The sequence below is a fragment of the Molossus molossus genome, unplaced genomic scaffold (assembly GCF_014108415.1).
Source record: "Molossus molossus isolate mMolMol1 unplaced genomic scaffold, mMolMol1.p scaffold_m16_p_6, whole genome shotgun sequence".
NCBI lineage: Eukaryota > Metazoa > Chordata > Mammalia > Chiroptera > Molossidae > Molossus > Molossus molossus.
Window position 1 is genome coordinate 34945953 of NW_023425399.1, and position 276175 is coordinate 35222127.

A 276175-nucleotide genomic window follows, 5' to 3' on the forward strand; every position below is an offset into this window, starting at 1 on the left:
TTTATTTCAATATCAAAAGGTTAATTATAAATTTTAATAGAATTATATCTTCAAAGTTAAGCAATAACTTCACAGTTTATTCTGTTGAGAAATGATGTCCTTGCTACTTATGAAGTTAGGCTAGCACAGTTTTTAATAATTGACAAAATGTTAATACTGGAAGTGTTCAAATTACAATATTTCTTGAATCCTCAGAAGGTCTGATAACATGAGACCTTTCATTCCCACATGGCAACTACAGACGGGGACTGAAAAGTAGCTGTTTCCTTTATAAAGAGGCAAACTTCCTAGTCTCTAGCTCACCTTCTTTATTCATTTATATTGCTTGCCTACTTTTTGCTCAAGAAAGTAAATCAATCTTGAATTTCCTTATAAATTTATATTACTAGGGGAAAGAAATGAAAACTTATTATGGACTCTGATTAACATATCAAATATACTTGAAAGGGACAGAAATAAGTTTATCACTCTCTTTAGAAATTTTATTTAAGAAAATTATTATTTTTATTTAATATCGTTCTAAGTTTTTTCTGACTACCTATCCAAACAGATGACCTAATGCTGAAACGCTGTGAATTAATGCACCATGTAACGGTTACATAGATTTCCACTGAATTTTCCATGGTCCTAATGTATCTGACTTGTAACTTGTAAAAAGAAGTCATCATCGCCTGGCTGGTGTGGCTCAGTGGATTGAGTGTCATCCCATAAACTGAGAGACATCCCAGTTCCATTCCAGTCAGGTCACATGCCCGGGGTTGCGGGCTCAATCCCCAGTAGGGGGCGTGAGTGGGGCAGGCGATGGATGGTTCTGTCTCACATTGATATTTCTATCTGTCTCTCCCTTACTCTCTCTCTCTAAAAAATCAATAAAACATATATATATATATTTTTAAAAGGCCATCATTAAAGGTAATAAAAATAATATTCAGGTCTGCCTGAGAAGGAACTCCTTCATGTCACTTCATGCCCCTATGTTGCTGGTACATAATTGTGCTGCCCTGTTCATATTCCCTTACACTCACTGGTGCAAGATGCCTGACTTCCAGTTGCCAGCAATTAAGGTTCTTTGACTTTCTTTGTGGCCACAGAACCACATTCAGCTCACGAGCAAGCACTGAATGAATGTGTAGGGAAATTAGTTTCCCTGGGAGCAGCCCTCAGTCTTTGATAGACTAGACAGGAATTGGTAGATAATGATTCCAGCTCTCTAGTCCCTCGATGAATGGGAGTAAATGAATAATGGTCCCAGCTCCCTGGCCCTTCCATTGGGATATCCCTGAGCTGTGCATTCTCACTGGCTCCCAGAGTTCCTCTGCAGGACTGAGCTCTGTCCAATAACTTGGTTACCTGCCCTTCATTGTTTCATTTCCCCACCAGTGTTTCCTCAGATCACTTCCACATAAACTACTTGCATTTGATTCTATTTGGAGATTTGGTCCTGAAGAAAATCAAAGTAAGAGGGCTGGTGGGCTAAGGCTTTATGCTGCCACTTTAGGTTCCAGAATACTACAAACCCACAAGCTAACATTGAGAGAATTAGAACCCACTGGCCTTCTCCTGGTCCAAGTTATTTGAGCAGAAAGAACACCTTCTCCAGCTTTCTGGGGAATTACACAGTAATAACCCCCTTTAAAAGGGAAAATAGCATAATATAAGTAGGTAGTGTTTCTTAGTCTATTTTTTATCATTTACTCATGAAGGCACAAAATGTTGCATGGTAATTCAAAGCTCTGTGAACTGCAATTTACTCTTATAAGATTATAATCTAGTAACAAACAATTTACAATGCCTGTTTAAGTGGGGGGGAGGTTTCTATAGGACCCTGAAGCTCCCCAGACACTAAATAAGTAACCTCAGAGAAGAAAATGTACTTGTTTTATTTTTTAAAACACAGCTTAGTCATATACCCAACTGATAAAATACAATGCCTTTTACTTTAATGTCTGGGTTTAAGATCTATCCATATATAGCTTTGTAGTATCCTCACCCGAGGATATTTTCCATTGATTTTTAGAGAGGATGGAAGGGATGGAGAGAGAGAGAGAGACACATCGATTGCCTCCCACACAACCCCGATCCGGCTGGGGATTGAACCCGCTCGCAGCCCAGGTACTTGCGTGCCCTTGATTGGACTTGAACCACAACCCTTCAGTTGCTAGGCTGACGCTCTAATGGCTGAGCCAAACCAGTAAGGGTAGAAATGGTTTTATATGATGAATTGAGCCATCAACTGTGAAAGAATGCAGTGAAAAACACATGTATGAACTACAAAATGTTCAATGGACAAAGGACAAGCAGGAAGTGAGTGTTTATCAAATTGCATTATATATTTACTTGATCTTAAAAAAATCAAATATAGAATTTTTACAAATATATAGCATTTAAAACCTTGGAATTCAAGACAACGCACAGCCTTTTAAACTCATTGTTTCTGTCTAATCAGTCACAGATTATATTCATTTATCTATATAATCAGGTTTAAAAAGAAGTTTTAAAAGCGTAAAATGACTAAACCACAAAGAAACATTCTAAAAACCAGGATACTAATAAAACTTAGAGTGAGATCCCTTTTACAACAGGGAGAGAGATTCAATACTGCAGTAGCTAAGATACATTTTTTAAAATGTGGCAGAGTAACAACAATTGAAAATCAAACAGAATAAAACACGATAGAGCTAGTCAAATAAAACACTGTGTACAGTAGATTAAATGCACTCATGCCTGCATCCACACTCTTTAGTAATACCTCCTGCACTGACTCGGGGTGTGCCCCTGTGGCTTGCTTTAAACAATGAAACGGTATCAACTTGATGCACTCAGAAGCTTGGAAACGTGCTTTCATATTTTTCCATCATCTCTGGAAGGCCATCACTGCTCTGAGAACAAATATAGGCTAGTTTGCTAGAGGTTAAGAGAGCACGAGGAACAGAGCTGAGTTGTTCCAGGTGAGACCATCGGTCATGAGCAAGGGAACATGCCCGAAAGAAGTCACACACATTCGTCTTTCCACAATGCTAGGTTTATTGAGAAAGATCTCCCCAATAAGCCAATGGAGTTAAATGCCGGTTACACACACAGAGAGGGAGTTTATGCAATAGAGCAAGTAGAGCAAGCGACAGGTGCTGAGTCCCTTGTCACTGGCAGGTCAGCAGGTGAAGAGGTGGGTGTCAGTCTCAAGCCAGGTGACTACAGTGGTGAGATGTATTCTGTGGAATTGAAGGCCTGTTGGGCTCCAAGAGTGACATGTGGTGCAGGTAAGTTCCAGCATCCAATGGTTGGAGCTCTGAGTTCTTAGGTCCAACTCATATCAGCGTTCAGATGGAGTCCTTATGGGAATATCCAGACTTGTGGTTTTGGGGGTTTGGGGTTCCTCCATTATCCCAGTCTTGGGCAGATCACACTTGACATAATTGTCATCACTGACAGTGACTCCGTACTGGATTGTCAAAAAGTGTCCAAAAAGTCTGCTCTGCTCTTGCTCTATACACCATCTTAGACCAGCCTGCCTCCAGGCACCCCACCAGCTAAACGTGGACGCGTGAGAGAGCTTCTGAAAGATTAGTCAAGTCTGGCCCAGAAGCAAAACTGCACAGCAGACCCATAAGCTTGATGAAAGTAACAAAGGTTGCTATTTTAATGACACTAAAATCTTAGAGTCACTTGTTAACTGTGCAATATTAGATATACCTAATATATTAGGTACAGATAACCAATAATCACTGGAGTAAAAAACCAGATGGGAAATATCTGTCAGATACTGGACACAAGAGTTAAACATATCAAGCAAATGTAGGCATCACAGAAAAGTTTCATGACTCTGTAGTTAAAGGTGATTTCTCTATTAAGAAATTTATTAAATAAATATAAAGTAAAAGAATCCAGAGAACATATACAAAAGTGCCATTATTTAACAGTGCTCATCACGTACCAAGATTAAATCTTCACCCGGCCTGAGTGGCTCTGTTGGTTGAGATTCATCCTGAAAGGTTGTTGGTTCGATTCCCAGTCAGGACACATACTTGGGTTTCAGGTTCAGTCCCGGTTGGGGCATGTAAGGAGGATACCTGATCGATGTTGCTCTCTCATGTGGATGTTTCTCTCTCTTCCTCTCTCTCCCTCCCTTCCTCTCTCTAAGCATGTCCTCAGGTGAGGATTTAAAAATCTATATATGAAAAGATCAAACCCTCACCTGGAATCATCCATGTTACATTGAACTCATGGCCAGATTAATCAAAGCTTTGGAATTTTATTAGCAATTATTAATTATATTAAAAATACTAGTAATGTGCATATGCCATGTATGTTATATAGGCTACACTATAAGTATGCTTTGGCATGATTTTTAAATGCTATTGGTTTTAAATAAAAACAATTGCCACTGGTTTCATAATATTAAAATTTTGATAATGGTTTTTAAAATAAAATAAAAATAAGTGAGGCTAGTGTTTCCCAAATTTTGCTCCATATTTGAATTACCTGAAGAGTTTTTGTGTTTGTGTTTTTTTAATTCCAATACCCAGGTGACACCCAGAGCAAATATACAAGAATCTCTGAGCCAGGCATCAACATTTTCTCAAGTTCCTCAGGTGATTTTGATGTGTAGCCCAGGCTGAGAACCAATGACCTAGTCCTAGATCTGCTGTCCAGTATGACAGTCATTTTACATTTGACTAGTCCAAATTAGGATGAGCAGTAAATGGAAAATACACATCAGATTTCAAAGACATAATATTAAAAAATGTTAACTATGTCATTAATAATTATTTATATTTATTACATGTTAAAGTAATAATATTTTGGATATTTGAATTAAATAAAATGCATTATTAAAGTTAATTTCACCTGTTTTATTTTACTTTTTAATGTGACTACTAGAAAAGTTAAAATTACATACGTTCCTTGTATTTGTGGCTAACATTTCTTTTTATTAGATAGCACTGTTCCACTGAACTAAAATATAAGGTATTCAAATAATTATTTTTGTATTCATGTGACTTTACAAAACCTTGCTTAATGAGGTATGTTTACATTTTAGAAAACTGGATGTCATGTTCTGTAAGTGGTTCATTTTTAAAGAAAAACCCTCTATAGCTCAATATTGGATTAGTTGCACTATTTTTGTCATTGCTTATGCAAAATAATGCATATATATTTAATTTTATGATTATATTCTATTTTCTATTTTAAATGTCATGCTGATGTAGTTTATTTAGAATTCATAATTATAACTAAAATGTGCAAACATCAGCTTATTGAAAATGTGTGTCAATCACATTTTCTCAGTGGGATAAAATATTAAAGGGGAGAGGGAGGTAGAATCTGTAAAAAATAACCAATATTGTACCTCCTAACCATCTTATTAAATTTTCATTTTTCCTGATCAAATATTCTTGTAATAAGAAACACCTATATTGCCATTCTCTTTACTGAGTGGGCAACATTCTACTTCTGATACTGTTCAGGTTGAATTCTTTTGAACAGCATTAATAAAAAAAAATCATTGAAAGGAGAATGCTGAGTATGAATAGTGTAGAGTTAACTGTGTTGCAAATCTATTTTTAAACCATTTAATGCAAGTGCATTGGTTAAGTTTGTAAGACACCATTCCAGGGTTTGTAATTAAAAAAAAAAAAAAAAAATCTGGCCTAGGATGTGTTTCAACTTATTTCATATCTCCTAGCATCATCACTATTATATACCATATGATAATTAACATCCATGGCTGAAGGCCATTCCTTTTGATTTTATTAAAACTTTTCCTTTTCTGGTATAGGGTTTCCTTTTATCTCAGATTAACTTATTTCCCATTCACTGTGCCAAAGCTCCTGAAATTAATATCTTCACAAATTCTCATAATAAAATAACATCCTAATTGTTTAAAGATTACTAAAATGTTGTGTATTTTCCCCAAATTACTTCTTTTGTCAGTCTTGGAGTTGGTTTACTCTCATCCATGGTGGAATATTTCATTCTCAGCCAAAAGGAAAAACGTCACAACTATGACGACACTGGTTACAGAACAAACATGACAGTCATTTTTGTTTCCAACTCAATCATTCCTTGTCCTTTTATAAAACCAAACTCCCATCTTTTGTTATTGTCATGTGAATTTTTATGTATTTTCCTCATAAATTTCTATTAGGTCAGGGAAATCTATCTCAGTTCCTTTCTAACTCTAAAGTTAAATTTTCCTTTAAACAAAACAAAACAAACAAAAAAACAGCCAGAACAATAAACAGAAGACAAAGAATAAAGGAGCTTTGACATCTGAGTGGGTTGTAAATATCTCTTCTGCCCCTCTCTTATTCTGAAGCAAGTGAGTCCTTGGAATGAAGTGTTATTTTAATAGATATTTATTGCCCAGGTCAGTTTGGCTCTGGGGCTATAGCATTGGCCTGCAGACCAAAGAGTCCTAGGTTCAATTCCAGCCAAGGGCATGTACCTCACTTGTGGTTTGTCCTGATGTTTCTCTCTCCCCCTCCCACTCTGTCTGAAGATAAATGTAAAAATATCCTCGGTTGAGGATTAAAAAAGAAAAAGATATTTATCAACTTTGCTCAAAACGTTTTTAAAACATGCTGCTCTGCTCCACTATTTTGCACTATACCAAACTGTGCAAAGCTGGGGGCAATAACGGAGGCAGGATTGGGAGAATGAGCCTCCATCACCAGCCTCCTGAACAAGATACAGTTGGCTTAATCATTTATGTTCCTCCTCAGGTGCTTGCCACATTCTGCCTTAAGTTATAGTTATAGTTATTCATTTTTCTCCAGGCTATTTGATAAATTCCCTGAGGGCAGGGATGCTGCCTAGGACATAATAAATGGAAATATTTGTAGATTAAATGGTATATTTTACCCATTTTTATATGTTCCCAATAGCTATAGGCATGCCCCAGAAGGAATTCAATGAATGCATTGAATGCTATAGCATGAACCTACTCTGAGACTGGGAATTATTTCAGAAGTAAGCTTTTCTTAGATTTCTTCTTCCTAGTAGTAAGTAGAGTAAATTGAATTGGCACATATATTGGAACAAAATGTTCAGATGTGAATAAAAATGTTCACATGTGCTTTGCATGTTTGCTCTTTTAAGAATATAGCTAGAGTCTATTTACTTAATGGCTCATTTAGCATTTATTTCCAAATAATTTAAATATTCACATGTTATTACCTTTTTAGCATATCAGAGCTAAAGAGACCAACATTTTCTGTTATCTCTTAAATCTGGTTTTTAAATTTAATGTTATTATCTAGCAAACTGAGAAATGCTCTCACAATGCCTCTGGTATTGATTCACACACGATAGTAGCTGCCATTTATTCAGACCCTACTATGTGTTGGATGCTTTACCCATTTTTATTTAATTTTTCATAACCTTACAAGTTGAAGATCATAATCCCCATTTTTCAGATTCAGATGCTAATTTATGTAATTTTCATAATCTTGCAAGGTATATTAGTCAGGGTTCTCCAGAGAAACAGAACCAACATCTATCTATCTATCCTTAGAGAAAAGTTACTTATTTTAAAGAGTGACTGATGTGATTTTGGAGTCTGGTAAGTTCAAAATCTGAAGGGTGGGCTGGCAGGCTGGATATCCAGGGAACAGTTGCAGTTCAATTCCAAAAGCAGTCTGTTGGCACAATTCCTTTTTACTCATGGCAGGTCAGTCTTTCTTAATTAGGGGCGTCAGAAACCCAAAGCCCACCGATTTAAATGTTAACCTCACCTTTAAAAACTACCTTCAGCCCTGGCCAGTTTGGCTCAGCGGTTGGAGCACTGGACTGCAGACCAGAGAGTCCTGGGTTCGGTTCCCATTAGGGGCACGTACCAACAAATAAAGTAAAATAAAAATAAAAACTACCTTCATAGTAAACTAGAATATGTTTGACCAAATACCTGAGTATTGTGGCCAGCTAAATTGACATATACAATTATCCATCAACGCCAGGCTGGTGTGGCTCAGTGGTTGAGTGTCGACCCATACACCAAGAGGTCACCGGTTTGATTCCTAGTCAGGGCATATGCACCCAGTCGGGGGAATGCAGGAGGCAGCCAATTGATGTTCTCTCTCATCGATGTTTCTATGTCTCTCTCCCTCTCCCTTCTTCTCTCTCTAAAATCAATAAAGAAAAAAAAATTTTTTTAAACTATCCATCAAAAAGGTAAGCATTATGATTCCATGTTACAGATGAGCACAGTAAGGCTCAGAGATAATAAATAATTTGTTTACTATCAGATAGTTTATTTTAGATGCTGAAGGTATCTCTGAGCTCAGGTCACCCATCCCCACTCCACCCAATCCCCATCCCCTAAGAGATGAGTGAAGCCCAAGACCCTGCCCATGTGGTTGCCATTCAGGTGAATCTGTGTGGCTAGAGTCATCAAGATGGGGGCAGTGGGTCTCTCCATTCCCACCAACACCAAGAGCTCCAGGCCTTCCTCAGCCTTCTGGAGCATAGTTTCCATCGGGAATTCCTCTTCAAAGATCCCTGTTTCCAGATTTCAGATAAGTATCTCCTGGCCATGGTGCTGTTCTACTTCGGGTGTGCCTCCACCAATGCCCTAGGTGTTGGCACTTGCAGGATGAAGAGCAGCTTGCCTGCTTGCCCGCTGACCTGAAGCTCTACTGGCTGTGGCCTCCTGGCTTCCTGTCTTGTTGACCTCAGGCTGGCAGTGCTGCCCAAACCCTCTGCCCCCTCCTTTCAACCTGCAACTTGTACTCACGATAACTCTGGCCCCCTCTAATAAACTCATGTAAAAACAAACAAACAAACAAACAAACAAAACACACACAAATAGTTTATATTGGAGTATCTGGACTTTATAAAAGGGGTTTCTGTCTTTCAAAGCCCACACGTCTTTCACTACATACTGCCTCTCAAATTAAGTTTTTTGATTGAGTAGAGATAAATTCTTCCAGGGCCAAATTATGTTAAAAGAATCATTTAGTGACTGTAGCTGTATATTTTAAAGGCCTAATTTATGCACTCATAAATATTTACCAAGTATCATGACCAAGAAGTAGGGTCTGTCATAAAGCTAGGAAAATCCTCCTGTCCTTCACGATCACGGGAAACTTTTTCATGCTTTCCATTCCTGGTGCCAACACTTAAACTTAGAACCCTACTACTTCTCATCTAGAGTACGTACTGTAGCATTTCATGTCTCTAGTCTTTATATTCCTAAATTCTGCATTTAATCAGACTGCCGAAGGCCCTTCTCTACCCAAGTTTAGTGTTTCTCAATTACCCACTGAAGAAATGCTAAAATTTTGAGGTTAAAGGTTAAAAATCAAATCCAGGTGAACTTCAACAACTACCCTTCCAGCTGTCATTTGTGCCATTCACTATGAACAACACATTCAGGGTAAGCCTGTTCCCAATAGGGTTCATGAGCTCATATATTTGCTCTCCCCCCCCCTCCACTTATGCCTTTGTATTCACCTTTCTTACCAGGTGAACTTATCTTCTGACTCTAGCTCTTATGCTTCCAGGCTTCTTAAAGAAGTTTTTCTCTTCACCAGAGACAGCAGCAATGCCCAGTCCCTCAACTGCTTATAGCGCAGTTAAGGTTCGCAGTTTTATATATGGGGCGATCTCTATGCATTCTTCTTATTTGTGCAAAGGGAGGGTTGGAATTAGTTCCAGAAATGTAATCCCAAACCCAAATCTAATGGGTTACCCAGTATCAGAGGATGCCCTGTATCTTGCACAGAGAATCTGCCAAAGTAGATGCTCAATAAACGATTAACATTAATTAATGACCCAGATCAGGAAACTTTCGGTCGGTGGGACAAGGGCAAATTTGCCTCTCAGTGAAGAGGACTCCTGGCCCTTTCTACTTTCCTCCGTTTCACTGGTCCAGGGTCACCGCCCATTTTTCACCCGACCACCCCCCTCCGAGGAGACAGGCAGTGCGCATGCCCTGTATCCACAGCCGCCTTCGGGAACCTCGCCCGCTTGACCCCGCCCCCTCCCAGCCCTCGGGCGCGCGCGCGCGGCCCCGCGGAGCGTGCCCTGCGTGCGGGTGCCCGCTGAGCCCGCTGGGCGCTAGATTCCCCAGTGCCCGGGCCGGGGCCTCAGGAGTGGGCACCGGGCCGGAGCGTCCAGCAGCGAGCAGTGCAGGCGGCGGCGGTGCCGGAGGCGAAGAGGAACGCGGGCGGTGAGTGAGGGCGCCGCGAGCGAGCGGGCTGCTGCCTCCGCGCGTGCGCAGCGCCAGACCGCCGGGCCAGCGGCGCGCTCCCGGTCGCGGGCCGGAGGGACCGAGCGCAGTTGGGCCGGGACGCGGCCCGGGGCCGGCGCTAGACCCGGGGATTCGGAGGCGTCTGGAAGCCCTGCCCCGGCTTTAGAGGCTCTATCCCCGTGGGCGGGCTTTCCTAGGGTTTTCAGGCGCGACGGTGCAGGGTCCGCGCGGGGGTCACGGCGCCCCAGCCCCAGGGGCTGGGCGCGCTGCAGCCGGAGTACCCCAGGGAGGGAAGAGGCGAGCCCCCGGGCTCCAGGGCCGGCCGGGCACCCGGAGTGGGCGCGACCCCCGGAGATGGCGGCGGTCCACCGGGGGGCGCGGCTGGGGAGCCTTGGCGTCGAGCAGGTGGCGGGGCTGCGACCCTCGTTCGGGGAGGAAACGTGAGCAAACTTCCCTCAAGTAACTTTATTGAGGGGGCTCCAGGGACCGACACCCAGCCCTGGTCGTGGCCTGACCCCGGAGAATGATGGTGGGATACTGCGGGTTTGGCTCTTTCTGGACCTGGAGCTGATCCACCAGGTTCTTATTAGCGGCATTCATGGCCCATTCGCTGTTAAAATAGATATGAGTTTGGTGTTTTGGTAAGAAGGATGTTTGCCCTCTTGGGAAGAAAAGACTGAAACTACCCTGCCTTTTTATCTCAAAGAAAGTATTGTTAGGGCATGCTGGGGATTCCTATTTATGAGGCAACCTATTGTCCTGTGTGTGCTTGGGAAAAGCCAGCTAATTCTATTATTAGCCTTAAAAAGACAAAGGGAGATAATTGTACCTTCTTTTAAAAAATACTCTCAGCCACCTCGCCAAATCATGGCATACAGTAGTTCCCAAAATTGGCTGCACAAGAGAAGCACTGGGGAGTTTTAAAACTCTGTGCTCAAATCACATCCCAGATTATTTACAACTCGGTGTATAAAGATCCCTGGGTGACTCCTACATGCAGCAGAGTTTGGGAACCACGGGTTTAACATAAGAAAGTCAAGATTTTAGTGTTACAAAGTGTCATTCAGTTTCTAGTTGGTGAGATGAAACTCTGTAGCTTCATTTTATATAGACAGGAACTCACAAAGGGTTGTTTGTTTCCCACTAGGGACGGAGGGAAGCGTCTCTACTGTTTCAAACTTCAGTTGAACTGTATTGTGACTCCAGAGTCCAGAACATTGTTCTAACTGGTGTTTTGAATTTCTTTCGGGGTTATTAAGCCCACTTTCTCTGGAGTCAAAGGGTGTCGTCTTTTTTTTAACCCTCTTCTCTTCATCCTCCTCCCACTCTCCTCTTTTAACAATCCCTAGCGCTCTGGGAGGATCCTCCTTGCCCAGACTATACTGGCTCTAAAAGGGTTATTGCGGGTTCTCCTAGCAACCGGGTCTCCAAGGGAAGTGGGCGGGTCCTTATCTTTGGGTTTCTGAATAGGACTACCTTTACTGAAGATTTTTAAATCACCATTTTCAGTTCTTGGTCTCAGTACAGGTAATGGTGAGCTCATACAGTTCCAGTTTTTCTAAGTAATTACAAAATTAGTTAATGATGCTCTCATATGAGGTGATGTTGACTGTGTTGTTCTCCCCTGAATATTCATTGTTTTCCCAGTCTTTGCGCTGAAAACTTGTTTAACAAAGTTCCAAAATAAAGTGGAAACAATTTAAAAAACAAACAAACAAAAACAACAACAACATGAAACAGTTTTCCTGTGTGGCACGCAAACCTAAGAACTGTATCATTTCTTTAAAGTCCTAAAACCATACAGGTAAGAAATTTTAAAAGTGAAAGGTAATCCTACAACCATGCAAAAAACCTTTGATAATTTTTGGCAAAGAAAAGTTAATACAGCTTTTAAGTTGTTTTGTTCCTAGAAAGTGCTTTGCCATGCTTCTTTACAAGAAGGTAACCATTTGTAGTGTTGCACTTTGCCATAACAAAGGAAAGGCAGTTTGTCTACAAATTTGGATGTGTCCCCAGGGCACACATCCAAAGATACTTTTTAAAAATGTTAATTCTATGCTTAAAACAGATATTTGGTAGTCATCTACTTCCAGTTTTCCTTCCAGGGAACCTTTAAAACTGTTTTGAATAACATAGTATAGAAATATGTCACTTGTCTGAGGCTTTTGGTTTTTGAAACCTTTCTAGCTTTACTGTGTAAATAATAATACGAATTCAGTCAGGGAATTCCAAAATGCTTTTAGTAGTCCAATGAGAGAGAGAGAGAGAGAGAGAGAGAGAGAGAGAAATTTTTTTAAATTAGCTTTTTAAAAAAAATTTTTTTCTTTATTGGTTTTTAGAGAGAAAGGAAGGGAGAGAGAGAGAGATAGAAACATTGATGAGAGAGAACACCAATTGGCCGCCTCCTGCATGCCCCCACTGGGGATCTGGCCCACAATCTGGGCATGTGCCCTGACTGGGAATCTAACTGGCGACCTCTTGGTGCATGGGTCGATGCTCAACCACTGAGCCACACTGGCTGGGTGATTTGGAGCACATATTGAGTGTTGAAGAGGTTTTCTGTTGCCAATATGTCTTGTTTTATCTGCTAGTTAAATTTCAGTTAACTGGACTATCAAGCAGGTTCTATAAAGCTAATTTTCCAATTTCACTCTGAGAAAATAATGATGGACATCCCTCTCATTTGATGGACCTTGTAGTCCAACAGTAATGCCATGTTGCTAAGACAGTAACCTCTCACCTAATCTTTCCTGTTTTCATTGCTTATTTAAAAATGGAGGCCTTCTAAGCAGGTACAATTAAGAATTTCTATTGTTTCTATTGTGTTTAAATATTTAAAAATAAAAACGCCCTAGCCAGTGTGGCCCATTGGGTAGAGCAACGACCTGCACATGAAAGGGTCTTGGGTTCAATTCCTGGTCAGGGGCAGATACTTGGGTTGCAAGTCTGCTCCTGGCAAGCCAGGTCAGGGCGTGTGTGGGAGGCAACCAATAGACCTGTCTCTTTGACATCGATGTTTCTCTCTCTCTCCCCCTCTCTGTCCCCATCCCTGCCTTCCAATCTCAAAAAAAAAAAAATCAGTGGAAAAAAATACCTTCAGTGATGATTAACAAAAATAAATAAGTAAATAAAATAAAATAAAATGAAATGCAATTATCCCTGTTGTAGATGTTTTCTAGAAATACCCCACCCCCTAAAGAAAAAAAGAAAGATTAAGAAAATAAAAATCACAGTCACTATTCAGAAATAAACAACTGCTCATGGGATGAAGTTTTTCCATTTGTCCTTTTTTATTTGTCCAGGCATATTTTTAAACAAATTTGACATTTTAATTTCATCTGTAGTTCTAAATATTGCCCTTTTTACTTAATCTCACAGATATCCTATGTCCTTAAATCTTCCTTGAAAATACGATTTTTAATGATGGATATGCCCAAATTTACCTTGTTTTCTGTTGTTTGACATATTTCTATTTTTAGTAGTTTGAGAAAATGGTATTAAATGCTGGCTGCAAAAATCTAACTTTGCTGCTTTCTATCTTAGTGAACTTAATCACCTAATTTTTTCATTACATTTCCTTATGATTGCATAGAATGAGGGTAATAAAGGTGGCCACAATATGGAGAGATGGACTAAACTGAATATAAAGGAGGGTCCTCAAAAGAGTCTGAAAGAGGAGGTAGGCTCAGAAAGTAAGAGACATGCAGGCAGAGCTGGGATAAATGTCCTTGTCTGAAAGTCTCAGTATGTCTGACCTTTTTGGGTTAGGTATTTTTTTTTTAATTTTCACCTGAGGATATTTTTCTGTTTATTATCAGATAGAGTGGCAGGGAGAGAGAGGGAGAAGGGGAAAGAGAGAAACATCCATGTGAGAGAGACGCATGGACTGGTTGCCTCCTCCAGGACCTGACCAGGGTGGGGTACTAACCACAACCAAGGTGCTCTTGACTGGAATGGAACCCACGACTCATTGGTCCTCAGACCTATGCGCTAACCGCTGAGCCAAACCAGCCAGGGCTTGGGTTAGATTTAAAAAGAATTCCTCAGGCAGAGGTGAAGTTTCTTATGACTCTTGAGGCATGTGCCAAATTGTTTATGCCTAGATACACTGATTGCCTTAAGCACAGAATGGTTGTCCCATGTCAGCATTCCATTGTTAAATCTTTCCTAATTTTCTATGAAAATATGATCTGATTTTAATTTATATATTTTTTTGGGTAGCAAGTGAAATTAGTAATTAGTTTTTTCTTTTATTTTTTGAGAGTTTATCTTTTGAGAGCTTATCTTTTGAGAGGTACTTTGCTCATTTTACTCTTAATTGATGATTTTTAGAAATGACTTTAAATACTTGTTTTATATAAAGAATATTGTGTCTTTTTCATATTTGTAGTGATTCTCCCCACCCTCACCTCCAGGTCATAATTTGTTTTTTACTTTGTGGTGTTTTCCAAACAAAATATTTTCATTTTTAAATAGTTAGCTTTCTATATCTTGTCCTTTATGATTTCTCCTTGTGAACATTTATGTTTGGAAAAACCAGAAGTGAAGTAAATGAAAAAAGAAATTGGAAATATATTAGGTATTTACATTTAATTTTATGTTAGTGTATGGATATGAATTGTCTTACACCACCTTTTTCTCCCCAACTAGGCAGTTCCACCAGCACCACTTGTTAAATATAAATAATCCATCCTTTCTCACTGTCTTTCTTTTATTATATTTTAAGATCTTAACTAGTTTTTGGGTCTAGTTCTATTTTAGGCCTTACTCGTCTATGCATTGATCTCTAATTTTAATTAATGCCACATCTTTTTAATGTAGATTTAGAATACATAGAAATATCTGGTAGAGCAAGTCACACTATTCTTTTGAAAATTGTAATTACATGCATCTCTCCTTAAACAAAGATTATCTTGTTATCATTATTACTGCATGTAGTGTAAATCTAAGAATGCTGAAAGGCTTATTGTAAAATGAGTGGTCCCCTACTCTGTTCCGCAATCCCCCCAACATTTTTAGTCTCCCTCCTGAATGGCAGCCTTTTGACTGTTGACTGTAGCACTTAGGAAAGGGTCTGACTGCTAGTGTTCCAGGAGGCAGCTGTCTGGAATGTTAGCATAGTCACTTTGAGGAAGGCTCCCATGCCCTCATAATTCAAAGACTTACCTGTTTGATCTGCTCTCCCAAGAATCAATGTTCAGTCTTGCTGGGCTCTGGGACTGTTAGCCAGAGCCTCTAAGATGAGGTGTGAAGGGCATCCAGGGATGTTGGGCTTCTCAAACAGACTTTACTAACCTTTTATTACCTGCTGCCCTTCCACCTCCAGTTTTTGAGTAATCTGGAGTGCTTCTCAGCTTTCCTCACTGACAGTGCAGGATTTCACTCTTTTAGGTCTGCTAAGTTGGCACTTGTCCTTCTGTTTCCCACCTCCATGATTGTGTTGTAGTTTCCACTCCAGTTCTTTAAGTCCTTGGGTCTCTGTCTTCTAGGAAGATCTCTTCAGTGCCATTTTAGTGAAGTTTAGAGAGAGGATGTACTTGAATATTTTGTTAAACCTGCCATCTTTAACCGGAAGACTCTGCCAGTGAATCCTTAGAACCAAAATATCCAATTATATTGCATTTTTATTCTTTGACAAGTACTGTCGTCTACATGTAGAGTTGTCAGTGTTCCTGTTAAGGGACATAAAGGGTTATTCAACCTATCTCTCCTAGCAGAAGTATGTATACTTTTTTTTTTTCTTTCCATATAAGTCCTTATATTTCTTGTTAGAGTTATTAGGCATTTATATTTTTGTTGCTTTTGTGATGGGTTCTTCATATTGTCTGTTGCAAGTATAAGATGGTTGTTGATTCTTGTATATTTATTTGATGGCTGGCTTTTATTCTAAGAGCTTTGCGGTTTATTCTCTTAGGTTTCTAGTTATATAATCAATCGCAGATAATGACACTCATGTCTACTTTTTTCTAATAATTATAATAATTATACCTTTTATTTTGGGTTTATGGCAGGCTGCACTAGTGTTAGCATTTTGGAACATAATTAGATAGTAATAGCAATAATATACAAACTTGTGTTCTTTAATAGGAGAAACAGTGCTATAGTATTGGCTTTTGGTTTTATCATAATTCCTCTTGAGGACAAAGGAACTCTATCTATCCTTTTATTTCCAGTTTACATAGAGGTGTTTTTAAAGGGACAGGAATTGAATATTAGCATATTACTGTTGGCATCTTAAGTTTATCACTGGAATTTCCTAACAAATTGCTGATTTGAGTCTCAAATATTAAACTGGAATAAATCTTTCCTTTTGGATAATTCTTTAGAAAAACAAATTCAGTTCATGAGAAAGTTGAAGATAGCACATCCCCATGCATAATTATGTCTTCTGGGGAGGGATGGGGAGGGATATTTTCAAAAGAAAATATTCCAAATTGCTGAATCCAACAGTCAGTTCTCTATCTGTACCTGTTGGCAACATTGGATATAATGGGTCATTGCCTCTTCTTTATGACATGCTTTCTTCATTCGATTTTGAGGACACCACACTCTCTTGCTTTTCCTCTTGTACTGCAGGCCCACTGGTTTCTTTTCAGTTCTTTCTTAAAAGTGGTGTTGCTTTTCTTCTGTCACCAACCAATTATTTGGGACTGCTTCAAGGCTCAGCGTTCTTGTAGAACGCTTGTCAGCTGTAAGACTTTTATAAAATGCATGTAGCTGCTTAAGACTCCCAGATGTATATTTCCAGCTGGGGTACCTCTTTTAAACTCGTCGCACATACCTAACTACTTTTTTGACTTCTTCACTTAAGTACATAAAAGGTATCTCAGTTTTAACAGGATTAGAATTGAATAGTTCTGATCTTCCTATGCAAAACTGTTCTCCTTGCAGCCTGCTCTATCTTGGTTCCATTTTTAAGTTTATTCAGCCAAAAACTTTGGAGTCATCCTGGTTTTTCTTTTTCTCTCCAACTCTACATCCACACTGTTGGGAAATAATGCTGTTTTATCTTTAAAATATATCCAAAATCTTGTCTTCAAATAAATTCAATTCAACCTCTTTTCCCACCTTTGCTGCTTGCACATCTGTCCAAGTCTCCAGGACCTCGTGCCTGGAGCCCTGCAGTGGCCTCTTCTTTCTCCTTTTCTGGCTTCCCTTGAATGTGTTATTGGTGTGACAACCATAGTGATTAAAAAAAAAAAAAAAAAAAAAAAGTTAGATTATACATAAAATCCTCCAATGGCTGTCCATGTCACTGAGAATAAAAGTCAGATCTCTCATAAAGATTCGCAAAGCCAGATACAATCAGGTTACCACTAATTCTGGCCTTTCTTCCACTTCTCTCCCTCTCATACTCTCCATTCCAGTCATTCTTACTTATCTCTTTGCTCATCTTGGAACACGTCAGGTAGGTTTTCCGTCTTTGTGCTTGCTTTTCCCTCTGCCTGTAATATCTTCTCAGATATGTGTGTGGCCAATTCCCTTACCTCCTTTGAGTCTTCACTAAAATAGCAGCTTTTTAGTGAGGTCTATCCTGTTTAAAATTGCAAACTTCACCTGTATCCTTCTTGAAATACATTCCTTTTTCTGTGGCATCTGTTACTTTCTAAATTACTATATGAGTTACTTGTTTGGTTTTGGTGGATTGTCTCTTTCCCCTACTTCTAGACTATAAGTTCCATGTCTCCCCTTTAATGTGTTCCACATGTCTGGTCCATATAAGTTGCCCAATAAATATTTTTGAATGAATAAATGTAGTCTGCCTACTGCCCCCCATGAATTTCTCATAAAGCAGCATAGTGCTTTGGCATCTGTGGATCCAGCATTGATTATTTAGCATCCCACCAGTAAGGGAGAAGTTCCAGAGCGTGTAAAATTTGTAATGCATATAATACATAGAGTGGTTGTGAGGATTAAATAAGATCCTGCCTATAAAGTGATAAACTGTGCCAATGTGTAGGAAAAGGTCACTTAGCTGTCAGAAAAGCTTAGCCAGTAGCCTCGATTCACGTCTGAATGGTGTGAATTGTATTCTAGAACCTGCTGTCTTTGATTTTAGTTTTTTGTTGTTTTTTTTTTTAATTTTTTTCCTTTATTGATTTCAGAGAGAGAGGAAGTGAGAGGGAGAGGGAGTGGGGGAGAGAGATAGAAACATTGATAAAAGAGAACACTGATTGGCCGCCTCCTGCATGCCCCCCACTGGGGATTTGGCCCCCAATCTAGGCATGTGCCCTGACTGGGAATCGAACCGGCGACCTCTTGGTGCATGGGTCAACACTCAACCACTGAGCCACACTGGCCTGACTAATTTCAGTTTTTAACCAAGGGTGGGCAGTGGCCTCATCTTGGGAACTTTCAAATTCATACCTGAGCCCTCTGATAAATATTGATATACTTTTATAATATTTATTCTTTAAAAAAATTTTTTTTTCTTGATTGATTTTAGGGAGAAAAGAAGGGAGAGGGAGAGAAAGATAGAAACATTGATGAGAGAGAACATCTAGTGGTCGCCTCCTCAAGCCTCCCACAGGGGATTTGGCCCATAATCTGGGCATGTACCCTGACTGGGAATCGAACTGGCAACCTCTTGGTGCATGGGTCAACACTCAACCACTGAGCCACACCGGCCGGGCTTAATATTTATTCTTTAACAAATTTGTTAAAGTGGAATGGAACCATATATTCTCTCCTTTTGTGTATCCTTGCTGTTCAGGACATTTCTCCATCTCTCATGTCCCTCTAAAATATTTATGAAGCCCAGAATGTGTTTGAACACCACCTCTTTAGTAAAATACTATTTTATTTTTTTCAATTTTTATTAATTTATTTTTGTTACAGATGTTTCTCCTTTTTCCTCCTAGACACCCTCCTCCTCATCCCTTCCCTCCCAGCCCCCCAGCATTGTTTTCTATGTCCATTGATTACACATACATGCATATAAGTTCTTTGGTTTATCTCATCCATTCCCCAACCCCTTCCTCTGAGGTCTGTCAGTTTGAACCGTACTCCTTTCTATGTCTCTGGGTCTGTTTTGTTCATCAGCTTATTTTGTTCATTATATTCCACAAATAAGTGAGATCATGTATTTGTCTTTTTCTGATTGGCTTATTTTGCTTAGCATAATGCTCTCCAGGTCCCTCCATGTCATCTCAAAGGATAAGAGATCTTTCTTTCTTACAGCTGCGTAGTACTCCATTGTGTATATGTACCACAGCTTTTTTATCCATTTGTCTACTAATGGACATTTGGGCTGTTTCCATATCTTAGAAATTGTAAATAGTGCTACTATGAACAGAGGGGTACTGTACATATACTCTTTCTGATCGGTGTTTCAGGCTTCTTAGGAAATATTCCTAGAAGTGGATCACTGGGGCAAATGGCAGATCAATTTTTAATTTGGGGGGGAAAACACCATATTGTTTTCCATAGTGGCTGCACCGATCTGCATTCCCACCAGCAGTGTACTAGAGTCCCCTTTTCTCCACACCCTCGCCAGCACTTGTTGTTTGATGATTTGTTGATGGCAGTAAAAGACTATTTTAAAATGAAAAGTTTCTGTTGATAGATTAATTTTTTTTTCTGGACTTCTGCAGTGTCCTAACCTAACCTTTATTTCCAACATACTGTTTTCTACTATTTAATAGGTAAATCTTGATGTTATATAACATCAAACACTATACTATATACTATATAGAAGTAGTTAGTATATAGGAAAGTATTAAAATGATGTGGAAGAAGGCAGGTTCTACCTAATGTGCCTCTCTGAAGAAAAAGTGAACAACAAATACTTTAAATGTTGGCAGCCTTGCTTGAGGAATAGCAGAGGTTGCTATGCAAATGTGATATAGGAGAAAGTAAATTATCAGAGAGAAATACTTCTTTTTTGCTACTGTATGTGACGTTTCTAGAAACAGTTGTCTACTCAGTGTCCATTTAAAGTTTTCTCTTAAGCCCTGGCTGGTTTGGCTCAGTGGTTACAGCGTCGGCCTGTGGACCAGAGTACCGGGTTCGGTTCCCGCTAAGGGCACGTACCTCGGTTTCAGTTTATCCCTGGCCCCAGTTGGGATCCTGTGGGTGGCAACTAGTCGATGTTTCTCTCTTTCTCTTCCCCTCTTCTCTCTCTCCTGCTCTATTTGAAGATTAATGCAAAAATGTCCTCGAGTGAGAATAAAAACAAAAACAACCAAAAAACAAAAACAGAATGGCATATAGACCTCAACTACTGGATTTGTCCTCAGATCCCATACTCTCTCTCTTTAAAAAAATAAATAAATAAAGTTTTCTGTTAAGTTCTTGAAAGAAGGTGTCATCTTGTACCTTTAATTCTGTGAATTTTCTGAGATTGGGGCAAGCTAAGATATTAAACAGTATCATGGTAGAAATAGAATTTACTTTTTGTGGCAGAGATTGCTGTTTCTCCATTCTGTCTGCCTAATGTACACACAACTTTTTGGAGTGAATGGTTGAGAATTATGCTTTGAGAATTAGTTAACTGTTTTTTAGAATAGTAAAACTAAGAAGCGGGCATGTATAGAAATTTGGCTTTGATCATTTATACTTTTTTTTTTAAACATCTCTTTTGAAAACCTCTAGTGACTTACCACCAGTCACACAATTAAATCCAAACTCCTTATGATGTCAGTGGTTCTGTTACTTTTCGGTCTCAGGACTCTTATACTCTTAAGCATTTTGAGAAGCCCAGAGAGCTTTTATTACATCTGTTGCTGCTTACTGGAGTAGATATCAAAACAAAACAAAACTTTGAATATTTACTTATTTGCTTAAAAATAAATAAACATATTGGTTGAAGCATGTGAAGAAAATTAGGCTTCACCCAGATATGTAGCTGGAAAAGGAAGGGGTATTTTAACAGCATTTTTAGATAATTGTGGTTATTATTTGATTCCTCATCAAAACTTGAATGGTAGTTTCTTAAAAGTTAATTCCCATGTGGAATCTAAAACCATCTGTGAACTTTGCTCTTGTTTACTAGAATCCATTGGTCTGTCTTGTACTCTGAATGGGCTTTTTTAACCCATGCATGGTTCTGTAATGTAAATGCATTTTTATTAGAACACATTGGTTCACTGAATTATACAACTCTTTCAAACATTGATATTTCTCATTATACAATATCAAAAAATTACATTTATATAATATCATCATCAATCTTATCAGAAACTGCCTTTAATCATTGGGAAGCTAGCAAGCTCATGGTGGCTAATCAGTATTTTCAAAATTCTAATTTTTGCTTGAAGGTTTGAATGTTATCATTGGCAATAGTTTTCCTTAAAGTGACAGCCTCACTTCATTCATTTTTGAGAAAATGGCTGCTAAATACCAAAGTGTGAATAAGAACACTTTGTATATTTTTCTCAAGTACAGTGGTGTTACATGAAAAAAAGTGGCTGGTTCTACTCTAACACAAACAATTGCACAAATATTTTTTTTTTTCTCAAGGCAATAATTCTATTTCAGTTTCACCAGAAATGCTTTAAGCATAGGATTTCATCCCACAGGATATTAAAAAGAGGTGTACTCAGTAATCAAGATTTGGTGAAATCAACAATTTGCACTGTTTATCTCCCATGAAGTAGAGCATTGATTATGGCAGAGGCATGCACAGTACTGATCCACACTCACCTAAGCTGTTTCACCACTGTACCTAAATCCCCCACGTGTGAATGGGGAAGGCAGAGTGACTTGACTGGTCCTTTGGTGCCTGTTCCCTTTGGCTGCTCAAGGTTCACTGGAGTGGCCTTCAAGTGGTTTAGGAACCAGTGGCATCAATACTAAAAAAGAAAGAAGCACAGATCCAGGCTGTGGTCAGTCCTTATAGTTTGGAGCTCTTGGAGAAAACCCTTCCTTTTCTGTTGGAGCAGAGGGCTCCTGCCATGAGGGCTTCTGGTTAAGCTTCGCCACTACCAGATTGCACTGGGAGGTTTCAGAGGCTTCGGCCAAGTGTATCAGCTTCAAATACCTTCCTGACTATTGCGATTCAAAGCATGATACAGTAGAATCATTCACGGTTTAAACAACAGACGCAAAACAGATGTATTTACCTCATTGTACCTTCCAAAACATACACTTTTATAAAAAAAAAAACAACAACAGTTGGAACTTCAAGCTATCTTATTTTTTGCCAACACACAGTTCAAGCCATTACTTTGTAATAGTTTGTTTACATTGTCAACCTTACTAAAATTTAAAAAAATCATTGCTGGTGGTAAAAATTTTCTTTCATAAACATGCCAGCCAAGCAAGAGATTTTTCAGTCATGGCTAGGATATCAGTTATCCCACTATTGATAGTACCCTCTCCATTTATTCTTACTCTAATATTGTAAGAGAATAGATAGATGTAAGTTGATAATCCCTTATTTTTTGGGAAAAAAACACTTGATTACTTAACACTGGTTCTGAGTAAAGCATGACCTGGAGACATGCACATTTGAGTGTGCTTTCTGCTTGGGCAGTAAGCAGAAATGTGACGTCCATCCCAGCAGTAGGTTTGTTTGCCACGTAGGTGTGAGTTTCTAGACTGTTCATATACTCAGCCCTGTACACACAGCCTTTTTTATTACTTTGTTTGAAGATGGGGTGGGTTAATTAGTGGAAATTCATCCATTCAATGTTAAGTACAGACGGAACATATTTCAAAGCCACATATTAAAATATCTTTAATTATCCATTTTTTAAGATTATTCATATGACTGCTTTTCTCCTTTTACTTGAATTGCTGAGCATATATTATCCTTTCCAGTTCATTAAATCACTAAAATTCTCTACTGGTGCTATAAATAAACATGCCAGACCATGAATTGAGACCAGTTGATAAAAGACAGCTTTGTCCTAGTAATGGAGTCTTGCTCTTGGTTTACCCACACTTTTCTTTGAATATGTGAATATATTGCATTAAATGTTGGACTTCTAATGAAGCAAATCCTTGCTTTGAGAAGTTCATGTGGAGACTTGCTTTAAGTCAAGCTTTAGTACTTACAGTTGGCCTAGCTGCACATTGAGTACAATATTATAAGACCACATTTGTGTTTAGACATGTTCAAGAGAGCCTTGGGATACATTTAATAGATGTCTAGATTCTTTACCCCTGTACCTTGTATAGACCTGTCTCAGATAGCTAGAAACATCATAGACCTCAGTTGCAGACCATTTTAGCCCAGGACCAGCTGCACTCCACAAATGCAATAGAGAGTTATAGAGGGACTTGGAAGTGTTGGACTTGATCCTTCCTGTTACTTATTGGTTGAAAGCCAAGTGTGGGTGTGGTGCTGTTAGCTCTTGCTGGGAGATATGGAGATGCAGCCCTCAGAGAACTCAGGCTGATCAGACAACATAAGGCAAAATGAAATGTGAGAAAGTGCTGCAGGAAGTCTGGAAATGCAGAGAAACCTTCCTTGAGGTGTCTTTGGAATGTACTATGCATAGGCTTCTGATAGGTAGTGATGTAGGGAAGAAAGGGAAATGAGGATGGCAGGAAGCAGAGGGCTCATTCACAATATGGGCATACAGACCCTTGAACAACTTGAGGGTGGGAATCTGCCCCTTGTACAGTTGAAAATCTGGATATCATCTTTGAATCCCCAAAACCTTAACTGTTATGGACTGGAAGCCTTACCAATAACAGTCAATTAACACGTGTATGTTAAGTGTATTATAACTATATGCTTACAGTAAAGTAAGCTAGAGAAAAGAATGTTATTAAGAAAATCAGAAGAAAAAAATAATTTGTGTCATTTATTGAAAAAAAATCTACATACAAGTAGACCCACAGTTTTCAGACCTGTGTTGTTCAAGGGTCAACTGTAGTCTGTTTGCATTGTGAGCAAATGAAGAGGACAAGTCAAGGGGCTTAGAGCCAGATCATGGAGATCCAAAATGCATTGTAAATTGCATGTCTTCCTCTCACTGAGAAAGATGAAGCAGAATATCTTCTCTTCCTGAATGCTTGATCTGCAGTCCTGGTGTGCTTCTGATAGAACGGGTGACCCATTCTCAGCTAACATGGTAAACTCAGGAAGAGCAGCAAAGAGTAAGTTAAGTGGTTGGTTAAGACTTGGCCACATGCCCTTTAATAAATATACTTTTTAGTTCCCTTTTTGTTGTCGTCTTTTAAATTTTATGTCAGTGTTACCTTAAGACATACTTTTATCAGCCAGGTCTCCCATATGAACTTTTTTAAGTGGATGATGACATCCTTATTGCTGGCTAGTAAAAATGCTTATATTGTGATCACCATTTTCAGAGCCTGTCTGTTCTTCCTTGGCCTTATTCCACCCATCATCATTCTGGTGGCTCTTGTATGAGTCCATGTAGCTCATAACTATGGTGAAATGGATGCTTCTCTGTGTTACTTAAAAAAAAGTACTAACAGTTAAGTTGCTACTTTTTGAAGATATATTTTGACTAAATGCTTTTATTTTGCTCATTATCATTAAGGTACATACACATGTAAGTATTGTATGCCTATTGTTTGTTATATGATGCAGAGATCAGGGAAACCCAAATTTAAGAACTTATTTCCATGAATAGTCTTGATGTTCTAAGTGAGACTTATTTTAAGAGCAATTAAAATTGTTTTATTCTATACCTCTGGGCAGTTCACGTGCTGACCTACTTATATAGTAGCTCTTAATTAAAAAGACTTGCTGAATATATTATTAGAATTGAGTTTTTGTTTGAAATACCTCATTTTCTTAGTTCTGATGTATGTAATGATGCAAAGTATAGAAGCCCCCCCCATTTTTCTTTGGACGCCAGCAGCCGAGCAATGGAAGCGCAGGGGAGTGTGAGCAGTGCTGACTGCTGCTGCAGCTGGGGAGTGTGAGCAGTGCTGACTGCTGCTACAGCTGGGGAGTGTGAGCAGTGCTGACTGCTGCTGCAGCTGGGGAGTGTGAGCAGTGCTGACTGCTGCTGCAGCTGGGGAGTGTGAGCAGTGCTGACTGCTGCTGCAGCTGGGGAGTGTGAGCAGTGCTGACTGCTGCTGCTGCAGGGGAGTGTGAGCAGTGCTGACTGCTGCTGCAGCAGGGGAGTGTGAGCAGTGCTGACTGCTGCTGCAGCTGGGGAGTGTGAGCAGTGCTGACTGCTGCTGCAGCTGGGGAGTGTGAGCAGTGCTGACTGCTGCTGCTGCAGGGGAGGCCATCTCTGTTACTGGTTGTTGATGTAGTTAAGGTCACGCCAACATTTACAGGACAGGCTGCCTTTATGTTGTATCTTTCGCAATAGTCATGGAGAATTATATATTTTAAAACTAATTAAAAGTAGCATAAAACATTTTTTAAAATTTGGACTTAGGACAGATTTTACTTGGGATTTTTGTCAGAAGCTGGTTTCTAAAATAACCCTATGTCACAGGTTTTTATTTATAGTTGAGTTTTTTGTTAGGCAATATTTTTGTGACTCGGTTTAGAAAACAATGCATGTGCCTTTTTCATTTTCGTCAGGTGGCTTTCTACTCCAGAAAGAGTATGTTAGAAATTGGGTGTAAAGGTGCCTGTAACTTCATGTGTTTGTGTTTTCCTACAGCACAGTTTTTCTCAGTGTAGGTCTCTCATTTTTAGATCTTGTATTGTTTGTTTACAATAACTATATTCTAGTCACATACATTATAAAAACAAAAGAAGGCGTTTCTTTAAATAGTAATTAATCGAGGCACTTTTGTGCATGTGTGTATAATGGTGGTCAAATCAAAAAATCGGTTACTGATCTTTTCTATGTGGTTTTGCTAAAATAAGAAACAAAAGTTGTTTTATCCTGACATTGCTTTTTCCAAACCTATTTTGTTTATTCTACAGTGACAAAAATTTTAAATGTAAAATAACTTAAGTCATGTCCTGGCCAGTGTGGCTCAGTTGGTTAGAGTGGCGTCCCTCTTATACCTCAAGGGTGGTGGATTTGATTTCTGGTCAGGGCACACACCCAGGTTATGGGTTCCATCCCTGGTTGGGGTGCATGCAAAAGAGCTGATCAATGTTTCTCTCTCACATCGATGTTTCTCTCTCCCCCACTTCCTCTCTCTACAAGCAATAAAAAAAATACTTTTTTTTCTAAAAAAAAATACTACATTAAAAAGTAATAAAATAATTTATGTCACAGCTCCAGGTGTTTGGGAGGTGGTGGTGGTAGTACATTAAATGATAGGAAAGTAGTAGTCATTTCTAAGGAGTGACTAAGACAACAACTCATTTAGATGACTGTATTTAGGAATCATTTTTTGTCTTGTAGAGCTTTTTCACTAAGACTTGTAGATGTTGGGGAAATTAATAACCAGGATCAATATAGAATTTCTGGTGATTTAAGGGTTGTCTGGATTTCTTCCAATTCCATGTGCTCATTGGAAAAGGGGACCTTTCTCAAATAAAGCCATTCCTTCTTTGGTTAAGTATGTAAGTGAAGAGAGGCTTTGGATATTAATGATCTGATTTTGGTCATATTACCCTCCTAATATCAGAAAAGTTATCTCCAGCCAAAGTGAAAAATATCTATGAAAACTTTTTTTTTTAAACACATTATTTTCCTCTGTCAGCTAAAGTCAACAGACAACCAGGAGAAAGCCACAGCAGTTGTTGGGCAAAGTTGTTCTATTCTAGCATTTCCAATGGGATTAATGTCCCCTGTGGAATCAGAACAGTCTCCCTTCCGACTTTCTCAAAAGAGAACTCCTGAGGCCTGATTTTACTTTTTTTTTGAGTAAATTGTTTTCAGGTATCTAAGAGAAAGTCATAATATAATGATCATTGTAACATGATAATATTTCTCCCTCTTAAACTAACATTTTAATATAGATTCTGTTTGTTTGAAAATAATAATTTCTAAGGAATCATTTAACTTCAGGTTTAACCTCTGTATAATGTTGTTGTTATAAGTGAATAAATCTTTGATTGATTGATTGATAAAATATCTTTAGCAAATATCACCCAGAGAGTTAATAGGCTTTCATTAATCAGTATGTATTTGTATAGTTGTGTGCCACAAGAAAATATTAGAAATACATGGTATTAATCCTGGAACTCTTACCAGTCCTGGCAATGGAAATTCTCATTTTGGAATTTTTATCTAGATTTTTCTACCATATCATTGGTTGTCATAGTAGCAGTCTCAATTGAAAATTGTGATTATATTCTTTATCAAATGACCACTTGATGAAAGCTCAATTATTCTAATGTAGTTCAGTCAGAATTCGGAGCCGTCATCTTGCCTGGTTAGAGGAATAATTAACCAACCTAAAGAAGAGAGCCTTTCTGTCTCTTGAATTATATATATAGTTCACTGTCTGTGAGGTGTCATCAGTTGAAAAGCATGCCATTTTTTATGTACCAGCAAAAAAGGATAAAAAGCCTAATAGTTAAAACTCATGAGATACCATCAATTTTAAGTGACAACCCATGTTAAAAAAAATGGGGGGGGGTGTCTAAAATCAATAAAATATGGCACATATATGCACAAATAGAGTTGTATATATTTAGTTGGATATTGGTCATAATCAGTATTAAAATGTAAAGAACACTATTTTAAATATATTCTTTCTGCTGAACTTTATACAGATTGTATAATCCTAGAAATCTACAGTTGGAGAGGGTAAGAGATTATGTAGTCAACACACACATCAGGAAACTTACTATGAGATACTCTAGAGAATATAAAATGTTTCAGTTGATTACCTTGTTTACCAAAGTATCTTAAACTTTGCAAAAGAATTCATAGTAGCATTCCATTAAGTAGATTTTTAAAATGATCTCATGATAAATTTTATGTATTCCCTTTCAAGATCACCTCACCTAACCTGTGATAGAGAATGATTTGGGATTTAGATGAGTTGTTTAGTACTCCAAAAAGGATACATACAGATATAGCTATAATCATCAAATATCATGTTAAACATCACATGCAATTTTTAAAAGAATCGTTCCTGCTTTTAAAGAATTGTCACATTCTACCTTTGGGCATTTTTCCAAATTTAAAGTATAAGTCAAGGTTAACTGGAGCTCTGTGTAATGAAATGGAATTGACTTAGTGAAGCTATCCATGAGCCTTGTCCTTCCAGCCAGCCTTGAGGTATGCCTTGGTCAAATTCTTAGTTATCATTCTTGGTGCTGGAATTCAAACTGGGTCATTGTTGAGAGAGGCCAAATTGAGTTGCTAGTGTAGACATTGCTGGGTGGCTAGATGGACTACTTGCACCTTCCTGCTCTGAAAGTGGGTACAGCAGGGCATCTGCCAGCAGGTAGTCTCATGGAGGTTTGAATGAAGTCCAATGGACACAGCCTGGAGTGAGTTCCAGGTACTGATTCAGGCATTGGGTGGGAACATGATCCCCATGTACAACACGAATCTTGATTATTGAACCTAACCTGAAAAATCTGAACAACCTGGGACCTGTTTGACCCTGGGGTGGAGCGGAAGCAAGCCTGGGAATGGGATGAAATGTCAGTGTCTGTGAAGCCTGGAAGATTACAAGGACAGGGAGCCAGAATAGTCTCTGGGTTTTTTGTTTGTTTATTTTGAAGATTGTGTCACAAATGTTTCCTGCTTTGGGTACAATTGTTGCTAATCGTGAAAGATTACCTTTGCGTAATGTTTTCAACTTTTATCAAAGTGCTTTCACAGACATATAATCTTGCCTTCAAAATAAACCTGAGAGGGATGAACTGGGTATAATTACCCCATTTGGCAGATGAGAAAATGAGGCTCACAGATACTCAGGAACTAACCTTAAGGTAACTTATTGTTGGTTCTTGCTTTTTTCCACTATACCATGCTGCTGGTGCTTGACTCCATATTTATTTCCAAATATAGAAAGCATATAGTCTTCCAACAGCTGCTGCTATCTTTAGGGACTGCCAAAGTTTTGTTGCTTATCTTTTTTACCTCCTATCTCAGCATCATCACTGTCACACTGTATTAAAGCACAAAAAAAGCAAAAACAAAACACTATTCTATCATGACTTATCAGGTTAAATTACTCTCCTTTGTTATGTTCTATTAATAATTTGTGGGAGTGATAACTCATTTCTTCAGTCCACACTACCTTTTTTAAACCTCAGTTAACCTCACTGCTGTAGCTGTTCAGGTGTCTTGTAGTAAACTAAATACAAGTCCAGACAGTCCAGAGTTAGAACAGGTTAAACAAGAGCTGCCAGCATTGTCGACATAAGATTTGTTGGTATTAACCGTGAATGGCTGGTTTTCAAACTTTCATTTTACCTGGAGAGCCTCTTCTGTTTTTGAGAAGCTTGCTCATGGCAGTTATGCTTTTATGGTCCTTCTTGTTATAGTTCCTCTCTATTTCTTTCCAGAAAGTGCCTTTCTAGCATTCTTCTTACAGTGTACCTCCTTCAGGGTGCAAAATATGTATGTTCATGGTTTTCATGTCTATAAGTTTTGCACATATATTTTTTTATTTTAAAATAGAATAGAAATATGAAAATAAAACATTATGTAAAGATGTAGGGCAGTTACTGTGGGTGAACATCAGAGTGAGTGGAATGGACAAACTTGGGCAAGCCATCAGGGAATCTGCATTCTAGTGCAGACATTGCCCCACTCCTTAATTGTGGACCTTCCACAAATCTCTCAATCTTTTGGACACCCAGTTACTTATCTGTGGGGCAGTGTTGTATTAAATTATTTCTAGAGTCTCTTTTTGTTCCAAACCTCATTCAAGTCCCCAAACTGAACATATGGGGTTCTATTAAATAAAGATGGGACTTCTAGCAGATCTCCTGGTGGTGAAGAGGATGATCTAATGAGCTTAAGTTGATAATTTTGTTATTATTGGGAATTGAATGATAAAGGCAATTGAACTTTCTGGCCATTATAAAGATAATTTGAAACATTCTATTATTAGCTAATAGCCTTTTAAGCTTAGTTCCTAATCCTGCTCACCATTGTGTGCCCAACACCTAACATACTGCATGATCAGCATGTGGTGTTTTGAGAATACTCTCATAAAAGATTGATGGGCTTCTTGGCCTATTTACTTCATTAGAGCAGATTAACCTTGTTTCATAACCACTTTAAAAGTCAGAAGATGTAAGAACAAGTGATACAGTGTTAGTTGGACAAAAATTTTAGAGGTGAAATTTGACAATAGATACAGGGCTGGTATCCTTTATTACCCTTCAACCCAGTACAGGTGGTGTTTCTTGGTTACAAATTTAATAAATGGGGTTTTAACTATTTATATTTAATTTCAGGGGTATGGGGAAGAAGCCATAATTTGTGTTTAATGAGATAGACCATAGAAATTAAAGCAGAGAATAAAGTGACATGAATATTTTGTATATTCAAATCAATCTTAGATGTTCTTTATAACATTTTATTGTGTTCTGGATCATGGATTACTCTGAAAGACAGATGACAGCTATGGCTTTTCTTTCCAGAAAAATAAATGCACACTCCCAATTTTGCGTGCAATTTAAGGGACTTCATGGGCTTCATTAAGTTGATGCAGTAATGCCTTATTCCTCATCTGGTTGCCCCTAGTACAGATTCTTGATAGAAAAAGACCCTAGGATGTTAAACCTTAAAAGTCTTTAGAAATAATCTAGACCATTATTACTTAGACTCTACTGTGCTCATGAAATCAGTGGAATGAACCAAGACCAACATTAGAAAAGAAAAAAAAAAAAAAAAGAATAAAATAGAAAATTTCAAAGTTTATCATAACATGTTAAGAATTAATTTTGTAAGCTGTCTTTCCATTTGCATATGTGTGTGTGTGGGGGGTGTCTGTACCTTAGTACCAAGTCTGAATATAAAATGCATTTCTTGCTGTGGATTGAGGGTAAAGTTGGAGAAACACTCATCTGTTCTTGATGAGCTTCTTCATTCTGTAGCTGAGAAAACTGCGGTGTTTAAAGGCTCAGTGGCTTGTTCAGGACCCCACCCCAGCACACACTCTTTAGTTTTAGTAGTTGGGCCAGGTCTGGAGCAGGTTACTTGATTGCCAGTTTTGCTGTGCCACAGCAGTAATTTTTTGAAATAAAATTGTGAAGTAGATCATTTAAAAATATTAAGTAGCATCTGTGTCACACTTGGCATTTTTAAACCCTTTATTTTTCCCACCAAAATAATCTCTGTCATTGTCCTTGAAAATAATCTGGGCTTGAGCTTCTTTTACAGAGAGTTGAAAAATGGGGGCCTCTCACTTGGCTGTTTACACACCTGAATTTTGACATATAGGGCTTAATCAGAAGAAATTCAGAACAAGACATGAAGGTTGCTAAGTTTCATGTCCAAACCAAATTAAATTATTTTGAATTATTTCTTCATTGACACGATAATTGAATGTAAAATGTGATGCCAGAGGTTGTTACTGGGTAATTGGGTAGACCCAGCAGCATTTCTTAGTTATCCAGAAAAGGTTTTCTCAAACTTGAATGTCATCCAACTTCCCTGGAGGGTCTTGTTAAAGTGCAGATTCTGATCTAGAATCTGGCTGAGCCTCTGGGTTCTAGCAGGCTCGCAGACAGTGTTCCTGCTGCTGCTCCAGGGCCACGCTCTCCGTAGCACGGGCCTTGGGAAGACAAGGTAGCTATGTGTTTTCCATGGTCTTGATTGTATTAACATTTTTTATGCTTTTCAAATTGGCTACAAGAATTTTAATGTCATTCTTATTTTTTAAATTGGATTACTTTTCTAGTCAAGACTACATCTTTGTAAACAACCATGCTTGTCAGTCCCCATGTTCATGAATAATAATGCCGCTCTTTGCAGCATTGTTCTAGGTGATTCAGATTTAGCACTGCTTCATTTAACTAGCATAGCTGAGCTTTTCCACAAAACTTAATTTTCCAAATAACTGAAACCTTTAATTTCAGAAAGAACATTTTCTAAAATATGTAACTTTCTTTCTTAACTGGCTGTGTGCACATTTCCCTTCATTTTACTGGTGTAAGAACAATTTTTGTTGGAGGCTTTCTTAGTAAAGAGTGTTGAACTATATGCAAAATGAATGAAAACCATAGAGCCTTCTAGGTTCTTGTCTGCTTTTTATATCTTTTCTATTTTGTCTGTCCAGCTGCCAGTTATTAGTATGTCAATCTCAAAGCAGCTCTGACCTGTCAGAGGACCTCCCTGTCATGGTGGCTTTCCTCGGAGGTTTGTGGTCAAAAAGTTTAGTAGCAGTTTAGCAAGAGATAAGTCCTTTGATTTTTAAAAATAATCATATCCTGAATGGTTACCTCAAATAGGAACTCATTTTTTTCTTTTTCATGCTTTTACCATGTGCTTTTAAAAACTAGTTTCTTGGTCTCTCCCTCTCTCTCTTTCACACACACATTGTGTATTAAAATGTGTTTGAAGGTGACCTGGAAGTGTGTATATGTGTGGTAGTTAGCCCTGTGATTGCAAACATGATAATAGTGATAAATAAGCAGCTTTTTGGGGTCCATGTAAAATGAGGATGAATAACCTGCTAAAGATCTTTGTTCTTTACATACACGGTCTGTCTTGCAGCAGATTTACAGTTTCAAGAATAACAATGACAATAAAGAGGGTATTCCTTGAGTCAATTAATGATTTAAGGTCCCAGAGATCCAAAGTGTGATTTCTGGTGTTTTATCTGGTAAATTACCAGTTACAGTAACAAGTGAAGCTCCTATTTGTTGAGCCCTCTTGTGAACTCTTTATTCAGATGGATGTTGTGCAACCAAGCAGGGCCTGGTCACGAGGGTACATTCAGTTGGGGGGCAGAAATGGCTCCTGCATTGGGAACAAATAGGTAGGGGTGAGATTACATCTCCTTATTAGTCCCTCTTTAGGAAATAATAAGCATGTGTGGAACATACAGCAGGTGTTTTTGTTTTTTCTTAACCCACTAAAGCTAGAAATTCTTGGAGGATTCTTGTCTATAAAAACCACACAGTAGTTTATGGTTTTCTGATTCAAGCAGAGAAGACCTGTTTGCATTTTAACTAGGCAGCATCAGAACATGTATCACATTGAAAGCCATATTACTTGTTTTGTGTTAGAAGTTATGAATTATATTCTTTAAAATTATGACAAGGCTAAATATAGCCATACTATTTTGGTTGCATTTTGAAATCCTGAACAAGGTCCCGTCTGACATATTTTTAGTGAATTACAATCTTTTTATTCATTTACTTTTATTTTGCTTTATTTTTTGCATCACCATTTACCCCCCTATACCCTCTTCCACCCCCACACTCCCCTCAAAGTCACCACACTGCAGTGAATTACAACCTTTCAGCACTGACCACCAGATTTAGATTTGTCTCACTTGACTCTTATTTTACATCTAGAATTTGTCTGTTTCAGTGCAGTTAAGCCTACTGGTATAATCTTAGTCTAATTAACAGTATGTTGTGATCTGGGACGCCTGTCAAAAATCATTATGGGAGCTAGAAAACACTGGGAGGTAAAATGAATACATGACCTCATCTCTTATTTTCAACTAGATTATAAATTACTTTCAAAGAGACTGAAAAAAGAAAAAGAAAAATAACATTTTTTCCATTAAGCTGTGACAAATGTGTTTTGTATGGTTTTGCTGTTAATAATTCCTCTTAGCTGCTAGAATGGAGGATTTTGTTTGAAGTATTTGAAACTAATTGCTGCCAGGATAAAGATTTTACTAGTGATACAGAGTAGACATCAATTCTTACCCTTTGTTAATTGATCCTGCTTGTTTAACTGGAGAAATAAAAATGTACGTCTACTGAAGAGAAATCTGTGAGCACAAACTCTTCTGTTTTCAAATGTATTTCACAGGTTGTTTATCTTATTTAAATGTACAATAATACAGTAGACAAGAGAATGCATCTGCTGTTCCTTTAATATCAGAACTGTGCACGTTACAATAGGTGTCACTGTTTTGCTTGGTCCAATCATGATTGGTGACTTCAGCTATTGGCTCCGAGCACTGGCTGTCTGACTCCATCTGCAGGGCTGTAATACCTACTCTCCTCTGATCCATTCACCACACAACTTCAGCCGGCTGAACAGACTCGCGGCTCCAGCACATCTTGCTAACCTAATTCAGAAAACAAGTGCTACGGCTCTCTGCCTGTCATCTTCGCTCCTGTAGCATTTTCAGGTGATCCAGGAAACTGGGTTATTTTTATGAGCAAATAAGAGAAACAGGAATCATGACGGGTATGTATTTAACAGACCCAGTACTGGATAAAACTTAAAGCCAGTTACTATTCAACATAGTGAAAAGGTCACCTTGCCTGGCTGAGAAAAGAAGCGAAATATCAGCTTGTTGGTCTCTGTTAACATCCTAGCTCGTGTGAGCCTCTTTTCCTTGATGTTCGTACCATCTTGGGATATCTAGCTCTAAAGAGAGACATACTGTACTCATGGTAGATGACAAGGAAAAGAACATGAAATGTCTCACCTTCTTCTTGATGCTTCCAGAGACGGTAAAGAACAGGTCCAAGAAAAGCTCAAAGAAAACAAATACCAGCAGCAGCAGCAGCAGTAGCAGCAGCAGCAGCAGCATCAGCAAGTTGTCTCCAGTTTGTTATGAAATAATTACCTTGAAGACTAAAAAGAAGAAGATGGCTGCTGATATATTTCCCCGCAAAAAACCAGCAACCTCCAGCAGCACCACTGTCCAGCAGTACCACCAACAGAACCTCAGTAACAACAACCTTATTCCCGCCCCAAACTGGCAGGGTCTTTATCCTACCATCAGAGAAAGGTAAGTGCCGGGCCAGCATGTTTACTTTAAAAGTTTTCCTGTGTTGAAGTTTCTGCTTTTGCACAACCCATACTGTATTTTAATATAAATCTGTGTTTCCTCTTTTCCCAGCAGCTTTTTTTGGTAATGGAAAACTGCCTTGTACCTTTTCCAAAACAGTACAGCTGTTTTCCTCTTAGATAAAAATGTTTTTGCAAGCTGTAACATTTAAGTGACAGGGGTATGTCTATGGACCATAGAAGACAGAAACCTTTTATTTTATCCTTAGTCTGATGAAAAGTTTGGCTAACTTTTTTTTTTTTTTTTAACTTTAGTTACTTCCCATGTGCTTGCAATGATTACAAACACAGTTGTTTAGTTGGAACCTTCATTTGTAGTTTTACCGTAAAGTTATTAAACTGTTGCTTAACTTGCAAGTCTTCTGTGGGTTTTGTATATTGGAAAGGGGGTATTAAAAATGCTGGCTGCTGTGAATTAATGAATTGCTTCTGTTTATAGAAATGCGGTGATGTTCAATAATGATTTGATGGCAGATGTACATTTTGTGGTTGGGCCACCAGGTGGGACTCAGCGGTTGCCAGGACACAAAGTAAGCAACAGCTGCATTACCGGTTTAGTCCTGAGGTTTACAAAGAGGGACCCTCTCTGTCAGCCTGGAATTTGGGGTGGGCAGCTTGCTGATGATGGCAGACAGTGCATGTTTCACCGATCACTATGAAAGCTCAGCCTCTCCAAAGGGTTTTGGCCACGCTTAATTTTTTTCTTTGTTCCTTTTACCCTGCTTTATATCTCACACAAAAACATGCCCTTTTAACTCGCCAGTCATGGGGACTTGTTGTGACAGGTTAGGAGAGTCATATGTTTGCTCTTCCCCTAGAAGTCACATAAGCTTTTCTTTTCTTTATTTATTTTGTAATAAGGGAACTGGAGCATTAATCTGTTAAAGCCTTGAGATAATTAGCAGCATAGGTACTGGTTTGCACGAGCAGCTATCTTATACTGTCACAGCAAGAGACACTCACTCTGTACCTTGGCTGTGACAAGAGAGCAGGTCAAGGTGCTCTGTGTCCACTAAGCCTGATTGCTTAGAGCTGTTTTTCTGGGTTGATTTCTGAAAATGTTTCAATTTAGAGCATGAAATAAGATTTCCCTTTCTCCACAGTATGTTTTAGCTGTTGGGAGCTCTGTGTTCCATGCAATGTTTTACGGAGAACTTGCTGAGGACAAAGATGAAATCCGTATACCAGATGTCGAACCTGCTGCTTTTCTCGCTATGCTGAAGTAAGCATCATTTGTATGTTTGGAAAGAGTTTGTTTATGCTGTATTTGTACTCTGCTGGTTCCACAGTTAAATCTAAGTTCTGTGTAACAGAAAAAGGAGACTGATGAAGAAGGAGGGTGCTGCTTACCTTGTAAATGTTTTTGGAGAAACCTGTGCATCTTTCATCGGAAAGCATGTGGGATGATGCGTTCATTTATAATCATACCTTGGCATGGGATTTGGGGGCAAGTGGCTTATGATTTGATTTTTAACAACTTAGAATTAAAAAAAAAAACTTTCTGTAGTAAGCATTATCTAATAGAGGATGTTTTCTCTGAACGCATTTTGTCTGAAGAACTCTTTAAAGACAAATTATATTTTTGCTTCATAATTCTGGAAATATATACCTTGTTTCAATACCACCAGTTAAGAGAGCCCTACGTTTTTTAGGAGTTTTTGTTTCCTTCCAGCAAATGTAAAACTTACTATCTGTTGATATCATCTGATCTTTGTGCACACACATACACATGCTCTCACATACTCAGGTACCTTTTCTCCAGGATAAGAAGCATTTGCATTTGATAGTAGAGGAGCAATGTTTGAGAAACATGAATAGTTTTCTGTGTATTTATACAGAATAACTTTAATTGTAATATAGCAATATAAAGCTATAAGGTATACATTTATTAAAATAGCTTTATATTCCATGGATCTTTGAGAATTCAGTACATGTTAATGAGGTAAATAGAATCCACTTTTTTACATGTACTGATGCTAGGAAGTGATAACCTACCATGTTATGAAAATCCAATGATTATTCTAAGTCATATTTATATAATTTTATGTTAAATACTTTAGCACACCAGATATATCAGAATTCAAAGTTATCAGCTGCTTTAGGAATTTCAGTTCACTAGAATAAATGTGTTTGTTGAAAAAATTAGTCATGTAGGTCAACAAATTGGGCAGTAATCCCACAAATGTTTAAGATGTTGCTATATACTGTCTGCTGCCTGCTGAAAAATAAGTAGTATAGTTAATTTTGTAACCGAGTCCAAGCTCGATGTGTGACAGCCAGTGAGTCGAGTGACAAGCAGTTGGGGCAAAGAAAGCGACTTTATTCAGAAAGCCAAGAACATGTCACACCAGCGTCCTAAAGAACCATCTTAAGAAAGCACAGAATTCAGGCTTCTTTTATGTCTAGGGATGAGGGAAACAGGAGAGGCAAGAGGTGATTGATGACTGTAGACATCTGGGCACCAGCAGGGGTTCAAGAAAGATTGTGAAACTTCTTTGTTCTTAGTCTGAGGACTCTAGTTGATGTGAGTCCGGTCATAAGGTTAGGTTCCTGCAAATCTGTGGTAAACATTGTTTTTGTACATGCTTTCTTTATCTCCTTGGGAGAGGCAGTTTCTAGTAAGGGGCTGTTTTTGTACAAGTAAAGCCACAAGCTGAATTCCTCCAGTGATTAGCATGTCTGTATGCAAGATTTAGCAGAAGCTATTAACCTAAAAGCCATGGGAACAAAGCAGGCTTGAACAAGATGGAGTCAGAGAGGCCAAGCATTTCACTGTTGCAGTTCTAGAACTTAAAAGTATTTAATTATTTATTTGTATTATAGCTTTGAAATCTAATTGCTGCTGACGTAAACTTACACAGTGGTAGGTAGAGAAATTAAAGGCAAGTGTGTGTGTGAAGTAACAAAATGTAAACTAATTCACCAGTTTTTAACCAAACAATACTTTATGACCTTTCTAATCTTTTAGAGGTATAAAAGTACAGGAACCAGTTTTACCTGCAAGACTTTTTTTTCTTTTCCCCCATCAGTCCAGATTGTATATTTGACACTGTCTGTTGCAGAGAGGAATGCCGACAGGAGGTCAACATTTTTTTTATTTTATTTTTTTAATCCTCACCCGAGGATATTTTTCCATTTTTTGTACAGGTAGAGTAGGAGGGAGAGAGAGGGAGGGAGAGAGAGAGAAATATCGACGTGAAGGGACACATCGAGTGGCTGCCACCCGCACGACCAACCAGGGCCGGGGACAAACTGCAACCGAAGTACGTGCCCTTAGCGGGAACCGAACCCGGGTCTCTCGGGACCGCAGGCCGACGCTCTAACCGCTGAGCCAAACTGGCCAGTGCAGGAGGTCAACATTTTAACTTTATGTACACAACTAGGAAACACGAGTAGGAATCACAGAGCTACACCTCCCTAAGTCATTTGGTCAGTTGACAAACATCTTTACTCACAGATGTATTGCCTAGAATATATCTTGATACCGCTTCGTAAAATTAGACATGCCATCCACATAAAGTGGTAAAAATCAGAAAAGTAGCAAAGTGCCATTTGCTCTCGCGCCATAGTTGATCAGTACCATGTTGTCCCAGGGATAGAGGAGACCAGGTTTTCTTCGTGCCTGCATGTTGGGTGAGTAGGTAGTGTTCCTGGAAAGGGGTTGTCAAGAAAAAGGGAAGAATGTTGAGGTAATAGTTCCAGGGTAAGAGCCAGAGTGCTGACTATGCTTCAGAATCCCTCCCCCCCCCCAAGGTTCTGGTTCTCTGGTTAGAGTATCTCTAAGCTGCAGGTGTTTTGTCAACAGGTTTTGCTAGTGGTAGATGGCTTAGCCTATCAGAGAAGAGAAAGGGCTTCCTGGGGGCAAAAATGCTGGTTCCATTTTAATTGTGGACTTTTTTTCTTACTGCTATTGCCATTGGGGGGAGGGGTATATTTTTTTACTTTCTTATAGAAGCCACTGCTAATTTAGTTTCATGTGTATTTCATTAAGTTGAAATGTAATGATTAAAGGAAAACTTCACAAGTAGCTAAATGCTTTAGCTAGAAATATTCAAAAATGAATTTTTATCTGCATGTATTTTTCACCCATATGTAGTGCTCTCTGATTCACCTGGTGAACCATTGCAGTCTGATTTCTACCTTTACATACCATTCTAGGAGGCTGCACTGTCCCCCAAAACACCAAGAAATGTTTTATCTCCTGACATTACAGAATCACAGAAATAGTGCATATTAAGGCTTTCTTTATTTGTCTTTTAATTAAATTTATCTGGAACAATATATTAATCCATTCTGAAGGTGGAAGGAATGTGTGGGGGAAAAGAAAGAGTCTAGAGTTAATAAAAAAAAAAAAAAATTAAAAAAAAGCCCACTACAAAACCTGTCTTAGATTCTATGTAAGGTAACTGGAAGACAGTGTGGAAGTCCATATTTGATAGTCCACTGAACTTGGAACTACTTGAAAAAATGTCTTATTTAATCTCAGGTTTCATTTTGTATTTAGGAGAAATCCAAGTCATACTTAGAAGTATCAAGATGGAATCATTGATAACATTTTAATACTAAAGACATTTGTTTCTATCTGCATGTACATAAAAATTTTAAAGTAAAACATAATATTGCTTCTAAAACACAGGGAGGTTTTTTTTTTTTCTCTCATTAAATATAAACATGTACATGTAGTAGAATTTTGCTGATTTTTTCCTAATATTAACTGTCTCTGATATGCCATTCTAGTATTTTTTTTTAATTAAATGCTGTTTATAATATAGAGGCTAGAATGGTAACACAAAGCTAATATCTTTAATTATACAAACTTACTGTTGAGTTGCAATATTAATTTATGAACATATTTCAGATGTTTTATTAATCCCTAATCATTTTTGTAATCATCACCCAAGATGACTTTTTTTGAACTAGCTTGAAAGTAGTATCTGTTCTTGCTGGACACACTCATTTTGTGAAAATTCCACTCACGTGCTGTACTTTTTTCAGATATATCTATTGTGATGAAATTGACTTGGCTGCTGACACGGTGCTGGCTACTCTTTATGCTGCCAAAAAGTACATTGTCCCTCACCTCGCCAGAGCCTGCGTTAATTTCCTGGAGACCAGCCTGAGTGCCAAGAACGCCTGTGTGCTCCTGTCCCAGAGCTGCTTGTTCGAGGAGCCAGACCTGACCCAGCGTTGCTGGGAGGTGATCGATGCCCAGGCTGAGCTAGCTCTTAAGTCTGAGGGATTCTGTGACATCGACTTCCAGACACTAGAAAGTATCCTCCGCAGGGAAACTCTGAATGCCAAAGAAATCGTTGTTTTTGAGGCAGCTCTCAATTGGGCTGAAGTAGAATGCCAACGGCAAGATCTAGCTCTGAGTATTGAAAATAAACGCAAGGTCCTCGGAAAGGCGCTTTACTTGATCCGCATACCTACAATGGCCCTGGATGATTTTGCAAATGGTGCTGCACAGTCCGGAGTTCTAACGCTCAATGAGACCAACGACATCTTCCTTTGGTACACTGCAGCCAAAAAGCCTGAGCTGCAGTTTGTGAGTAAAGCCCGCAAGGGCCTTGTCCCCCAGCGCTGTCACCGTTTCCAGTCGTGTGCCTATCGCAGCAACCAGTGGCGCTATCGGGGCCGCTGCGACAGCATTCAGTTTGCAGTAGACAAGAGAGTGTTCATCGCTGGCTTTGGGCTGTATGGCTCCAGCTGCGGCTCTGCGGAGTACAGCGCCAAGATTGAACTCAAACGGCAGGGCGTTGTCCTGGGGCAGAACTTGAGCAAGTACTTCTCAGATGGCTCCAGCAACACCTTCCCTGTGTGGTTTGAGTACCCAGTGCAGATCGAGCCAGACACCTTCTACACAGCTAGCGTAATACTGGATGGCAATGAACTCAGCTACTTCGGACAGGAAGGCATGACGGAGGTTCAGTGTGGCAAAGTGACCGTCCAGTTTCAGTGCTCCTCAGATAGCACCAATGGCACTGGGGTACAGGGAGGGCAGATTCCCGAGCTCATATTCTATGCTTGAAAACACTGCCCGAAGCAGTGTGAGCTCTGAGGTGCACATCTGGTTCCTACTTGCTTGATGCTTAGCTCATCTGCAGATATGTGATCAGCGCAGGTAATTTGTAATGAATGAAGCTGTGGGCAGTTTCTAATTTCTTTCAACCTTTTAATTATGTACAGGCAAAAATGTAGCATTCTGCTTTTAACTATATGCTTAAAAGAGCCAAGTTCTTATTAGGGCTTTGTGGTTTTGGGAATTGCGTTCATCTATAAGCTGGGGAGAATCTGCCCCACTGACCTTCCAGTTCTGTCCCTCTTAAGAAAATTTTTGAATCACCTCAAATTTCCTCTAGTGCTTTATTTTAACAAATAGAAATAGTCTAAAATGATAATGATAAGAGTTATTTTTAAACAGAACCCCCCCCCCCAAAAAAAAGAAACAAAAAAACACGGATAAACCTCAGTGTACAATTTTGAAAGTAGTTTTGTTTCATAATAAGTAATAATTTAGAAAGTAGACAGTAGTCATGTTTAGCTCTTTTTTTTTCTTTTAAATATTTTACTTCTGGGCATGGCTTTTTCTTAAATCTTAAAATTCATAAGATTGTTAATTATTAAACACTACAAAGTGTCAGTATAAAGTGGGAAAATAAGAAATTGGATGTTTGTTTAGGCCATGACGTCCGCTATAAGCAGATTTTTATTCTGTTACATTGGAAGGCAAAGTATTGCAGTTCAGAAGTAACTAAATTATAAAGTTTTGTGGACATTAGAAAAAAGTTTCAGGCCTATTATTTTAAACTAAAGCTGTTTAAAAAGGAAACCTAAAAGAGTCCCATACTACAAATGGGTTAATTAATGGCACAATAAAATGCAGTTTGCAAAAGTCAATCTTTTCTCCCCATTTAGCTTCTGATCCCCACCATTGACTTGTTTTCATAAGTCGTACTGTATAGAATTCCTGTTCCCTTTTTTTTTTTTTTAATGACAAGAGGACCAAACAATTCTTTAGAGGAATGGAAAAACAATTAGTTATGTAGCACAATATGTTAACATACTAAGATACTTTATTCTTTTTTTTTTTTTAATCTGAAGTATACTTTACCTGTTCTAATTTGATCACATATTATCTTCTTAGTTAATTATAATTCTACTTCCTGGACTGCTAGAAGCTGGCCTCTGGCCATTTTAAAGTGCCAATATTTTCCTGCAGGGTTTTTAAAACATGATCTGGAGCAAAGCACCTGATTGTACCTACTATTCGTTGCATCAGCATCACATCCAGCTCTCTTGTTTGTCCATGGATAATGTAAACAAAGGAGGGAAACACTCTTCAAAAAGTTCTCCTTCTCTGATGGCTTGTGATGGTTTAGTGCCCACGACCCTGGTAGTGTCCATTGTGTTCACTTCCAGGTGAAGTATCCATGTGTTTCTGGGCAGCTCTTCTGCTCAGTGTGATCCTGAGATGGCTTCCTTCGCCACCCCGAGTGTGGTCTCTCGCCGCCTCCTTCTCCTGCTCTGCAAGCCTGAAGCTGGCTTGTCTGGAGCCTGGGGTTAGTCCTGGGGTGGCTGCATGTGCCTGGGCGCCCAAGTGCATGCAAGTTGTTTGCCGACTCAGGAATCGTCTCCTCCCTGCCTGGCCAGTGAGAGGTGGGACAGAAGTGTTCCCCCTGCTGGCCCCAGCAAGGCCCCAGTGAGTGACTGCCCTTTTCCTGTTCACTGTGTTTTTGGGCTACTTCTTTCCCTGTAGACAAGGGTTTGTTGCTTTGGCCAGCTTCCCTAATGGAGGAGAACACTGGATTATGGGAAATGTTTTAATCATCTTTGCCATTACCTATGTCTGTTAGCATCAATGATCAAAAGCTGTTACTGGTGATTATAAATGAGTACTCCCAGGACAACTTTCCAAAATTACCTAACAATTATTTCTTATTAGGAAAATGACAGATAGTGGTGTTGGCAAAGTATCATGAAATAAAGGTACGTTTTCAATTTACAAAATACTTGTACAAATGATTTTGCTTTTAAATTATGATTAAACATTTCAGGAATTCATAGCTACCATGCAAATTGATAGGTTATATACCTGATTAGAAGGCACTCATTTTTAAGCCAGAAGAGGAGAAACTTTAGCACTAATTTCATCATATGAGATTGTGAGGAGAGGTGAGTGTGATAACCTTACGAGTGAAGATTGTTCGTTCAGTAACACTGTCTGTGCTCCTGTTAGCCAGCTGCCCTCCATGTGGCTGGGGGCCTGCTGGGTGCACACCACCTGAGATCCTGTACACCAGGCATAAGAGAACCTAATTGTATGTTAATTACTATTACCTAAAGAAAAAAACACATTTATCACCTGATTGGCTGGTGCCCAGAACTGTGGGTGAAATTTGAAATTTTTATTTAGAATAAGAAATTTTATATTTTAAGTCCTGTTCTCCCTTGTGCATTTTCAACAACAAGGAATGAAGGCTGATGTGCTTGCTTTATTTTCTTTGGTAATCTTAAATTTTGTAGCTTTTAAAACTAGAAACTGTTCTGACAAGGCAGGCAGCTCTAGTGTATAAACACAAATTTATTAAACAAAAGACTCTGTAGATGCTTTTCCCAATGTACCTGGCAGTCTTTGTTGTTCATACTGGGGATCAGGGGAGCTAGGCTAGCAGTTCTAATGTAACATTCTTTAAGCATATCTTAATAGAGTATTTAAGTAAATGGTCTCATTTCTACATAATTATTGCACTGAACTGTCTTTTTTGTTTTTTTAAGATGTTGAAATAAGCTTGGCTAATTCAAGACACTAGCCACTTGTGCATCAGAGTGCTTGAATTTAGTAGCTTACAGCATTATTTATGAAGGAAAATATATAAATATGAAGTACCTCATGTTGAATGTTATTGTACTGTATTTTTAATGTAACAGTGCAGACTTGTTAGACACATGAATGTGTATAATCATGTTAAATGCAAATAAAAATAAAACTGATTCATAGATTTGTTTTCCTTTGCATTTTTGTAGGTCCCTTGAAACAGTAAAACATTTCATTCTGGCACTTTTGGTGCCACTACGTTTTACAGAGATGGGTTGGCAGGATCATTTGCTTGCTAAGTATTCAGATAATCTCTGATCCCTAAAGAAGTAAGTTTGAAGCAAAAGCATAAGAGAACAATGCATATAGTAATTAATTGCATTGTTCAAAGCCTGACTTAAAAAAAATTTTTTTAATGCTTTTATTGATTGTTTTTAGAGAGAGAGGAAGGGAGAGATAGAAACATCAATGTGAGAGAGAAATATCCACCGGCTGCCTCCTGCATACCCGCTACTGGGAATGGAGCCTGCAACCTGCGCATGTGCCCTAACAGGGAATCTAACTGGGACCCCTCAGTCCATGGGACAAGGCTCAGTCCACTGAGCCACACAGGCTGGGCAAAGTCTGACTCCTAAGTTAATAAGAGGGAGTCAGTGGATCATTTATATTCCCCTGATGGAATTTAGGATTGGCTGGCATTCTGCTGCTATAGTTGTTCAAATGTCTGTGAATCTGGCTGTACTAAGGGGGTGATGCTGAATTATAACTAGCTTTAGGTGTGACCAGTGCTGCTTGTTCCTGCCGGGTTATAATAGCTTGATTCTAGGAATTAAAAAAAAATAAATGTCATATGAAAATTTTGAATATAATTTTTATGTGCTCAACTAGTTTTCTATTTTTTCATATCAAGTACATGAATACACACACATTTATACATAATTATATACACATGTACATGTATTATTTCTCTGTTGCTTTTATACTAGAATTTATTGTGAAACCTTGTATATTTGCTTAACCACTTCGGATTCTATAGCATACTTGCTCAGAGGATTTTTGGAGTCATTTCCAAGAATACAGGAACTGGAACTACACATTCTCATCAGCTTAAGTACAGACACAACCTGAATTGCAGAGATCTTTAATCCAGGAAAGTCTTAGCCATTCTCTCTTCTCTGTTGCTATTTAAACTTAATTCACATATTTGTTTTCAAAATCCCAAGACAACTGGAAATTATCTTTCTCCTTTGTTAGCACTCAGGATCAACATGTCATTGAAATAACACTTTTTTCCCAGTTGACTTTATGACAAGCCTACAAAAGTCATGGACTTAAACGGGGGGGTGGGGGGGGTGGAGGTAGGCAGAAAGGAGGAAAGCACTCCTGGTGAACTAAGTGATATGAAAGTTAGAGGCCCTAACAAGAGCAAGAGGCCCTGAAAACCTGTGGTTACCATGAGTGCTAGAGGGGGGCTGTGCCTGCCTTTGAGATACTTCAGTAGAAGGTGGCTACACTTTTGATTTCTAATCCTTACGTTTCAGCCTTTTTTTCTGAGCCATTTATAGTTATTGACCAGCTACTCCCTTTGCTCAACATTTCCTAATGTCCTCCACTTTTAGAATATATCATCTCACTAAACTAAAATGGGGACACATTTTCAAAAATAGAATTTTCTCATATATTAAACTGTAACCAACATAAGCACTAGTGAAAAGAGCTTCTCAGCCAAGACATTGTGAGGTAAATGAGATGAAAATATCTGTGAGGAAAAGATGAAGATGATGAATGGTTGACCATCTCTCATGCACACACAGCAGTGTAAGACACCAGCACCTGTAGATCCACCTCTGAAGAATCTTTGGGTGCATATCCTCAATGTGGGTATCTCGCCTCTCTGTTGCCTTTTCTGACTCTTTTTTGAGGGAGGGCAGTGGGGAGGGTGTTCATATTTAATGCAGACCCTCACAATCTTTATAATTGTTTTCTATTTGCCTATTTTCTTAAATGTCATTGGACAGCAGTTTTATGGAAGATGCTGGCATTTTCTATTTTACCATCTGGGAAACCCCTAACCTCGAGATGCATAATTAAGCAAAACCCTCCACTCCTTACTTTGTCAAATCTGTACTTAAAGTTTCCTATTAGGCTACTAGTCCTTAAACATTAGTTTGTTCCTACTGTTCTCTCTTTAAGCTCTCTTGGTAGTATGCAGGCTAAGTGGTGTGGAGGAGGGGCTGTGTTAGACTTCAAGGATGATGTCCTTTTATACTTTGTGTAACAATAGTACATAAAATTATTTCAAAATTAAGGCATACTTTTTGTTTTTATGACTTTGGTGAATAGTTCATATTTAATAGACTATCTCTTTTACATCAATTTGTTTTAGAGGAGTGAAATTATACCTGAAATATTTATAAATAAGTCATACTAGTCTTGTTAATTCTAACTTGAAGTACTACGAAAAATATGACTAGCATATAGCACACAGACTTCCGTGAGAAACCAGAAGTCTAAGAGATGATATCTTGATATGTAGCAGTCTTTACTGGGACTGCAATTTGCATTTTCCTCCCTAAACTATATTCAAAATATAGTCGAAAGAAAATGACTATTTAAAAAAACTGCAAATAATCTTTGAAAGCCGGAAGCAGAGGCCACCACTTTCCGCAATCTAGTAGAATATGTAAAAATGTACTTTTGAGAGACATTCTATGCATCTTACAGAATTTTCATTTTTGTACTTAACCACTCTAAACTTTAAATTATTGCAGTACTTGTAATAGTGCTGAAACAAACAAGCATACTTGAGTCTCAACCAGTTCAAAATTAAAGAAGAATTTCAGCTCTGAGAATGTGTAGAGGCATTCACGGACTAAAGAATATTTAGCGTTTCCTGGATAATTTAGTCCCGAGAAAAACAAACAATCATATGGTCTACTGAATCACTCAAATAGTTAACTCAACCTTTATTCATTGATCCTTTGCTTTATCCCAGGCAGTGGGAGACTTGCTAGGGAGCCAGAACCTGGTAAGAAAGACATGCTGTGTGCTTTTAGAAGCTCATGGTGCAGTGCAGGGCTGCTCTGCTCAGCCCCCGCGTCATGGGTTGCTGGGAAATTGCATATCCAATGAGCTCCCACCTACTGTTGGTGTGGCCATCTGCAGATCACACTTAGGGGGGAGTGCAGAAATGCCTTTTACCACACGATCAAGGAATGGGGGCATCTAGATCAGCAATTGGGTGGGAGAAAAATGATGCTTTTAGCTGGGTTTTGAAGGAGGCATTAGAATGATGTCATGGAGATTGGTGTTGCCCCTTGGAGGAAGGGGCCGGGATGAAGGGAATTGCAGGAGGGATAGAACGGCCAACAGCTCAGCTCAATATGGCTCCAATAAAGGCTACTTGTAGAAGAACAAGACCACCTACTGTGTGCAGGGTATGGAGCAAGATAAAGAACTGGGCAGGAACAGGAAGTGCTTTATCTGTTAGGCTAAATTGTCTGGCTTTTATCCACAGAACAAAGCAGTGACGTTGGAGAGATTTATGATAGATGAGACAACAGTTTTCTGTTTTAGAAGTGTCTTTCTTGAGCTCTGAGAAGAATTGCCTGGATGGGTCTGCAGGCCAGAGGAAAAGTTAGGGCTGTGAGTAACACAAATTAAGACCAAGAGGCCAGGGAATAGAGGGAGGAGAGAAGAATGAAGATTCTAGAAATGAGGAGGGGAAATACCCAGGGTGTAGGGGCTGTGATATCCAATTAAAAGGGCTTTGCTAAGCTGGAGTGAAACTTCATGCCTTACATGTATGAGGGGGAAAGAATCCGTTTTTACTCTACCATCTTCTACAGGTGATCGATTTATAGGTACACAGTCTTGATTTTAAGATTCTTTGGGAAAAAGGAAAAACGAGGGTTGACATGGTGAACTGGTTATAGGAGACTGGGTGAGGCAGCCTGGATCTGAACCCTTAATTTCTCTGAGCCTCGATTCTCTCAAGAAGGCAACAGCAATAACAGTGCCTTTCTCACAGGCTTATTAGGCCAATTAAGTAAGTCAGTATTCCTAAAGCACTTGTAACAGTACCAGGCAAACGAAGGTGTCGTATATGTGCTGAGACAATGTAAAAGACCACAAATTAACCCCATGCACTTTCCTCATATATGACCCTATGAAAACCAGTTTACTATTAGTTTGCACACACTTCTAACAAACTGTCAATGCGAAGAATTAAAAAGTCATGTTGCTGTTTCTTTAAATCCCTATGGTCAATGCCTAGGGAGTGTATAAAACTTCAAAGAGCTGTTATTAGGGAATTCTCACATTTTAACTGATTTCCTAAGAAGTATTTCAGTGCTGCCATGTTAATAAGAGACTGATGATGTAGATAGATTCTGACATATCAGATGCCTTCTGTGCTAGGATATTAACTTGATTTTCTGAGAGAATGACTCAAAAAGCTGACTGAGAGCACTGAACACGTTTTTTGAGGGAACTTTTGAAGGCATTTTCCAAGAAGGGTCTATTTTGTAGGTAAAAGAATAATTCCTTTACTAGTCCTAGTTCTGTTAGAGTCAAAATAGGCTCTTTTTTCTTGGCCTGCATCTTAGACAATTTTGTATATAACCCCTTCTCAAAATATTTTGGCATGTGCTTATGGGTGATGTGCATATTGAATGGCTAGTTGTTTTATTCAAGCAGATAGGTGTGCCGGGAGTACTGGTGACAGTATAGGTTTCCCCTCTCTTGGTGGCACGTTACGCCCCTTCTGCTGCCTTCCCCACAAAGGCCCTTCACCTGAAGGCTTACCCCATCCTGAGCCAGTGCTGGGGCCTCACTTGACAAAGTCCCTAATTTCCTAGAAGTTAATTTCTTGTCCCTTGTTCTGGATGCTCTGTTTTGCAAAATAAGCTTTCAGGAACCTCCCCCCCCCCCCGCCCCCCGAGATTCTCATTCATGCGCCGGTCACTTTTATAGGAAACTCAGAGTGGGTATGTGGGTTATTCTGATGCAGAGACAGGGTCAAGAACCACGGGTGTAGACAAACCTCCTGGAGCCTTTACTCACGCCCACAAGGACATCTAGCTTCAGCACCTTGTTCCCTGACGGGAACCTGGTGCTACACACTCCCAGACATCAGTCTGGCGCTTATACCCTGGACCCATGAGCCCTGGAGTGGACTCCAGATAAAACCCCAGCCCTCATTAGTGGATGAAATAAACCAAGGGTATCTGAAGAACCAGCCTCAGACCTCCTAACTTCTTGATCCTGATCTGTTTGTCAATCTTACTCTTGATTCCCTGTACCCCAGCCCTCCATCCGCACCTCCAAAGCTCATAGATCTAGTCCTTATAGCAGTGTCCTCTTCCCAACTCTAGTTCATTTGACCATGTTTAAGTACTTACCACTCAGTGCTTGCCCATGTTTGGGACTCTGGTTCTGAGCCCTATGTCTAAACATTGTACTTCCTTCAGCTGTGTGCTGACCACATCCAGTAGGTCTTCAGGGTCTCCTCATTTAGCCTTCTCACCCAGGCTGATATTTCTGCCCACTGGTCTTGACGGAGCCCCCTGCCCAGCCTGTTCTGTAGCCTCCAATCCCTGTTCTTCTTACCTCTGACCTGCCCCGCAGAATGGCCTGCTTAAAATACATTCGTGACAGCTCTCTGTTGCCCAAATAACATGTAACAAATACGTAAAACCTCGGTAGCACCCAGCAATACATTTAAGCTCCCACATCTAGGAACAACGGTGGGTTGTCTTAGCAGCCCTGCGGACTTGACTGGGCTCACTCGTGGGGGTTGGCTGCCTTTGGTTGGGGCGACTTCGCTCTGATTGTCTCTTCCTGTAGACTATGCACAGTCTCATGGTAGTGGCCAAGGCACAAGAAAATCACCTGCAACAGCAAGAAAGGTGCAAGGCCTTTGAGGTCTGGGCTCGGAACTTGCACACCAGCACTTATGCTGTATTCTGTTGGCCAAAACCAATCACAAGCCTCCCAGATGCCAGGAGTAGGGGAAGGGACTGGGCCTCTTTGCTGAGAAGCACTGCAAAGTCACTGGCAAGGGCTGTGGCTAAAGAGGGATGTCGTGTTGGGCCATTTTTGGCATCATTAGGCCACAGCATTTCACCGGAGTGTTAGAGGCACCTACATGTAGACACTGTGCTTCCTTTGAATCTGGACCCCACAGTCAGGGCCACTTAAAGTTACCCACAGAGGATCTACTGGCCCCAAAGGCATTAGTGAACATGGAGATTTCACTGAAGATTTTATAGGGGAGAGGAGGAGGAATCTCTCTCATGTACATAAACTATCCAAATATTCTTTTAGAAGGCCCCCTTTTAATGTAACTAGTTTGTTCTGCTAACAATCACTTCTTCTTGGCTCCAAACCCACAGGCACAGCTGTATCTTCTCATCAGACCACATCACATGCCCTCGCTCCAGCACCTCAGTCTGGAGACTTCACCTGCAGTTAGTAAACACCCCATTGGTGGAATATTTTTGTCTTGTCATTTACCTGACTCCCACTCTGATATAGCTGTCTGTTAGCCTACCTGTACAGTTTTGCTCAGAAAAGCAGGCCCTAGTACAGCGGGGAAAGAGAGTGGAAGTAGATAGGAAGGAGCCTCCCCACTCGGTTTCTTCATCATCATTGAAGGCAATACCCTTAGGGAACCTTAGATGGTCCGCGAACTCCTTCCAGGTTCAGGAAGGTAGAGAGAAGCTAAGTGCTGGCTCAGAGCGTCAGGAAGAGAAGAGGGAGATGGACTTTGATATAACAGCTCAGACAACCCTTGGGGCCATGGAAAATTGAGGAAAGAGGGTTGGCTGAAGCAGGGATAAATGATGGGGTCTCAGGTGAGCAGAAAATCTCATGCAGCATCTCTACTGGGAGCTTCTCTCCCGCTTCCTGGGACCCACCCACATGTTTGGGACTGACGCACATGTCTGACCTGGGACCGACCCACATGTCTGACCTGAGGAAGCTCAGCTGGTGGAAAAGTTTCAGGCGAGTCCACCAGCCAATGACCTGGGCACGTTCTCCTAAGGTCTGTCTGACGAGGACTATCTTTTGTGACCGTGCCACCAAGGCCTCATATGTGACCCCCCAGCAATGCTTTGTTGCCACACACGTGGGCTGGTGCGTCAGCTCTGTACTCTCTGCTCTTTGGGGAAATGTGGCCGTGCTCTTGGTCCTGCTTTTCTCCACAGTACAGAAAGTTTTCACGGCAGGAGTGTCCCAGATCCTGCACTCCTTACTGAGGAATCATCCTTGCTTACTGCTAGGAACCTGTCCGAATCTCAGCTACTGAAAGAGAGGCTTCATGACTCCACTCCTTCCCCAGATTTCAGACCTTTTTGCTACATGGTTTTATCAGAAATCAAGACAGAAGCAGCTCTTGCTTACACTTCCAACATTTATTGTTCTTAAGTAAAGAAATACTAAAAATAAGACAGTTGTGATATACTGTAAATATTTTCTTGTTCACCAGTTAGTGTTGTTGCACCTTAAAAAGAATTTTCATGACTGTAGGTATGGTTTGGGTTTGAGGTAACATTCAGATAATTTGGAGCCATGACATACAGGGGCATCCCAGATATTAGCTCTTTCATCCATCCCAATCAGAATATGGGGCTGAATGAGAGCATCTCCCAGGCCAGACCTCTTCCATGGTAGAGGATGTGAAAGCTTCTCCCCCTTTCCTCCCTCTTCCCACTGCAGTAGGAGGAAGGCACGTCCTAGTACAGACAGCTCCCCAGGAGAGCAGACCCGAGCAGAGTGAATGACATCTATCTCTAATAGGAGTCCAGTGCACAGACTGACTATATGTGTAAGAAAACTCTATTTGGGGTTTTTTTAGGTGTTTGTGTTGGGTTTCATTGCCATTCTTTAATATTACATTTATTCAGACAGAGTTCAGAAGTCAGAAAGGAAATGAACTGAGTTCTTCCCTGTAATTGCAAAGTAAAACCCGTCTTCATGTTCAGTTATTAGATGGATAAAACACAATTTCCAAATATGCAACTCACCTTGACCTCCAACTCCAACTCAAGAAAACTTCAGGCATGAGTACGGAGGTGGCTAGAAGTAGGATAGTGTTGGCAAAATGAAGGAAAGGGGAGAGAGCGAGTCTGACTTACCATTACCTCTGAGATCCAAACTCTGGAGTAGAAGGATGAAGGAAAGGAGCGGACTACTTTTGGGCGAGGAAGTGATGTTCAATAGTGACAAGCCACAGGGGTGAGGAAGACGGCTCTGTTAGACCTCCCTGATCTGCCACCTGTACTTTGTAAGGAACCTTTGTTTGCTAAACCTTTTACTAGAGTCTGTCCCATGAATGACCTTATCAGGTCTGTTCCTTGGGAGCATTTCAGTCTGGGCCTCCAAATAGAGCCCAGATTGCAGGCCAGACCCACCAGCCATTCAGGCTTGAGGAGTGAGGTAGGAAACCAGTTCATCCTAGACTGTTCTCCATGAAGTATTGTCCTTAGGTCCTGTAGCAGCTGAAAAGATGAATGGGCTTTGAGCTTGGCAGAAATAAAACAAGTCTTACTCATGGTGGACTCAGACATACCTGGAGTCCAGAGGATGGTGTCAAAGTGTCCTGACTGTTCTGTGCCGACGCCTCCGGCTAGGGGAAGTCAACCTCGCCTGGAGAGGCAGAGGTCCTCTTGGCTTGCGTGCATCCTTATTCCTTTTCTCCCCTTCTTGCTTTGGTGAGGTCATCCTACTGTTGCTCCATGGCCTTTAGCTGTAGCCCTTGAACTTGGGCAGTTCGTCCAGCATCAACCCCATTCCCACATTCATCAGCAAAGGTGTTAAAAGTGAGGAAGCTTTTATCTTGCAGAACTGCCTTTGCCTCACAACTAAAAGACCACTTCACAAAAGGGGGGAGAATAGAGTGGGACAAAGCAGGTGGAAGAGCCCGTGGAAGCCAGGTTGTCACAGTGATGAAGATGGGTGGGAACACATTGGTGAATGTGAGCAGATACCTGATCACCAACACAGAGACAAGAAAAGACAAGGCAAGCAGCTTCTTAAGCTTAAATAAAATAAGGCAGTTGTCAGGTTTTACCATGTGACTGCAATTTACACAGGGGCCATGCAGTCTTCCCAAACTCCCACTAAGACGCCCTGGCTAGAAAAACAAATTACCATGTGCAGCCAGAATGCAATCTTTCCTAGGTCATTATCAGAGTGGGTCTCTTGTCAATACCATGCCTGATTGGGAGCAGCTCTCAGAATCACTTAGTTTCTCTTGTCAGGGGGAGCTTTTTACCTGCTTCCTGCTGTCCTGTCATTTAGTGCTAACCCCAAAAGGCAGTGTTAAATTGATGTCATCTTTCCAATTTCATTCCAGAAGCATTTCCCTTTTTGGATAACAATGGGAATATTTGCACAATAATCGGGAGAGAAGATTGGCCAAACACAAATGCTGTGAAAACTCCTAAGTGGGATGACGGTATTCATTTATCAGCAGGTCCCATCCTTCTGGGTGACACAAAGAAGAATGAATCTCATTCAGGTAGCAGGATCAATAAAGAAAATAAAAGCAAGCCCGGACCAAGAAGGAACCCATTGCCTTTAGTTGGGAGTGGTTTTGATTTAAGACTATTGTAGAATTACCACCAAACACACAACTAAAGGGAATATTGATAATTGTTGAACTGGAAGATGGATACATGAGTCTCAAGGTACAACCTATGTTTGTGTATGTTTAACTATTTCCATGATAAAAAAATTATTTTTAATTGTGGTAGGAACTGGATCAAAGAGTTTATACATGTCATACAGTTCCTAGGCAGAGACCAATTCCCCCTAAATTTAATTTGCAATGCAAGCAGGAACCATTCCAATAACTTACAGCTGAAAGTGTGTTTGAAAGTAAAACTGGCCCATTTTAGACACACATGTGGATAAAGGGTTCTCTGGTATCCGCCCATCTCTGGCATTATGTAATAGAGACTAAGGTTTTCACAAATGCTAGACTTCTGGGTTTTAAACCTTAAATTATACATCCTCCTAAATGCAGAGATTGACATTTATGCTTAGCTGCTTAAATGAAGACTCCCACTTCATAAAATTCCTAATTAAATGGGAAAAGCATTCTAAATTCTTGATCTTTGTTAATTATATCTGGGAGAAGCCTGGATGTTTAGATCATGATTTCATTAGGGCATTCTTACAGTTCCCCTGGTGGCAACATAATCTAATTTTAGGAAATTTTAATTGCCAGTGCAGTGAGGGTTTATGCGAATTGGATTTGAATCCGAGCTATTCTGGCTTCTGGAAGTAGCACCACCGTCCATTCCACCTCAGACATTTAGCCTTGCCCAACCCTAACAATAACAGAGCCCAGAGCAATAATACTAATGGCTACCTAAACACTCTATGTATAAATATTAAAAGTTATAAACCAAGCTAACAAATTGCTAAATAAAATATGTTCTAGTATTCTACCTTGACAAACAACTTCATAGCAACCTGGAAGGCCAGATTCCTACTTCCAATTCTCAACCCCTGCGGAGTTCTACACCAGGGCATGTGGTGGTGGAGGAGAGGTGGGGCCTGGCTCCTGGATCCTGCCCATCGCTCATATGCTCTCTCTTATAATCCATTATTTTATGTCTCAGCCAAGACTTCAACCCTGTCCATCCCAATGCAACACCAAAGAGCCACCCCTGGGGACTAGGGATGTACACACTGGTGGTGTGGCCTGTTATCATGAGGAAGTTGGCTTCGGGCTATGAGGACAGAGAATTCCATGATCCCCGGTACTACATGATGCAGAGATTGAAGCATGGGTTCTAGGTAGGCATGTCCCCTTGACTGATGTGCAAGGGTTTAAGGGCATCCAGGAGAAAGAACTTTGTCACTCTCTCTTCTATTACACCCTAAATTTTGGAGTGTGCCCCAGGGCTCAGTATTGAACCCTATAATTTTTCCTTTAGAATGTTTTTCCTCAGTGATCTCATCTGGTTCCATGAGGCATATGCCTCATTCATTCATTCAACAAATATTCATATTTTTAGGTTCTAGAGATACAGGAGTGGACAGAACAGAAGATAAATATCCTGTGTCACAGAACTTGCTTTCAAATGGGGAGACTGATGATAAGTAAGATGTGGCAGTTTTAAGCATGATCCTAAATCCTTTGCTACTCCATCCAAACCAAGGTAGGGTAAGTGTCGACTCCCTTGAACTTGGGTGGTCCACAGAGCCTAGTGGAAGTCATGCTGTGTGAATTCTTAAGGCTATATCATCAAAGGCCATACATTTGGTCACTGGAAATGCTCACTGCTAGACCCCAAGAAATAGACTCCCTCAAGACCACCATGCTATAGAGGCCACAAGTTGGCATTCTGTTTAACATTCCCAGCTGAGTCGGCCTAGCCCAGGCATGAGGCATGGGAGTGGGAAGCCACCTTGGAAATGATTCCTCCAGGCCCAGGCCCAGTTGTTTACATCAGTCCCAACCAAGGCCCTAGACATCAGGGACCAGAGAGGATTGGTGCTCACTGGGCCTTTTCCAATAGTGATCTACAGAATCTGTGAACAGAGCAAAATGATTATTGTTCACTATTTTTGGGCAAGATGTATATAGACTTCTACATTTATATTTCCAGCCCAGACCTGAGTTCCAGGTTTGTCTGTTCAGCTAACTTTTAATGACTTCATCTGGATCTCTATGTGGGCATCTCACAATGTCCACTTCCAAAATGAAAGCCTTGATTACCACTATACTTCCTAAAATACAAACAAACACAAAAACTTGCTCACCTTCCCAATCTTAGTAAAAGTCACAACTTCCAATGTGAATGCTGAAGACAGAGTCATCCTGGCTTCTTTTCCCATTGCTTCCCATATCTAATTCATTAGCAATTCCTGTTCTTTATACGTTTAAAATATATTTCTAATCTGTCCATTTCTGCTCAACTCCACTACCTGAATGTTAGTTCTAACCACCATTGTCTCTTACCTGAAACAGCCTCCAACACATTCCTTCATTCCTTTGCTTTCAACCCTAGCTACTCTACTTTGTTTTTCAGACAGTAGCCAGGAAGATATTGCAAAAACATAAATTAGGATTTCAGGTCAGGATGGTGCCGTGAGTGCACACTTTGATGTTTCAACCCCCTTCACCAATTCTCTAAACAAATAGTAATGAAGGTTGTATATCCGAAGTGAAAAATTGAAAAGACAAACCTAGGATTAAAGATAGAATAATCATGTTCAGGAAAACCAAACAGAAAGAAAGAACACACACACACACACACACACACAGTAAGTGGGTCAGCCGTTCCAATGTTGCTGTCTTCAGGTCTCAACACAAGAAATAGGTCTTGGAAAGATATACATACTCCCTGAGAGAGTTCTTTTGTAGAGCTCCCTGATTGAAGTCATAAACTGGGAGTGGTTATCCACACTCATAAAAGAGGTAGAAAAGAATCATCCCACTACTGCCTCTCATTGCAGCTCCTGGAATGTGTAAGAACAGGGACATGGATGGAACAGACACAGCCTGAGACCAAGAGCTGAGCCAAGCCCCACTCAGTCCATACCACTATCTGAGATTTATTTCTGAATTATGGGAGTAGAGGTCCAGACGAAGGCAACTGTAAAAATATTAGATAGGGAGGGGTACACACAAGAGGAAGTTGGTATGCATTGGGAGAGAATTTCCCATTTAAAATAAGCATATAAACTAAAAGTCCCATATACACAACATAATTTAATGCTAAAAAAGATAATAAAACAAACAAAAAAATCACAATGTAAATGCACTCTCAGAAGATCTGTGTATTAGTTAGCTATTGCTATGTCACTAATCACACCCAAATGCAATTAAATTAAGCCATTGGGTTTATAAAAATATTCCAAGTTAAACTTTCAGTATTATCAAGACCTATCTTCTTATTCACACTAGAAAGCAAGTAAGAGTTTATGAATCACAATCAAGCTTTGGATGTATGGAGATACCACAGAGAGACTTGAAGGGTGGGACAGTTGGAGCTAGACTACAGAAAGGATTACTGGGTTCAAGAAGGGGAAGCAAAATGACTCTAAGTCAAAAAAGATACTGGAAATTCTCAGTAACTGGGCTGGGAGAGGAGAGCAGAAATGTTAGGTTTAGTGTGAAAGCTCCAACTGGTGAAGGTCCCTCTACACCATGTTTGGAGGGAGATATAGGCTAAAATGGACAAATACCTTTCACTAAGGGACATGCAGCTTCTACGCAGAGCGCTCATGCATGCACACACATGAAAAGAAAGATAGTTCCTTTCATTCAGCCGGAAAGGTGAACACCAGAGTTCAAGGAGCAGCTGGTGCCTCTGAGAACATGACCCACTGGAGGGCTGTTCAACACCAGGGCCCCTGGAGGCATCTGGGGGTGGAGGTATAGATGGCAGTGGCAGCAACAATAACATCAGAGAGAACAGGTGCCCAGGACAGGTCTGTGAAGAAAGAGTTGCATGGATCAGTGAGGTAAGAGAGGCAACTATAGGTGACAAAAGCAGAGATTAGAAAAAGTAAACTTGAGGCAAAGAAGACTAGGCACTGCCAACTCTGGTACAGCAAGAGAGATAAACGGAAGGGAGGGCTGAGATCCTACCCGTCGTCTGTGCTAGCCAATTAGTTTGTGGACTTTAAGAAAACATTTTTTTTTTCTTTATTGATTTTAGAGGGAGAGGAAGGGAGAGAGGGGGAGAGAGATAGAAACACTGATGAGAGAGAACATTGATTGGCCACCTCCTGCATGTCCCCCACTGGGGATTGAGCCCACAACCTGGGTGTGTGCCCTGACCAGGAATCAAACTGGCAACCTCTTGGTGCATGGGTCAATGCTCAAACAGTGAGCCACATGGCTGGGCCAAACATGTTTTTTTATTCTCACCCAAGGATATTTTTCTATTTATCTTCAGACAGAGTGGGAGGGAGGGAGAGAGAGTGAGAGAGAGAGAAGAAGAAAGATAGAAACATTGAAGTAAAAGGGACACATGGACTGGTTGCCTCCCCCACAACCCCGACCAGGTCCGGGCACAAACCACAACCGAGGTATATGCCTTTGACGGAATCAAACCTGCAACTCCATAGGCCGACATTCTAACCGCTAAACCGGCCAGGGCAGGACAAACATTTTTAAAATTAATTTTGTATATAGAGAGAAAGACCGATTTGTTTTTCTACTTAATTATGCATACATTGGTTGTTTCTTGTATGTGCCCTGACCAGGTATCAAACCCACAACCTTGGTGTATCGGGACGACACTCTAAACAACTGAGCTACCTGGCCAGGGAAAACTTTGGAAGTAGTATTCCCAAGGAGTTGCAACCTGATGAGGCTGAGAAGACATTCAGGTAACACACAGGACTCATCTGGAATAAAACATAGTTCTTTGAGCGCTAACTTGGAGATTTAAACCTGTACAATCATTTGTGGCAGTCAGCCTGCAATGTGCCCCATGTTTGTGGGGTTCCAGCACAATGAAGGAGCTGATCTGGGAAAGCAATGGGATATCATACTGATAAAGGTGTGATTTTAGCAGCCGAGTCATACAAGACATCATAGCTTCTGAGCTGCTTTTTGGATCACCCACTCTATGGGAAACCAACGGCCATGCGGTGAGGACAGTCCAGCCATCCTATGGAGAGGTCACATGGTGAGTGAGCCATATGGGAAGCCCATCCTCCAGCCCCAGTCAAGCCTTCAGCTGAATGCAGCCTCAGCCGACATCTTAACGTCAACCTCATTAGAGACCCCAAACCAGAACCACTCCGTTGAGCTGCACCCAGATTGCTGACCTACCAAAACTGTATAGAATAATCAAAGTTATAATAATAATTGTTTTTTAAGTAGGTACATTTTAGGGTAATTTTTTATGTGCCAAAAGATAACTAATACAGATTTTTGCACCAGAAATGAGGTGAGACAAAAGACCTTTTAAAGATTGCAGACTGGTGCAGCCACTAGGGAAAACAATATGGTGTTATCTCAAAAAATTAAAAATTGAACTGCCATTTGATCCAGTGATCCCACTGCTAGGAATATACCCTAAAAAGCCTGAAACACAAATCAGAAAGAATATATGTACTCCCATGTTAGCACTATTTACAATAGCTAAATCTGGAAACAGCCCAAATGTCCATTAGTAGACGAATGGATAAAAAAACTGTGGTACATATATACAATGGAGTACTATGCAGCTGTAAGAAAGAAAGATCTCTTATCCTTTGAGACGACATGGAGGGACCTGGAAAGTATTATCCTAAGTGAAACAAGCCAAACAGAGGAAGACAAGTATCATATGATCTCATTTATTTGTGGAATATAATGAACATAACAGCCTGAGGAATGTGTGGGCCCAGAGACGTGGAAGTGGGGTACAGACTGACGGTCCCCAAAACAGGGGTTGGTGGAGGAGAGATAAACCACAGAACTTATGTGCATGTATGCATGAACAAAGGTCATGGACAACAAAGCTGGGGACAGGGTGGGGAGGGAGAGGGAAGGGAGAATCAGTCGGGGGAAAAAGGAGAAACATCTGTAACAAAAATTAATTAATTAATTAATTAAAATAAAAGATTTTTAAAATATGTCTTCTCACAGATTCTGTTGTTCAGTATTCTTCTGGGTTCAAACTCCACTAGACTGAGAAGACTCACTTTATTTTAAGTGACTCCAGCAGGCCAGCCTGGGCTTGTAGACATGAGGGTGACAGGAATCCAAGAGAGAAAGAGAGAACACACAATCTCTTTAAGCCTCTACTTGTGTAAATTAGCTGCTGCCCAATTGGTGAAAGAAAATCACATGTCCCAGCACAGAATCACCTGGAAGGTTAATACTCATGGGCTATGGTCAGTTGTGACAAATTGGGGTTATTACTACAGTTAATGTACAACACCAGTCTACTGAGGTTGCTTTAAATACGTCAAGTTATAGAAAAGTGTTCAGGATGACAAACCTCTTACTCACATGTCCCAATTACTCTCTACTATGTAATCTAATCCAATATTCCTTAAGTTTTAATGAGTGATTCCTTAAATGTGCACAGACATTTTCATGTTAAATCCTCTGAAATCTAGTTGGCCAGTTTTCACACCAAAATCCCTTCGAGTTACCTTCTTTCATCAGTTGCCAGAGGCTTCCCCGAAGCTTTGATATGCTGTCTAGTAATAAAAGCTTGACTGCTTACAAAAACTATTTTTTAAATTCCATTAAATTATTTTCTTAGGACTTCAGATCACTTCTCCCAGCACAAAAATACCTTAGCTCTTTTTCTTCCAAAAGCAGGAGATTCAAAAATGAAATGTTTGCTAGCAGAAACTCCAAGATTATCTCTTCATTCAATAGGAGAGAAATACTATTTTTCTTCCCTTAATGGTAACCCTTTGCCCTTTGAAGTCCAACTGCCATTACTGATTTTGGACTGGATGACTTCTCTGCAGCATTAATACACGTTGGGTTAGCATGCTTATATTACGTATGATTTCTTTTCCTTTTTAATCTTTATTTTATGGATGATTTTAATCCCTTTCCAGTTGCATTTCAAAAAACCTAGAACACAAAATTTAAAAAGCATATTTAATCAAAACTTGATGGTGTTTTAACTTAACTGCAACCACCGTTACCACGTGGTTTTATCACACTGATGTGTATTGTGCGAGGAATCCCTTGTTACAGAAGCATCTGGAGAAAACACAGTGGGAGTTACCGGCCTTGAAAGTCTACTCTGGATGCTTATGGGAAAATGTGCTCTACCTAGTGCAGTCAGCTCTCTTCTTTAAAGGCTTTCTGAGCTGAAAAGGCTTGGGATTTGGTCTCTTACCATTTTTTATGTGGAATGTGAAAAACCGTTAGTACTTAAAACATTGACATATGTGGATTTGACATTGTGCTTTTAAGAATTTTCAAACAACCTGAAACTTTGTGGCAGTTAGTAATTTGTAATTTTGTTGAGACAGGACATTTAATCTGAATGTGCTGTGGAGCTGACTTCTAAATAAAAGTCACTCAACCCAATGGGGCCGCCTCATCATCCTCATTGCATTCCATCGTCACCCACTTGGGCCCTCTGTTGTAGTCGTGGTGGTAGTAGGTTGTTTACCTAAAGCGGCTGCATCCATTCTCACTCCCACCTGTCTCCTATCCCCTTCCTAAGAGTCCTTGATATTCTTTTAGATGTTCACTTCTGCTTCTCCATTACAGCTCAAGGTGAAATGAATTAGATTGTTTTAAGGCTGACCAGTCACTTTAAGCAATTCAATCAAGACAACCTTAGAAGATTTGAATACCACTTAGCTATTGCTATGTAATGAACCACCCCAAAACTAAGTTGCTTTAAACAATAAGGATTTGTTGTAACTTGATAAGTCAGCTGTGTGGTTCTTCTGATCTCAGCTTGGCTTACCTATGTGTCTATGTCAGCTGCAGGTCAGGAAGTGATTCTGCTGCTCCAGGCTGGACTCTCTTATATGTATGGAAATGGGTTCGCTGCAACCTGGTCTAGGTTGGGTTCCGCTGAGATGGTTTATCTCTGCCCCCTGAGATCTCTAATTGCCTGTTAGAGCACCCAAGGCTTGTTCTCACCATAGATAGGATTTCAAGTGAGAATGAAAATGTGTGATTCTCTTGAGGCCTCAGTACAGAATGAGCACCTTGTCACTTCCACCATCTTCTGTTGACAAACTTAAGTCATTAGGTGAGCCCAAATCCAGAGGGTTGAGAAATAGACTCCACTACACAAGGAGAGAAACTGCAAGCTCACGTTGCAAAGGGCATAGTTTCAGGGAAAGATGGAGAGTCAGGGACATTTTTACAATCAGTCTACCAGAGTCAGAGTGAAATGTCAAAATCAACATTGACTCGTCTGTCTGTCTCCCTGCTGGATCTGAACAAGGAAGTAGATGGAAATCCTCAGAGCTACTGCAGCCTTCATGGTGGAAGCCAGCCTGAGGACAAGAACAATCCACAAGGGAAAACAGAGTCACAATTACCACTGAAGAAAACGGCCACAGCCATCATGATCACGTGGACAACAGAGTCACCAGGACTTCCTCCGGACTTACAGATACTTATGCCAGTAAATTATGATATCCCAGCCTGTCTGATCAGAGTTTTCTCTCTGAAAAAAAAAGACACCTAAATGATATTGCAATTCAACAAAACAATGGCTTTTTCTTCTCCCTTAAAATTGCCCCTCCCCCAGGACATTTGATGGAAGTGAAGATAATGCAAAGATTAGTAAGAGACTCTTAGCAGAAAGTCAAAGTTTCATATAAATTGAAGAGTGAAATATCTTATTCAGTAGAAATTCACATCTGTGACTCTAGTCCTATATTTATGGAATATTCAAGAGTCTGAAAGGGCCACTTAAAAATTTCAGTTTAATTTACTGTCTCTTATGGAAAAAAATTACATGTTTCAGTAAGCAGTAACTCAAGCTGTTTTTTTTGTTTGTTTGTTTGTTTTTAATTATGTCTTTTGAAATTCTCTCAGTTTGTTTTCTCTTTATTTCCACCAGTAAAGATTTGTTGACCTTTGTGTTCAATGGCTTATATTCAAACTACTACTGGTATGTTGAATATGCTTTTCTTAAACTGTACATAAAATCCTTCAGTGATTCCAACAAAAATGTCTAGGGGTCATTGAACTCACACTCCTCTCACCCTGTTTGAGAATTATAGTTTTAATAGTATTTAAGCCCTGGCCAATTTGGCTCAGCAGTTGGAGCAACAGCTGCGGTCCAGAGAGACCCAGGTTCGGTTCCTGCTAGGGGTGCGTACCTTGGTTGCAGTTTGTCCCCGGCCCTGGTTGGTCATGTGGGTGGCAGCTACTTGAGGTGTCCCTTTCATGTCGATGTTTCTCTCTCTGTCTCTTCCTCTCTCTCCCTCCCACTCTATCTGAACAAAAAATATTAAAATGTCCTTGGATGAGGATGAAAAAAAAAAAAGAACTCCTTGTTAATTAAATCAGATTCACTCTTCATCTTAATTTATTCATAGGCCTCAGAAAGTTCAAGTAAAAAGTCAGAAGAAGTAATTTTGATTGACATGAACTCAAGGTGCCAGAAGTTTACAGCATAGCATTAACATCAACAGTAACAGTGAAGTTGTATGATGCAACTCTGAAGAACTCTGAAGACAGAGGAGGTATTTTTCATTTTGCTGTGATAGGAAATCAAACACAGATGGATTCACAATCTCAGGGCTACCCTAATTTTAGGAAGAAAAATTAGTTTGATAAATAAACCACCCCAAATTTTGCATCAAATGTGTTAGACCTACTCTAGAGAAAGTTGTCAATGTTTCAAAGACAAAGGATATCAGAGAATTTTCACATTAACTTAATAATTTATAAGTTTCCACCTAAGCAGGGCAGCCATATACAGCTGTGCAATTTGTATTCTGCACAATATCATTGATTACTGTTTACCTAGTCTGTAATGTGAATGGCTCCCTCCTGCCTTATGCACAACATGTACGCCTAGATATGGCTCAAGTCTCTTGCCTTATTTGTTAATTGGCTTGATACAAGTCTTCCAGTTTCAGAAGCTGTGTATCCACTTGCCCTGGCTATTCAGTCTCCCTCTTTCATATTAAGGGAAGAGTAGGCCTGGAACATAATTACCTTTAGTTGCCCCAAGTCTAAGGACCCAACACCTGAGATCAAGTGTTTTTCATCTCTATTGTCATGCCTCCTTTCCCAGGAGGCATGACAATAGAGAGCTGGAAAAGGGGAGGGACAGCATCCATCTCAGATCAACCAATCAGCAATTCTTTTCTTGGGTTGCCATTAGACAAATGTATGCAATTCTTTCTCCGAGAGCAGTGTTTCTTCATCCCAGTCAAGACTGTGTTTAAATATTCATCAAGCCTTTTCCACTATCAATGAATTAATTCCACTACCACCTGTCACTGCTTATATAGTTTCTTTCACCCACTCTTCTAATTTTATCCACTCTTAAGGAATACTAACATTGTCTTCCCAGATACTAGTAATAATGAATGCTATCATTTACTGAGCATGTACTCAGTGCTCCCCATTGTGGGAGAATTGAACTTGACCACACTAAGCTGGGTAGGTCAGAACTAGCACAGGATCCAGCAATTGTTGTTTCCAAAGCCTTTGCCCTCAGTGCTGTCATTGGGGATTTCATGACAGTCTTGGCCTAGGGAGAGAGGAGAACCAGCTCTGGACTAAGACACATGGGCAGTGCAATGACCTAATAATATCTTTCCTTCAGCATGGTATTCTTTTTGTTTTTCTTTTTAATCCTTACCAAAGGATATTTTTCTCAAATATCTTCAGATAGAGTGGGAAGAGGGGAGCGAGAGAGGTGAGAGAGAAACATCGATGTGAGAGGGACACATTGAGTGGTTGCCTCCTGCACGACCTCAACCAGGGCCAGGGATGAACCGCTAACGTGGTGCATGCCCTTGGCCAGAATCGAACCTACAATTCTTTGGTCCCTGGGCTGATGCTCTACTGCGGAGCCAAACTGGTTAGGGCCAGCCTGGTATTCTTTAAATATTGGGTCAACATTGATTTAAAAGAGAAAAGGGATAGAGTGAGTGGCCACTGGTGAAAGTTTTCGGTCTCTCCTTGCTTGTGTCCAGTTATTCACTTTAAGTCCCAACTTGCCTCTCACAGGTCCTCCTGCCTTAGAGGACAGGTCAGTGACAGGGATAGATTTCATTCCACTAAGTACTGGCACTGCCTCCGCACTCAGCCATGCAATCTGCTTTGGCCAACAGGATAGTAGCAAATGGGACACCAGCCAAGACTGGAAACGCATGTGTACAATTCTACTCTTCTCCTTAATCCCTACTCCTGCTCAGAGAACTAACCCAGGCTACCTTGCTGGAGACCTCTAAGAAACACATGGGATAGAGGCAAGTCATCATAACTGAGGTCATTCTGCAGCCCCCAGCCCCCAGCCCCCAGATGACCAGTTAGCAAACTGTGGACACATGACAAAGCCATGCTGAGATTAGCTGAGCCCAGATTGACAGAACCACCCATAAACTCATGAAGAATAATAAATATATATTTTAATTTAGAGTTTTTTTTTTTAGGTTGGTTATATAGCAATAGATAACTGATTACTGTTATCATGGATTGAAAGGGATTTTAGACATTGAGGTATCTTCCCCAAGTGGCCGTTAGATGCACAGATGTTTTATGGGGACAAGATTCATAGTAACTTCAACCTTCACCTAAGGCCACTCATATAGCTCATGCTTTTACTGAGGCTGCTCTTTGCTTATGCTAGGAAAGTATTTTCTTCTCCAGCCTTTCACCATTGGCTGATATTCACTGTCCTCCCAGCCTCAAAGCAATGGTCTGCATCTTTGCTGAGGCACTCACTTTTGCTCACTGCCTTGCCTCCATGAATACATCTATTCACCAGTGGACAAAGCCTCTGCCAAGGTGAAAGCCGTGCAAGGCTGACACCTTAGCCTTAAAGCCACCTGCCTGGATCACAGCGCTGAAGAGCCCTACTGCAGAATGATAAAACCAAGCCCTGTGAGCAGCTTAGATGTCTGTAACCCGCTGTGTTCACAAGCCCATGCCTATATCACAAACCCATCAATTACACTCCCTGATGTTCCTCCAGGTTCCTGGACCAGTGGCTAGAGTTTTGCCAGGTGGGGGTGGGGAGGGGGCAACAAAGAGTATCCCTGCTCCCCACCCACGTATTGAACCAACTGAGAAGATTTTAAAACTTTCAGATGAAGGCGGAGTTTTTAAAATAGAGCGGGCATGGGAGGATGTGGCATGCATCTGTGGGAAAGTGGGTTCCTGAATACTGAGCCTCAAACCTAGGCAGATTTAATCACCTGCATGGTGGGATGCGCTGGGTCAGCTACCTACTCAAAGGACTGAACAGAATACTTGCTTCCTTTCATCAGTCTTTTCTGTTTCTGGAAAACATTTCCCTCACTTTGTTGTATGGATGGTTTTTTCATCGTATACATCTTAGCTCATAATTGACCTTCTGAGAGTGGCAGTTTTAAAGCACGTCTACAGAAGCGTTGGCAATCCCCTCCTAACAGGCGTCAGGGCCTGTGTGCCCACTCTGTGAATCTGGGCCAAACTTGAAGATTGTTAAACCAACAAAACACAGCAGAAGAGACTGCACAACCCACACAGCTTCTGAGGTCGTGTTATTGAAGGTGATGGTCTCCACACTGCCTGCTGGGAACTTGCTTTTGGAGCCCTGAACCAGCAAGTACGAAAGCTGGCCGCCCTGAGGCTGCCACGCTGGAAGGAAGCCCAGCCCAGCTGCATAGAAAGGCCACAGGCAGATGTTCCAGTCAGCACTCACAGCCCATGTCCCAGGTGACAACCGGCCTCAGCCCCCAGACATGCACTTGAGACACTTTCAGGTGATTGTAGCCCGTAGCCATCGAGCACCCCAGTCTTGCCATCTGCCCAGCTGAGGCACCAGATATCATGACAGAGACAGTCTACCTCACTGTGCCCTGTCTAATTCCCAAACTACTGAGTCCATGAGCATAATTAAATCGTTTGTTTAATTACATTAGTGTTTGGGGTAGTTGGTTATGATGCAATAGTAATTGGAACATCCTGTTTATAACGTTTTCCATAGTACTACTTATCACTGTCACAAAGTATGTAGTTTACTGATTGATTAATTGATTTATTGATAGCCTATCATCCCTACTCTAATGTAGGTTAGCCCTGCTAGTGTAGGGACCCGTCTGTCTTAGACCTGGAGTGGTATTGGCACATGCAGGTAGTCAATACGTATTTGTTGAATGGAGAAATGAACAAATCTCTTTTCCCTTGTAGAACAGAAATAAGAGTTTCAGAGAGAGTATTTCCATTTTTTTTTTATTCTTTGTCTTCCAGGCCTCGGGCAATAAAACCAAGGCTGTTTGTGTGAAATATAAGTAGACAGTACCTTTTATAATATCCAGGTGAACTATCCTGTCAAACATTTAATTATTCATTCAGTGATATGAGCTGAGCTCACCCCAGAAGCCAGGCACCGTAATTCTCACTAGGGACACTGAGGCCGAGAAGGTTTATGCTGTCAAGGAATCATTGTTTGGGAGGGGCAGGGACAAATTAGAGGTTGGGGAAGCGTCTTTAGCAGAACACGGTCAGAGGCAGGCCCCTTCAAAGGCAGGGCAGTGACTGCTGTTCTCCCACCACCGTATGTCCAGAGCTCCTCTCAGAGCCTGGCCCAAAGCAGGTGCTCAGGAAATATTTGTTGACTTGTGCTTGGAGGAAACAGAGATTATTCTGAACCGGGCAAAAAGCAAAAATGTGCATCAAGAGAAGGGTAACTATGCAAAAGGGAAGTCTTGTTAAATGTCTAAGTAACATTTGGTTCTCATGCGGAGCATTCTGCCCTCATAAAGAGTCATTACAGAAACCAATTTAAAATACCAAGGAGCCCAGCGTAAACATGCTGCTGTTTGGGTTTTTTTTTTAGTTTTTTTTTTAAGCAAGCCCATTAAAATGACATGAAAAAATAATGGCATCTGCCTGAGGTTTTTGCTTGGAGATAGATTCGTGCAATCTCAGCATTTTATCCTGTTCTGCTCCCCTGAGAACATGCACTGGGGAAGCAATTTGTATGTATCTTATTTAACGAAGGCAAGAAGCCTTGAAGTCCATGGGTTGTCCACTTCCGTAGGTTCCAGTCCAATTGCAGGAAAGGCGTCAGATCTGAAGACCTTGTGGGCTGTTAACTGCATGCAGTTTTTCCCTGGTGTTTACATCTAAGGCGATGCAAAGCTTCTGATTTTACAGCCAAGTTAGGATGCTGAGAATATTCTTGAGCAGACTGTGCCTCAAATTAATTATGATAGAGACAAAATTGGGGCCTATCACCAGGAACAGAGGAGGCATTGAATTATTAAAAGAATGAATGATAATAACTCATAAGATTGCTTTATGCTTTCTGTGGTTTGATGCATTTCAAATGCAGTCTCATCCAGGCTTTACCAACATGATTTCTTAGAGACAGAAAGGAGTTTTAAAAAGCAGCCGGAGAGCAGTCACTCAACACAACAGGCACTCAGCTGGCACTGAATTGCTGAGTCCTTCCTCGGGCTGCTTTTTTGTCATATTGCATTTTGGCGACTACATGGGCATTTATGGACCTTTCTGGCCCCAAAACTATTACCATCAGAGAAGTCAAAGATGGTGCCCAGCCAGAACACAGACAGAAGAAGATGAATCAGTAGGCAGCATCTCCTGGGGACAGTGTGACTATCAAATTAGTTAGTGATCTCTGAACATCCTCAGCATTTCAACATTGCTCTCTCTTGCCATTTAATCCTCTATAACATGCCTAACAGTCCTCATGTGTGCCTCTTCTATGAAGTAGTATATTGTCTTGGGGAAAACACAGGTTTTTAAGTCATAAAGTTCTGTTTCCCAGACTTTGTAAGCCCTGGTTCCTTATTTATAAGGTAGTGACTATCCACTTATTGTAGAATGAGTGTGAAGATCAGAGTATAATGTTTGTAAAGGAACTTATACATGGTCTGCCACGTAAACAAGTAAAGCAAACAAACATGAGTAGCCTGCCCTTATTTTTAAGCCAGCGTATAAGATCCTTGAAGACAGAAAGCTGGCATAGTGCCTTGCATATGAGATTTTATGAATATTTATTGAATGAGTGAATGCATGAATAACCATGAGATGAAGTAGTGTATTAGTTAGGGTAGCTCAAGCGGCAGAAACAAATATATTTCAGTGGGTTATCAGAATAGAATGTTATTGCTTACTCACCTGAGTCCAATTTGCAGATGGCTTCCCAACACATGTTGAGTTATGGACCCACGCTCTATCCAGCTGATATAATTTGGGCCTTGCTGTCTTTGTAGATCAGGTCCAACTGCTTCTCGATCCCAGGCCTGGAATAGAAGGGACACTCACCACTTTCACTCACATTCCCCTGGAGAGACCTGGTCATATGGCCACACCGGGATGCAAGGGAGCCTGGGAGATAAGATCCCTCATTAGACAAATGCCTTTCAACTATACACTAGGAAAGAAAGAGCCAATAGTTACTGACAAAATAGTTTTTTAAAAAGGAGCCAGAAACTTAGAGGTGGGTGGACAGGTGATAATTTGAGTAACAGGGACTTCTATAACTTGCTTTTAACAAGAGACCTCATTTAATAATTAGAAAACTCAGATGCCTATAGGAAACAGGCAACTAATAAAATGAGTCAAGTGTAGGTCAGTGGGGATAAAGGGAGAACTGTGGGTAATTGGCGAGTGCTTACCTCTCTATCTCAGGCTTCTGGAGCAGGGAATTAGTTAAATTCATCAAACTCCTTCATTCATATCATAGATCCAGACTGAAAAAGAGCCCTATTTAAACTTATTTTATTTTATTTTTACTCTTGTTTAGAGTGTAACCTATCTACAGAACAGAGTAATATTGTAAGTGCACAGCTTGATGACTTTTTACAAACTAAACACACCTAGTTCAACCAGCACCCAGATCAAGAAAGAGACCATCCTCAGTATCCCAGAAGGGTTCCTAATGCTCCTTTTCAGTCAGATCTTCTCTTATTTCAAAATAAGCTAGAAGTCTGAAGCATAAAGTAATTTTTCCTGGTTTTTAAGGTATTATGCGTTAGCCTACACGAGACATTTGTAGGCTGCACCTAGTGTAAGGCAACCAAACGGCCTGTGAGTCCCTCCACTCAGGGTGGGTGTCTGTTGTTTCTTGTACCTAACAAGCCATCACAAAATGTAATTGCTTAATACAACAGGTACTTATTATTTCCCATAAGTCTGGCTAGGCTCACACAAACCTTTGTGAACATCTGGAAGGTCATCTGGGGCCAACTGGTCTAGGATGACCTCAGCTATAGCTCATCTCTGCTCCACGTGGTGTCTCATCCTCCAACAGGCTAGCCCAGTCTGTTTACATGGTTGTTGCACAAAGTTTGAAGCCTATACTTAGAAGCAGGAAGGAGGTAGGAGGATCAGAGTCAGAGAAGGAGAGGTGATGGTAGAAGCAGAGGTTGAGTTGATGTGCCCAGAAATCAAGGAGTGTGGGCAGCCTCTAGAATCTGGAAAAGGCAAGCAGCAGATTCTGCCCTAGAGCCTCCAGATGGGATACAACCGTTGACTTTAGACCCATAGACCCATTTCACACTTGGGACCTCCAGTACTATAATATAAATTTGTGTTGCTTTAAGCTGAAAAGTTTGTGGTAATTTGTAATAGCAGCAATAGTAAACTGAATACCATGTTCTTGCCACATTGCAGACTCTGCCTTCCGTACGTCCCTCAGAGGACTGTGAATGTTCTCGCATGGCTGAGACCCTTACCACCCAAGAGCCAGGCAAGCAGGCCCTGCTTTGGACCCTGCACCTCAGAGACTATTCCTCTCTGGCCCCTTCCAGTTGTGCTCCTCCCCATGGAACCAGGGTCCTTCCAGGCCCACACTACTCCAATTGGGTCTGCACAGCACAGTAGTAGCACCACCTAGGTGTTTGTGAGGAGTGCCAAGTCATGAGTCCCACCCTAGACCTACTAAGTCAGAATCCCTGTGAATAAGTCCCAGAAATCTGTGTTTTAAAAAGCCCCCCAAGGATTTTGAATTAGGCTTAAGATTGAGAACCTTTGCTACTCATAGTCCGTAGGGTCCTTCTGCTAAGGGTGGGCCATGGTAGAAAGTATACAGAATGGAGCCTGGGAGACAGCTGCTTGGAAGAGGGTTGGAGAGGATCCAGTTTAGTTATATGGACTGATCTGTCTTTCTTATTGCACAGCAGGCCCTGGTCATGCTGGAAGAAACCAGGGGAAACAAGAAAAGAAATGTTAGACTGGATTTTATATTTAATTTCTTGTTCCTAGTAGTAGCTAGTCATAACAATGAACTGGTAAAGGGAAGATGCGTTGAAAAGTGCTGAATTTTGTAAACTTGGAAATTATGATCATCACCTCATTTAGGAATTAAAATATCTTTTTTTTTATGAATTTTTATTTATTTTTTTGTTACAGATATTTTACCTTTTTACCCCATTGGCACCCCTCACCCCACCCCACCTCCACCCCGTCCCTGGCTTAGTTGTCCATGTCCATTGGTCATGCATACATGCATATAAGTTCTGTGGTTTATCTCTTCCCACCCCCCCACCCCCCCATCCCCTCTTCTGAGGGATGTCAGTCTGTGCCCTACTTCCATGTGTCTGGGTCTACTGTATTCCTCAGACTGTTATGTTCATTATATTCCATATATAAGTGAGATCATGTGGTGTTTGTCTTTTTCTGCTTGGCTTCTTTCACTTAGGATAATACTTTCCAGGTCCCTCCATGTCGTCTCAAAGGATAAGAGATCTTTCTTTCTTACCGCTGCATAGTACTCCATTGTGTATATGTACCAGAGCTTTTTTATCCATTCGTCTACTGGTGGACACTTGGGCTCTTTCCAGATCTTAGCTATTGTAAATAGTGCTGCTATGAACATGGGGGTACATATATTCTTCCTGATTGGTGTTTCAGGCTTCTTAGGGTATATTCCCAGCAGTGGGATCACTGGGTCAAATGGAAGTTCAATTTTTATCAAACAACAATTGTTGGCGAGGGTGTGGAGAAAAGGGAACTCTAATACACTGCTGGTGGGAATGCAGACTGGTGCAGCTGCTATGGAAAACAATATGGTGCTACCTCAAAAAATTAAAATCTCTTTTTATGGCATGCCTGCAATAATGCAAATAGTTATAATAGTAGTTATTGTACTTATAATAGTTACCATCTTAGGTCTGGTCTATAGAAGCAGAGCCTGAGATAAGGATTCATGTGCCAGCAGTTTATTGAGGATACTCTCAGGAGGACCCTGGGAGCATAGGAAGCAGGATAGAAGAGGGGAAGAAGCCAAGCAAGGCGGAAATTATAGCCAAAGCCCCAGCCTCAGCCTGATACACTCAGTATCTGTCTGCCCAAAGGCAAGAGAGCCAGGCTTTATGACTGCTGAGCTGAAACTGTCTCCTTGGGATGCCACCTGGCAGGTGGGCTCCCTGCCTGTGTAGGTAAAGTGGCTACAGGGAGGATGGTTTCAGGTGCAAGCTATTAGCAGCAAAGCACACAGGGCCTGGTGGGTAGGCGACCAGAAGAAGTACCCTGGGTCTCAGAGGAGCTGGACAGGGCAGTGAAAAGTCTCTCTGAGCTCTTATTCCACGTCAGGCACAGGCACTTTTCTCAGGGCTTCCCTTGTATTTATTCACCAAATAAATACAAGGTAAGAACGGTTGGCACCCTCACTTTATGAATGTAGTACTTGAGGCACAGGAAGGGGAAGTAATTAGACAAAGGATCCACCCAAAGTAGGAGGTGGCTGAACTGGGATTCAAACCCAGGCCATGCAGTCTTCAACCATCACTGTTCATGGTCCCCTCTTGCCTCAGCCGTCCCCGGGATCCACCTGCTGCCCCTGCCTGGGGCTCTCTGCAGGGACAATATTTGAGAGGCAGTAGGAGGGTGGTTCTCTAAGTCTTCATCTAGGAAATCAGGATGAGGCTTGTAAGAAAAGGGAATTTTTTATAAACCAAGAGAAAAAAAACCTCAATCTATATGCTTAATTAGGTTAGATACCCATTTTCCTCTTCGTCTTTTCAGTTCTTTGAAGTCAATGAAAGCCCTGGGCATTGGAGAGGGGATAAGAGTAGAAAGAGAATTGGGAGGAAACCTCCTACGTACATACGTAGGAAAAAAAAATCAATCGTCAATCCTCTTTAAGAGTTGAATACAGATTAAGTCAGCTATCAACCTTATCAACATGGAAAAGAGATGCTTAAAATAAAAACTAGGGCAGTGCCCTGAAGGAGGGAAAACTTCCACCCATCTGAGGACTTTCCTACCTTGTTAAGGGCTTCCCTGCCTGCTGAACTGAACTTGTTTGCAGTCGATTCAAAGACTCCTTGATGACTTAGAGATTTTTGGGAAAGCAGAAGAGTTATATAGATTTGAACATTTCAAGGAGATATGAGAATAGTCACCATGGAGCAGAATGTGCTGGGGGGTGAGTGCAGAGACGGTGAGGCAGGAGGACAGATGCTTTCTCCACGGAGACTCCAGGCCAGCACCAGCCACGGTGTCTTCCTGTGACTACAGAAATGTTCTGCACATGCTGTCCTAGACAGTGGCCACCAGCCACATGTGACTATTAAGCACTTGAAATGTGCCTAGTGTGACTAAAGAACTGAATTTTTACTTTTATTTAATTTTAACTCATTAAGTTGAAATTGTGACTAGTGGGTATCCTATTGGACAATTCCGCTTTAGGCCTTAACCTTTTGTGGACTTGTTATTTTGAAAAGCACCTAAAGAACGAGATCTTTATGCCCCAGCCCTTACTGTGCAGATGAAGAAACCAAGTGAGTCAGTTAAATTTGGTGGCATAACAAACCACCCCCAGATAGTGGCTTGAAATAACAATCACTTATTTAGTTCATGATACCATGCGTCACACATTTGGCATGGGCATAGCTGGACAGTTTTTATTGTCTCCTAGGCTAAATTTGTACGTTTGTGGGCAGTGCCTGCTCAGCTGGGAACTGGCCGGTCTAGGATGGTGCCAGCTGGGAGGGCTCATCTCCGCTCTTTGTGATGCTTCGTTCTCTCAAAGGCTTGCCTGAGCTTTTTTTGTGCACGATGGTTGGACAGGGTTCCAAGAAAGGGAGCCATAGTGTGCAAAGCTCCCGAGGCTTCATCTCAGAGCTGGCTCACTGTCACTGGGGCTGCATTCTGTTGGCCAAAGCCAATCCCGAGGCCAGCCCAGATTAAGGGGCCTGGAAACAGACTGTTCCTCTCCATGGGGACTGCAGCAGAGCCACACGCAAAGGGTGTGGATATGGGGAAGCATGAATAACTGTGCCCATCTTATAATCAACCATTCTGAGGCCTGAAGGATATAGGGACGGCCTGAGGTCACACACACAAAAAAACAAAAAAACAAAACTTTTTGTAAACTTGACTCTCAGACCAGGGCTGACCCTTAGTTTATTTCTTGGATTCTCTGTGGAACCCTGGCCTCTCAGTTTTAACTACAGAAAGATGGAGAGACACAGTGATTTCTCTGACTTCCTTCAGCTCTTACTTAGTGTGAGTGTTGAACCTGGAGATTGCCCTAGGTGGCGTCTCAGGGAGGGGCAGAAACATGGAGAAGCTCACGTGGGATTTCTGAAAGCTGCCCCTTTGACAAAGGGCTGTTTGGGAGCCAGAAATTAAGGCACACTCAACAAACAAAGGCATTTACAGTTGAGCTCAGCCTTTTGAAAAGAAGTTTATAAAAGGTCAAGTTTGGAAAAGATGGAGTTTTTTCTTCCAGGTTTTTCTGATTTATAACCCACCGACTTCCTTTTCCTTTCATAAATGTGATGATGTACGTGAGTGGAGTGATCTAAATATCTTCCTAGTTCCAGAGGCTTGACAGTATTTTCACGTCGATCTCCCTACTCGATGAATCAAGCCTCCCAGATCTGCGAGCTGCACCGTTAACAAAACTCCTCTGGTGGAGAAAGGCTGCCGCCGGGTGCCAGCTCCTGGGGCTCCAGAGGGCCCTCCTGCGGAGGCACTGCCTTGCCGCGCTGGCCCACAGCGCCCCTGCCCATTGGTGTGCTGAGCCTAAGCGCTGGCTTCCAAGTCTTTACCTGTGAAATTAAACAGAAATGAGTGGAAGGAAAATTCTTCCGAGGGAAGGGGCCTTGTAGAAGATGGTGGCAATCATGAAGATGCTGAGGAAGAGGATGAGTTGGAGAAAGGGGAAGAGATGGGGAATGAAGAGGAGGAGGAAGGGGAGGAGACAGGGAGTGAAAGAGAGGAGTGCAAAGGAAAGAGAAGGAAGATGGAGAGGGGCTGGGAGGAGGGCAGGATGGGGAGTGAGGAGGAGAAGGAAGGGCCCCCGAAGAGGGCAGGGAGCAGAGGTTCACAAGGGCCTGTTCTGAAGCCCGAGTTTCCCAGGGTGCAGACCACTGCTCTTTCCTCTGCTCAACAGTCTTCCCTCTCAGGGCTGTGAACTCCCAGGGGAATCCAGTGAGCGTCTCCGGTCTAGTGACATAATTAAATGTGACCCAGACGCAAGGAGCCCTGGAGTTTTTCTGTCCTCTGGGACTGTGTGACTTCCAATGAGTTGCTTCACTTCTTTGTGTATTTGTCTTTTCACCTGTAGAAAAAGGCTGGGCCATCCGAGGTGATGTGTTTTATGTCCCCGAGTTCATCTCCATTGAAGTAAAGGAGCTTGGTTTTTATATTCTTGGTTAGAACCCAGCCAGGAGGGCATCATAACATCACTTTCCAGCTGGTGAGGAAGCTTCAGGTGCCCAAGGGTAACCCCCCCGGGGAAAGGTTGCAGGGGCCACTCCTTAGCAGCAGAACACTGCTAACCTGGGGGATGGGCACAAGCAGTCAGCAGAAGGGATCCTTGGAAAGTTGGTTAGGGCATCTTATACCATCTTTATGGGTCTCCCCATAAGCGAGGATCCGTGTAGGCAGCTATGGCCCTCAGAAAGTGAGGCTATCCCAGCCCCATGAGTCCCTAGGCAACCCACCAGCTGAGCACATGAAGGAGCCCAGCCCAGATCAGAAGAATCATGGGGCAGACCCACAGAACTGTTAGCTAAGTAAATGGTTGTTAATTTAAACCATTGAGTGTTGGCATTCTTTTTATTTAGCAGAAGCTATCTACCACAGGGGGAAGGAAATTATCTAACCCCCAGTCTAACTGCTATCCCAACAAACATCTGAATGTGGGGTCAGTCCTGGAATCGGAATTGGCCTCTCACCAGTTTGTAGTTTACTCTCCCTTGTGGTGGCGCTGTACTTCGTGAGACACCAGAGAGTGCTGCTGGAAGGAGGCAACGTGGCGAGTGCCTCTCTAGTTATTACTGCATTGATACTAGACCACTGACCCTCTCTTTCAAATTGTCCTCAGCATTTTGCCCTGCTACTGGGTTTGAATCTGCTGCCTTCTCATCCTCGAGGTCACTGCTACAATGGCATTTGTTCTAGAAAGATAACTCAGCTTCTTTAAAAAGAGGGCATGAAATAATGTAAAGAAGGAATGAATAAAATAGAATTACATAGCTAAGCCAAAAAGGAAGGGGAATAGAAGAAGAAGTAGGGGGAAATTAATTGAACTGTGCTTTAAATGATTGGCTTGGTGACCAGCTTCTTATACAGGGAAGAGCCCAGGAGGGAGGTTAGGTCAATAGCTTACACATATCTCGGATATATCTAATGACTTTCAGTAAAGTTATTTTTAAGCTTTGGAAGAGTCCAAATATAAAAGTTTAGTTTAACATGACCTTTCTGGAGATTTCTTTTATTTTTTTCTTTATTGATTTGAGAGAGAGAGAGGAATGGAGAGGGAGAGAGAGATAGAAACATTGATGAGAGAGAACATCAATTGGCCGCCTCCTGCATGTCCCCCACTGGGGATCTGGTCCACAGCCTGGGCATGTGTCCTGACCGGGAATCAAACCGGTAACCTCTTGGTGCATGGGTCAGTGCTCAACCACTGAGCCACACTGGCTGGACTTTCTGGAGATTTTGTAGATGGTGTGCACATTAAGGATGTATCCTAATTTGTCAGAGATGAGGTGCCTAACACTGTATTTGACTTCATTGCTCCCCTGAATCACCGTATTTGCATAAAAAATTAACATGAAAAGTGCAGTGAGCCTCTAGGCAGATGGAAGCCTTTGACTAATTAGTTGAGAACAGGGAAGACTTTGGAAACATGCTTCAGGACAGATTTAGTGCTGACGATGCTCTGTGAATATGGGAACACTGTGTCACTTTCCTGGGTTTTGGAGGAGAGGAGCGACCAGGCTCAGAAGTCTGGTTCCTTGGTTTTAGAGGAGGAGCAACTGAGAGTCTGTGCAAGGCCCCTTTGGGCTCCACATGTGACAGTCCTACGTGCAGAGCTCCGAGGGTGCCTTTTCAGGTATTGTCAGCACCCTGCTTTTTCTTCTCCTTGACACTGAGGACTGGAGATTTTCTGTCCTATCATCTCAGACCCTGTCCTTGACTCCTTGCACATATCTGGTTCTTCTTGCAACTGGACCACTCATACCTTGGTGTGTAAGAGAATCACCTGAAGGTCTTGTTAAACCCAGAAACTGGAATCGTACTCCCAGATGTTTGGATTTAGGACATCTGGGGTGGGGCCTAAGGTTTTGCATTTCTAACCAGCTCCTAGGTGATGTTGATGTCCCTGGTGCAGGGACCTCACTTGGAGTAGCTCTGCTTTAAGGAAGTGATACAATGATCTAAGCAGCAGGTTTCTAATTGGCCTCCTACACATTGATTCTAGCCTACAGACCAGTTTTATTTTGCCTGGTAATATCTTAAAGGGAAAATTACCCCCAAAATAGTCTAGATGTTTTGTCTTCTTTTGTAAAATAAAAACATTTGTCATTGTCAATGGCATCAACTCTGTTGACGTTAGTACCAGAATCCCCCTTTAAAGGGAAAACATACTGTTCTATTTGCCACAGTCCCCACCACCCCCTCTCATATTACACCAGGCCCACTTCCATTGTTTTCTTTTTTGTTTGCTTGTTTAAAAAATTTTTTTTCTTTATTGATATTTAGAGAGAGAGGGAAGGAAAAGGAGAGATAGGCACATCGATGAGAGAGAACATCAATTGGCCACCTCCTGCATGCCCCCCACTGGGAATTGGGCCCACAAACTGGGCATGTGCTCTGACCAGGAATTAAACCAGGGACCTCTTGGTGCATGGGTCAATGCTCAACCACTGAGCCACACGGGCCAGGCTCATTGTTTTCTTTATATGTTGGTTTCTGTTTGCCCCTAAATTTGTGTACCCTAATTTAAATTTGCATAATATTAATCTTCACAGGCAACACATTTGCATTTTTACAAGGGCTTTCAGGTGATAATGCCTTAATGCAGAGGTGTGATAATGATGGAAATCTCAGGCTGCAGTGATCTGCTTCTGTAGAGAATGTGGGGCTTCTCCAAGGACCTCACAGAACTGTCACCTGTCTTGTCTCCATAGGAGGTTAACCTGGTTTTCCAAAAGCTGACATGTAGTAATGCAGAGATAGATGAGAAAAGGCTACATATACCCCTTAGGAAGGAAGAGCCTTTATAAAACCAAGGTTTTTTTTACACATTGAATCTGGGTTAATAGAGACTTGCATTTAGAGATGAAAAACATTTGTTAGGGTTCTGCTTATGGAAAACTTCAGTCTTTCCTTCCATTTCTCTTTGCTCAGTTCTCTGAAAGGTGCCGTCTATAATTGACTGCAGTTTCTGGAGTATTGCCTGTGTTCAAATTCTGGCCTGGCAATTTACTTTCTGTATTGCCTTGGTTAAATTACTGAGCATTGGAGTATTTTGGCTTTCCCATGAATAAATCACACCAACCTCATGGGATTATATGTGATGATTAAATGAGATAAGGCGTGTAAAGGTCGTAGAACAGCATGACGCCTAGTGAATACTTGATAAATGTCATTACTGTCTGCTTCCCATAGTGGAAAGTACATTGGCAGAGGGATCAAGCCAATTTAAGCTCAGATTTCTGTCCTACGAGATATTGGCCATGTGGCTTTGAGAAATGTTTCCCTTTCTTTTATTCATTCCTTCAACAGATATTTTTCAAATCTGTATTTCCTCATTGGTAAAATGAAGATGATAGTGTCTACTTTACAGAGTACCTGTAAAGGTTAAATAAGATGATCCATATAAAATAGTGTTTGACGTGTGAAAAGTACTTAAGAATGTTAAGTTGGTTGACGTGAAATTGCTATTTTTGTAAGGCAAAAATGGCTGAAATAACAGTTTCCTTTAGTTCCAACTATGCAAGTAGTAGTGATTTTAATATGGTTGTTGCTGCTTTATTTCTATTAATTTCAGCAGGGGTATATCAGTTAGTTATTGCTGTGAAAAAAGAAAATCTCAAAACTTAGAGGGATAAAACGATAAGCCTTATTATTTTTTATGAGTCTGTGGTTCAGCTGGGTGGTTCTGCTGTTCCAGACCAGATCTGGCTGATCTTGACTGGGCTTGCTCATGAGTCTGTGATCATCTGATAGAACAAATGGGGGCTGACTGGTCTTGTGTGGCTTCTCTCACTTATGTGGGGCAAGGGGGTCGCTGGGCCAGGTGTCTCACCTAGCCAGCTAGCCGGGGTTTATTCATGAGGTGAGGGCCAAGCTCTAGTAAGATTGCAAGACCTCTTCACCCAGGTGTGGTACCAGCAAAGTATCACTTCTGCTCTAGTCTTTTAGCCAAAACAAGTCACATGGCCAAACCTAGATTTAAGAGTTGAGGAAATAGACTCCACCCTTTGATGGGAGGAGCAGAAAAGTCACATTCCCAAGGGCAAGCATACAAGAAATGGAGTAGAATTCAGGCTGTGTGTGTGTGTGTGTGTGTGTGTGTGTGTGTGTGTGTTTTAATCAATCTAAGGCAGGAAGTATAAATAATATTTGTGTTTTTTTTTGCCTCATCATTTATATTACTTCTTTAACTTCAAGAGTGATTTTTGAGAAGCACTAAAAACCTCCAGCCTTGGCTTGTTAGGTATTTTTATCTTCCTGTCTTTGGCTCTCCAGCAGTTAGGTCTGGCTGGGACAGGCATGGGCAGTCTTCTTCAGCACCTTGAAGATTCCATCTCCCTCCATTCAAAAACAAAAAGCAGAATCACCTCTACAAAAAATAAAGTGACTATATAACAACTTTGTTGGTTTAATTCAGGGGCCACTTGTTGATGAAAAACACAGCTGCTCTTGATAGTCTTTCCATCCAGCACCTCTAATCACCAGCAAGCACCGTAAATGCACTGTAGTCATATCATAAAGAGGAGAAAAAAGTCTGGTTCCCCCCATTATTAAGACCTTAGTTAGAATGGACTTCATGAAGACTTCACAGAGGCTTTGGGGATTGAAATAATAAAAGCTAAACTTTTCGTGTGATTCTGTGCATACCTTAAACTGTCCTCTTCTCTGAACACTTTGATGAAGGCACGAATACTGTTCCCATGCTATGGGTTTCAGAAAATGGAGGCACAGAGAAGTTAGAAACTTGCCCAAAGTCACACAGCTGAGAAGTGTGAGAGTGCGGATTTAACCTCAGGAACCCTGGGTTGAGAACTAGGCACTTAACCATTATCAAATTTGCAATAAAGGAAATGATTATCCTCTTTCTACCCAAACGATAGTAAGTCCTTTTCAATCCTAGTGAAGATTCAGAAACCATGACTAAAACCAGGGAATCGATACAGGCAGATTGTAGCTCAGTATAAAAACAAAAACAGCCCTAGCTGGTTTGGCTCAGTGGTTGGACCATCAGCCCACGGATTGAGTCTTGGGTTCGATACTGATCAAGGGCACATACTTCGGTTGCAGTTCTTCCCTGGCCCTGGTCGGGGTCATGAAGGAGGCAACCAGTCAATGTGTCCCTCTTACATCAATATTTCTCTATCTCTCTCCCTCTCCCTCCCACTATATCTGAAGATAAATGGAAAAATATCCTCAGGTGAGGATTAAAACAAAAACAAAAACAAAAACATGCCCTGCTGGTTTGGCTTAGCAAATAGAACACTGTTCTGCAAACTAAAAGATCTTGGGTCCGATTCCTGGTCAAGGGCATGTACCTGGCTTATAAATTCAATCCCCAGCCCTGGCCAGGTGGGAGGCAACCAATTGACATGTCTCTCTCACATCACTGTTTCTCTCTCTCTCCCCCTCCCTCCCTTCTCTTTTATCCACAAATCAATGTGAAAATAGCCTTGGGTGAGTATTAATAACAACAACAACAACAACAACAAAAAACACACACAAATAAACAAACAAAAAAAACATATTCCAGCTTTTAAGAGCTGCCCAACAATTAAATGTGTTGTGAGGTAGGGTCTCCCAACTACAAACGAAACACTACTGACACAAGAATGCAGGTATCAGAGACTGGGTTCAAATCCTGCCTCTTCAATTGCTTACTGTGTGCTTACTGTCTACTGTGGGCATCTTAGTCATCTTTAGCCTCAGTTTCATCATTTTAAAAAGCAAACAAAGGAAACAAAACAAAATAACAAAAAAGAAAAAGAAACAACTATTAAGTAACTCCATAAATTGTTGTGAGGATAAAGCAATATATTTGAAGTTCATGATTCATGATCTATTACTAGCAAGGATTCGTTTCCTTTCATTCACCATCATAGGAGTTGCCCAACAGAGCTTACAAGACATTTTATAGGAATAGGAGGGTGGGCTTAGGGAGTTCGTGTCAGAATAGGGGTTAGTTTAGCTACCTGGTACTAAAAGCATACCCTGAGAGCTTGTTAAATATGCAAATTCATGGGCTTTACCCTTGACCTACTGAATCCTGTCATCTTGGGTGGAGCCCAGCAATCTGTGCTCTTCAGGTGATACACTCTATAAACCTTGCAATACACTGGCCTAGGTGACCTCCAGGGATGCCTCCAGCTTTAATTCTATAGTTCCTGTTAACCCTACCTCACCACCACCCATCTAGTAATTGCTACCATTTGTTGAATACTTCTGCTCAAACATGCGAGTAGATACTTTGCATGCCTTCATTTAGTCTTGCACCAGTGAGGCTGGTACTATTATTGTCCACGCTGTACAGATGAAGAAATCATAGTCAAAGGACACAGACTAGGATTTTGACCTGAGTCAGTTTGGAGCTCTAGCTACTAAGCAATCTGCTAAATTAATCATAATTCTCATAACTCTAAAGAAGGATCCAGAGGGGAGCTATTTGTCTTCAAATCTATTCATCTGGTAATTGAATGAGATAAGAAATTAAGCTAATGATCCTAGACAAGTCAAAGAGAAGTTCTGTGTGGAAGGTCACTGGCTGGTAGCCTGAGTCCTCTCAAGGCTGGACGAGGAGGCCATGGGGCTGCAGAGAAGGGGACCGGGAAGTTCCTCCCAGAGGAGTGCTCAGGGATGAGTGACCTGGTGGGTGGAAATGCTGCCATAAGTGCCCTGCAATTGAGAAATACAGCTGTAGGTAATTATTTTTTCCTAGCTATAAATAAAATAATCCTAAGAAGAACAAAGGAGAAAAAGCGGTAGGGGAGCTTCGCTCCTGTTCCCTACTCCCCATTCAGCTGTTCTGGATGACAAAGCAAAGTGTTGGTTTAAACCACTTCCCTCCACCTGCTGCCTTTTCCGCTGGTGATGTCTCTATAAGGAACAGGTCTTCAAGCAGAATTTATGATCAGCTGAGCCTGTAGAAGTGGTGACCATGCCTATCTTCCTGGTCTGAGGTCCTGATGTAGAAGAAACCAGCAGCACAGATGCAGAGAGTTGGTTGTGTGGAGGGAGAGAGACCTTGGTTCCTATCACACTGGGGTCCTTACCTCACCTTTGTGTCTGCTTCAGCCACAAAGATGTATGTGTTTGGCACTGGCTTCATGCCTAGGATTTGATCAATGTAAGTGGGACTTCACAATACAGCCATAGTTTGTTTATTGTGCTTTGCTTTATTGCACTTCAAGATGTGGTGTTTTTTACAAACTGAAGGCAAGACCCTCAACCAGCAAAAAAATTACAACTTGCTTTATTGTGATACTTACGTTTTTGTTGTTCTTAATCTTCACCCAAGGATATCTTCTATTGATTTTTAGAGAGAGTGGAAGAGAGGAAGGGAGTGGGGAGAGAAAGAGAGAGAGAGAGCAAGAGAAAGAGAGAGACATTGGTGTGACAGAGACACATCGATTGGTTGTCTCCTGCATGTGCCCTGACTGGGGCTGGGATCAAACCTGCATCCCAGATACAGCATGTTCTTGCCCAGGAATCAAACTCATGACCCCCATTTTTTGTGTGGCCAATGTTCTAACCACTGAGCAACTCCAGCCAGGGCTATTGTGATACTTCTTTATTGCAGTGCTCTGGAATGGAACCTGCAGTATGTTTGAGGTAGGCCTGTATAGACAATGGTCAGGATTTTAGATGGTTTGAGAAGGATGTCTGTAGGGTCCACTCCAACCACCTCCCACACCAAATTCCACCAGAACACCACCATTCCTTTGGCAGAGCATTCTTTGTCTTGTAAAATGGCAATGTACCAATGGAAACATACTGAGCCTTCCCTTTCAGCTAAACCTTCTTGGTCAAAAGTCACTCTCAACGAAAGTGATGTTGATGGCTTTGAGGAGAGAAAACACAAAAACTGGAGATCTTTGCTCTTCAGTGTCTGGTTCCAGGTCAGCAGCATGGAGCCTCCTGGCACCTGTTAGGAATGCAATGGCTTGGGCACTGTCTCCGACCTACTAAATCAGAATGAACATTTTAAAACATCCCCAGGTAATTTGTGTGCATATCAGATTTTGAGAAGCCCTCATGTAAATGTCCAAGACTGAAATGAGGCCACACAGTAGCCATGTGAGGGAAGGGAAAAGGGCCAGAGGGAGAGAGAGTTCATCTTCTACAGAAAAATGTTGGTTAACAAAAAACTTCAAAATGTAATGCTCTGGCAAGTTTTTAGTCATTGTGGCATCCACCCAGAACACATTTTGGTTTGCAGCCCCTGTTGAATGTTATTCATGAGCAGCTTGACTTAGAACCAAATTGTGAGTTTCCAGGAGCCTTACCTTGATGGCTGAGGGTCCAAGACTCTCCATGTTCTTGAGTCTGAAGGTGGAGGAGGTATAGACGGGCAGAGCTGGAAAAGCCTGTACTGTGACCTGTGGACCCTCTGTAGAGTTTCTTCTGATTAATTCAGTCAAGCCTGTTACAAATCTTTGAGAAGAGACCCACCTATATGGACGATATTGCCTCTCATTTTGAGATAAAAGTTCAAAGTAAGTTACATTCTTATTCCCAAAACATTACCATAAATCAGTATTTGAATAATTCAGTGAAATCTCATAGATTTACACTCAGAGAGTCTTTGTCTCATGTCTAGTGGACCTTCAGCTGACTTAGGTTCTCTGGTACCAACTTCATAGTCAGCAACTTTGCAAGTGTGGTCCAAAATGTGCAGGAACAGGGGCTCTAGTCTACAGGAGTCCACAGTACATCCCACTGTAAAGGGAGGTAACTTTGTAATTCCAATCACCTTCAGGATGACATAGGGGTTCCAGGTTAGGGTTTATCATCTTCCATAAAATGGACATACCTACAGGATGATTAACAGAAATAGAAATGTTGAATCCTAATGAGATATGCAGACTACTCTGGTACTTTGGAATCTCTTCACCACCTTTGGCACAGTCCTCTTGTATTTCATCCGGTTTTAAACTCATGCAGATTATTTTCTTATGTCCACATAGTGAGTGAGAACTGGAGACCCTGGAGTGGGCAGCAATTTATAATAATGAAAATAGGTAAGCTTTAAATTAAATAAAATAAATATGAACTATTTACTGAAATGAAATGAGAAAATTCAAATGAGGTAATTATCTGGCGTGCAATCTCATCAGGTCTAGATTTTCAGGGAGAGGCCATTAGTCTTGTTTACAGGCAAGGTTCTTATTATGTAAAGGTTAAGCCATGATGGCTCACCCACAGTAAACCCAAAGGCTGTATCTGAATCATGAACAGTTGAGCGCCCATGGAAGAGTCTCTCTCCAAGAGTCTGGATGTCTTTCTTTTAATGGCTACCCTTCACATTACCAAGAAATAAGATTACCCCATGTTCCCATTCTGACACCCATTTACTCAGGTGCTATTCTAGAGATAAGGCAGATCCTGCTCTCCCTGGGTTTACATTCTAGGAGGAGACAACTAAAATACATTCAATAAATGCACACCTAAAGTCACAAGAATAAAAGAGGTTACTAAGATAAAGTGTACCCAGGTTGGGTGGGCTACCTATTGGCCATAACCTTCAAGGAAGGTGAAGAACAGACAAAAAGAACAGCAAGAGCAAAGGCCCTGAAGCAAGAGTAAATTTTGCTTGTGTATTTTTCTTTTTAACAAAATTTTAAAGCTCTTAGCACAGTACCAGGAACTGATCTAAGCACTTTACAAATAATACATCATTTAATTTTCATAGAAACCTTGTGAGGTAAATACTAGTATTATTTGTAAGATGCTACCTTTTATAAATGAGAATGTTGAAGCACACACAGCTTGCCCAAAGAGACACAGCTGGTAAACTGTGGAGTCAGGATTTAAATCCAGGTCTGATCCTAGGGTCTATGTTCATAACCCCTTTTCTGGTGGTTCCCAAACTGATGCACATTGAAGTACCTTGGGAATCTTTATTTGTTTAAATTTTTAAAAATTTTATATTATAGCTGACATACAATATTATATGAATTTCAGGTATACGACATAGTAATTAGACATTTATATAACTTATAAAGTGATCACCCTGACAAGTCTAGTACCCACCTAACATCATAGAGAATTATTACAATATTATTGACTATATTCCCTGTGCTGTACTTTACATCCCTGTGACTGTTTTTATAACTGGCAATTTTGTACTACTTAATTGCTTTCATCTTTTATACCCACCTTCCTACCCGCCCCCCTCACGTCTGGCAGCTATCAATTTATTCTCTATGAGTTTGTTTTTGTTTTGTTTGTTCACTTAGTTTTGTTTTGTCTTTTTGTTTTGTTTTTAGCTTCCACATGTAAGTGAAATCATATGATATTTGTCTTCCTCTGACTTTAAGTTCACCCATATTGTGGGTCTTTGTGAACTACTGATGTCTGGCTATTTTCTCAACCATTTGACTGCAGTTGGGTGGGCTGAGAGTTGGGATACAGGAAGCTCCCAGGTGATTGGAATGTGTAGCAGATTTGGTGATTAAGGACAATGTGCCGTGTCATTTAGCATTTGAGCCTTTGAGAACCTGGTAGAACAGCAGGGTGTCTAGACTTCATGAACAAGGGAAGGAGTTGTGTTCCTTCCCTCTCCTTCCTCTGTTGGTTGACTTTTGCTTTTTCAGGTATCTGTCAAAATCACAGGCATCAACACAAAGAAATCATGGTCTTTTTTGAATCAAGAGGACCCTGGTTACATTATTAATATTATTTACATCAGCAGTGCATGCTTGGCTCTTCATCCCAGCTACACAGCCACCTTACTGCCTGACACTAGAGCAGCACCCCGCAAAGGCCATCAGACGCCTCTGGCAGGAGCAGGGCAGGCAGAGGTAGTTCCTGAATCCAGTAACATCAGCCCATCATCTTTGAGTGAGTCTATTTGCTATTTTCTGCAGAAATTGGTGCTCAAAGTTGACCCTGGTGCTACCTCACCACACCAATGGGTTGATTTGCACTCATGCTACAAATTGCTGTTCCATTCACCAGAAACTTGGGAGAAACTAGCTAGTTGCTGACTTCTGACAGTGGAGGAAAGTGTACACTGTGTGCATGGGGATTATAGTCAGCATGGAAACCTAGAGACACCAGGGAATTTATTTTGTTTATAGGCACTGTGGTTGACTGTGATATTTGTCCCAGGTACATTCCTAATATCTCTCCAAGGTGGGATCTAGGGTATTTTTCTGGTGTCAAGGATCTCCTTGGTAGAACTCAGAGCATGATCAGTGGTCACTGTGGGTTGGTTCCTTGGCTCCAGTTTGACTGGGTTGTGGGTAAGGTGGTTTGAGCATCCACAACAGGCCTTGGAGAGTGTCCCATACTTAGAAGAGGGAAATGACTGCTCTGGAGGCTGAGGAAATGCTGATTGAATAAGAGCACTCACAGGGAAGTTGAGGGAACTTCTCGACACCACCTTTGCTGAGCTGTTGAACTGGAATTGGAACTGGAATTGGAAATGAGGGTGTCTTTGCCAGGCATGCCTGATTAAACTCCACACCCCTATTCATGTGGAAGGAAGCCTTCCAAGGACTCTTAAGTGGGCAGTGAAGCGATGAAAAGAGGTGATTAAGGCACAGATGCCAAGAGTAGGCTCTTTTTACTTACAATCCTACAGTGTAACATTTTATGTGATTATAATGTTTCATGAGGGTAGCAAAGGCTGCTCTGTAAAATGCCCCATCAAAGTCCCAGCTGGCGAACCAGGGATTATGAAACAAAGCTGCAGGTTAGGAAGCCAGTGTCATCCACATTCTCCATTCATGTGTACAATTAGCATTCACAAGTACTGGCTCACAGCTGACTCCCAGTGTAAGAATTTGGGAGTTTTCCACAGAGCAAAATGTCAGATACATGTCAAAGATACTTGTTTAGAGTCTGTCCCTCCAAGAGTCCCCAAATGATGACATATTTAGGACTAAGATGAGCTTTATTAGCTCCTAACTTCAAAGACTGGAGATTTCATGAAAAGTAATATGGTAAGGTTACGTTTTAAAATGTTGGTGATATGTGATAAGTATTAACTAAGTTAATTAAATGACAGACATTTATGGGTTCTAGCCTGTGGGCTGTGGAGAGGGGATTGCCGTAAATGGGCCATGGGAGGATTCACACTCTTAGCAGGATTGGAGGAGCCAGGCATGTATTACAGGGAGTTCAAATATGTGTGTGTGTGTGTGTGTGTGTGTGTGTGTGTGTGTGTGTATTCATGTGCTGCTGAATGACAGGGATACATTCTGAGAAATGCATCGTAAAGTGATTTCATCCCTGTGAGAACATCATAGAGCGCACTTACACAAACCTAGATGGTATATCCTACTACACAACAAGGCTATATGGTAGGCCATTCTTGTATATGAAGTTCATTGTTGACCAGAATGTTATGTGGCACATGACTGTATGTGTGTGTGTTTTAATTGAATGTAGATGCTAGTCCAGTTGAATAAAAAGTTTAGTGATTTCACAGTAGCTTTTTTTGCCATTTTCTATTTTCTTAATCAATAAACTCTAGAATGTTACTAATTACTGCCCCGGTCCTTTTCTGTAAAATAAAAGGAATTAGTTCTTGGGTTAATGATGTGGCAATAAGTAACAAAACCAAGTACAGATGATGTGGGAGAATGCACATCTGCCCTCTTTCTCCTGGTTGGAAAAATTCTGGATGGAATAATTCTAGATTTGCCCCGAGATCCTGGTATGAATCAAGTCACTGGCCAGAGTGACACGACTGTGGGCCAGGTCCTGCTGGACTGGTCCACGCTGGAGAGAGAGGAACACTCTTATCTTAGGACTTAGAAAGAGCAAATCCAGGGAGGGAAAAGGTTGGTGATGAAGTTTCTGAAGTGCAATGGGTCTGGGTGGATGGATAGTTAGGAAAGTTTTAAGAGAGGGAGAAGTGAGAAGACATTGGGAAAGCTACTATAGATGTGAAATATTGAAAAAAACAAAAAATAAAAAAATAAAAGAACAAATATTAGCAAACAGGAGTTAGAGGTGTCCTTAAAGTTCAAACGCACTAATGAAATCCCCTTTCAAGAGGTTTCTGGCCTGGCCAGTGTGGCTCAGTGGTTGAGTATCAACCGGTGCACCAAGAGGTTACCAGTTTGATTCTGGGTCAGGGCACATACTCAGGTTGTGGCCCAAATCCCCAGTGGGGGGGCATGCTGGAAGTGGCCAATCGATGTTCTCTCTCATCAATGTTTCTATCTCTCTCTCCCTCTTTCTCTAAAAATCAATAAAGAAAAAAATATGAAAAAACAAAGTGAGATTAGCCTTAAAAATAAAAAGAGAGAGAGAGAGAGAGATTTCTGGAAAGATTCTACTTGCATTGTAGATGTGGTTTGGCTGATGGATTATTATTTTCTTGAATATAACACCATACAGGAAAAACTATAGGTAGAAGACATGGTAGACCTTATCTTATATAGGTTACAATGGTTCCCCAATCTTCATGTCTTTTCTCTTTTTTCTTGTCAAACCAATAGATACCCTGTGAGACTGAAAAGGTCAATTTTTGCAGCTGGAGAAGCTTTCTGAGCTTAATGAGGCCAGAATCTCTAATATGGAAACTCGATTTGGACCTTATCATTCTTAATCAGTTAATATTAAATACTTTAGTTTTGCCCTGGCCAGCTTGGCTCAGCAGTTAGAGCACTGGCCCACAGACCAAAGAGTCACAGGTTCAATTCCAGTCAAGGGCAAGTACCTCGGTTTGGATTCTGTCCCTGGTCCTGGTCCAGGTCATGTGGAAAGCAACCAATTGATGTGTCTCTCTCATGTTGATGTTTCTTTTTTTCTCTCTCCCACTCTACATGAAGATAAATGGGAAAAAAAAAAAAAAAGTCCTTGGATGAGGATTAAAAAAAAAAAGACTTTAGTTTTAGTCAGTGTAATTTTCTGGCAATAACTGAAGTATAGTTCCAGGTAATAAATCAGCGGAAGAGCTCATGAGAGGAAAGAAATTATGGTATTATGAAATTATGGTCATTTTTGAGGGAAGGGAAAGTGTTGACCAGAATTTGGGAGGGAACAGCTTGCCTTTGCAGATGGCCAGAGCTATTATCAAGGAGAGCCAAGGGTCAATCATGACATGAGGCGATCCAATATTAATTTGGAGTTATGGAAGCACAGGTTGTGCCTGCCAACCATAAACTGTGCCATGCTCATCTTCCTGCCAATGGTAAGTATGTTCATGAAACACTAAAGCACACTGGCGCCCATGGTCAAGAGGAAGGTAAAGGGCATGAGGGAAACTTGTAATGCTCTGCCTCACCATAGAGAAGGCTGGGTTTATACAAAACTGAGGAACTCATGCAAAGTGGAAAACCCAATGTCTCAGAATCCTTGGTTAGTTATTTCCTCATTATTTGTTTTCAAAGTATCCTTTCATTTTCATTCCTAGCACTCCTTACAATTATAACTGATTTTTGAGTAACTATTTGTTAGATGTTTTTCTCTATATATTTTGTAAATTAACCCCTCATCAGATGTGTCATTAGCAAATACGTTCTCCTATATAGCGGATTCCCTTTTCATTTTGATGGGGGTTTCCTTCACTGTACAGAAGCTTTTTAGTTTTATATAGTCTCTTTTGTTAATTTTTCCTTTGTTTCTTTTGCCCTACAAGATGCATTGGTGAAAATTCTGCTATGTGAGATGTCTGAGATTTTGCTATGTTTTATTTTAGATTTTTTATGATTTCACAACTAACATTTAAATCATTTACCATTTTGAGTTTATTCTTGTGTATGGTGTAAGTTGGTTTAGTTTCATCTTTTTGCTTGTAGCTGTCCAATTTTCCCAACACCATTTGTTGAAGAGACTGTCTTTATTGTATGTTCTTGCCTCCTTTGTCAAATATTAATTAACCATAATGGTGTGGGTCAACTTCTGGAATCTCTGCTCTTATTCCATTTGTCTACAAGCCTGTTCTTGTGCCAGTACCAGGCTGTTTTGATTACAATGGCTTTGTAGTATAACCTAATATCCAGTATTGTGATCCCTTCAACTTTGTTCTTCTTTCTCAAGATTGCTGTGGCTATTCAGGGTCTTTTTAGGTTCCATATAAACTTTTTATAGTAATTGTTCTAGATCTGTGAAGTATGCCATTGGTTTTTTAATAATCTATAGATTGCTTTGAGAAGTATGGACATTTTAATGATGTTAATTCTTCCAATCCATGAGCACGGTATATGCTTCCACTTGTTTTATCTTTCTCTATTTCTTTTCTCAATGTCCTATAGTTTTCCAGTTATAGGTCTTTTAACTTCTTGCTTATGTTTACTCCTAGGTATCTTATTTATCTGTTGTTGCAATGATAAATGGGATTTTTTTGTTTTTTTAGTTTCTCTTTCTGAGAGTTTATTATTGGTGTATAAAAATGCTATTGATTTTTGGATGTTGATTTTTGTATCCTACTACTTTGCCAAATTTATTTATTAAATCTAGTAGCTTTTTGGTGGAATCTTTAGTGTTTTCTATGTATAATATTATGTCATCTGTGAATAATGACAGTTTCACTTCCTTCTTTCCAATTTGGATGCCTTTTATCTTTTCTTCTTGTCTGATCACTGTGGCTAGGACCTCCACTGACATCACTGGATAGATCTTCCACACAAAATATCAATGAGGAAACAGTGGCCTTAAATGACACACTAGATCATATGGATCTAATTGATATTCACAGAACATTTTATCCCAAAGTGGCAGAATATACATTCTTCTCAAATGAATATGGAAATTCTCAAAGATAGACCACATATTAGAACACAAATCTATACAAGTTCAAGAAGATTGATATCACATCAAGCATCTTCTTACATCCCAATGGCATGAAACCAATTGCAACACAAACACTCAAACACATTCAAATACTTGGAGGCTAAATAGTGTGTTATTAAACAATTAATGGGTTACCCATGAGATCAAGAAAGAAATAAAAATCTTCCTAAAAACAAATGAAAATAAACACACAACAACCCCAAATCTATGGGTCATGGTGAAAACATTCCTGAGAGGGAAGTTCATAGCATTATAGTCCTACATCAAGAAATAAGAAAAAAGCTCTAATAAACTACCTAACACTACAGCTAAAATAATTAGAAAAAGAACAGCAAGAAAAACCCAAAAGAAGGGAATAATAAGGATCAGAGTGGAAATAAATGACAGAGAGACTAAAGAAAAAAATGCAAAAGATCATTAAAACTAATAGCTGGTTCTTTAAAAAAAATAAACAAGATTGATGAACCTTTAGCTAGACTCATCAAGAAACAAAGAGACAGGAACCAAATAAATACAATGAGGAATAAAAGAAACAATATAACAACTAACACCATAGAAATACAAAGAATTGTAAGAAAATACTATGCACACTACAAAGAAAGAGAATTACAGGCCAATATTCCTGATGAACATAGATACTAAAATCCTCAACAAAAAATTAGCAGATTGAATCTAGCAATACATTTAAAAGATCATACACAATGATGAAATGGGATTTATTCCAGGGATGCGAGGTTGGTACAATATTCATAAATAAAAAAATGTGATACAAAACATAAGTAAAATGAAGGATGAAAATCACATGATCATATCAATAGACAAAGAAAATGCATTTGACAAAATTCAGCATCCATTTTTGATAAAAAGTCTCAACAAAGTGGGAATAGAGAGATCATACCTCAACATAATAAAGGCCTTATATGACAAACCTACAGCCAATACCATACTCAATGGACAAAAACCAAAAGCATTTTTCTTAAGAACAGGAACAAGACAAGGATTTCTGCTTTCACCACTCTTACTCAACATAATACTAGAAGTCCTAGCCACAGCAATCAAACAAGAAGAAGAAGAAGAAAAAAAAAGTTTTCTCTTTAGACTATAGGTTCCATGTAAACAGGGATAATCTTTTTCACGAATGTAGCCCTGGTGCCCAGCATGGGTATCTAGCTCATGGCAGGTGCTTATGGTGATTGGTTCACTGAATGAGTCCAATTAGTGCAATCACAAGTATAGCAGGAATTAAAACCCATGTCTATGGAGTGGATGGTGAAGGAATGTATTCCAAAAGACAGAGGTAAGAGGAAACTGTGCACAATTAGAGTTCTAGGAAAAGCATAAATTCTTGCATTGTGGTTAAAAGTGGTCCTTCTAGAACTTTGCTAGATAAATGGTGGTCCTTGGGCCAAAAGCATTAGAATTACGTGGGAGATTGATGGGAGTGGAAGATCTTGGTCCCACCCACCGAAACAGAATCTGCATTTAAAAAGATGTCCAGGTGATTTGTATGCACATTAAAGTCTGAAAAGCACTGTGTTATGGTATGAGCAAATATCTTGTTTCCTAATGTAATGAGAGTTCTGCAGGTACTCGATGCAACAGTGGCTAAGGAGAATGGAGGAAAGGTGGAAATCTGCCCCACTGAAACCATTACACAAGAGGTGTGATGTTTCTTCTTTAGATAGGAAAGTCTCTTGCTATTAGCGCAAGGAAGAAGATGAAGCAACTTAATGTAGACTTATCATAGCCTGTCCTGAAGTTGGTCTGTGTCACCTATGTAACTGAAAGATAGCAAAGCCTACCAAGTTCTAGGGCTATAAACATTATTGACTAACATTGGGGAAATTACACCACCCAAACAGGAAGTGGAAAGGCTAAAGTACAGGCAATGTTTGTGCACAATTTATTCATGCAGATTGACTGAATTTGAGGAAAAGCAAAGAGAAAATGAGCAGGAACAAATGAACCCTGGGAGGGAAGCTGGAGGTTATAACAATGGCATAGGTCAGTAATATTCAAACTGTGTATTGTGGAATTTGGAGTTATTTGAGGGGTCCCTCAGGGGATGACATGAGGGTGAGGGAAGTGAGGAGGAAACAGAACAGAAGGCCATACTCAGCCAGAGAATTATTTTATATATCTGGGTTTAACCAAGTACTGGAGTGGTACAATGGGGACATGGATTGGTTTGTATTTCAGACAGATTACTAAAAGGGTTTGGTCAGTGGGAACAGTTTAACCTAAATAATTATAAAAGGTTATGGGGTAGTTTTATACTCTTCTTGTAGGAAAAGAGAAAACACAGAGACTGAGGACATTTATTTTTGTAGGTTACTATTATTTAACGCAAATATGCAGCACACATGGCATCATTGCAACTTGATCCCAGATTTTTTCCCAGTTGAGCCTAGAGTTCATTGTAGCATATAAATCTAGGCAGTCATTAGCAAATGATTAAAAATAATACTTATATGGAATTCTTTTACCAATTTGAGTTCCAGGTATTAAAAAGACATGCCAATTTCTCTGATTATCTGTATTTTAGCAGTATAACAATGATTTTATATGGGAAGAAGCATTTTATATGAGCATTTGTTAATTTCCTAGCTCCTCACAACCATTTGAATACCTTTCCACATACTAGGATATTGCCTATTTAATGAATAACACCTCCCCAGGTGTGCAACCCACAACTCATTTTTTCATCCTCCCTTGCAGATAGATTCCACCAATCATATGCACCTGTGCAAGACTTCTGAATGGAAGAGAGCAGCAAGATTAAGCTGTCACTTCACAGATTCCATTTTCGGGTGAAGGGAGTGGTGAATGCATCCAGCTTTCTAGAATATTAATGGTGGATATTCAAGCAACTGGCTACCAACTTCAGTGGTGCCAGCTGAGATATTTAAATCCAGCTTCCGCAGAAACTAGGTTCTGGCTGGAGCAGAGATACCCTGTGCTTTGAACATTGCTGTTGCCTTTGTAGCCTCTAGATCTGATGTTCTGGCCCTCCTGGAGATTCTTTAATACTCTTTATTATGTTTCTTTTCTGTTTAAACTAGATAGAGTGGGTCTTATTGTGTGCTACTAAGAATCTTGAAACTGTGCTTAAAAAAAGAAAGCTCTAATTTTTTCATTTTTTCTTGTATTAGTTATTTATTGATGTATAGTAAATTTTACCATAACTTAGTGGCTTACAACAACAATAATACTTCATTATCTCTCACAGTTTCTGTGGGTCAGGAATGTTCAGGAGAGGCTTGGTTTAGGGTCTTATTTGCCCTTGAGATGTGGGATGGGGTGGTAGTCATCTAAAGGCTTGACTGGGGCTAAAGGGTCCACCTGCAGCATGGTGGGAAAAGTTGGTGCTGGTTGTTGGTAGTTGGCCTTAGTTCTTTATCATGTGGATTTCATGCCTTTTTGACTGTCCTCATGAGAAGTGGGTGGCTTTCCCTAGAGCAAGAAGAAACCCGAGAGAGAGAGAGAGAGAGAGAGAGAGAGAGAGAGAGAGAGAGGCTATTCTTATTGTAACATTCTGGGCAGTCACATACCATCACTTCCACCATGTTGCATTCATTAGGAGTGATGCACTAAGTCCAGCTCACATTCAGGAGAGGAGAAATAGGCCCTGCCTTTTTAATGGGACAGTGTCAAAGAATTTGTGGACATATTTTAAAACCAGCAACCATGCTCTTTGCCATATAAATTTACAGTGCCATTCCATAGTAAGTGAGCTAACCTGCCCTGCTCCACCTCTGTGAGCTGAGAAATATGACTTAATTTGGCCAAAGGGATCTGAGGAAACATGATGCAAGGCAGAGATTTGCAAAGTGCTTGCATGCCTTCACTTGCTCTCTTGTGTCTCTGCAATCACCATGATGAGTGCTACACAGTACAGAATCAAGTATATTAGTTATCTATGACTGCATGACAAATTATACCAAAACTTAGCAGCATAAACTAATAAGCATTTATTATTTATTATTTTTCTGAGTATCTGTGGTTTAGGAATTCAGAAGTAGCTTAGCTAGTTGGTTCTGGCTCAAGGGTATGGTCATCTTGGCTGGGGCTGGAGAGTCTACTTCCAGGATGGTTCTTATGTGTGTCTAAGTCAGTGCTAGATGTGGAGGCCTTGGTTCTTTACCATATGAATCTCTCCATAGAGCTGATTTTGTGTCTTTATGACATGATATCTGACTTCCACTTAGCTGAGTGATCCAAATGAGCATGGCAGAAGCTCCCAGGTCTTTTGTGACCAAGCCTTGGAATGATTGTTTTCTTTGAAATATTCTATTAGTTACACAGGACAGCTCTATTTTACATGGAGAGGGCAATACAAGGTCATGGATACAGGAGGCAGGTATCACTGAGGCCCATCTTGGAGGATCACAACCACAATTGACCCAGTCATTCTAGTTATGGCCAACTTATATCTCCCAGTAACTAACATAACTCCAGGCATAGGAGCAAACCGTGGAAGATCAGCAGAGCTAGCTAGCCACCTCCACCCAGCTGACTCTGGATGTGTGAGCAATAAGTGAGCTTTTGTGGTTGTTTGTTTGGCAGCATTATTGTGCACAACCACGACAATGTGCTGATACAAGAACATTAGTAACATCGGGAGAAATTTAGAGGATTAGCCTGAGTTTTCCAGTTGGCCAGTACGAAGATTCATATATAAAGGGGATCTCTGCCTTTTTATATATATATATATATATATATATATATATATTTACTTACTTATTTATTTATTTTTTTAATTGCTCTCAGAGAGAGAGAAAAGGAGAGAGAGAGAGAGAGAGAAACATTGATGAGGAAGAACATTGATTGGCTGCTCCTGCACACCCCACACTGGAGATTGGGCCCACAACCTGGGCATGTGCACTAACCAAGAATTGAACTGGTGACCTCCTGGTGCATGAGTCAACATTCAACCATTGAGCCACACTGGCTGGATGGGCGATTTCTGCCTTTGAGGACATAGTCTACTAATTCATACATATTTAAACACTTAAGCCACTGATTTATTAGCTTTTCCTGCAAAATAAAACTCAGGAATAAATGCATGTAGTTATTTTTTTCTGAATTATTCTCACACTTCTTTGGTGTGTAGAGAGTAGAATTACATTTTCTAAACTCTTTAAACTTTTCTAAACTTTTCTATTAGGTATACTTTGCATATCATAAGATTCACCAATTTGCCCTGTCTGGCTTGGCTCAGCGGTTAGAGTGTCAGCCCGCGGACCAGAGAGTCCCGGGTTTGGTTCCCACTAAGGGCACCTATCTCAGTTGCAGTTTGTCCCCGGGTCTGGTTGGGGTTGTGTGGGTGGCAAACACTCGATGTGTCTCTCTCACATTGATGTTTCTCTCTCTCTTCCCCCTCTCTCCCTCCCACTCTATCAGAAGATAAATGCAAAAATGTCCTCGGGTGAAGATAAAAAAAAAAAAAAAAGACTCACCAATTTTAAGTTTACAGTTTAGTGAATTTTAATGAGTGTATGTGGTCATGTTGAAATATAGCAAGTTTTCATCACCCCTCAAAGTTTGCTCGTATCATATATACTTTTTTTTTTTATCCTCACCTGAGGACATTTTTCCAATTTTTGTACAGATAGAGTGGGAGGGAGAGAGAGAGAGAGAAACATCGACATGAAAGGGACACATCGAGTGGCTGCCACCCGCACGACCAACCAGGGCCAGGGACAAACTGCAACCGAGGTACGTGCCCTTAGTGGAAACCGAACCCGGGTCTCTCCAGACCGCAGGCCAACACACTAACTGCTGAGCCAAACCGGCCAGGCCTCATATACACTTTGAACTAAACTTTTTGTTGAAGAAAACATACATGCAGAAAGAGCACAAGCCATACTTAAATATTCACGAAGTATATCCATAATTCAAATCAAGAAATAGAACTCCAGGGGTTCCCACATGTCCCTCTCCCTGGTGGTAACCAGTAATCTGACTTTCCTCACAATCAATTAGTTGGCTGTTTTTAAATGCTAATAAAAATGGAATCATACAATAAGTATTTCATGGCATCTGGTTTCTTTTGTTAAACATTATGCCTATGATATTTTCTCATATTGTTGCATCGAGTTGTAGCTTGTTTATTCTCATTGTTAGTACTTCTATTGTATGAATACACCATTATTCATTTATCTATTTTATTCCTGGTGAACATTTGGGTTCTTTCCATTTTGGGGTTATCATAAACAGACCTATGAACATTCTAGTCCATGTTTGCTTTCACTTTTTGTTGCTGTTGTTGTTAATCTTTCACTTGAGAATATATATGTGTGTGTGTATTTTTTTTTTTGCCCATTGACTTTATTTTTTTGTTTTTTTAATCCTCACCAAAGGATATTTTTCCATTGATTTTTAGACAGAGTGGGTGGGAGGGAGGGAGTGAGGGGGAGATAGAGAGAGGGAGAGAGAGAGAGAAAGAGGGCGAGAGAGAGAGAGAGAGAGGGAGGGAGAGAAACATTGATGTGAGAGAGATACACTGATTGGCTACCTCCTACCAACCCCAACCAGGGCTGGGGATCAAACCGCAACTGAGATACGTGCCCTTGACTGGAATTGAACCCACAACTCATTGGTACCTGGGCTGTCTCTAACAGCTGAGCCAAACTGGCCAGAATGCCCTTGATTTTAGATAGAGTGGAAGGGAGGGAGGAAAGGAGAGAGAAGGAAAGCGAGAGAAACATTGATGTGAGACACATCAATTGGTTGCCTCCCTCACAACCCAGAACAGGGCCTGGGATCAAACCTGCAACCCAGGTACCCTTTGACAGGAAGGGAACCTGGGACGCTTTGGTCCTCTGGCTGACGCTCTAACTGCTGAGCCAAACTGGCCAGGGCTGCTTGTACTTTTTTCACAGCTTTGCTTTTTATAGGGAATAGTAGGAATACAATAGAATAAAAAACTGGCCATTCATCTTGATTCAATTAACTGTTTGGGGAAAAACAATAGTTTTCAGAGGATAGAAAATTAGCTCTCAGGTTTGTATTTGCTCTGAATTATGAGAAAAAAAGTAAAATGTATTTTAAAATTTGAGAGCAGTTTACTGAGATGGTCAAAATTTTTATCACGTCTGAGTTCTGTGTATCAATCTTCCCCCTCCCTCCCTCCTTCTCTCTCTCTTTTCTTTTTTTCTTCTGTCCTTTTCTCTCTTCCAGTAATTTTTAAATGAATGTGAATTGCAAATACTGAGTTAAATTATTCTCAGATGGACATTTCTTCATGAAAGTGAGGATAAAGTCAAGTAATTTTTTTATGTGCTCTAAATGACTTCTTTTTCTGAGAAGTAGTAGTTTTCATAAACATTGAAACATTTTGTTGCTTCAAATTTTGTTCTGCTTATTACATCCTTCCAGATAGTCTCAATACACAGCAGTGAAGGCCACGACAGCTATCAGCACCCACATCCTCTCCATCACTGAGACCCTGGTAGCCCAGCCATTAGGGGCAATCTGACACTTTATCTGCCATTGTTCATGGGCAAGTTTCAATTTGGACTGGCCAGGTCGTGAAATGATCTACAAATAACAGATCGCAGGCTGTTATTTTATAGACTATAGGCTAGTTTGAAAGTCATGTTCCTTCTAAAGAGGGTCATTTGTCCAAAATTGAAACTCCTTTTATACAAGGAGACTAGAGGACAGTCTTCTCATGTCCCACATGCCACATATGTTTTAAGGGGGGAAAAGTTGCAAATTCAAGTTGCTTCTAGTTCTTTATTTGGGAAAGCTACCAGTTGACCCATTTTTGAAAGGTCCTTTCTACCCATGTAGACACATAGAACATGTGGGGTCAGCTCCCCAGTGTCCACTCCCCATTTATCCTTTCTCAAGAACCTTTAATGACCCAGTCAGACTAATCCCCACCCACTATTTCACAGTGGCCCCAGATGGGATAAGTCAACTGTGCTTTAGCTTCTGATCTTATCATCACTGGCCACACACTATAAGTTAGGCCAATCAGTCCAGCACAGCTCATTTATGGACTTCTGACTTGAGCTATTGGGACTGCAGACTGTCCCCATTTGGTAGGATTTGACTGGATGTTGGAGCCCAGGGATGGCTGGCAGCTTTCTCTCTACAAGGCTATGGCCTGTTGTGAATAGATGCAACACCAGTGTTCCTAAACTTAGACTCTGTTATTTCTCCACTCTTCTGAGAGAAGCTGGAAAAAAGTTTCTTCTTCCTTCCTTTAGTTCTGCTCATTTCAGTAAACACAGGCCCATTTTCAAAAACTGCACTGAGGACCTCTGAGTGCCCGTGGAAGCTGACTATGCCTTCATTTAGGATAACTTCTAATCCAGTTTGCAAAAGAAGCCCCAGAGTGGAGTCAAGGGTTGGGGTTTGTGTTTATTCCCCTTAGTGCAGATTGGACTCTGAACTACACAGGACTTGGTGTTCCAATCTCATTCTCTTTGAGGCAGAAAACTCACTCAATAGAAGTCGTTTGCATTTCTATTTGAGCAGCCTGGAGACAAATATAGTGGAATGAATAGCCTTTTAATTTAATTGGCTTCCCAGTGTGAATCCAAAAATAGAAGGCACAATCCATCTTGGAGTTACTGTAGAAATCACTGAGATCCAAAGCCCAGCATGTAAGCATCTTTTTTACTGATGCCAGACCTCCCATAAAACCTCGGGCGGGGTGGGGAGTGTCTGGTCTGAAATCGACATTTGTGTCTATTTATTGTTGATTAGTTACAATTGTCTTCTCTTCTTAAAATATAAATTATGCATGAAAGAAATAAGAAAAACGTGCTATAAATATTTGTGTACTTTAAAATAACAAAATAGAGTGTATTAAAAGAAAGAAATCTAATACATTCTGACTTTTATCATGAAAGTAGAAGAGGGTATCATAGCATGGCGAGAAGTAGAAGCCTGGTTCCATGCTGCCAAAGTCCTTCAGACATCTCAGTGTCCGCTTCTGAGAGCTAGATCTTGTTGGGAACTCCTAGGGCTAATCTTGCCTTTGGGTTGGAAGTGAAGAAAAGGGGAGTGGTAAATCATGTCAGGGTTACAGACAAACCTTCTACATTATTTATACAGTTGAAACACATCTAAGCAGAATACCAACATCTCGTGGTCACGGCAGAGCAGGATTTAGGTGAGAAGACATATGAGGTGGTACCTGATGTTGCAGACATGTGAGGTGGTACCTGGTGTTGCAGACATGTGAGGTGGTACCTGGTGTTGCTGGAGAGGGAACGAGAAACTGGTGGGGAAGAATATTAGCCTCTGAGGAGAACAGATATTTCCTCCAAAAGACCTTTCCTTGCTCTCTGACTAAAAGGGCCACTCGTGTCTAGCTTCTCTGAAATTTATGTCTCAGGTTGAACAGTATGTTCTTCTCCAGAATTATGGTGGAAATCAAATGCTGAAGGAAAAAAGAATAGAAACACCATTAACATAAGCCCTTTTGTTTAAAATGAGAGGAGAAGTTGCATGGTTTGGCTAACCAGGGGTCCCAGCGAGGAGACCAATCAGTGTCCCCTGCGTAGCTTAGATTCCACTCCTTTCCCTGCAGTACACAATGTGAGCTCTGCTCCACCTCACAACCCTCCCTGAACCTGTCTATGTGAGGAGCAGGACCCGTCCCTTTGTGGAAGGATCATCATTCAACCCAGGTTTTATTGTCTCCTCCAAGACCATGTCCTAGGCAAAGTTGAATAGGCGGCCATGGTGGATTCTGGTTTAGTCACATACCTCACCAAGCTTTCTGGGTGACCCTGGGCCTCCATCCTCTCACCCAGTTCCCTGCCCTCCTCAGCTAACTCTCTATGTGTGTTCAGCTCTCTAGTGCATCATCTCATTTAATTCTCAAAACAACCTGATGAGGCAGGTAATATCACTTGCCCCATTTCACAAATAAAATTTAAAAATGAGCCTCAGAGAAGTCACTGTCCCAGTTTCCTACGACACTCACATTCTAGTTGGAATTGTCTGAATACGGAGCAACCTCTGTGACCCTAAGGAATATATCTCTGTCAGAGAAGTTCCAGGTGCTAGGAGGGATGGGGCCCTGCCCTTCTTTAGGTAAATCACTGTCACGTGGCCTCCCCTGCACAGGCTCCTGCCAGTGGAGGAGGGGGTGAGTCTATGTCCCTTGGAGGAATGGCCATGAGCTTAGGAACAGTAAAAGTGGGGGCTCATTCTTAGGCTTTGCAAACAAGTCCCTTTATTTTGGAAAACACTTGTCATCAAGGGAGGACGAGTGTCCCACTGAGACAGGCACAGTCAGAGAACAGGTCTGGCAGTAAAAAGAAACATGTTTCGCTGCTCCATCCTCCCTGTCAAAAGCAGGCCCTGCTTTGGGCGTCAGGTTTTCCCATCTGTGGCGTGAGGGATTTTCATTCAATGTTTAGTAAGGCCCCAATTTTACCTAAACTTCTGCTTGCTCCTTGAGAAAAAGAATTACATTCCATTTCGTATGCATGGTACACACCGGAAACCTCGGGCACCAAGGTTTCCAATCAGCTTTTCTTTTTCCCACTATTGCCTTTATCTCTCTCACCTTTGGGATCATTCCTGACTTCCTTCTTGGTCTGTTAATAATTAATAGCACTGGTGTTTATAAGCCACTGATAATATGTTTTGATTTTATTGTTTCCTTTTATGAATTATGGATATCATTAAAAAGCGATTTTTGAAAAGTCCAAGAAGGAAGGGAAGTTGACGGGAGGTCAGAGGCGACCGAGGGCCGCAGTCTCGCTCTGCCTCCGTCAGTCAGGTTTCATACACAGCTCTCACTCGAAGAGTTTGAAACTGCGATCACTCCTGCTCTCTCTTCACATCTGCCTGCCCGGGTGGGAAGACAGCGCAGCTGGCATACAAATGTAATGACAGCCTTGAAATCCTCCATCTGCCGTGGATCCGACGTCACGTAAAGCAGGCCCCTCCTAGGTGTCATTCGAGAGGGTAAACCCCTGGATTGCCCCTTGGTTGACACACTGACATTCTGTGCAGATCCAGAATCACAGAACTGAAGGTCTCCTGTTGACATCACCTCTGACCAGCTATTTGACTTTGAGCAAGGCAATGAAACTATGAGATCTCTTATCTCTCAGATGTTGAAACAATACCAGACTCATCTAGGTAGCTGTTTCAAGGTAAAATGACATGGTCAATGTCAAAGAAGAACAAAATGTATATTATTTGAAATACACCAATAAGAAAATGAAAAAGCTAGTCACAAACTAAATGAAAATATTTGTTAAGCATCTGTAACAAAGGACTTATATCTAGAATGTATAAATAACTCTTCCAGTTCAATAATTAAAAAAAAAAAAAAAAAGTAAATTAAAAATGGGTAAAAGAGCCCTGGCTGGTTTGGCTCAGCAGTTAGTGTGTCGGCCCTCAGCCCAATGAGTCGTGGGTTCAATTCCAGTCAAGGGCACGTACCTCAGTTGCAGTTAGTCCCCAGCTCTGGTTGGGTCATGCAGGAGACAACAAGTAGATGTGTCCTTCCCTCATCGATGATGTTTTTTTTCTCTCTCTCCCCCTCTCACTCTATCTGATGATAACAGAAAAATACCCTTAGGTGAAGATTAAAAAACAAACAGACAAGAACACACAGGTAAAAGAGCCCTGGCTGGTTTGACTCAGGGGTTAGAGTGTTGGCTTGTGGACCAAATGGTTTCAGGTTCAATTCCCGGTCAAGGACACATACCTGGGTTGCAGATTCAATCCCCAGGTGGTGTCATGTGGGAGGCAACCAATCACAGTATCCCTCTCACATCCATGTCTCTCTCTCTCTCCTCCTCCCTCCCTTCCACTCTATCAAAAAATCAGTGGAAAAATGTCCTCAGGTGAGGATTAAAAAAAGAGCCCTGGCCAGTTTGGCTCAGCAGTTAGAGCATCAGCCTGTGGACCAAAAGAGTCATGGGTTCGATTCTGGTCAAAGGCACGTACCTCAGTTGCAGTTAGGTCCTGGCCCTGTTCAGGGTTGTACAGGAGGCAGCCAGTTGATGTGTCTCTCTCACATCGATGTCTCTCTCTCTCTCTCCCCCTCCCACTCTCTCTGAAGATAAATGGGGGGTAGGGTGGGGTGGTGGAAATAAATAAATAAAATTGGGTAAAAGATTTTAATGAACACTTTACAAATATGTATGGATGGCCAGTAAGCATACAAAAATGCTCAACATCACTAATCATCATGAAAATGCAAATTAAATCCATGAGATATTATTACATAATTATTAGAATGTCTAAAATTTTTAAAAAATACAAAAGAAAGAAAGACAATACCAAGTGCTGGCAATTATGTGGAACAAACGAAAGCCTCCTATGTGCTGGTGGGAGTAAATGAAACAGTCACTTTGGAAAACGGCTGGCAGTTTCTGACAATGTTAAATACACACTTACCATGTGACTCAACCATTTCATTTCTAGGTATTTACCTTACCCCAAAAAAGTAAAACTTGTGTTCACAAAGGCCTGCATGTGAATGTCCAGAACAATTTCAATAATAATTACTCAAACCTGGAAACAACTTGAATGTTCATCAACTGGGAATGGATAAACTGATAATGACACCCTCATCCACTGACCCACTCATGGGATGCACTTGAACCGAAGGAGCGAGACCCAGAGTTCTACGATATGATTTCATTTATGTGAAACATAAGGAAAGGCACGCCTAATGTACACAGGCCTGAAGCAGCTCAGGAAGTGCCTAGAACCAAAGGTTTAAGGGGAATGATTGCAAAGGAACACGAGGAACATTTTTGGGGTGAGAATTCAGTACTCAACCAAATGTGTATTGTGAGGTTTCTCTATGTTGCTGTTGGAAATTATAATTATTTGCAATTCTGAATAAGCTCTGAGTAAGTTTCCACCTGTTCCTTTGCAGGGGCTCTTTCCCTGGATTTGGGAGGTCTCCTCACATGAGTAGGCTAATCAGTATTCAGGTAAAGACTCAATGAGGGCCCCTTGGAGAACTCTGGATCTCTCCTCTGTCTCTCCAGTATTCTTCCCCTTAGCTTACCCTCCCCACTGCCTCTGTGTGGGTCCCCTTCCCTGTGCTAAAGCCTGAAAATGCTTTAAGCTGGGAAATCATAGGTTCACCTTGTTTGTTTTCCTTCTATTAGAGACCACTGTCCTGCTCTGTTTGTTGTCCAATCTGTGAAAATCATTGTTTCATATATTTTGTCCAATTTTTTTAGTTAGGGTTTGGGGGTGTGGTGCATAGCTGGTCTGTTGATCTATGTCAGCTGGAAGAGGAAATTCCAAATTTATGCATTTTATTTTGTGTAAATTATACTCCAATAGATGGCATAATGCAATCTCATCCATGACATTGCACCATAGCCTGGACTCTCATAATAGCTTTCTAAAACAGCTTTGCCACATTGTGTAGGGGCTAAAAAGTGACAGAGAGATGATCAGCATATCATTTCCCCATTTGGCCCTCCCATGCATGCATCTCCCATCAAGTACTGCAGCCCTGATGGTTCCTACCACTGCAGAATGAGCTGGCTCTGCATCCCTTTGCCTGGCTCTGCTCACAGCAGGCTGCAGGTGCTGGAGAAGCATCTCCCTCCCAGAGCAGCCTTCAGCCAGTGACTAGTGAGAGTTAATGTAGAGCCGCTGCAGCTACTTCATCCTTCAAGGAGATAACTCTGAGAGTGTCTTCCACACTGTTCCCAGATTAACCCAGCAAGATCAATCTCCAGCTGCTCACATGGTAACTTGCTTGATAGTACACCCTTAATTCACTGCCTCTCATACCCTGTCTTACATGCTCCCTCTTCTCCCCTCACTGCCACCCTGCAATTAGTATTTCCTGGGATCACCTCCCAAAAAGGCCATGTGTAATTGACTTCTTGTCCCAGGGTCCACTTCTGTCTTCTCCACTGTCTAACTGAGATAGTAATCAACTCTACCTAAAACAGAAGCAGTCTGCCCAGTGGTCAGTGGTCAGCTGTTCCCCACTGAGAAGAATTGGGTACCCCAAGCTTAGGGAGTCCTCAGTTCTCCACTTGTCCTCGCCTGTGATCTTACACATGAATGATGTAGCACATGCCTTTTGCTGGTGGAAGTATCAAATGGCGATCTGTTTCTAGAGCACGATTTTGGCAGGAAATATAGTTTTGAAGATGCCTATTATTTGGGGTTAGTGCTTGCATTGCTAGAAATGTACTTAAAGAAAACAAATGAGGTTTAGTGCAGTATTTGGCTCTAAGACTTTGCACTGAAGCTCTATTTATAATATCAGAGAAATGGAAGCAACCTGGATATCAACAACAGAATATATGAAAATGATAGCATACTAATATAATGAAATACTTTGCAGTCATGAAACATAATGTTAAAGAGCCATATATATATATGTATATATATATATATTTTTCTTTATTGATTTTAGAGAGAGAGGAAGGGAGAGGGAGAGAGGGTTAGAAAAATCGATGGAGAGAACATCAATTGGCCGCCTCCTGCATGCCCCCTACTGGTGTTCGGGCCCACAACCTGGCATGTGCCCTGACCAGAAATCAAACCAGTGACCTCTTGGTGCATGGGTTAACGCTCAACCATGAAGCCACACCAGCCGAGCTAAAGAGTAATATATTTTTATAGAAGATATTTGTAGTCTATTATGAGGTACAAAAGTCAGGTTATAAAGCAATAAATAGAGGTCTTATTTATTTCAGTAGTAAATAAAGGAAGTTTCTGACAGAACCTTGCTCATACACAGAAAGGCTTGACCCCTGCATAACCCAAAGCCTGCTTGAGCCTTCAACAACTCACACTGAACTGGGTTGAGAACTACGCTGCACTATTAAACTGGAGGAACAGATGGTGTCACGTATCTGACGTCATACAGGCATAGTGACCAATACCAAAGGGTAACTTTTCAAACCCCATTGGTAACCAATTACAAAGTGCGTTTTGGATCCTATCTCATTTGGAAAGGCTCCCTCCCTCTTGCGTTCTCTCTGGCTCTCATGTTATTAGGATGGCTGATGAACTCCCACAAAGGACACAGCTTTCCTTGTCCAACATACTAAGTTCAGCCTCCACAGAGTCCACTTTTAGGCTTTGGTTATCCTTTGACATAGTTGAACATAGTTAGTTGCTCACTAGTTGTAGTCAAACAAATATTATCTACAAGACTCCGAATACCTTTTGTGTGCCTTGTACCTGTGCAACGTAAAGCATATACCTTTGATCTATTGACTCATAGGGACAGAAGACCTAGAGGAAATAATTGAAATCAGAAGGGAAATTTTTTCTGCTTCTTACCTGCTTTTCTCTCTTTCCTCCTTCACTTTTTGAGTGCATGCGTTAGGTACCAGGTGAGCCATAGGGATGAGAGTCAAAGAGACGACTTCACCCATCTTCAAAGAGACTGTTTTTAAAGTGTTGAGGCTTTGGGTAAGAGCTGGGAAATACAGTCATCCCTCATTTATCGCGGTTAATCTGTTCCAAACCTTAGCGGTTGCACCTGGTGTTGAAGGATTCCAGGGGTGCTTGAATATGTAGGCCCACAGTCCATGCGTACAGTAATTTTAATTGTAATACAGGGGTATATAATTGACTCAGACAACCGAGTGCACACTGTATCATTTTCACTGTCTCGATCAATTTTTTAATGAATATGTTTGGAAAAAAACGCTCTAGAGTGAAGCAGCGAAAGTTGAAGCACGAAGTGACAAGAGATGACTGTAAATGAAATTAAATAGTTCAGAGTTTATTCCATGAATGGATGTATGAGACATATAAAATTCAAAGAGTTTTTGAGACACCTGAACTAAATGTGCCAATTAACAGCTGAGGGATAAAGACCCAAGAGAGTAAATGATTTCCTAAAGTCTAACAGCTATCAAGTAATGAATAAGGATAATTGAGTATTTGCATTAAGTAGATCCTCAAATGTTTTTTATTTATTAATTCAGGGAGAACTACCCTCTTATTGTACCTACCCCCCCCCCCCTTTTTTCCCCTTAATTTAAAGTATGCAAAAGTAGGTGGGTTTGCATTAAAGACATTTATGAGTTTGGGGGAATCATTTTCAGAGTAATTGTAAAACCAGGCTATGGACTAAGATTACCTGAAGGATGGTTGCAAAACACCAAGTTTCACATTTCACCCTTTGCAAGTTCTGATTCAGCAAGTGTGAGGTGGGACCCAGTAATTTTAGAGAATAGTAATTTTTATTTGCTACCCGTAATTCTCAAGGTAGCCAATGGGCTCTGAGTTTGACAAACCTACAGGCAATCTGAGGCCTGGAGGGTATATAGGGTGGAAGAGAAAATAGGAAATTTACTCATAGGAATCAGATGACTTCTTCCTTCCAGATCAAATTCATTTTTTGCCCTGGTTGGAATCTGCTCTCAAATGAACAAATGCAATCCACAGCTTCACTGGAATTTGCCAGTTTGGGTGGAGATAGATTGGAGGCCTGGTAAGCAGCCTTCCAGCTCCTCTAATGTAACACCGAAAACAGAACAATAGGCTGGAACATGTTTCTGTCAGGCATGAGCACTGCTGTGACTTTGCTCGTTGCCTTTTTGTAGAATACGGCTTTCACACTTCACCATTTTATGTAAAAACCTTTTTCCTCTCCTCTCTAATATCAGCTCACATCACAATATTTTGTCTCCTTTTCTAATAAAAACGGGGCTTCACTGTTCGGTGAGACTGACAGGTTTTCCTCATCATTTGTTTGATTAAAGACTCTGGAAACTTTTAGGAGTCCTGCTGATGGATTCTTCCCACGTTTGAATGAAATGCAAAACAAAGTCTCCAAGTGCCAAGGAGTAGGCAGGTGTGTTTATACTGATGCTATCTATAGCTGCTATTTATTTTGCTGTTAGGGAATGGATTTCTTCACGCTGCAAACTTTAAGACTGTGAAACTTTAGGTTAAAATGATCTACTGTCATCTCATCTTTCCAACACTGCCCACTTCGGACCTTGAGTGGTCATGTTCTTAGACTTCTGGTGAGCCTGAGTTAGAGGTTCCATCAATGCAAGCTGGAGAACCTGTCTATCCTGAAGTCCTTGTGATTACTAGTAGCAGAAGGAAGCCTCTAGGCCAGGGGTTGACAGACTTTTTCCATAAAGGGCCAGATAGTAAATAGCTTTAGCTTTGTTGTTTATCTGTGTCATAATCACTCAGTTCTGCCATTATAGTGTGAAAGCAGCCATGGACAAATGAGTATGGCTGTGTTTCAATAAAACTTTATTTACAAAAACAGGTAGTTGGGACGGATTTGGCCTGCGGGCCATAGTTTACTGACCACTGGTCTAGGACATTTGGAATGCTCATGGTTAACCTACAAAGAAGCAGCATAGTAAGTGTGATCACCAGACAGGTTTGAGTGTGAACCTTACATTCTCCACTAAGTCGCTATGTGACCTTGGAGTAGTTACTGAAAAACTGTGAGACTTATTGATTGCAGCAGTAAAATGGTAATAAAACAGCCACCTTGTAGGTGTGCTAAAAAGAGGTCTGGTTCAAGTCTTGGAATGATCTTGAACTACTGTGGGAACCTGGCCAAGGCATTTGCATCACTGAATCCTGAGACTGAACTAGAAGTTGGACTTCAGATGCTGGGGCCCACGGGCCATATTCAGGTAACTATGGGTTTTCCTTGGCTCACAGATGTTTTAAATACTTTTGTAACACTGAGTATAAAATACTTTTGGATATATTATATGCTTTTAATTCACCTGTCACCACTACTCTGTTGTCTTATGACTGGATAGCTTACACTTTTTAAAATGTTCTGCCTGCCTGGCCAGTTTGACTCGGTGGATTGAGCGTCATCCCATGGACTGAGAGGTCCCAGTTTGATTGCTGTCAGGCACATGTCAGGGTTGCAGGTTCAATCCCCAGTAGGGGGCCTTCAGGAGGCAACCTATCAATGTTTCTCACATTGATGTTTCTCTCTCTCTAGAAAATCAATAAAAACATATTTAAAAATAAAAATAAATAAAATGTCCTGCATGGTGTCTATAGGCATTTAAGTTTGTGACTCCTTGATTGGAAGGACTCTGAAGACTCTTCCAACTCAGAAAGAACATGACTCTGTCACTTTCAGAGAACGATGTCAAATGTGGTTTCAGTCTATATGTCTGAGGAATAAGCCATCCAAAACATATTGGTTTAAAAAAACAAACAAACATGTCTTACTTCTCCTGAGTCCAGGAGTTGGCCAAGCTATTCAGGCTGGGTCCCGCTGATCTCACTGGGCTCCTTTATGCATTTCTTGTATGAAAATTAATATAGGAGACTTCAACCTACTGGATTAGAGAGGTACTGTAGAGGAGTACTCATGCTCTACACTCATCATTGGTTGCCCCCAACAGCAACAAATGTGCCTTTATCTCTAACAGGAAGATCCTTTCTACTCTACTAACCGAGTAGGGGGAAGGAAGATTTTTCTTCTCCCCTAGCAACAGCCCAGCCAATGAGAGACTGTGACAACCCAGCCAATGAAAAGTCGTTACATATCAAACTGCCAGTCTCTCCAATGGATTCTTTGTTTATAACTGCTCCTCTCAACTTCCACTTTCCTCTGTAAAAGAACATGTCCTTTTTCATCTCCAGAATTGACTATGATTTTGCCCTAGCCTGTATGTCCTAAATTGCAATTCTCTGCTTTTCCTGAATGAATCCATATTTGCCGGTAAAATAACTTTTATTTTTAAGGTCAACGGTTATCAGCTGGGGAATGGCTAGTGTAGGTTTGCCTCAGCTGAGATACCACCAGTGTCCTTCATGAGTCTCTCATATGCTCCAACAGGACAACTAAGAAATTTACTCAGAGAAGCAAGTGAGAAAGCAGATGTCATGTTTTTACAACCTTCTGTTTGCATCAAGTTTGCTACTCTCCTCTTGACCAAAACAAGTCACAGGCCTTGTCCACAGTCCATGTGGGAGATCACTTCCAAAGGCACAAGGAGGAGTGGAAAATTTATTAATTCAATAAATCTATCACAAATTTTAGAGTAATAGTTTATATGAGGGCAATGGAGGTTCTATTACTCTCTTGGTCATAGCTGAAAAATAAGGCAACTTTAAAAAACCAAAAAATGGGAATGTGCTTAGATAACAGTGAGTTAGGTGTGTTTGAATATATGTGTGTGTGTGGAAGAGGTGATGTTTTTCATTCTTTGCTCTTTTTTCCTTTAAACCAAAAGCAAAGAGAATTTTGGAAACCTTTGAAAATTTCTTTCAGTCCTCTTGGGAACTGTAAGAGGATGATATCAAGGACACACACTATCAAAAAGGCAATCTTTTTCCAAACAAACATTGCTCTCTTTTTGACATCTCGATGTTGACGTCAAGGGCTGCCTGCATTCCTAGCTTGGAATTCATCTTTGGAAAGTTGGTCGTATTTTTTAGACACAAGCCAAGAAAAAAAGTATTTATTTTAAAGGTGAGAATGAATAACAACAACAGAAAAAATTTTAAAAGAACAAAACACTCCACCACCACCACCAAAACATGGATTGGCTACTTTTGCGAAGTTGTGAGTTTTCCATAAAATCATGTTCAAGTAAAGATAGTAATAGACATGAACAAATACTGATCTTGTAAACCCTTTCTTTTGCATACAAGAGTTGCCACTGAAGTCCCATAGGCAAGCATATGAGATGAAACAGAGGGTTGAAATGTGGAAACTCCATATCACTTCCATCTATTTTTTAGAAGGTAACTTAGAGTACAATGAGGACAAAACACCCATATTTTCCCAAAGCACTGATGCCAATTTTTTAATGGACATAAACAATACCAAAGCACAGAACTTTCAGTCTGTTCCTACAGCCATTACATTTTGCTCAGTGCTTAGTAACACAGGAAAATACTGAGAATTCCACAGCTGAGAAAGCTGAACCCACTGAATGTCAGAGCTAAGAAAGCTGAGTCCATTGAGGTGAGGCTGGGTCCCTTGGTGCCCTAAGTGTGGTCCATGCACAGGCACCACCCAGGAGCTTGTCTTCACTCAATCTTGGCTGCACCTGAACCTGTTGAATCAGTCTGCATTTTATCAAGACCCCAGAGATTTGTATGCACATTAGCATTTGAGAAGCACTGGTTTATAATTAATTATGGTATAAATTAAGGGCTACATCTGGATTTGTTTTTTTGATAATGAACACATCCATCACCTCACATAGTTAACTGTGTGTGTGTGTGTGTGTGTGTGTGTGTGTGTGTATGTGTGTGTAGAATGCTTAAGATCTACTCTTACTCTCAGTAACTTTCAAGTATATAATACCACATTATGACCCTGTGGATTTAATAGAAATATTGATATTACAGATTATTGGTAGACCATTTTAATAATAGCCCTGGATCTATTATCATCTTCAGGCCTCAGTGCTTGCATCTGTTGAATGGGACTCATAACTCTCTTGCAAGCTTTTTGAAAGAGTTGAGGCAATCAAGCTGTAGATATAATAAAGTGCTCTGAATAGAATGAAGAGTTATATAAGTACTGGGTGTGGTTATTTTATTAAGGAAGTACTTAGACCTAAACGTCTTGACTAAGCCCAAGTCCTAAACACCAAGGAAGCTGATGAGGTCAAGAAATGCTGCCGTATCTTCATGCTGTTATGGACATCCAACCGCCCACATCGAGCAGCTGGCATTCTAGCAAATGGTGGCATCTACACATTTGTCAGTAATGACCCCTCACTTTAAACGGGAATCAATGCCTGGCACATGATTCCCTCTAAGATTGTGTTGCTAGAAATGTCCTCTGACTAAAGCATCAGCACCTCCTGGGGCTTATTGTCAATGCAAGACCTCCAGCATGAGCTCCAATCTCCTGCCCCAGAACCTGCATTTTGACAAGGTTCTCCCTGATTCTTGTGCAAATAACGTTTGAGAAGCACTGATCTAAATGAGTATTTCTCAATTTTGGCTGCTTGTTAGAATTCCTTGGAGGATTTAAAAAATACCAATGCCTAGGCCTGACACTAAGTCAACTAAATTAGAATTTCTAGGATTGATTTTGGGCATCTGTATACAGTTGACCCTTGAATAACATGGTTTGAATTGGACAGGTACACTTATATGGAACTTTCTTTTCAATAAATACGTACTGTACTGTAAATGTATTTTTCTTATGATTTATTTCTCTCTCTTTTTTTTTAATTTATTTATTTTTGTTACAGATGTTTCTCCTTTTCCCCCCACTGATTTTCCCCACCCTACCCTCCCTGCCCGGTACCCAGCTTTGTTGCCCATGTCCATTGTTCATGCACACATGCATATAAGTTCTGTGGTTTATCTCTCTCCCACCACCCCCTCTTCTGTGTATTGTAAGTCTGTACCCCCCTTGCACGTCTCTGGGACTACCCCATTCCTCAGACTGTTATGTTCATTACATTCCACCGATAAGTGAAATCATATGATACTTGTCTTTCTCTATTTGGCTTGTTTTGCTTAAGATAATACTATCCAGGTCGCTCCATGTCATCTCAAAGTATAAGAGATCTTTCTTTCTTACAGCTGCATACTACTCCATTGTATATATGTACCACAGCTTTTTTATCCATTCATCTACTGATGGACACTTAGGCTGTTTCCAGATCTTAGCTATGTAAATAGTGCTGCTACGAACATGGGGGCACATATATTCTTTCTGATTGGTGTTTCAGGCTTCTTAGGGTATAATCCTAGAAGTGAGACCACTGGGTCAAATGCAGCTCAATTTTTAAGTTTTTGAGGTAACACCATATTGTTTTCCATAGTGGCTGCACCAATCTGCATTCCCACCAGCAGTGCACTAGTGTCCCCTTTTCTTCACACCCTCGCTAACACGTTTGATGATTTGTTGATGGCGGCCATTCTGACAGGTGTGAGGTGATACCTCATTGTTGTTTGAATTTGCATCTCTCTGATGCTTAGTGATGTTGAGCATTTCTTCATATGTCTCTTGGCCATTTGTATATCCTGTTTAGAGACATGTCTATTCAGCTCCTCTGCCCATTTTTAATTGAGTTCTTTGTCTTCCTTTTGTTGAGTTGTATGAGTACTCTATATATTTTGTAAATTAATCCCTTATCTGATGTATCATTGGCAATGATGTTCTCCCATACAATGGGTTCACTTTCCATTTTGATGGTTGTTTCTTTTGCTGTGCAGAAGCTTTTGAGTTTGATGTAGTCCCATGTGTTCATTTTTCCATTGTTCATGTTGCCTTAGGTGATGTATCAGTAAAAATTCTGCTGCTTATGACGTCCGAAATTTTGTTGCCTATATTCTCTTCAAGAATTTTTATGGATTCACTGGTCACATTTAAGTCTTTTATCCATTTTGAGTTTATTTTTGTGTATGGTGTAAGTTGATGGTCTAGTTTCATTTTTTTGCATGTAGCTGTCCAATTTTCCCAACACCATTTATTAAAGAGGCTGTCTTTACTCCACTGTATGCTCTTGCCACCTTTGTCAAATATTAATTGAGCATATTGCCTTGGGTCCATTTCTGGGTTCTCTATTCTGTTCCACTGGTCTATATGCCTGTTCTTGTGCCAGTACCAGGCTGTTTTGATTATAGTCATTTTGTAGTATAACATAATATCTGGTATTGTGATATCACCTACTTTGTTCTTCTTTTTCAAAATTGCTGTGGCTATTCGGGGTTTTTTTTTGGTTCCATATGAACTTTTGAAGTATTTGTTCTAGTTCTGTGAAATATGTCGTTGGTATTTTATGGGGATTGCATTGAACCTATAGATTGCTTTGGGTAATATGGACATTTTAATGATGTTAATTCTTCCCATCCATGAACAAGGTATGTGCTTCCACTTTTTATATCTTTCTATTTTTTTTATATTTCTTTTTTCAATGTCCTGTAGTTTTCTGCAAATAGGTCCTTTATTTCTTTGGTTTAGTTTATTCCTAGGTATCTTAATTTTTTTGCCTGGATGGTAAATGGGATTGTTTTTTCAGTTTCTCTTCCTATGAGTTCATCATTGGTGTATAAGAATGCCATAGATTCCTTCATGTTAATTTTGTATCCTGCTACTTTGCCACATTCATTTATTAAGTCTAGTAGATTTTTGATGGAGTCTTTGGGATTTTCTACGTATAGTATCATGTCATCTGTGAATAATGACAGTTTTAATTCCTCCTTTCCAATTTGGATCACTTTTATTTTTTCTTCCTGTCTCATTGCTGTGGCTAAGACTTCTAGTACAATGTTAAATAAGAGTGGCAAAAGTGGACATCCCCGTCATGTTCCTGTTCTTAAGAGAAATGTTTTTAGTTTCTGCCCATTGAGTATGATGTTGGCTGTAGGTCTTTCATATATGGCCTTTATTATGTTGAGATATGATACCTCTATTTCCAGATTGCTGAGCGTTTTTATCAGAAATGGATGCTAGATTTTGTCAAATGCTTTTTCAGCGTCTATTGATATGATCATGTGGTTTCTATTCTTCGTTTTGTTTATGTGGAATATCACATTTATTGATTTGTGAATATTGTACCAGCCTTGCATCCCTGGGATGAACCCCACTTGGTCATGGTGAATAATTTTTTTGATGTATTGCTGGATCCGATTTGCTAGTATTTTGTTCAGAATTTTGGCGTCTATGTTCATCAGGGGTATTGGCCTGTAGTTTTCTTTCTTAGTAGTGTCTTTTTCTGGCTTTGGAATTAGAATTATGCTGACCTCATAAAACAAGTTTGGAAGTCTTCCTTCTTCTTGAATGTTTTGAAATAGTTTGAGGAGAATGGGTGTTAGTTCTTTTTTAAATGTTTGGTAAAACTCCCCGTGAAGCCATCTGGGCCTGGGCATTTGTTTGCTGGGAGAGTCTTGATTACATCTTCAATTTCCTTAGTCGTTATTGGTCTGTTCAAGTTTTCTATTTCTTCTCAGTCCAGTTTTGGGGGACCGTGTGTTTCTAGAAATTTGTCCATTTCACTTAGATTGTCGAATATAGTTGTTCATAGTAGCTGTTAACGATCTTTTGTATTTCTGTGGTGACAGTTGTTACTTCTCCTCTTTCATTTCTGATTATGTGCATTTGGGTTCTCTCTCTTTGTTTCTTGGTGAGTCTAGCTAAGGGTCCATTAATCTTGTTTATCTTTTCAAAAAACCAGCTCTTTTTTTCATTGATCCTTTGAATTGTTTTTTGGTCTCTATGTAATTTATTTCTGCTCTGATCTTTACTATTTCCTTCCTTCTACCTGCTCTGATGTTTTCTTTTTGTTTGTTCTCTAGTTCTTTAAGTTGAGAGGTTAGATAGTCTATTACAGATTTTTCTTGTTTCTTGAGGTAGGCCTGTAGAGCTATAAACTTCCCTCTCAGAACTGCTTTCACTGCATCCCATAGATTTTTTGTTGTTGTGTGTTCATTTTCATTGGTTTCCAGGAAGTTTTAAATTTCTTCCTTGATCTTCTTGGTAACCTATTCATTGTTTAATAACATGCTATTTAGCTTCCATGTGTTCAAATGTCTTTGCATGTTCTTGTTGCAGTTGATTTCTAGTTTCATGCCATTGTGATCTGAGAAGATGCCTGATATGATTTCAATCTTCTTGAACTTGTATAGATTTAGTTTGTGTCCTAACATGTGGTCTACCTTTGAGAATGTCCCATGTGCACTTGAGAAGAATGTGAATTCTGTAGTTTTGGGATGTAATTCTCTGTAGATATCTATTAAATCCATTTGGTCTAGTGCTTCATTTAGCATATCTGTTTCCTTGCTAATTTTTTGTCTAGAGGATCTATCCAGTGCTGTCAACGGGGTGTTGAAGTTCCCTGCTATGATTGTAGTGCTGTCGATTTCTCCTTTGAAGTGTTCCAATAGATTTTTAATATATTTTGGTGCTCCTATATTGGGTGCATATATGTTTATCAAGGTTATATCTTCCTGTCCTTTCAAAATTATGTAGTGGCCTTTTTTGACTCTAGTTATGGCCTTTATTTTGAAATCTCCTTTATCAAATATGAGTGTTGCTACCCCAGCTTTTTTTTCCTTTCCATTTCCTTGAAAGATTTTTTTCATTTCTTCATTTTCAATCTTTATGAGTCTTTTGTTGTGAGCCGGGTCTCTTGTAAACAACATATATATGAGTCATGCTTTCTTATCCAGTCAGCTACTTTGGGTCTTTTTATCAGAGCATTCGAACCATTCACATTGAAGGTGATAATTGATATGTACTTATTTATTGCCATTTTTTTTAATGTGGTTCTATTTTTCTTCCTATTTCTTCTACTAATTACAGCAGTCTTTGCAGCATATCTTACAGTGCTGGTTTGGTGTTAATATATTCCCTTAAATTTTTTTTTTTTTTTTTGGTCTGGAAAGCTGTTTATTTGACCTTCTATCTTGAATGATAGTCTTGCTGGATAGAGTAGTCTTGGATTCAGATCCTTGTTTTTCGTGACCCTGATTACTTCATGCCACTTCCTTCTGGCCTGCAGTGTTTCTGTTGAGAAGTCAGCTGTGGGCCTTATGGGGTTTTCTTTGTAGGTAACCTGTTGCTTTTGTCTTGCTGCCTTTAGGAGTCTCTCTTTGTCTTTAATTTTTGGCATTTTAATTACTATGTGTCTTGGTGTGGGCCTGTTTGGGTTCTTCTTACTTGGGGCTCTCTGTGCTTCTTGAATTAGAATGCCTTTTTCCTTCTTCAAGTTAGGAAAGTTTTCTGTCACTATTTCTTCAAATATATTGCCCATTTTCTTCCTCTTTGGGGACTCCTATTATGTGAATGTTATTATGTTTCCAGTTGTCCCACAGTTCTCGTAAGCTGTCTTCTTGTTTTTTAATTGTTTTTTTTTTTTTTTTCCCTTTAGGTTTTCTAATTGGTTGATTTTTTTCTACCCTGTGTTCTAATTCACTGATCCAGTCCTCAGCTTCCTCTACTTTGCTGTTTGGTCTAATGTGTTCTTAATTTATGCTATATCATTCTTCATTTCTACTGGGTTGGTTTTCAATGTTTCTATATCTTTTCTCATGGTGCTGATGTCCTTACTCATGCTGTTGAGCTTCCTAAATGTCATGGCTCTGAACTCTACCTCTGATAGTTTGTTTATCTGCATTGCATTTATCTCATCTTCGATAGAGTTCTCTTATTTTTTCATTTGGGATTTGTTTCTTTGTTTCACCATTTTGGCTAACTCAGTGGGTTTTTGATCCTGCCAAATTTTACCTGTGGTTGTTGGTGTTCTGTTGTTTGTGGCTCCCTCTACTGGGTTTGGATGAGCTTGGGTGTGTCTATGTTAAACACCACTGTGCAGTCTTACTTTCCTAGGTAGATTTGAAAGCCCAGGAAAGGTTCATTTATCCTCTAGCTTTTTCCTGGTGGCTAGTAGTCTTAGTTACTCAGTGCCTTTGTATGTAGCCCTGGTGCTCTGCATAAGAGGATTTCCAGAGGGTGGGATAGATGCTGGTTATTAATAAGCCTCAATTTGCATTTCTTTGCCTCACCTGAAAAAGGCTGAATCTCCGAGAGGGGGGGCTGATGCTTTTCCCCACTTCTTGGGGATGGAGCACACTGACCACCATCTTTGTGGCCACAACTTAGCAAAAACTCTGAGTGCCCTCCAAATCCTGGGTGCCCCCATAGAGTTCCAGCCCAGTCTTCCCTCCCTCTGCCATAGCCTCCTGGTGAGTGGCTGTGGCTATTTTAGTGCTCTGTCCTGGCTCTCTGCACTGTGGAGCAGGCTTGGTCTCTATTCACCAAGGGCACTGCTCACAGTTCAGACTGCTGCTGTCAATGGGCTCCCAGCCCCCCACCCTCTCACGCCTCCGCAGATCCTACCAGTGTCCTTGGTTATATGGTCCTGTCTTGCTGCTTTTCTGTTGATTTTTTCTGAGGATTTGTCTTTATTTTAGTTGTAATTCCCATTTGGTCCTGGGAGATCAGCTGAGTAGCTTCTGTTCACTCTGCCTCCATTTTCACATCCTCTATGCCTATCTTGTGTGCAGCTGGATCACACAGGCCTTTCTGGTGCTGCAGCATCCTGCAGGTTTCGCTGGTAACTGGATAACACAGTCCCTGCTGCATCGCACAGTCCTCTGTGGTGCTTCCACACCCCACTGGCCCCGTGGGTAACTAGATTGCACAGTCCTTGCTGGGTCGCACAGTCCTCTCTGGTGCTTCAGCACCCCGCATGTCCCATGGGTAATTGGATTGCACAGTCCCTGTTGGGTCACACGGGCTTCTGTGGTGCCCCAGCACCCTGCAGTTCCCGTGGGGGCGCAGCTGGATCACACCAGTCTCTCTTGGGCTTAGGCTTCCCACTGCTCTTGTGAGCTATTGGACTGCACAGGCCTCTGTGGAGCCCCAGGTCCCACTGCTAGCGGCTGTGGAGTGCTGCTGCCTGGTGGGGCTCAACTCCTGCTCAGCTTTTGCTATAGTTTTTGGGGATGGTCTCAGCTGCTGGTCTGTGTTTCTGTTGGTTGGGGATGGATGTCTGCTTCCTGCCTTCTGTTGCTGGGGGTATATCTGGACTGTGATCATGCTGCTACTATGGGGGATGGTGCTGGACTCCAGGCTCTCTGTGGCTTCTGTGACCAGTACCTTGGGAGCTTCACTACTGTGCACTGGTCTATGTTGACACAGAGTGTCCACTGGTCCAATGGTGCCAGGTGTGCTGATGGGCTCAGGTTGCTGGGCCTTAGGCGCTCCCACTGCCTCTTCTCAGGGAAGACGTGGCATCTTCCAAAATGGTGGGACCTCCCTGTGGTGCAGGGAGAAGCTCCCTGAAGGGCCACTTACCACAGTAGCAGGCTGCTCTGTCCACAGCACAGGAACTTTCTGCTCTGCGGCTCTGCACTGCTCGGGTTTGGTTGTCCACCTTCATGTCCACTCACACTCTCTCATACACTCACTCACTCTTTCACACATTCTCCCTCCCTCCAGTCCTGCCTGCTGCCATCTTCCTCTTATGATTTTCTTAATAACATTTTCTTTTCTCTACCTTACCGTATTGTAAGAAAGCAGCCTGTAATACATACAACATACACAATTTGTGTTAATCAGCTGCTTGTTATTAGTAAGGCTTCCAGTCAATAGTAGGCTATTAGCTGTTTTTGCGAAGTCAAAATTATATGTGGGTTTTGTACCCCTAGCCCCCACACTGTTCAAGGATCAACTGTAGTTTTAAAGCTACTGGATAATACTTTTGTTGCCAGAGAAATGCATTTTTCCAACACTAGAGTGGGAGTGGGGCTCTTGCAATATCTTGAGAAAATGAATTTTCTAAGACTCCCATAGGAGAATGAATGGTCTTTTTTAACATAGAATTATATGCCTGAGGTTCTGAAGTAGCAGTTCCTTTAGTCCAGTCCTGGAAGAGGGTTAGCTGGAAATTTAGCAGAACTAGGAGTAGGGCCAGTGTCCAAAGTTTCCATTCCTTGGTGAAGCTAAACCTGGTGTAGCATCAGGCATCAGGCTATATTCAGTCCATTTGTCCATTGTGTGGGTCCCACATGACTGTGGGCCACGTGAGCGAATGCAGGCTGTGAGAGCCCCGCAAGCCAGGAGTGAGACTCAGGGCAGCAAGAGAGAGCTTTCTTTGTTTAGGAATTTAAATATCTCAGATGTTGAGCCCTTGCAGTGGCCACGCCTATTCTGGCCAGTTACTTGTTTCTAGATAAGCATCTTCCCCTGTCACTCAGACCTTACAGGGTGTGCATCTCAACCCCTTTCGTCTGGTTTCTTTCCACACTGATCATCAGGGAACAGACTTGGAGAGTGTGAAATTGTAGCTTTCAGGCAAATGTATAAATGGCATGCCTGTACAGTATTAACTAGCTCCCCGTTACTCCTTTCCTGTTAATAATAACCAGGTTTTTAAAGACATACTATTTGGGGAGGCAAAGCAAGACCCGGAAAATGGCCAGGAAAAGTCAAATTGCAAAAGTCTTAGAAATATTTGACATTTGAAGCAAATTGGAATGTGGGTGTGAGAGGAGTCAAAGAAGGAACCTTCGTGAGTCAAGTGGGATCTCAGTCATGGAAATGGCCAAGGAGCTTTGAGAAAAGCTGGACCACACTTTGAACATGGTATGTGCTTCTGTAATAGAAAAACTTTTATCTTCCTAGAACTGTAGCAAAAATGACAGGTGATTGGCTTAGTTTATGGAAAATAAAAATAAGGGCTGAGCCCAATGCCAGGGTTTATATAGAAAATGTCCATTAAAAGAGGGGTGATGATATAGATTGCCAGATAAAATACAAGATGCCTGATTAAATTTTAATTTCAGACAAACAATGAAAACCTTTTTAGTGTAAGTATGTACTATATGATATTTGAACTATCCGGAATTTTAATTTAACCGGGTACCCTGTATTTTTTTTTCTTTTTTTTACATAATCCAGCAACCTTATGATGAGCCCCAAAGTGGTACATGAGAAGCAGGAGCTGGTAGTGTTGAGCTGGCAAAAATCATGGCAAAACATTGTACTTAAAATTAGCTAACTGAGGCATCTTACCTACATTTGGTTTGAATCAGAACTACTTCTTCTTCTTTCTCCATTTGCAGTGCTCTTGGGTTCTCCCACGTTCCTCCTGCCAGTTGCCCTTGCCTTCCCCTTGTTTATTTCTTAAAGTGAACTTTTCCTTGACATAGTGTTTGTTGTTTTCCCAGGGACCTCCAGTTCTCGCAAAAGAAAAGCTCTTATTCTTAAAGTTAATTCAAATTGGTATTTTTGGAATGACTCTTATTTATTTACCATCTTTGAGTGCACCACAGAATTGGAAATATGTCCATGAATTTACATTTTTAAAGTGCTCCCATTCTTCTTTGTTTTGTGATGGGCAATTTCCTGGAGCAATAAACAGAGTCAGCTCAGGGTGTGGTGAGAAATATATGGGGGTGGAGATGAAAAACAACAGCAAAATGAAAACAAGAATTTTGTCTAAAACCAGCCCCCCACCCCCACCCCAGCAATCCTCTCTCCCAGTACTGGCTACAAAGAGCCTTTTCAGATGGCGTGGTGCGCAGGCAGGGGCCTCTCTCAAAACCGCCAAGTCTGTTTATGTAGATATTATTTTCTTTTCAAAACTGCCTGAAGGGGAGCCTTGTGAAGTGCTTCTTGAGAGCTCCGAACACTCTTTTCTTGCTTGTACAACCGAGCGGGGAATGGGGCATAGACCAGTGGTCCTCAAAGTGTGATCTGTAGCCCAGTAGCATCAGGACCATCTGTGCACTTATTTGTGTGGACGAAAAGGGACCACCTAATCAACCTGAGAAGCCCAGGGGAGGCCTGCATGGTGGCCTGACACACTCAGAGACCCTGAGCAACCACATGGGTGGTCTGAACACAAAAGTTTCTAACTAAAAGTGGGTCAAGGTAGATAGTCATGTCGTAGGCCCGTAGCTTCCAGGCAAAGTTTAATTTTTATCTTAGGTGAGCCTGTCTCTGGTCTTTTTGCATCTAAGATAACATACTTTTGAAATGTTAGAATTTTCTTTCTCAGACTCCTCAAGGCACTATACCACAGGCACCAGAGCCTGAGATCACAGAACCCTCATTGTAATCTTGTTCCCTAACACCATCTCCATGTGCTGTGGATGTTAAAGACCCTGCAACCAACAATGCAAAAGAAATGTGCTTCTCCATTTTACTTTTTATCCAATCCCAAAGATTTCCCTACTTTGCTGTTTCCTATCTCCCTAATCCACCACCAGTGAATTTCACATGACCCTCCTTATGCCTCCTCCTTTGATTCTAATGTATAACAGAAGAGGCAAAACTGCTCTTCTCTAGAGCCTTGTCTCACTCTGTTGAGATTTTGCTTCTCGGCAAATAAATTCATAAAAATTCTCTCCAGACTTGGACATTTCTTTATTTTATTTTATTTTTTTTATCCTCACTCGAGGACATTTTTCCATTTTTTTGTTTAGATAGAGTGGGAGGGAGAGAGAGAGAGAGAAACATCGACGTGAAAGGGACACATCAAGTGGCTGCCACCTGCATGACCAACCAGGGCCGGGGACAAACTGCAACCGAGGTAAGTACCCTTAGCGGGAACCAAACCCGGGTCTCTCTGGACCGCAGGCCGACGCTCTAACCGCTGAGCCAAACTGGCCAGGGCCAGACTTGGACATTTCTTATGTCGACATTAGAAGGCAACATCTCAGGTCCCGTTCCAGACCTTCTAATGCAGAAACTCGGAGTGGGTTCAGCAATCTGTGTTTTCACTAGTCCATCAGGCAATTCAGTATGCTCAAGTTTGAGACCTCGAGGACAGACAGTTTTACTTTTTCACCCTCACTAAGATAACTTGATCTCCGTTGGCAAGCACCAAGGTCTTAGGGAGTGTGGATGCTCAGACGTGCAGGGCCCGGCTGTCAAGACAAGAAGGGAGATATCCCTTTCCACCTGGGATATCTTTTTCTGTAGTTGGATGATAAAGAAGGGATCAGGATAGGTAAGGGCAGAAGGAGCGATCAGAAATGAAGCATACAGAGCCAACAGAGTCACACAGAAAGGAAAGTTCCCCTTAGAAAGTAAACTTTATATCCAGAGGAAAAGTTAGTTAAAATAGAGTTGAAATTTTTTTTTTTATTGATTTTAGAGAGAGAGGAAGAAAGAGGAAGAGAAACATCTTTGAGGGAGAACATCAATTGGCTGCCTCCTGCCCACTCCCTACTGGGGATTTGGCCCAAAACCTGGGCATGTGTCCTGACTGGGAATTGAACCAGCGACCTCTTGGTGCATGGGTCAATGTTCAACCACTGAGCCACACTGGCTGGGCAACTTTAAAATTTTTATTAAATATTACATGGACCTGTAATAATAATGACTACTGTTTGGACTGCACTCAATATGATTCAAACTATGTCACTGGTAAGTGCAACATTGCTCAGTAGGTACTACGATGGAATTAGACTTGCCCATGAGTCCACAGCTCTGACCCAGGCTTTGAACAGGCTGTTCTATAGAGGGAGACTCACATCCCAGTTGTTCTTGGCCTTGGATGCATTCTGGACCCACTGAGGGAGCTTGAAGAAATATGGATATTTGAGTCCCAGCTCCAGAGATCAGGATCTATTAGGTCTGGGGTACAAGCCTGAGCATTGGGTTTGTATAAACTCTCCTGAAATTCTACTATGAAGCCAGGACTGAGGGCCACAATCTTATCAATTGTAGCTAGTGGTTGGGAACCTGGGATACAAATTAGAATCACCTGTTTCCTCTTTACACTACATCAGCAGTCAAGGGCCATTTCCTGATCTGGGGCGGGGCCCACCATCCCATTGTTCCAAAGTGTAGCCAGTGTGGGAATCACTGCTCCAGTTCTCCACTGTGCTGGGAGCAGAGCTGGTAGACAAGCTGGGTGTGTCATACAGCCCTGGCCCTGACCTCATGACTGCCTCTAAAGTCCTCCCTGGAGGTGAGTCTGGATTGTCTCAGAACACAGGGGTCAGACAACTTAGTCCAGGATTATTGACGATTTAAAGAAGTGCTGTGAGTGAGTGTGTGCGTGTGTGTATGCAGGTTATAAGGACAGATATCAATTAAAAATAGACTTAATTCCCCCTGTTGAAAGTAAGGGAAGAGATTTCCTTTCCGTTGTCAGACCATTTGCTTTAGAAAATGTCAGAACATTTACCTTGAGAAACTAAATAAGCCTTTTGTCAGCTTTATGATCTAGGAATGTCTTTCTTAAGGACCTGGAAGCCATCTCTTTGGAATGTCAGCACCCATCCTCCCAGACTCTGGGAGGGGAGGAGTCTCACCTCCCTGGGCACCAGCCCGGAGGTTGCGAAACCCACCACCTCCTGTCCTGCAGATAGCAGCTACTATTTTCCCTCTGGATAAAGTCAGCTGACAGATGGTCACTCGGATGAACTACCTGTGACTCGCCCTGCTGTCAGGTCCTCTTACCTAAGGACTGGCTATTGTTTATCTTGAAAAGGTGCATCTGCTTGGTTGTCTGCTTGACTGTAAAAAGGGCGATTCTTTCTGCCTTTGCAGGGTCTTAGCGGGTGCTTGTGATGAAACTGCTCCCTCTCTGACTTCATGAAGAGGATTTCTGGATTGGGAGAAGATTTTTAAATAACCAAGATTTCCCCTAGTGTGTGTGTGCTTGTTTGAGTGTGCCTGTTCTGAAGGTCAGGGACTTAAGATTTCCACCCTCCCCCTCATTTCGCCCTCTATGTCTCATTTCATAGCTTTTATCACTTTTTAATTTTGGTTTTTCATTCAGTGTTTACTTGAGAAGAGGCCTTGCTCTACTTTAAAAACAGGTTTGAACACCAGTGAACTTAGTTTCTCTGGAGTCCTCTCTAGCTCTGAAATTCCGGAATCTGTGGCTCATGCTGGAATCATCTCCTTCACCCCCCTGGAGATCTGTGACACTTGAGTAAGTGCAGGTGCCACGGGAGCTGGGAACAGGCCCGTCCCAACCCCAGAGGAGACCGGGCACTCCTGGAAATGCTCCTGGTGCAGTGTCTGTAGGCAGGGACAGACAGAGCAGAGGGAGGGGCAGCAGAGAGGCCATGGTGGGAGTGGAGAACTGGAGAATGGTCTCCCTTTTGGGAACAGCTCTGCGTCTTCTGGAGCCTGAGACACATTATTCTAGCCTCATGTATAACAGTGTTTCTAAAGTCCATACATAAAGAGACCAGGACAATATTTGAGCTGATGACAATGGATGTGGCTGAGTTTGATTTTTCATAAAGACAGAGTTTAGCTAGATACAGTGACCTCCAGAACTGCTTCGGATGGCCCCAGTGAGGTACAAGAAAATGAGTAGTTGATGGCCGCACTATTTTCTAATTTATTTTCACTCTCACCATTGCTACCATAATTTTAGTGACTCATTGGGGATCTGTAGTGGAGAGAGTGAGCACCAGACCTCCCAGATTCTCTACCCTTACACTCACCACCCGACAAAAAGCCTCGTTGTGCTCACGGAGCCCTGGTACTGTGAATGGAGCCTTTATCCCAGCCCATTTCTGAGTGTGCTGCAAGTTTCCCTAAGTGCAGTGGTTTTGATGTCATCTTACAAAATCATAAAAATAGAAGAGCTAGGAGGAATTTCTGAAATGGTCTGATCCAACTTCATTCTGTGTTTTTTATTTTTTTTAATAGAAAAGGTGATGGGACCAGAAAAGTCAAGAAACTTGTTTAAGGTAAAGCAGTTTGTTGGCTACAGAGCTGATCTACCTCCCCCAAATCTACAAACACTTGGCCCAAACTCTGCAGGTTATTATTATTATTTTTTCAAGTTGGTCTTGTTAGTATTCCCATGGGAAAGCTAATGGACACAAATCCCATTAAATGATGATTAATTTTTTCCCATTTATGTGTTGGGGGAAGTTTTAGAGCTGGGCTCAGAACTCGTCTCCAGTCCCTAACTTTCACCCCAACACTCAGTCCACAGTGAGGTTTGCTGTAGAATTTGTTTGTTCAACTGATGGATTTCCAGCTAGAAAAATTTCTGCCTCTTCATCACTGTTGAATTAAAGGCAAGAATGTAGGTGGGATGGAGTTAGACACTTAGCCAGCTAGAAGCAAGAGGTATGTTCACTTGGGTCCATGGTTGCCAGTTTTTAGATGTATGTATTCTTTTTACTGGAGTCTTAGCATTGCAGGGCTCTGTTTGCCTCAGTTTCTCAACTGAAGTACAGGACTCTTCACTTTTTATTAGCTTCTCCTTTTAGGAAGGAGTTTGTTTGCTTCTTTAATGTCTCCTTGTCTTTGGGCATTGGCTCTGCTGCCTGTAAGGTTCTCTCTTCACCTTAGCAGTGGGTACTTGGCTTCTTTTTTGACCTGAGTCAAATTTTCTTTCTTCTGAGAAGACTTTGCTGACCTGTTTGCAATATTGGTGGGTGTCTCTATTGCTCTGGACATACCTAGGATAGCACTTGTCACAGTGCCCTGCAACTGTTAGCTAGACTGTGAAAAGGCAAAATTGAAATTTCACTTTTTGTTGTTGTTAATCCTCACCTGAGAATATTTTTTCCATTGATTTTTTTTTTTTTTTTAAGACAGAGTGGAAGAGAGGGAGGGAGGGGGGAAAGAGAGGGAGAAACATTGATGTGAGATCGAATGGCTGCCTCCCGCATGTGCTCTGGACAGAAATTGATCTCACAACCCTCTGGTCCATGGGCCAATGCTCTAACCACTGAGCAAAATACACCAGGGCAAAAATTTTACTCTTAAATGCATTGTTCTAAGTGAAAGACTTAAGACTAAAAAGCTGGAGGCTGTATTCTGCCATTTATATGACATTTTGAGGAAGGGAGGACCATAGGGACAGAACACAGACAGATGGTTCGATAGCTGCTGGGGGCAGGTGGAGGGACTGACTACAAAGAGGCAGGAGGGGGTGTTTGCTGGGATGAAACTGTTCTATATCTTGATCATGGAGGTAGTTACAAGACTGTATGTGTTTGTCAATACTCATAGAACTGTATGCCAAAGAGGGTGAGTTTTATCGTATGTAATTTATGCCTCAGTAAATGTGACTACAGAGAAGTAAACAAGAACACGAAGATACCAGCTTTTTTTTTTTTTAAAGTTACAAACCAGTAAAAATTGCAAACTCTCATTTAATAACACAGTAACATAAATATAGCCTTCTTTATTCTGCAAATGCAGTGATTATGCTCTATTAGAAATAAAACTTCACTTAGTCTCAAAAATCACCTGAATTATTTTGAAAGTTAACATGGAAATCTCTCCCAGATAAACATGAGGATTCTCTCCCTGGAGCCAACTCTACCACACTGGCCAGGAGGGCCACCACACAGGGCTCATCTCTCCTTCCAGAGGAGTGGCCAAGGTCCAGCTTCGCTTTGTGCAAATGGGCATTTAAACACAAGTTGGGTGGTCTGGTGAGTGGGCCAAGCTGCTGCAACTTTCTAGGTGTTGTTTGTACAATCTGATGGAGGACTCCACCAGAAGCTGAGTATGAGGCCTCATCGTGACCACAAAATACAGGTGGCTGTTCAAAGCTCCACACCCAGTGGAGATAAGACAGGGGTGAGAACCGAGGGCCTCAAGTAGCACTTAGCCCCACACTCAGTGTTTGTACAGCAGGGACCAGAGGGAGGCCAACATTCAGTAAGTACCTGGTGAATGTGATTTTGGAGAATGTGATTTTCTGCCACCTTGGTCAGGGTGGACTCAAGAATGGGACCAGATTACATCCCAAGACTGATGAACTAAGGGCAGGAGCTAGGGGAGACAAGCCCACACAGGTGGCTGACCTACCTCAGGAGGACCATTTCCTGGGATGCTGAGTGAGGTGACACATTTAAGTGACAAGAGTGGATTTTTTTAGAAATCTAACAGAAATGTAGTATTTAAAGTAGACCCTTCTGGAATTCTTAGACATGTGTAGCCAAGTGAGCCAAATATACTTTTATAAACCCAGCCATACCAAGAAACAACACTTATGTTCTATGAATTAGCATCCCAGGGTGATTTCTATTCACCCTGATTAAATACTGACTGTTTCCAAGATTCAGATTCACTAGAGATGCGATGTTTAATATGAGAGCCACACATGATCATGTAAAGTTAAAGGTATAGTAATTGAAAGTAAGTGCCATTTAGAATCAGTACCTACATTTCATCGTCACAGTTCAAGTGCTCCACAGCCCGATAAAGTGCTGCTGGTCATGCAGTGAGTGCGGACGGGGCGAGTCTATCTTTGCAGAAGGACCCGTCGGACAGTGCTGTACTGGTGGCTATTCCCTCAGAAACCTAAAACCTAATGTGGTTCTTGATGGTCTACTGAATACATTTAATCTTTATTTTTTATTTTTAAAGATTTTTTTTTATTATCAATTTTTAGAGAGAGAGGAATGGAGAGGGAGAGAGAGAAACATTGATGAGCGAGAACATCGATTGGCTGCCTCCTGCATGCCCCCACTGGGAATCGGGGCATGTGTCCTGACCTGGAATTGAACTGGTGACCTCTTGGTGCATGGATCAGTGCTCAACCCCTGAGCCACACTAGCCAGGCATACATTTAATCTTTAAAAAATAAAGTTCACCTCATGCACCCTGGCATCCAGGCCCACCTTTCTCAGCTCCCGGGTCGACCCTGTGGTGATAAAAATTTTGTGCTTACCGAATCTATGGCTGGATTATCTCTGGTTCATGGACAATGTGCTTTATTTCTGTCTTGAAGATCATCTGGACATCTCCACTAGGGGCAAATTGAGGGGATGCTGCTAGCCCATTCTGGGTTGTATGTCTTTGTAAATCTGGGAAAGCTCAGAGAACTGAGTTTCTTCTCCTTCACGGGGACCCAACCACAGGGAGCGCAGGCCAGTCTGGGCAGCGTGGCTGAGAAGGTTACCCTGACTTATATTCTACACCATAGGCATCATTGTCATCCTCAAGTTGTCTTGTGTGCATTGGTCTTCCCTGCAGGTTTTCACAACTGTGTGTCTGTGCCTGTTTGCTTTGGCGTAACCTGTGGTTAAAGGTATACTGCTTGCAATTCTCTGGGAGGAAAACCTTTTCCCCAGTTCCGTGCTGGTAAATGTTCAGCATCTGATCTCTGGATTCAAAAAGACCCAATTCGTAATATTTGCTAAATATTATGGTGGAACCACTCCCACCATGGCCGATTGCAAGTTATCAACCTCATGCCAAATTGCACAGAGCTGGGAAGTATTCCCACTCGTGAGATACAATAGCTGCAGGTAACCTTAAAAGCATGATGACAGTAAAATGTGATAAACTAATTTTTTTTGGGGTGGGGTACGTGCCCCTAGTGGGAACCAAACCCATGACTCTCTGGTCCGCAGGCCAACTCTCCAACAGCTGAGCCAAACCCTCCAGGGCAGATAAACTAATTAAAGCGATGAGTTTTGAGTCTTTATTATTTTTATTTTTATTTATTTTAATTGAAGTTTATATAATTACATTTTTAATATGCCTGTGTTTAACAACCAACTCACAAAATTGCTGACAATTTAACAATTGGCTCTCACAAGCTGGTATGAGACTGCTCCAGCACACCACTACCCTCTCTTTTTACTGAGAAAATGTAGTTAGCCTTGGCAATGAGCAGCCTGTTCCTAATTGTCACTCATGTGGATGTCTGGCCAACATGGGAGGGGCGATGAGTACTCTCGAAGATTCAGATTGTAGGAATCTATCATCTGTGAGCAATATAGGTACTTAATGCAATAGGAACTGCTGCCCAAAGGAGTAAATATGTACAAAGATTTAAAGAATGAAAAAGGACCAAGAGCAGAGATCTCCGCCTTCTCAGAGAGCTTTGCCTGCTTGACCATTGTATGAATGAGCCAAGATATGTGCAGGTTGGAGATGCAGGTGGAGGGAAATGACTCTTTCTGGCTTGTCCAGAACATATTGACCTCCTGTGATTATTACTTGAGAAATCTGAAAGGTTTGGAACATGTGCAAATTCTGGTTTTATTTGCAAAGCCCAGTTGTTCTGAAACCTGGATTCTTGCACTATACTTTATTGCACTTAAAAATACCATTCAGGCTTATATGTTGCCTAAGAGTTTTTTCTTTGATAACTGGGAGCTCCTGAAAGGTGGGCAAAAGTGTCTTTTTGGTGTAGGGGTTTCTCTAGTTTCTGGTACAGTGTCTGGTATGTAGAAGATACTTGGTAAATGCGGGTTGAATAAAGACTGAACTGCTAGGATAAACTGGTTCAGGTTAGCAATGGGACAGCTTGCTCCTTGCTGTGGGCTTACTTTGGTGTTAATTACAGGCATAGTATTAAAACTGCTGAGTACCTAATAACATCCAGTAGTGCTTTTCTGCTGTTTTTCCCAGATCCTCACATCATCACGGAACAAGAGGGGAGGATGGCAGAGGAAACAGGGTAAGAGCTGGAAGGCTGAACACCCTGTTCATACACTCCAGATCTTCCATTTTCTAGCTGTGTAGCGACGGACAACTCATACCTCAGGCCTCAGTTTCTACATCTGTACTGTGGTGGTAAACTTCTCCTTCACAGAGTTGTTCAAATGCAAAGAGCTGATGCGTGCAAAGTGACTGGCCCATGGTAGGCATTCTCACCTTGAGAGTTATTAATATAATGCATTTCCAGTCATTCCTGAGTACAATGGAAGTATGTTCCTTCTCAGTTGCATTCATCAGAGATAACTTAATACAGTGATACCTTGGTTCTCGAACGCCTCGGATTTCGACCAAATCGGTATTCGACCAGGAGATTCGAGAAACTTTTGTCTTGGAATCCGAACAAATATTTGGAACTCTAACTTCCGAGATGAGCCGAGTTGAGCCGAATGGCGTTCATCCGGCCCAGCGCGCCTTGCTTGCGTCATCAGTGTGAGTGCAGAGAGAGAGTCACGCTTTGTGGAGAGAGTCACGCTTTACACTGAATTTAACCCTTAGACATACTGTACACTTTTATTTCTTGTTGAGACTTATGTTTTTCTACATATTATATACAAATTAGGCCAGTAAATAGGCATTTTCTGGGGCTTGGAACGAATTAATCCAGTTTCCATTATTTCCTATTGGGTTTCATTGCTTCGGTTCTCGAACAATTTGGTTCTCGACCGTCCTCCTGGAACGAATTATGTTCGAGAACCGAGGTATCACTGTATGTGGATACTATCTTGACTCAGCAGAAGCACAACAAGTGTTCATTCACCCATGGTTCCAGGGGCTATGCCAAAGACTGGGGTGAATGAGGATAACCACAGCTGCTACCTGCGAGGAGTTTAGAGTTCAGTGGGTGAGTAAAATATATAGCCAAATTATTACAAGATGGTATAAACTAGGACATTTGCTACTAGCAACAGAATTTGAAAGGGCCTGGCCAGTGTGGTTCAGTGGTTGAGCATCGACCCATGCACTAAGAGGTCACTGGTTTGATTCCTGGTCAGGGTACATGCCCAGGTTGTGGGCCAAATCCCCAGTGGCGGGTATGCAGGAGGCAGCCCATAGATGTTCTCTCTCATCAGTGTTTCTATCTCTCCCTCGCCATTCTTCTCTTTCTCAAATCAATAAAGAATAGAAAAAACAAAAAAACAAAAAAACAAAGCAAAACCACAGTTTCCTGGCAAAGCTGCACAAATGGCATGCCTATACTATTTGGCCTTCCCTTTGCTCCTTTCCTGTTATTCATAACTAGGTTAATTACTATGATATCATTTTTACTATCCCTTAAAAATTCCTGGTTGATGTGAGAACTGCTGACGGTTGCACCATTTTTCAGAATGCGTTCATTTCAATGGGATTCACTTGAATACCCAAACCCTCAGAAACTAAAACAAAAGATCCTGGAAAAACTTCTGCATAAATGGAGGGTCTATCTGCTTTGCACCTTCTAAACTGCTCTGTGAAGGTAACTACATACCTCCTCTGCAATTCCAGCTGAGTCTAATTTATTTTAATGGGGTTTAGCATACTGGAGAAAGACAAGAAAGGAGGACCAGAGCTTAATTATTATTATTTTAATAGTTAGATCTTCCTGGAAGTGTGCTCTTAGTAGTGTACATTTCATAAAAGTAAAAAAGAAATTTCTTAGGGTGGGGGTAAGGGTTGGGGAGGAAAGTAAGAAAGTACAAATATATGAAAGAAAAGTCAATACACTGCCTTCAAAATGCCCAAATCCAAAGAAACTCTACAAAGACCTGTGAAAACATCAGCAGATTGCTTTTGTTTTGCAGAGTGAAGGTTCTGGAACAGTTTAGGTCCATGACAAGATTTAGAGACATTGGGTGATGATGGGGCTGCCTCCATCTGGAAATAATCAAAACGGTGACAACTGTGTGGGGTTAGACCTTGCCTTTATTCTTTAGCTGGCAGAGATATCAAACCTCAAGGTAAAAAGATCTGTAATATGTGGCTGTATCATTTACTTTCAACTAACCAAGAGAAAGGCTGTGAGACTGCCCATTTACCTTGAGTGCATCTGGATTTGATTTTGAAAGCCAAGAGCTCTCAGAAAACATCATGGGACAGAGATCTGGGAGTTGTTTGACCCCATTTGTTCAAAATCAATAGTCAAAAATGTTTCTTTTTATCAATTTCTCTTTCAAATTCTTTTTTTTTAAATTTTTTTTTCTTAGTTGATTTTTAGAAAGAGAGAAAGAGAGAGGGAAAGAGAGACATAGAAACCTTCATGAGAGAGAACTCAATTAGCCACTTCCTGTATGCCCCCCAACCTTGGCATGTGTCCTGATGAGGAATCAAACTGGCGACCTCTTGGTGTATGGGTTGATGCTCAAACACTGAGCCACATTGGCTGGGCAGGAAGCTGTAGTTTAACACTCTCCAGGTCTATTCTTCAAAGATCACTGGGTGAAGGGAGTGGACATGGGAAGAATAGACACATGCCCAGTAAAGTCGGGGTAATGTAGGGAAAGTACTTGCCTTTCAGTCACACGTGGGAACGGGTCATTGGCCAGAGTAGGCATGTCCCCTGCAAGCCCTAGAAGATTAAAGAGATTTAATTTCCTAAACAAAGAAGTTTGCTTTCTTGTGTTTTGGGGACACTTGGTTCTCTCGTTGCAAGGGTGCGCTCTCTTGACTCCCCTGCATTTGCACACATGGCCCACATCCATGTAGACCCCATACAATGGACTAATGGACTGCAACTAATCTGATGCCAACATGAAACAGAATCTTTGGGCATTGGCTGTGCTTCTAGTTCTGCTAAAGCCCCAGCTGTACCTTTTCCGGGACTGGACTAAGGGAAATGGGAATTTAGAAACCCAGAGATGTAATTCCTTGCAAATAAATATCACTCATCCTCCTGTGTGAGTCTCAGAAAATTCTTTTTCTCAAGATATTGTAAGGACCCCACCCATAGCACCCAGTAGGAAAATAGATACCTCACTTCGACTGGTAGCAAAAGGATTTCAGGGCTTGGAGATGGGAGAGAGGGATTAGGAAAAACAAACAAACAAACAGAAAGGGCCTTGAAAGGCAAATCTCAGCTTTCCATTGCTCCACTCTAGGCTGGCCAGCTGTACCTTCTTGAAGCCAGCAGCCCTTCAGTACGGTCAGCCTAGCAGCAGCCTCAACACCACGTGGGAGTTTCATAAAAATAAAGAATCTCAGGCCACCTCAGAACTGCTGAATCAGAATCTGTGGGGGCATGCTCCAGAATTCTGTGTTTCTGGTGATGCTGATACATACTAATGTTTGAGAAGTACTGTTCTAAATCACCCATTCAGACCATTTTTTCCTCACCTTTTTTGCAGAAGAAACAACAATATGGTTTTTTAAAATATTACACACAAGGGGATTTTAGTATGTATCTACCTCATTACTCAATGCACTTACAATATTTGTGCTGAAAACTTACATTGGGAAATCATGCCAATTCTCTCTCACTCTGCTCCAGTGTCCCCCTTTTTTGCAGAGCTTACAGAAGAACAACTTTTGAGAAAAATTGTATTAATAAGAATGAGTGATGTTGGAGATAACTTTCCACAGTTCTCTGATCCAGAATAAGTTGCCCATGATTCAAGAGACTCATGCAGAGTTTCAAACTCCTCACAGGTTTGTGTATAGAATGGAATACCTGTCTGAGTAGAAATATAGAATATAATGAAAAATAAATATATAGTGAGTTAATAAAATAAATGGCTATTGAATATCTGAGAATTCCATTTACTTTTTGCTGCTAAGATAACAAAAGAGATTTACACACACACACACACACACACACACACACATCCTTTTTGGTGGCGTATACCGTTTGATGTATTTTGGAACTGAATAAAGCAAACTGCACCTTTAAAAAACCCGTAGGGTAATGAAATTACTGGAGTGCATATCAGAACACTTGAACCCTTGATCTTTTCTGTACTGGTGACTCACTAGCCATGTGATCCTGGATAAGTCAACTACTTCCTGTTCTTTAATGCCCTCCTCTATAAAATGGGGTTATAGTTTTCCTCCCTACTTAGAAGGTTGTTATAAGGACAAAATTAGAAAATGTATACAAATGTCATACAAATATGAAGTATACTGAAAAATGGTAGCCTGGGCCATTTATCAGAGTTCCACCCTATACCTCCACCCCTTCAGCTTCCTCTGTGTAGAAATAAAATAGGCTGAGAGCTGGAAGGGAACATCCAAGGCCACTCATGCTCCTGAGCTTTCCAGGGGATCGAGGGGAGCCAAGAGGAAGGAGAGCCCAGGAACCAAGACAGAGACGAATGGATTCTTATGGAAGTTCAGATTAAGGTCTGTATGTTTTGTTGCTACCAGGGAAGGTCCATTCAGCAGAGACCTTGGAGAAGGGATGCACCTACCACTTGGGCCTGTGAGCTTAAATGAACTCTCTGAGCTTAGAAGAGACATACCAGTGGAATATTACTGGACCTCATGTGGGGAAAAGATTAGCACTTGCACCTGGAGAGGTCAACATTGGACTGCTCATTAATAAGCAATTTAGAGGAAAGGAGTAGGGCTATATAATTCTATACTTAGCTAAAATATCATAGGTCAGGGTCAGCAATAGACATCTATTTTTGGAGTTTCCAAGTCCCAGAAACTAGTAAAGAGAGAATGTATCTAGAAAATAGAACTTCATAAACCTTGAGGAATATATCCAAGGACACAGTCTAAAAATAGGAATTGGTTCACAACATGGTTCTCAAGATAAGTGAATGTACAAAGTAAAGAAAGGTGAGACCAACAACGGTCTATGCTTTTATATATTTGTAATTATAAGTAAAAGGGAAAAATATAATACAACAGAGAGCAAACAAAATAATTTGTACAAATAAACAGTACATCAGTTATCAATATAAGTCAGCTAAATTCTCCTTTTAGAGTAGATACGTTATTAAATTGTGCAAATAAAATATAATCAACTACATCAATTTAGAATTATCTTATGTAAAACCCAGTGATAATAAAATATGGATAATAAAGAGTTTAAAAAAATATGCCAGGAAAGACTCCATCAAAAATCTACTAGACTTAATAAATGAATTTGGCAAAGTAGCAGGATAGAAAATTAATGTCAAGAAATTGACAGCATTCTTATACACCAATGATGAACTCACAGAAAGAGAAACTGAAAAACCAATCCCATTTACCATCACGACAAAAAAATTAAGATACCTAGGAATAAACTTCACCAAAGAAGTAAATGACCTATTTGCAGAAAACTACAGGACATTGAAAAAAGAAATAGAGGAAGTTATAAAAAAAGTGGAAGCACATACCTTGTTCATGGATTAGAAGAATTAACATCATTAAAATGCCCATATTACCCAAAGCAATCTATAGTTTCAATGCAATCCCCATCAAAATACCAATGACATATTTCACAGAACTAGAACAAATACTTCAAAAGTTCATATGAAACCACAAAGGACCCCGAATAGCCACAGCGATTTTGAAAAAGAAGGACAAAGTAGGTAGGATCACAATACCACATATCAGGTTATACTACAAAGCGACTATAATCAAAACAGCCTGGTACTGGCACAAGAACAGGCATATAGAACAGTGGAATGAAACAGAGAACCCAGAAACAGACCCAAGACAATGTGCTCAATTAATATTTGACAAAGGCGGCAAGAGCATACAGTGGAGTAAAGACAGCCTCTTTAATAAATGGTGTTGGGAGAATTGGACAGCTACATGCAAAAAAATGAAACTAAACCATCAACTTACACCATACACAAGAATAAACTCAAAATGGATAAAAGACTTAAATGTGACCCTTGAATCCATAAAAATTCTAGAAGAAAATGTAGGCAACAAAATTTCAGACATCATACGGAGCAGAATTTTCACTGATACATCACCTAAGGCAACAGAAACAAAGGAAAATATGAACACATGGGACTACATCAAACTAAAAAGCTTCTGCACAGCAAAAGAAACAACCATCAAAATGGAAAGGCAGCCCACTGTATGGGAGAACATCATTGCCAATGATATATCAGATAAGGGGTTAATTTCAATATATATAGAGTGCTCATACAACTCAAAAAAAGCAAGACAAAGTACCCAATTAAAAATGGGCAGAGGAGCTGAATAGACACCTCTCCAAACAGGACATACAAATAGCCAATGGACATATGAAGAAATGCTCAACATCACTAATCATCAGAGAGATGCAAATTAAAACAACTGGGAGGTATCACCTCACCCCTGTCAGAATGACCACCATCAACAAATCATCAAACAACAAGTGTTGGTGAGGGTGTGGAGAAAAGGGAACTCTAGTACACTACTTGTGGGAATGCAGACTGGTGCAGCCACTATGGAAAATATGGTGTTACCACAAAAAATTAAAAATTGAACTTCCATTTGACTCAGTAATCCCACTTCTAGGAATATACCCTAAGAAGCCTGAAACACCAATCAGGAAGAATATATGTATCCCCATGTTCATAGCAGCACTATTTACAATAGCTAAGATCTGGAAACAGCCCAAGTGTCCATCAGTAGACGAATGGCTAAAAAAGCAGTGTTACATATACACAATGGAGTACTATGCAGCGGTAAGAAAGAAAGATCTCTTATCCTTTGAGACGACATGGAGGGACCTGGAAAGTATTATGCTAAGTGAAACTAGCCAAGCAGAAAAAGACAAATACCACATGATCTCACTTATATACGGAATATAATGAACATACCAGTCTGAAGAGTACGGTAGACCCAGAAACATGGAAATAGGGCACAGACTGACATCCCTCAGAAGAGGGGGTGGGGATTGTGGGAAGAGATAAACCACAGAACTTATATGTATAACCAATGGACATGGACAACAAAGCTGGGAACTGGGCGGCGGGGAGTATGGGGAGGGAGGTGTCAATGGGGTAAAAAAGGAGAAACATCTGTAACTAACTAACTAACTAACTAACTAACTAAATAAATAAATAAATAAATAAATAAATAAATAAAATGCTAGGAAATTAAATCAAAATGAAGCAAAGTGAGAATATTAATGTTAGACAAAATAAAATATAAGGACAAAACAATAGGGAAAAGAAGAATATATAATAGTAAAAGTTTTATTCAACAGAAAGGATACAATACTGGCAAAATTATGCATCAAGCATCACATCTGGCAAATACAAAACAAAAACAAAAAACAATAGAAATTTAAGGAAAATTTGATGAAGTACAATTATAATGCAGCTGCTGATAAGTAGCTTTCTGAATTCCAACTATCAAATAGACAAAAAATAAGAAACAATATATCGAAGAATAAAATCATTGAAATCAATTTGGTAGAACCATGCTGAGATATGGACACTACAAACAATGAATATAGACTCCCTTCTCTTTGTAAACAAGAAACAGAAAATACACATTCTTTCCTATTTTGATGGAGCAACTCCTAGTATTGATCATGTATTTAGCCACACACACACATAATCTTAATAAAACATCCTAAATAGAGTTTTCATAGATCATATTTACTGATTAGATGCAAGTCAGCTAGACCTTAGTAATAAAAAGTCCAGAAAGAACATTAACTACATGGGAGTTAAAAGTATTATTCTAAGTAATTACTGGATCAATAAGGAAATTAAACTGAAATTATACACCATTCAAGGTGGTTGAAAAATAATGAAAGAAAGAACACTGTACAAAAATTATAAGATGTAGTTAAAGGTATATTATACAAAATATCTGTTTTTTTTTTTTAAATTCTCACCTGAGGACATTTTTCCATTTATCTTCAGATAGACTGGGAAGGAGGGAGGGAGGAAGAGAGACAGAGAGGGAAACATCAATGTGAGAGAGACACATTGATTGGTTGCCTCCCATAGGACCCCAACCAAGGCCAGGGACGAACCGCAACTAAGGCACATGCCCTTTGTCGGAATCAGACCTAGGACTCTTTGGTCCATTGGCTGATGCTCTAACTGCTGAGCCAAACCAGCCAGGGCGCAAAATATGTCTTTATCGCTTTTATTATTTATAAAGAACTTTAAATAAGCAAACTTCATTTTCAAATAAAGAAATTAGTAGGATAAGTAAAATTAACCCCCAAACTTGAGGAAGAAAGATGCAATTGTAAATACTCCAAGAAAATAGAATTAGAAAAAATAATAGAAAGGAAATATCAAACTAAAGTAATTTCACTGAAGAGATGAATAAGAGAAATTGATAAGCAGTATTCGTGACAAAAAAAATAAATAAAAAGAGGCAAAAATGTATATGTGGCATAAAGAAAAAAGTACCACAGGTCCATGAGAGATTTAATACCGTATTGGAGAATAATCTATATAAGTATATTGCAACACATTTTATTACCTGGAAAAGTATAATCAAATAAAATAGGTCCCGTAAGAATTAAAATATTTTTTAGGCCAATAACCAGTAGATTGATGGTAAAATAATTAAATATCCACCATTTTAAAAATCACCAGGTCCAGATAGTTTTATAGTAAATTTGATCTAACTTTTCAAAATATAGTATAAAAATTACTGTGCAATTTAAATGACTAGAGAATGCAGGAAAATTGTATAATTCATTCTATTAAATTGATATCATCTTAATATTAAAATCTGGTCAGGTTTATGTAAAAACTAAAGCTCTGAATCAATTTGCTGATGGACATAGTGTTACTAGATTAAAAGGGTTCATTCACCTTTGCACATCAAAGCCCAATCAAACACGAACAGTAGGAAAGCGTGTAGAGGTTTATTAATTGCAAAAAACGGTGTCAAGCCCAGAGCACAGGTAAGCTTGTGCTAAAAGACCTGACTCCAGATGGCTTCCAGGGGATGGGTTACATAGGGGGAAATCACTAATCATTGTGGCTAAAGGAGTTCGGTTGCCGCTGTTCTGACTGGTTGAGGCCAGGGTAGGGAGCTGGTCATTGCATCGGTACCTGATGTTAGCCATGGCATTGTTCTGTCTGCTTTTGTGAGGGTGTGATCCTTTGGTAGGATCCTTCAGCTTTCATGGGCCTTGGGCAGAAACAACAGAGGTAAAGATGTTATCTCTAGGATGACTGAAACTGTTTCTGTGGTCAACAGATCTGAGGTTTTGTTGTTAAGACAATGTGATACTGACCAGAATATGATGTCCTAAGGGCTTAATTAATGATTAACAAAGGGAATGGATGGATCGAAGGGAGAAGGTGTCATGGTAAACAAACAGAGTCTCTGAACAGTTACCATAGTTGCAGATTTTCTGAAGTCAAGTGTTAGCAAAAAGATTTCAGTGAAAAAGTAGAATAAGAAGGTACCCAAATGGTATGAATCCAGAGAATTCCAAGAGATTTCAAATTTTGAACTTTGTCAACCTAGTCCTTTTACTTTAATAAATTAAAGAGAGGGAAAGCCACATGATGACACACCATTAGATACTGAAGGAATACTTTATAAAAGTCAGCATCCATTCCTCTTAAAAATTCTAAATAAAATTTTCATAGAAGGAAATAAGTAGTCATGATAAAGACTGTTTATTTAATAGAAAATATGTAAATAAATGGTAAAACCCTGAAGTTAATTGCATTAAAATATAGAAAATTAGGGATAACGTCTATTGCTATTAAAGTTGAACAATGTTTCATAAGTGCTAATTGATACAATAAAACTAGTAAATAAAATAATCAACATAAATACAACAGAGTAAGAGACTAAATTATTCTATTCTTACAAGATTTAGGAAACTACACAAACACAACTATTAATATCATTAAGAGAACATGGAAATCGGGGGTGAAAGGATTGGATAAATATGCAAAATTAATAGCCTTTCTCCGTAACTTAAATATCAAGTTAGAAATAGGAAGAAATTATGGTTCATAATAACAAAAAATAAAATGTTTAGAAATAAATAAAATGAGAAAAATATATGTCTGAAATGGAGAAAACTATAAAATCTTACTTAGGATATAAAACACTCAAAAATAAATGAGAAAAAATATATTCCTGGATGGGAGGATGAATATTATTAAAAAATAATAATTTATATAAATTTAATGCAATTTCAATCTGAATTGGATATGTTCAAAATAATTAAATTCCATTGGAAGACTAAATGTTTAAGAAAGCAGAGAAATTTTTAAAAGAGAGTAATAATTAGGAACTTGACTTTGCACTTATTAAAAATGCAAAAATTTACTGTTTATTTTCTACTGATACTGTAACAAATTACTAGTACTAGTACTATAACTTTTTGATTCACACAATTTGATAACTTATCTACTCTGAAAGGAAAATTTAGCTGACTTATATTAATAACTGATGAATAGTTTATTTGTCCCTAGTTGTGATTGATTGTCAGGTACCTTCCCTAGTCATCCCAATTTTACTGGGCATTTGTTTATCTTCCCTTTGTCCAATCCCTTTTCCCCAGTGTTTTGCAAGGATCATGTTTGTAATGTCTGGCCTTCCTTTGCTCCTTTTGTATTATAATAACTAGCTAATTACAATGGTATCATTTAGGACACTTTCAAGTCTAGGAGATAATCACAGCCCTTCATTATTTTGATTTTTTACAATTACTATCACTTACTTGAATTAGCATCACTCTTAGAGAATAGAATTGAAGAGTTGAGAAATTCTTTAGATTACTCCCTCTTATTTGAGAAAAGATGGAACCAAGACCAGGAAAGATCAAGCTGACCTACAAACGTCACACATCCCACTGGTGCTGAGTGGGCACAACACCTACACCTCCTAGCTTCCAGTCCAGTTTCCTTCCCACACGCATGGTCCTGCCTGAAGACTGAGGTCTCCGCCAGGATGCCTGAAGTGGTCTATTGTTCCTGTCTCTTAGAGTCTTGAAGGGTTCTTGTTTTCTTCTTTGCAGGTAAGTAGAAAGTTCCAGAACTCTGCTATTCACTTTTAACACTCTACTGTAATTCTTTCCAGTCTGAATTCCCTGGGCATCACAAATAGTTCCAAACACTTTTACCAATACCCATGAAGGGTCTTAGAGAGGAATCCACTGACTACACTGATGAATTAAATGGGGCATGTAGAGCCCATGGGCTGGCTAACAGGGAGAGGAATAGAAGAAAATATCCTGACAAAGGTTGGTAGTTAAATATTACTCCAAGAGACATGGGGCAAACAACTGACTTCAGGCTAGCATGCCATACACCTGTTCCTAAATAGGGTTAACACTAAGGGGATTTTTTTTTTCACACATAGGTGAGGGAAAATAATTTCCCCAGTCTTCCTAAACTTCATATCAGACAACCAGAGATTTACCTGTGGTCTATAATTAGAATGTCAATCCAGACTTCTTTGGGGTCTATCTCAGAACCAGTTTACACTTTCTAGAGGTCAGTGGGAATCTATCATGTTTATGGCTAAGCTTGGATTCCCCCAGAAGCAGACACTGAGAGTAGCATTGAGGTGCAAATCAATTATGTTCATTGTGATTACACTAAGTACCTACTGGGGTGTGGCAAGTTGAGACAAGAAAGGGAAGGAAGCCCAGTCATTATGTGTTATTGACAGGTTACACCATGCATAACCATGGATGGGTACCATGATCGGTATCCTCTAGGGGGCAGTGTTGAACACAGCTAAGTGGTGAGAAACTAGAGTAGTTATCCACCAACTCCCCGCTTTCATTGGCTGAGGTCAGTTTCTGGAGGCATTAATCTCTCCATCCACCACTTCCGACCAGCCCTTTGTGGTGGAGTGTGAGAAAGCCCTCAGACCAGGAGAGGGACGCTGTTTGCAGTCCCCACCCATTACTGAGGCACCAACACCATCTGTCACAAGACCTTCTGAAAATATAGTTCACATCTTAATTTTCAACAACCTTATTTTATAAATTGGTTAGGGTGTGTCTAACAACCCCATAAACATAATTTAACCTATATTCATAAGCAAAGTGCAAATAATAAATTTATTCATTATTAGCATCCTGTATTTAGTTCTAATGTGAAGGGAAATAGTATTTTTAATTAAGATTCTAAATTGTTTTGGTATTACCTGAAAATATTGAGAGTGGTTGGGTTCTGACCAAGAAGTTAAAGACCCATGCAGTTCACTCCAATTAGTACATTTTAAGCCTATATTATTATCTCATTGGCAGGAAATGAGGCTCCCACAAACATTCGCTTTCAAACCAAGGAATAATTAGATCTGACAAAGACATATAAATTAAAATATTCAGTGCATTTACATTGGGATTAAAAATCACCATGGTTATCCTGATCACAAATTATGGCTAATGGGGACAGATATGGTCCTGTGGGTATGTGCTTCTCTAGACTTTTCTCTATTCTTGTTCTCTGTTCTTTTTACCTTTCCAGAGGCTAGACCCAAGAACGGAGGCATTAAAATTATTCCCGTTTTGCCTTGTGAGAGAATATTCTCTGCAATGACAGTACTCCTTCGTGTGTGTGTGTGTGTTTGTATTGTTATTTGTTCATTATTATATTATTTTCCATATATATTATTTAGTTCAATTACAGTTTACATTCAAAATTATTTTGTATTAGTTTCAGGTATACAGCATAGTTTTGAGAAAATTATGTATTTTACAAAGTGATCCCCCCAATATTTCCAGGCCCTACCTGGTATCATACATAGTTATTACACTATTACTAACTATATTCCCTATGCTATACTTCATATCTATACTATACTATCTATACATAGTATAGCATATCTATGCTATACTATTCCATAACTACCAATTTGTACTTTTAATCTCTTCACCCAAACCCTCTTTGCCCTCCCCTCTGGCTTCTGTCAGTCTGATCTCTGTAGCCAGGAACCGTTTATTTATTTTGCACTCTTTTTTTCAAATGTGATTTTCTTCAAATCCGGACTTGCTCTTACATTGTTAAGGCTGGCACTACAACGTGATTGCTGCATTGCCATCTGAGGCTTGTTCTGGTGCCAGCAGGTCTCAAACCGTAGTTTTCTGTCTAAGATATAAGGGTGGAAATGTTATTGAAGGGTAATTACAAAACCACCTTGCTCTATTTGATTTATTGGAGAGATTTTAATCAAGGTTTACTGTTCATCCCAAGCTGACAACTATGCTGCTAGTATTTAATGATTTATTGAATGCTGTCAACTCCAGCTCTTTCTCTCTTTCAGTTTTTGGTTGTGGATTTGGGGAGAGTTTCAGAAGCACTCAGTCCTCCAGAGATATTTGGTAGATCCTGGAACACAGCCCACACACAGCTCCTTTCCTCTGCCTTGCAGTGGATTTGATCAGGTAGATTTTCTACTGGTGTACACAGAGAGGAAAGGCCTCAGGTACCAACTATGGTTCCCTAGGATCCAGAATTTTAGAATCTGCTTCCAAGATGTTGCAATGCTAGCTTAGCTGGAGGTGACGTTCAGAGGGACTGAGTTAATGAGAAACTTATTTAGCAGCACAAAGTCAAGTTTGTGCTAACTGCATAAAAACCCATTTGGGTTATGGAATATATTTTCCAGATATGCCAATATTATATTTTTAAACAAATCTATCTTATAATTGAGGTATAGTTTACAAAGAGTGTAATGCGTAGGTATTAAGTGCACAGGTCAGTAAGTGAAATGTACATTCCAATTGAGATATAGAACATTATCATCACCCAGAAATGCCCTCCCTCCTGTTTTCAGGCCGCTCCTCCTGTCTTCAATCACCCTTGTTTTCCAACATGATAGAAGTTTTGCTTGTTCTTGAGTTTTATATAAATAGAATCACATAGGGTATGCTTTTTGATTCCAGCTTCTTTCATCAGTGTTGGTTGTTTTTGATATTCATCTGTGTAATTGCATATATCAAGTTTGTTTCTTTTAATTGCAGAATACTATTCTATTGTATGAATTACATAAAAAATTTTTTTTCTCAGATCTCCTGCTGATGGATATTTGGATTGCTTACAAGTTTTGGCTAGTATGAATAAAGTGGCTACAAATATATGTTTTTATTTCTCTTGAATGAAACAAAGAGTAACTCTTGCCATTGTGGCTCAGTTGGCTGAATGTCCTCCCATGCACCAAAAGGTCACAGGTTCAATTCCTGGTCAGGGCACATGCCCAGGTTGCAGGTTCCATTCCAGGTTGGGGTGCGTGTGAGAAGCAACCAATCAATGTTTCTTTCTCATACTGATGTTTCTCTCTCTCTCTCAAAATCAATACAAACATATTCAAACAACAACAAACTAAGAGAAAAAAAAAGTGCTGGATCACAGAAATGTTTCATGCGTAATTTCACATCATTATTATTATTTTTATTTTTGTTGTTGTCAATCCCCACCAGAGGATATTTTTCCATTGATTTTTAGAAAGAGAGGGAGGGAGGGAGAGAGAAGCATTGATGTGAGAGAGACATATTGATTGGTTGTCTCCCTCACAATGCTGACTGGGGCCAGGGATCGAACTTGTAACCCAGGTACATGCCCTTGACTGGGAATTGAACCAGAGACCCTTTGGTCCACAGGCTGACACTCTAACCGCTGACCCAAACTGGTCAGGGACATTCATATTATTTTTATGGTTTAGAAATGTTTGCTTAAGGTTACATGATGAAATGTAAAAGATTTCTTCATAGACCACGCCTAAAATTTAGACTGAATTTTTACCTATCTATAGTATTCTAACCATTTCTACTGGCATACAACAAAAGTGTACTTTGCTTTATTGGCATGAGGGTGTGACCTAAATGCCCTTTTGAGGTATATATTCAGCATGGGATGTCCTCCAAATTCAGTTACCTTCTTGAGCAAGACCCAATAACGTTAATTGTAATTCTTATTGTGCTATAGGAACTGATTACTATGATTACCCACAAATCATGCATATGAAGGGGTGCAGATTAAAGATCTAAATAAAAAAAGAAAATGCAAAGTCAAAAAAGCTTTGGAGGAGCCCTGGCCAGTTTGGCTCAGCGGTTAGAGCGTCGGCCTGCGGTCCAGAGAGACTTGGGTTCGGTTCCCACTTAGGGCACATACCTCGGTTGCAGTTTGCCCCGGCTCTGGTTGGTCGTGTGGGTGGCAGCCACTCGATGTGTCCCTTTCACGTCGATGTTTCTCTCTCTCTTCCTCTCTCTCCCTCCCATTCTATCTAAACAAAAAATGGAAAAGTGTCCTCGGGTGAGGATAAAAAAATAAATTAATTTAAAAAAAAAAGCTTTGGAGGAGCAACTGAGAATAGGGTCAGGATTACATGGGAGATGATGGTGTAGGATTGTGAGGACTGTGGAAGCTGCTCACTTACATTACTTGGTTTGTTGTACTCTGTTTTCTGTGCAGTGATCTGTCAGAAGTAATTAAGCCTCCCAATGGGGTGGAGGTGGCTGTCTTCTGGAGAAATTATATTCCATTCTGGGGATTGCAAAGACACTTTGTGGGACAAATAGATTGCAACAGAAAGGGAACCAGACATGAGAATCAGCCTGTGTAACCTTAGGAGTTCATGGCTAACAGGCTGATGGTGGGCTGTTCTTGTCAGGTCCTGGGGGCTCTGGCTAGAAACCATATTGTAAAACATTCATCTGTTACTGTGAATCAACCTACTTCTAGAATTGTGCTGGTCCGATTGGTCTGTGCAGCTGTATCTTTCACTGTTAGGTTGTTGTGCGACCTTCTCCACATAACACAGGGTTTTGGCAGGTTCCCTTGGGCGGTTTTGCTTGGTGAATACAGTGCTGCTATTTTCTGCCATTATCTAGGCAAAGGTGACACAGCTCCTTGATTAAATGATTTGATTTTGTTCTGGGCTCCCTTTTACTCTATGATTTTCCTGCATAAATATCACCTAATTTGATGATGTGGGAATTTTGTTGCTTGGCCTGAGTTCTTGTTGGCAATTCAATGTGACTAAAATATCTGACAAGAATCAACCAGCACGTCTGGCCACCTTTGGTGTCCCATTGTCATCTGAGCCTTTCACCTGGCTCTGTCACTTAAACATCCGATCACTTACGAAGTACTGCACGGTGCGAATTCAGCCTTACGGGGGAGACTTGGAGAGATGGATTAAGGTTTTATCTACTCGGAAGCATGAGGGTTGTAGCCCCCCACTTTCAGGACCTCCAGATTGTGGTTACCAACTGAAGGTTACCCAAAGAACAGGTCCACGTATTCTGAAAACGCATTCGATATCAAGACTCCCTCCCCTCCAATTTTTAAAAAAAAATCATGTTGGATTCAAACCTTTTTCAACATTTTTTTTTTTTAAACCCAGGAACAGGCTGAATATATTTGCTCCATCTTTTGTCACCATCTGTCCCCAGTCACCTGGTGAGAATGGAAGCAGCAGGCAATTTAATTTGTTCACAGAATCATCTTGGGTCCCTTTGAGTAAGTGCTTTTAGCTGCTCTGCCCCCTCATTGTGGGATTTACTACCCATTTCTAGTCACAGTGCCCTGACTATCTCTGCTTAAATAAACCAAAGCTTTCCGCAGTTCCTGAGGTGTTTGAAACCCTCCGAGGTTGGGGGCGGGGGCGGTGCCTGAGACAGGCAGGGAAAATGTTTATTGTTCAATGCCCAGGTTTTCCCCTGGAAAGAAGGTGCACAAACTCTCTCTCTCTCTCTCTCTCTCTCTCTCTCTCTCTCTCTCTCTCTCGCATTACTCTTATTTCTGTGTCATGAATCTGCATAAGAAAAATAAGAGCAATGCTGATAAAACCAAGGAAAACATTCAAGGAGAGGCAGGAAGAAGTCCCAGAGGAAAATGTCGGGGAAAGCACAGATCTGAGAAGTGCCAAGGAGGGAATGAATCAGCCTATTTTCTCCCATCCTTTTCTCTCACTTCTTTGTAACTGCAGTGAATTTAGTGCCTTTCCTAATTCAGTGACGTTCACATATATCAAGGATCGTTTCTTTTGCTGAAATATTTATTTGCTTGAGTTGGACCGTATGAAACATAAACCACAGGCTTGGTAGCTGACACACGTTATGTTCCCTCGCTCCTGGAAGGCTTTGCCCAGGGAATCAAGACCCCTGGGAGCGTGTTGAGCCCATTTGAACACCCCGCCCACCCCACAGGGGCTGCAGCCATACCCCAGAGTCTGGGAGCAGCAAACACAAGTTATCCCAGCAACTGTCTCACCTTTGGTCTCTGCGATATGTTCTGAGATCCAGCCTTCGGTTTTTCTTTGTTACTTAGTCCTTTAATTTATTAACTGTAAATTAGCGAGAACACATTTACAAGAATTCTGGTAAAAGCAAAGTGGTGGGAAGAGTGAATAGATTCATGAATGTGACTTTATTATAAGCTTCCCAGGGCAGAGGAGATCCTTTCCCATTGCTACACTATGAGACTATCTGAAGACTCGCTTAGAATAGATGCCACATCCTAGAGTGCAAGGAATTATGTGAATCCCGAGGTTCCCAATGACTTATATTAGGGACATAAAATGATGTGAAGAGTACAGATTTCAGCTTTCAAGGAGGTGGAAGGGAATGAGTGATACCACTTAGACACACACACACACACACACACACACGTTTTGACATTAATACGTTAATAGCCTCTGTCTTTTTACAGTGCGAACAGGCATTATTCAGGAGGCCTAGCAGATATGTGGAATCTGAGGCTCACTACGCAGCCTCTCATGGATTCTGATTATTTGTGAGGCGTTGGGAATTAATGGCACATCTCTTCTCATAGCTGAGCTTGGAGCCCTCTTGCCCCTATTACAATGTGTGAAGAAAATCTAACACAGAGCTCTCCACTCTGCAGAGAGCCACATGCATCCATACCAAAGGAGTTTCTTTGTTTATAATTAAATGCAGGAAACAGACTATTTTTTCTAAGAAAAAGGACTGATCTTTATGCTGAAAAAATCTAACCCTCCACCTTTATTAGGTGTCAGTGTTCTTTAGAAGGTGAGATGGCGAGGTAGGGAAACAGCTGAGAAATGGTCTTATTTGGAGGATGGAATTGTCACAAAAGTAGTAAATGGTTTGGGCCATCAAGGTTTAGATCAAGAGAAGCAGAGAAGTCATTCCAAGTCAGGCAGAATAGGGGAGGTTGAGAGAAGGATGGATCACAGGGACTATAGTCTGGATTGGAGGTAGAACTTAAGTTTTAACTACTCAGTATCCACTAAGAGAATAGATGATGTTATGGTTTTCCTCTCTGATACCTTCTTAACCAGAGTCCAGCATACAGGCAATGATCAATAAATCTTTATTAATTGAATGAATGAAGTGGAAACTGGAGGGACTGGGCAGTATATCAGGATATATTCTGGGGAGCCAGGGAATAAGACAGATATACGATTGGTAAAGTAGGGGCATTGTGCCACTGCTGGCCCCTGGCAAGGCAAGAATGTCTTTTTGGAACGAGGCATGAGTTCTAATCTAATATGCTGAGCTTCTGAGTATATATTCAAAGGAATTAAAATCAAGAACTTGAAGAGATATCTGTATCCCTGTGTTCATTGCAGCAGCATTCACAATAGCCAACATGTGAAAACAATCTACGTGTCCATTGATGGATGAATAAAGAAAATGTGGTATATTGCCCTGGCTGGTTTGGTTCAGCGGTTAGAGCGTCGGCCTGCAGTCCTGAGAGACCCGGGTTCGGTTCCCGCTAGGGGCGCGTACCTCGGTTGCAGTTTGTCCCCAGCCCTGGTCGGTTGTGTGGGTGGCAGCCACTTGATGTGTTCCTTTCACATCGATGTTTCTCTCTCTCTCTCTGTTCCTCTCTCTCCCTCCCACTCTACCTGAACAAAAAATAAAATAACGAAACATCCTTAAAAAAAAAAGAAAATGTGGTATATACAAACAATGGAATATTATTCAGCCTTAAAAAAGAAGGAAATCCTGCTACATGCAATAACATGGATGAACCCAGAGGACATTATGTTAAGTGAAATAAGCCAGTCACAGAAGAATAAATACTGCATGATTCACCCTGTATGAGGAATCTAAAATATCCAAACTCATAAAAACAGAGAATAGAATGATGGTTTCCAGAAGCTGGGCCCTGAAATGGAGGGGCTATGTTTGAAGGGTATGAAGCTTCAGTTATACAAGATGATTAAGTTCTAGAGATCTGCTGTGCATCATTTTGCCTATAATTAACAATACTGTATTGTGCACTTAAAAAATTGCTTGGAGGGTAGAGTTCATGTTAAGTCTTCTTACTGTAATAAATAAATATTAGCTTCAAGGCTGGCTTCATATTCAATGGCCCATCTTTAGGCCTGTGGTCTTTTCATTCCTGCTGATTTGACACAGGGCTGCTATCTGAGGCTGGTATGGACGGGTGTATAGGGCAGGTGTGAAAGGCTCAGCTAAACAAATCTGACAGGTGTCGGAGCCAGTTTTCCTTGATGCAACTGGCTCTGGGGAAATCCACATTTCCAGGTCATGTTTATGGGTGTAGGCCAAAGAGAAGATTTTGTCTTGAGATTTGTGCCTCTAATCTTGTGTGTGTTTGGGTATTCAGAGGGAATTGAGGTAGAGGGAGAGTGCATAGAAGGAGAGATTGGAGAAACACTCCACACCTGGAGACACACAGAGACTGAAGAGATACAAAAACATATAGACACAGAGGAGAACAAGAGAAGCAAAGGTATCGAGAGTCAAAGGTAGGCCTATTGGAATAGCCACCCCCCCTCCCCCCATTAATGATGATGGTTGGTATGACTGAGGGTAGTGTAGTTCTTATTTTAATAATTGAAACTCTAGGGTTCTACTTAAATTAGATCTTAGAAAGTTTAGAGAAGTTGATATTTAAAAGAGGAAAAAAAAAACACCCTCAGAAAATAGAAAGTATCAGCCTCACTGTCCTTATAAAAGAGTCTTGTCATTATGAAATTACAAAACTGTTTAACTTCAGAACCACAGACAGCATACCAAGATGGATCCCAGTCTCCCAGAATGTGAGCGGCATCCAGGGGACAGGCCTTACTGGCAAGCCATGGGCTGGATGTTGGTTAGGACCTCTTTGCTGAGAGTCTATATATATCCCCATATATCGATAGTCATGTAGATACCTGACACTGTGGTGACTGCAAGAATATTTATGATCCAAACATGAATAAGCAGATGTCCTTTTCATTGCTCTTCCTCATATCAGGTGAGTTCCAGGCCGGTTTTCTTCCTGGCACCTCTGCCCCACCTCTCGCATAAACAGAAATAATTATAAATTATGCTGTAGGCTAGTCAATAGGAAGTGTTCCAAGCTTGGGCTTTAATTCATCTTGGGTGATAGTTCATCTCACACAGCTCCACCACAGGAATAACTTATTTTAATTGGCCATCATTCGTGAACTGGAGCGTGGTCTTCTTTAGAAATGACACCGCCGCTTGATTGTGACTGTATTTCTCTGACTCACGGTTATCTAACTGAAGGGAGTAGATCAATTTTTCGTAAATCAGGAAAGTATATGGAAAAATACAGAGGATTTCTTTTCCCAGCCCCTTCTAGCTCTCCACATAATACCACAAAAATAAATGGCCATCACATTCAGTGACCATCCAGTGATACCTGGAATTCCCCTGAAAGAAGACAGCCCTAGGAGGTAAAACCTGAGTCCTGGAAAGGAAATAAGATGGGCCATTCTCCAAGCTTCCTTGGTCTTTTGTTAACTAAGCCCTTTGCAATCAAGACTCCTGAGCCCGAATTGTAGCCGTTGTTTTGTCCCATACAATCTCTGTTCTTTACAAGAGACAGTTGTTCCTAGGAACTGGGATGATCATATGTGTAATGGCATTAGGACTCCTAAATCCTCTGAATGTCAGGGAGGTGGCAAAGATATGCCCAACAGTGTGGGTGGCTGTATGATGAGGCGCAGAAGTCCATAGGCTTCCTCAGAGGCCTCTGTAGCCACATTTGCTGTGGAAACAGAAGACCTTGCCATGATCCTCAGCATCATTTGTTTTTTTCTCTCTTTTCAACCAAGGCCCTGTTTTGAAGGGGTTAGGAGGGAGTGGAAAGAAGACACACCCCTTCTATTGTCAAGAATTGCCATCTTAGTAAAGAAAAGATCTCAGTGGGCAGGTTAATTTAAACAGGGGCAATGAGATGATGTTAATTTCACCCACATTCCCTGGGTGCCCCCATGGGGGGTGAAGCCTGGCTTTCAGTGGCCCTGTGCTGATCTTTTTCTGTGGTGTCTAAACAAAGAGCTCTACGACACTGGTTTAGGAACCACATCTTCTCCCCGTGGAGGCAGCCGTTTGGGTTCCGCTGCAGCATTTTAGTTCTATGCTTCTAGATTATAAAAGTCCCATGGGTGGTTAAGATTTTTTTTTTTAATTGGAGATTATGGTTTTTAAGAAAAAGGAGAATGCAGGAGCTGTAGGTTCCCACGTGGGTATAGATATGTGTACAAATGGTTTCTATCTTAACCTGAATCTAAATTATAAATATTTAAAAGATAAAATTTTAAACAATGCCCAAGAGCTGTGAAGTGTCTGGCCACAAACAGTTAGGAAGAGTGAGCGACCATGCATAACATGTGTTGGAGGCTTTGAATCATTTCTTCGAGGCCCTCAGGCTCCTCTTTCCTTTCCTACAGATTTTCTGAGCAAGTGAACACCTCCACTGCCTCCCTGGTAAACACCAGGTTCTCATTACATCAGCTTCCCGTGCATCAGGAGATGAATGGAAGCCACCACCTAAATCTAAGGTTGGTGCCAAAGTCGCTGACACTCTTCATGTGTTTGCACAAAATATACTCATGTATGTGTACTTACATGTACAGCATTACACATGTATGTGTCTGGGGGGGTTTAGATAAATATAATTAAGACATAGTGTGTCTATTATCTGTAAATGTTCAAGGATAACCATGCTTATGTAAAACTGGTATATTTGATTTGAAATACTTTAGTAGGCAAGATTTTTAAAAGAATTATTGACTAGAAAATATTTATACATGACCTATTTCATCAATATATTTTAAGTATACTTACTTTTCCACTTTATTCCCATGAATGTCACAGTTTAGTAATAGATACTTGACTCGCTGAAGCATACAAGGACGGGGGCTTCTTTTTTTTTTTTTTTTTTTTTTTTTTAATCCTCACCTGAGGACATTTTTCCATTTTTTGTTCAGACACAGCGGGAGGAAGAGAGAGGAAGGGAGAGAGAGAGAAACATCGATGTGAAGGGACACATCGAGTGGCTGCCACCCACACGACCAACCAGGGCCGGGGACCAACCGCAACCGAGGCACGCGCCCTCAGCGGGAACCGAACCTGGGTCTCTCTGTACCGCAGGCCGACGCTCCAACCGCTGAGCCAAACCGGCCAGGGCGGACGGGGGTTTCTTAACTCTGGTTCTGTGAAGAGTTGTTTTGGCTGTTTGCGGGAGTCTTCCAGTTCTAGTACCGCTAGCTTAGCATTCTGGGATCATGTTTTGGTGAACTTCCCTGTTACCATACCTCTGGCTACATCTGTAAGTAAAATGAATTTGAGTCCATTTTACTGTGTCTATACTCCAGTGTTTCAATTTGGTTTCAAATGCTGCTCTGTGAGCATACCTTTAAAAAATCGGTGGCCAATAAACAGACACAATAGAAAGCCATAATTACCCAGCTAAGAATACCAGGAGACATTTCTGAGTTATGGAGATGAAGATGTCTGGGAAGTTTATTGCCTTTAATTTGCATAGCTATTTCCCCCATCCCCCACTCTGCCTCAATCTGCAGGTGTTAGGAGATCTTTAAGGGAGCCTGACATTTAGCTTTGAAATTAATACACTTGTTTTTCTTTCTTCTTAATAACCAGGGTAAGTTTTCATAGGTAATTTAACAAATGTCAAACTTTTCTAATAAGGTAGATTTGATTTATACAGCTAAGTTTGTCATTCTCATTACTGAGAAGCCTCAGAATTAGAAGGGGGGGGGGCATTGCTCAAACCAAGGCACACTCTCACCACTCACCCTCAACTGCCCATACCTCCCTCACTAGACTTAGCATTTGGCTCCAGTCTCTTTCTCACCTACTCTGAATTCTCTCTAGCTCTACTAGTCAGGATACCATTGGGTGCAAATATTAACTATTTCTTTTTCTATCTGATTCCCCCCTATCACATAAACAAGTCAATTATCTTGATAATAACACATTTCCTGTCTTTTAGTGAGAGCAAAGTGGGCAACAGTGGCTTGTGACTAGGTAACCAAGACATATTTGTTGAATGCCCATTGCATGCATGGCCCCCCTTACATACAACTCTTATTTGTTTACCCAGTATCAATCAATATCCTTTCTTTTTCTTTTTCTTTTCCTGGTAGTCCTTTTTTCTTGATGCAGGTCAGTTGGTTCATGCCAGTGACCTCTCAGGGTGAAGCTGATTCTGCTTCCACTTCCTGGTCATACGATCCAACTGGTCAATTGAAGCTTAGCACCTTTCTGGCCTCAGTGGTTTGTTCAAGATAAGCACATACCCTAATAACCAGAGCTGAGAATGGCCATGAATAAGGACCTCTTTTCCTACTGGAGTTGCTGAAACATAGATTGCAGGCCTGAAATGGAGAGTGTCCATCTATGGGGGCCTGCTTGAGAATGAAGACACCTCACAGAAAACCAGAATCAAGAAATGAAAAAAGAGGCACATTTTGAATCCCTGGATCACCATAACTAATGGCATAATCTACCCTTGGCCTTTCTTTCATTTTTCTGTAAGTCAATTTGAGTTTTATGTCATTTGCAACTGAATGAGACTTAATCCTCTTCTTCAAGAGCTAGTATGGAGAGACAATAATACCAGGTCATGTTTGATCTATGGGGAGATAGAGTCAAATGCGGGGTGAGAGATGTCTCTATGAGGGAGGGGCATCTGTGAAGGCTTTACATTATGGAGAACATGAATGAAGAGGATTTGAATAGTCAGAGAAGGTCCTCATGTGAGTATGTTCTTCTATCTACCTGACACATTTTGGTTTCTGTTGTTGTACCTTCATTCTCCATTGATTGCTTCATGCTTCTTTTTCTTAGGATTCTTTGTTTAGATGACTTTCCATCATGCTTTCTAGCTTTTCAATTAACAGCCATAGTTTTTAATTACCAGTTCTGTGTTCAAATGATCTCAAATTCATTTCTTCTACCAAGACATCAGTTTTGAATTCTAGACTACATTTCCAACTGACAAGTTTCACCTTGAAGTCTCAGAGGACTGTCATGCTTAATAGACTAATCTTTTTAAATGTTTGTTTGTTTTTTTTTTAATTAATTTTTTTAGAAAGAGAGGAAGGAAGAGAAAGATAGAAACATCAATTGGCTGCCTCCTGCATGCCCCCTACTGGGGATCGAGCCTACAACCTGGGCATGTGCCCTGACCAGGAATGTAACTGGGACCTCTCAGTCCATGGGATAATGCTCAGTCTGTTGAACTACACCAGCCAAGCAATAGACTAATCTTAAACTCTACATTCCCCACTTTTATTTCCTTCCTCTTTTCCAGATTTTAGTCCTAATTGTGGCTAATGACACTATGACACGGTTTTGTCCATGTCAAAGAATAAACCCCATGAGTCATCCCATATTCCATCCCTTTTAAACCTAAAAATTATCAGATGTAGCTTATTCTACTCCTTCAGTATCTTGGAAATTTCTACCTTCCTCTCCATTCCTCTACCCTTAGGCAAATGTCCCTGCAGATTTTTAAGCATTTTCCAGCTAGTTTACTTATATCATTCACCTTTTTACAATCAGAAGTGTCTTTTCTTTCCAATCTGTTTTGTCACATCATACCCACATCTTGGGTTCTCATTTGCCTAAGATTACATCTATATTCCTCAGTATGGTGTATAACACTCATTCTATTCTGGCCCATCAATTCCTTTTCTTGCATCATCATTTATAAATCACCAATGTTTTTCCAACCGTATCAAGCTAATTGTAGTTTCCCCAAAATAATGTGTTCTGTGCACAACCACGGAATTGGCAAATAGTAGTTTTTGGCTTAGATGAGCAGAGATATCAGACACCATTGCCATTTGGGTACATCTGGAATACAATAAAATGTCAAGTACAATCAGCACTCAGGAAGAGAGACTAACCACCTTCCCTAAGATAGACGAGGTACAATCTTTGGGTTATGAAATCCTCACCAAAAGGATGCATAATGGAGGATAATGTATAAATAAGGGAACCTTATGATAGACCTTCAGGAAGCCTAACTACCCCTTGCTGTGCCTACTCTTTCTTAGAGAAGATTGGGGAGGTTCTTCCTCTAAGTTTAGATAAAACTGTGTCAGAAATTACCTTACCTGGGCCAAGTATTTCACGTAAATCTTGGGCTTAAAGTGTATAAACTTTAGAACATTCAGTCATGAAAAAAACCTCCTTTACTACTTTTGTACTTCCAAAGTTAATGCTGCCTGAGGGACTCAAAATCTTTCCTGAACTTGCACTGGTTATTCAGTCACCTCTGGAGTCATGCTAACCAGATCCTTAGGTCAGCTATACGGACATTACAATGGTTCTCACCTTTGGGTCTTTCTTTGCATGTTTCCTATTTCATGTCTACCCATTCCCTCCTTCTTTACCTGGCGAACAGCTACTCACCTCTCAAAATTCAGTATGGATATCACTACCTTTGTAAAAATGTCTCTGCCCTTTCATTGTCATTAAGAGAACTGGGTTTTGTACTCATACTGCACTTGTATACTTCTTCTTCTAGAATTCACTGTGTTGCTGTGACTTTCTCCTGATCATGTTCTATTTATCTTCACATCCCAAGGACATGGGTAATGTCTGGCACATAGCAGGTGCTCACAACCTGTTTTGAAAAATACCTGAATGAGTTGAGGGATGAAATGAGCAAAGATAACGAACTTAATGAGTCAAATATGCACAGCTTGCTTGTGAGATCTTGTTGGAGATGTGATAGAAAATACAGTGATGAAGTAGGTAGAAGAGGTCAGCTTTTGTTTTCATAGTAAAACACTGCTCTAAATGAACAATATTATGATTTATATTGAATAAAATGTGAAATATTTAAACAAATGCTTTTATAGATTTTCATTTAAAATGATATTGTAGAAATGTACTTATTGATAAAAAATATTCAATTTAAGTATCAATTTAACTATTGATTTAGGACAATGTCTCACAGGGTTGACTCTGGGAATAAGCTAGATATATTAGTTGGTGTAGGTTAGCTGCTATAACAAACAAACACTGAAGTCCAACATCCCAACTCAATGGAATTTTTTTGCTCTTGCAGAATTCAATGAGGATATTCTTGGTTTGGTGACTCTGCTTCAAGAGCGAATCTGGGATCAAATTGTTTCTATCTTGTAGTTTCAAAGTTGCCTTGTAAGGTCACCTTATTACCATCCAGCTGGGAGCAGATGTGGTCAAAACATGACAATTCACATGGGATCTTCACTCTCAGTCTTCCTTTGGTGGGTATGACTTACTAAGATGATGCATCAGAATTCAGTTTTGTGGTCCTACCTAGGTTCAAGAGGATTAAGAAATGTAGCTTTCCTGTATGGCTAGGAGGAAATGGAATGTTTTCATGACCACAGAATACTGTCTCCTCTGTAGTGGGGAATAAAAAAAAGGAGGACATGCATTTAAAACAAACTGTAGCTCAATGGAAATAATATTCACATCTCTATTTTGTCTATCATAAAAAGTCTACTTCAAAGAGGCATGTGGTATTATTTTTCATTTTTGTAAATTGTTATTTTGTAGTCATCCAAGTAGACAAGATAATTTAACTGCACCAATTATATCATCATCATCATCATCATCATCACCATCATCATTATCATTATCATTACATTTTCATTGAGAGCCTAATATGATGTATAGGTCACTGCACCAGGTTATGGAGTTTCAAGAAGACATAAAGGTCTTGAGTATCTTATAATCACATTGGGAGGTCAGAGCAACTGTTTGTAAGGCAAATCTTAATGTACGGCTTCATGTACTTAGTGCTAAATGAGTGGCAGTGATATTGTGAAGAAATGGGCCTCCTGGAGATAGATGTAATGGACTCTAAAAAATAGGGGTACTGCCTGTAACAGAATCATTTTAAAAAAACATGAAAAAAGGCCTTTAGGGCTATAGAACACCTCCTTCATTTTATGAGTGTAGAAAATTGTCTCTAAAGATGCCCTGCCCACTTCCAATCTTTGGTAATCCCACGCTTATGTAAGACCCTCTGATTGATCTAGGCTTCCCCAGTGACTTGCTGTTTACCCCCCAAATGTGGTAGAAATGGTGTTTTACTACTTGCAGGCCTAAGGCTTAAAAGACCTGGTAGCTTCTTCCTTGGTCTTTCAGAATGTACCATCTGGGGAAGCCAGCCATCAGGTAAGAGGTCCAGCTACTCTGAGGTGACCAGGCTTGAAGGAAGCCCAAGCTAGACATGTGGATAGGCCATAAAGAGATATCCAGCCAGCTGCTAAGCATTTCAGTTCAATGCCAGGCATGTGAGTGAAGCAAAAATCTTGGACTTCTAGATGAGTTGATCATTCAGATGACTCACCCTAGCCACCACCTGACTTCAACCATATGCAAGATCCCAAGGGAAAACTTTCCACGTTAGTTCAACCAACTCACAGAATCAATGTTGCCTTCTTCAGCTGCTAGGTTTCGCAGTGATGAGTCACACAGCATTAGGTGACCAAAACAACAAGGAAACTGAGGCCACTAAGTCTAAATCAGTTCCCCAAGGGCCAGAAACAGAGCCATGTTTCTTGACTGATTTATAAGTCAGTGTATTTGAGACCAGGGCTTCTCAGACTTTACTGGGCATCAGAATCTCCTTAGGAGATTGCCAAGATTCAGATTTCTGGGCTCCACCCTCCGATACTTTGATTCAAAAGGTCTGAGAACTTGCATTTTTAACAAGCTTCAGGTGATGTTGATGCTGCCCATCTGTTGACTGCACTTTGAGAGACCCTACCTTAGATGAGCCCAGAATTACTCTCCCAGCACAGGTTAGGCAAATAACACCGCTGGTTTACCACTGTGCTTTGTCAGTTGCCTGCACGCTGCATTTCCAGGTAAGTAATTGAAAAATGCAAAGTGACAGGCCTTGTTTGGAAAGTGCCCAGTTGCAGCTGAGCCCATATGGTCCGAGAATAGGCTCACTTATCTGAGTTCTACTTTCTCTAGGTAGGATAGCCCAGATTTTGTAACCTTGTTACCAGAAGCAATTAGGGGCATCATCCAGATTTTCAGATCCATTTTCCATGGAGACACACGTTAGGAATCTCCTACAGTGAATTTAATTAGCAGAAAATGTGGCTTAGCCATGACCTGTGGTGCAGAAACAGTTATGGCTGCCTAGGATCGCAGCTCCCTTTTCTTAAAAAGTGACAAGTTTCCTGAAAGGTGGTGATGAGTCCCAGCCAGACACAGGTAAGACACTGTGCAGCCTGATTTCATGTAACCAAGCAACTCACACATCTTGCTTCTATTCAATTTATGGAACTCACCTAGGCAGAGAGGCTGGTGAGAAAAGACAATGGCTTGCAAATGACAATGTTAGGCACTTTCTTAGTGTATCCGGGCCTGCGCTGGCCACTGGTGTATCTCTGCAGATGTTCTGCATGTGATACAGTAATCATATTTACTTCTGGGATTGCTATTGGAGATAATCTAATGAGCATTATATTCTACATCAGTGACGGGTGCGCTCTGAATTTGCTTTAGATATCACTGCATGAAAAGCCATAGGATTATAGTTTTTCACTGGCTGCTGGAGTTTTGATGTGACCTTGTTAAGCATTAATGAAAGTCACAGGCAAACATTTGTCAAGCATCAGTGGGTGAATAGGCTCCTCCTATGCAGAATATTCATGCTATTATAATAGCTATTAGATATGATATGAGAAATTGATTGAATATGCTCCTTGTAATATAATTCTGTATGAGGATTAATGAATATAGTAAGTACCAGATGGTATAATTAGGCATTGACTAAAGGTATTGGTAAACTGAGAATTTTTAATGTCCCCAGTGTTTCTAGTTTGGACTAATTGATTGATGATCAAAATTTAGCTGGGGCTTTTGCATTAATGGGGCCCTGTGACTTAGGGTGGGTGGTCATGGCTGTGTGTAACTCTGACTGGTAAGGGCAGTATTTAATTATGGAAGGGGAGCTATTGGGTCATTTAGTGAGTTTTCCTTATTTTATTTTATTTTTTTAATCCTCACCCGAGGACATTTTTCGATATTTTGTTCAGATAAAGTGGGAGGGAGAGAGAGAAAGAAACATCGACGTGAAAGGGACACATCGAGTGGCTGCCACCCACACGATCCAACCAGGGCCGGGGACAAACTGCAACCGAGGTACGTGCCCTCAGCGGGAACTGAACCCGGGTCTCTCCAGACCGCATGCTGACGCTCTAACCACTGAGCAAAACCAGCCAAGGCAGTTTCTCTTATTTTAAATTGTGATGCCAATTTATACTACCACAAGCAGCAATATTTGAAGTTCACCCATTTTTCTTCATTATGTTCAAGATGGAACAGTTAAAATTACTGTCAAAATTCCATTATTTTCTATATGTAGAATTTTCTTAGAAGTGTTCTGTTAAAAATTTAATATCCAGAATAGTATGATTCTTCAAATGTAAAAATCAATATCTTACTCAACTAATCAAATAAATGTTTTTCAAACATTTCAAAAAAAAATCTTGATCTCACACCTCTTAAAAAATTACACTTATTTATTTTTATTTACACTTAGTTGACCACTACTTAAATTATACATTTTTGTCTTATATTTATTGGGCATTTGCTTCTCTGTCTTTCTGACCTGTGTTTGAACATTCACTCTTTTTCCATTGTTATTTTCCCATTCTTTCCTATCTATTAGAAATATTTAATACACAAAAAGGTATTGAGTCTCAGTCCTTGAATGATGTCAGCAGCATGCATAGTGGGGGTGCTCAAAGCCAGGTAAGTTGGTTATATAATGGGTTTGGGAGGCAAAGGTGGGTTTCTGTGTTTGCATGAAGAGTAAATGAATATTTGTAAAAGTGGGACTAGCAGGCAGCTCTCTAAAGAAGTTGAAATTTTGGGTAATGTATTACTTTAATTTACATTCACTTTACAGTCTGTGCACATGAGAATTATTTGGAAGAGGTTTGATTTTACTAGTTGTTGAAAGCAGTAAGGTTGCTAGTGATAGAGCGGAAAGAGCTAGGCTGTTTGTTAATGCACTGGGGCCATGCTGGAACTGTGCAAGGCAGGGCTGGAGTCAATAAAAGCAGTTCCCTGGCTTTGAGGGTTATTTGTTTTACTGAGCCAATATGTTTTTTTCTAGTTAACATTTTCTGTAGTGTTCTGTTTTTGCCTATGTCTGAAAGGCTTGTAAATACAGCTTGAAGGTGCTATGGAAGGGAAAAGTATTGCCAATTTCATCTTGGTGGATTAAACTCATTGCATCCATTTCTTTCCCCATGAAACCTAAACATGCTGAGCTTGCTCTCTTTTGAAATATGGCAAAACTGAACTAAAATCTGGACTTTTTCAGATGGGAGAACTCTCATCTCTAGTAGCCCTCAAGGAACTCTTAAAATGACCAGAAAATCTCATTTCATTTTAGCATGATCGTCCCCTATTTTGTCATGTTTATGTTTGGAGTGACATAAATGTTTGGCCACTTTAATCAGTGAATAAAACTATATTTGGTTGGAAATTTGGTTTGTTACTACCGGGAAATTTGATTTATCTCTTTTAAGCAACCATCTGGAGAAAATGTATTTGTATTACGTGTTATGCATATATTTATGCTGCAAGATCAAAACCCTGAAATTGCATCCTTTTGAAATGTTATATATTATATAGTGACTGTTGCCAACACCACAATGGAGTGATTACATGGCTTTCAAAAAGGGAAACATCATGCAACAAAAAGATTACAATGTATAATGAACAAGTTCATTTACTCAAATATAAATGTGTGGTGAATAATGAAATGCTCCACTATGAGCTGAGTTGATTCTTCTGTCATTAGAAATACAATTACAGTGTACTGAAATTTCCAAGGTCTAACAAAAGTAAATAGATATATTATTATCAAGCCAAAACCAGAGTCAACTCATTTGTGAAACTTTTCCTTAATTATGCCATAATTATAGCAAATAACATATAGTTAATAGAGACTGAAAAATATTGATTGTGTGTGTGCACATGTGTGTGCATATGTGTATTTTACAGTCAAAAGGCAGTGTTTATCTGGGTCTGCTCGGTAAAATTTGAAGTCTTGCCAAGTAGCTTTCCAGTGTTCTGCTACTGTCTCTTTACCCAACCCTCCTTGACTTCCTGAGAACACCATTGCCTCCTCCTATGACTTAAGTTCTTCCTAGCAAAATTATTTTACAGGAAAAGATCTGAGGAACACAGTCACACAGCTAAAAGATGACCCAATGGAAAATTAACTCTGTATACATATAGCATGACAGATCCTTCCTGATATTGGAGTCATACCAGCTTAGGTAGAAATACCATGATTGCCACTTCCTACTTGACTATAGGTAAGTTACTTAACCTCTCTGTCTGAGCTTTCTTTTATAAAATTCTCCTAGGGTTGTGGTGAGGATTAAGTGATATATTTTTTATATAGCTCATAATAGAGTGTGTTGCTCATGATGGGTTAATAAAGTTAGTTTCTTTCCTCTGTTATTATCTTAGTTCCTTTCTTTTGCTAATTGCAAGGTGGTCTTCTTGGCCAATGTAATTAGCTTCTCATGTCCACTTCCCCCTTATATCAAGTAGGATGTTTCAGCTACAAGTAAATATTGTAGTCACATAAAAGTAGCTTAAACAATGAGAATGTTTATTTTGTCACATAGCAACAAGCCCAGAGACAGGTGTTTCCAGGGTTGGAACAGGAGCACAATGGTATCATCAATTATCTTTTTCTACTTCCCACTTTTACTCTATTGGTTTGATCCTTAAGCTCTTTCACCTCATGGTTGCAAGATTGTTGCTACCCCACCAGGTATCACCTGTAGCCATGACAACATCCAACTAAAGAAAAATCTTGTTTCTTCCTTGCATATTTTTGATCAAGGTGAAAAAGTTTTTCCTATCACTTACTTCTGCCCTAGCAGACTTCCCTTCAGGTTCCATTAGCTAAAACTGTAACATATTCCCATGTCTTAGTTTCAAGAAAGAGCTGAGAGAGTAACTAGCATTTTTTTAGCTACTTTTTTGAAGAATGGGACAAGAAAATTTAGGAAGGCTCCCAGGAGAATCTTCCCCATCCTTAAATCATATAAAGTACTTATACTGGTGGGGTAGTATGGAGATGAAATGAGGTGTGTGGCATGTATATGGTTATCAATAACAGATCATTTGAAGGAAACCCAAAGGAATGCTTCTCGAAAAACGAAGTTGTGTGTATTCATCATGTGATGTGTGGGGCAGAAATTGACTTGGACAACAAAGAATACCCTCCAGATGTTCTTCCATTGCACCAGGTGGGTGGGAATCACCTTACCCAAGGCCTTTGCAGGAGAGTTTTGGGGAAGAGCCTATGACTTTGTCTTACCTTCGTTATGAGCAGAAAATGGCCAGGTGGGGTTCAAGACACGTGGGCCAGGGATAGATAAGGAGCTAAAGAGAAGAAAATGAGTGGCAATGCTTTAGTTCTACCTAGAGACCCAACAGTGAAAATTGTGAGGATTGGAGAAGCACCAGTCATGTCCAGGAGGGTCAGCCCCAAATATTTATATTTTGCTCATTTATTCTACAACTATTTAATGAGACCCTATTCTGTATGAGCAGTCACTCAGTGAAGGGCTGGGAGTTTACTGGGAACAATAGAGTCCCTGTCTTCAGGAAGCTCATGGTCAAGTGACAGAGGCAGGTTTGCATAGACAACTTCATTCAGTTACATATGTTAAGTTATTTTGGTAATATGTTTTATGGTGTGCTAGTGGTGAGCCTGGGGCATGTTGCTCTGTGTGAAAGAAGGGTTGTCAGGAAGTATCCCTGTTGATGATGTGGAGGTTTCAATGTCAGTGAAGGAAGAAGAGAGCAGAAGACCATTCACAGTCATGGAATAATTATAATTTCCATTGTCGACGTTGTATTCTATGATATGTATCATCACAGTCTTTACAACAGCCAGACAAGGAGAGTGGTGTTGCAAGTCTTTTCCTGTATTTTACAGGTAAGTTATCTGAGCCATGGGGAGGTCCAGTGCCCTGTCCAAAGTCGCATAGTAAGTGAAAGAGTTGGCCTGGAACTCCAAGCCGTTTTGAGATGGAGTGCATGCTTCTTTTGCCAGTCATACTGCCTTTCCTTTGCCCCCAGGGAGACACTCAACTCTGAGAGTCAGGGTTCAAGAGGTGGCATGGGAGACACATCACCAGGTTGCATGGCGAAGTGCTTTGTCTTACTGCTCAGCACTCCTTGCACTGCAAATTCCTCCGGAGTCGGGCTGTGAGCCAAGGCCTATTCATCTGCCACTGGTTAGGGCACCCCCAGAACTTTGCCTGAGAAGGTAGTTTGGAGAGAGAACACACATCTTAAAAATTTTGTAAGAATCCAAGGAAGCCTCCTGTAGTCTGACATTTTGTGTTATTTTATTATAGAGTGAACTAGTTTGGAATCCTGGGTACTGGGAAGGCTCATGTAGTAGAACCTTGGTTTATCTCACGGATATTCCACTGCATGCTTCTATTTTTATTTTATTTTATTTCTTATCACTTATTTTTTGTGTTTAGCCAATAAGCCTCAGGTTTTCAATTCAGAATTTTATATCCTGGCTTCACAACTTACTCACTTTGGAATCTTATCTAAGTTAAACTCTCAAGCTGGTTTCCTTTATTGGTTAAAAGGATCAACGGATAGTACGTTCTCGGTGTTGTTCACAGAATGAACTGAGTTAATATTTGGAAAGTGTCTGGCACATTGACCCATCTCTCCCTCTTCTTTATGCCTTTGAGCCTCATGCAGACTTTTAATCAAGGAAATTTGTTGGTTTATCCAGGTACAAGGTCTCCACCCAAGCTGTATATTAGGATCACCTGGGGGAATTTAAAAAGATACCAATGCCCAAGAATCTTTGGAGCATACTAGTGCTTTTGTAATGGATTACCAGCTGACTCCAATGTATAGCTTGGACCTAGAACCACCAAGCTAGGCTATTGCTTCTCAAACTTAACGAACATACATATCTCTTGGGTTCCTGGCTAAACTTTAGATTTTGATTCTGTAGCTCTGGAATGAGTCTGATATTGCATTTCTAGCAAGCTCCCAGGTGATACTGACGCTACTGGTCTATGGACCACACTTTGTGTAGCAAGAAGAGCTAAGGAGGTAGGGGATAAGATTACCTATGGGCAGGAACATTGTTTGAAATAAAGTAGACACAGCTGGATAAACTTCCCAAGCCCCAGTGGCCTCCCCTTTCTGGAATAAAAGTGCAGGCAAGTGGACTGCATTGAAATGCCTCACGTATTTTACCTCTTCTATTTCTTCGTATCACTAAGCAATAGTAGTGAGATTGGAAGCCACAGAGAGAAAGCTTAGATGTGAAGCATGGCAAATCCTCAGTGACTGTTAGATGAACAGAACAGACGTTCCTACTGGAGGCCGTAAGTAGGCCTGCTGAGATGTGCTGGAGGCACGGGCACCAGGGGTGTTAAGGTTTATATCAGAAGATGCCTTCAAACTTCAGTGGCGCTGAGTACACGGGGCCGTGTAGACACTGAAGACAGTGTGTCTCAGACTGAACATGCTTAGGTTGGGGTTTGGAGTGGGGTAGTTGTTCCAGCAGATTCCCACCCTTAAGTTTTCTGGTCAGTAGGTCTGGGTGTGGTCTTGAGAATTTGCATTCTAACTCGCATCCTGGTGATGTTGCTGGGCTTGACCACACTCTGGGAAGAACTCTTCTAAAAGCCAGCAAGGGACCATTTGAGTGAGAGCTTCTCCATAGACTGCACAGATTGCTTCAAAGCTCTTTTGTGAAAAGGTGAAAGAGTGGGCCAGCCATGGGGAGGGTCGGGTCATTTCTTTTTCCTTCAGCCCTCAGGTGAAATGAAGAGAAGAATTGAGGGTAATTCTGCAGGACATTTTGGTGCAAGTGTGTGTAAACAAAAGTCTGAAGATACCTTTTTAAAAGAAATTTAAAGAGAGTTTGTTCAGATACTGATTTGCAAACTGGGAAACGTAGACATCAGTCTGAACCGAGAATACGTTCCAGAATGGAGTGTATAGAACAGTGTTTACAAGGGCAAAGGTTTCAAGGAGCTTTTGATCAAAGAGATGGGTTGCTAGAGGAAACATGACCATAAACTTTCTCATTTGTTTTCTGATTGATGGGGGCTACTGGATTTGGAATGGTTGACTGACTCAGTCATCAATAAGTGTGGTTGTGAGGTGAGAACAATGAGTAATATATGATTAAGCATTTATCAGCATCCTGGTTTCATCCCAGGCCTGTACAACAAAAAAGGCTGTCTTTGTTCACACAGTCTTAGTGCAGGAAATATTATTTAACCATGATGCAAGGAGTATGATGTATCAAACAGTGCCATCAGACAAGGGCTGCTCACTCTGCAGGCAGTTTAAAAGCCCAACAGGGGCTGCAGAGCTCAAGCTGCAAACAAATCCCAATGCTGGTCCACAGCTATGAAATTTAAGTTTGTCTAAGTCCTCAAGTGAGTTGGGAAATGGACCTCCTAAACGTCTGCATCTGTTTGGATGAGGATGGTGGGTGACCGGACAACTGGTTGCCAGTTTGAAGGGTGCTCTCCTGCTTCTACCAGGACAGCCCACCCCCCTCATCAGGGCTGATTAGACTCTCATGACTGCTTAGTTACCAACACTGAGCCTTCTTGCCTCCCCAGGGCTGCCTTTCCTAGGAAGGCAGGGACATGAATCACTTCCCCTGAAGTTGCTATGATGTAGACACATCAGGATGCAGATGTGCAAATGCACAACATGTCATTTGATCAGTGACCAAACTCAGCTTGCTCATAAGCCCCCTCACCCCACCCAAGGTACTCCAGATCCTCTGGTTTAAAATGTAACCTCTCAGAGTTAAATAATCAGGTGACTTGGGCTTCTAAGCCTTCCTTGCCAGATAGGGCCACCCTCCCCTTCCCAGAGTTCCTCCCTCCCTCCCTTTGCAAGGAGGACAGCTGGGTTCAGGGGCTTTGCACTGGAATAAGAGGAAGGGATCTAGGTCATGCTTATCTTTTAGTCTTTTCTGCCTTTTTTGGGGAGGGTTGGACTGCCTTCACCTCCATTCACATCAACTCTGGCCATTAGATACACCCTGGTATTTAATACTCATTTCTGTGGTCCTGGGCCATGGCTTTTGATGGGAAATTCTGCCTTTCTTGCTTGGTTGAGGGTGGGCTTTCAGTGCATTCTCTCAAGGCTTCCTGGATCTCTCTGTGCCAGGGGTCAGGGAAAGTGGAAAGGGCTGAGGTGGGAGACCATGCTCTTTGCCTAAACAGGGTCTGCCTGCCGCCCTGAGGCTGCCCTACAGATGGTGGGGTCTCCTAGGAGATTCTCCTTCGACTTCCAAGGGAAACCCAGGTGCCTCTCCAGGGCGGACAGACTCCCAGTCAGCCCACCCCAGGAAGGCTCCTTTCAGAATGGGTGGTTCAGGAAATGCCCCCAAGTCACACCCTGTCCTGAATCTTCCCTACTGCATGCCTTTCAGTTAGCAAAACAAACAAAAATAAAAATACTCCTTTTCTTCTTTGAGCCTTGCAAACATTTTTTAACCTTTCTGGTTTTGCAAATGAAAGCTTTGGTTGAACAACTACTCTTTTCTCTTTCTAAAATGGGCTTCCAGAGGCAACTTTGGAAACAGGATCTGAGCACTGAGTTTTTCCACTTCCTTGAGTTCAGCTCCACCCCCAGCAATGGTCCCTCAGTGTCAGTGGGAGGGAAGTTGTCAAGGGCGTGGTGAGCATCACTGGGAATGAAAACCATGCACCACGTTTCAGTCTATCATGGCCAGTGCCCGCTCGAGGCCCATGAACCCATGTAACTCCTGCACTAGTCCCTACCCACATCCCCGTTTGCTCTTTCTTCTCCTCTCTCCTTTCTCTTCTTCCATCTCGTTCTATGTTCCAGGGTCCCTGAGTTATCACAGTGCTGACAGCAGGGACACTGGGATTAAACAAGATGAATTAAGTCAAGCATATTTCACCTTGTCTCCCCCCAATTCAAAGAAATAGCATCTTCACAAAACCCATAGTCATTTTCTTTTTGCTCAATTGTCAATAGCATCTAAAAGTTTCCCTTTCTTTCCTTTTAATTTTTTAAAGCTAAAGCAAACATTTGTATTTTCTACAAAATGAGAGAATATTATTGTAACTTTAATGAGGTCCATTTACATTTAAAGCTAGTATACGATAGTGGGGAAAGTATGCCTACGTTGAAAACCATCCTCTGAAACTCAGCATATGGGTCTATTGAAAAGACAGTGTCGCAGCCAGAAAGGAGTGCTATTTCAGTGTGCTGACTACCATTTCCAAATGCCTGCAGGTCTGTCTGTATCAAAAATCTTTCCACCAGCAGCCAGGGGAAAAAGCTGCAAATCTGAGTAGCAAACTGTAAAAAGGCAAGCAGCTTAAGGCTCAGGGAGGGACCTCATGAAGCCAGAAGTGGTGACAGTCATTAAAGAAACGGGGCTTAGCCCAACTGGTGTGGCTCAGTAGTTGAGCATCAGCTCATGCACCAAGCGGTCGCTGGTTTGATTCCCAGTGAGGGCACATGCCCAGGTTGTGAGCCCCATCCCCAATGTGGGGCATGGAGGAGGAGGCCAATTGATGTTCTCTCTCATCGATGTTTCTTTCTCTCTCCCTCTCCCTTCTCTCTCTAAAATCAATCAATCAATCAATCAATCAATCAATAAATAAATAAAAAGAAAGGGGGCTTATTCTGAATGGTATGTTGCCTTTGGAGTTTTTTCCAGGTGGCCTATGTAGTATGGATATAACAGGATCCTAGAGATTTTTTTTGTAGTGTTCAATGCAAAGATTATTTATTTTGATCCATCTTTTCATTTTTCCCATCCAGAGTGCTTTTTATCTAATTGACTCTTTTTTAAACTTAGTTTTCATTGGTATTGTTTTAATTAGAAGCAAAACCTCTAGGTTAACATTTCTCTGGATGTACTTCACAGGTATTCTCTATGTATATGCAAGAGAATGTAATGGCCTGATGCTCTGGAGTGCTGAGCAAGGTCTAGTTTTTTATTTGGTCAGTGACTATGCAGGTGACCATCCAAACCACTCAATTTTAATTTGTCATTTTTCTGTTTGAAGGCCTTATTTCAATAAAATAGCTTACTTTAAAAATGCAGAAGAGAAGGAGAAATGGCGGGGGAGTGAATGGAGCTACACAGACCATCTCCCAGGAACAAACTGGATTTACAACGAAAATAAAGGCAAATCTTCAGGAAGGGGCAACTGAAAGACACCTTGGAGGACCACATAACCAGGGACACTGACTCAATCCTGGTAGGCTTGCGAGGATGCGAGAGAGGGCCGGGAGCCCAGGGTCCGCAGCGGCCTGGGCAGGGACCATGGGGTTTCGCGGGAAGTTGCTGCCGCCTCAGCTGCAACCCCGCCTGAGTCCTGCGAACTCTGCTGCCTGCTAAGCCCTGGGCTGGTGCCGCACAGACTCGCTGGGACCATGGGACTCTGCTGGAACCTGCTGCCACCTCGGCACTGTCCCGCTACCGCGGATCAGTCCTGGGGCTTCTGCTGAGTGCAACACACTCAGCTGGTGCCACAGCCGTGGCCGCCCTTGGCTGGAAGCAGCGCCCTTGGGTAAAAAGCCCCAGGCAGCTCCACGATGCAGAGTCTAGACAGAGGCTAAATTGGCAACAGCCACTCACCTTGGGCTCCAGCAGAGGGAAGGCAGACTGGACTGGAACTGTGTGGGGACACTCGGGTTTTGGAGGGTGCTAAGAGCTTTCGCTGAGTGCAACCACGCAGGACTGTTGTCATTTTACTCCTTCCCAGGGCCCTGGGGAGAGGCGGAGGCCCCTCCCTCAGAGATTCAACACCACCTGGTGGCCATTGAAATGCTAATTGAGGCCCATTAACAACCAGCAGCTGCCCAACCCTCTGGAAATCCTCTTACACTGAGCACCTGAGAGAGTTTTTCAGGCAACTCAGAAACCAAGGGACTTCAGGTGACATCTACTAATAGCCTCCAGGCAAAAAAAAGCTAGAGGATAACTTCCATTCCCTGGGCTAGCAACACTAACCAGAAAAGCTAAGACTTCACCGTGGTGTTTAAAGTGGGTCCTCCCTGGCTCATCCAAACCCAGGAGAGGGAGCCACAAACAGCAGAGCACCAACACCCACAGGGAAAATTTGGCAGACTCCAAAGCCCACTGTGATAGCCAAAATGGTGAAAAACAGAAACAAAAGCCAAATGAAAGAACAAGAGACCTCTATGGAAGATGAGATAAATGAGGTGCAGTTAAGCAAGTTAACAGAACTAGAATTTAGAGCCATGATGTTGAGGAACCTCAAAGCATGTGTAAGGATATGAGCACCATGAGTAAAGACATAGAAATGTTGAAAATCAACCAGTTGGAAATTAAAAACCACCAGGAATAAATGAAGAATGACATATCAGAAATGAAAAACACATTGGGAGATCTAAAAAGCAGAGTAGGGGAAGCTGAGGACTGGATCAGTGAATTAGAAGACATGCTAGAAAAAATCAACCAATCAGAAAACAAAAAGGAAAAAACAATTAAAATACAGGAAGACAGCTTAAGAGAACTGTGGGACAACTGGAAACAGAATAATATTAGCATCATAGGAGTCCCTGAAGAAGACAAAAATAAACAAGGGTTAGAGAATATATTCAAAGAAATAGTGACAGAAAACATTCCTCATTTGGTGAAGGAAGAAGGCATTCAAGTTCAAGAAGCACAGAGAGCCCCAAGTAAGAAGAACCCAAACAGGCCCACACCAAGACACATAGTAATCAAACTGACAAAATTTAAAGACAAAGAGAGAATCCTAAAAGCATCAAGAGAGAAGCAACAGGTTACCTACAAAGGAAACCCCATAAGGCTCTCAACTGACTTCTCACAAGAAACACTACAGGCCAAGAGGGAATGGCATGAGGTAATCAAGGTCATGAAAAACAATGATCTGAATCCAAGACTACTCTACCCAGCAAGGCTATCATTCAAAATAGAAGGTCAAATAAAGAGCTTCACAGACAAAAGAAGGCTAAGGGAATTCATTAGCACCAAACCAGCACTGCAAGAAATGTTAAAAGGACTGCTGTAATTACCAGGAGAAATGGAAAGAAAAATAGAAACACACTAAACAAAAATGGCAATAAATAAGTACATATCAATAACCACCTTAAATGTAAATGGACTGAATGCTCCCATAAAAAGACACAGAGTAGGTGATTGAATAAGAAAGCATGACTCATCTATATGTTGTTTACAAGACACCCACCTCACAACAAAAGACTCACATAGATTGAAAGTGAAGGGATGGAAAAAAAATCTTCCAAGCAAACGGAAAAGAAAAAAAAAGCTGGAGTAGCAATACTCATATCTGATAAAATAGATTTCAGAATGAAGGCCATAATTAGAGACAAAGAAGGCCACTACATAACATTTTAAGGATATATCCAACAGGAAGATATAACCTTGATAAACATATATGCACCCAATATAGGAGCACCAAATATATATTAAAAATCATCTGGAGGACTTCAAAGGAGAAACCGATACCAATACAATCATAGCAGGGGATTTCAACGTCCCACTGACATCACTGGATAGATCCTCTAGACAAAAAATTAGCAAGGAAACAGAGACTCTAAATGAAGCACTAGACCAAATGATTTTAATAGAAATCTACAGAGAACTACACCCCAAAACTACAGAATTCACATTCTTCTCAAGTGTACATGGGACATTCTCAAAGATAGACCACATGTTAGGGCACAAACTAAGCCTCTACAAGTTCAAGAACATTGAAATCATATCAAGCATCTTCTCAGATCACAATGGCATGAAACTAGAAATCAATTGCAAGAAGAACATACAGAGACATTTGAACACATGGAAGCTAAATAGCATGTTATTAAACAATGAATGGGTCACTGAGGATATCAAGGAAGAAATCAAAAACTTCCTGGAAACCAATGAAAATGAAGACACAACAACACAAAATCTATGGGATGCAGTGAAAGCAGTTCTGAAAGGGAAGTTCATAGCACTGCAGGCCTACCTCAAAAAGGAAGAAATATCTCCAATAGACTATCTAACCTCACAACTTAAAGAACTAGAGAGCAAACAAAAAGAAAACCCCAGAACAAGTAGAAGGAAGGAAATAGTAAAGATCAGAGCAGAAATAAATGACATACAGACCAAAAAAAACAATTCAAAGGATCAATAAAACAAAGAGCTGGTTGTTCGAAAAGATAAACAAGATTGATGGACCCTTAGCTAGACTCACCAAGAAACAAAGAGAGAGAACCCAATACACAAAATCAGAAAAGAAAGAGGAGAGATAACAACTGACACCAGAGAAATACAAAAGATCGTTAACAACTACTGTGAACAATTATATGGCAACAAATTCGACAATCTAAGCGAAATGGACAAATTTCTAGAAGCACATAGTCTCCCAAAACTGGATCAGGAAGACATAGAAAACTAGACCAGACCAGTAACAACAGAAGAAAATGAAGATGTAATCAAGACTCTCCCAGCAAACAAAAGCCCAGGCCCGGATGGCTTCACAGGGGAGTTTTACCGAACATTCAAAGAAGAACTAATACCCATTCTCCTCAAACTATTTCAAAAAATTCAAGAAGAAGGAAGACTTCCAAACTCGTTTTATGAAGCCAGCATAATTCTAATTCCAAAACCAGAAAAAGACACAACAAAGAAAGAAAACTACAGGCCAATATCCCTGATGAACATAGATGCCAAAATCCGGAACAAAATACTAGCAAATCGGATCCAGTAATACACCAAAAAAAATTATCCACCATGACCAAGTGGGATTCATCCCAGGGATGCAAGGCTGGTACAATATTCGCAAATCCATAAATGTGATACACCACATAAATAAAATTAAGAATAAAACCACATGATAATATCAATAGATGCTGAAAAAGCCTTCGACAAAATCCAGCATCCATTTCTGATAAAAACGATCAGCAGTGTGGGAATAGAGAGATCATATCTAGACATAATAAAGGCCATATATGAAAGACCTACAGCCAACATCATACTCAATGATCAAAAACTAAAAGCATTTCCCTTAAGAACAGGAACAAGGCCAGGATGCCCACTTTCGCCACTCCTATTTAACATAGTACTGGAAGTCCTAGCCACAGCAATCAGACAGGAAGAAGAAATAAAAGGGATCTAAATTAGAAAGGAGGAAGTGAAATTGTCATTATTTGCCGATGACAAGATACTATACATAGAAAACCCCAAAGACTCCATCAAAAGTTTACTAGACTTAATAAATGAATTTGGCAAAGTAGCAGGATACAAAATTAATGTCAAGAAATTAATGGCATTCTTATACACCAATGATGAACTCACAGAAAGAGAAACTAAGAAAACAATACCATTTACAATTGTTGCAAAAAATTAAGATACCTAGGAATAAACTTAACCAAATAAATATAGGACCTATTTGCAGAAAACTACAGGTCATTGAAAAAAGAAATAGGGGAAGATATAAAAAAGTAGAAGCACATACCCTGTTCATGGATTGGGAGAATTAACATCATTAAAATGTCCATATTACCAAAAGCAATCTATAGATTCAACGCAATCCCCATCAAAATACCAAGGGCATACTTCACAGAATTAGAACAATTATTTCAAAAGTTCATATGGAACCAAAAAAGGCCTTGAACAGCCACAGCAATCTTGAAAAGGAAGAACAAAGTTGGATTTCAGGTTATATTACAAAGCCACTGTAATCAAAACACCCTGGTACTGGCACAAGAACAGGCATATAGACCAGTGGAACAGAACAGAGAACCCAGAAATCAACCAAGGCAATATGCTCAATTAATATTTGACAAAGGTGGCAAGAGCATACAGTGGAGTAAGGACAGCCTCTTTAATAAATGGTGCTGGGAATATTGAACAGCTACATGCAAAAAAATGAAACTAGACCATCAACTTACACCCTACACGAGAATAAACTCAAAATGGATAAAAGACTTAAATGTAACTCTGGAATCCATAAAAATTCTAGAAGAGACTGTAGACAACAAAATTTCAGACATCATACGCAGCAGAATTTTTACTGACACATCACCTAAGGCAATAGAAACAAAGGAGAAAATGAACACACGGGACTACATCAAGCTCAAAACCTTCTGCACAGTGAAAGATACAATCATCAAAACGGAAAGGCTATCTACTGTATGGGAGAGCATAATTGCCAATGATATATCACATAAGGGGTTAATATCCAATACATATAGAGTGCTTATACAACTCCACAAAAGGAAGACAAAGAATCCAATTAAAAAATGGGCAGAGGAACTAAATAGACACCTCTCCAAACAGTACATACAAATGGCTAAGAAACATATGAAGAAATGGTCATCACCACTAATCATCAGAGAGATGCAAATTAAAATAACAATGAGGTATCACCTCACACCTGTCAGAATGGCTGCATCAACAAATCATCAAGCAACAAGTGTTGGTGAGGGTGTGGAGAAAAGGGGACTCTAGTGCACTGCTAGTGGGAATGCAGACTGGTGCAGCCACTATGGAAAACAATATGGTGTTCCCTCAAAAAAATAAAAATTGAACTCCCATTTTACCCAGTGATCCCACTTCTAGGAATATACCCTAAGAAGCCTGAAATACCAATCAGAAAAAATATATGTACCCCCATGTTTGTAGCAGCACTATTTACAAAAGCTAAGATCTGGAAACAGCCCAAGTGTCCATCAGTAGACGAATGGATCAAAAAGTTGTGGAACATAAACACAGTGGAGTACTATGTAGCCGTAAGAAAGAAAGATCTCTTATCCTTTGAGACGACATATAGGGACCTGGAAAGTATCATCCTAAGTGAAACAAGCCAAACAGAGAAAGACAAGTTTCATATGATATCACCAATTTGTAGAATATAATGAACATAACAGTCTGAGGAATGGGGTAGTCCCAGAGACGTGGAAGTGGGGTACAGATTGACAATCCCCTAAAGAGGGGGTGGTTGGGGATAGATAAACCACAGAACTTATATGCATGTATGCATGAACAGTGGACATGGACAACAAACTGGGGAGGGAGCTGAGCAGGAGGGGGAGGGGGCATCTGTGGGGGGAAAAGGAGAAACATCTGTAACAAAAATTAATTAATAAAAAAATAAAAAATAAAATAAATAAATAAAAACGCAGAAAAATTGAGATACATCTCTAAAATCCCTTTATATAATTTACATAACAGCTTGCTTATTATTAATTTTGAAGGTAGAAAAGTCTCACAGTAATTAATAAAAATAAATGGGTATATGAATATTTGATATACAAGGAATTTAAAAATATTATAACCCATCTCCTTCATTTTGTTAGTAAAAAAAAAAAAAGAACCTGAGATTTAGGTGACTTATTCAATAAATCCTGACTAAAAAATGGTAGAGGAAGAATTTGAATCCAGGGCCATATCTTCCTCTATGCCATCTGCCTAGTAACATATGGAACCTGTACTAGACAATAACAGACATTTATCATTTAGTGAAATATGCACACACACACATCATCATCATCATCATCATCATCATCATTATCATTGCATTTAATCCATAAGATACTCCTGTTGGGAGATGGAATTTTTATTCCATGTTTTCAGATTAAGAAATTGAGGCTTCTCTAGATAGGTGACTTAGTCTGGTCACACAGTGAGGGTCAAAGCTGGGATTGGAAACCAGGTCTCTCTGACCCCTGGCCTCATCTTCCTAAGATTCTGCACACCTATGATTTTGTATTTGGATTTTGATTATTTTTCTACTCCAATTTGACACTTTCTTTTTGTTGTGGAACATTGAATAGGGTAGGAAAAAGGACAATGTTTAGCGAGGACGAAAGTAAATAGCAAGAGAGTTTACTTATCAATTTTGTATACATTTAAAATCTGTATGTCCACTGTTTATTTCCTGAGATCTTAGAACCAACATTCTATGTACTTAAATGAGGATTTCACCAACTGTGGTTTTTCTGTCTATGATATTGAGCCAGTGAGCACAGATGCTGCAAGAAAAAACATTTTCACTGAACAAAGACCTATTTAGCCCTTGAAATGGAACTTACAGGTTCTGTGCAGAGTAAAAATAAACTGGGAGTGGCCTCCCGCCCAAATGACCTGTTCTTTCCTCACATCAGTGTAGAAAAGCAATTAGTCTGCCTCAAGGATGCCAGCCACTGCCTCACGTGAAAGCCAGGCACCTTCACTGCGGAATCCTGAGCCCCGTTCAGGGCTTTGTGAAAACAGGCACTTTCTGGGTGATTTGGTGATTGCTTTGATGATGGGGTAGACACCAAACGCTGTCATTACTGAGCTGTAATGGCCGGAAGCAATTTTCTCTCAGCATCAGGAACCACAGAAAACTTGTTCTGTGCCTGTTATTAGTCTATATTGAAGAGAACTCATTTGCTGGAGGAAAGTTATTAAAACACTGTAATTCAATATTTGTGTGAGAAATAATAAAATTGATAAATTACATGTAAGCAAGACCAGTGAGCTCTTTTGTTTATTACTCTTGGGACTCACTGCAGATTCTTGGTGTTTACTGTGTTGTGGATTCTTACATAAATGATTTATCTCTTTGAGTGTGGGATTAAAGACACATGTTCCTAGCAAAAGATCCGAAATGCAATGAAAAGATCTGCCACTCTGCTAGAATATGTCACCATTAGTGTGAGTATTTTATCCAGAGGTGACAAAAGCCCTGTTTGTATAGGACAGTTGTGATTTGTCAACAATAAATAGGAGACCATTCTTAGAGCTACTGACTCTAACTCTTGCCTGAATTCCTAACTGGTTCCACCGCTTAAAAATTTTTACAATGCATCGGGAAGCTTAAAATAAATACACAAGTATTATATCTTCTCTTGATATTTACACTGAAGTATATCATAATTTTTCTCATAATATTTTGAGTGTCTTTCTATGGTGTGGCTTTCTTTCTTTCTTTCTTTTTTTCTTTTCAGCCCCTAAAGGAATTGTTCAGTGTGCAAACTTTTTTTATTTAGGGTACATACTTTTTTCTTCCATGATCTTTACTTTCTAGCCAGTGCTTCTCAAACTTTAGTGCCCATAAAATGATCAGGAGAGTTTGTTACAATCTATACCATGCATTCCACTTGAGAAATTCACTTTAGTAGATCTGGAGTGGAGATCAAGAAAATGTACTTCTAATATTCTTTTAGATGATGCTACTGTTCTCTGGACCACACTTGGAGTGGCACTGCCCTAGAACTCAAATGATCATATCTAGATAGATGATGCCACATCCTAGGTCTTTCTCAAAAACTCAAAACTGATGTTTCAAACTCTCTTCTGCAGGGCTCCCCTGGCTGACCTACCAGAGTCTCAGGTGTATGACTTCCCTCATCATTACCTCCCCATCTTTTTACCTTCTTGTGCCTACTGACAGTGCCTTGTTTCTCAGGTAGCCAAGCTTGAGGCCTCAAAGCCCACTTGCTCATCAGTCTCATCCTTTTGTTCTTTTTGTTCCACAGAGACCAAATCCAGCAGAGTCCATCTAATCAATCTCTCATAGTCATCTCATACCACAAACACTTCTGTAGCTCTGGAAGTCTTTTCCCATATCCCCCTCACTCCCTGAGTTAGCTACAACCACATCGAGCCCTAAAATGCCTCTGTGTCTTTAAAGGTGCTGCGTCCTCAGCCTGTTTCCTTCTTTTCACCAGGCTACCACTCATGGGCCGTGGGTGCATGGAGAGCAGAGTAACATTATTGTAGAGACTATGACAGTTTAGATGTGTAAAAGATTTCTGAAATAATCTAGTTCAATTTAGATAGAAAATTCTTGGCGTAAGTTGGGATAAGGGTATATTTCTTCCTTTATTTTCTCACCTTTACCCAACGGCATCTAAGACCTGTATGCCACCCATATGGACCGACTGGACACATTGCCACATTGTACTAGGTAATCAGAGTCTCTCCTGTGTGGCACCTCTTGTTGCTCTTCCCCAACCCTTGAGTAATAAGCTCTTTTAATAATTATGGTCATCCTATCTTCCAAGGGAAAGGTTTTTGTTTAATAGGAAGTCTGTGATATCTTGGTGACCTTTCTTTAGTTTAGGAGGACAGAGATCAGAGTGCCTGAAATGGCAACTGACTCATAGGATCAAGGTAACTAGAAACATTCATAAAATTTTAAATTTCCAAAGCTTTTCCTTTTATGTTTTTTATTCTTTTTAATCTTCACCTGAAGATATTTTTTCATTGATTTTTTTTTTTTTTTTAAGACAGAGTGGGAGGGAGAAACATAGATGTGAGAGAGGCACATCTACTGGTTGCCTCCCGCACGACCTGACCAGGGCCAGGGATAAAACTGCAATCAAGGTCCATGCTCTTGACTGGAATTAAACCCGCAACTCTTTGGTCTGAGGGCCGACATTCCAACTGCTGAGTCAAACTGGCTAGGACAAAGCATTTTCTTTGAAATGTTTGCTGAAAGCCTTTCAAAATCATATTAACCATTTCTGTGCATGCTTAAACAAAAATTCAGATATAAATGTCTCGTTTTGATGATTCACAAGCACCATAGCAAATAAAGTTTTGGTGCCATACAGCGATCACCTGTCCTTTCTTATGTTTCCAGCTAAGGCTGTATAGGTGCTGGCTAGTCTCCTGAAGCTCTCCTGCCTCAAGAATATGTTGGCTTGCCCTGGCCAGTTTGGTTCAGCGGTTAGAGCATCGGCCTGTGGTACCGAGAGACCCAGATTCGGTTCCCGCTAAGGGCGCGTACCTCGGTTGCAGTTTGTCTCTGGCCCCGGTTGGTCGTGCAGGTGGCAGCCACTCGATGTGTCCCTTTCACGTCAATGTTTCTCTCTCTCTCTCTCTCTCTCTCTCTCTCCCTCCCACTCTACCTGAACAAAAAATGAAAAAATGTCCTCAGATGAGGATAACAAACAAACAAACAAACAAACAAAGAATATGTTGGCTTGAATCTGCTGAGAATGGCAAGTTTGGTAATCTAGTACATAACATCTGTATGTGAAATACGTCAACAGGCTGAGGGTGCTGAACTGAGGGTCCATCTGTTAAAGCCTGATGTTCAGAATTTGTACTTTATCACAACTATTTCAAGGACTCAGAGTGACTACTCCCTCCCTCCCCCTTCTTCCTTTCTTTCCTTCATTTCTTCTTTCCTTTCTTTCTCTTTGTAAGCTGACTTTGGATTGCTCAGCTATGTCTGCTGTTTTCTAGAGTTGAGATTCCTGGTGGATGACTAACCTTCAGATGAGTACAACTCAGTTACAGTTTCACTTTTTATTAGTGCAATGTGTTTTTATTTCTAAGAAATTCATTTAATGCAAAGTTAAGGATGTTCATTGGAATTTAACTTCTAGCGCTTAAACTCCCAAGCTTGAACATTTTGGGAGGGAGGAATTTAAAGCCCCCATTATATATGTTGGCCACATTTGTATATTTTGTTTCTTGCAAAATGTAAGTTGAAATTTTAAATCATTTTATATAAGTAGAGAACATGGTATAAAAAAGGCCTTACTGTCTTGGTATATGGTACAGAAAAGTTGTATAGCTTGTGCTAATTATAAAAGATTTTGAATTTAATTGGGAAAAAGAAAGGACAGGTATTATTATATCAGAATAAAATTATAGTATTAACTATGAATCTCCACTGCTGTTTACATTCTATATTGACAAATTTAACTTGCTAAGGGCTAAAAGTTTATTTGTCCAACTTCATTTGCATTACAGTTAAAGTTTTATGTGAAACAGCAGCAGCTTCTACAAAGGAACAAAAGATATACCTATCTTTACAATTAACTAGGAAACTGGCATTCATTATTGCAGTCTGTTGGGTCATTATTATATCGAATACTATTGTTAAAGGTGTGATATTCTGAAATGCAAGTCCCAATCACTCAGTTAACCTCTTTTGTGCTCTGACAGAAAGGTTAGATTATATACACCTTGCACTCTGAAACCTAAGTGTAACTGTTGACTTTTCTCTTTAGCTAATCAGTTATATGTATCTATAAACTAGGATACTATGGAATACAAAATTATAAGAAAGATTTGGTCCCTATCCCTGAGAATCTGCCATTTTGCTGGAGAGACAAGACAAATGAATGAAACAAATGGTGAAGGGATGTATTGTACATCAGGACAGGGCGTTGGGATTCCTCCCAGGGCTAAACTGCATGAGTAGATGCTAAGTTAAGAAGATGAAAGAGATTTGTGTGGGCAGTAGGTTTTCTGGAGGAACATGGGCTCAATTTTGACCCTGAGTACTCTCTAGAAAGGAATGGAGCATGGAGGCAGAGATGGTTTTCTAGGGTCCTGCCTGAGATGGAACTTACCAGGGATGCATGAAGTCAGAGGAAGGATTAGTAGAAAAAGAGACTGAGGAAACAGTGATTCAGCAACAATCCTGTGATTTGAGAAGATGCCTTTAGAGTGAGGGTAAGTGGTTAACATTGACTAGAAGAGGGGTGCCCTCCCCCACAGTGGGTGTGAGGGAAGAAGGCACAGGGATGTGTTGACAGGGCTTCTGATGGGCGGCTGGAGCCTTTTCCAGAGAGCAGATGTTCCTAGGTTGGTTTCCTGGAGACTGAGCCTGGGATGGAGGTTTTGATACAGGTAATTCATTGAGGGAGAGCTCTCAGGAGCAAAGGGAAAGAGTGAAGCAGGGTAGGACCAGGGAAAAAGTAATCAAAGACAGGTTTTCTGCTGAAGCTGAGCCTCAGACTAATCCCGGGGAGAGTTCTAGAATATGAATGGCACCAGAGGGTTGTTCTGTCTGAGGGAAAGAGGCCAGGCATTTGTACCCTGTGTCTACCAGTCATTCGCCAGCTTCAGGTTGCCTCCAAGTATGGCGGGGGAGGGCATAACCTCCCAGGTATTTCCAGGCTGGTGGCTTGTCTCTGCTGAAAATAATTCTCTGGCAAAGCAGACAGATGTGAGCCATTGTCAGCCACACTGACACAGATGGGGGAAGGGTAGACCTGCCCAGAAAAGGAGATTGAGGCAGGTCACCATGCGATCTACCACACAGATCTTCTGACTCTCAAATAAAATGCTCATTTTAAAGCTCCCCCCGCATCGGTGGTCATTGATTCTCATAAACCAACTCTCTGACAGATACTAGTTAGAATGTGAAAATAGTGTAAACTCCTCTGAAATTCCCTCCTCCACTTCCAATGATCTACTGCTCTCATATCCCTTTTATGCCTGATTTTGCCACATTCACAGACTAAACGAAATATTAAGTAGCAAAAGGGCTTATATATGTCACAGCCAGCATCAGGAGGGGAAAAAGAGGGGCCTCTGGAAACAGGATATCTAACTCATCCCAAAGTAATAGCTTTGCATATTGACTTTTGGACAGAAATCATTGTATTATTGTCTGGAAAAACAGATGAACTTTGAGAGGATCGGTCTGTGTATGAGAAGACAGACCCATCTTGTTCTTCTCAGTGATGCATGTGCAAAGGCAAACACACTTTAGCATTAGCCAGACCTAAGACAATACATGCCCCACCCACCTAGAGTTTTAATATTTGGAGAAGTTCAGTGGGGGATTTTTCTAGCCAGGAAGTTTTAACTCTGGCTGTTCAGTAGAAGACTGGGAAATTAAAAAAAAAAAAAAACAAGAAAAAAAAACAAACAAACAATATAAAACAAAACAAAAATACTTAAGTGTATTAAATAAAATCTTCAGCATATCATTAAAGAGGGCAGACACTGGTATATTTTAATTTTTTTTTTCTTTTTTGACACTGGTATATTTTAAAAATCCCAAGAGACTATAGTATATAGCCAGGATCTAATCTCCATTAGATAGGTGATATTATTCAATAATCCACCCAAAGCTCAATGGATTAAAACAGCAAGCAGTTACTATTACTCTTGAGTCTGAGGGTCAGCTTGAGAAAATCTGTGGTCTAGGCCAGGCTTACTCATGTATCTAGGAGTCGTCTGTGTCTTGGGTAGGTGGTGCGGCTAATCTTGGCTAGGTTCTCATGTGATTGGGCTTCAGCTGGCTATTAACTGACTGATCTAAGGTGGCGGTGGCTGAGACAGTTGGTTTCTGCTCCATGTGGTCTCTCATCCTCCAGGCTAGCCCAGCATGCTCATATGGTGGCTTGGCAGGTTCTAAAAATTTAGTAGAAACACAAAACCTTGTGAGTTCTAGTTTTAGAACTGATACATTCTGGTGGCCAAAGCAAGTCACAGGCTGGCCAGAGTCAATGCAGGAAGGGACTCCAAAGCTATAGGGCCATGTGGGTTGATAGAGGCCAATAATTGAGGCCAAGAAAGCATCCAATCTTCCACTTAGATCTAATCCCTAACATTATGTTAGGACGACAACTGACTTGTCAAAGTAGTTCATTGAAGATTTAAATATTTTATTCACAGATCTGTTCATTGTTCCTCCCCTCATTTACACCTCTTTATTATGGGCTGTATTTGAACCTTGGCCTATAACATGGCCTAGATATATTTACATACCTATATATTTACATACATATATTTATGTATATATACATATAAATATATGTATATATATTTATCTTTGGCCTTTTCCTTAATTGGGATCTTTATCATCTGGCCCGACTTTCTCTACTTAACCTCACCCTCTCTGGCCTAATGTCTGACTTGACTGGAGTCATCCCTGGATCCTTATTCATGATCATGACGTTCCTCCCTATTACTCCACCTCTGGAGGATCCTACCCTCTACCTCTCCTCCCCACTCTTCAAAATTCTACCATGTCCTCAAGAATCTGCTCAATACTGTTCTTGATGTGTCCTGAGATTGTTTTGGCCACACAAGTTTTTTCATGCCCTGAACAGCCATGTAACTTATTATCTGAACCTATTGACACCATTCTGTCTTAAATAGCTGCCTGGCTCTGTTAAGTATGTCACCTCGCCTACTCTGATTGGCCTGTGAGTCTGGGTCAAGCCAGGTGAGATGTAGCTGAACAGTCATGGAAATGCCAGCTCCATGACTGCTTTGCTCATTACAGTAGCCACAGCAGAGTCAATCTGCTTTGCTCATTACTGCAGCCACAGCATTTAGCACACAGAATTTGCTCAATGGCATCTATTGAATGAATGAAAAAGAATAGGCAATCAATAAATACTTAATACATTGGAGTTTTAGCTATAAGAAATAAAAAAAGGTTAACATTTGAATATGTGTGTAATCCAATATTTGTCCATTTATCTATTTAAAATGAGCCCCTATTATATGAAAAACAATTTACCAGGCACTGGAGAATGAAGCATAAACAAGACCAAGCCCAGCCATCAAAGGACTTTCAGGCTTGTGTGTGGAGACCACCCTTACTGAGTGACTTTTGTATACCAAGCACTGAAGCTGGTGATGTTGGAGTAACTGGCTGTGTATCAGCAACTGCAGTAAATAGTGTGAAAGACCCTAAACTCTAGGATGTTAACTGTATGGTAATGGGACCCAAAAAAACTGAGGGCCTTGCACAAGTATTTAACTGTTCTGGGTCTCGGAGTTCTGAATTGTGAAATGAGAAGACTATGTTGAAAGAACCCTCCAGTCCTTATTTTCTTTGCATTCTCTTAAGAAATATCCCTCTGATGGAATGGCATGGTTTTAAATCTATGACAACAAATCTACAATTTAAAAGTATGTCATTGTTCTTCTGTTTGTCTGGTGCCAGCACGGCTCACCTTCATCTCAATGTGGTTGAGAATATTGAAGTTCTCGAGGCAACTCTAAGATGTTTACCCAAAACATTATCCAGCATACAGCAGTCCTATCTATGATCCCAAGTTTTTCAAAACAAGACAACAAGAACAGAAATGTTTAGCTCTTCCTGACTGGGCCTAATCTAAAGGGCATTTTGTTGAATTCTGCTGTTCATCTACCTACCCAAATGTTCCCTTTGAATCTGCCCAGGAACATAATGTAACATTTGGAAATGTATCACTGTTACTAGTTGCTTCAAACTGAACAAGTGAGTAATAGGATTCTTGTTCCCTTTGAATCTGCCCAGGAACATAATGTAACATTTGGAAACGTATCACCATTACTAGTTGCATCAAACTGAACAAGTGAGTAATAGGATGCTTCTTCAGGCTAATCTTAGACCCCAATCCAGAGCCCTTGGCATTGTCCCTAGGAGCAGACGGGAACCTAACCCCTGTGACTCAGGAGTGGTGGCCTGTTTCCCTCCAGGTTCACCTTAGCTGCCAGCATCCTCAGGCTGCTTCTTGTCCCATTTATTGGAGGCTGTCCAGCTTTGCAAACTTACAAACTGAGCACTTTTATAAACTGGGCCCCAAAGTGGGAACAGATATTGCCCCTCATGTTGGTGTGTTAACTTGTTTAGAACATCAGCAAGGATGGATTCTTGTAATGCCCACCTTTCTGAGCTTCTCAGCACTGAGAAACACTTTCTGATATGGCGCACGCTGGCCTCCCACGCGATGAACAAATGTCTCCTGACAGATGGGCCACACTGCAGCTCCTCACAGTCAGCAAACTGAAGGCTTATTAACCCAGAGGGAAAACAAAGTCCAGAAGCCCTCCATCGACAGCACCCTTTCTCTTACCCCCTTGGCCATTTCTAGGATGGAGATGGAAGTCCCAGGAATGAGGCAGAGGCCAGTCAACATTCTCTCAGCATCCTGAGGGCTAGTGCTCACCATGGAGGCAAAAATTAAAAGTTTATGACAGGAGACGGGCTTGTCAGAGCAGTTTGTGAATGAGTTTGTCAGCATGATTGCAAAATGTTGCCTGTGGGAAGGAAAAGGAAGGAAGGCCTCTGTCTTGGAAAAAACTTCCTGCTCTGGAGTGTTTAGTGAGATGTGTGTCCTCTGGAGGCTGTCTCCTTGATGGTGTCTCGGAGTGGCTGTCCCATTGCAGTGAAAGGCAAAGGATTTGCAATGGTCCATAGAACCCTCAAAGATCTGCCACCCACTCCTCTCCTCCCGACTAGTCTCTTAAGCCAACTAGTCTAACAAAAATGCCTTCCTCACTTGTTTGGATTTCCTGACCCCATCTATACTAACCAAAATAGAGTGGTTAAAAGACAACAGCAATCGTTTATGTTGCTTACAACTCTGCAGTTTGATCAGGGGACACTGAAGAAGACTCATTGTTGCTGTACATGGTGTCAGTTGAGAGGGCCCAACTGGGGACTGGAGGATCTACTTACAAGACTGCTCTTTCACATGGCTGCTAGCTGTCACCTGGAAGCTCAGCCTTGGTGACCGCCCTCCCCTGGGCTTCCCTGTGGCCTGGCTTCCTCACAGCGTGGTGTCTGGGTTCCAAAGGTAAGCATCCCAAGGGAGAGAGCTGAGCAGATGCTTCACTGCCTTCTGTGACCTAACCTGCAAGTTGGCTGGTGCCACTTCCTCCCTACTGGCCATGCTCCACAGGCTGGGGTGGTCACGAGGGCCTGTCCAGGTCTAACAGGAGGACACAAAGATCCCACTTTTTAATACAGGCCTGGGATGGCAAGGCCCTGAAGGTCACATGGGAGGGAGGGTTGTGGTGGCCAATTTTGGAATACAGACTCTGTACTGTTCCTGCATTACCCTGGGCATGTTTCTTCCCGGGGCTTGGCCTTCGCTTTCTCTTTGTCTAGAATGCTCTTCCCTTCAATCTACACTTGGCTCATACCCTCAACAGTTTTGGTTCTTTACCCAAATAGTTCCTTCTCTGCAAGGTCTTCCCTGGGTGTTCTGTGCAAAGTGAAAACTCACCCCACTTCCTTATCCCATCCCTGCTTTCTTTTTCTCCACAGAACTGACACCATTAACACACTGTTTACTTATTGCTTTTTGTTTTTTACCATTCCCATCATTAAATTTAAGTCCATTAAAGGAAGGCATCTTGTCTGTTGTATTCATGGCTGTGTCTCCAGAGCTAGACGAGTACTGGGCACATAGTGGGGACTCAATAAATGTCTGTCGGAGAAAATGACCATCTGTCCTCAGAAGATGTAGGAGAGGGCAGTGGCCATTTGTTCTCATCTATTGGGTCTTTAGGTCCTAAGTGCAGGGCCAGGCATATAGACACTCTCTGATCACTTAATTACTAAACTAACTAAATAAATAGAGTGGTTTTACACTTTCTCAAGTGAAAAAATCAACAAGAAACCAGCAAATTCCACTTACAATCACTTATGCACTGTGCACCCCTCTCCTTGCCTGCAGGGAGCAGTGCCAGCCACTGTGGATGTTAGTTCTGCCCCTGCCTCCAGTTAGAGTCAGGAGTTGTAAGAACAGAAAGAGGAAAAACCACAGGGGATGCCCAGGAAACAAGGCACAGCTCGGACAGTAAACATCTGGGTATCTGCTTAACTTTTTTTTTCTTCCATATTTGCATCTGAAGGCAATCAGTAGGGGACCCCCCACCCCAGTGTTCCCAATTTGGGTGTTTTAGAAAACAGGAAGAAAGCAAGAAGGCAATTAAATATTATCACACAATTGATTGGACAGTTCTCTTTACACAGGTAGTTACCACCTTTTGCTTATTAGTACATTCTCCAGAGGTGTTTGGAATAAAGTAGTGACATTTCAAAATGGATTAATAAAGGATGCTCTAAATTGGATGTGTTCTTGAATTTCACTTAAATAGTATTCACTAAAGAATGCAAGTCAGTGTCAGGTTGGAGCACCCTTGACCCCATCATCACATACATTGCTCCAGAAGTTCCAAATGACTTTGTTCTTAGATGAAGTTATGATGACATTTCAGTGTATATAATTGGAATATTTTTCTCCTGCCAAAATAAAGAGAAACAAGAGCCATGGATCCAAATATCTTCAAGTTGGTGGACAGGATTGTGATGGCCACTTAGATGTGCTTCCGAGGTCAACTCAGCAGCTCACAGGGTCCACATCATTCCCTTTGCATCAGGGCCTGAATCTGGGACTGTCTATGGCAGAGGGTGGCTGTTCTCCATGTTGGCAGGGGTGGAGGGTGGGCAAAGGGGATGCCAGAGCCCGGGTTTCTTTCTCCTCAAGCAAAGGTTATAAGAACGAAAGGACTGAACATACTTTGAGCTCCTTCTGAGACTAGGTAAGGAGAATATAAACTATTAATGTAATTTATGGGCAGAAGCACTTTGAATATAAATGAAGCAGCCAATGGCCCTATTGATTGGCATTTATATCTCTTTTTATAGAGATCACATAGAGTAGTGTTATAATTCTTGACAGTTTTGATTATAAAATATATGGAACATTAAGCTCCCTGGAAGAAAGCAAAGATGATTAATATTAATAATGGACAAATAATACACAAAAGACATGAGTAATATGTTTTGTATTTATATAGCTGTTGTTTTAACTCATTGGAAAACACTATGCTTTATGGTTAGGAATGCAATAATAATAAGACACTATATTATCTAGGTCACATAAAAGAGACATCCAAGCTAATCCCTAAATCCTATTAATTTATTTACTCACATAGCAGAAAAAAGCAAAACAAAACAATAGCCATCTGACTTGACTATTCACACTAATGTATTCAAAGCAACGTGCCTGATGAAAGACATAGATGAAAATTCAAATATCTTGGTTCAAATATAGCCAGTCTCAGAGTCCTTTGGAAGTGTCAGGGAAGACTGTGAGTCTGTAAAAAAAGAAATAAAAGACCAGACAAATCAAAATGTATTTATCTCACAGTGATGAGCACATTTTGAGTGTGGGTTTTTTTTTTCCCGTTCTATGTGCAGGATGCTGAGTGAAGCAACTTTGAGCGCTGTCAACAAAAATATGGTTCTAATAAGAGTGTGTATTATGGGGGAAACTATTTCAATAAAAAATGTACATCTTTTTGATCACACCTAGCACTTGGAAAATTGCAAAATGCTTTACCACCGCGATTCCCCACTTCCTCCTCTCTCCTCACGACTCTATCCATGGCTGTGTGGGAAAAGTAGAAGCAGCAAACAAAAAGAGTGCCTTTGTGACTGGTTTAATGTAAGGCTTACTTTTCAGTCCAAATAGAATAAATCAGTAAATACATGCTACATATATCAAGTCTTCATTTGAAAGACATTTAGAACGCTTTAAAGACAAATATAATGGGGGAAAGTGGGAAGGCAGTGGCATAGAAGTAAGAACTTGTGTACTATGTGGAAATTGTGACCCTTAAAATAGATAAATGACCACTGCATGGAATTCTGCAAAGTCCTAGTCACTTGTTAAAGTGAGGCTGACACTGGATCTGAATTTTCTTAAATCAAAGAAGAAACGTGACTAGTTACACAGTTGACATAAGCATAACTACTCTTCTCAGAAAGAAACAACAACACCTGTTTTATTTTCTAAGATATGAGAGGTTTTGTTTTGATTTGATTTTGTATTTTTTGTTGTTCGTTTTTGTCTTTATTCCCCTGTGGACTTTAAAAATAAGATTCTGATGATAGAGACAGAAATAAATCCTCCCAGCCTATCCCCTTTGCAAATCACTGAGGTTTGGAAAGCCCATCTTATGGGAGATGTCATGTGTGCCCCCTGCACCATTCACATCTGATGTTGTACCTTAGTTTTAGCGATGCACCCACTGGCCTTTGCTGCACACACAAGCTATCCCGAAACGTTGTGACTCACACCCAGTGATCATTTATTTGCTCACCATATTGTGGGCTGGTAATTTGTGCAGGGCTAGACCGGGCCATTCTTCAGCTTGTCTTACCTGAGCTCATTCTCACAGCAGCTGCACCTGGCAGCTCAGCTGGACCTGGATGGGTGAGAGTGACCTCACTTCCACGTCTGGTGGTTGGCAGGCCGAAGGCTGGGCAGGGTTTTCCCTCTGGTTGGCAGGTTAGCTTGAACTTCTTCAAATTCCCATCTCATAGGTCCAAGTACAGCACAAAAGAGCAAGTCTCCATGTGCAAGCACTTTCAAGCCTCTCTTTGCATTACATTTCCCTATGCCCCATTGGCCAAAACAAGTCATACGGCCAAGCTCAGATTCAAAGGGTGGAGAATTAGACTTGACTATGAAAGGCAAGAACTGCAATGAATTTGTGGCTTTTTATTTTTATTTGTTTGCATCTGCTGCCAGTTCAGTATTATTGCTGCTGCTGGAGGGAAGAGAACACCTTCCTTTATTAACACTGTAGCTTGAAGAAAAGAACTATAACTTCTATTCCTTGTATAAAATAAAATATTGTGTCATATAGTGAGGTCAACTGTGGGACCTATGAAACACTCTTTCAGAAAGAGAGGATATACCTCTCCAGTCAATGTGGCAGGAAATGAGAAACCTTATGATGTAAAAGGTGCGGGGAGAGTAAGTAGAAATGATGCAGGTGGACATCGTGTGTGTGAATACGTGGGCATGCATGCATGTAAAGTGAGAGCTGAATAAACTTGTGTTTCCAGTTAACCAGTTTTAATTTCTTTTGAGGGAAAAGGAGAATTATGAAACTATTTTCATCATTTATAAATCTTCTTTTCCAAGTTCACACCAGGACTAGTTGTGGGATAAGATGGAGTAAAAAACATGATCAGAAAGTGTTCTTTCTCTGGCAGGACCTTCCAAGGTGCCTTCTTTTATTTCTGGCAGTCCCCAGAGATGTCTCACATGTTCTCACAATCACAATCTTCTTAGCTACCATGTGGTGTCTACCATTTTCCCTGCTTCAGTTCCCTGCCGGATGACAGCGGCCAAGGCTGCTGATGCTGGCAATGCCTTTGAAGAGTCTGGGTTCTCAGGTGCTGATGAAGCTTTCTATCCACTAGTGATGGACGCACTAGCACCAGCATTGCTGGTCTGCAGGCGCCACTTGTGTCCTTATAGCCTTGCAAAGGTTTCCCTACGATACCCCCTATAGATGTTGCTGGCTTCTATATTTGATTCCGTGATTCAGTTGGATAAGATTTCCTGCAATTGTTTTTTAGTTTATCATGCAAATAGACCTGCTTTATACTCCTTCGTATGAACCTTGTATCAACCACCTGTGGCCACGAAAGGCTGTGGAACAAACCACCACCAGTCTGTGGGTCACCTGAGTGGCTATAGCTTGTGAATCTACCTGTGGTCAGTTGTGGCTGGCCGGGTGGCTTTGTTCATCTTGGCTATGCCATCTGACCTAGCTGATGGGCTTAGCTGGAGACATGTGGCTGCTGTCCATGTCACCCCCTCCTCTTCCAGCAGGCTAGCGGGGTCTGTGCTCATGGCAGGGGCAGGGCTCCAAGAGACAGAGGAGAAAGTGCTCAAAGCCTAGGCACAGAACGTCTAGAGTGCCACTTCCACTCCAGAGCAAGTCACCGGCCAGCCAGCCTCCAGGGGTGAGGAACGGTTTTCTCTCTTACTAGGAAGGTCTGCAAAATCACATCACAAGGGCTGTGGATGTGGGAAGGGCAGAGAATCGGAGCCATCTTTGCAGTCAATCTAACTACCACACACCCAAACACCTCTGAGGCCTGGGGTGGGCACAGGTTGGCAACCCAGACAAGGTTAAATTCCTTTTAAAAAGATTCATTTGGCAATCCTTCGGAAAATGTGGAAGGTAAATTGATTTGGGTCATGATCAGAGAGGTTGGTATAACCAGCAAAATGGCTTTTGCCTTAGCAAGAGATAAACCAGATGTGTGCAGAACAGGGATGTGAAGAGGTGCCCACGGTGAGATTACTGTGTGGGAAAGGCCTGGAGAGGGGGTGGACGGTGTGGTCACTTTCCAGGCTGAGCTGAACAGGGAGCCTTGCTGGGTTGGCCGTGTTCACCATGTCGCTGAAGGAGTGACAGCACAGGGCCAGGCATTTGCCGTCTTTGTCCTATCAAGGCAGCAGCGGTGAGGTTAAAGAGTTTTTGAAATGAATTAGGACATAGAATTTAAAAAGCACTGGTGAGTCCTGGCCGGTTTGGCTCAGCGGTTGGAGCGTCGGCCTGCGGTCCTGAGAGACCCGGGTTCGGTTCCCGCTAAGGGCGCGTACCTCGATTGCAGTTTGTCCCCGGCCCTGGTCGGTTGTGCGGGTGGCAGACACTCAATGTGTTCCTTTCACATCGATGTTTCTCTCTCTCTCTCTGTTCCTCTCTCTCCCTCCCACTCTACCTGAACAAAAATTGGGTGAGGATAAAAAAATAAATAAATAAAATAAAAAGCATTGGTGATCAAATGCAAGGAAAGGAAAATTATTATTCTAGAAGAATGCATTTGGATTCAGGTATAAATGAATGATAATATCATGTCTTGATAATTCTACTCCTATTATATAAGGAGTAGATTTGAGTCTGTATTATATAGGTCAGTCTTGTATCATATTGTAGAAAGAGCACTTTTTTTTTCTGTCCTTCATTGGTACGTAACAAACCATTCAAAAGCTTAGAAGCTGTGATGTTAAAAATTTTTTTTTTAAATCTCACCCAAGAATATTTTCCCATTTATCTTCAGACAGAGTGGGGTGGGGAGAGGGGTGGAGAGGAGAAAAGAAAGAAACATTGATGTGAATGAAACACAGATTAATTGCCTCCCGCACAAGCTTGACCATGGCTGGGGACAAACCGCAACCGAGGTACGTGCCCTTGGCCAGAATTGAACCTGAGACTCTTTGGTCTGCGGCCAACGCTCCAGCTGCTGAGCCACATCGGCCAGGGTTGTGACGGTTAATTTTATGTGTCGACTGGGCCATGATGGCCCAGATATTTGGTCCAACATTATTCTGGTGTATCTCTGAGGGTGATTTTGAATGAGATTAATATCTTTATTGTTAGAAATAGTAATGCAAATTGCCCTCCCTAATGTGAGTGGGCCTCATCCCATCAGCTGAAAGCTTGACTAAAACAAGACTGACTCTTCTTGGAGTCAGAGATAATTTTTTCTGTCTGACCACCTTCTACCCGGGACATCAACTTTTCCTTGCCTTCAGACTCAAATGGAAACATCAGCTCTTTGTGGGTCATAGCTTTCTGGCCTTTGGACTGGAACTACACCATCCCTTCACCATTGGCTTTCCTGGCTCTTCAGCTTGCAGATCTTGGGACTTGACAGCCTCCATAATTGTATTTGCCCATTTCTTTATATGAATGAATAAATAAGTAAGTAAGTAAGTAAGTAAGTAAGTAAGTAAATAAATAAATAAATAAATAAATAAATGTAATTCTAAATGTATCTACACACACATATCCTATTAGTGGTTCTCTTTTTCTGGAGAACCCTGGCTAATAGAGAAGCTTAAAACAACACCCATTTTACTTCTCAGATTCTGTAGGTCCGACATTTAGACAGGACAGATGGACATGCTCTGTGACATCTCAGGGCCTCAGTGCTCCTCCCCCTCTATGTGATCTCATCACACAGAAGTTTAGTCTGAACTTCTTAAGAGTTTGGTAGATGCCCCAGGAGTGAGCTTCTTACACCTCTGTTTCCATCATGTTTGTTAACGTCCCACTGGCCAAAGCAAGTCTGATGGCCAAGTCAGAGTCGGCATGTGAGGGAACAGCACAAGGACACGATGCTTAGAGATGCAGATCATTGCTGCCACCAAAGTCAGAGCTGTCACATTCGGAGGAGGTTGGTGTTCCATCGAGGGCATAATGCTTCTGATGTATCTATGTGACATCAAAGTAGGCAGAGTCAGGTGACAAGGCAGGTCTGAGGCTAAACACAGATGATTTAGCTGCATAGATATATTTGGAAGTCATGAATACATAGTGGTAACATGAGAATATTTCACCATCAGTACAACATGGACAGCAACTAATTAGAATAGACACTGTTTATGGCCTCAAAGCAGGGTCTCAGGTATCCCCTGTTATGTGGCCTTTTCTTGTTAGTTATTGGATTATTGGGAGGTGTCAGGAGTCCCAGGGAAGGAGCCAAGACAGTCAGAATAATGAAAGGGCACTGTTGGGAGAGGGCAGTGGTCACCAAATATTTATCAGTTGGTAGAAAATATTGCAATATTTGTAAAACTGTTCTGAGTATCTGCCCTGTATACAGGCAATAGTTGAAGCCATGGGTAGTTTGGTTAAAATTGTACTGGGACAGGGCATTCGGTTAAACCGTATGACATGGCCAATATTCAACCAGTTTTGGCCTACAAAAAATATGATTTTGTATGTTTCAACCTAATCAACCATGAGGCAGAAATAGGCACAAAATTGATACCACAGTTTACTTAACAAGCAGGTGAACAGAAGAGTCCCCAAAGGAAATGAAAAGGAATGACTCCATGGAAGGCAAGGGGGAGCCCGAGGGCAGAGAGAACGGATAGTTCTCAAACCCACACAGTGGTGTTCAGATAAGGTGAGGACTGAATGCCTTTTGTATTTAGCCACTAGGGGCTTTGTTCAGTTCAGTTTCAGGAAATGGTCAGGTCAGAAGTCATGTTACAGAGACTTATGCACTACCTGGGGAGTGAGAATTGACAAAGATGAGTTTAGAATAATATTTCCAAAATTTTGCTGATAGTGAGGGGAGAAAGGGTAATTGACTGAGAAGTAGGGGTAAGGAAAATTACATTTTTATAGATAAAAGTTATTTTCCCACAATTATATGAGGAATAGAAAGATAGTACTTAATGATCCTTCAGCTCGTTGTTGTAAGATAATCAGTTATAAAGGTGAGAGTGGAAGGAGCCAAGTCCTTGGGTCCAGGGACCTGCCTTCCAGCCTTGAGGGCAAATTTGCCCACTTCCTAGCACGTCTTTTTTTGTAAAGAGTAGTTCTCACCTTGACTGCACAGAAGGATGGCCTGGGGAGCTGTTGAAATTCTCCATGCCCAAGCCTCTCGGAGACCGATTACATCAGAACCTCTGGGAAGCACCTAGGCTTCAGGATTTGTTTAAAGCTCCTAGGTTGCTCCCTGTGTGTTCAAGGTTGAGAACCACTGCTTCAGAATATTAGTTATTTGTCTCCTATTGCCCCAGTTTTTGTGCTTTAGCCAAAATTCTGAGAAAACAGATAAAGTCCCACTCATCAGTCATGACTATCAGTACAGGCCACTCCCCACGACAGGGGTGGCTGCCACAGACGTTCTCTCAGGGCAGTGATTGGCAACCTCGCTGTGCATCAGAGTCTCCAGGGCACTCTCCACATACCAGAGACTGGTGTCCTTGGTCTGGGATGGTGTGGGTTGAATTGTGTCCCTCCAAAAATTATGTTGAAGTTCTAACCCCAAGTACTTCAGAATATGACTTTATTTGGAAACAGTACCTTTAGAGAGGTAATCAAGCCCTGGATGGTTTTGCTCAGCGGTTAGAGCATTGGCCTGCAGACCAGGGAATCTCAGGTTCGATTCTGGCCAAGGGCACGCTCCCCGGTTGCGGTTTGATCCCCAGCCCTGGTTGGGGTCATGGGGAAGGCAACCAGTTGATCTGTCTCTGTCACATTGATGTTTCTCTCTCTCTCTTCTTCCCACTCTGTCTTAAGATAAATGGGGAAAAATATCCTCAGGTGAGGATTTAAAAAAAAGAGAGGTAGTAAAGTTAAACTAAAATTGTTAGGGTGGACCCTAATCTGATATGACTGCTGTCTTCATAAAAAGGAGCAATTTGAATACCTGCAAGACACGGGACGTACAAAGGAAAATTATGTGAAGAGACGGCCATGGTAAGATTAGACTGGAGTTACGCTGCCACGAGGAACAGCTAGGTCTACCTGAGTCTGGGACAGGTAAGAGGGCTCCTTCCCTACAGGTCTCAGAGGGACAAGGCTGACATCTAGATTTCAAAATTCTAGTCCCTGGAACAGTGAGACAATACATTTTTCTTGTTCTAGCATCCAGTTTGTAGTACTTTGTCACAGCAGCCCTAATAAATTAAACAGATGGCTTTGGATATCAGTAGTTTAAAAGTGGCACAGGTGATTCTAATGTGCCAGGATTGATTTTTAAAACTATTAAGAGAAAGAAGTGCATAGCAGGGGTAACCTGAGTGGAAAATAATGTCAAAATCAGTTTAGAAGCCAAACACACATAATGATCATGGTATAATACTTAAGACTTAATAACATTGGAGTAATTTCCATACCTAGTTATATATTTCTTCTTAACTTGGGGCTTCACATTATAATAGAGGCACTTGCTATCTTGCTCCTCTGCAATTTCTTGCCTGAATGCCCATTTTTAGTATAAATTTCTCACCTTAAGCTTCTGAGTTTCCACTTTGTGTGTGCTTTACAGGTCTCCTCATGGTGTAGCCTTTAGTTTTCATGCCTAAGGGCACTGCCTTGCACCTGTCCCTCTCGGACTGCATCCTGTTCATTTTTAATGTAATATTTCTTCAATTTGTCAAAGTTACTTAGCATTCTGATCCTGTAGTCCAAAATTCTAATTCCCATTAGTCAAGGAGAGTCCCTAGGACAATTGAATTAAAAGTTATATGAACTCCAGGAGGAATCAATTTGGAGAAGATCAGATAATGGAAGGTTTATTATATTATGTACTGCATTAAAGTGTAAAGATGTATGAAAGATAAATGGTCAAAGCATGAATTATACAAAGAGCTCCTTAAGCAAGACTGTGAGATCCGTCCTTGCCTAGGCATAGTGTGAGATGTAAAATCTTGTCACTGTCACTCAAAGTGGGGTCAACAGACCAGCATCACTGACATACCTGGGAGCTTGTTAGACCTGCAATATGTATGTCAGGCTCCATCCCAGACCTCCTGAGCCTGAATCTGCGTTTTTACAGCATTTCCTGGGAAGCATATGCATGTTACATTTTGAGACACAGTAGTGTAGAAATTGTTCCTGCCTTGAAGAGCTCACCAAGCAGGATGGTTGAGGAGGCAAGATGCGAAGCTGGTAGATCAGTGCTTCTTGAAGTACAGTCTGGAGGACCATTTGTATTTGAGTGAACTTCCATACTTGGTAAAAGAAAGGGCACATTTGACCCCTTCACGGCTCACTTAATTTGAATCGTTGGGGAAGGGACTCAGAAAGTTTCGTTTTTGACAAACTCCCAGTGACTTTATTGTGCATTAAAGTTGGAGAGGAGTTGCTCCAGAACAATGGACATTTATTTTACTTCAGCACACCTCGCATTGGTACAGTAGTTCATCGGGCAGTGTTCCGGCAGTGGCAGCTGCAGCCTCCTAGACCACTGTCATTCAGAAGATAGTCCACAGACAGATAGCGTGGGCCTCCCCTGGGAGCTCGGCAGACAGGCAGAACTTCAGATGTCACCCTGTGTCTACTGTTAGGGGCTGAACTGGGTCCTCCTCAAATGTGTATGTGGAAATGTATCTCCAGTAGCTCAGAATGCAAGTGTATTTTAAAGGGACTTTAAGAGGTTATTAAGTTAAAATGAGATCTTTAGGGTGGGCCTAATGCAATGTGACTGGTGTTCTCATAGGAAGATGAAATTGGGACACTAAATGTCAAGACCACGTGAAGACCTCAGAGAGTGGACATCTACTGGCCAAGGAGAGAGGCCTCTAGAAAGCAGTGCTGCCGACTCCTTGACTTTGGACTTTGAGCCTCTAGAGTTGTGAAAAAATAAAGTTTTGTTGACTTAGCTACCCAGTCTGTGGCACCTTTTTATTGCAGCACCCTAGCAGACTAATATGCCTACTAAATTAGAATCTGCATTTTTGAAAATCCTCACCCAAGGATGTTTTTATTTATTTTGAGAGAGAGAGGAAGAGAAAGAGTGACAAAGAGAAACATCAATTGGTTGCCTTCTGCATATTCCCTGACCAGGGATTGAACTCTCACTGTAAGTATGTGCCCCGACCTGACATCAAACTCGCAAACTTCCATGCGTGGGATGATGCTCCAGCCAGCAAAGCCACCTGGCCAGGGCAAACAATTTTTAACAGGGTCCGTAGGTAACTCACGTGTATAAGAAAGTTTGAGAAGTACTAGCCTAGGACAGTGGTTCTCAAACTTTAGTCAGAGTGCCTCTGAGTTAACTTTAGAGCTTGTTCAAACACAGATTTCCGGACCTGCCCAGGCCTACTGCAACAGAATCTCTGGGGTGGGGCCAGAAATCTGTGTTTCAATAAGCTCCCAGGTGATGCCACTGAACTTGGTCTGCTGACTGCACTTGAGGGTTCAGGACCAGCAGCATCAACCTTATCTGGTAATTATTAGAAAAGCAAATTTAGAGTCCCCAACCTGGACTCATTCTATGACCATGTTTTCTAACCCTGTAGAGAGTTGGGGGCTGGGCCCAGAAAGATGATTCAGAAGCTTAGGTTTAAAAACTGGTGGTCAACAAGATCTGTGCAAAGGGGCTGTGAGTGCACATTTTCCCTCTGTGTGGGGAGTCTCCGAAGTGGTATGGAGGGCCAGTTTAAGATTATACATGTAATCTTAAGGTCAACCGTGACTTGAAACACACCTTGCCCCCCGGTGAGTATTTTGACATTTTCCTGGAAGGCGCGCTCTCTCCCTTCCAGTTAAGAAACACTGCCAGGAAACGATTCCGGGGCAGTAGCTAAGGCAGCGTTCTCTGCATCAGAGTCACCTGGTTATTGGGCGTCACCTCAGCTTTTGATTCCCTTGGCTTAGGATAGTGTTCCAGAATGTGTATTTCTTAGCAAATTCCCTAATGCTGTTTAGGGATCAAGGCTTGTAAAGTATTGGGATAGAGGTCAAACCTTGATTTCATGGATATGGCAGGCCCTATTGGTTGGGAAATAAAACATGTATTCTGGACCCATTTCCCCTGTCTGTCTCCAGTACAGAACTGAAGCGAAGGTAAAGGCTCAGTTTCTCAGTGGATTCTGAAGCTAGGCATGAGCATCGGCCCCTTTGACACAATTCCAGCCAATGGGCCCGAAGCAGAAGTCTGCTAGGGGTGAGGGGCAGTTCTGGGAAGTTTTCTGCTCTACCTCGTAGCACTTCAAGCACTGTGTTTTCTCCTTCTCTGGCTTGGAGAACAGATATGATGCCTGGAACTGAAGCTACCTTCGAGGGCCCATAAGTATACATATCTAAAGGCAATGGGCTGACAAAATAAAGATGGCAGAGTAGCCAGTTAGAAACACAGAAGCAATGGCAATACCCCTGTGCCCCCAGACACTGCACTGTGAGGAACAGTAATCTTTATTGGTTAAGCCATAGTGAATTGAGTTTCTGTTACTTTTAGCCAATACCACTTCTAACTGATAACAAACTTATCCGTATAATTAAAACAAAACAAAACAAAACAAAACCCACCTAAGGTAACCAGATGTCTTTCTCTTAAGTTAGAACATAAAAAAATAAATTAATAATATAAAGAAAACTATAAAACTACCACGTACCATCCTTATCATGATATAAAATGAAGGGCATTTTAACCTGCACAAAATGGTAGAACAATGTAATTGACTAAATGCAGCTTTAGAAATATCTTTATTTCTCATTTTGATGAAGATAAGTAAAAACACATCAGAGATCTCCACACATCTTAAGATCAACATTTAGTAGCTGTCAGTAGAGACTGGATATCTTACATTATTCCTTAATGAGTTATATAGTTCAGCAAAGACATTTATTTAATGAATAGTCTCTATTTAACTTATATCATTAATCATTAATAGATAAACCTTCTTTAACATTTCATACATATGTTTGAACTTGACTACATCTTCCTGGCTCACACTAGCCTCTAAGTTTAGTCAACACCTTCCCATCCAAGTTCTTTTGATCAATTCATAAATTGCTCTCACTTGCTGTGTCTATATAAACACATGTATGAGCATTTAACCATCAGCAGTGAAAGAATTGAACAACAGAAGAGTCACAGAAAAACTAAAAAAAATGGCTTGTATATCTTAAAATATTCTTTACTGATGTGCTTATTGCTGAGAAACTGCTTTGCGAAAACATAAACTCAGCCTGATTTTTTTTTTTTGTTACAAAATAATTAGTCTCTAAGCTTTTAATCATACATTAGTGAGACCCCCTACAGTCTTGGTTCATGCCTTCAAATTAGAGATTGATCTATAATTAATAAGGCTTATAGTGGCAGTACCTGAGACAAAAGAGATCATTGGGCAGCTGGGAAGAGAGAGCTGAGATGTGCAGAAATGGCATTTGCAATTGCATTCTTACCACATGCTAAGTTGGCTCCTGGTGACAGAAGCAGGTGTCTCTGGGTAGCAAGTCTACTGGCTCAAACTCCTCTAACTCGGAAAGTGGCTAAACTGACCCTCTGAGGTCTTAGGAGGGATTGTGGGTGCTGCACCTCGTATGTGCATTAGCAAAAGCTTTCCTGCTTGGCCCCTGCATGAGGTTTTCACCCTAGCTTGAAAAACTTGGTTTGAATTGCCTTTCGCTTCTGAAAAACAAGCGCCAGGTGAAGGAGTATTTTCCCCAGCCACTTTTGAAGCCAAGTGACTTCTCTATACTGTAGTTTTACAGCCTCAAAATTCCCAGTGATTGAAGGACAGGAGCACTTGCTGATTAATTAAAATCTAATTTTCTATTCTATCATAATTGCAGCAGTAAAAGGAGAAAAAAAGGAAGACTTATTATTCCAAAAATGAAAATGATCCCTGGACTGTTTGGGTTTATTATGAGCTCTGTGTTACAATTTGTTTTAAATTGAATCAATAGAATAAACATGGAAATGAGCTCTGTGAAATCATTTATTTTTAAAGGATCTTAATGAAAGCCTGCCTCATTTTGTTTAAACTTTTTAGACTCTACCTGGATAGGCTTTTTAAAAAAGACAAAGGGAAGAAGAGGAGTTCAGGTTTTGTGGAAGATCTGAGATCTTCCACAGGTCTGCCTGTGTGGTTTTATGATCATGATTTCTAACCCTTTAAGGACACCACAGTGGATCCTGTTGGCGCAAAACATGATTAATTTCAGTTCACTGCAAATTGTTAGGCTCAGCATAATACTGGGGAGTTGAGTTGTCTGAACTGTAATGTACAGGAAAGCTTTAGAGGCTGGCGGGTTTGGCTCTGGCTCCGGATTTGGTCCTGAGCATGTGGGCTGGGGTGTGAAGGACGTCAGTGTGACAGGTGGTGACCCAGCACCCTGGGATCGGAGCTGGCTCTCCCAATGTAATTACCTGGCTCACTGGTTCTAATGGGAAGCACTGGCTGATTTTACCTCTTCACTTCCCACTGAGTCCTCATGTAATCTATAAATCTTTATAACCTCTAGTTGTGGGGGGGCAGGGGATGGTAAGTGGGGGACAACTGGGGAATTTATAATTTGCACTTTGTAACTGTCCCATTTAAGTTGGTCAAGTGAGATGTAGTGCTAAGTGATAAAGAAGTAGGTTACAAAGTTGTATATGCATGTTTACATTTATAGAAAATATATTTATATTTTTACAGTATATAGATTTATATTGATATCTGTGCATATCTATGCATGTATTTTATATAAAGTATATGATTTATATATAACATGCATGTGTTTACATACATTATATATTTATAATAAATGTATACAAATATTTATATTAAAATATTTTATACATGTATGTATACATGAGTATCATAAATATAGTGTCTGTATAGATGCATGTATACCATATACCATGTGTGTATGCACATTTACATTTTTATATGTAACACATATATGTATATATGAGTATATTTATATTTATATAAATATTTCTAATCTATGTAGCAGTGTATATGTGTGTGTCTAGATATGATATAGAATATACACCAAAATATCAAATGGATAAAGTGGTCATATCTGGAAAGTAGGATTGTGGATAATTTTTCTTTTCTTTGTGTCTTTCTATATTCTCTAACTATCCTATGAATATCGAGTATTGCTTTTGTAATCATAGAAAAGTCATTAATAATAAGAAGAGAGGAGCCTTCCTGCAGGTCCTGCACAGACTCAGGACAATTATTTCCCTGCTATGATGAAAGGCAGTTCCTGGTTCCCTTGCTCATGGTCCCTTTCTTCACCTGGGACCAAGCAGCATAGTCTGCAGGTGACATGAATTTGCAGGGCTCCAGGGTTGCTCCCTGTCCTCCTTCCTTTCCCTTGGCATGCATGAGCTCACTCATCTGACAGGATCACAGAGAATTGTGGAGGTAGGGGGTCCCTTAAATGTTCCTGTTCTTGGTGTTCACTGATGCTAATATGATTTAGCACATACATGTCTTCCTTCCTTCAGTCTTCCCTGGCAGACAGGGAAATGAAGCTGCATCTAATATACACATGTTACACAAATTCCAGACCAGTGTTCTCATGTGTGTAAGAACTGAAAGACCTTGTTAAATACAGGTCCTTGGGCCTCCCCCTCCCCCTGAGATTCTGATTCTGTAGGTCTGACTGGGGTCCAAGGAACTGCATTTACAATATGCCCCCAGGCAATGCCCAGGGTGTTTGTCTCTGGACCATTGTTTGAGGGACCAGGTCAAATGGTTCTCAGAGCTTGGACACCACTTAATCAGCAGCAGCACCACCAATGGCTTTGTTAGAATCATAGACTTTCAGACTTCATGTCAGAGATGTTGAGTCAGGATTTGCTTTTTAATAAGGTTCCCAAGGTACTCAAGTGCACATGACCTGGACGGGAACTAACAAGAAAGGTAGGGTGCTCTACAGAGGGATAATGCCAGGGCATGATGGTGACGATGCTGTCCCATGCCTAGGGTCTGGTGGCTGCGGGGCGGTGCTCACCTGAACAGGGAGCAGGAGGCCCTGCTGAGGACGGTAGCCTCAACACCACCGAGTGCATCCCTGTGCCCAGCTCTGAGCATGTCACTGAGACTGTTGGTTGCCAGGGTTGTAACATTCAAGTACTGAGAGCCAAGACAAACACGTACTTCAAGAAATCTATTTGTGGTGAAGAGCCCATTTTCGTTGTCACTGAATGGATATATGTGCCATGGCCAAAAGAGAAATCGTCTCAGCTGCAGAACACTTCTCCATAATTCGAGCATCTCAGAAAAAAAATGGCCCTGCCAGGGGAGGGCTGTCAAATCCTAATCTTCCTAGCCAAACCACCATTCAAGTGAGGGTATGGTATGGTAGGATTAGTAGTTGGGCCCAAAGAATTCATCAGCAAACCCACACATACATAGTAACTGAGCAGAGATAAAGAGCTTGTCTTCAAGTAACAGGAAAATGTTGACAAGGCACGAGAAGAAATAGGAATGCATATTGCCATGGGTTGAACTCAATGAAGAGAATGATTTCCTTGCAGTGGTACCAATATAAGCTTTGAAAGTGGCACTCTTAGCTCTCTGTGGCTCTCCTCCAATCCAGTTCCTCCTAGCCCTGCAAGAATGATATTCAATTATCAAAATGATAGTTCCAGTTCTCTGGGTAGTGGTTCCACAGATTCCTACTTTGGAAGCAATAGGCTGGCCGACTTTAGTCCAACAAGTCCATTTAGCACAGGACATTTTTGGTTTGAAGATACACTACCATCTGTAGGCTCAGAAGATCTTCAGTTGACTCTCAAGGCTTTGCCTCTTTACCACCATCTGTGCAAACTCTCTGGACTCCATTTGTACCGTTAACCCACTTTCTGGCTTTGGGAGTGATCCTTCTGGAAACATGATAACTCAACCTAGAGGAAGTAGGCCATCTACCCTTCCTTTGTCTCCTACTTTTCCTGAGAGCGTTGAACATGCACTTGCTCAGAGGTTTACGAGCAACCCACCTAGTACAGGCAATCATGTTGGCCTTCCTTCCCATATACATCCTTGCTTTTTCTAATGGTGCCAATAGTTACTCCTCTTCCAGTGTGGTTCCACCTCCAGCTCACCGCCTGGATTAAGGTGAAAGCATAACTGATTTGCTTTCAGAATGAAGTTATTACTGCCTTAGTTTCATGTGGCCACAACCTCTTCTGCATAGAATGTGCCAACAAGATCTGAGAACACCATCATGTCCAGTTTGCCAGATGGAAGTTATGCAGGCAATCCAAATTCACTCTTAACTATGTATATATACATAAATACTGTATCTCTATATGGACTCATAAAGGGTAAAATAATTTTCTGGGTATAATTGTACCCCCAATAAATAAAATAATTATTCCCCAATAAAATGCCTTCTTATGACTGCATCAGGCTTTTTTTGAATTAGGCTAAAGTCTTTAGCAAACTTGTAAAAGGCTGCTATGGTCACACTAAACCTAAGTGGTCTCTTATCTATTAGTTTGGTTTGAATTATTAATATTATCCTATAGACCCAGAGACATATAAGAAGTGCTAAATCTCAAGTTCAGCTCGGTGGAGTGAAGATCATCATAGGTTGTGTGAGCCTATGAGAAAAATGTATATGTCTAAGATTTCAACACAATGGATCTCAAAGCCTAACCACATTAAGAAGAGTTTACAGATGGTACTTGGCATTACAGATGATTCAGACACTTCTAGGGCTGCTGTCTTTACACTGCACTTTTGACAGAACAGGTCTGTTCCTTTTTTTTCCCCCAATGTGTTTTTACTGATTATTTAGAGAGAAAGATAGAAACGTCAATGTGAGAAACATCCATTGGCTGACTCCTGCACGCCCCCCCCCCCCCCCCCCCCGGGGATTGATCCTGCAACCTGGGCATGTGCCCTGACTGGGAATCAAACCAAGACCTCTCAGTCCTTAGGATGATGCTCAATCCACTGAGCCACACTGGTTGGGCTGTGTCTTATTTTAGAACAATTAATGCCCAATTCTGCAGGATTGCAAATAACTTTTCAATGCATTATGAATTACTTATTAGTAATAATAAGGCTGATGGCAGTTTACTTATCACTAATTATAATTTTGGACAAAAACTCCATTCCTTCATCTCACCCAGCTGTTATGACCAGTGGGGTCAGGAACACGATTGTTTCAATGGTGAACTGCTACCCATTGCCTCCCTCGGTGAACATGGAAATGCCACCTGGGTTTCCCCATTTTAGGATGGGCTTTCAGATTCATTTATATTGGTTAATAACTGAGGATGCGAACATTCCATTCATTAGCCTCATCAAGCTTTGATTAATTTTTAGACTCTAGATCAGAATGTGAAACATTTTATGTTCAATCCATATTTGTCTTACACATTATAAATATATATTTATGTTTAGTAATTTAGGGAAGGGGGAGAAATACAGGGGTAATAATACTCTTGGGGGTGATAATTCACCAAGCAGCTGTGATAACCTCTAATCAGTTTACTTCATTTCAAAACTATTCTCAATCACAAGGCAAGGGTTCTTTAAGATACACTTTTCCATTTAACCCGTGGATGTCTATGACTTCACCTGCAGTGTGTCCCAAATTCATGAAGTCTATGAGTTCACCTGCAGTGAAAGGACAAAACATTAAATTGGTGGGTTTTTCTACGAATTAGTTTTTGAAGCTTTATTTTCCCAACACAAAAGAGCTTTCTTTCCTCAGTATAACAAAAATCAAAATTTTATGTGTATTGAATAGTGGACAAATTTTATTATTTTTTTTTAATTGATTTTTTAAAATCCTCACCCGAGGACATTTTTCTATTTATCTTCAGATAGAGTGGGAGGGACGGAGAGAGAGAGAAACATCGATGTGAGAGAGATTTATCAACTGGGTGCCTTCTGCACGACCCTGAACAGGGCCAGGGTCAAACTGCGACAGAAGTACATGCCCTTGACTGGAATCGAACCCATGACTCATTTGTCTGAGGGCTGATGCTCTAGCCAATGAGCCAAACCAGCCAGGGTGACAAATTTTATTTTTTATTTCCACTTGAAGAGTTACATTCGTATAAAAGTTTACAAATAACGATTTTTATTTTGATTTTTTTTCAGTACAAGAAACTGCCTTGATGGCATGTTTTGATGTAATGCTAATTGCTTGTGGGGTAGTTAAATGTCGGTATTGAAGCCCACTCTCTAGTGGCCGTCTTGTAGATGTGAACGAATGTTCACAAGCATGTATCTTGTATTTCGTTGCATTGGACACTGCAACTAATAAGCCAAGGAATCAGCATATGTATTAGGTACATGTACTGTTTCTAAAACCACAAACTAAGAACGATGAATTACCAACAGAGTTTAATATTTGCTCATTTTGCTGCACTCTTTGGTATCTATATGTAGGGAAGTCATAGTGAGTATAGATTCAATTTGAGTGAAATTTAAAGCCATGCATTTTATGATAAAGGGCCTTTAACTTAAGGGGGCCAAAGCACTGCTATTATATATTTGCTGTAAAGAGAATTACAAGAGTTTTATTTTTCTGATATTAAAAGTTATTTAATAAAGACATATTTCCATTTAAAAAATAAAAAAGAAAGACAAAGACGTGTGTTTGAAGGCAACTAAGAGGCACAGTGAGCTGAGAGATCCTTCTGCCCTCCTCCCAGTGTTCCTAGGTCTGAGCATCAGCACCTGCTGAAGGCATGTGCCTCTCAGGGGTGAGGAAGCCAATGGCTATGTCTGCCGCATGAAATTACAATGCCGGTGATTATTTACATATAAACATAAGAAGATGTGGGGGATGTGCAGCCCCTGAGTTGTCTTCCAGAGAAGGCAGGTGACATGTGGAAGCAAGTCAGACTCAGCAGGCCCTTAGGTGAGCCAATATCAGGCCCTGCAAGTAGGGACAAGGTTCTGGTGTTCAAGGGTTCCAGCAATGACCTTCTGGGTACAGAAAAAAAGGGGCTTCTCTGGTGAGCAGCCCAGGTATCATCTTTGCTGTCCGACTCTGTTTCCAGGGCTGAACAAACCCACTTTCAATCAAAACATTCCTTAGAGACATAAATGCTTCCATTAGATTATGCATTAAGCCTTTTAAAAAATGTTTTTGTGTATTTCTGCTCAGATTCTTTGTTTGTTTCAAAGCTTAACTATTACTGGACAATCCTATTACAGCTCCCTGCATTTCCCACAGAGCAGCCTTTATCTGATCCTCACGGATTGCTGAGTGGTCTTTTATGTAATCCAGGTTTTGTTTTCCTCACTCAGAACAAACCTATAGGATATAAACTATTGTCCCCATTTTCCAAAAAAAAAAACCAACATGGAGGTCAGAGAGGTTGTTAGGGGTTGAATTGTGGGCCCTAAAATGATATGTTGACATTCTAAACCCCAGGAATGTGTAAATGTGACCTTATTTGGAAAGAGAGTGTCTGAAGGTGTAATCAGGTGAAGAGTGGGCCCTTACTCCAATATGACTGCTGTCTTCACAGAAGGAAGGAAATGTCATGAGAGGACAGAGACTTACAGGGGAACTCCTTGTGAGGACAGAGCAGAGTGGGGGGGGATTCAGCTGTAAGCCCCCAGATGCCAAGACTGATGGGCACCACCAGAAACTAGGATAAACCAGGGGAGGAGTCTACCCAAAGACCCAGAAGTGGCATGGCCCTGCTGAAACTTTTATTTTGGACTTCTAGCCTCTAGGACTGTGAAAGAATACATTTCTTTTTATTTTTTAAACCACCTAATTTGTGGTACTTTGCAGCCCTAAGAAACTAATGGACAGGTTTTTTTATGGTGTCGAACATTGTCCAAGTTTGTGGTACAGGCAGCCCTGGTGGGGCCCCCTCCCACATCCCCTTGGTCTTTGCCATTTCAGCCTATGTGGATGAGTTCAGTGTGCAGACACAGCTGCTCTGACCTGAGTGCTTTCTCTTGGTTTGTAAAGCAGACAGGTTGGAAGGGCTGAGAAGTTAACACTTCAACGAGCTGCCTTCAGCCAACACTGGAGGGTACCTGGAGGATAAACACACTGCTTTGCCCCAGGTGAGGCCACAGCCAGGTGATCCACACTGTCTCCCGGAGATGCCCAGTGGAGTTGAGCCCTGGTTACTGGCAGGTAACTGCTTATCAACTCACCCTGCATTGGATTCCTCCCCTTGACAGTCATCAGGTTCCCTGATGGTGCTTCCCAGGGCCACCTGCAAATAAACACCTGCTGTTGCCTTGCCTCAAGGAAACCTCTGGAGAAACCCAGCCTAAAACAGACATAAGACCGACTCTTTCCTGTCTGTGTTCTTTCCACTCTGGTGCTTTAGGGAATAGGACATATTTTTTTTCTTTGGTTTTCCCCAAACACTCAACATAAAATCAGCAAAATACTTGATAACAGACTTTAAAATGCATTAGTCTGTGTTCCCTTAGAGTTTGTTATAAATCCTCCAGGAGGTGGTACATAGTGGTGAGAAGCTGGTGATTCTGTGAATCACAGGGTGATGTCATATTATGGTTTCTTGTACGTCAGGCTTGTGCTGAGTGCTGTAAGCATATGATGTTGTTAAATCTCTAGTGTGGCTTTGTGCTAGGGTTATTCTTGCACAGGTTGGCCTTTGACACAGAGCAAAAGCTCTTTGAGGTCAAATGTCATGTCTAACTCATCAAAGAAAACGGAAAAATCCCCACTTACAAGATACTCCTCAGGGAAGAAGTGAAGAGTAGGATGGTGGCTGGCCATTAAGAGGCCCTCTGGTTTCCTGGAGCTCCCATGATGCTCTGTGCTTTTCCTTCTCAATAAATGTGAAATAGAAGGACTGAATGACTGCCAAACAGGGTAAAACTCCTATCTTGTGGGGGATGAAGATAATAAATTTTGAGACCCCTTTATGGTAGTAAAATACATAAGATAAAGTTTACCATTTAACAATTTTTAAATGTACATTTCATTGACATTGAACACATTCAAAATGTTGTATGACCACAACTATCTGCAGTGGTTCATTTTATGTGTCAGCTTGACTAAGGGATGCCCAGGTAGCCGGTAAAACATCAGTTCTGGGTATGTCTGTGAGGGATGTTTCTAGAAGGGATTAGCATTCGATTCAATAGACGAGTAAAGAGATCCACCCTCACCCATGTAGGCTTGCATTATCCAGTCCTTTGGGGGCTCAAACAACATATAAAAGCAAAGGAAGGGGAAGTTCTCTTTATTTGAGTTGAGACCTTCATCTTTTTCCTTTGGACATCAGAACTCTTGGTTCTGGGAACTTCAGTCTCTGGGACTCACACTAGTGTATCTCTGGTTCTCAGGCCTTTAGATTCGGACTGAATTATGTCACTAACATTCCTGGTTCTCCAGCTTGCGGATGGCAGACTGTGACTTGTCCTTCATAACTTGGCTCACTTCATAACTGTGTGAGCCAATCCTATAATAAATCTCCTCTTACCTCTCTCTCTCTCTCTCTCTCTCTATGTTCTGTTGGTTTTGTTTCTCTGGAGAACTCTAACACACTATTTTCAGAATTTTTTCATCACCCCAGACAGAAGCTCTATAACAATTAAGCAATGACTCCTCATTCCCCCTCCCCTAACCCTTGGTAACCTCTTTTCTCCTTTCAGTTTCTGAATTTGCCTATTCCAGGTAACTCATATAAGTGTAATCATACAATGTTTGTCTTTTTGTGTCTAGCTTATTTAACTTAGCGTAATGTTGTCAAGGTTCATACATATTGCAGCATGTATCAGAATTTCATTGTTTATAAAGGCTGACTAACATTACAGTGTATGTGCATAGATCACATTTTGTTTACTCATTCATCTGTGAATGGACACGTGGCGTGTTTTCACTTTTTGACTATTGTGAATGATGCTGCTATGTACACTGATGGACAAGTATCTGTTTGAGTTCCTGTTTTCTAATCTCTTGGGTATGTACCTAAGAGGGAATTGCTGGATCACATCATATCTCTGTTTAACTTTTAAGGAATTGCCAAACATTTGGGGCCCTTGTAAAGTTAAGAATGGATTTAAATATGACAGGGGAGGTTTCCAAAATGGCAGTGGAGTGAACGGAAGCTACACAGACCATATCCCAGAACCAAACTGGAATTACAACTATAACACAGACCAATTGACAAGAAAAAACAACAGAAAAGCAGCTTGCGAGGACCATGTAACCAGGGACACTAACTCCATCCTAATAGGCTTGAGAAGGCGCAAGACGGGGCTGGGAGCCCACGGTCAGCAGCTCGGCAGCGGCCTTAGCTGGGAGCTACGCCCTTGGGTTAGACTCTCAAGTGCCTCCACAGAGCAGAGCAGGGACAGATGCTAAAATAGCCACAGCCACTCACCTTGGGCTCCGGCAGAGAGAGGGCAGACTGGACTGGAAATGTGTCGGGACACTCGGGATTTGGAGGGTGCTCAGAGCTTTTGCTGAGCTGTTGGCACACAGGACGGTGGCCATATTGCTCCTTCCCAGGGCTCAGGGGAGAGGGAGCAGCCGCTCCCTAGGAGATCCAACCCCACCCTGTGGGCATTGAAGTGCTAATTGAAGCTCATTAACAACCAGCATCTGCCCCATCCTCGTGAAATCCCCTAATGCTGAGCACCTGAGGGAGTTTTTCAATTAACTGACAACCCAAAACTCATCAAGTAACCTCAACTGCTAGCCTCTAGGCAAAAAGCTACAGGATAACAGTACCTTTACTGGGCTAGCAATTTTAACCAGGAAAGTAAGACTTGACAGTGGTGTTTAACGTGGGTCCTCCCACGCTCATCTAAACACAGGAGAGGGAGCCACAGATAGCAGAACACCAACACCCACAGGGAAAACTTGACAGGCTCCAAAGTCCACTGTGATAGCCAAAATGGTGAAACACATAAAAAGAAGCCAAATGAAAGAGCAAGAAACCTCCACTGAAGATGAGATCAATGTGGAGCACTTAGGCATGTTAACAGAGCTAGAATTCAGAGCCATGATCTTGAGGAAGCTCAACAGCATGAGTAAGGACATAGAGACTCTGAAAATAAGCCAGTTGGAAATTAAAAACCATCAAGAAGAGATAAAAAAGGACATATCAGAAATTAAAAACACATTGGAAGGTTGCAAAAGTAGAGTAGAGGAAGCTGAGGATAGGATCAGTGAATTAGAGGACAGGGTAGAAAAAATCAACCAATCAGAAAACCAAAAGGAAAAAATGATTAAAAAACAGGAAGACAGCTTAAGAGAACTGTGGGACAACTGGAAACGTAATAATATTGGCATCATAGGGGTCCCCGAAGAAGAAGAAAAAGAGCAAGGGATAGAGAATATATTAAAAAAAATAGTTACAGAAAACTTCCCTAATTTGGTGAAGGAAGAAGGCATTCAAGTTCAAGAAGCACAGAGAGTCCCAAGTAAGAAGAACCCAAACAGGAGCACACCAAGACACATAATAATTAAAATGCCAAAAATTAAAGACAAAGAGAGAATCCTAAAAGCACCAAGAGAGAAGCAACAGGTTACCTACAAAGGAAACCCCATAAGGCTCTCAGCTGACTTCTCACAAGAAACACTACATGCCAGAAGGCAATGGCATGAAGTAATCAAGGTCATGAAAAACAAGGATCTGAATCCAAGACTACTCTACCCAGCAAGGCTATCATTCAAAATAGAAGGTCAAATAAAGAGCTTCCCAGACAAAAAAAGGCTAAGGGAATACATTAGCACCAAACCAGTACTGCAAGAAATGTTAAAGAACTACTGTAATTAGCAGGAGAAATAGGAAGAAAAATAGAACCACACTAAACAAAAATGGCAATAAATAAGTACATATCATCACCTCACACCTGTCAGAATGGCCGCCATCAACAAATCATCAAACAACAAGTGTTGGCGAGGGTGTGGAGAAAAGGGAACTCTAGTGCACTGCTGGTGGGAATGCAGACTGGTGCAGCCACTATGGAAAACAATATGTTGTCACCTCAAAAAATTAAAAATTGATCTTCCATTTGACCCAGTGATCCCACTTCTAGGAATATACCCTAAGAAGCATAAAACACCAATCAGAAAGAATATATGTACCCCCATCTTTGTAGCAGCACTATTTACAATTGCTAAGATTTGGAAACAGCCCAAGTGTCCATCAGTAGACGAATGGATCAAAAAGCTGTGGTACATATACACAATGGAGTACTACGCAGCGGTAAGAAAGAAAGATCTCTTATCCTTTGAGACTACATGGAGGGACCTGGAAAGTATCATCCTAAGTGAAACAAGCCAAACAGAGAAAGACAAGTTTCATATGATCTCACTTATTTGTGGAATATAATGAACATAACAGTTTGAGGAATGGGGTAGTCCCAGAGATGCGGAAGCGGGGTACAGACTGACAATCCCCTAAGGAGTGGGGAGGTGGGGGAGGGATGAACCACAGAACTTATATGCATGTATGCATTAACAGTGGACATGGACAACAATCTGGGGAAGGGGCAGGGAGAGAGGGGGAAGGGGGAATCAGTGGGGGAAAAAGGAGAAACATCTGTAACAAAAATTAATCAATAAAAAATAAATAAAAAAAATAAGTACATATCAATAATCACCTTAAACGTAAATGGATTGAATGCTCCCATAAAGAGACACAGAGTGGCTGATTGGAAAGCATGACTCATCTATATGTTGTTTATAAGAGACCCACCTCAGAACAAAAGACCCACATAGGTTGAAAGTAAAGGAATGGAAAAAAATTTTCCAACCAAATGGAAAGCAAATAAAAAGCTGGGGTAGCAATACTCATATCTGATAAAATAGATTTCAAAATGAAGGCCATAACTAGAGACAAAGAAGGCCACTACATAATATTGAAAGGATCTATCAAACAGGAAGATATAACCTTGATAAACATATATGCACCCAATATAGGAGCACCAAAATATATTAAAAATCTTCTGGAGGACTTCCAAGAAGAAATCAACAGCGATACAATCATAGCAGGGGATTTTAACACCCCTTTAACAAAACTGGATAGATCCTCTAGACAAAAAATTAGCAAGGAAACAGAGACTCTAAATGAAGCACTAGACCAAACGAATTTAATAGATATCTACAGAGAATTACACCCCAAAACTACAGAATACACTTTCTTCTCAAGTGCACATGGGACGTTCTCAAAGATAGACCACATGATAGGACACAAACTAAATCTCCACAACTTCAAGAATACTGAAATCACATCGAGCATCTTCTCAGATCACAATGGCATGAAACTAGAAATCAATTTTAAGAATAACATGCAAAGACATTTTAACACATGGAGGCTAAATAGCATGTTATTAAACCATGAATGGGTTACCGAGGAGATCCAGGAAGAAATTAAAAACTTCCTGGAAACCAATGAAAATGAACATACAACAACACAAAATCTATGGGATGCAGCGAGAGCAGTTCTGAGAGGGAAGTTCATAGCACAACAGGCCTACCTCAAGAAACAAGAAAAATTTCTAATTGACTGTCTAACCTCACAACTTAAAGAACTAGAAAGCAAACAAAAAGAAAACCCCAGAGCAAGTAGAAGAAAGGAAATAGTAAAGATCAGAGAAGAAATAAATGACATAGAGACCAAAAAAACAATTCAAAGGATCAATGAAACAAAGAACTGGTTTTTTGAAAAGATAAACAAGATTGATGGACCCTTAGCTATACTCACCAAGAAACAAAGAGAGAGAACCCAAATACACAAAATCAGAAATGAAAGAGGAGAGGTAACCACCGACACCACAGAAATACAAAAGATTGTTAACAGCTACTATGAACAAGTATATGCCAAAAAATTCGATACTCTAAGCGAAATGGACAAATTTCTAGAAACACACAGTCTCCCAAAACTGGACCGGGAAGAGATAGAAAACTTGAACAGAAAAATAACAACTAAGGATATTGAAGAGGTAATCAAGATTTTCCCAGCCAACAAAAGCCCAGGCCCAGATGGCTTCACAAGCGAGTTTCACCGAACATTCACAAAAGAACTAACACCCATTCTCCTCAAACTATTTCAAAAAATTCAAGAAGAAGGAAGACTTCCAAACCTGTTCTATGAGGCCAGCATAATTCTAATTCCAAAACCAGAAAAAGACACTACGAAGAAAGAAAACTACAGGCCAATATCCCTGATGAACATAGATGCCAAAATTCTGAACAAAATACTAGCAAATCGGATACAGCAATACATCAAAAAATTATTCACCATGACCAAGTGGGATTCATTCCAGGGATGCAAGGCTGGTACAATATTCGCAAATCAATAAACATGATACACCATATAATCAAAATGAAGAATAAAAACCACATGATCATATCAATAGATGCTGAAAAAGCATTTGACAAAATCCAGCATCCGTTTCTGATAAAAACACCCAACAATGTGATAATAGAGGGATCATATCTCGACATAATAAAGGCCGTATATGAAAGACCTACAGCCAACATCATACTCAATGGGCAGAAACTAAAAACTTTTCCATTAAGCACAGGAACACTTTTACCACTCTTATTTAACATAGTACTGGAAGTCTTAGCCACAGCAATCAAACATGAGGAAAAAATAAAAGGGATCCAAATTGGAAAGAAGGAAGCGAACTGTCATTATTTGCAGATGACATGATATTATACATAGAAACCCCTAAAGACTCCATAAAAAATCTACTGGACTTAATAAATGAATTTGAAAAGTAGCAGGATACAAAATTAACGTCAAGAAATTGACAGCATGCTTATACACCAATGATGAACTCACAGAAAGAGAAACTGAAAAAAAACAATCCCATTTACCATCGCGACAAAAAAATTAAGATACCTAGGAATAAACTTAACCAAAGAAGTAAAGGACCTATTTGCAGAAAACTACAGGACACTGAAAAATAGAGGAAGATATAAAAAGTGGAAGCACATACCTTGTTCATGGATTGGAAGAATTAACATCATTAAAATGTCCATACTACCCAAAGCAATCTATCGATTCAATGCAATCCCCATCAAAATACCAACGACATATTTCACAGAACTAGAGCAAATACTTCAAAAGTTAATATGGAACCATAAAAGTCCCAAATAGCCACAGCAGTTTTGAAAAAGAAGGACAAAGTAGGTGGGATCACAATACCAGATATCAGGTTATACTACAAAGCTACTGTAATCAAAACAGCCTGGTACTGGCACAAGAACAGGGATATAGACCAGTGGAACAGAACTGAAAACCCAGAAACGGACTCAAGACAATATGCTCAATTAACATTTGACAAAGGTGGCAAGAGCATACAGTGGAGTAAAGACACCCTCTTTAATAAATGCTGTTGGTAAAATTGGACAGCTACATGCAAAAAAATGAAACGAGACCATCAACTTACACCATACACAAAAAATAAACTCAAAATGGATAAAAGACTTAAATGTAACCTGTGAATCCATAAAAATTTTAGAAAAAAATGTAGGCAACAAAATTTCGGACATCATATGGAGCAGAATTTTCACTGATACATCACCTAAGGCAACCGAAACAAAGGAAACAATGAACACATGGGACTACATCAAACTAAAAAGCTTCTGCACAGCAACAGAAACAATCATCAAAATGGAAAGGCAACCCACTGTATGGGAGAACATCATTGCCAATGATATATCAGATAAGGAGTTAATTTCCAATATATATAGAGTGCTCACACAACTCAACAAAAGAAAGACAAAAAACCCAATTACAAAATGGACAGAGGAGCTGAATATAGACACCTCTCCAAACAGGATATACAAATGGCCAAGAGACATATAAAGAAATGCTCAACATCACTAATGATCAGAGAGATGCAAATTAAAACACAATGAGGTATCACCTCACACCTGTCAGAATGGCCGTCATCAACAAATCATCAAACAACAAGTTTTGGCGAGGGTATGGAGAAAAGGGGACTCTAATACACTGCTGGTGGGAATGCAGACTGGTGCAGCCACTATGGAAAACAATGTGGTGTTACCTCAAAAAATTTAAAATTGAACTTCCATCTGACCCAGTGATCCCACTTCTAGGAATATACCCTAAGAAGCCTGCAACACCAATCAAGGAGAATATATGTACCCGCATATTCATAGCAGCACTATTTACAATAGCTAAGATCTGGAAATAGCCCAAGTGTCTATCAGTAGACGAATGGATAAAAAAGCAGTGGTACATATACACAATAGAGTACTATGCAGCAGTAAGAAAGAAAGATCTCTTATCCTTTGAGGTGACAGGGAGGGACCTGGAAAGTATTATCCTAAGTGAAATAAGCCAAGCAGAAAAAGACAAATACCACATGATCTCACTTATATACGAAATATAATGAACATAACAGTCTGAGGAATATGGCAGTCCCAGATACATGGAAGTAGGGCACAGACTGAAATCCTTCAGAAGAGGGGTTGGGTGGGTGGGAAGAGATAAACCACAGAACTTATAGGCATGTACACATAACCAATGGACATGGACAACAAAGCTGGGGACTAGGCAGGGGTGGGATGGGGAGGGGGGTGCCAATGGGGTAAAAAAGGAGAAACATCTGTAAGAAAAAGTAAATAAAAAATTTATCAAAAAATAATAAAATTAAGAATAAAAAAAAAATCTTACCTTTATAACACATATTACAGAAAACCCCGCATTCTTCTACCTTCAGTATGTGGTGACGTCTGTCCTCTTTTTCACAGATGGTGGCATCTGCATTGCGTAAACACGTTGCAAAGGCTTCTTTCTTAGACCTGTGCAAGTGATGGGACTTGGAGCTTAAGTGTTATTAACCTCGTGATAAATCTATCTCTGTGTATTTACATCTAAGAACAACTATATTGTATTTGCTGAAAATCACTAAATTTATGATCTTAAATTATTTTTTCTTTATTGATTTGAGAGAGAGAGAAAGGGAGAAGGAGAGATAGAAACATTGATGAGAGAGAACATTGACTGGCTGCCACCTGCATGTCCCCCACTGGGGATCGGGCTCACATCCTGGGCATATGCCCTGACCGGGAATCGAACCGGTGACCTCTTGGTGCATGAGTTGATGCTCAACCACTTAGTCACACCTGCTGGACTAAAGTTCTGATCTTATAAATAAAATAAAAATAGAAGAGTTATTTTAGGTGCTCCTGAAGACCAAAATAGTGATTAGACCTGGGCACTTAGCCCATCTACCTGTCATGTTTGTGTTCACATCCTCTGTTAATGGGCTCTTTCTTAGTAGCACCTTAGACCCAGCCAGGAGGGGCTTTTGCTCTGAGCCACACACTTTGAAGGACTCCATGCCTGCCATGTTCCAGAGACGAAGTCTTTTTGTTTAGATCATTTTTCATTCAGATACCCAGGCCCTGAAATTTCTTTTTAAAGAGCCATAAAACTTTGCTTTCAGGTCCACACATGCCTCTTCCTGAGGCCTACCTTCCCAAGGTGTGCGTTCCCTGAAGCCGGAGGGCTGGCCAAGGCAGCTGTTGGGAGTATGGGAGAATGTGATTACAAGTGGAAATTGCAGTCTGAAGTGTCTAAAGATGTTCTCTCAAAATGCCTTACAGGTAGGACAGAGCTGGGGGATGGGAAAGGAAGAAGCCCAACCCATGGGTCTGGGACTGGGGGAGGCTGTCCTTGACCACCATGTTCTAGAATGATGCTCCAAAAGGACTCCACACATTTAAAATTGCAATTTTACTTTTCAAGTTATATGATGGCATGATATTTTCCAAAGCATGTGGACAAAACATATTTTACCTAGCAGTTTGTATCTTAATTTGTAACTTTTAAGTGCTCAGGCATATGTTAGGTGGGCCATTGTTATTATCCTGCCCTGGGCCTCACAAGTAACAGAAATGGTCTTGCTCTTTTTTTTTTTTCCCTGCACACCCAGTTTGTTAAATACAACCTCACTAGTCCAAATACCTGAATAAATATGGATTAAGCCCATGAAAAGTTACTGCTTCTGTGATAAGAATCCTGTTGTCGAGCAGTCTCAGGTTTGGTTTAGCAACTCACATAGTATCAAAGGCTCCGGCACTTTTATTTCTTCCTATCTGTCACCTTCAGAGTGAGAGATAGCTGTCCTCATGATCACAAGATGGCTGCCTCAGCTCCAAACATTACATTGTCCCATGGTAGTGCCCTGAGCAAGAAGCAAAGAAGTATCAAAAAGGTTTTCTCTTCTTAATATCTTCTATTCAGGGTGGAAAGTCTTACCCAAACGTCCCAGCAGAATTCTCCTTCCATTTTATTGGCCAGAATTTGTTACACTATTTACTTCTAGACAAATCACAGGTGAAATAGAAATGTTTCTTTGATTGGCTTAGACTAATTAAGATTTGTCCCTTGGGAGTTGGGTACATTGCTGCTTGGGGAAAACAAAACAAAACAAAAAAACAACCAGGTTACTCTCAGCAAAAGGGAAGAGAACACATGCTTTAGGCTGAAAAGTCAAAGCAGTTACTTTCCTTAGGATGAAGAAAGTTTAGAAATTCGGAAGTAAAGAAGAAAAGGGGATTTTTTACAGGATAGAAAAGGCAGCTACAGCTGAGTTTGTAATAATGTTCAGATTGTGAGAATGTTCAAATGAAGTTCTATGGGCCTTCATTATAGACGGTGAATGATTAATGACATTGCATTTCATTAAATTTATGACTTGTATTTGTTACATAACACATCACTAATAAACAATGTGTGATGGATTAATATTGCTGTTCTCCATCAATATTTTCATGATGTCGTTTCACCAGAATTAACTATTGCCAGGAGAAAAATCAACTTTAAACCCTTCACTGCTCATGAAGTAAAAATGACTTAATCAGCTCATCCTAGAATAGATGAAAAGGAGTCTGGAGTCACCATTTAGAATCCTGACAAAGCATTTAACTTCCGACATTCCAGCTGGGTTTGACTTCCCTTTGTCTTATCGCGGGAGAAGGATAGATGTATTGTAGGAAAGCACACAGATACTGACAAGGGGCCATATATCTGCAGGCAGCTCAAGTGCTTGTCTGACCCCAAGGTATTTCTTATGCCGACCTGTCACTTGCCTGCCACTCACAGTTTAGGTCCCAGTGGTGGCAGAGTTATGGTGTCCCTTTTCTATGCAAAGAATAACACATTTCTATGGACCATAAATATTTTGACCAATTCATCGGTCAAATATATATCAAATGGCCTGGAAGTCAGAATTACATCTCAGTAGCTACATTTCTACACTATCTTGATAAGTGGCATTTTTGGTTAGGCAGAGGCTGTATAGATCGATGATAGATGATTTTGGAAGTGACATGTGGCAGAAACCACAATGTGGGGCTGACCTCTACAAGGTAGGGTGTTCATGGTGTCCTGCTTGGGCCTTCTCACAGCATGGTGTCCAGGTCCAAGAGACACAGGAATGGAAGCTACCAGTTTCCTAAGGCCCAGGCTCAGGAACTGGCATGACGTCACTCCTGCTGTATTCTGTGGTCAACCCTCTTTTTGCCAAGCAGTCAGAGAGCCCAGACTCAAGACACAAGGAAAAAGCACTTAGACTTTATCTCTTGATGTAAAGAGTATAAAATGACTTGGTGGCCACATTTTGAAACCTCCACATCATCTTGAACGTCAGCTCCTCAGAGAGGCTCTGCCTGGCCATCTCCTGTTAGGCAGCCCAGTCCACTGCCCAGAATGTCTATCACAACACCTCTCTGCTTTTCTTCCTAACACCATAACCTGGACTTTCTGTGTGAATGCATTTCTCTAACCGCATAATTTTAATCTCACTCCCTGCTCAGTGTGCAATTTCCAGGACAGCAGGAACGTTAGGAATTTGTTTACAGCTTTGTACCTACACAGCATTGGAGGTGCTCAATAAACACAGAGTTGGTGCACCATAAACATTTGTTGAGTGGATCAAACTTTTATCACATAACTCCTCCCACAGCTCAAAACAGGGATGTATCTAGTTCTCACCATTAATAGTTGTCCCTCAGCTTTCTTTTGTAAACTGGGGATCTCATTAATAGGACCCTCCCAGATCTGAGGATCCAGCTAATGATCACAGGCTTACCCTGTGAAGCTGTAAGTCCAAGCTGCCTAGAATCAGCGTGAATGTAGCTGATCCTTGCTTTATGGAAATGCACCAAATACCCTGTCACACAAATTCCTAGCTCTGACATGAAAAAATTAGATTAGGAAATAGCTAAGGAAGAGATATTCATGAAGGTGCAGCTTTCTGACGTGTAGAGAAGAAAATGTCTCTGCATATTTGTTACTGTGTGGTTACAGAGTTATTGGGAAACAAACAGCAACAGTGCAGCAGCAATTTTGAGTAAATGGGCTGAGTGACTTATTGCCTGTTGGTTCAGAGCCTGCAAATCTCTTTTCCAAAGTGCAGCCAGGATAAAGCTACAGGATAATGTGCAGCTTTTTACCTGCTCCCAAGTCCTTTATTGGGTCCCAGGAGGGGGTAAGCTGAGTGGAGAAAGGAATAAGAGAAACACACACCAGATTCTGTGTATGTTGCCGGCTGGGAAGCTACAAGATGGATATTTACCAGACTACAATTTTCATCTTAAATCAGTAATGCATCTCCATTAATGGGGGCAGACCTCATCACAATTGTGCATCTCTGTTTCTTTTTGGAGGAAAATAAAGTCAATTAAAATCATTATATGTATTTTGGAGGGGAAGCAATTCACACAGCGTTTTATTAATAGCACAATGGTGTGTTTCCCTTTGTTACCAAGACAGCAATTAACAGTTTTCCAATGGCACAAAGGTGGGTGACAAGTAAAACAGGCTATTAGAAAGGTGGCTGTTTTCAGACCTCCAAACAAAGTAGGAGGCCTGAAGGATTTAAAAATAAAATAAAATATATGGTTTCCTCATGTGAATTTGTAGACCTGTTTTCTGTCTCTGATCTTATATTGTTTGGCTGAAACATTAAAGTATTGGGTTTCCCTGATGCATCTCAGTATTAAAATAATAGAAAGCAAACATTTAAGTAATTTCTGGGAAGTAAGGAGTGGTTTTAGAAGATTTGATTGCTGTAAGTTTCTGGTTGGGAGCTTTAGTTGTTATTTTTATATGTTGTATACTTTAAAATTTATTTATTTATTTATTTATTTATTTATTTATTTATTTATTTATTATTTTTTTAAAGAGTGGAAGAGAGAAACATAGATGTGAGAGAGGCACATCGACTGGTTGCCACCTACATGACTCCAACCGGGGCTGGGGACAAACTGCAACCGAGGTACTTGCCCTTAGCGGGAACCAAATCCAGGCCTCTCTGGTCTGTTAGCCGACGCTCTAACCGCTGAGCCAAACCAGTCAGGACAATATTTATTTTTATATTGGATTCTATTTGTGTGTTATACATATTCTTCTTCTTCTGTTTTGCTTACAAAAGCAACAAGTTTGGCTCCAGGAGAGAATTAAAACAAACATCTTGTTGGAAGTTGGTGACATTTTCCTTAAGAGATCCCTGTGAGACCGAAGAAAGTAGAAATCAAAGAGGTAGTGTGTGACCAAGATCAATAAGAAAAATAGGGAGAACCCCAGGTCTTCTGATACACATAAGACTGAGAAGAAAAAAATACACAGAACAGAAACCTAATACAATCAAAACAGAGCTCTTCATCTTTTGTTTCATACTCAAATTATTTTTCTCTTAACTCCCCAACCCCCTCCAAAAATGTCACCATTCTTCCCGTTTACAAGCCTGCGACTATTCTACCTTAGATTCTTTCTATTTTTTATCTCTTATCTTTTCCTAAGACTAGTCTCTCACATGTGCCATTTATTTCAGTCTTTTTTCTTTCTTTCTTTCTTATATCCACCTTTTTTGTTGTTGTTGTGTTGAATTTTTGCATTTCCAGTTGGAACAAATGTTTGGTTTAGTTCTGGATGGAATTTTCACCAGGTGGGTATAACTATGGGGTTGGATTTTAGGAGAAATCTTGGTTTCCAGGAAATCCAAGTTTGAAACCCACTCATAAAAAGACATAGTGGTGTGGTTCAAGACACCAAACTGGATAAAAGTATTCAAAGACAGATGAGGTTCAAGAGCCCATTCTTGCAAATGATGGGAAAAGGAAGAGCCAGAACACGTACATTCCGATAGGAGGGGCAGAACTCAGGAAATGTAGTCTTCTGGAAAGCAAAGAAGACCAAGCTTCAAAGAGTTTTCAAGTCATTGCTGTCAAATAAAGCAGAGGTTCAAGGAGAATGAAAGATGAGAGCACCCAGTTGAATTGGACATCAAGGAGGGGACTTTCCAGATTTATTAGAGTTTTAGGAAATTATCTAGAATAGGAGCAAAGAATGATTTGTGAAGTCAGATGCTTTCAAAATGGGTCTGAAAGCTACTCAAGTCATAGTTACCTCTACAGTTGTCCTGGTTTGAGTTTACCCCCACCCCTCCCAAACCAAGGAACAGGAGTGGGATCCAGGGACAAGTGAAGCAGAGAAGACTAGAAAGGAGGACAAGGGTTTAGTATAGAGCCCATCAAACCGAAGCTGTTTGTACCTTAGGGCCATAAAGTGGAGTAAACGTTAGGTTGGTTTCCTACTTCTTCTCATAACCCAACGTTTTGAAGCTTTTGCTTCAAACTTGTTGGATAAACATCTAGCTAGAGTAATTTCTACTCAGCTAATAACCTCATAGGTGCTTCCCACCCAAATCTAATGAGATTTCTGCTCACAAATACATGTGCCCACCCACCTCTACTTACCCTCCTCCAAGGCTTAGGGGAAATCTTTTGTTTAGCTCATCTGGAAAGGAAGTTTCCCTGCTTCCTCAGATCACTCTGTTTATTTCTTCTAATCATGTCTCTCTCATTGGATTTAGGTTTTTGGAGACAAAAGCTAGAATTTCTTTTAGGCAACATCTACATATTTCTAATCTAAGATAGCCCACCCCAGAAACACACACACACACACACACACACACACACACACACACACACCATAAAGCCAATGGAGCTGAATAAATCCTCCCCTTTCCCTTCTGTGGAGGCCTGTGAGAGGTGCTTCTACACTCTAGCTCACCAGATCCCCAGCAGGTTGGAGCCCATCAACTTGATGACATGTCCTTGGACTGGCCTTCCTCCTTCTCCACCTCACTCTGAGATACTTGAATAAGAAAAAGGAGGGAGAAAAATAAAGTAGGAAAACCATAAATGAATACTGCAGATAAACTCTTAATGTCTTCAAATAAAAACTTGAATGGGAGAAAGGAAGGCCAATAAAGTGAGAGTAAACCATAAGTTAATAGTTTCAAATATCATTCCGCTGCAGAAGTCTAATTTCTTTCTCCTATAATAGGCAATAAATTCATTGAGAGTAGGTACTATAAACTACCGATATTTTATCTCCTTTATTGCCCAACATGATGCTAGGCATGTGATAATGCCTGCAGTATTTGTACATTGGATATATTGTTGACCCTGAAACATTATTAAACCTGAGGGGTAAAGAGACCTTCCCATTTTAAATGTCTATAAAGCAGGTGAGTATCTCTATGGCAGTTAGAGAGAGATATTGCTATGTAAGGCTTTGTTAAGTAATCACAGCCACAAGAACAAAAAGGAGTAGCGACTATCCTGGGTGGAGGAAAATTGCCTGCATTGCCATAGGGCTCATATCATTCCCTTTAGGACTCCAGAGGGGAAGTGAGTGTCACACATTAGTGTTTGTGCTGTGGGCTTGCTTTTGTTTTCTTTAAACTGGTCTAAGAACTTTATAGACCCCAAATTCTCATTTTAGCCTAATCTCCTCCACTACAATAAACCCCTTGACCTTGTTTTCCTTAAAAGCCCTTCCTTGGTAGGTACACCTAGTATAATTAGTTCTAGCTGTTTGTGCTGTAAATTCTTTCCTACTGTCTTCATCAGAAAATTCCTGGCTTATTTTAGTGTGTAAGAGATGCCAGGGGACACACTCATACACTCTCACACATGCACACGTGTGCTCTCTCGCACACACACACTTACCATTCTCAATGCCTTCTCTTTATTCTCCCCAAATTAAGATTGCTTGTAAATATTCTCAGAAATTCTTTCTAACTTAATTCTGTTGTTGTCCACCGTTTCATGGATTTGTGTGAAGGAATAGATCTATCTCTGTTCCATTGTAACTGGGCTGGACTGAACACTCTGGTTATTTCCACTTGGTCTTATTCCCACAGATTAATGTCACTGGAATGGACCTTGAGTGATGGCTTAGTCCAACCCTCTGTTTCCATCTGGACAGCAAGTAAAACACCCACACTTAACAATAGCAAGGGAATAGTTCATGATAAAAAAAAAAATGTAGTTTGTTAAAAAATGTTCCCAACTCACCTAAAATCTGGACAGACACTAAAAGAGGGTTCCATAGGAAGGGGAGCTTTCATACCGTGCTTCGATAGAACCTACTAATAGCCCCAGATAAAAGTTCTACAGGCTGTTCTTCTGAACAGGAGGAGGAGGAAGAGAAGGTACCCTGTTTTCCTCTGTGTCTGTGAAGATGCAGCTGAGAACTCAGAGAAACTACACATTTTACTTCCTGAGAAAGAGCACTGGTAATTCCTGATGCATCACCTAGGAGCTTTGTATCAGGTTGTGACATTAATGAAAAGTTGTGAAACTGTTTTTCTTTTGGTTTTGCTATTAACAAATCCCCTGGCTGATGGTCTCAGAGAGACTTACCTTTGGATCAATGTTTCCCAATGGCAAAGGAGCCTTGTTTTTGGCATGAGTTCTGGGTATCTTACTGGTAAAGAGTCTCTAGTAAGATGATACCTCACTTCACTGAAGTGATAGGAATAATCTTGGCAAAAATACCTTTACTTTGAAAATCTGTAGTGTTCCCAAAGAGTATTCTCACATAATATATATGACATAACATCTAATATAACCATGGAAATGGTGCCCATAACCACAAGTAATCATGAATAATGCATCTTTGGGGAATAATTATATATTTCCCTCTCAGACTCAGAGTCTCATCAACTTGTGAAAGTTAGGTGGGAGGAGGCACAGAATTGCTGGGGCATAGTCTCAGCCACTGAGAGACACTTTGTCCCTGCTAATTATGTCAACAGGTTCTAGACTCCTTTGAGGAGAAATAAAAACCCTTTAAAATTGTATTTCTTTATATTTCCTAGAATAGTATTTTTCCAATTAGACCCTTTCTAACCAGTGTCCTTGGAATGACAGGGTGAACAAAGAGAAAGAATGAATTATACAAGAGATGTTGACCATGTTAATTAGAAACTTCTTATGTTAATCAAGATTTTTTTATGATCTAGAAGTGACACAAACCAAACTTAAATGTGGGACTTATTAGTTCACTCAGTTGGAAGTCCAGGGGGAGGAGCTGGCCTGAAGGGTTCTGGGTGGAGCCCCAGGAACTCTCATGAGCTGCTGGTAGGAATGCAAAATGCTGCATTTTGTTAAAACAGTGTTGCAGTTTCTTATATATTTAAACATATCTTCACCTTATGAAGCAATCCTACTCACAGACAGTTACCCAGATGACGAAAACATTTGTATGTAAATATTTATAATAGATACATCAATTTATTTTTTCAATAATGGAAACATACATGCATGCAATGGAATACTACTCAGCAATAGAAAGAAATAAACTACTGATACACTTAACACAACAATGGACCAGTCTCAAATACATTGTACTAAGTGAAAGAAATAAAACTGAAAATACTACATAGCATATGATTTAACATATATGACATTTTTGAAAAGGGCATGCTATAGGGACCAAAAGCCTCGATGGTGGCCAGGACCTGGGAGGAGGGTTCACTGCAGGGGAGCATGTAGGAATTTTTTAGCTAGTGAAACTATTCCATATCATGATTATCATGGTGAATACAAACTGCATAGGCTTGCCAAGTCACATAATTCTGCACTAAAATTTTTTTAAAGCCCCCCCCCTCCCTTCTCAATGAGAATGGGTCCACTAGCTCTCTGCCTCCTTTTCTTGTATTTTTTTTAGTGGTCTTATTCTCTTAATGTATATGTTTTCTTCCATGTGTTGGAGAAATAGCAGGTGCATTACACATACATACAGGCTTACATCAACTCAGCTTTAGAAATTTCAGAGAAAGAGAGGCCCTTTTTGTCTCTAAGTATATGCACATAAAGTTTCAGGAAAAAACTCTTTTGGCTCATTCTGGGACAAGAAAAGATCTCTTGGCCAATCACTTTGGCCAAACTGAAGGAATACTATTTTTGGAATGTGCTCATTTCTGTGACCAGAGAGGGGATACAATGATGGACAGCTCCTCTAGTATCAAAGTGGAGAGTGGGCCTACCCTCCAAATTGGGAGGTGGTATTACTAGAAGGGGGAGGGAGTGCTGGGCCCACCAAAAGAGCAGAGACGTCTCTGGTATGGGCCCTTCATTTGCACGATGCAGGGAGGCCACTAATTTGGGACTTTCATGCAATCAGTCACCACAGCTGTTACAGTCAGGCTTCCAAATCTGTCATTCCAATCATGTAGAATCATGGGAACCCTGACACAGAGAGGTTCCTGACAGTTCCTGATAATTTAGAGCAGTTGTCTCTATTATTGTATCTTTTTTTTTGTAGTAACAAACTTTTTCTGAGAATCTAATGAAAACATTAGACCAAGGCCCTTGAAAAATGTAGGAGGTATAAGGTCACCCAGGCACTTCCCTCACCCCACAGCTCATGACCATTAATATAGAGCAGTGATCCCAAATGTTAGTCCACGTTATAATCCCTCAGAAGACTCGTTAAACATGTTTTGTTCTCTCTAACTCGAGAGTATCTGATTCAGTCGGGCTGCACTGGGGCCTGAGATGCTGCATTTTAACAAGCTCACAAGTTCTCAGGTGATGTGGATACTGCTAGTTCAGGGATCACACTTGGAAAACCGCTGCTACAAGCCACAGACTAATGATTCCATCATTAGATATCCTACACCAAACTTCTCTCATTCTGCAGTTTTTCCCGAGTGTGACAGCCACTAAAGGGTTTCAATTTGTATTTGTCATAACTGTTGCACTCCTGATGCCTTTGTACGGGGTACTGTTGGGCACAAAACAACAGAATCAAGTGGTTCTCCATGCATTGATTAGTATTTTACAATTGAGGAATTTAAAATGTGGACAGTGTTTTCCCAGGAGATTGAAGGATATAAAATCTTGGCCTTTAAATTTTTAAAAAATCATAATATTTATTGTGTTTGCTTTGTTGTTGTTAATCCTCACCTTTAGATATTTTTCCATAGATTTTTTTAGATAGAATGGAAGAGGGGGAGGGAGAAAGAAAAAACATCGATGTGAGAGACATATTCATTGGTTGCCTCCTGCAGGACCCTCATTGGGGCCAGGGTTGAACCTGCAACCCACATATGTGCTCCTGACTGGGAATTGAATCCAAGACCCTTCGGTCTACAGGCTGACCCTAACTGCAGAGCCAAAGTGGCCAGGGTCATTGTGTTTGCCTTTTTAAATGAATCATTTGCATGGTTTTAATTCTCCCATTTAAACAACTAATAGCACATTTTTATATTTTTACACTTTAAAGACTAGACTGTATAAGCAATTTTGTTTCTGCTTTTATTTAACATCCTCTGTGTTTCCTCACACCATCCTAAACCTTTAAAAACATAATTTCTTGTCCAAGGCGCAAGATTCTGTCATAGGGATGTGACAGAATTTGTAGAAACATCCCATGTTTTGTTTTGGTCATTAATGTTCAGATTTCCAAAGGTTAAGAATTATAAAGAATGGTTTGATCATGCCTTCAAAAATAAAATGATTATTTTTCTCAAGTATATTCCTGATGTTACAACTACTGGATCAGAATCTGAACTATTTTTTAAAGCTTTTATTTCTCTTCACAAATCCTGTACCAATTTAGACTGATAATCCAGGCAATCTGGCCAGTTCTGAGGACATTTGTGTTGGATTTTAAATTTTGAAAGAAAGGAAACATAATAGGCAAATTGTTGGATGTGGTCACACCCCAACCTCTTTAATCATATTTAGTCCTGCCTTTCAGTTCCTAGCCGTTTTGCTCTGTAATTAAAACTTGAAAGGCAACTTATTAGACAAGTACAGAGAAATGTAGAGGCCTTGGAAATCACCGTGTGACCTGAGGATGAAGACGGGTAGTTCCTTTATGTCCTTCCTTCTGCAGCCTGTTGGGCTCCTGGCAACAGCCCTGAAATCATTCTGACCCTCATGGATCTAATTCACTGCAATTCCACAGTCTGTTGCCAACACAGCCTCTCTCTAATTGAGGCCTTTTCCCCCTCACTTTTAATTTCATGGTCCTTGAGGTCATTTTGCTGTCAGTTTTCACCACTATTGTAGATTAATTTCCACAAGAAGCTGACTGTGAGACTAGATTTCCATGCAGGAATTCTTTGGGGGAGATCTTTCGGGATCCCTTGTGAGGAAGTGAGAGAGGCAGGGTGGATCCAGGGAAGAATTTGGGCTGCAATACACTTGCCACAGGAGCCATAGCTGACCCTAAAGGGTCCTCTGGAGCTGGGTTGACCCTGTGTCTCAAATTGGGGCACGCAATCAGGTCTTTGTACTCTGACATGGCATTTATCTTTTGAATGGACATGACCTTGACAAGGACATTTCCTAGGGAGGAACTCTGCTCTGCAGCACCACTAGCTGACAGTCCTGAAAGCTAGAAGGGTGAGAGCCTCCTTCTGAACCTCCTGGGGTTTTGGGTGATACACTTCAGCATCAATTGTAACCATGTTCCTTGATCAGTTTCCATTAACTATCTACCCAAACAAAGTATTTAGTAAGTATAATTTAGCCAGTCATTGGAAATGGCTGGAAGTGGTCTTTTCACCATTTTCCTGGCTCAGTTTCTTTTTTTTTTCACCTCCCCATCCTGTTCTTACCTCTCCTTCTCAGAATCTCCCTTCCTCACTCTCCTGGTGTGCAAATCAGTATATAGCCTTTTGTCTGATGGTGGGGCAAAGGTGTAATGGCCATCATAAGGAGAAGGTATCTTGAGATAAAAAAAAAAAAATGCAGGCAACTTCATAGAATATAACAGAACTTCTTATAGGGTAAGTTACTTATGAGGAATAGGGTCAGAGCAGAAGGAGATCCAGTGGTTCAGACTCCTGTTGCAGTATTCTTTTAATAGTATGACTCAGGTACTAATGACTGACAAGGGACAAAGAATGTAGTATGCTCCAGGGGGTCCTGTGACGGATGCTCGTTTATAGTCAGTACTCTCATCAGTTTGATAGTTATCTTGGTTGTCATGCTGTTCCAGCTGTTACTAATAAAAATATTTATAGCTATATTGTATAAGTTTAAGGAACACAGATAATCATTAATTAGAAGGCTTTGCTGTGCTTGCTAAGAACAGCAAGGTTGGTCAAAGGTCACAGCATGGAAACTTGAAGGTGAGACAAATCCAGGACACAAAGATGGAGTTGTTTATTTGTTCACAGCCATATCTAAACACCCTTTCTAACCCAGAAACCAGACATGGGCCTGAAGAGGAGGGGGCATGTGGCTTGTCCCCTTCCAATTGACTGGGCCACTCAATCACTGCAGGTTACCTGCAGAGCCCAGCTTCTCTTTTCCACTGTCAGGCTTTCTTCTTTCCTTGCCATGTTCTCCTGTTACAGGGAGCAGTGCCGTCTGGGACTCCTAGCTCACCTCTAGTCGTACCTCCCCAGGACAAGCAGTCTGCAGGGCCACCAGAGCCCCCTTGCAGGCCAGGCAGCAGGCCCGGGTATGCTAGTTCTCTATTGCTACTGTGACAAATGACCACAAACTTAGTGGCTTCAATCAACTCAACTTTATTATGTTCCAGTTCTGGGAGTTAGAGGTCTGACTTGGGTCTCGCTGGGCTGTAACCAAGGTTGGCACAGTATGTTCCCTTTTGGAGGCTCTAGGGCAGAATGTGTTTTTGGCTTTCTCAGCTTCCAGAGGCCACTGCATTCCTCATGGTCACATATGTCTTCAAAGCCTGTGGTGGCCAGTGGCGGCTTTCTCACAGAAGAGCCCTCTGACTCGTCTGCCTCCCCCTCTACATTGAAAGACCCCTGTGACTCACTGAGACCACCTGGAAAATCCAGGCTAATCTCTTTGGTTTAAGGTCATTCCACCTTCATTTCACCTTAATCCCAGCCTTGATTCCACCTCAATTCCCCTTTGTCAGGTAACAGTACATGTCAATGTGTTCTGGGTATTTGGGCGTGGTGATCTTTGGGAAGCCATCATTCTGCCCACCATATGAGGACTCCAGGACTCCAAGATCTTCTGCCCAAATAGACCCAAGCCCATGTGATCCAACCTTTAAATGTAGACCCTCTGTCAATGAGAGTTCCCTGGGGCTCAGGGGAGGCCAAGGGACGGCTGTCGGGAGGCAGTAGGAAAGCATTTGGACAGGCAGACTGGGGTTCCACACACAGGCACAGGAGGCCACTCACGGGTCTGCATGGGCACGTGATTGGGGAGTGAAGGAACCACCCCCCAGCCCTGCCTGGGAAATCTCTATTGCACTTTTGCCCTGGGCTTCACAACATTAGGGACTGTCTACACCCCTAAAAGGAAGGAGATGTTGTGTTTTAATTTTCTAGTTAAAAGAAGGTTAATTGATATTTAAACCCAAACCTTTTAAGTTCTTTGGTATTTCTGAGAAATAAAATCATAAATATTTCTGACCTCTTGATGCATTTTGTATTGCTTTATATGTTGGCTTTAATTATTTCTGGGACAAAATGAGGAATACATAAAATAAACCTATCAACTTTACCAGTAATTTTCTTCTTTATATACACAAGCTCAGAAATACAGTATTACATTTTGATTTTATTTAATCACATATAGGATGGCCTACGTATTAGGCAAAAAAGAGGTCATATTGTGGTTTACTGAAAATTTCAGGTTATACTGAAAATTTGTGTCCTTACGAGCAACAAAATCTATTACACTTTTTTCCATGTTGCTAGAACGTTTCCAGAGTAATAAGAACACATGGGTAGTAAGGCAGTCTCTTTGTTCTCCTGACCTACAAAGCCTGGTATCCAACCTCAGTGATTCTCAGTCTTGCCCACCTACAGAGGCACACAGTGAATTTCTCTAAAGTGGCAAGTGTACAGGCAGCCAAAGCATAAAATAAACTGATTTTGGTGTTAAATGACCAGAAGATGAAACTCCAGGCAGTCTCTGAAGTTTGAACATCCATGTCTTAGTCTTTAAGCACTTGATTTCTTTCTTATTTTGAAAATTAGTTAAAAGTTTGTCAGACCTCTTTTTCAAAAAAATAAGTTTTTATCGATTTTTTGGAAAGAGAGGATGGGAGAGAGAGATAGAAACATTGATGTGAGAGAGAGACATCCATCGACTGCCTCCTGCATGCTCCCCACTGGAGATCGAGCCTGAAACCTGGGCATGTGCCCTCACTGGGAATCAAACCAGGACCTCTCGGTCTATAAAATGATGCTCAATCCACTGCGCCACACTGGCCGGACCCCTTCTTCATCCTTGAAACTATGATGCTGTGTCCCTTATAACTGGAGCTCAAATATTCACCTTTCTACATCTTCACTTCATTGGCTTCTCTCTCCTAATCTTTGTAGTTGGGCTAAACACATCCCAGAGTGAACTAACCTTTTGATCCTTAATCCCAATTTCTGAGCTGCCTGGAAAGTGCTGGTTCTTTGTACTTCAATTATCTTGGGACATTTAAAACACTCCCAGCAGCTGACTTTGTAGAATTGCGTTGTGGTCTTAGGGTGTTTTGCTGGGAGTGGAGTTGAAGCACCTCTCATGCAACCACATGGAAGACTGGCAGTTAGTTGGTTAACTGAAGAAAAATTTCATTTAAATCAAGCGATCATAACAAATGTTTCACATATACCTTAAACATTTTTATTTTAACATAAAACATATAAATTGATATTAATTTGCCTGTCTTTTCTCCTAATTGGCATTATGTGTGGTTTCTCAATAGATTACATTTGTAATGCTTCCCCTAAAAATTTCAATTTCACTTTCTTTACATTGAAGCAAGAATTAAAGTGATTTGCAAAGCAATCTGATTGAATAATCTCCCTCAATTGTTAACAGTTCTCCCCAACCCTTCACAATTTTCTCAGCCTCACCTAATTCAAGTGTTTGTACACATTTTTTTTTTATGTCACTAAATTTTAATGAAGTTAATATGTGAGTTGATTTACATTAATGGAGAGATATTAAAATCCAAAAAGAATGAAAATATCTAAAAAAAAACTAATAATCACAGAATTTTAAAAAATACAAAAGGACTATCTTAAAAAAATTTGTCAGTTTTATTTATTGTTATTTTTATTTTTATTAATTAATTTTTGTTACAGATGTTTCTCCTTTTCCCCCCACGGATTCCCCCCTCCCCACCCTCCCTTCCCTGACCCCAGTTTGTTGTCCATGTCCACTGTTCATGCATACATGCATATAAGTTCTGTGGTTTATATCTCCCCCACCACCCCCCTCTTCTGGGGATTGTCAGTCTGTACCCCACTTCCACATCTCTGGGTCTACTCCATTCCTCAGACTGTTATGTTCATTATGTTCCACAAATAAGTGAGATCATATGATACTTGTCTTTCTCTGTTTGGCTTGTTTCGCTTAGGATGATACTTTCCAGGTCCCTCCATGTAGTCTCAAAGGATAAGAGATCTTTCTTTCTTACAGCTGCGTAGTACTCCATTGTGTATATGTACCACCGCTTTATTAACCATTCGTCTACTGATGGACACTTGGGCTGTTTCCAGATCTTAGCGATTGTAAAAAGTGCTGCTACTAACATGGGGGTACATATATTCTTTCTGATTGGTGTTTCGGGCTTCTTAGGGTATATTCCTAGAAGTGGGATCACTGGGTCAAATGGAAGTTCAATTTTAAATTTTGTGAGGTAACACCATATCGTTTTCCATAGTGGCTGCACCAGTCTGCATTCCCAAAAGCAGTGTACTAGAGCCCCCTTTTCTCCACACCCTTGTCAACACTTGTTGTTTGATGATTTGTTGATGGCAGCCATTCTGACAGGTGTGAGGTGATACCTCACTGTTGTTTTAATTTGCATCTCTCTGATGATTAGTGACGTTGAGCATTTCTTCAAATGTTTCTTAGCCATTTGTATGTCCTGTTTGGAGAGGTGTCTATTTAGTTCCTCTGCCCATTATTTAATTGGGTTCTTTGTCTTCCTTTTGTGGAGTTGTATGAGCACTCTATATATGTTGGAAATTAACCCCTTATCTGATATAACATTGGCAATTATGCTGTCCCATACAGTGGGTAGCCTTTCCGTTTTAATGATTGTATCTTTCACTGTGCAGAAGGTTTTGAGTTTGATGTAGTCCCATGTGTTTATTTTCTCCTTGGTTTCTATTGCCTTAGGTGATGTATCAGTGAAAATTCTGCTGCGTGTGATGTCTGAAATTTTGTTGCCTACATTTTCTTCTAGGATTTTTATGGATTCATGAGTTACATTTAAGTCTTTTATCCATTTTGAGGTTATTCTTGTGTAGGGTGTAAGTTGATAGTCTAGTTTCATTTTTTTTGCATGTAGCTGTCCAATTTTCCCAACAGCATTTATTAAAGAGGCTGTCCTTACTCCACTGTATGCTTTTGCCACCTTTGTCAAATATCAATTGAGCATATTGCCTTGGGTCCATTTCTGGGTTCTCTGTTCTGTTCCACTGGTCTATATGCCTATTCTTGTGCCAGTACCAGGCTGTTTTCTTTACAGTGGCTTTGTAGTATAACCTGAAATCTGGTAATGTGATCCCTCCTACTTTGTTCTTCCTTTTCAAGATTGCTGTGGCTATTCGAGGTCTTTTTTGGTTCCATATGAACTTTTGAAGTACTTGTTCTAATTCTGTGAAGTGTGCCATTGGTATTTTGATGGGGATTGCATTGAATCTATAGATTGCTTTGGGTAATATGGACATTTTAATGATGTTAATTCTCCCAATCCATTAACAGGGTATGTGCTTCCACTTTTTTATATCTTCCTCTATTTCTTTTTTCAATGACCTGTAGTTTTCTGTGAATAGGTCCTTTATTTCTTTGGTTTAGTGCATTCCTAGGTATCTTAATTTTTTGCAACAATTGTAAATGGGATTGTTTTCTTAGTTTCTCTTTCTGTGAGTTCATCATTAGTGTATAAGAATGCCATCGATTTCTTGAGGTTAATTTTGTATCCTGCTACTTTGCCAAATTCATTTATTAAGTCTAGTAAATTTTTGATGGAGTCTTTAGGGTTTTCTTCGTATAGTATCATGTCATCTGCGAATAATGACAGTTTCACTTCCTCCTTTCCAATTTGGATCCCTTTTATTTTTTCTTCCTGTCTGATGGCTGTGGCTAAGACTACCAGTCCTATGATAAATAAGAGTGGTGTAAGTGGGCATCCTTGCCTTGTTCCTGTTCTTAAAGGAAAAGCTTTTAGTTTTTGCCCATTTGAGTATGGTGTTGGCTGTAGGTCTTTCATATATGGCCTTTATTATGTCTAGATATGATCCCTCTATTCCCAAATTGCTGAGCGTTTTTATCAGAAATGGATGCTGGATTTTGTCGAAGGCTTTTTCAGCATCTATTGATATGATCACGTGGATTTTATTCCTCATTTTGATTATGTGGTGTATCATGTTTATTGATTTGTGAATATTGTACCAGCCTTGCATCCCTGGGAGGAATCCCACTTGGTCATGGTGGATAATTTTTTTGGTGTATTGCTGGAGCCGATTTGCTAGTATTTTGTTCAGGATTTTGGCATCCATGTTCATCAATGATATTGGCCAGTAGTTTTCTTTCTTTGTAGTGTCTTTTTCTGGTTTTGGAATTAGAATTATTCTGGCTTCATAAAACGAGTTTGGAAGTCTTCCTTCTTCTTGAATTCTTTGAAATCGTTTGAGGAGAATGGGTGTTAGTTCTTTTTTGAATGTTCGGTAAAACTCTCCCGTGAAGCCATCCAGGCTTGTGCTTTTGTTTGCTGAGAGAATCTTGATTACAGCTTTAATTTCTTCAGTTGTTATTGGTCTGTTCAAGTTTTCTATCTCTTCCTTGTCCAGTTTTGGGAGACTATGTTTTTCTAGAAATTTGTCCATTTAACTTAGTTTGTCAAATTTGTTGCCATATAATTGTTCATAGTAGTTGTTAACGATCTTTTGTATTTCTGTGGTGACAGTTGTTACCTCTCCTCTTTCATTTCTGATTTTGTGTATTTGGGGTCTCTCTTTTTGTTTCTTGGTGAGTCTAGCTAAGGGTCCATCAATCTTGTTTATCTTTTCGAACAACCAGCTCTTTGTTTCATTGATCCTTTGAATTGTTTTTTTTGGTCTCTATGTCGTTTATTTCTTCTCTGATCTTTACTATTTCCTTTCTTGTACTTGCTCTGGGGTTTTCTTTTTGTTTGCTTTCTAGTTCTTTAAGTTGTGAGGTTAGATAGTCTATTAGAGATTTTTCTTCTTTTTTGAAGTAGGCCTGTAGTGCTATGAACTTCCCTCTCAGAACTGCTTTTGCTACATCCCATAGATTTTGTGTTGTGGTGTCTTCATTTTCATTGATTTCCAGGAAATGTTTAGTTTTTTCCTTGATCTCCTCAGTGACCCATTCATTGTTTAATAACATGCTATTTAGCTTCCATATGTTGAAATGTCTTTGCATGTTCTTGTTGTAATTGATTTCTACTTTCATGCCATTTCGATCTGAGAGGATGCTTGATAAGATTTTAGTCTTATTGAACTTGTAGAGACTTAGTTTGTGCCCTAACATGTGGTCTATCTTTGAGAATGTCCCATGTGCACTTGAGAAGAATGTGAATTCCGTAGTTTTGGGGTGTAATTCTCTATTGATATCAATTAAATCCATTTTGTCTAGTACTTCATTTAGAGTCTCTGTTTCCTTGCTAATTTTTTGTCTAGAGGATCTATCCAGTGATGTCAGTAGGGTGTTGAAGTCCCCTGCTATGATTGTATTGCTATTGATTTCTCCTTTGAAGTTCTCCAGGAGTTTTTAAATATATTTTGGTGCTCCTATATTGGGTACATATATGTTTATCAAGGTTGTATCTTCCTGTTTGATAGATCCTTTCAATATTATGTAGTGTCCTTCTTTGTCTCTCATTATGGCCTTCATTTTGAAATCTAGTTTATCAGATATGAGTATTGCTACCTCAGCTTTTTTTCCTTTTCGTTTGCTTGGAAGATTTTTTTTCAATTCCTTCACTTTCAATCTATGTGAGTCTTTTATTGTGAGGTGGGTCTCTTGTAAACAACATTAGAGGAGTCATGCTTTCTTATCCAAACAACTACTCTGTGTCTTTTTATGGGAGCATTCAATCCATTTACATTTCAGGTGATTATTGATATGTACTTATTAATTGCCATTTTTGTTTAGTGTGGTTCTATTTTTATTCCCATTTCTCCTGGTAATTACAGCAGTCCTTTTAACATTTCTTTCAGTGTTGGTTTTCGTGCTAATGTATCCCCTTAGCCTTTTTATGTCTGGGAAGCTCTGTATTTGACCTTTTATTTTGAATGATAGCCTTGCTGGGTAGAGTAGTCTTGGATTCAGATCCTTGTTTTTCATGACCTTGATTACTTCATGCCATTCCCTTCTGGCCTGTAGTGTTTCTTGTGAGAAGTCAGCTGAGAGTCTTATGGGATTTCCTTTGTAGGTAACCTGTTGCTTACCTCTTGCTGCTTTTAGGATTCTCTCTTTGTCTTCAATTTTTGGTAGTTTGATTACTATGTGTCTTGGTGTGGGTCTGATTGGGTTATTCTAACTTGTGGCTTTCTGTGCTTCTTGACCTTGTATGCCTTCTTCCTTCACCAAATGAGGAATGTTTTCTGTCACTATTTCTTTGAATATATTCTCTAACCCTTGCTCATTTTCTTCTTCTTCAGCGACTCCTATGATGCGAATATTATTCTGTTTCCAGTTGTCCCACAGTTCTCTTAAGCTGTCTTCCTGTTTTTTAATCGTTTTTTCTTTTTTGTTTTCTGATTGGTTGATTTTTTTCTACCCTGTCTTCTAATTCACTGATCCAGTCCTCAGCTTCCTCTACTCTGCTTTTTAGACCTTCCAATGTGTTTTTCATTTCTGATATGTCATTTTTTATCTCTTCTTGATGATTTTTAATTTCTAATTCGCTTATTTTCACCATCTCTATGTTCTTACACATGCTGTTGAGCTTCCTGAAGATCAGTGCCCTGAATTCTAGTTATGTTAACTTGGTTAACTGCACCTCGTTTATCTCATCTTCGGTAGAGGTCTCTTGTTCTTTCATTTGGCTTTTGTTTCTCTTTTTCACCATTTTGGCTATCACAGTGGGTTTTGGAGTCTGCCAAATTTTTCCTGTGGGTGTTGGTGTTCTGCTGTTTGTGGCTCCCTCTTTTGGGTTTGGATGAGGCAGGGAGGACCCACTTTAAACACCACAGTCAAGTCTTAACTTTCCTGGTTAGAGTTTCTATCCCAGGGAATGGTAGTTATCCTCTAGCTTTTTTTACCTGGAGGCTCTTAGTAGAGGTCACCTGAAGAGTGTTGGTTTCTGGTTTGCCTGAAAAACTCCTTCAGGTGCTCAGTATAAGAGGATTTCCCAAGGGTGGGGCAGATGCTGGTTGTTAATGGGCCTCAACTAGCATTTCAATAGCCATGAGGTGGGGTTGAATCTCCAAGGGAGGGGCCACCACCTCTCCCCAGGGCCCTGGGAAGGAGTAAGATGACCACAGTCCTGTGTGGCTGCACTCAGCAAAACCTCTGAGCACCCTCCAAATCTCAAGTGTCCCCACAGTTCCAGTCACGTCTGCTTTCCCTCTGCCGGAGCTCAAGTTGAGTGGCTGCTGCCAATTTAGCCTCTGTCCGGACTCTGCTTGGTCGAGCTTCCTTGGACTTTTAACCTGAGGGTGCTGCTCCCAACTAAGCGTGGCCGAGGCTGCGGCACCAGCTGAGGGCATAGCACCCAGCCGAGGTCACAGGACCCAGCCGAGGGCACAGCTTCCAGCCGAGTCCCCTGGTCCCAGCCTAGTCCGCTGGTCCCAGCAGAGGCCGCTGCTGACCGTGGGCTCCCAGCCCCCTCTCACCTCCTCGCAAGCCTACCAGGATTGAGTCAGTGTCCCTGGTTATGTGGTCCTCCAAGCTGCCTTTCGGTTGCCCCTTCCTGACAATTTGTCTTTATTTTTGTCATTAATCCAGTTTGGTCCTGGGAGATGGTCTGTGTAGCTTCCATTCACCCCGCCACCATTTTTTCTCTCCTCTGTATACATTTTTTAATGGCTTGCTTTCATCAAACTGTTCCAAAGAGTTCAACTTATTTTTCATCCACACATCTCCTTGTGTACTCATATTTGATTGATTGCCTACATTTAATATATACAAGATTAATTTGATTACATAACAATGCCAATGCCAATGCCAACTATAACTAACATAACTAACACATTTGGTAATAAACCCAGCTGATACTTGGTAAGTATTGCTAATTTATCAATTAAGTCAGAGTGGAAGTGCAATGTTTACTGGAGAGAGGCTCTGAATGAGGGATGGGGATGTTTGGGGTGCTGTGGCAGATACTGGCTGTGCCCACCCTCGGTTCCTTGGGTCACTTTGGACGTCACCTACACTTTGTGTTTTCCTACCTTGAGTGCCATGTCTCCTTACCTAAAGAGACGGGAAGTGTGGAGAGCCAGCACCCCGAAAACATCCATAATGAATGAGATTCACAGGTGATGGGAGTTGATGGATAAATGTTGCAACTTCCTTGTGCTTTAGTGGGAAGGTTCTGAAGCAGATTCTGCTCAGTTCCCAGGTGCCCATGTGAGTCACCTGCTCATTAATCACCCTGTTATTGGCTCCTTCTTGCTTTCCTTCCCCATGGGTCTTTGTAGTATAACCTACTAAATTAACAACTTGCACTAACATTCTTGACTCTAGGTCTTCTTTTGAGAAACCTGAACTAGGACCAGCACCATTCAATATGCTGTATAGAGAGAACCAAGAGAATTGATCAGGTATGTGGATTAAATAGAAGCTACATAAGAAACTTTCCACTATTCTGGGAAATCTGATTTGATCTCTCCCTCCTCAGACTGTCATGCAATTTCCACTCATATTCTCTACACAAATGTTGTTTCCTTGCAACCAACTTTTTCCCTTCCTTTTGCCAGGCCTAGGAAGACACATTTGGGGAATATGTTACAAGCTTCTGGCTGAGAAAAGAGTTTGAATGGTATGTTGTCTCAGTCCCCTAGTTCATCTTTTTAACTTTCCATTTGCCTTGAACTTTACCAACTGGCCATCCTGGCCCTTTGGCATTATTTATGTTTCAATTTCTGTTTCCATCTCTGCTTCACCCAGACCTTTGATTTGCCTGTGGTTCCGGGACCCTGACTATAGTAGTCGACCACTTAGCTGAGACCCCATCCTAGATGTGTGCCTTGAATCTTCCATTCCCACTTCCAACTCTCTCCCTTTTCCTTTCTGCCCTTCTCGTACTTGTTCTGTGGTCATGGCTTCAGGCTCTTCTGTCACATGAGGAATCTAGCCACCTATGATATGCATTGCTAATGCATATCATTATACATTCTTTCCTGTAAAACTCACCTCCCTACCACTTAAAACCATCTGAATGTGTTTCTTCAAAGGTACACAATATTGAGTTAGTGCTCTTTCAGAAACAGAACAATACTATTGTATTCTCTCTCCCCCATTCTTAAGAACAAGTGTTTGGATTGTAAAGCGACAGAACCACTCTCCATTCTCTCTTATTAATAGAAAATTGGGCATAAATTGCTGAGGCATGACTAGCTCATTTCCCAACACAGCTGCAAATGCTTTATGCTGGGATCACTTTTGATTTCCCAGAATAAAAGGAGAAACTCTGTAGAACTGACTCCTCTCTAAATAGTACCTGGTGCCACTCCCTACAGAGAACAACTGAGGAACAACTGATTGAGAGTAGTGCCACCTTCAGGCAAGGCTGTTTCCTTGGAGTGCTTGTCTTTATGTCTTATGATGTGGTGAATGCAGCTGCAAATTTCCGAAAGGCAGGCATTAAACGTTTCCATCTAAAAGGCATATATGCCTGGGCCATGCTCTGTAGTTAATGCACAGTAACTTAGAGCAACACCTTATTTTAATTTTTAAAAGCATATTACATTTTTTAAAAATCCTTGGCATAAGGATGTGTTTTTTATTGATTCTAGAGAGAGAGAAAGGAAGAGAGAGAGAGAGAGAGAGAGAAAGGAAGAGAGAGAGAGAGAAAGAGAGAGAGAGAGAGAAACATCAATTGCTTGCCTCCCACCTGAGCCCCAACTGAGGATTAAACAAGCAACCTGGGTATGTGCCCTGACCAGTAATTAAACCCATGACCCTTTGGTGCACAGAATGATGCTCCAACCAACTGAGCCATACCGGCTAGAGCAAAAGCATATTACATTGTACAAACCATCTTCACCCATAAATTACCTATTTTAATCTTCAAACAACCTCTGAAATATATATTAGTATCCTCATTTTGTAGATAAAAATGTTAAGATAGATTTATTGATGTGCTTAAGGACACAATTATTAAAATAGACACTTGAGCTTCTGTCTCCTGACAGCACCTTAGCACCACAGTGGATGTCCGTCCATTTTTTACCTCCCTGGATCTTCTTTTCTCCTGGGACCAGCCCTCGTTTGGGGAAAAAATTTCCCCAATTACAAATCAATGTCATAGAGTGGCTGCCAAACACTGTGCCCCACTGACATCTCTTTCACAGGTTTTACAATCTGTGCAATGAAAAGAGAGTTCTAGTCTACCGTTTTTTAGTGAGAACCAAGAGAGGAAGGTTCTCTTCACTGTCATATTTCCAGTCTCATTAGAAAGGTAGTCTAGTCTGTGAGAATGAAGTTGACGCTGGGAGAGGAAGGGAGATGAGAGATGGTAAGAGGGAGTCCCTCATGGTCTGCAAGCAGCTGGTGACACACGTGTGGCCAGTGGGTCCAGTGCTCAATGCAGCTACAGTGTTCATACAGCCCCTTTTTCCCCTGGGCCTGTAGACTTGGGGTCTGTCTCTTGCATTCAAAAGACACAGGTTTCCTTCCCAGTGCATGAATTCATTTGAGCCTCAGAAGAACAGCATGAGTCAAGTATCACAGTTATTACAGTTTCCATTTTGGAGCTGAATTAACTGAGATTCTGTTCATTTGAGACTAATCTACAGAGATACAGATTAGTAGGTGACTAACCTGTGATTAGGGCAGCCCTCTGTTTATACCATGTCCAACACTTCTTCCTCCACACAGTTTATCTACTGCCGAAGGAAGAGAAGGTAAAACAGGACAGAATCCTAACACTCGATTAGGCATAATTTCCTTTTTTCTTGAAATAAAAACTGTGTTCTATTAACTCAGATGTAGACACTCTGAGATTAAGAACTATTTCTTCTTTCAGTTCAGTCTATTCCAAACAAATAGCTATTTATTTTAATCATTGATTACCTATCATTGAGTATCTATTTTACTGAAGAATCAATATCAGTGATGGAGATTTTTAACACATGTATAACATGTAATCCCGGAATTTAAGGATTCAATAGCTCTTTGAAAAAATTGCTCTGACATTTCCATTATCTTTGCCATTAGGGTTGGTGCCCACACAAATCTCTTTTACCCCTTCTCCCCGCTGCTGACTGTTGGCTGTTATTGGCTCACAGCTGCCCCCTTCTGCTGAGAGAATTGCCAAAGGCTTCCGGAGTCTGCATCACCTAGAAATGTCTACGGTTGTGCCCTTCTCTTGAGGCGGCCTTCAGCCAGCTGACAGACTGATTCGCATCTTAGAACTCCCGATGGGGTTGTGCTGAGTCCAGACTTCACCTGAAACTATGTATTTGCTCTCCTTCTCTTCCTGTTCTATCCTGATTTTCTCATGCTCTGATGGATCGCTGCTGAAAACACTCCGTCATTTGCCAAGAATCCCCATGTCATGCTCTGCTTCTAGGGCCCCAGCCTAAGACATTATCTTTCTGGGTTTTTTTATTGTTTCATTTACATCTTAAATCTACATCACGTGCCCTGGCCAGTTTGGTTCAGCGGTTAGAGCATCAGCCCACAGACTGGAGAGTCCCGGGTTTGGTTCCCGATAAGGGCATGTACCTTGGTTGCAGTTTGTCCCCAGCCCCGGTTGGGGTTGTGTGGGTGGCAGCCAGTCGATGTGTCTCTCTCACATCAATATTTCTCTCCCCACCCCCCTCCTGCTCTATCTGAAGATAAATGCAAAAAATGTCCTCGGGTGAGGATAGAAAAAAAATCTACATCATGTTTTTCCTTTCTGCTGGCTCTTGCAGCCACCTACTTACACACTTGCTAACTAGGTCGGTAATCTGGAGTAGAGAGAGCAGCCTGGTGGCTGCAGGGTTCGGTGCTGAACCTGTATACTCCATACTGCATGATACTCCTCAACTGGTTAAGCTAGTGGATCTAAAGAGTGAAGGATGTCCTGAATTTCCTAAAATAGCACAGCAGCAACTGTGCTAATTTTAGATAGAACACAAAATGCCTGGGGATGTAAAGATGTGATTTTTTCCCCCTTAGAAAATCAAATTATATGAAAATGCTCACAGGAAGCACAGGATAAGATGAGAATGTCATGGTTTTCACTTGAGTTGAACTGAAGGCAAGAGCTGGGGAAGTAATGTCAGGTACCCCTCTCTGATGTTAACACAACTGGCTAATAGAGTCCTGAGACCACAGAGAGGCAGAGTGTGGGGACTCTCATATCCATGGCAACCATGTGATGAGTTAGGGGTGATGTCAGAATCTATGCTACAAAGAAAAGTACAGAGTAAGCTGTAAAAACATGTCAAAAATTGGTAGTTTATGAAGGACATGGAGCCACCAAGTGAGTAGTGAGGACAGTGCCAACCGTGAGATAAGAGATAAGGCATAGGCCATGGCTGGTTTGGCTCAGTAGTTAGAGTGTCAGCCTATGGACCAAAGAGTCAAGGGCATGTACCTTGGTTTTGGGTTTGATCCCCAGCCCAGCTGGGGTCGTGCAGGAGGCAACCAATCAATGTGTCTCTCTTACATAGATGTTTCTCTCTTTCCCTCCCTCCCCCGCAAAAAAAATCAATGGAAAGATATCCTCAGGTGAGGATTAAAAAAAAAAGAGAGAGAGATAAGGCATAGTAAGGGAGAAAGAGCTTAGTAAGTACTGGATGGGTTGCTTATTGATATATTTTATGTATTCTAGAAAAAGCTTGGTTGGCAAACATGGCCAAAAGAAACTGATCTTTATTAAGTGCATATCTTATTTACTACTTCTTATTATTGAGGCAAAATAACAATTTCATGAAGTATGGACAGTTATGGTCTCATGTTGCACCTGAGGAAACCAGACTCAAAGTTAGGCGATTTGTCTGAGGCCAGACAGATATCAGGGGGTAGGGAGCCCAGGCTCATCTGCCTGACTCTGAACCGTTCATTTCACCCTGTGTCACCTCCCATGCCAACTCCTTCTCTGCTCTGTAAACTTGTTAGATCCCTTTGAGTTGCAGGTAATTTTTCCATTTTACAAAGTTGTATATCTAAGACTCAGTGTTGTCACTGATACCACACAGCTAATTTTAGAACTATTTTTTCCTAACTGTAATGGTTTTTAAGGTCAAATTCAGTATAAGTTCTGAATACCTCTTATATAAAGAGTTATTTCCTTTGCATAGTGTAAAGTTGAGCTTCTTTTTGCTTGTTCTCAGTTTTTTCCTTTTTTGAAGCTTGGAAAGATACTTTTCAGCTGTGGTGTGGCAGGAATTCATGACTGTGTCCAGGTCCAGCGACTCCACCGCAATCGTGATTGTCATGGTTCCTCTCAGCTTCCACTTTTTACATGCAGAAAACAGACATTTCTTAAATGTGCTCTCCTTTGCCTCTTTTTTTCTTTCCCTTTATTTGAGTGGGTTGCCCATCTTTCAATCTTACTCAGGTCTAGGGTAAAACCACCATTAACACACCACAACTTTTTGACTCCCAGCGAAACTCCATTGATCATCACCCTTGGCCTTAATCAGCTGCTCTTTGTTTACTCACAGCAGCAAACCAAGTGAAGACCAGTTACAGGAAAAAATCACTAACCCCTCCATGTCCCATTGGGCATGAGATTATGTCTCTAGATGTGTGCAGTATGTGTGGTTGTATCTCAATACATCATCCCTTCCCATGAAAATGTAGCACATTTTTTAATACTAGAAAAGTTCCCTGGAGGTCATCTTGAGCTCAATATATGCATTTTATAGATGAAGAACTGCAGTCCAGAATGGAGACTTCGTCCAGGATTACATAACTACATGGTAGAACCCACTGTCATCATCAGTATTGTTTTCCACAACTCCACTGCCACTCAGAAACACCAGGATGATTCACCAAGTGCCATGCCATAGTCTCAGTCATTTATGCTGGGCATGCAGGAGGTATGAGGCTACTTCCCCCAAAGGAGATCTGACAATGTGACTCTGAGTGGAGGTGATTCATTTAAAGTGAGGGTACAGAAGAAGCAGGCCAAAGAAGAGAACTGGACAAGGATATGATTTCAGGCAAAGTTGCAGCCTTAGCCTGATTCCATGGGGATCTCAGGAATGCAATTACACTGTGAGACTTCCCCCTTTGGGGCCACAGGGCTGGGCTTTCATGCCCCTATCAGTCAGTCACTATCTTTAGCTGCTCTCAGGAGACGTAAACTTCTGATTTTGTGTCTAAAGTGCCTCTAGTAACCCAAGAGAAGAGCTTTGAAGAAACTGTAGGTACAAGGTGTTAGAAGTAAAGAATGCAAGAAGCTGGTGTTGGGTATCAGGGCAGGTCATCCACAGTGCCCACTACAGAGATTAAAGTCATGGAATCAATACATTTTCTCAAACCTTTCTCGTCACCTGGGTCTTCCATGGCTTTGCGTCTCCTTTCCCACATGTCTGGGGATCCCTTCAAAGAGTCCTTCTGTGACCAAGCTGTCTAATGTAGGTCTCATCTCCGTTCCCACCCTCTATCACATTGCCCTAGTTTATTTTCCTTGAAGCACTTACTATTCCCTAAATTTACTTCTTTACAAGTTTAATATCTCTCTGGCCAATCAATATAAGCTTCACAAGGCCTGAGATTTCATCTTTCTTTTCACCATTTTATCTTCAATCCTAGAAGAATGCTTGGCACACAGTAGGTATCTAATGTGTACATATTAAATAGTAATGAATGAATGGGTAATAAAATAAGTGACCCCGAAGCATCTATAGAAAAATGTGGAACTATTACAAAGTTCTGGCAGTATATATTGTGGCACATATGATTTGTTGTTATTCTCTTCTTATCAGTATGCAAGGGAATATACGTGAGGGATTACATTCAAGTTCAATCTATAGTCTTCCAAATCACTGTAGACAGTATTAGTCTTAATGGGTGTATTTTACAGTGGTGAAATGCTTCCAGAAAATTTTTGAAGAAAATTATGGCATTGAAGGGAACCTTTTAGTTCTTTGATACATTATGTCTCTCAATTGAATATAATAGCTTCTCTTTTTCCCCCAGAAGATGTGTGCATTTCATTATATGTCATTATCTGATATATGTTTGGCATAAAAGGCACTTTGCCTTTTTTTCTGCATGGGACACATATAGTAGGAAATTTCTATGAGTTGGTATCTACATTATGTCTCATTTGGGATTAGCCCCGGCCCCTTTTCTTTTCTGCTGCAGTATGGGGAATATGTTGATTCATTACATAATTTATATTCTATTCTTCAGATCAGAAATTGGCCTAGGCAGTCAGACTGCACAAATCTCTCCCTCTACACCAATATATATATTTTTTCCTTTAGCCAAATACCATTTTCCTGAGTAGCTATTTAGTCATTACCCCATGATATAAAAGAAATGTGAAATCTGTCACAAGGAAGATGATGTTGTGACTCAGAGAGTGATCCTCTGGGAGGTTTAACCAGGTTTCCCACAAGATTAAAATGAATGTGATGCTGGGTTCAGATTCACAATTAAATTTATTCTTTTCTTATGTGTGTGTGTTCTTTACTGTGGAGAGAATGAGAAAAAGAACATTGGCTTTGGCTATAGATGAAGGACAAGAATCAATATTAACCTTAAAAATAACAACTTAAATATATAAGTTGTGCTTTAAGTTCCACAGTGCTCGATGTGAAGCATTAAACCATAGCTGTGGCCCCAGGTTTGGGCCAATAATAGATGGCTAATGTAATTGCCAGAAACATTGCAATTACCTGTTAAATGCTGTCTTCTGTGCTAGGCAAGAGAGCAGCAGCTATGGCTAGTCTCTTCACTGCAGTATTGGCACATTTAGGCACCTAATAAATATTTGTCGAAATCGGAAAGATAAGTAGATGTGATTGAGAGGAGAAGAGGAGACTTCTGAAACAGATACCTGGGAGCCTCAGTACCATGAGGACAATCTTATACCTGGAACATAGTGATGAAGTACCCAAAACAAGTGAGACAACTCGGAGATGCAAAATTCCAAAGATACTGTGTAACCTGGAAGAAATCAAAACAGACTGGGAATATATAAGATATAGAAAATTGCAATAATCATCTCTAGTCTTCATTCCTTCCTATATCCATTTTCTTTGCCATATGGCTTTGCAGTGTCCTCTAGACTATGGGGTGACTGACTTGTTTCTCTCTTTGATGTGGACTTAACAATGGTGCTTTTTTTTGGGGGGGTGCAATAAAATGATGTTTCAGAGCTGTGCTCAGGGTGTATGGGGCTCCCAGCCATTTGTGTGTGTGTGTCTATATAGACAATTTGATTTCAAAATGTGTTACAAAAATTCATGGTTTCATGTGACAGATATAGTGATATATTGATGAAGATTTAGAATAATAGATGGAGAAGATATACTAAAGTATTTTTTGCCCAACCAGTGCTTGGAAAGATTCTGCATAATCCATCTCTTTCTGTTCAAGTCCAGAAATCATCTCTTCATGTTCTTTACTATTATATCATTCTGGGTTTATTTTGTATTTCTCATTGGGGAACAAAAAAAAGGTAGCAACTCTCAGAGTACCATGGCTCCCCAGGATCTGTTCGTATAGTAACATTTTTAAACAATGTAGACCCTTTTTGACTCTGCAGTTTCCTAAAACCATTTATTTGCTGGTGGTTACTTCCGCACTCCATTGTGTTGTATCATCCATGTGTTGTCAGTGGCTCTCTCAAAGGTTGTTGTGCTTCACTGAAGACGACCACAGGTGTAAGTCTCACCCAGAGGATGCAGGGAAATATGCATGTCATTGTTTTCTGGTCATGTTAAGTTTACGATTCGGAATTTTATAGAATAAAAGTAGAACAACACATCTTCCAGCCATTTCTTCTCTTGCACTCTTGAGACCATCAGCTCTGTATCTCTAGAATGTGATCTTCTACTTTCCATTTAATATCAACAGGAAGGGTAGGTGAAAAGCCCATAGGTAGAACAAGTTGAGTAGTCCCATAAAGGGTCTGTTTCTTGGGAGGCATGACTTAACAATGACTCAGGAAAACATCATTTTACCACATGAATTGAAAGGTCAGTTGGCATTGGAGACCAATGGTCACCAAATCTTTGCAGAAGATAGGCATAGCCAACTCCAGAGAATTTCCTCACACAAGGCATGGAGCCTGAGGAAGGGGTGATGTGACCACCCTGGGGACTACCTGCAGGGAACTCAGCAAGTAAAGGATGGCTCTGCCACACCCATCACCTTCAGGTGCTGTAGGTGCCTAGAAGCCCTGTGATCAAATTGCAAAGGGTAGGCACTAATCAAGTTCAAGGGTACCTGTTGATTGTTGATAGCCAGGAGCCCTGATCTTGTTCTGTGTGCGAGGTGAGTGAGATTCACCCAAATTTAGCAAGTCAGCACTGTTCTGGTGGTTCTAATCTATGTAAATTCACAAACAAAAAAAGGCCAGTCAGGGCAATCTGCTCACTGTAGCACCCTCTGAAACCCCCAAGACAACCCCATAGGCAAGGGCCCTGGAGACCTTAGGTGCATCTAGTGAAGTCCATGCATGGAGCAGAGGGTTACAAAGTGCTCTGAAGGCAGAAACAGCAAGTAGGCCCCACTCAGGTCCTGTTCATTGTGAACTTGGCAAGTTTCTTAATACCTCTGTGTCTCCGTTTTCCTGTTTGTAAAATGGAGATAATAGCATTTTCTATTTTGATTATTTATTTTGGTGAGAATTAAATGAGACATTGTTTGCAATGCTCTTAGAAATATGCCCACCACAACATTTGTCTGCAGCTTCTTCCCATGACCCATTTCATACCTCATGGCATTTCCCAGTTTTCCTTGGCATCCACACACACACACAAAAAAATGTTTTTCTGTTTGACATGCCCAACCTCTTCATTTCACTGCACGCAAACGTCCTGGATCCTTAACCAGCAACAGGGTCAGAAATGTGAAGACTTCAGAACAATAGACAGATGTCATAAAAGACATGCATGTCATTCTGCCAGAAAGATGGAGACACATGAAAGTCCTTCCTCAGAAAGTGCAGGTGATCAAAAGCAGAAGTGACAGCTATGGTGGTGGTGGGGGGAGGTAGTAAAACGAAATTACAAGTGCTGTTATTTTTCCCTTCCTTCCCCTTCTGATACCACTACTCTGTGCTATTACCACTTTTATTGCCATTTTTGGCCATCGAATAAATGCGAAGCACTGTACAAGATGTGTGCCATAGAAAGAAAATGAATAAATAATGCTTTATGGTTCCAGTGAGGGAACAAAATGTCTAAATACTTTCAGAGTCTCTGAAGAAATATCCGTGTAATTTTCATTGAGAAAAGGGCCCTTGGGTTATCTGGAAAATACTATTAAAAAAAATTATATATTCATAAAAGCAATAATGTATATATAAGTTGAAAATATTTTCTTTAATATAGTAAATGCAAAACAAAAAGCATTGATGTCTAAATGGGTGACCATTGTATATCTGGATAATACTTTTATATGGAGCTATTACAAACTGCTCTATTAAGGAGCAGATGATGATAACCCTTCATGTTCAGTGCAAAGGCTTCTGGTCCTAGAGTCAGAAAATGTAACTCCTTTGTCGCTAACTGGGTATATTCAATTCTTGCAATTGTAAAATAAGAATACTGAAATAAATGGAATCAGCTTGTGATTCTTTGCTTTAGATAAACACTAAGAATGTTATTGTTGGCACTTGATAGGAGAAATCTTGCAATGTTACCCCACATTTAAATTAGATATCTTTGGGAAAACAATTCCATTGATTATATCCCCATTATTTTATCTGAAAGACTAATTTTTAAAGATCTTAGAACAGTTTCAATTTTTATTAATTTATGCTGAGGCAAAGAAAAGTACAAAATGCAAAAGGATGGGTGGCCAAATATCACGTGAAAATATGTTCATACTCACTATTATAAATATGACATTAAAACTATAGTAAGGTATAGTTTCACAACCATATGATTGGTAAAGACATTTAAATTTGATACTGTCAAATGGAAGGTAGATGGGGGATCATAAATGGGCTCAACTGCTTTGGGGAAATATACACATATGCATTTAATTATTATTTATGGAATGCCTGTCGTGCATCAGGCACACGAGCCCCGTGCGCACCCAATCTTCACAGCCAAACTGTGAGGTTGGCCTTCTCCCGGATGCAGAAACTGAGTCAGGGTGGTTCAAGCACTTGTTCAGTTGCAGAGCTCCGCTGGACGGAACCCAGATTTGAATCCAGGCTTGTTGGAGTCCATGTCGTATGTGTCTAATTCTATTTTGTACCGTTCCCACTATTTTTAAAAGGTTTCTAAAAAAATTTTTTTTTTTTTAGATTGGGATGAAATTCGCAATGTAATATTCACCATTTTAAGTGTGCCGTTGGTCATTTAGAATATTCTATGTTGTGCAACCATCACCACTATCTTTTACTTTTAGTCCTCACCTGAGGATATTTTTCCATCTATTTTCAGACAGAGTGGAAGGAGAAGAGAGAGTGAGTCAGAGAGAGAGAGAGGGATGTGAGCGAGACACATCAACCGGCTGCCTCCTGCATGTTCTCGACCAGTGCCAGCAACTGAACTGCAACAGAGGTACATGCCCTTGACCAGAATCAAACCCGCGACTCTTCGGTCCTCAGGCTGGCGCTCTAACCACTGAGCAAAACCAGCCAGGGCGCCACTATCTTATTTCAGAACATTTCTATCACCACCAGATAGAAACCTTTACCCATTACCAGTCACTGGCTTTGGTCTAGGCTGGCTGATGAGATAGATGCCTGGGCTTTCCTCCACTTGTCTCTTATATGCGTTTGTTTATTCCTCAGGAAGCTAGGCACAACCTCCTGCAAGCCTCAAAGAAGCAAGAGTGAGCAAGTTTAGTCATGCAAGGATGCCAGAAGAAATACATAATCACTTCCAAGCCTACATTTGCATTATATTTGCTACTGTCCAATAGACTAAAGCAAATCACATGACCAAAGTCAGGGTTACACTGTTACAGCAAAAAGAGTGTGGCTGAAGTGAGGCTATTAATTGAGGCCATTTATCCAATCTATCTAACTCATTAAGTAGCATAGATAGGATATGACCTAATCCATATCATATTACATATGATATGACCTAATATTTCCATTCATAAAATCTCTAACCCATATGCACAAGGACACATGTATAGGTATTTTGATTGCGGTATTATTTGTAATTGTGAAAAATAATTGGAAAGGCCTTAAATGTCAACCAAGAGATCAGTCAACAATTCAATAGAATCATATAACAGATGCAATAATGGAGTAAAATAGGGTAAACGATATTCTTCGAAACCAAATATTAAGTAAAAGAACACAAGTTGAGGAAGGATATATAGAGCATAATATTATGTATGAAAATTAAAATGAAGCAGAAACACACAAGTGATTCTTTGTTCATAGAAATGTATGCAGTAAAATATCCCCTATCAACTGCTATAGTTACCTCGAGGAGGGTGGGGGAAGAGGAGAGAAGAAGCGAGAGAGGGAGGGGAATAGAAGAGCACTGGACTCTGTTATGTCTGGATTACATCTTTAAGAAATGAATAGTATAGGAATATATGTCTGGTAACCTTTTCTCAATTTTGAAATAATTCATAATGTTTAAAAAATTTAATGAGAAATATTCTGTACACAGGAAGCATCCAGTGGGTTCTATCTAGAAAAGCATGGAGGGCAAACTCTTAAGCACCTAAGAAAGAAGTGCATATGTGTGTTACTAAACTGACCAAAACAAATAAACTGACACCTCTCGGAATGACATGAGAGCAGGGTTGGTAATGTCAGCAAAAATCCCAGTGAACTGGACCAAGGAGGCTCCTGTCCAGTGTTCAAGTACATTGTCAAAGCAGGCCAGTCTCTATGACTCCAAACCAAGAAACACAGTCAGTCTACTTACAGACAAAGTGAGTGTAAAAAATATTTTTGCGGAAATCTTGTCACTTACACAAAAATGACAATAAATACTCTTCACATGCAATTATATGTATATTCGTAACTCAATCATCTTTTGGTGGCTCCGCCTTAGGGAGTGGTTCTGAAATGGACTAGGGATAGAAGCAGGAAATGGTACCTCAGAACCTCAGAGACCAACTGATCAGTGTTACTCCAAGGATGGTCCATGAACCAGGAGCATCATCCAGGAACTCAAGAGAAATGCAGATTCTCAGACCCTGCCTGAGACCTTCTAAATCAAGATGCCTGGGCGTGGAGCTCAGCAATCTGTGTTTTAAGTAGCCCTTCAATTGATTCTGGTGCACACCCACACCCAATTTTGAAAAAATATTGCCACAACCTCTTTTCAAATAATGAATAGTGAAGTGCATCTAAGCAATGACTGTATCCACAAAATAGCAGTGACATGTGATCACTCCAGCCTCAAAGAGAGATGCTTACAGGAGGTTTCCAAAAGCCTATGGTGAGAAATGGGGCATCAGAAGCAGAGATTTCAGTTCTTCTTGCACTGAAATACGATTGTTATTATTACAGGAGTCAGCTTAGTACAACACCAGAGTGGGAGACTGAAGAACAAAACATGGAACTGAAAAATTTTTTATTCACACTTCTTATTTCCCATGCTTTGAACATTTTTATACCTTGTATATTGCTCTCTGATGTAAAAATTATATACCTCTTTTTTGATACATAACATACATTACTGTCTATTCCACAGAGATTTCTCACGGAAGGATGAGGGACTATTTGGCTTCAATTCATATTTGTGTCTGCCTTGGTGAAATAAAATGCCTGTGGAATTTAATGCTATATACTATATAAAACTAATTTAACTTGTATTCTAGTGGCCACATCTATAAAAGAGCAATTTTCAATAAAGGCTGAAATTCTGTAAAATTTAATCACCAACTATCCAGAGAATAGCTATAACATATTTTAGAGCTTTCATTCATGTGTCCATTTGTATCTTAGAGCCTTAACTTCTTCAGAAAAGTATATTCTTTTTTAAAATATTTTTTTGTTCTCTTATGTTGCTACTGATATTTATATATTAACTTAACCAGTAGATATTGAGCACTAACTATGTGTCAGTCCCCACTCTAGGTCTAAAGAATAAATTAGCAACCAAATCAGATACTGCTGCTGGTCTCATGGGCTTGCAAGCTGGGTTAGGACTGGAGGGACAGACAAAAGATAAGCAATTTTTAAATATGTCACAGGGTGTTAAATGCTGTAAATGAAATAAAGAAGAGGTCATAGAGAACTGTGGGAGTGTTATTAACTGGGCGGTCAGGACCCTCTCTGATAAGTTGACTCTGAGGGAGATGAGGAAGGAATTGTGGGGATGTAGGAGAACGGGGTCTCAGGGAGCTGGAACAGAGAGTGCAAAGTCCCTGAGTCAGGAGCAATAGCAATTAGGTCAATTTGGCTGAAGCTGAGTAGAGAGGAGAGCAACTGAGATCAGTTGCATAAACCTGCCTGATTTGGCAATTTGAGAGCAATCAGCTTTTTTCATGACAAAAGAGACTTTAAAGCCCTATCCCAAACCCATCAACTTTATTTCCTATGCTATATGCAAATTATGCAGCTGATACCAAAATGCCATTAAGAGAATGATTCACACTCCTGTCTGTATGCTGCCTGGAATGTAACATCAACCACACAGTTGGACAAGCCAAAAAGAAAATTGTGTGTGTGATTAAAGGATGCCCTCTTCCTGTCTTTTAGGAGTACTCTCTCACCCTTCTCCCAACATGAGGTTAGAATTTAGAAACATGTTTCTGTCTGGGCCAAGGCTCAGGGCAAGGAAGGGGTAGGAGGTTGTAAAATATGAATTATAAAGTGTATATATATATATCTTCACCCAAGGATTTTTTTTTCCATTTATCTTCAGATAGATTGGGAGGGATGGAGAGAAGTGGGGGGAGAGAGAGAGAGAGAGAGAGAGAGAGAGAGAGAGAGAGAGAGAGAGAGAGAGAAAGAGAAAGAGAAAGAGAAAGAGAAAGAGAAAGAGAAAGAGAAAGAAACATCAATGTGAGAAAGACACATAGACTGGGTGCTACACACATGAGCCCAACTGGGGGCGGGGACAAACTGCAATGGAGGCATGTGCCCTTGGCCAGAATCGAACCAGGACTCCTTGGTCCGCAGGCTGATGCTCTAACAGCTTAGACAACCCAGCCAGGGCTAAAGTTTATATTTTTAATCTGGGATGATCTTTTAAATTTTGCTAAAATCTCTCTTCATATATATTGAATTCCTATAGAGTACTTTTCAACACCAGGTAAAATGTTTGGAAACACTTTGGATGATAACACCCCAGAGAGGGCATATTTGTATCCCAGTGTAAATGTAACGTGTCTGTGGCTGTGGAAAACGTGGGAGGTCTAGCTTCCTTCAGCCAAGATTTCTTTCAGCTCCTAGAATCTGTCAAGTGCCCTGTGCCACAGGGCCTCTTCATGTGCTATTTTTTCCTGCTTGGATGTACATTGGGATGACTTGGAGATGCCCAGACCACACCCAGATTCATATTTGTAGGATCTCTGGGATGGGATTCAGGCATCAGTACTTTCTAAGATCCCCAGGGGAATCCAGGGGCAACCAAGCCTGAGAACTGTTTAAGTATCAGTTTCTCAACCCAGGTCCCAATCCCACTTCACTCCTACTTCTCTTTGGCTTCCTTGCTTAAAAGTCCTTGCTCAGAGACACAGTCCCTGACAGTCCCTGCTCCCAGCCCTAAGTCAAATACCCCTGTTATGCATGTTCCTTCTTCTCTGGAAACTTTTACCATAGTGGTTACTTTACTTTTCTCTGTAGCATTACTGGTTTAATATTGTCCTTCTCCAAACTCTTTTAAGGGTGATCTTTAAAAGATTCGATTACTATGACACTCAACACTTGCAATCCGGGTGTGTTAATGCCAAGAGTGATGACCACTCTGTGTGAAATTCTTCCCCCCTTTTTTTCCTGCATTAATCAGATAATTTTATATGCTGAGCAAATTCACTTCAGGAATTTTTTATCTACCCAAATAGGACTCTGTGGTTCAAACTCAAGTATTGAGAGGACGCCCTGAAATACGAGATGCAGTGTAGGCATCTAAGTGTTGTTAAGCAGGTGTTTATTTTCTGCCAGGCAATTTTTGTCAAAAAGAATCTTGTCTTATGTGCTGGAAAACATATGGTGTTTAAAAAACATGTTATCTCTTACCTTTGATTGTGAGCTCCATGAAGGAAGTGACTATGTTTGATTCTGTTTACCAAAAAATAAGCCCCCAGGGCCAAGCACCTGGCACCCAAACTATATGTTGAATGACTGAACTGGAACAAAGAAAACTACTCTAGGTGTTTATTTTCCAGCTGATTTCATTTAGTTAATGGGGAAAAAGCAGTGGTTCTCATTCCTAACTTAGTATAAGCATCACCTAGGATATGAGCTGTGGAAAATTAAATCTCAACCTGGACCAACCAAAAATCCAGAATTTTGGTGGTTGTGGCATCCATGTATTCATTTTCTATTACTCTTGATATATTACCTGCTTTACCAGATTAATTAACAGCTGAAAACAACATGCACTATTATCTCACAGGTTCTGTAGGTCAGAAACTGGGGCATATAGTGGCCCAGTTCTCTGCTTAGGTTCTTACCACGCTGAAATCCAGGTCTTGACATACCTCCAGTTCTCTCTGGGGCTCTTGATTCTCTTCCAAGCTCATGGGTTGTTGGCAGAATTCATTTCCTTGTGGTTATGAGACTGGGATCCCTGGTATCTTCCTAGCTTTTGGCCAGAGATCACCCCAAGCTCCAGGAGGCCACCGTGAAGTCCTTGTCACCTGGACCCTCCATCTCAGCAACAGAGCGTCTCCTTTGTGTCAACTCCCTTCATGCTTCAGATCTCTCTGACTTCTGGACAAAACTTCCTGCTCTTAAGGGGCTTGGGTGATGAAGTCAGCCCCCTCCCCTTTTTTGCTTCTTAATTTCTAAAAATTGAGATGTAATTTTCATATAACACTGTGGTGTAAGTTTAAGGTGTATAACATTGATTTGATGCATTTCTATTGCAAAATAATTAGCACTGCAGCTAGCTAACAGAAACTCTTTCTTTCCTCACGTTGACTGCTACTTTATATAATGTAATCACAGAAATGAAAGTCATCAAACTCACAGCCCCAGGGACTACGCAGGATGTGTAAACTGGGGATGGGGGTCCAGGAAGGCTGGGGCCATCTTAAAATTTGGCCCACTACACTTGGTATTAAATAACTCTCCAGATGAGTGGGAGAACCACTGGATTAAATCTGTCATATATTTCAAAGGGCAGTGTATAAGGTGACCTTTAAACACAGTAATTTTAAAAGAAGTATATTTTCTATTTATCAAAATATGTTGTATGTAGCAGAGTTTTAATTTGTCCATGTGACTGCCAGCAGAGAGACCATGTGAGAGAAGCCCTGCCTATAGCATATAAATGACACCATCTCTGAATTCTAGTGTATCTGCTGGGTTCTGCCGGGTAATAGAGCTAACCCCAATAGTTCAGCTGAAGAAACACTGGTGGAAAGACTAATTACAGAGATGTGGGCAGGACTCCAGGAATGACCACGGCTGGAGAGACCACTTGGAGACTAGTGGCCGTAAGAGGTCATTACCACCTGTGGGAGGCACTGGTGTCTCTGGAGTCCAAGGAGAGCTGGTGGCGAGCAGGAAGCTGTGGATGGGAGGGACACAGCTTCTGCCCGAGACCAGGTCTGGAAGCAGGAAGGGACCAGGGACAAATCTTTAGATTTTTCTCACCTCTCATCCTCTGACATTTATTGGTGATATATCTCATACAAAATATACATAGTGTATTTGAAATGTTTGAGTAAAATGAAGATAAGACAGTATTTTTAGCAGAAATGATGGACCTTTGAAATATTTGTTAAGTTCTGATTTCTGTGAAGATTTATAAGTTAGGCAAATTTTAAATCTTCTTCCAGCATATCTCTCAATCTTTTTCATTAAAACCAGAAAACTAGGCAGCAAGGTGGATGTTGTCCTAAATTTTATACCTTTTCTCTCTTGTTTTAACTCTCTCTTTGCTTCATAGACATGTATGTTTGTATCTCTCGGGTGTTGTAAAAATAATCTTGAACATACTCTACTATCACTTTAACTTCCCTAGTTGCATGTTATTAATATGATATTAATAAGTAATAAGCAATATTCAAATTAGAAATTCTTAATATTTAAATTCAAGAAGGCTACCTGACTAAATCTCTTAGTTTTATCTGTTAAAAAGGCTCATAAAATAAACAAAAAGAGCTAAACAGGAAAACAAACAAAATTGCATAAACACAGAGAACAGTATGGTGGTTACCAGAGGAAAAGGGTCGTAGGGCGAGATAGAAAAGGGTACAGGGTATCAAATATATGGTGACAGAAGAAAATTTGACTTTGGGTGATTGGCACACATTGCCACATACAAATGATGTATCATAGAATTGTACACTTGAAACCTATATCATTTTATTAACTAATGTCATTCCAAAAAATTCAATTTAAAAAATAAAAAACAACAACAAAGCTAAACATAATGTAAAACATGGAACCAACAGGAAAGAATTTGAATAGAAGGAAATATTAACAGAATGAAGATACTGACAAATTCTGGAAAATGGGAGGGAGGTAGCTGTAATCATAGCAACAGGTGATTTGAATGAGCTCAAGAGAAGTTGGTAACCTAGTGTGGATTCTTGATGCTGTGGTGGTTGGTGAAGTTGCTCACAAGGAGAGCAGAACTGAGAGAAGGGACAGAGAGTAGGGGGCTGGCTGATTTTTTGCTAAAATTGCTGATAGAATAGCTTCTCCTACCCTTCTTCATCATCCCCTGAGTGCAGCTGAAGAACTCATTTCCAGGATAAAACCGGAAAGATTCTAAGAAGACAGAAGTTCTGGGCAGAACGTGGGCATCCAGAACAGCGGTCAGCTCACTAGACTAGGACCCGTCTTACCGTGCCATGTGGAGGAGGGGCACGGCGTCCTGCGTGCTCCCGTACCGGGGAGTGGAAGAGAAGCCAGCCACTTGACATCTCCTCACACGTTCTACAGTGAGCCATCCTCACCTTTAGTGCAGATGTTGGGAAGGGCTGAGAATGTCCAAGCCAGCTGCAGATGTTATCAACCTAGTCTTTCAACATAAATCCCCGGATAACCACTATTTCCAGGTATTTAAAGAAAAGTGACAATGCAAAGAAGAAAAAACAAGATAAGCAAAAGGACAATGAAAGAGATGTACACTGAAATTTAAGATCCTCAGAGCTCTTTGAGACATCATTGCATCCACAGAGAAGCATCCTTCAATTTAACCTATAAATGAATACATTGATTCTGTTACTAAAATATTTAAAGATGAAGGAAAAAAACCTTCAGGCAAAGATACCTTCTTCAGAAAATTCCTCCCACTATATAAGACAGAAATAATACCAATTTTACACAAATTCTTCCAGAGTAGTGAAAGCAGAAGCATTTTGCAACTCGTTTATTAGGATGGCATGACTTTGACAACAAAACCTGGCAGTCATAGTCCAAGCAAAGGAAAATAACAACTTGAAGTCTTACATGGAAATAGAATTAAAAATCCTTTTAAAATTAGCAAACAATATATATTAGTGTACAAAAAGGATTATGATCAAGTTAAGTTTATTCCGCAATGAAAGAGTGGTTAAATAATAAAAATAAATTTCAATGAATACAGAATATAGGAGAAAAAATTATTAACCAGTCACCTCAGATGTAGAAAAAGCAGTTTATAAAATTTATTAATTTTATCATTTTGGTAAAACTTTTTTTTTTTTAGGAGGCTAGAAATAAAAGAAAGTTTTCTTAGTTTAAATCTGGGCATCTAGGAAAAAAACACAGATCAGAATTGAGACAAAAATGTTTAATATCACCATATGTTTTCAGTTTTGTACAAGAGGTTCTATGCACTGCAACAACACAAAAACAAATAAAAATTCTTAACCTTGGGAAATAACAAATAAAACTTATTTGTAAACAACATGATTTGATTGCTTTGTTTATGTAGAAAATCTAAAAGGATCTTCAGATATAACATTTAGTTTGGTCAATGAATATAAGGTGACTATTAAAATCATTGTATCATGTATACCAGCAATAAATATTTAGAAAACAAAATTAAAATACATGATACTATTTATAACAACATCAAAAATATCAACTATATAGAATAACTATAATGAAAAATATGCCGGATCTCTACATAGAAAATGATAAAATATTGTTGTTAGAACATAAGAATCAAAATACATAATCATACATACCATTTTAATAAACAGGAAAAATTAATATTAAGTGTCAATTTTCTTCAACTATATCTGTATATTTAATAACATTTTAATCAAAACCATATCAGGATATTTAGTGGAAATTGGCAAACTGATTCTAAAATTTATGTGAAAATGTGAAAGATTAAGAATAACCTAAACTATCTTTAAAAATATTGAGTCAGAAGACCTATACCAAATCCACCTTTACTATGAGTTTAAAGTTTCTCTAAGTTGGACGAGGTGGCCTGGTACCAGGGCAGACCGATAGAGCAATGGAACATCAGGAAGTCCTGCAACAGACCACATGTTAATGGTTACCTGATTTACAACAAAGATAGCATTGCAACCAGAGGTGAAGGACTTTATTCCCTTTAATAAATTGCATTGGTTATTTGGATATCAATATGAGATATTTGAATCTTGACCCCAGCCTCTCGTCATACACAGAAATAAATTCTAGATGATTATAAATTAAAATGTGAATGGTAGGAAAACAAATTTTATAGCTCTGGCCTGTTTGCTCAAAGGTTAGAGCATAGGCCCATGGATCAGAGAGACTGGGTTCAGTTCCCGCTAAGGGCACGTACCTGGTTGCAGTTTGTCCCCATCCCGGTTGGGATTGTGTGGGTGGTAACTAGTCGATTGTGTCTTTCCCACATCCATGTTTCTCTCTCTCTTCCTCCCACTCTCCTTCTCACTCTATCTGAAGATAAATGCAAAAATGTCTTTGGATAAGAATAAAAAAATTAAAATTCAAAAAAGAAAAACAAAATTTATAAAAGACAACAAAATAGAATATTTTCATGACCCTAAAAGTAAGAAACTTAAGGAAGACACAAAAAGCATTAACCATAAAAAAATATATATATATTGGTGAAATAAATTATTTCTGTTCATTAAAACATATCATTAAAAGAATATAAATAGCAAACCAAGGAATGAGGGAAGATAATTGTCACTCATATAACCAACTAAGGGCTCCTATCCAGAATATGCAAAGAGCTCCTACAGTTTAATTAATAAATACAATGAGCCCAAGGGGAAAATTGGCAAAATACTTGACCTGCCATATAACAAATGGCCAACAAAGATATCAAAATACACTCAATTAAAATTCGAGAAATAAATGCCACTGCACATCACACAGAATAGCTATAGTCAGTAGACTGACAATAACAACTGACATATAGACCAGTCATAGCAACTCGTTGCTGGTAAGAGTGACATTGGTGCAACTGCTTTGGAAAACTGTTTTGATAATATTTTTTAAAACTGACTAGAACCACACTCTGATTCTAGATGGAGTAAAAGAGAACACATCAGAAATGTGAATATATGTGTACCAAGCAAAAATGTTCTTAATATTTTGATTTATAATAGCCAAAGACTGGGACAAAAAATCTGAATATATATAAACATTAGAAAGGATATGTTTTTGTATATTCATAAAAAATGAATACTATTCAGAAATTGAAATGAGTTGATCACTTCTACAAGCAACAATATGGATAAATCTCACAAATCGGATGTTGACAGGAGCCAGTATTGAAAGTGTATACAGTATTTTGTTTATTTTACATAAATTTCAAAAACAGGCAAAACTATTAAGTTACTAGGAGTAAAGATGATGCTGTCTTATGGGCAAAGGTGGTTTTAATTGAAAATGGGACACACAAGGGACATCTGAGGCAAATATAGTGTTTTATTCCATGACTAGTGCTGTGAATACACTTATGTGATCATTTTGAAATAATTCATCAAGCTATAATTTGTCCACTTTTCTGTTTGCATATTATACTTAATTTAAACATTTATTTTTTATTTTTTTTATCCTCACCCGAGGATATTTTTCCATTTTTTGTACAGATAGAGTGGGAGGGAGAGAGAGGAAGGGAGAGAGAGAGAGAAACATCGACGTGAAGGGACACATCGAGTGGCTGCCACCTGCACAACCAACCAGGGCCGGGGACAAACTGCAACCGAAGTACGAGCCCTTAGCGGGAACCGAACCCGGGTCTCTCCGGACTGCAGGCCGACGCTCTAACCGCTGAGCAAAACCGGCCAGGGCTTAATTTAAACATTTTAAATAAACACAACTTCATTGCATACTAAATGTTAAGAATTGGATTGGTATTAAAATTCTCACACCGGCAACCAGTATCTTAAAAGATGGTATAATTATGCCTTCAAAATTCTGAGGGGGTAAAAACAGGAGCCTAGATTTCTAGGAAATAAAAGATATTTATTCATGTAAGGACTCATTAAATTCACCTTTTGTAAACCATTTCTAAAAGAATCCAAGAGAAATTTGAAGGCCTTAGGAAACAATAGAACCAACCCAGGAGAACAATAAAAAGAAATAAGAAGTAGACAGCTGTGCTTATGGCCTAGAAGCATATTATATCATCTAACAAGTAGCATGATAAGGAAAGTGGATGCTTTAAGGAATGTGATAAAATAGAAATAGTTTCTTTCTGACAACATGAAAAAATAAAAAGAAATGCAATAACATTCTCTGAGATTTATAAAGTAGTACAAAAAATCATGCTACAAACTGAAGTAAACTGAAAAGTGTCATTATATCAAACAAGTGATGGAATGTAATTGAATATATTTGACCTTAATGTCTGAAATATTTATTCTCCTTCACGTAATTCAGGTTAAGGGTCAGAGAATTACCTCTTTGTGAGTTCAATCAAATCTCGAATTTCTGCATAATTATTATGTTTTAAATGTTGTTTATTGGTTCATGATTTTCAGAACCAGACTATGGATGTAAAACTTTATTGTAAATAGAGGTCAGAATACCAATGCTACACAACACTCTCAAAGCAATGCAATGCTTGGTGATTCTGACAAGTGGTAGAGGTGGGAGCGTGAGAAATTGAGATCTACAGCTTAAAGCTGACGGAAGATGATTAGACTTTGGGTGGAGGGCACATAATGCAATATACTAATCATGTGTCATAGAAATGTATGCTTGAAATCTATATAATCTAATTAACTAATGTCACCCCAATAAATCAAACATTTTTTTAAAAAGCTCATGGGTATAAAATAGAGATCTTAGTATATAATTTTTAAAAATTAAATGTAGTCAAAAAACAGAAGGCAAAAGAGAAAGTAAAAGGGTCCAGGTCTGATTCCCAGTCAAGGGCATGTACCTCGGTTGTAGGTTCTATGCCTAGCCCTGGTCGGGTTGTTCAGGAGGCAACCAATTGATATGTCTCACTCACATCTATGTTTTCCCCCCTCTCTCTCTCCCTCCCTTCCACTCTATCAAAAAAAAAAAAAGAAAGAAAGAAAGAAGAAAGAAAGAAAAGAAACTAAATATTTCTGCATCAATATAGAGCCTAAACAGATTCTGCTTATTGTTGATAAATCTGAACATAAAGGCACAAACATTTTACTTAGTATTACCTCCAAAGGCCTAAAGGGAGAGCTACACAAAAATTGTTGTTTGTGAGAAGAGGTGGAGGGGTGAGGGAGCAACAGAGATATGAGGGAGAATCTTTCTTTTTCATTTTGTATCTCTTTCTATTTTTCCTTATGTTTTCTTTCTCTATACTTGCATTGCATCTATAAAAATAATAACAAATAAAAGTTTTCAATTAAGACAAAAATAACTATTAAATGAATTATCCAGAAGTAGCAGAAAAGTTTAATGTGCATATACAGAAGCTGTGTTAGAAATCCTCTTTTATTTTGGTAGCACTATGAAATAAATGGCCCTTGTTTTGCTGTCTGTGGTAGGTTGTGAAATTAGCCACATACTCTGCAGCTCTTTCCATCTAGAGGTGGGTTTTTTCCATCCCCTGAAATCTGGCTTGCTTGTGACTTGCTTTGGCTAGTGTAATGGTAGCAAATGAGCTGTAAGAAGCTTGAAAAGTACTTATAAATTAGGACTTCTCTCTTGCTAACCTTGGGTCCTGGGACTTCTATGTGAAGAAGTCTGGGCAGGCTGCTAAATGATGAGAAGCACGTGGTCGCTGAGAACTGACCAACATCTAGGATGTGAGTGAGGCTAGGCTAAACTATTCAGTGGCTGGCTGACCTGCGTGCTGGCCATGGATCCAGAGAAAGTCTGACCAAGACAAATTGAATAATCTCAGATCAGATAAACTGTCCAGTGGACCCAAGAATTGTGAGCTAAGTAAGTGGTGGTGGTTTTATGTTTTGGAGTGTTGGTTATGTAGCAAAATCTAACTGATGAATTTCCTATAAATGGAGGCCTTTTGACCACTACCATGCCACAGGATATTTGTGAATTCTAACAGGCTTGTTATGGATAAGATCTTCGAGATATGACGAGAAGAGCAAATTTAGTATATCTTTTGATACATAGTATACATTTAATATATCTTTAAACAGATGATGAGTTTTTTCAATACACAAATTTTTATATGACCCTTCGTTGTTCCATGTCTTGTGGTAAAAATGTTACTGCTGCCTGGCAGGTGTGGCTCAGTGGTTGAGCATCGACCTGTGCACCAAGAGGTCGTAGGTTCGATTACTGGTCAGGGCACATGCCTGGGCTGTGGGCCGGGTCCCCGGTGGGGGGCATGCAGGAAGTGGCCAATTGATGTTCTCTCTTATCGATGTTTCTCTCTCTCTCTCTCTCCCCCTTCCTCTCTCTCTAAAATCAATAAAGAAAATAAAATTTTTTTAAAAAGTTATTGCTAAAAATATTTGCACCTATTTATGTTCACATAAATCTGTCCAGGTAATGCTTTACGATGCTTTGTATGTAAAACTTGGCTTGAGATACACTCGAACAACAACAACAAAAAAACTAGGAAGTTGAACTGAGATTAAGGATTGAAATGGGATTAAAGATTAGGTTTTGCCAACTGTAAAATTTATAAGAGCATTAGTTAGGACATTCAACTCTCCAGTTAACAGAGACAAGGACATGATGAGCAATATTCCAGAAAGTAAATGGATATTTCCAAGAACTTTCACATTTTCAGAGATATTGAAATGTTTCTTTAGGAAATAATCCAAAAGCCCCTTTAAAGTTTACAATTAAGGCATAATATTTGTTTTTTTTTAAAGGCCCATCAAATTAAAAAAAATTCTAAATGAAAAATTTATTCTAGATTCATTACAGTTCCAAATGCTACATTAAGCTATTTAGACTTTTCAAAACCAGTTCAAGGGTCAAAAATTACATCAAGGTGCCAAGACCATTCAGTGGAGAAAGAAAAGTCTTTTCAATAAATGGAGTTTGGACAATTGATGTCCACATGCAGAAGAATGAGTTTGTACCTCTTCTTTATACCATGTACAAAAAGTTCATTCAAAATGGATTTTAATGGTAAATGTAAGAGCTAAAACTATTAAACTCTTAAAAGAAAATATAGGAGTAAATCTTTGTGACCTTGGATTAGGCAGTCTTCTCAGATATGATAGCAAAAGCACAAGTGCCAACAGAAAAGAGAACTAATAAATTAGACTTCATCAAAATTAAAAACTTGTGCTTTGAAGGATGACATCAAGAAAGTGAAAAGACAGCTAACAGCATGGGAAAATATTTGCAAAACATCTGATAAAGTAGTAGTATCCAGAAATAATTCTTAAAATTCAACAACAAAAAGACAAATAACCTAATTAAAACATGGGCAAAGGATCTCAACAGACATTTCTTCAATGAAGATAAAACAATTGATAAGCATATGAAAAGGTGCTCTACACATTAGCCCTCAGGGAAATGCAAATTAAAACCACAATGAGATAACACTTCACTTGCAGTTGGATGACTGTAATCAAGGACAGATAATGACAAGTTTGGGGACTATGTGGAGAAATTGGAAGCCTAGTGTATTGCTGCTAGTAATGTAAAATGGCACAACTGTTTTGCAAAACAGTCTGGAAGCTTTCAAATGATTAGACAAATAGTTACTCAGCAATTCCACTCCTAGGTATATGCTCAAAAGAAATAAAAATATATGTGTATATAAAAACTTATATACAAATATGTATAGCAGCATTATTCATAATAGCTAAAAGTTGAAACAATCCAAATGTTTATCAGCTGGTGAATAAATAAATAAATTTGGTATATCCATATAATATAATGTCATTTGGCCATGTAAAGAAATGAAGTATTGATACATGTGTACCTTGGATGAACTTTATTTTTTTATTTTATTTTTTTATTTTATTTTTTTATCCTCACCCGAGGATATTTTTCCATTTTTTGTACAGATAGAGTGGGAGGGAGAGAGAGGAAGGGAGAGAGAGAGAGAAACATCGACGTGAAGGGACACATCGAGTGGCTGCCACCCACACGACCAACCAGGGCCGGGGACAAACTGCAACCGAAGTACATGCCCTTAGCGGGAACCGAACCCGGGTCTCTCCGGACCGCAGGCCGACACTCTAACGGCTGAGCCAAACTGGCCAGGGCTGAACTTTAAAACACTAAGTGAAAGAAGCCAGCCATAGAAGGCCACATATTGTATGAGTTCACTTATATGCAATGTCCAGATGAGGCAAATCCAAAGAGACAGAAAAAAAATTAGTGGTTTCCTAGGGGCTCTGTGGGAGGAGGGAATGGGGAAAGATAGCTACTCAGTATGAAGGTTTTTGGGGGTGATGAAAATGTTCTAACATTAGATTGTGGTGTTAGTTGTACAATTCTGTAAATATGCTTAAATTCACCAAATTGTTTACTTAGTATGTGAATTGTATATAATGTAAACTATATTTCAATGAAACTATTGTGTCTTAAAATTATATGACTGACTTGACCTCATGTGGATAATTTGCCTAAACTGTAAGATCCTTTACCAAATAAAAATGAATTCAAGGAACTTTTATATTTAAGAGACATTAAAAGAATCCTTAATTTTGACACTATGTTTTCTTTAAAAAAATTTTTTTTTTCTTTATTGTTTTTTAGAGAGAGGAAGAGGGAGAAAGAGATAGAAACATCAATGAGAGAGAACATTGATTGGCTGCCTCCTGCATGACCCTCACTGGGGATTGGACCCACAACCTGGGCATGTGCCCTGAACCACTGAGCCACACCGGCTAGACGAGACTATGTTTTCTAAAAAACCAGCTATATTAGATTCAAGTCTGTTACCTCAGTACAAACTTCCTGAATATTAAGAAAGAAAAGTATTTGGTATTCTTTCCACAGTCAAGCTATTGTTATGCTGTTCTAAGTCTCACTTATTAAATATTCTATATCTGTTTTGTCAAAGCTATTATTTAGGAAAGGCATTACAATACATTTTGAGGATTTAAAAATTATTAGATATAAGTGAAAATAAAATAAAAAATAGTGAGTTTTTTTTTTTAATTCTTTCTTCCTCAACATATTCATGTGAAAAACACATGCCAATATTTCATCTTTGTTTCTTTATTCTGCTTGCCAAAGGAACAGGCAATGTGTGATATTTAATCATCTGTGTTGCTTTAATATTCTAGTGACATGTAGTTTTTTTGCTTTAAATTCCGCATAGTCATTTCTCAAACAGATGCTATGAGAAGAGATGTGAGAAACTTTTATCTTGTTTGCATGAGAAATTCATCAGATGAATTGATAAATACTTAATAAATAAAAATAGTTTATGGGAAGATGCGGAGACTGGGTGTTAGAGAGAGAGAATTGAAATTAAGTTACTTATTATTTTTAGAGTAAAATAAGATTGAGTTAAAAATATAATCAGTTACCAGAGTGGGTTCAAATTATTATTATGTATTTAGGTTAATTTATGTTTGTTAACTTTTCCCCTCCTACACTGTAAACTTCTCAAAGTCAAGTAATAGATAACTAGTTTCTTATCCAAATTATCAACTAAAGACACAGAGTGCTTAATAATAGTGATAACGGCCATTTGAATCCTGCATTCGATGGAGTAGACTTATTTAGTCTTTGAAGCATTGTCAGGGGTAGAGATGCATTATTATTTTTCATTACAGACTGTGAAATGGAACCTTATACAGACCAAATTATTCAGTGTATTATTTACGTAAAATTAAATGGGTAGTGAGGACTTAAATCCAAGATATTTGCTGAATCAATTATTTAACAATTATATAGTGGCCCACACTATTGATGGGCCTCTATTTTAGTGACAGGTCTATACAATGAGTAACTGATGTTTCCATGAACATTCTTTCCAACTCACTTAAAGCCCTGATAATTGGTTTGTGAAAAGGTAGAGGTAAGTGTCCTGGGGCCAGTGAACGTCTCCAGTGCATTCTGTGGCGCTCTAACTGCTGAGCAAACCGGCCAGGGCTCCAGTGCATTCTAAACGCACACTCAGGTGCCCAAGTGCCAGTGGCTTCCTCTTTACAAACCCAGAGCCTCTGCCTCAGGATGGAGCTGAGTATTTTTTTGTTATATTAATTCTCATAAGTTTTGCTCCATCCATACTCTAACTTATGGCCAACCTGTGCCTTTTTTTTTTTTTTTTTTAAGAAAACACTTTCCTTTTTATGAATCAAAGTCTATCTCTTACTACTTCCATGCATTAGTCCTATCTATGTACAACCTTTACAGCTACAGAGACCAAGTCCTTCCCCTTTTCTTATGAATAAATGTTCCATGATAGCTGTTTTGGGGGTTCCTCTAGACCAGAGGCTCTCAACCTGTGGGTCGCGACCCCTTTGGGGGTCGAACAGCCCTTTCACAGGGTTCGCCTAAGACATAACAGTAGTGAAATTACAGTTATGAAGTAGCAACAAAAATACTTTTATGGTTGGGGATCACCACAACATGAGGAACTGCATTAAAGGGTCGTGGCATAAGGAAGGTTGAGAACCACTGCTCTAGATGGTATCTTTTACACACTAAACAGATATTTTTCCATAAGTTTTGATAAATTGTGCAACAGATGAGTGTTGTCCATGTGCACCTTGTAATCATTCCTCTTCCTGAGGTGAGACTATATTGGGGTAACTATCCTTGTCCCAGTTTCGTTCTACATGTTTGGATTGTGTTGACTCTACCATGAGATCTATTTTCCTCAGTGTGGCTAAGCAGTGTATTCCTTTCCCAGGCCAATATAAATTAATTTTAGGGCCTCTGTTACAACTATTAAGGCACAAGAAGCTTACATACTACTGGTGTTGCCAAGCAAAGAGGGTGCAATGGACTCTCAGAGCTTCTAGGAATGAGCACCTGCAGGGAGACTTCCTGAGAGTAAAGCTGTACAGAGGGAGGCTTGGAGAGATGGAGAGATGCAGACCAAGTACATCACATGAATCCCTAGGCCATGCCAGGTACACCTCAAACTTCCATATGCTTAAGCCAATAAAACATTTTTTAAAGAATAAAATCATTTGATTTGCATTCTGTGAATTGCCTCCAAACTAAATTTTTTCTAAAACCCCAAATTTCTAGATTCTTCACCATTTTTGTGACTATTTTAAATACCTTTAGCTAAGCTGATGTGAATGAACTCTGCAGCTAATAAATTCCCACACTATCAAGATAGGGAATAATATTATGTGAACAGGTTTCTATGTGAATAGAAGGATTTTAATAGAGAATGAGATTGTATATGTATTTTAGAGGTAGCCTTTGAAGACGCTGATGGCCATAAAGATTTTAGACTTTATTTTATACACAAAGGATCCCACTCAAGTTTTTTGAAGAGAGGAGTTACATGGCACAACCTATGTACTTGTGCTTAAAATGAAAGCTGCTGGAGGCAGAGGGATTGCTATTTTGCAGAGTAAGAGTCTTAAAGTCAAGACAGAAGTTATTCAGCTAATGAAGAAGAGAGCTGAGAAAAGATGAATCTGGTCTGTAGCAATTTAAAGGAAGAAATCATGGAAATACTGGTAAAGGTTGCAAAAATTCACAACTGATTTGTCATGAGAATAATTAAGTAAAATGTGTGGTTCTGAGTCAGAGTGTTTTTTAAAATTTCCTTTCTTCTCTGTACTCTCTAAAATTTCAACTTACTTCTATTTAAGGAAACTATAGAGCCTAGTCTCATGTTTTTCACTGAATTACTTTTTAGGGCACTATTGTTAGAGTAAGTTTAAGTTTAAATTTAAATTTTGTATTATATCTGTGTTTTAAAGTCTAGTTATATGTATGAGTAATCTGAAATTCTTTTATTTTATTGAATTATACTGAATTATTTTTATCTTACTATTATGATAAATTATTTTCTGGAAATTAATGCTAAATAGAAAACCACCCAAAATGAGGGGTCATTTAACAGGTACGATTTTATTATGTTCATGGACTTCCTTAGTCAGAAATTCACACAGAGCACAGCAAGCATGGTTTGTCTATGCTTCATGATGTCTGGAGCCTCAGCCAGAAAGACTATGGTTGGGATGTCTTGAATGATGGGTTGTCACTGTCTGGGGCTTCTGGAGCTTAGGCTGGGATGACTTGGAAGTTGGCTCAGCTTGGATTGTCAGCGAGAGCACTTACTTATAACCTCTCCAAATGTCTTGGACTTCTTCAGAATATATCAGCTGGATCCAGAGATGTACTCTCCAGAGGGAAATATTTAGAGAGTAAGCATTCCAAGAGATTCAGGCAAAAGCTGCATGGTTTTAATGGCCTCGTCTCAGAAATTGCATAGTATCACTTCTGCCCAGATTCAAATTGAGTGGACATAGACCCCACAATAAAGAATATGCATCCATTTATTTTTTAAAATCTGTTTTTATGTATTTATTCATTTATTTTTAGAGAGAGAGAGATAGAAACATCGATGTGAGAGAGATACATTGATTGGCTGCATCCTGCATGACCCCCGACAGAGATAGAGCCCACTAGTCAGGCATGTGCCCAGACTGAGCATCGAACCTGGACCTCTCAGTCCATGAGACAATGATCAATCCACTGAACCACACTGGCTGGGCAGAATATACATCCATTTAAAAAACTGACCCAACATTCATAGATATTCCCTGAGTACTTGCAAAGAAGTTGTGCTTTCCAGTTGCAGTATGCAAAATCAGCATGTCTACAACCTCTGTTGTAGAATTTCTTGCATTAATAGGTTCTATATTTTCATCAGCAAAATTAATGATACAATAAGCTTATTGTTGTTGATACGATTTTATAAATATTTCATTTTAATCAAGTCTTGGTAATGCAAATTTTTACTTACCTTTGTTATTAAATATACATTTATAAATATTGACTCTGTCTTCACATTCATTCATTGAACGAATATATACTTTATTCCCATTATATGCCAAGCACTGTTTGGAAACATTGGTCTGCAAACTGTGACCCATGACAAACCTGGCTTGCTGTCAGCTTCTGTATGGCTTATGAGCTAAAAATGGTTTTTATATTTTATATACTTGTAAAAAAATTAAAAGAAGAATAATATTTATGAAACTTTAAAATGATATGAAATTTACATTTCAGTGTCCATAAATATTTATAAGAATATAACCATGCTTATTTATTCACTTATGCATTGTCCATAACTATTTTTGCATCTCAGTGCAGAATTATAACATTCAGTAATACTTGTAGGGTATACAATATTGATAAAACATACAGATATCTTCACTGTTTGAAGCTTTTATTTTGGTAAAGAAATTGAACAATGGACACACCAGGTATAGATAAAATATATAGTGTGCTAGAAACTGCTAAGGAGAAAAAGAAGGCAGGTAAGGGGAATATGCAACCTCAAGACAGGGGAATGAAATTTTGGCCAGCATGGCCAGGGACAGTCTTATTTTTTTTTGTTTTTGTTTTTGTTTTTTTATTTCTCTCTTTTTTTTATTTTTTATTAATTAATTTTTGTTACAGGTGTTTCTCCTTTTCCCCCCACTGACTCCCCCATCCCCCTCCCTTCCTGCCGTTTTCCCACTTTGTTGTCCATGTCCACTGTTCACGCATACATGCATATAGTTTCTGTGGTTTATCTCTTCCCCACCACCCCGCTATTTAGGGGATTGTCAGTCTGTATCCCACTTCCCCGTCTTTGGGACTACCCCCTTCCTCAGACTGTTATGTTCATTATATTCCACAAATAAGTGAGATCATATGGAACTTATCTTTCTCTGTTTGGCTTGTTTCACTTAGGATGATACTTTCCAGGTCCCTCCATGTAGTCTCAAAGGATAAGAGGTCTTTCTTTCTTACAGCTGCATAGTAGTCCATTGTGTATATGTACCACTGCATTTTTATCCATTCGTCTACTGATGGACACTTGGGCTGTTTCCAGATCTTAGCGATTGTAAATAGTGCTGCTACAAACATGGGGGTACATATACTCTTTCTGATTGGTGTTTTAGGCTTCTTAGGGTATATTCCTAGAATTGGGATCACTGGGTCAAATGGAAGTTCAATTTTTAATTTTTTGAGGTAACACCATATTGTTTTCCATAGTGGCTGCAACAGTCTGCATTCCTACCAGCAATGCACTGGAGTCCCCTTTTCTCCACACCCTCGCCAACACTTGTTGTTTGATGATTTGTTGATGGCGGCCATTCTGACAAGTGTGAGGTGATACCTCATTGTTGTTTGAATTTGCATCTCTCAGATGATTAGTGATGATGAGCATTTCTTCATATGTTTCTTAGCCATTTGTATGTCCTGTTTGGAGAGGTGTCTATTTAGTTCCTCTGCCCATTTTTAAATTGGATTCTTTGTCTTCCTTTTGTGGAGTTGTATGAGCACTCTATATGTATTGGAAATTAACCCCTTATCTGATATATCATTAGCAATGATGTTCTCCCATACAGTGGGTTGTCTTTCCATTTTGATGATTGTAGCTTTCACTGTGCAGAAGCTTTTGGGTTTTATGTAGTACCATGTGCTCCTTTTCTCCTTTGTTTCTATTGCCTTAGGTGATGTGTCAGTAAAAATTCTGCTGCGTGTGATGTCTGAAATTTTGTTGCCTACAGTCTCTTCTAGGATTTTTATGGATTCATGAGTTACATTTAAGTCTTTTATCCATTTTGAGTTTATTCTCATGTAGGGTGTAAGTTGATGGTCTAGTTTCATTTTTCTCCAACTAGCTGTCCAATTTTTCCAGCACCATTTATTAAAGAACCTGTCCTTACTCCACTGCATGCTCTTGCCACCTTTGTCAAATATTAATTGAGCATATTGCCTTGGGTTCATTTCTGGGTTCTCTATTCTGTTCCACTGTTCTATATGCCTGTTCTTGTGCCAGTACCAGGCTGTTTTGATTACAGTGGCTTTGTAGTATAACCTGAAATCTGGTATTGTGATCCCTCCAACTTTGTTCTTCCTTTTCAAGATTGCTGTGGCTATTCGAGGCCTTTTTTGGTTCCATATGAACTTTTGAAATAATTATTCTAATTCTGTGAAGTATGCCCTTGATGTTTTGATGGGGATTGCGTTGAATATATAGATTGCTTTGGGTAGTATGGACATTTTAATGATGTTAATTCTCCCAATCCATGAACAGGATATGTGCTTCCACTTTTTTATATCTTCCTCTATTTCTTTATTCAATGACCTGTAGTTTTCTACGAATAGGTCCTTTATTTCTTTGGTTAAGTTTATTCCTAGGTATCTTAATTTTTTTGTCACAATGGTAAATGGGATTGTTTTCTTAGTTTCTCTTTCTGTGAGTTCATCATTGGTGTATAAGAATGCCATCGATTTCTTGACATTAATTTTGTATCCTGCTACTTTGCCAAATTCATTTATTAAGTCTAGTAAACTTTTGATGGAGTCTTTGGGGTTTTCTATGTATAGTATCATGTCATCTGCAAATAATGACAATTTCACTTCCTCCTTTCCAATTTAGATCCCTTTTATTTTTTCTTCCTGCTGATTGCTGTGGCTAAGACTTCAAGTACTATGTTAAATAGGAGTGGCGAAAGTGGGCATCCTTGCCTTGTTCCTGTTCTTAAGGGAAAAGCTTTTAGTTTTTGCCCATTGAGTATGATGTTGGCTGTAGGTCTTTCATATATGGCCTTTATTATATCTAGGTATGATCCCTCTGTTCCCACACTGCTGAGCATTTTTATCAGAAATGGATGCTGGATTTTGTCGAAGGCTTTTTCAGCATCTATTGATATTATCATGTGGTTTTTATTCTTCGTTTTATTTATGTGGTGTATCAATTTTATGGATTTGCAAATATTGTACCAGCCTTGCATCCCTGGAATGAATCCCACTTGGTCATGGTGGATAATTTTTTTGGTGTATTGCTGGATCCAATTTGCTAGTTTTTTGTTCAGGATTTTGGCATCTATGTTCATCAGGGATATTGGCCTTTAGTTTTCTTTTTTTGTTGTGTCTTTCTCTGGTTTTGAAATTAGAATTATTCTGGCTTCATAAAGCGAGTTTGGAAGTCTTCCTTCTTCTTAAATTTTTTGAAATAGTTTGAGGAGAATAGATATTAGTTCTTCTTTGAATGTTCGGTAATACTCCCCCTTGAAGCCATCCGGGCCTGGGCATTTATTTGCTGGGAGAGTCTGGATAACATATTCAATTTCTTCTGTTGTTATTGGTCTGTTCAAGTTTTCTATCTCTTCCTGATCTAGTTTTGGGAGACTATGTGCTTCTAGAAATTTGTCCATTTCGTTTAGATTGTCTAATTTGTTGCCATATAGTTGTTCATAGTAGTTGTTAAGGATCTTTTGTATTTCTGTGGTGTCAGTTGTTATCTCTCCTCTTTCATTTCTGATTCTGTGTATTTGGGTTCTCTCTCCTTGTTTCCTGGTGAGTCTAGCTAAGGGTCCATCAATCTAGTTTATCTTTTCGAAAAACCAGCTCCTTGCTTTATTGATTCTTTGAATTGTTTTTTTGGTCTCTATGTCATTTATTTCTTCTCTGATATTTACTATTTCCTTCCTTGTACTTGCTCTGGGGTTTTCTTTTTGTTTGCTTTCTAGTTCTTTAAGTTGTGAGGTTAGATAGTCTATTAGAGATTTTTCTTCTTTTTTGAAGTAGGCCTGTAGTACTATGAACTTCCCTCTCAGAACTGGTTTCACTGCATCCCATAGATTTTGTGTTGTTGTGTGTTCATTTTCATTGGTTTCCAGGAAGTTTTTGATTTTTTCCTTGATCTCCTTAGTGACCCATTCATTGTTTAATAACATGCTATTTAGCTTCCATGTGTTCAAATATCTTTGTATGTTCTTCTTGCAATTGATTTCTAGTTTCATGCCATTGTGATCTGAGAAGATGCTTGATATGATTTCAATCATCTTGAACTTGTAGAGACTTAGTTTGTGCCCTAACATGTGGTCTATCTTTGAGAATGTCCCATGTGCACTTGAGAAGAATGTGAATTCTGTAGTTTTGGGGTGTAATTCTCTGTACATATCTATTAAATCCATTTGGTCTAGTGCTTCATTTAGAGTCTCTGTTTCCTTGCTAACTTTTTGTCTAGAGGATCTATGCAACGATGACAGCGGGGTGTTGAAGTCCCCTGCTATGATTATATTGTTATCGATTTCTCCTTTGAAGTCCTTCAGAAGTTTTTTAATATATTTTGGTGCTCCTATATTGGGTGCATATATATTTATCAAGGATATATCTTCCTGTTGGATAGATCCTTTCAATATTATGTAGTGGCCTTCTCTAAGTTTTGCCTTCATTCTGAAATCTATTTTATCAGATATGAATATTGCTACCCCAGCTTTTTTTCTTTTCCGTTTGCTTGGAAGATTTTTTTTCATCCCTTCACTTTCAATCTATGTGAGTCTTTTGTTGTGAGGTGGGTGTCTTGTAAACAACATATAGATGAGTCATGCTTTCTTATCCAATCAGCTATTCTGTGTCTTTTTATGGGAGCATTCAGTCCATTTACATTTAAGGTGATTATTGATATGTACTTATTAATTGCCATTTTTGTTTAGTGTGGTTCTATTTTTCTTCCCATTTCTCCTGGTAATTACAGCAGTCCTTTTAACATTTCTTGCAGTGCTGGTTTGGTGCTAATGTATTCCCTTATCCATTTTTTGTCTGGAAGGCTCTCTATTTGACCTTTTATTTTGAATGATAGCCTTGCTGGGTAGAGTAGTCTTGGATTCAGATCCTTGTTTTTATGACCTTGATTACTTCATGCCATTCCCTTCTGGCCTGTATTGTTTTTTGTGAGAAGTCAGCTGAGAGCCTTATGGGGTTCCCTTTGTAGGTAACCTGTTGCTAATCTCTTGCTGCTTTTAGGATTCTCTCTTTGTCTTCAATTTTTGGCAGTTTGATTACTATGTGTCTTGGTGTGGGCCTGTTTGGGTTCTTCTTAGTTGGGGTTCTCTGTGCTTCTTGAACTTGAATGCCTCCTTCCTTCACCAAATTAGGGAAGTTTTCTGTCACTATTTCTTCGAATATATTCTGTAACCCTTGCTTATTTTCTTCTTCTTCAGGGATTCCTATGATGCAAATATTATTCCGTTTCCAGTGGTCCCACAGTTCTCTTAAGCTGTCTTCCTAGTTTTTAATCGTTCTTTCCTTTTGGTTTTCTGATTGATTTTTTTCTATCCTGTCTTCTAATTCACTGATCTGGTCCTCAGTTTCCCCTACTCTGCTTTTTAGATCTTCCAATGTGTTTTTCATTTCTGATATGTCATTCTTCATTTCTTCCTGTTGCTTTTTAATTTCCAACTGGTTGATTTTCAACATTTCTATGTCTTTACTCATGGTGCTCATATCCTTACACATGCTCTTGAGCTTCCTCAACATCATGGCTCTAAATTCTAGTTCTGTTAACTTGCTTAACTGCACCTCATTTATCTCATCTTCCGTAGAGGTCTCATGTTCTTTCATTTGGCTTTTGTTTCTGTTTTTCACCATTTTGGCTATCACAGTGGGCTTTGGAGTCTGCCAAATTTTCCCTGTGGGTGTTGGTGTTCTGCTGTTTGTGGTTCCCTCTCCTGGGTTTGTATGAGCCAGGGAGGACCCACTTTAAACTCCACCTTCAAGTCTTAGGTTTTCTGGTTAGTGTTGCTAGCCCAGGGAATGGTAGTTATCCTCTAGCTTTTTTTTTTTTTTTTTTTTTTTGCCTGGAGGCTATTAGTTGGGGTCACCTGAGGACTCTTAGGTTCTGAGTTGCCTGAAAAACTCCCTGAGGTGCTCAGTGTAAGAGAATTTCCCGAGGTTGGGGCAGCTTCTGGTTGTTAATGGGCCTCAATTAGCATTTCCATGTCTACCCAGTGGCATTGAATCTCTGAGGGGGGGCCTCCTCCTTGCCTCTCCCCAGGGCCCTGGGAAGGAGCACAATGACCACAGTCCTGCGTGGCTGCACTCAGCAAAAGCTCTTAGCACCCTCCAAAACCTGAGTGTCCCCACACAGTTCCAGTCCAGTCTGCCCTCCCTCTGCTGAAGCCCAAGGTGAGTGGCTGCTGCCAATTTAGCCTCTGTCTAGACTCTGTGTCGTGGAGCCGCCTGGGACTTTTAACCCAAGAGCGCTGCTTCCAGCCAAGTGAGGCCACAGCTGTGGCACCAGCAGAGGGTTTTGCATTCAGCAGAAGCCCTAGGACTGTGCCACAGTAGCGTGACACTGCCGGGGTGGCAGCACCTTCCAGCAGAGTCCCCTGGTCCCCGCGAGTCTGTGCGGCAGCTGCCGAAGGCTTAGCACACAGAGTTTGCAAGAGTCAGCCTGGGTAGCAGCGTCCCACTGAGTTCCCTGGTCGGAGCCAGTCCGTGCCAGCCCGTGTGGCACCAGCCGAGGGCTTAGCAGGCAGCAGAGTTCGCAGGACTCAGATGGGGTCTCAACAAAGGCATTAGCAGCAACTTCCCGTCGCCGCCGAGTTCCCTGGCCCCAGCGAGTCCGTGTGGCACCAGCCCAGTGCTTGGGAGGCAACAGAGTTCCCAGGACTCAGGGGGGGTCTCAGCGGAGGCCTTAGCAGCAACTTCCGCTGCCGAGTTCCCCGATCCTCGCTCAGGCCGCTGCGGACCGTGGGCTCCCAGGCCCCTCTCGCGTCCTCGCAAGCCTACCAGGATTGAGTCTGTGTTTCTGGTTATGTGGTCCTCCAAGGTGTCTTTCAGTTGCCCCTTCCTGAAGATTTGCCTTTATTTTCGTTGGGAATCCAGTTTGGTCCTGGGAGCTGGTCTGTGCAGCTCCATTCACTCCGCCGCCATATTTTCCTTTCGATCTCACTTATTTGTGGAATATAATGAGCTTAACAGTATCTCACCATCAGCACCCAAAGTTCAGGGACAGTCTCATTTTGAGGATGAGTTTTCTATGAAGACCTGAAGGAGATAATTTGGGAAAAACCCTTCCAGGCAGACAGAACAGCTAATACAAAGAATTCCAATGTGGCTGGAAGTGAAAGTGAAGACAAGATATAGGAGATGAAGTCAGACAGATGAAGTCAGGTAAAGATAGGTCAGAACATTAAGGCTCCTCTACATCAGAAAACATGCATGCTTTTTTTTTTGTGAGGTTCAGGGTTGTGAGCACAGATGTTTTCTCTCTGCATTGTGGTATATCATGATAATCTCTTCTTGTGTCTTTTTATTGCATGTGTTTTGGTGCACATTTGCTTATGTCTTTATTTTTAGCATTACTTTAAGAATATCTTTTGTAAGTTGCATATTTTGAGACATATTAGAGATCTGTCTAAACTATTTATAAGTATTATTACAATTTTTGCACTTGGTCTAACTTTTTATCATATTCTTTCCTAAAAATAATTATTTTATTTATGAGTTTTGTTTTCCAATTTGTGTTTATTTAATTAGAATGGAAAAAATGCAGATATGAATTTATTTTTCTCTTGGAGTTTTAGATATCCCTTATTTCACCCTTCTCCTCATAGAAGATCTTGTTGCAAATTATTCACTGCTCCTTCCAGAGAGTTTTGTTCCATCCCATAGTGATGTAAGGTGAACCAGGTGATGTACATCAGTACCAAGTGTAAGAACTAAGTGCTATCTCCTGGGTCCACTATTGATCTCCCTCTGTCATGAGCTTGGACACCATGGATCAGAGATTATCTTTTAGCTTAGATCCCAAAGTAAATAATCAAATTTTGTCCCACAATGCTACACAAAAAAGAAAAGCATTGTTGTGTAAGCCACTGAGATGTTTGGGCTTTTATATACTGCAGCATAAATAGCCTAAGATAGTACAGAAATTGGTAGTAGAATCAGATAAGAATAATTGTACTAAGTTACTATAATCATAAAGCTTGTATGTCTACAATTTCCTTATCTCCCATGGCTCCTCTTCTGTTATTCCTTCCAAATTCTGAGTATGTTTTACATTCCTACTACATTACACTATTCATGTACTGCCATTCGATTATATGTTTTCCATTTATACTGTTTCAAATGAGGTTTATTTAACTAAGCTATGTTATCTTTATAACTTGCTCTAGGATAGAATAAATTTTTTTTCTCAAAATTCCCTTTTAAAAATAAATTTAAAAATAGAAGATATATATATGTGTGTGTGTGTGTGTGTGTGTGTGTGTGTGTATATATATATAATACACACACATATATATAATACACACACACACATTTATTTTTTATTTTCATGTAAAATTTCTAATTTTAGGGTAATTTTAAAATTCTGTTAATATTTCTTTTAGATTAACCAAAAGTCTTTTAGACTTTTCTGATTTTGTTCTTGGATTATTCTACCCTGTCTACAACCCATTTATCTCTGCAATACATACATACTCTGATAAACTTGAAGGCTTGTTTTCCTTATAAGGCAAGACAACTTTTAGAAAGGTTTCTTTCTTCCTTCGTATAAAGAGGAAAAATGATTGTTGGTTCCTGCAAACATTCCCTGAGTGGTAATCCCTCTTTGGTCTCATGTGGATCTATAGATTTCTCAGGTTTCTCTTAGAAATACCCTACAAAACAATGCCTCCATTTTCCTTTTCAAAATGGCTAATACACTGCAAGTTCAGAGGAGATTTGTGAAGGTCCCAGTAATGAGTCAAGTCTGGAGGTGCAGGCAGATGGGTTGTCAGTGCTAGAAATAGTATATGGCAAAGAAAGAAAACACATAGTGGGACAGAGCAGCATTCTAGTTCATGGAGGAATAGGGTTTCTGTGTTACCACTTTAAACTGGGTTTCAGGTCTCTTCTTGGGAGGAAACAGAATACAACACAGCAAAACGAACAAACAAACAAAAGCAATTCATTTGGTTGGTAGTCAATGATGGGTCAAGAACTTGAGGAATGT

General features: G+C 40.4%; 1 protein-coding gene and 1 pseudogene across 2 annotated transcripts; both read left to right on the top strand.

Annotated features, from left to right (window-relative positions):
• Positions 1-10041: 10041 nt before the first annotated feature.
• Positions 10042-43901, top strand: BTBD3 (BTB domain containing 3). Of its 2 annotated transcripts, XM_036245516.1 has the most exons (5): positions 10042-10168; positions 34588-34873; positions 35372-35462; positions 36036-36154; positions 39928-43901. In XM_036245516.1, the coding sequence occupies exons 2-5, from the start codon at positions 34731-34733 to the stop codon at positions 40958-40960; spliced, it is 1386 nt and encodes a 461-aa protein (XP_036101409.1). In that variant the 5' UTR covers positions 10042-10168; positions 34588-34730; the 3' UTR covers positions 40961-43901. The 2 variants fall into 2 exon arrangements, with proteins under 2 accessions (XP_036101409.1, XP_036101408.1); XM_036245515.1 differs by lacking the exon at positions 10042-10168 and having other exon boundaries at positions 34168-34873.
• A 28851-nt stretch (positions 43902-72752) lies between these two features.
• On the top strand, positions 72753-201558 carry LOC118618532 (annotated as a pseudogene).
• Positions 201559-276175: the final 74617 nt, after the last annotated feature.

Bases quoted from the DNA above. Each gene is read 5' to 3' on its own strand.
- BTBD3 (XM_036245515.1), top strand. From the start codon at position 34,530: ATGGTAGATGACAAGGAAAAGAACATGAAATGTCTCACCTTCTTCTTG. The intron at 34,874-35,371 runs GTAAGTGCCGGG...TTCTGTTTATAG, and splicing joins TATCCTACCATCAGAGAAAG to AAATGCGGTGATGTTCAATA. The intron at 36,155-39,927 runs GTAAGCATCATT...TACTTTTTTCAG, and splicing joins GCTTTTCTCGCTATGCTGAA to ATATATCTATTGTGATGAAA.